General features: G+C 41.1%; 2 protein-coding genes across 7 annotated transcripts; one reads left to right on the top strand and one right to left on the bottom strand.

The window, feature by feature from the left end:
* The first annotated feature begins 74571 nt into the window (after window positions 1-74571).
* gulp1a (GULP PTB domain containing engulfment adaptor 1a) lies at window positions 74572-167558 on the top strand. 5 transcript variants are annotated; one of them, XM_084361344.1, is made up of 13 exons: window positions 74572-74775; window positions 110733-110818; window positions 131659-131740; window positions 146357-146418; window positions 151339-151410; window positions 155907-156005; window positions 156193-156330; window positions 156526-156642; window positions 157947-158033; window positions 158893-159123; window positions 159298-159436; window positions 160274-160368; window positions 166689-167558. In XM_084361344.1, exons 3-13 carry the CDS (start codon window positions 131713-131715, stop codon window positions 166758-166760), a joined length of 1140 nt encoding a protein of 379 aa, XP_084217470.1. In that variant the 5' UTR covers window positions 74572-74775; window positions 110733-110818; window positions 131659-131712; the 3' UTR covers window positions 166761-167558. The 5 variants fall into 5 exon arrangements, with proteins under 5 accessions (XP_084217470.1, XP_084217471.1, XP_084217474.1 ...); XM_084361345.1 differs by lacking the exon at window positions 110733-110818; XM_084361348.1 differs by lacking the exon at window positions 158893-159123 and having other exon boundaries at window positions 166689-167557.
* Window positions 167559-169324: 1766 nt separating this feature from the next.
* col5a2a (collagen, type V, alpha 2a) lies at window positions 169325-215264 on the bottom strand. 2 transcript variants are annotated; one of them, XM_084363068.1, is made up of 54 exons: window positions 215006-215264; window positions 192087-192332; window positions 190539-190558; window positions 190394-190426; window positions 190262-190294; window positions 189943-189996; window positions 189043-189135; window positions 188521-188589; window positions 187363-187407; window positions 187187-187240; window positions 186982-187035; window positions 186046-186099; window positions 185317-185370; window positions 185079-185132; window positions 184857-184901; window positions 184600-184653; window positions 184422-184466; window positions 184175-184228; window positions 183591-183689; window positions 183433-183477; window positions 183230-183328; window positions 183049-183102; window positions 182845-182952; window positions 182222-182275; window positions 181899-181997; window positions 181741-181794; window positions 181532-181630; window positions 181372-181425; window positions 181186-181239; window positions 181045-181098; window positions 180809-180862; window positions 180612-180656; window positions 180426-180524; window positions 179628-179735; window positions 179290-179343; window positions 179005-179058; window positions 178655-178708; window positions 178489-178542; window positions 178249-178356; window positions 178020-178073; window positions 177779-177832; window positions 177026-177187; window positions 176275-176382; window positions 175932-176039; window positions 175779-175832; window positions 175591-175698; window positions 175276-175329; window positions 175003-175110; window positions 174352-174405; window positions 174112-174219; window positions 173578-173899; window positions 173139-173320; window positions 172689-172931; window positions 169325-170513 (listed from the first exon to the last, which is right to left on the bottom strand). In XM_084363068.1, the coding sequence occupies exons 1-54, from the start codon at window positions 215094-215096 to the stop codon at window positions 170367-170369; spliced, it is 4521 nt and encodes a 1506-aa protein (XP_084219194.1). In that variant the 5' UTR covers window positions 215097-215264; the 3' UTR covers window positions 169325-170366. The 2 variants fall into 2 exon arrangements, with proteins under 2 accessions (XP_084219194.1, XP_084219195.1); XM_084363069.1 differs by lacking the exons at window positions 192087-192332; window positions 215006-215264 and adding an exon at window positions 191610-191931.
* Window positions 215265-244317: the final 29053 nt, after the last annotated feature.

Genomic DNA, 244317 nt, shown 5'->3' with positions numbered 1-244317 from the left:
ACACTGGATTTATGTACAATAACGTGCTAAATACCGATGGCTGCACTGCTGCCAAGGATGGAGATTTGATACACAGTTGGGGGTCGGCAAGAACAAAAAGTCTGGCTTTCACTGGCTGAAGATGGGTGTCGTCTGCTGTACAGATTGAAAAACCCCTCCGGGACTAATGTGAGATTGTCGGATATATGATTAAAATTGATTTGACAAACCTTAAGATGAGAGCAAATGCAATCCCAGATAACAAAATTTAGCAGACACCCTTATCCAACCCACATATCACATGGAATGATTGCACTAGGGAAGATCCAAGCCCACCAGAATAGAAAGAGCTGTGGCCCAGATTTGGCCCACATTGCCCAAATGCCATCATTCCACGTGGTATGTGGGCTGGATGAATGCATCCAGATATGGGAATGGCATACTGTATGTTAAAGCTGTAGTAAACTGAGTTTACAACAGTTGTAACAAATTTAAATCTCAATATTTAAAAAGAAAGTATTTTAACAAGTGTATTTTAATAACAGGGAGACGTAATAAACTTACATTTCTATAGCGTCTTTAAAAACCAGAGTCACAAGATGCTTCTTGGAATACAAGACCGTACAATATAGATGCAAAGATGGCAAATCATAGAGAAATAAAAACAAAATAAAACGGCATTAAAACGAGTACTTCCAAGAGCGATAAAAATAGATATAAAAGAAAATTAAAACATTTGAACAGACATAATATAAAAAGGGAGTTGTTGGGAGCTTTGGAGCTAAAACAATAAAAGCAGGATCTCCCTTTCTTCTGTCTAAGCCTGGACTGTGTAAGTTTTAGGAGCGTTTGATTCTCTGATCTGAGCGTTCTCAGAGCGAAATGAGGGGTGAGGAGTTCTGAGATGTAAAGGGAAGCCAAACTATGTAGGGATTTAAAAATCAATCAATACAAATCTTTAAATGAATCCTCAAACTTCTGCACACAGACGCTGTATCATCTCAGTGCTTAAATGTTGTAGCCAGGATCAGGCGACCGAGCTCAGTCGCAACGATTAGTTTGGCATTTCTGCAAACCACGGATATGATCACATTTTGTACGTATGATAAGCTACGTACCATATTTGTATTTCTATAGGTTCACATTCATCTTCAGTCATCTCAGGTTCACATTACATGTTTATGACCTGAGTGTCATGTCAGGATTGGAGGGGATAGAGGAGGAGATACAGGAAAGAAGGCTGCTAAGCCAGTGACTACTGTTCTAGACTACGTTTTCAATTTTTCTGTGAACTTGTCCTGTAACTAGTTTTGGCTCATAGATAAATGTTTAAATTGTTCAACAGATCTGTACTGAACTATATTCCTTGTAGTGTTCTCAACTAAAATTGCTGTGAAAGTGAAAGATATAAAAACAAGGAATAACTATATATTGCACCATCTCAAAGTGCTCCTGCTGTCCTCAGACGGTGCCACACGGGTGCCGACATGCTGTCTTTCCGGACGAGACTGAGGTAAGAGGTCTTGGTACAATTCCCCAGAACAGCTGGGAAACTCTGTGCGGGGAAAGCTAATATTTGCTTCCTCTTCCTGAGGGTGCCTTCAAGTACACCTCCAAAAACCCCCAACTGCTCTCGGGGAGCTCGTAAACAGCCAGCAGCAGAAGACAGTGGTCACATCGGTCAGATCCCAGGAGTGACTGAGTCTACAGCTAAAGGTTTGAACAGATAATAACAAAAACATAAAAAATGCTCTCTCTCTCTCTCTCTCTCTAAATGTCATTAAGATGATCGACTGTGATACTCCAATGGAAATTTTATTAACTGAATGAGTCAGTTGAATGACATCAACCCACCCTGAGTACACTATGACTGTTTTATTTTGTACGGGCCGATATCTACCTGAGCAACGCTTTTCTTGTGAAATGGTGTGTCATCATCAATAAAGGTTTCATATTATGAGCTGCAGCCTGCTGTGTTTTAAAGGAAGGAGTAGGGATTTATGGCAAAACAGAGAGAAGGCTTTACTGCCAGAGCAGTCTGCTCCATTCAGATTTAAAGCACAGTGCACATGTGGCTCCAGCAGCTGCCTCTTATTAATTACATTGATTTCTACTCCCAAATAGCAATTTTTGTCTTCAATTGCAACATTGCCAGTGCAGGAAGTAGTACAACACAATTTCATGCTGTTTTACTTTGTTTATATGTGGCAGACCCTGCCACCTTTCTAGCTTCAAACAGTGTTCTGGGGACCTTATTTTCCTCTGAGAACAGTTTGTTTATTCAGTTACAGAAAAAAACTGCAAACTACTTCTGTAGTTTGTATTATCACATCACACATAATGGCCCTTTAACACATGTTGTGTAAGTAACCTATACTTTGACTCACAGGTGCCAGTATTAGGAATAAGCAAGATAGTCGACAGTGACTATTTTGCAGATGCAATATAATCCCATGATAAAAATATTCTGCCTGAGTAAATTGTGTAACCAAGCCAATATTGTGTTTCCACCAAAATGCATTTTGTTTTCTCAGCTAAGCTCCATAATCTCTCCGATGCTACTGTATCAGAAGATCGACTTTGTTCTGGATTACCTTTATATCCAGACTAAGGAACAGTACAGCCGTTGTAACATTATTTGTAGTTGAAAATGTGTGGCAAACTGATTTAAGATGTTTGAAGAAATGAATGTACGATCAAATAAAATTCTGATTCCTGCACTGGGAACAACCTGAATCATCTCAACCCACCGGCAGATTTGTTTTTGTTTTGAGCGTTGAAGGTTGAAAAGGGACACAGAATTTCTTGTAGCACACCAGTTTACAGCCTTGGCACATTGTCGGTGTTTGCATGCTCGGTTGTACATTTATGCACATGTGTGGGATGTCAGTGGACAAGAATGTGCCTGTCTGTGAGACTAATCAGTTCAGTGCCATTACTCACTCTGTTCAGGGAAACAGTGCCTCTGTGGTCCCGCACGTTCGGCATGGAAACTCTTAGAGGGAGAGAAAGTAAAAGTCACATGGGCAAATCTGCTACAAAGCTCTGATGGAATTTCCTGTGTGCTAATTTTCCCACGATATAATGACCTCAATATTTCTCACTTAAGTACAATGTGTTGAAGAGGAAGACTGCTGACACTTTGTGGCTTGTTTGAAATGATGTCACTGACTGGCGTCTGTCTCAAGGACCACCCGAATGAAGTTTCTAGATTTTACAGGGAAAGAAAGCATATAATAGAAATGCAGAGGCAAAAAGGGAAACAATACATTTTTCAAATCTATTGTTCATTGTTATGTTCAGCTTAAATTGTAGGTCCCTGTGTAAAATGTTAACATTCACTACTCTACGGTTTCTTTTAGGATCTCATTTCAGCTGGCAGGTGGTTGTAAAAGCCCAAAAATATGCATACAAAAAGCAGCTGTAAGTTTTATGCCCTGCAGCTGTTTTAAATATAACAGCTGTAGCAGCTAATATTTTCATGTCTTTTAGGACAGTTTCCAGCCTGGAGGTTTGGATCCCCCAAGGGGACACAAAATACATCAGAGGGATCCTGAGATGATGAAATGCTGGAGAGTTGTTACTCCTGCCTTTAAAGACTTTTATAACAAAACAAGTCATGAACGTGAGCAACCCGTGGGGATCAAAACGAAACCAAAAGTATGCTACGTTAACATTTGTACATATCATAGGCCAGCGTATGTAAGACGACTGCCAAGCTAGTGACCGCAGTTCAAGACTTTGTTTCAAAATTTGTAAGGGTGGCAGCACTGCATATTTCAAAGGAAACCTTGGGACAATTTCCAGCTGTGTTAGTGTCAACCAAAGCATGTATTTTTAAGCTAAAACGTGATATTTTCCCGACCCTACCCAATGTTTTCTGTGCCTAAACCTAACAAGACCACACACACAGCATCGTCACAAAATAAAACTGAAAACTGAACCTACAAAAAAACTAAAGGTTTCAACATATCTGTGGTTTTCATAAACATACATCGCCATCATTTATTCTGTCGACTTAATTGGACATCCAGTGACATCAATGTGTCTACATCTGGTGCATATTAGCCTGAAAACTGGTTTGGCAATGACCAAACAGCTCCCTCTTGTGGAGAATCAGCAGGCTACTAAATATTTAGTATTGGGTTGTGAGTGAGTGAAAAAGGTAAGGAACAAAAACATTTTCTCATTTCCCAACTCCATACATACATACATGTAACCCTGCAAACAGAAGTTCACCCATTTTCCAATATGTCTGTTTTTTTTGTAGGTTGAAGTCTTGGTCTTCTAAGCCATCATTCTCTGTCCTATCGCTGCTTTACCCCAAAAGACTTGGATTAAGCCCCCCGCTCAAGACTATTTCATTCTGTCATACCCTGTTTGGCTCAGATAACACTTGCAGCGCGTTAGCTCCATTAGAAATCCTCTGCTGCAGCCAAACATGTCTCAAGTTTTAAATGAAAAGAAGTTTGAAAATAGTCAGATGACGTTAGTGGGACAACACAGTATGAATGATTTAGCAAGGGGAGTAATGAAGCTTATTGTTATGCGCTGAGGGCTTGACACAAATAACACCCCACCATTCATAAAAGTCCAACTTTAAATGGGTGCTCCTTCACACTCTTTAACAAAGCAGCCAAGAATGTACTCCACAGTGAGTTAACCTCCAGATTAGTAATCAATTTAATGAGTCAGAGGAAGTCAAGCTTTGACAAAGGACGGTTCTGTTGGTGGTGGATGAGAAAGCATATACTTCAGCGGTGGCTCGCAGTGTGGATTGAAATATGAGGCCACTTATAAATCAAGGTACAGAGCATGAGTCACAGCTTCAACACCTGCTGGCTTTAATGTGAAACTCCCCTGCTGGATTCTGTAGCCACCTGGTGAACTTCATTATTTGTCTCAATATAATCTTGGTAACCTCTCAGGGGCTCGAGGGCCGGTGAATAAGCAGCTCTCTTTGATGTAAAAATGGTGCCACGGTTATGGTCCAAACAATTTATATCACCTACCGCAGCGGTACGAAATGTCCGAACAGTTCATTCTTTCACAGCGGGCAGCCCCACCTACTGATATGTTTGAGACTTTGAATCGGTTGTCAACAGTAACACAGAGGGATATACAAAAGCTCTCTCGCCTGGGGCTGAAATACAAGCTGCAGGTTCTTCAATACGAAGAGGAAATCGCACGACATCACGCATTCAATAGGCTTCCGTTCACGACCTGGTATAACCGTTCCCTGAAAACCATCTGAACCCAGGCTGCATTAACCTCAGGTTAAAAATATGAGATGCTTCAGTGGCATCTTAACAGGATGGTGAGTCATTTTGCATGCGGAGGCGGCTAATATCATATTTTACACTCCTGAATATGTACAAAAAAAAAAAAGCTGTTGACGCTTGCCGAGCTAAATGTCAGAAGTTAGGGCCGCAACAGATTAAAGCGCCTTGATGGATAAGTGCGTTTTAATTGGATTTTCTTTCCTCTGTGCAATTAGCATTTAAGTGATGCCAGTGAAAACGGGTAGAATTAAACACCATTAAGTATGACATCCTCACTGCCATCAAGTATCACAGTCATATAGATGCATCCACCATCTGGTGAAAGAGCATCATTGGAAAGCAGTTTGCACAGGGCTATTTCACTTGATAGTTAAAAACAAAGCAGTCAGATGAAGTTTCCCATGAGAACCTGTCCTTGAAAAACAAAAAGTTCAGCAGGTCCCAGATATTTTGAATGAGATAAGGAAGTGGGTTAGTTATTTTTATCTGTTACGTTTGGCAAGTTTTGTTTATCCATTAAATACAGATAGTTGTGTCAAACCATCAAGTGTAACAAGTTATGGTTATCTATTATGTTTAGCTAGTCATGTCTATCTATTTTTATCTATTTTTTGGGGGGTAATTATTTCAACTGTTAGCCATTAGGCTTCACCAGGCACAACCCATCAACACAACACAACCACTGAACATACAGCACATACAGTCCGTTGTGGTGTGATTAAACAGAAAATTCATCATGGCCCAATGACCTCCCTTCCTCCTTCTGGTTGCCCAGCAGACTACAAGGCATCTAGGGGTGTGCAAACACTGGAGGACGGCCGAGAAGAGGCACTTGGCCGTGGACACTGGCTCCTGCTGATCTGTCAGATTTATTCAGATTTTTTTTTTCAATGGGAAGAAGGTTCATATCAGTTGAACTTCATCAAGAAGGATAGATGCAAGCCAAGACACAAGTTAATCAGAGACGATGTAAGGCGGGTCTTAGGCTACAAGAAGTCTGGTGGGATCCATAATAACCCTCTAGCTCATTCTTTATCAATTATTTTTAAAATCAAATCATAATTTATTTTCTTTTTCCATAGCAGTTGAGCCACTTCATAATCTTTCCTTGTACTCCATGGCAAATGCAGAAGTAGGCCTTGGGAAACGCTGCTCTAAATCATTTCACCGACTGCACATTTTGCATCTGTTGTTGCATCGAGACCTACTTCAAAGAGGAACTATTTCCCTTTGTCATTAAAACATATCTCATTCTCAACATGAATAAATCAGATTGCATGCGCACATTAAAAGGGCAAGTCCAGTAGAACTTGATTAAAATGGATTTACGTACAAGGCTAATTTCAAACAAAAGGAGCCTAGGGGAATTTCCAGCCCAGACAATTACTTTATACAGATATAGGAGTTAGCTTTTCCCTGCAATTAAGGTCTTGTTCTATCCCAAGTTATGCTTATCTGATTGTGGTTACAGGCAAAACTGAAAGTAGGAAATTGAAAATCAGACGAAATAATGGCAATCATGAAGTCTGTAAATGTTACGCTTGTTCTGAGGTTTCAGATGACACGGCGGTCTCACTTTTGAAGAAATTGTTAATTCGAAAGCATAGACAGTTATAAGCTTCTTAGTTGGATCGCAGATGAAAACAAAGACACACACACACAAACACACACACACACACTACACCTGTTTATTCTGTGCTTGCAGCCATCTACCTCTTGAAAGGAAAAAAAAGGTTTTGCTGTTGTTTTTATCCTGAGAGACTGAGAAAACCTTGTCGACGCACCGTCTTGAGATCAAACATCAAGCTACATTTCAGGAACAAGAAATGTACTGAAATTCACTTACATTCTCCTCACACTCTGTTCGCATAACTGATAATTAACCACAAGTGCATTACAATGGACTACAAAGAAAATTCATTTTCTCGTGACTCCAGGTCTGATAAGTGGCCAACAAATCATTACGGGCCTGCAGCGGTAAGTACACCGCCACAGAGACGAGAAGTCCTTCAGTTAATGTAAATAGTTTAATCCTCTAGAGTTCTGAAGAAAGTTTTGTTTACCCATTAGAAAATTTAAAATAAACACAGGTTTCAGCTGGGGAGGATTATTGATGATTGCATACAACCACAAAAGACACAATTTGTGGTGATTACAAAGAGGAACCTGGTTGTTGCCCATTCAAAAGATGTGCTTATCAGTTACTATGGTTTGACGTTAAGGTGGTTGGTGGTTTCATGGTGAGTTATTCCAACTTCCTGAGTAACTTACAAAGTTAATTTAAGCCAAACCACAAGGTTTACCTAAACCTAACCAAGTGGTTTCCCTGCCTAAACTTAACAAAACTGCGAGCATATAAGAAAGAATTTGATTTGATTTGACATAAGTCATTTTGGGAGTCACTAGCAATCAACTTATTCAGTCATTTAGGTGTGAGGATGTGGTATCTGCTCTGAATCCCTGTACGTCAACATGCCTGTTGGATCAGGGAAGGCCAGAGAGAGCTATATAACTACACTCTTTTCATTCCATAATGGTGTTAAGCAAGGTGGCATATTATCTCCATGTTGTTTCATTTGCTCTGGCAGCTAAATGACTGTAAAAAACGGCCTTGCTTGTAGTAATCACATAACCTTTTAATGTTATGTTTGCAGATGATTTTGTTATATTGTCTAAAGGGACACCTACAACAGCTGTTGTGCCATTGCGTGGCGTTTATTGGCAATTGAATTCACAGCTCATAAAAGGATGTATTGGAAAATGCATTTGCCTGTATCGCTTTAAATAGAAATCTTATTTTCCCTTAAAAAAGCAGTTAAACAAAAACCTTGAACATTTCTGATGGTTTATCGTTAGAAGCTGCCGGTTTGCAAAATCCCTCCCATCTTAGAGATGATGAGCTTGATGAATGCGGCCGGTTCACATGCAAATGCCCGAGAGGCAACATTAACCAGTCTGTCCTTCATTCAGGAGGGACATACTGAGAAGGCTATGCTGAAATAATTACATTACAGGGTGAAATTACAGGCCATCCTCCAGACAAATTTTGTCAAATGGCAGCAATTTCCCTTTGCAAACTATTCTGCTCCGCTGCACAAATAATAGGCTTCTTCTGAGGTGATGCAATCACACCATGCAATGCAAAGCCAACTCTCCCAACCTGTTTTAATTATTTCCCCCTAGATCGTCTAAGCTTTTGTCATTACGGATCCGAAGTTAGGAGATGAAATGGGCTGTGACCCATCTACTGGATAGATTCACATCCTAAGTGATAAGTTCAATATTATTATGCATACCATCTCCTTTGGTGGCAGTCTTTTAGGTGGAGCACTTTACAGTGAAAGCATTTGCACTATCGATGGCCTCAGTGTGAGCTTCACCTCTAATTCTGGCAAACTGTACACTCGTGTGCTCTCCAAACCCAGCAGTGTCTTGAAATGCCATTTGAAATGTCCCCATTGGACAATCTGTGCTGACTCACTAACTGTACGGGTAGCAAACCATTTCAGAAAGCAAGCTATATTCAAACACTGAGCTCAAAGGAACAACCCCCATTCTCCCATCAAAAAAGATGCTACTGTCATCCTGTGCTCCTGAAGTACAATGTTACTATTTTTAACAGCTGCTGCAATGTCTGTCGCAAAAAGTACATTTTAAGTCGCCTTCGAATTGTTTAACTTGAGTAAAGGATGACTTAATTTCCCTCGGCTGAAGTATCAGGATGAGGTGGGATGAGGTGGGATGTCTTTTGTTCAGAATATAACTCTGTGCCCATTAGTAACTCAAAGGTATTAATCATGTGTCAGCACAAATAACTTTTCCTTGTCTTATGCTTGAAATTACAATGAGGTAGACTTACTGCCAATACAAGGCTTAGACGAATATATCTCTGTGCCAGTGGGGGATTTTCTTTTGCACATATACAGTATATCCGTATATTATTTTTTTCAGCAATGTTCTTTGTAAATGAATCAACATAAAATGTACTTCTTTTATAGAAGAGTTAAGAGTACAGAGCCCCCCCAAGAGTCATGGTGAGAATTTCTTACGGCTACTTTTGCGTTGCCTCTCAATATGTTTTGTGTTCTCTTACAATACTTTTTTCATTTTTTATTGATTTATTATTGATCAAACACAACGAAGCATCTCCCCCGTTTCTCTGCTGCTTCTGTTGCTGTCACACAGCCTCCAGAGCCGCTCTTCATTGTCAAAGTGTCTCTGGGCTCGCGCAGTAGAGCGGACAGGCTGGTGCCGGGTTGCCATGCCGCTGCTCCGCCACCCACCCTGTCTGTTCAACACAACAAGCCCTGCTCACAGCATATAGTCTGTCGCTGTGGTATGTGGCATTAGTTTTTGCTTTATACTGTCCCTAAACAAATCAAAATTGAATAAATAAATAGAATAAAAATATTCATTAGTGCAGCTGTAACCTCAATTAAAAACCTACCTATTTTCTTTACAGATAGCAGCGTTTCATAGATGGTAACAAGTATTTTCAAGTCTTCAGGTTTCAATTTCAAGACACTGAATGATGAACGTCAGTAAATGTGTTCTTCACAATGTGCACAATATGAGAAGGTTGATGTTTCAATGCGTCTGGAACCTGTCAGGTTGCCCTTTTTTAATCAATACTTCTCTCTTGTGTTACTTCATGACAAAGGTAGCGCGGACGAAGCAAATCAATCAAACGCTCCATCCAGCCTCGTAGGTGACCTCGCTGGAAAAAGAAAATCTGATATTGCATGGCGAGCGCTCATATGCAGGGCTTGTCATATAAAGATAACGTTTTTTTTCTCAAGAGGGTGCGTGCGGTCAGGAAGAAACATTACATGGTTCCGTTGTGTGGACTTTGCCTGTGAGGGCTATCTTTTATTAAATCAAACAAGACATCCAGTACTTGCATCTGATGCAGCTACACACAATAATCTCTTGGTAAGATACAAATAATAAGTGCCGCTCCCTGCAGACTGAAGGAGGGTACAGTTCATACCAGTGGGAGGTGCGAAACAAATAAACACAGTGTGTGAGGAGGAAACATTTTTGAAGAGATGAGACGGTTTAGGAAAATGACAACAAGAGACATGATGTAAATGGAGGCAAGACCACAAAATTATTTAGTTAATAAGTAAGCAGTGCGTAATTTCTGATGTATCAAGTCTTTGTTATTACTTATGGTTGCAACATACTTGTAGCTCTTACAGTATATGGATTCAAATCCTTAAGCATCACTATGAATCATGTATATCCGTCTGGGGCTGCATCGTCTTCTTTGTTTTGACCTGTTTGTCATGTATGAAAGGATTCTGGTGGGACTTTATGTATGCGTGCCGTCAATACTTTTCTCAATCCCTCATTTGCTACCTGTCAGGCTTGCGCAACATGACTAATGTAGTAAATAAATAAATCTCTGCCCTCCTCTTTTAAGCTCTGCTCCCCCTCTCCCCTGTCCTTTCAACTAGATGAAAAGCTGCTCTGCTGCCGTGAGATCTATTTGGGGGTTACACTTCCTTAATGCATCTGCCAAGCCTTATCAAGAAGCATTAAGGAATAGCAGCGCGAGAGAGAAAGGGGAAAAAATATCTCTCATAATCAATGGAGTGTACGCCTTGTACCATAGTTATGGGATAATGTTTGAGCATGAATACACCCGACTGAACTAAACGTATCCAGACAGAACCGGCCATGTGGGGAAGCATTCATGTCCCACTGTGTATCAGACCTGCAGAAATTGGAAATCTTTGATAAGTTTCATGCAACAACAATCAGCTAGCCAAATAAGAACAGAACAGCCCAGTCACCAGGAAAAATGCTGGCAGTATTTGCACGTGTCTAATGTACCATATTGTCCTTTCTGACCGGATATTCATGTCATAAGGGTCACAGGGACAGTGGCGGGGGTTAGTGACTGTAGTTCGAGACGACGTATCAACTGTAAGCATGAATATTTATTCTAAATATCCAATGGTGTTCACAACACATTAGTCCAACCAAATAGGTCGATTGCCAATCACTCCAAAAACAACATAAATCACCGTTCCCAAAACATTACTGGTGCAGCGACAGGTGTATCAGAACTTCATCGTGCACTCACTGTTGGGTTGGGTTTAGGCAAGAACACTACTTGGTTAAGCTAAGAAAAACTTTGTGACTAACTTGTAAGCTTTAATTCCGAATGTACCTGCATAATGCACGTAAGTGCATTTACATTTAGTACGTGAAGTAACTTCACCAGTTAGTTAAAAGAACTTGCTGTTTCCTTTTGGTTTCATACTGGACACGAACAGCAGTCTCCCAGAGCAGTCTCTGGGTGAACGTCCTGTGCTTGTTTGACCAAACCATCCATCCATGACTTCCTTTCTCTGCAGACTTTCTCGCTCTTTAAACTACTCTGGCTGACCTCCCTCTTTACTGCTCTGATAATGCTCTGATAAGGTTCAGAGGTGACCTATATGTTGTTTTTCTGATGAGGAGGGACTGTTGGGACATCTTCAGCCTCATTGTGGTGACCAAAACAGTTTTTTTTAAGCCAGAACAAGATCCTCTCCTAAACCTAACCAAGAGTTTTTTGTGCATGTCTGTAAATGTGAATATGTGACACTGATCAGTTCATTGGCGGTCATGGCATGGCCGTCATTTTCTGAACCCTGGCTGGTCAAGTTTCAAAATATATCTGTGGTTTGCAGAGACATACGTTGCCAACATTTACTGTGATGATTGGGTTGGATCCGACACAAATTCTAAAGACTGGTTTCACACCTCAGGACAATTTACGGCTACCGGTTCATCTAACTTGCATGTCTTTGAATTGAGAAAACCAGAGCTCCAGGAGGACATCCAGGCATGGATAAGTAAATCCTGAAAAATCCACAGAAAGACATCAGCTTTTGCTTTGCCTCAACCACCCACTGAGCTACCATGTCGCCCACTCAACCTTTTTCACATCCTCAATTTGCATATCAATACTTCTACACCAAAATCTGAATTTGCCAAAGCAGGTTACTGCTCACATTTGACTCTGTTCAGAAAATGTCCTCAGACCAGGTTGTTGGATAATGGGTCCAGATGCTGCATTCATTTTGAACTAATTACATTTGTCACATTGTCTGCCTCAGTTGTTTTTCAGCTTACACATTCTGCCCCAGTGTTCACGCTCACTATGGCTGCTTTACATGCTGTTGAACTGTTCCTGTCTACTCTATTGTCTGCATTTGGGTTTTATTCCCAATTTTATTTGACAACTTTTGTCAAACGTGCTGAAATTCCAATAATGTTGGTAAAGAGTATGAGCTGAAGAGTTTGGACACCTGACTGAGTCACTGATTGGAGCAGTAACGTCCTGGAGTCTCTTTCCTGCAGCAATTTTTTGTTTTTAGACTTTAGTTTTTGAACAGAAAAAAAAACCCAACAAGATCTTACAGTTAATTAGTGAGCCTTAAACGTGCATGGATGGTGGATTTTATCACTTTTGCAAAGGTCTAGGCTAATTGCTTCCCCTAGTTTTACTCTCATTATCGATCTTCTAATCTGTAAAAGCTAGAAGCTTGTTGTTTTCTCCCTTTACACCTGTTTACACATTGTTTACATTAGAGACAATGGTGGGAAGTAATAACATTCACTAAAGGACAGTATGTAAACACATTTTTGCAGCACTTTATTTTTTTAGGTTTTTAAGTGACTTTTGATGCAGGGGAAAACGTTTACCTTATTGTACATATCTCATATATGACTTGATTCATGTTTGTCTGCGTCTTTGTATCGTAGGGTTTGTCTCATAATCGTGTGAGCTACACTTTATTTCAATTAAAAGATCATAACTCATACACTGGTAAAACATGATGACATAAGGGTTTCAACCGGCATAATGAGTAAAGGGCAACATCAGGAGAAATATGCAAATACAGGGTTTATAACTGTGAGTAACTTAGTGATGGAATGTAACTAAGTACATTTACTCAAGTACTGTACTTAGTACAATATTGAGGTTCTTGTACTTCACTTGAGTATTTAAACACACCATTATGATAATCAGAAAAATGCTGAATTTATATATGGATAGTTTACTTTTACTTGCTCTTTTGATACTTAAATACATTTAAATGTAGATGCTTTTACTGAAGTACCATTTGTATGGGTGACTTTGACTTTGAAAGTAATATTTTAACACAATATCTTTACTTTACTTAAGTTTGATGTTTGGGTACTTCATACAACTGCGATATGTTTGCCAGTCAAAATTTAGAGCCAGCTGGAGCAGCGATAAGGCTCCTCTGCAGGTGTGTGTGTGTGTGTGTGTGTGTGTGTGTGGCAGGATGCTATGTGAAGACGGCCAATTGGAGCAATACAGTTGTGGACTGAAGCCCGGATTTGGATGAGGAAAGAAGGAATAAAAGCTAGATGATCAATGTGCATCTGCTTTAAAACGGCTGTATGCAGCTGAGGAGTTTTCTCTGTGAAAGTGGAGACATAAAAAATGTGTTAATCTAAATTTTACACAAATCTATAATCAATCAAATCAACATGTATAAAGTTTCAAAAAATCACTTGTGCCAATCTGTTTCCCAAAGATAGTGCTTCATAACTAAGTGTACGATTAGGTGGTGAAATGCTAAGCCAACACAACTGGGATGTCCAGGACGACCTGGTTACTGTTAGAAAAGGAAGTGTTGGTGACAGGAGGCCATTATTGGATTAAAAATATAAGTTGTTCGAGGCCAAACAGCAGCATAGATGTTACATCCTGCACACTTCGGATTGAGTTGTCACTTTGCATGTCTTAGGAAGCTGCGTCTGGGACAGCTCGGTTTGTTTGTATGCTATTCTTCTGTTGCGAATGAACCTGCATTGAGTGAAGATCAGCAGTCTAGTGTCTTTGTTGAGTCCTTATCCAGTGTTTACTCTAAACCTCTGAATTGAGGCTGCTGTGGGGCAGTTACCCATCAAGCAATAGTAAAACTCCCTGGGAGAAGAAATCCACAACTTTTTACTTTTACCCTTCTTGATTTCAGAGGAAAATGCTCTACTTTTTTCTTCACTACATTTACAATACAGATAAACCAAATGTTAACCTTATAATAAGGTGACCAGATTTCTGGAAAAAACAAAAAAAACAGGGACATTCCAGTTCAGCGATCAGTGTTAACTGAGTTAACTGCTGTAATAAAACTATGGTGCAGGTTTTACTTAAAGCTCTGTAATCATATCTTTACTTTTCCTCCTCTATCTCTTCCTGTCCAGTCTTCTTCCTCTCCTTCCTCTCTGCTCTATCTGACTTGAAAAGATATGTGTGGTGATGTTGTGGATGAATTTCTGGCGAGTTTTAAAAAAGTCATTAAATACCACCAGCAAGCAGTTAGTAGAAGAATGAATGAGAGTGATATGACGCTACTGTAGCGAGCAGCTTCCACTGTTGGTCAAAACAAGCTAAATGTGATTGAGACGTTAACCATAGGCTCTGCTACCTGCTCTTTTATTATTTATTTTTTTGCCTCACAAACTATAATTTCACTTTGCGGTCTGTTTTTAAGGCACAGTTAGAAACAGGGACATTTGCAGGGACAGCTCCAGCCGGGGACAGGACACTGAAAATGGCAACGTCTCGTCACCCTGCCTTATAAAATACATAGTGTTGTTTAATATTGAACTTCCAAATATGATGATGCATACTGTATGTACTGTAGTAGTGTGTATGTCAAGTCCACCTCCACAACAGTAAAATTCTACTTACATATAAATGCATCAGCAATAATAATCTAATAATACAGCAGTTTATAATCTAACAGTGATTTACTTTGATGTTTAAAGTGCATTTTTCTGATAATACTTCTTTACTAAAAGGGATTTTGAATGGAGGACTTTCACTTGTAATGGATTACACGTACTTTTACTTTGTTGTACTGGTACATTTATTTGAGTAAAGGATGTTTTTAATATCCTAAATATAATTTCCTTTGTCACCAGGCCGCAGACTGTCACTGACAATGTCCACCTGTTCATTTTACTGTATATCTAAGTAAGGGCTGTTTTAGGACAAAGTTGCGATGAACGAAATATATCTTGCTGCTGACCGACACAGTGTGTGGGAACCACGTGGCCACTGAGCAGGAGATGTTAGACTTCATTAACATATTTGACGGAGTGGTCCTGTTAAGGTGCAAATAGGGGAACATGTTCGACTTGACAACTTTGACCGATTTAGGAAAGTAGACGGCGTCTGTTGGCCCCGAGGGCGAAACTGTTTTTTCACATCAAGGACAAGACGACACAGACTTTGACAACAGCTGCACGATTCAATAGAAACAACTTTCATCAAGCAGCAGATTAATACGATTCTGTATCTGCCAGAGACAGCAGAGCACCAACGTGTTTAAAATAAATGCATTATCAATTTGTGAAAAAATGCTGGACTTTACAGTTCAAACTCAATAAACCATAAAATCCATTAAAATTCAACATGTTGTTAGTTGTATTTGCTGAATAGGAGGGCGAGTATGACTTTCAACTCCAAATAAATGCACACACCTCTAAATAAAACCTACTAGTATTTATTAAATCAAATTAATTCCAATTAATCAACTGTATTCATAACAAATTACATTTTCTTTCGATTACTTCAGTAAAACTGTAAACACTGTATAGAAAAATCATTTGTAAATGAGTGTTACTTTTTCTAGCACCACCGAGCTGTGTGAAAAATGAAGTTAGATAAAAAACCTTCAAGACCCTGTAGATAAATGTATTTGGTATCAGAGTGTAATGGGAGCGTCACTGCTGTTTACCTTGTGATGAAGGATGGAGGATGGAGGAGGCATCTCTTTGGCTCCTGTTTACAGATGGTATAAAACTTTATAAAGACTAGATGTGAGAAGTTGCACTGCAAAATGAAGTGTTTTCTCACCATATTTATGATCTTTTTTCACCTAATAACGCTGAATTGTATTGTTATATTTATTTACTCACTACAAAAGAGTTTAAACACTTATTACAAGCACTATTTTCAGTTTCTTTTCATTTACATTTACACGTCCTTGTTCTTGTTCAGTGGTGGTCTAAATGTTAGGGATGTGGAGAGACACAGTAGAAAACAAAGACAAGAGTCAGATCCAAACATACTAAACCAACACTAGTGTCGACGAAGGCTGACTGTTGTGTTGCCTCTCAACAGTAATCACTGTTTTATCATGTTTCTCCTCCCCCTGCACGCGCATTAAAAGCGAAAGACTGGAAGTCAGACAGCAGAATGGCATAGTGCATCTGGCGCAGACTCATAAGTATAAATAATAAAAGATTTAACTACGTAGCCTGCTCAACCACAGTGGACGCACACAAATCAAGGAGAAATGATGAAATAAACACAGTCTGAGCAAGTCAACAACATCAGCCAGGCATGATGCTTCACTTCTGAAAAGCTCACGGTGGTATGGGAAGTCAAGACGGAAGAAAACAGCAGCGTACATGGCGGGTAACAAAGACGTGCCCAGTGGAATCGAGGGGTTAGTAACCAACTCCAGTGCTCTCGCTGACCTCTTATACAACACGAAAAAACACTTGAAGAAAATGAAAAGGAATAATCCAAGTGTGGTGATGGAGAGAGAGGAGGGAAGGGATTGCTAACTGCATAATGGACAGGAAGTTTAAGGACTGCAGTCTCCAAACTCCACAATCCTCTTCAACTGTTTGATTGTTGTGAAGGATACAGACAAATAACCAATAAATCAGATGGATCAGTAACAGGAAGAGCGGAAAGGAAGCAAATTTCCCCTTTTTAGTTTCACATTATTTGACTTTTGGCTTCACCTCCTGTGCACTTTGGATGTGACTGATCCTTTTGTTTATATTTGCATACAGATTTACACTTCGAAGCAATTTACATTCAAAAATGAAAGAGGCACATTTCTCATTTCAGATAGGTTTGTTCTCGTGAGGAGTTGTGACGTGAGAAGCACACCAGACCCGTCAAGTATTAACATCAAAGAGCCGTTGAAAATGTGAAGTTGATTGAATTGTGGCATTTGCCAGAGCTTTTTTTTGTTCCCGCTAATTAGCTGCCTTGGTTTCCCTACATTATCACATGTATTCACATTTTTCCCAGCAACTTGAGAATATGACGCAATGTACCATTTAAATTTTTTAAACACTTCCTCCATCGGTAAGCTTGTGCAAACACATTTAAGTGAAACGCAATTGGCCATTTGCAAAGGAATTCCTTTCATCTTTTTAAACACAGTGATATCCCCAAGGACAGCACACATAATACCTCGTACGTCTAATTCTCTCCATCTCTGTCTAACTGTGTAACACACACACACACACCATCACAGATGGGACCGGCGCCTGAGGTTGGTAGTCGTGCACGAGCTGGAGCAGACAGTTGAAATGCTGCGCATGGGGGCCAGCGGTTGGCACTCTGTAATAGATGCAGCAGGCCTGCAGTTTGCTGGCTCACGCCCACTTTACTCTCTCCCAGTGGCACTGAGGATTAACCCGAGCCCTCCTGCTCTGCCATCGCTTCTCTCCAGTCAAGCTGCTCTCCGGCAAGCAGGCAAACAAAACGAGGCAAACACCTGGTGGAGGGGAAACGATGAGATTACAAATTGCACTCAAATATTTATGCAAATTGAAGGCATAGTGTGAAGATACACCGTTTTACTTTCTGTTAAAAACTTTAAGAATAATAATTTATTTGTTGAAGCATTTCATCTCCTTGACTGAGATGCATTTTGTGAGGTTAATGCTATTGTACTGCATAGAAGCTAGTTAGCTCGCTAGCAATGCTGCTTTTTCATTTCCACTGTCGTCGTCACGGATCATAAACTGCTGAGGATGTAAACATTTAGCCAAACAGCGTCATTTAGTATTATATATTATATGAATATATCATGTATATATCATATGTATAGACCATTTATATTATTATATTCAATCCAAAGACGTAACATTAGATGACTTAACAGCTAATAAAAACTGCTAGCGTAGTTGTGATTTCAGCTGGCAGAATTTACAGTTGGAAAATGTTCGGCCTCTGACTAAACTAAGTACTCACCAAAGACCAGGGTTCTCTCTCTCTTTTATTATTATTTTTTAGCTTTTATTGGGTGTGATTTTGGGTGTTTACTCCTCCAGGAGCCCCAGCTCTGTCCAAGGCTTTCTCCTCCAGAGCTCCCCAGCACTTTGCAGTTACAAAATTCTGCAAAGCCCTGAGATGCATGCATATTTTTCACTGGAAGTCGCTCATGCAGTGTCGTATCCAAAAATCCTGAGGAAAGAAAGAGAAAAAAGATACCAAGAAAATTGAGCACACAACATTGAGGCACTGACAAAAAGAAAGGGGACATTGGAACTTTGTAAACAACAAAGTTATGGCGAGAGCAGTCCAAAGGACTATCAGCATTGTTCTTTGGTGCGCTCACTTGCTGAAAATGTTCGCAAAATACTACCTGTGAAAACATGAATACAGACTCTGTGCTCAACCGGAATCTAATAAAGACATGAAGTTGTGGGTACTCATTAATGGTATGCCTCAAGATTAAATTGGCCACACAGCACAAGAAGATAAAGTTATCATGAAGCTGAAGAAAAGATGAAAAGGCAACACGGATCTGCCTCACAACATGACAACATTTGTCAAATTATGGAGGGACTGGGGAGACTATTGATCCTTGGAAGAAAAGTGAGCCGTCTGAAAAAAGATGGATTATGTCCATCCCCACTGTGTCATTGGAGCTGTCAGATAAGTGGCTTTGTTTGATGAAAAGAAGAACAAGTTTAAGGAACCCACCCCAGCCACAAAGTTAGGTCAAGGCGCTGAGACATCGTGGAGGATGAAGATCTTTAATCCCAGAACAATGAAAGAAGCAGCTTATCCAAGAGTTTAGAGGCGTGTACAGTCTTACCTGCACATGAACATGACTGAAATGCAGAAACAATATACTGGCAAGTTGTTGGATGAGGTGGCTGGGGTGGGTTCCTTAAACTTGTTCTTCATGAAGAATTGGAGCAATCATCTACAATTATGCATTACTGATTTCTCATCGGCTTTAAAATGCATACAACCCCATATTCTAGCTCACAGGCTTTCTAAAATATCTAACATTGACCATGGCACTACATGATGGCTGGACGACTTCCTGATGATGAGGTCACAGAGAACCCAATGTTAATGTCATTCTGTCTGATCAACTGCAACTACTTTAATCAAATGGTGCGATGACTTATACTTGCAACTCAAATGTCTCTAGAACAAAAGAGACTCTTATTGATTTTCATTAAAACTCTCCTGTCACAGCACTGACTTTTATCAATGGTATAGCTGTGGAGATAGAAAGCCAATATAGGTACCTGGGCACCATCCTGGATGGTGAAATGACCTCTGTTGCCAACACTGACTCCATCTGCAAAAACACCAGTCGGTTCTACTTGAGAAAGTTTAGGTGTTTTAATGTTGAGAAATCGCTCTCCGGAAATTCAGCAGATCTCTGCTGATAAAATGTTTTATTCATCTTTTATCACCTCAATCTTAACTTTCACAATGATCTGTTGGTTTGGTAACCTCAGCATGGTTTACAAAAGTAGGCTGGAAAATGTTGCCAATAAAAACATTGGCACTATATTGAATGATGTGTTCATCAACCCTCATCATCCTCTCCATAAAGAGTTTCGATTCCTGCCATCAGGGAGGAGGTTTACTTTCCCTGGAAGCGCCAAATCAAACAGATATGTGAGATAAACAAGCTGTAGACCTAAGTTGCTATTGCAATAAACAAAGGACTGATTTTCCCTCGAGCTGTATTTCTTTTTTTTTTACCGCAGTATTATTATTATGACCTCCTGAATGTTATCTATATAATGTCCATATTTATTGTATATTTCATGGCGATGTGTGGTTATGTCGACTACTGTTGCAAACCAAATTGCCTCTGGGGGATATTAAAGCCTTTACAATTCAATTCCAATCTAGTCTTGGTAAAGTGATACTGGCACAGATTATCCTTTTCAACTGAAGAAGGGAAGGCGAGGTCTCACTGAAGCATTTGGAAACATGCGTCATCAGGGGAAAGTCCTCACTTAATGAAGATATTGCAAAAGCGCTATCAGAGTTGGAGAACTCAGAGTGTGGAAATTCCAGTGAAGTGTGGCGGGAAGGTGACGGTAATCCTTACTCCAGCAATGGTGCAATCTCTGGAGCTACTTCTGAAAGAGAAAAGCTAATGTGGACTGGGTGAAAACTCCTACTTTTGAAACACGACTGAGGGATCTCTGTCAGTTGTCTACTTACAACATCCCAAATGTTTTCAAAAATGTCTAAACCCAGAGAAATCCACAAGTTTACTCAAGGTAACAGTGAGTTGGTTGCCTGTTGCTACCTAGTATAGTACATGGGGTGCATGCTCTACTAACTGAGCTACTGTGACGCCCCAATGTGACTCTGGGTGTTTATTCCTCCAGAAGGTCTGGCTTTGCACCTGACTCTCTCCTCCTAAGCTACTCCCACCAGACACTACGAGTTGCAGGAACTACATATTGTGCGCTTAACAAATGGCAAGGTGTGCTGCATTTGTCTTCATATTGTAGCAGAAGGGAAGTTGAATTGGCAACACAGTCTTAATTTGAAAACCATAATATTGCACTCAAATCCAGCAGCTCAAACCTCAGTGTACTGTGGGTGTCAGCTAATGAATAAATCTAAATATTACCATTAAATCATAAAAATCATATCAAAATGCTGCAAGGGCTCCAACAGAATTCCTTTTGTTGAAGGTTATTTGCTAAATCTAAGAAATAATTGCCTTCCCACACAAATTAACAGGCATGCAAAGAATATTTCATTATTTCTCTGTAACATACATAACACTACATTAAGCGACTTACAGTAAGTGCATACAACCATGTCAATACTGTACCAGCCAACAATTACAAGAATCATGCAAGAATTATCAACTTCATCAGAATATGCTGAATTACTCCAAGTGCTATATTTAGGAACAAATTATTCATTATCTGGGTCACAGTGAGAAAAATATTTTCCTCTAATGATGTTGTGAAACTCAATACATCTTCCACAACAGTGTGTCTTCACGTTATTAATGATCCCACCTTGATGTCTCTCTGGCTGACGGATCCCCCCTCTGCTTCTCTTTGCTAACGGAGACTAAAGTTTCATCTTCGGCGAGTGGGCGAGTTCACGTATCGGTGATGCCGTGAGGCAGGGTGCTGATGCGTCGCCCTGTAACTCAATTAAGCAAGATCGGCCTCAAAACCTGAGGAATCAATTTTCTAAGTCAGCCGGGTTTTAATCGGCAGCAATGGATTCTGCAGTGTCAGTGGGTGAGGCGCCGTTACTCACAACACCTGAGGGAAGTGACAGCGGATGTAATGAGATTCCCAGTGCCCTGTCTGTCATACACATCAGCAACACTAAATAGCATGAAGGGAGCCGGAGATTATGTTTATGAATGTTCTGTGCATGGCAGCCTCCAGAAAATGGGGGCCTGTAAGTAAGTAGCGCTTGTTCTGTCTTCCATCCTTCATTTTTCCCCCCAAGTTGTGATTGCATCATTAAAAACATGCCCACGATTTATGTTTAGTGAGAGTTTTGCCCATAAATTAAATAGAAAAATGTAGCTTGTGGATACGTCTATCCAGTGTGACTGCAAGTATCAGGAGTGCATACATTTTATTTTATTTTTTTTGCTTTGGCGCTGGCTGACAGGCTGGCAACATGTCTTGCCAGATGGTAGCATGGTAAAGAGGTGTGTGCAGTGAAGGAATATTGAGAGTAAGGAGTAATTATCTGAGTTTATTTAGATCTTCATTAGGTAAGAAAAACACATTTTCCAAGTTAAACTTTGCAATCTTTGAACTTTTCAGCCTTTTCAGCGCTGCTATGCTGTTCACATCACAGATATGTTATATAATTCTATACAGCGTTTCACCTAGAATACCACATCAGCTCTTAAAGGTCTCTTTTCTGTCTTCACTCTCAGTAATCTTGCAGTCTTCATAGAGTACAGTACCCTTGAAGCTGAGGTATTTTTGAAGATGCCCACATCGGTGTGTCAGCAAACAAACTTGACAATGTACATGCGTGGGTTAGATTGCTACGCAGGAAACTCTATACGTCAGTCTGACTCACCGGATGTAGACTGTTGGTATAAGTCTAGCCATTAGCCAATCATTTCAGCTGGCATTCTCCTCCCTTATGCTGTCTTTGTGTTTTTGCGAAATTCACACCACTATGGGAAACAAAAACCTCTGAGCTCGCAGCCTACATGCAAAAATGGCAAAGTTACCCTAAACCTAACGTCGCTGCTAACAGTGAAGGACCTAAACAGGCTAGCAGCCGTTACTTTGTCTTTTGAGAGGATTCAAAAACAAAACAAAAACAAGTTCCCACCAACACTCCTGAGCTTTGTGATTAGTTTATATGAAAAAAAAGCCAGAGGTTGATTTACGCAGAAGAATGCAGCAGGGATGACATATTTTTGTAGGCTAACCCAGAAGTTAGCATCGCCCTGCTTCCCCATCTTTTAATTAGATTTTGAATTATTGCAGAAAATGAGCTCTGTGGTAAACACAAGTTTATGATTTTTAATGAATAAAAAAATAAATTGATTTATCTGTGCTTTTGCAGAAACGTACTGAACATTTATTCTGGCTGTTGGAATTGGCCCGAACCCAATCCACTATAAATGACCAAACTGCGGCAGTGGTACTAAAAACAAATTAATTCGGTAAATCTTCAACAGAATTTTTCCTTCTACACAGTAAAGTATTTCATGAGATATACTACTTGTTGACAAAGAACAATATCCTCTTGGCAAAGAAAATGACTTTCTCTGGAGGGAAAACAGGCACTGGCTGCTGCAAAGCTAATAGTTGAGCCGAAGGAAACTCAAGTAGAAGTGGCAGTCACCTCAGGGTAAAATAAGAGTAATTTTCTGATTTGATCCGGCTCCTTGTTTATGGAGTTTGCCCTTGAGCCGACCACAGATTCCATCATCTAATACACACAGGAAAAACTTCCACGTAGTGAAAATCCATTTATCTCCCTGAATGGGATGTCTCATCTGACATCTGAGCCTCCTGTTTATGGCTTCCTCAGTGTTAGAGGCCATTTTAAATCGAGACTTATTTAAAAGAAGGAAAAAAAAGACGAAGAGAGACACCGACCCAAACACAAACGCAGATAGAGATACACAAACGGAGAGAGAGAGAGGCAGTCGGGGAGATGGTATCACCTGTTCAAAATGATTAGCGACGCTTCCTTCTAGTGTGGGTTTAGTGTGAAAGCAGCGTGGAGAGAATTCAGGTGGGACTGTTTTGTTTTTTTTCAGCGAAACACATGTTAAGATAAAAGTGCACTTAGTCTTGTTAGAAAGTGTGGTGAGCAACAGCCTATGAGGATGCACGGCAACCTGTGCTTACTCTGGGGGATGGAGAGTTTTATCTTCAGCTTGAAAAATAGAAGAATAAAGGAGTTATATGAATCAAACATATACTAGTTGCGAAAAGAAATATCCAAAGGATTGGTGCAGACTTACTGTCTTAAACAAAGCCATTTCTCATGTCAGATGTTGGCATGTGAATATCTTCGATAAAAGGTAAAATACAGCAAAAAATGTGAATAATGCAACAGCAAAGAAGTGCTGAGTTTTACAGGCCAGATCTTTTATGCAGCCTACACGGTGCTCTACCCTCAGGTTTGGGTCTCAATGAAGTCAAACACTTGTGAAGTTAATTTCAGAGGGAGAAGTAGATTCAGGGCTTCTTATTTAGGGACTTAATCACACGGTGCATCTGTTCTGTTTTTCCCAGAGGAATCTTTTCCTTCGTCAATAAGATCTTGCTTTTCTAATTAACAGCAGTTTGCTTCTTTGTAGTTTCACTTTTTAGGTTAAACTTTAAACAGAAACTTACTTTACAAACTGAGCTACTGAGCTTCGAATGGTCCTAAAAAGCAAGATATCACCCTGATATTGAGGCTTACCCACCATTTCTGCATTGTGTTGTTCAGTAATCTGAACATTTTTCTTCTCCACGTCCTCTGTTTCCATAAAGCTTTTTTGACTGTGTGTTTTTTATGAAATGGCAAACTGATTAAATTGAATTGATTGAAAGTATATAAAGTTTAACCTTATGTTCCAATGACTGATCTTTTCAAATCTATTAGATAATTGCTGTATGCTTTGGATGGATTTACAGAAATTGCTTTAGCCTAAAACATTGAAGACCAACTTAATCAAACCTGAATAACAAAATAAGTAATTTGGCAGTGAAATCCAAAAACACATACTGATTCAACTGCTTGGTGTTGGGTCACAATTAAATTAAAGCAAACAGATAAGTTTTTTTATCTGCTTTATCTGATCAGACCATCCTCATCAGGAAAACGACCATCTACAGAAGTTGACAAAAGCATGTCATTGTGACCTGTAGTAATGTTTCTTGTTGGCCTCTAGTAATTATTGCAGCAGCAAAGGAGGAATTGAGGAGAAGTAGTGGAAAGAGCAAAAAGTCCGTATAGTGAGGAGGTTGGGATGAATGGCTGGGTTAAACAAAGGACTTATGTTCAGGAGACTGCTGTTTGAGTTCAGTTGAGTTCATTATGTCATAATGTAACTGAAGTTATTGAGGTAATGAAGTCATTTAAACCCCGAAGCATGATGTTTTCCTAAACCTAACCGAACTGTGAACATACGACAAACTGTTGCTGGTCTTCTGCATCAGTCATGTTGTGTTCAGTGGCAATCAACCTATTCAGCTGGGTTTAGTCAAAGTACAAAACACTTGTTTCATGTCACTGTTAAATTTTTTAAATTTAACCAAGACTACTCTATTTTCCTTATCTTCAGCAAGAGCCTTGATTGATAGTAAAAATGTGTAAAAGTCTGTAAAGTTTGGTTAGATTTAAGCAAGAAAACTATTTGGTTAGTTTAGGAAAACATCATGGTTTGCTACTACTTACATGTGGTAACTTAAAGTTGGCCCAACTGTCCGTCCCCAACTCCTTCCTATACAGACTTGTTGCAATTTATAATATGTTGTCTTACTTCCTCCTTTGCTGCCGTAGTTAAGTACTACGGCCAGTAGAGGTCGCCACATAACAAGATATGGGCTGTATTTAGCTGCTTTCACAGCCGACCTATATGGTAATTTTTCTGATGAGGACAGGCTGGGTTCTCTGAACAGTTGGTGTGCAGTAACATGTCCCAACAAATTCACATTATTTTCACTTTCAGGAATATAAGAGCATTTTGGTACCCACACAAATTTAGTGTGAGCAGACAGAACACAAGGTCGCTTAATGAAAGTCATCTTCAGCATTTAAATGATCGATGTTGTCTGGTGAGGAAAGTCTCCATTAGAATAAAGAATGATCAAACATACTTGCAGATGATTAAATCAGGTGGATAAACAATGTGATGCTGTGCATTAATTAGTTTGTTTCCTGCACTGATTGCATTTTGCTATTGATTCGCTTCCCCAGTTCATGGGTATTCAGATCACCTGAAGTCCAGCCAGGATAATTTGCTCTGTGTGGCCTTTCCCTGCCTGACCTTTTCATGATTAATGCAGGGCCAGTGCCTCTGTGTTAACCTCCCAACCCCAGCGACACATGCGCCCCTCTGCTGTTGCCTCGCACACAACCTGACATCACTGTCCAGATGCTGAGGCGAGAGGGGCTGGAACATTTTGTGGGCAGTGTGTAATTAATGTGTTTGACAGCTCATTACATCTCGACCGCTTAAAGACTCTTAACAGCCCTCTGAGGAAAACATGCTCACGGCGCTACGTCACCTGCCAAGGATCGCCACGCTGCTTTCAGCACACAAGTGCTGTGTTCTCAACATCTGCAACTTTGCTCAGCCATTGTCTTTTGTTTGTGAAGTGTTTGTTTTTTATTCTTACGTAAATGTGTCCCCAATGAGGTTGCATGTTAGTCAGAATGATAAAAGACCTATTTGTAAGAAAAGTTGATTTTTGAGTGTCATTCCCAACTAATGACGCTCTGGGTTTCCCAACTCGTCAAACATTATTTTTTATTAATTGTTATATGTAAATATTAGCATGTTAGCTCAATAGCTTCCAGGTCATGTGATCAATTGACTCAAAATCAGTGTGGGATCATGTAACTACACTGGCTGCATGAGATACTCCTCTTGTTTTTACATTTTACATCTTTTCATATTTTTTATTAATTTTTGTTATTTTTTATTAATTGTTATATGTAAATATTAGCATTTTAGCTCAATAGCTTCTCAATAGCTTTAAACACAGTATCTCTGCTTTAAATATCCCACATTTTTATTTTGAAAACAGGAAGTCAGTACACGCTGTAGCCGTCTTCTCCGTGTGTTTACTGTAAAGTCTGCAGTACGGGTGCACTTGAAATGTTGGAGTGGCTTGCGAATGTCGAATATCCAACTTAAAACTAACTTCACTGAAGTCTTGTCATGATGTATTTTCCAGCTGGCCCAAGACGATCTTTTAAAGAGTTTTGGCTGAAGAAGTCGCCCCACAAAGGAAGACTCTTTCAGTTTATCACAAATATTAGCATTAAATCATCACTTTGAGGGTACATGGTTTTCACTGGGCAGGAAGGGTTTGAAATATGTAACCAGCAACGTAAATGATGTACAGTAGTGGAGTAGAAAGTGCAGTATTTGCCTCTGAGATACAGCGGAGCAGACAAATTTGAAGTTGCATGAAATCCTAATATGTCTAGTCAGCACTTGAGTAAATATACTTACACTTCACCACTGGGTAAGAGCCTTATACTGTGTTTTGTGTGTGTTTGTGTTCAGAATGAGGGAGAGAGACAACGTGAACAAGGGACAGGAAGAGAGGGACAAAAGGTAAAACAAATAATACATGTGTATTCTGTTAAAACATATGTGTCTGTATAATTGACCTGTTGTTTTGTGTGTTGTCTTCTCATTTCAGAGGGCCCCATGCCTGCCTTTGCCTTGGGCCCCACATTTCTTAAATCCGCCACTGCCAGCAAGCGACCCACTTAGTCGTTTAGAGGAGGAGGGTGTTGTGCATAAATGGCTCACAATTTCCTTGTCAATGCAAAATCTTTGTATTGGATGTAAAGCATGAGGCGAGCGAACCTCCAATATGGACGTCATTTCTAGGGATACTTAAGTACACTAAAGAATTAGTTAAAATGTATTCTTCAAAGTACATCTACTTAAACTGAAACATAGGAGGTGCAATTGAGCTCATAATCAGAGGACTGATAAACAATACCACTAGTTTTAGATAGAAAATGTGATATTCATCACTGAGTAAATTACTTTATAAAATTTCTGTTATTAAGTCTGTTAAAACTATCTAAAAAAACAGTTTCTTCTGCTTCCGCCAAGAAAATACAGTATCTGAATAACAAGTTGCTTCAGGATACATGTCCCTGATGAATGATGTTGACCCTATCATAACCAGTCAGACACACATTCCTGTAACCTCACCACATAATTGTTGAGGCTCTTTGGGTCACCAACCATTGTAATTTTGAAACTACTGGAGTGTGAGGCTGAAATGAATCATACTTTTTGTCCCCGTTAAGATTCAATCAGATGTGTCTGACTGAATGCAAATGACCCATGAGGAAACTAATGACCGGAGTAGCTCGTCTAACATGTGTAATGGGTTTCATCAAAGTCTGGTCAGCAGCGTCTGAGATAATGCGTGTGATTACCACATGAGCAGACGGACCTGATCTATAGCACGGCCATCTCCCTGATTTCAAATAACTGACGAGACGATGGGACAAAAGCCCTAGTTAGATGAGAATTATGGGATGTGTCACATGTGTTTAATTAAATTGCCTTGCACAAGGTATTAGAGGCAATCTTTGAAAAGTTTTAGACCCATCCTTTAGTTCCTGGGGTCCTTATTATACAAGTTATGGGTATGACACTTCTGCAATCAAGGAACAATGTGTAAGATATGGCTAGAATATTAGTTTAAGAGTCTGAATATACAACAGTGTTGATGTTATGTCAAAGACATGTATGTACTGTGTTGCAGACATGTCTACAGAAGTGTCCCGTCCCATAATAACACGTTGTACCGCAAGAAGTGAGTTTCAGCAGGAAGATAAATATAAATGAACAAAATAAACTCAAGAAAGGAAACATCTTGCATCCATTTTCCTTACCAAACAGAAAAAATACAGCTGTTTTACCGAACTAAGACGAGCTAAACTGCCTCGTAAAATCATCGTAAAACACACTTAACATGAATGAATGTTGATTGCTTCTCCTCAACCAGCCTGCTGTTTCTTCTCGTCATAGTCCCGGTCAGAGCTGCTGTAAATCGCCTCTGTACTGTATCCCCTGTCTTTAAACCCATATCTGTGTTTGGCCCCAGTTTGGTGTCCAGCCATGTTAACCCTCACAGGCTGGACACACAGGATGCATGTGCAGGCGTTACCTCTCGCTTTTCATGTCGGCATCCATGTTAACAGGTTAGACTGCCCACACTGGATGCATGAGTCGTGCTTCTCAAGCGCATGTCAAGCGTGGCTGTGAATACACACAACAGGTGAAGGGCAGTTTTTTTCCTTTGCACTCCCTTTTGCTTTTTTTCCCTCCCTCCCGCTTTCTCTCTCTTTCAACGGGAGTAAAGGTTGAGCTGTGCCCCGTTGCCCTTCGTGTCTGCATCCCCCCATGATCCAAGGTTTTGGCAAACTCTTGTGCAACTGGCTCCATAGTCAACTGAGCCATGAGCTTATTAGCTAACGGTAACTAGCTACAGCCAAGGAGTGACGAGCATCAGTTGTCAGTTACTCTGGTGAGATGCCAGAGAAATGAAAAATGGTGGCAGACGAAAATATAAGATCAAACGTCATGTTTCCATCATGATTTCCAAAACGTTGTCTCTGTTTAAGCTCTTTTAATTACAGCATCCCATTCCTCAAGGTTTAATGGCTCTAATTAGCACCAGCAGCTGCTTATCTGACAGAAGTGAGTGGAAATGTGCTTGTTTTCTGCTAATTCTGTCAGAATTTGCACTCGTGTGGATGGAAACCCGACAACTGTGATCTTCAGATTATTACGAAGGTTTCAGAAGAAATATTTCATCTTCCACCTGCTGGTGTTTCTTTGCCACCAACTGTGTTTACACTATTACAAATCTTCATGGACCTTCTGTATATTTAATGCCGATGCTTCACTGGACTGAACTACTGAAATCTCTCCTTCAAAATCTCAACAAATATATGCATTAATTTCCAGTGTAAAGATGTTTGATGGAAAGGGTTTCTTGCCCTTGTCAAAACACTTTAGAGTACTCACCATCTTTCATTCCCTAGACAGACATTATGGTAAAGCAAACTGCCTCAACTTGGAAATTAACTTTAAAACACTCAGACATAAAACAAGATGTATATTAAACTTTTTTTGAGCTAAATCTGGATTTAACCCACACAGAATATGTTAAAGAAGCAGATTTAATCACAGAAATTTAAATGAATTTGCATACATTTCCTGAATTTGTTCCCTCTGTTTCTTGTTATTCAAGGAGATCGTAAATTACTAATGCAGGGTGTGTTCTTGGCAAAGAATGCCGTCAGTATTGTTTTATGCCATGAGTATTACATTAGCCTTGAATTATTGCAGTGGAGAAGTCCGGAGCCATGTGCTTCTTAACATCACAAATATGCTGCAACCCCACATGACAGGGAATAAATAAAATAAAACCCCTTTGTTGCTTTTAGTGTCATGCTGAGTGTCGGATTTGGCAGGCAGATGCGGGCCTGTTTCACATCTGTATCCAATAGTGTACTTCCTTTGAATAACAAGTAAGCTCCAGCTTCCTGCCATACATATGATTGTTGATGGCAACTGTTGAAAGGGCTTTCTCTTCATTATGTAAATCTCCAGGGTCACGGCATATTTGCGCTGGCCTCTCTAACTGAGGCCAAGCCGTACTTACATCTGAAGTTTTTTTTTAAATCATCCGAAGGCAAAGGTTGCATCACAGCATTGTGCAAATGAAGAGCAATACAGAGACGCAGTCGGTTGACCTTCTTCAAACAGGGACAACAAGTGCAAGTTAATCTAGGTTTTGATAAAGCATAACTGAATGTTTTACATAATATAATGAAGGTTTTTGGTTTTTTTTACAGGACAGACACCATTGTTGCAATTTCTTTATTAGATAGAAGCCTATTGTATACGATACATACAAAACACCAATACAGACAAGGATATAAGAATAAAAATAAAAACAAGTATATAAGGGTGAAAACAAGAATATAAGAAAAACACAGTGAAGAAGTCATTTCGCAGTGGTGGAGGTGTTAAATACCAACATGTTTGGAATTTTCTTTTAAATAACCCCCCCTGCTATTTTCCAATAAGCAGTAAACAAACAGCTGGTAATTTATTTAATACATTTCCAGGAAACTTCCAACTGGTTTCTTCTAATGCTGAAAATGCCATTTTGACTTCCAACTAGTTTCTGCTCAGCAGGCGGCTAAATTCAAGCGAGCTGTTGCAGCTTGATTTCCGATTAGTTCTTGCCCAACTTCTGCAATTCAAGCACATTTTTAACCATTATAGCAGAACGTTGTTATTGTTGGGTTAATTTTCAGTCAATTTTGAGTTAATTACTGTGGTAATTTGGTCGCAATTTCAAAGAAATGTATCATCTACTACGGCGTGTGCAAAATGAGATAGTTTAAAGGGTCACTTCACCAATTTTACACATTAGTGTGCTTATAGATCTTGTGGAGAATACTGCATATGTGAAAAAAGTAGTATGAAGCCTTTTTGTGGCTCCAGAAGAAGCTGCATGTATTCGGATAAATTGCCTCTAGTGATGTCACTCAGTAGCTACGTTGCATTGTGGGTAATGTAGGCTCCATGTTTTAAATAGCACTCCGCTGGTCTAGCATTGCACTCCTGTAATATTTTTGGACTCATAATCGACGGTTTAAAAAAAAATGGTCAAAACTGATAAAGTGGAACCAGAGATATCAAAATCTAGAAACTACATTACCCAAGATGCAACTCCAGCCACTGAGTGACATCACTGGTTCTACTGTGTCAGTTTTGAACATTTGTTTTTAAAATGTCCATTATGAGTCCAATCATCAGTCCAGACCAATGTTTTGTGCAACGCTAGACCAGTGGACTGCTTTTCAAAACATGGAGCCTACATTACCCATAATGCAACTCCAGCCACTGAGTGACATCACGGGAGGCAATTCATCAGATTACATGCAGCTTTTCCTCTGGAGCCACACAATATCATTACAGTATACAACTTTTTTTCACATATGCAGTTTCACTTTACCAAGATCTGTGAACACACTTTAATGCATAAAATTGGTGGAGCTACCCTTTAACTGTAAGGTGAATAACAGTTCTGGTATTGCAAAAATGAGGTGATTAAAAACTTAAAAATAGTGCAAGAATAATCATTACTCTGTATGATATACATTGGACTCAAATTTAAGATAAATATATATCAACTAATAGCCTATAAAGCAGATTGTGCATGAGGCTAATGTAGCCAGTAAGTGACTGACAGGTCAGGTGATGCAGGTGAGCATTCAATCAAATGCAATTTCACCCTGCAATAGCTGGAGGAAGGATTTGAATAGCTGCATGGCCTTGGGAACAAAAGACTTGCCACTACCTCTTATTATGTATTATTCAAGATATTCATCACTTTCATTTGTGTGCTATATATCTGAGTGATAGAAATAAAAGTAATTATTGTTTAGATATCATAAGACGTAGACGGCGGATATCAAGAGCCATACAGCTTCCACGCGTATGTAAATGTAGACCTTTCTATCGCATCAGCATGAGGCAGCGTCTCGCTCATATCGATTTCCTATATGTACAGCACTGCCCTGAACTCATTCTGTTCCCTGAGGAAAGCACACCATCTGTATGCATGGAAAAGCTGTTCCATATGTATGACTTCAGTCAGAACAGTCTGCAGTCAACACCTTTTTTTATATATAAAATATACAATTTCTAAAATTGATATTTTATTGCTGCTTTACAAGACAAATACAAAAAACAGAACCTTTTCATTGTGTGGTAACTTCGTCTGCATCTTTATAGCACTGTGCCTGCAGTGCTGTATTCCAGACTCACTTGCTCTGGAGTGAGTTTGTTTTCTGTGTGTGTGTGTGTGTGTGTGTGTGTGTGTGTGTGTGTGTGTGATGACTTGCGGGCAGCGCTGTGTGATTGGCTGTTTCGAGTGATTGCAGACGCGTTTCACCTGTTGATTGGCAACTGTTACCACAGGTTGTCTTCACTCTTACTCAGCTCAAGGCGACTTCACCGGCAGCTTGTCGGCGTTATTGTGATCCGTCCTGACAGAGAGTCTTTCACTCGTGTCAAGATAACTGACAGCTCGGAGCTGACGTTGTAAAAAACTGTTTTTATGGATAGATGATAGTCGGTTTTAAGTCTGGGACTTAATAAATACTAAATATTTGGAGAGTGTAACTAATAATGTTTATATGTGCACTCAAAAATGAAGTGTTTAGTGTCCTGCTGTGCTGGTTCACTGCTCACAGGCACACCTGAATTAAAAATAGAGCCATGTTAATGTCATTAGTTACACTTGTGTTTCCTCCTATGACGACTCAAACGTCCATACTCTGTAAATGGGAAAAGTAATAAAGATAAACCATATTTATGAAGCAAAACACATGTTACAAAAGCTAAACAAGACAATACAACGAGATTATAAACGAGATTATGCAGCAAAGATTAACAATATTAAAATGGAGCAGTGCTACAAGCACAACAAAAAAAAAAGAGGAAAAACAAGATGCAGTTATTGAATGATTAGACAAAAATAAGGCTGTTTTTATATCGCAACAATTCAGTTTGACAATAAGTTACAAATGTGTGTTTTATGAATGTTATTAAACAACAAACAAAACAAATAACTGAACATATATGACGTGATTTTACACAGAAAGTACCTTTACAATAATAGGGCTGCTGTTTTAGCTTGACCAGAGCTGCCGATGTGCACAACATACGCAGTACAGATCAAAATAAAATACATAAATGTTAACAATGAATGATAACAATGAATCAATGTCTCTGTCGTTCGGCCACAATGACGGATTTCCTAATCAGGCTCAGTGGCATAAAATATGAATCACCGAATTACAAAACTCAGTCTCAATGACACCACTATTAAAGAACACAATCCAACAATATAATGTCCACCTGCCAGATTTATAAGGCACCTGCCTGCAGGCTCAGATATCAGGGGTGGAAAGTCTAGCATTGCCTTTTCCCTCCAGATGCATCATTTTTTAATCTCCCAAAAAGATATTAGCCGCCTTTGAACCGTTCCCAAATAAAGTGTAGAGCGAGACTTGTGCTCTATTTCAATTCAAGGCTTTAATGGTTTAGTCTTATTTCAAGGCCAGGATGTGGGTGAAAAGCATAAAAAGTAAAATAAAATAAAGATGAAATGCTGATAATTGATTGCTGCTGAGACAGTCTCAAATGTTAAAAAAAGATAATTTTCTCATTTTGTCAAAGTCTTCATAAAGGAGTCTTCACTTAAACAAATTAAAAAATGTAGCCACCCAGAGCTGATTCCTCTTCAGTGTATGTACATATATGCACTATCACACTGGCTATGTACCTGATTGTACATGTTATTGCAGGGACCCTTCAGTTTCATATTCAGTGCATGACACCATTCTCTCAAGGTAGAATCAACTTGCTACGAATCAATGAAGAATTCCACATGTATTGAAAGGCCTCTAGCGTCGTCCTCGTCTCGCTGATGGTGCCAACTTGTCCTTTTTTTTGGCAATTACTATGTGTGACAGACACTCACAACCAATACTCAGTCCCCAGACAGTTTTCAGATTTGAAATTGCTTTACTTTTCAAATTATTGGCCTCCATTTGGCCGAGGTAGCCACTGAATGTGAACTTTCTTAATTCAAACTTGTATTTGTCTGCAGCTCTGGATCTTATTTGCTATATTTATATATTTTTATATAAATATTTTTTTTAGTCAGTTAAGTTGTGATTGGTGAAGGGGGCTTTAACCTAAAGCACAATCATTCAAGCCATAACACAAGGAGTCTTCTCTGTTTTATGCTAATGCTGTAATAATTACTATGGCCACTAGAGGTCGCTGCCTAACAAGAAATGGGTCGAAATAAGCTGCTTTCACAGTTGACCCAAAATGGTGAAGTTTCTGATGAGGACGAATGTAACGCGGGGAGGGACCGATGGGGAATGACATTCAACAAAGGTCCTTGTCTTTACTTAAACTGGTGACACCTGCATTCACAAGGTCAGTGCAAAGACCCCTGGGCCACCGGGACGACCACAACACCTATATCTCTCCCAATGTTGTTGCTATAGTAGCAATTATATAAAAGGTTAAAAGCCATTCATGTTCGGTGTAGCCGTAATCTTTTTCTCTTGTTCGTGGAATAGCTCACCCTGGAGCTACGTTTGAAGATGAAAAACACAAACTGTAGTTATGAGCTTGAACTTTGATTTAATTGGTCGTTCTTGGGAGCAGGAACGAGGGCAGAGCTCTGCTGCCTTGTGTTCAGGTTCTCTAAGATTGGAGCTCTTCCTCGTTTTTCCCTTGAGTTTTCTCATCAGGTACATGCAGTAGATGAGTTCACATCTGTGAAGTCTTCGATGTTGTTGGATGGAAGGTTTTTCTTGGAGTGGCAGAGTGTTTTGTTTTTTTACAGGCCAGAGAATAAAACAGGGTTTTATGATAGAAAAGTGAAACGTAAGTAGTCAGTATTTTAAGCCAAGTCATTTTCAACCTAAAATATGCCTTCCAGGGTCTGAGGTTGCCTCTGAACGCCAGTATTTCCGGCACCACCAACAGTGAACACTCAAAAAATTGCTTTGTCTTGATTGATGTCTCCAGTCTCCCCTGAAATCCCATGAAAGTTGATGAGCACCTGGGAGCCGACAAAGCCAGATTCCCTTCAGCACTCCAACAGCGACAACAGCGTTATTGCTGCCGACAGTGCCAAGCCGCACAATTCAACACAAATTTAGTGAGTGCATATCAGATGTCGGAATGATTCTTGTAGAGAAACACGAAGACATATTGAAAACTCTACTTCTTTCAGTACATTCAGTGTAGGTTTTTGAGATGCAGTTGGTCCCATTAGAACATGTAAGACTTAATTTGCTTTCTTATAATGAAATATTTGAAATAAACATGAGGCTGCTTACTGCTTCAAGTACTTGATGCGGTCCTTTCTTATTCATTTATTCTCATACAGAGTGAACAAGTCGTATCACAACCGAGCCCTCCCGCCGATTTTTGACGCAACTGTTTTCATCTCTTTTGTAAATATGGAGAAAATGAAAAGTGTCTCAGCCACTATAAATAATGAGCTCCGAGCAGAGAGATGAAGCTGCTATCTAGTTTCCATCTGAGTTTCAATTTCCCGTGAATTTCTGAGGGAAATTACTCAACAGTGCAGGGCATTGTTTCTACTCCACTTCTTATCTGTTTTTCATGGCTCGATGCTGTAAATTTCCAAAGTGCGATCTCTTGTGTCAATATATCATCTTAAGTGCTGAGAAGCCACGCTATAAAGTACGAGAGACGGAGGCTGTGTTTGATGGTGTCCTAAGCAGGGAACAGTAACAGTTAGGGGTGCTTAGGGGTCAGTCTATATAATGACGTCATAGTAAATGTTAGCGACACTACAACAGAAAAGTTATACATCAGCATACTATAGGTCAAAGCAGCTTCAGTCAACAACAGCAAGGAGATGAAGAGGGAAAGAAATTCCCCAGACTCCCTTACAAAATTGCTCAATTTTGTGAGTTGTTGAGTTAGAAGATACTTTTTAAACTTTGTGAAGCGCCGTTACTGACAAATTCTTAATCATTTGGGCCTTCTTGTAAATTCGGCATATGTTATAGCCTCGTTTTAGGGGGTGCTGCAGCCCCTTCAGCATCCTGAGTTCACACATCCATGTCCCTAAGGAGTTTTTGACCTGGAGTAGTGCTGTGGAGCTGATTTCTACGATTGGATGCCCTCTCTTGTTTATTGTGTGCATTTTTCGGACATACATTAAAGGTTTGTAATAAGAATTATTTTTTAAAATGAAAAAGAAAAACATACACTTACAGTGGTTGTATGTACAGCTTGTTTGCACTTTCAGATATAGAAGGAAAGTTTTTTTTCATGTGGAGAATCACTTCTGAAAAGTTTGGCTTTTTGCTCAGGAAATTGGATTTGTGAATATTGAATTCTGATATAATAATAAGTACTGATCGAATAAAGCTGAGACACTCGTCATATTCAGCTCATCCAAACAATCCGTTTTGCCAGAGCACCATGAGGTCTGGATTCATCACCGGCAATAAATCTGACAAATGTGTTTATCTTGATCATGTGGAGGCGACTTTATTCCTTCCAATGGTTTCACAATAATCAGCTGAACTACAGGTGGCTGTAATTCACCAAGTGATGCAGCTAGGCACCAACAAAGTCAGGGGAGAAGAGGACTGCCAGAAAGTGAACAAGGATGTAAACAACTCATGATTTAAAATGCTTGAATCAGAATCAATCTTTTAGGTGGAGGGAAATGCATTCAGTAAGTTTTTTAGAGTTCAAGGACACAGTGTGCGCTGGAAATGTAACTAATCTTTGGTTGCAAGAAAACTCCACAGGGAACTTTTTGAGTGATTTGGCAATAAAGAAGGCCCCTTTAAATGATCCATTGCACTGAAATACAGCAAATTGTATAACTTTGTTAACCCTGTCACCAGATAGAAGTCTGTTTTTTGGTCATACTAGTGGCACAAGTCACTCTCGTGATGGCAGTATGGCTTGCAAAGGCTGTCCACCACTTTGGTCCAGACAATGGTCGCCAGATGATGAATCCTAACGACTTTGGTGATCTTTTTACTTTTGATGTAGTGCAGTTTTCATGTGTCCAGTAAAATCTTTCAAAATCTGGGTGGATTGGTACAAAATGCATCCTCTTAAATAAGGAGTGCTGCCTACATGCAGTTCATTGCTGCCTCCCTTCTTGTCCAGCCTGTGCTGGGTTAGGTCCTAATTATCGGAGGTTGTGAGGATGAGAGTCTCTGTATGGTTTCATTCCAATGAATGTTGAAACTTCAGTCCTTTAAAGCTCCTATTTCTAAGAAAAGTGATTTTTGACACGTATTGGGATGGTGCCCGATCTGATCAACAAACCCAGAGCATCAGTATTTAGCCAAGTTGGGAGTGAGACTTCAACTTTCTTACAAATAGGAGCTTAGTTTATAAAGTTTGTTGCCTTAATCCATGTGCTCCGGTAAACGTAGGACTATATTCAGAAGTTTCTCCTTCACTTCGTCAGTTTTTTTGTTTGTTTATTCAACAAAAATACTTGGTTAGGCTTTGAAAAAGATGATTTGTGTTAAAATGTACCCTTTCATAATGTTAACCAAGTGTTAGAAAGAAGAAATTCTCCCATGTCTATTTTTTTGGTCTTCATCCCCAAGTTGCAAAGGTGTGATTGGTCAGTAGCAATGACGGTCATGAAGCAACATTAATTATGATGTTTCAGGAGCAACACCAGTACTGTGGTAGCTCAAACTGAGCTCCATTTTCTATAGTGGGCTTTATAAACATGATCAGACTAAAGTGAAAATATCAGACTATAAGTTGAAGACTCTCAGGTACAGATCTTGCAGCTGCATCATGCAGCTACATCAGCTCATCTACAAGCCCGTTGTGTCCCTGCAGCTATCAACTACTCCCGTCTAATAGTCTGAATTATGTGGCATCCTGATTATTCAGCTTCATGAAAAACGATGAGTGTTTGTCAGATTTAATTTGAAAAAGTGGTCATTAGCTCTCTACATTTACCGTATCTGCTCACCTCATACGAGACGAATGATTTGTTATTGAGTAACTTGCTAACGGATGGAGACATAAATCCACAGGCAGCCACATCTCCACAGAGCGCACTCTTTAATTTCCACCCTGACCACTCGGCTTGAGCTGCTAGTTCGGTATGTCTAAGCTTTTTCCAATTATATACTCTGTACACTCCACATGCCACCATGCAACAGTGAGCTTTACAAGGTCTGCTGAGTGTTAAACCCCAGGCTGGTTCTTACTGCACGCCCGTGCTAACAATCTCTCGTGGGACCGGAGCTGCTGCCGCACACCTGCTCGCGCTCGACCTCCTCCCTCGGCTGCCTCATACCTGTGTTTCAGCCTCCGTCGTGCTTCAGTCTCCCTCAAGTACAAAGGTAATTTAGAGCGTGGCACGGAACTGATAGCTGTCCGCTTAAGTCTAAATTGCTTCTCTCAGGCTCCTCAACACTTGACGATGTGAATGTAAGCTGTCAAGTGCTCTGACCTTGGGAAACCTTCATTTTTTGCACCCAGAAGAGATTTGTCAAAGTGCTGATGGTGACTGACAGCAGAGGAAATGTCGGGTTTTTAGAACGTGAACACATCCCAGATTGGATATCATTAATAAGCTTTGAGTATCTAATAGGCTCATCGGTTGTTGCTCCAACAGAGGGAACTTTTCTCACTGAAGCAACGTGTTTGAAGACTGTTTATTAAGAGCAACACGAGGTGTCAGGCTGCTGTTGAACTGCAGCTATAGCTCCCAAGTCACACTCGAAAGATAGTCCACACTTGTATTACTGTGAGCTCAGGATTTATTTTCCTTTTGCAAGTGACTTTAGGACAGAATTTAATTAAAAAAAGTTAAAAATCACACAAAAACAGAATTATATTGTGGTCTAATCTTGCAGTCTACATTTTCGTGTGTGACCAACAAGAAAATAGGATATGACCGACACTATTTTATTAACAACTACATTCACGAGCACCATGTCTACTCAACTAGTCAGCAAAAGACGGTAGATGTGTCTCTGTCCTCTGACATTTGCGGGATATTTAAGAAAAAAGAAAGAAATCACTGTTTGGATTAAAACAGCTTTGCTCCAGACAGGAAGCAAACCCAAGTCTCATGAGTGAAAGTCATTGATTTGAGCCACTGTACCGCTCAACCATCCTGTGCTTATTGGTAACTTACATCCGTAACTTATGTCATTAATTTACAATTTCAACAGAATCCTTATAAAGAAGAGAGGGTCACACTCAAGAACATTTGATTAATTTACTTAATTATGTGTCGGGCAGTGCACAAAATGTTCTGGGCCGTCGACCTTCATCAGTGTGTACAGATGCAGGGATAAGATAACAGATAACAGGTGAAAGTCACTGTGGCTTCACCCAGAATGGGATCACAATAACTGACTCCACCCAGAGTGGAGCACACCAAACCTCTAAGTCTGTGCATGTGTACAACATACAATTTAATATGAAGCCTATCAGCTAAAACCTAACCAAGTGGTTTTGGGCCTAAACCTAATCAAGTATATTTGTTTTGGTGCTTAAACAACCAACACACTTGTCACATAATACACTAGAATATATTGAATATAAAAAATATACATGTGACTCGGGGACAAACTTTATTTCTACTGTATATCTACAGTATAAACAGTATGTGCATGGAAGTATTGCATTTCGCATGTGGTATTAAAAAGGTATTTTTAAAATGTACTTACGCATTTCATTTGTGGAAAGTTGTTTCACAATATGCCTATCGCATATAAGTTTCCATTATATTTAGTTGAGTACAGATATATTTTTGAACTTCTTGCAGTCGTCCAGCAGATGGTGCTGTTTGTCTCATTAGAATATTTCATCGGTCATCCAGCCCCACCCACATGTGACCTCGCCGCATTGCGCGTGCCGCAGCCAGCGGTACTGAGCAATTGTTGCGTTTTTTTGGGCCGCGGATTGACACATACTTGGTGTGCCGAGTGAGTATTTACAGCAACAGGCACAATTTGTGTGGAATCAATTTATAATGAACTACCAAATCAGGTTTTGGCTATAAAGACTATTAGTAAGATGAATTAATTGAAGGTTTGGGTATTTTTATATTTGGACTTATTGACGTAAAGAAAATTATTAAACTTTCAAAAGTTTTTGCTTTAACATATTATAAAAAAAATAATGACACCATCTGCGTTTAAATTGGTTCCCTATCAACCTGCAGCCTGGCATCATTTCTATCTGCTTTCACGTCTCCATTATCGACTTCATTACATGAATCACAGTCATGTTTTGTCCTGTGTTGTTGGAAGCTGCTACTACGAGGAAAACAGAGATCCCGCTGTCTTTGTGAAGGTTGCACCGACAATAACACCACTTTGAAATGCTGGGGAGAGTTTCTACTTTAAATATCACGAGTTTTCTACTTTAAAGTCAGTCCAGCATGAGTCATTTTCAGCTCACTTGTCTGAACATATAATTACACAACTCTGAAGGTGGTTATAAAGACGGATAAAGAAGACATCCTGAAGGATAATAGAGTTATCCTTCTACAGAAAAAAGATGAACTGCCTTAGATATTAAACTTAGCGATATGGAGACAACTCAAATAAAATAGGAAATAAAACTGATGTTGAATCTAAATGAAACACAGACCTTCTGTCGTCTGTCTGTAACTTTGAACTACAACACGCTGTGCTTGATGCACCGGACCAATCAGACGTCGGGACCACGTAGAGGCTTTCTTAAAAGGTTCAGCGCTCCTGTATGATTGATAATCTCATTCATTCATTTCCTTGATGGGGTCTTGTTCCTTTTTAATTCATGAGGTTTGATGCATGATTTGAGGCTTAATTGATGAAACAAGTGTCCCCTCTCTCACTCTCTCTCTCTCTCTCTGTCTCTCTTCTTTCCTCCAAGTTTGACCTTCAAAAACACAGGATGCGATAACAGATTAAGGTCGAGATAAAGGACATGAAATGTCTATTTGCTCAATTACAGTACTCATAGGAAAGGTCAAATTTGCATGGGGCTGCCACAACAGAGTGCTACAGTGAGAAGTGCAGATGTGTTTTCCAATTAATGGATTATACTGACGTGGCAGGCATTTTCAAAATAGCCTTGCAAGCTGAGCATCACTCACAGTAATGTGTCTCAGTGAGGAGGGGTAAACAATCTGTTGCTACAGATCATCTCAATGGTTCATGGAGGAGCGGTGTGAATTATTAGTTCAAACGTATCCTCGTGGATAGTTAAAGAATATTTGGTCAGAGTTGGAAAACAGACATTCACTTTGTTTGGGATGGTAAGATGAGGCGATGGAGACGGAGCTGGGAGGCAATTAGCCTAGCTCAACATAAGGACGAGAGCAGGGGTAAACAGCTAGCCCGGCTCTGCCTTACCAGCACATCTAAAGCTAATGAACATGTTCTGTCTCGCTTGTTTATTCGGCACACAAACCAACAGTTTGTGATGTTGGGGAATTAATTGAGGGCGGTGTGGAACATGTTAGCTTGGCCCAGAGGTTGTAGACTGTTAGCCTCGAGCAACAGTAGAGTCAAGTGGCTCCTGGTTATAAGAAATAGACAAGTTGTCTCAGCGTTATGTTACTAAACTAAGGTGAGCAGTTTTCTGGAACGGAAACTGGAGATATTTCCAGTTTGGCGGCCAATTAAATTATCCAATGTTTTTATACAAAATAACATTTTGTGCATATGTGACTACATAGTTGACTGAAAGGGCACGCTGTGATAAAAAAAACGATATTACAGAAACACAACAGACATAACTGTCTGACCTGAACAGCTGATCTCTTTACTCTTTTAATTTTTCCTTCTCACTCTCTTCTTCTTCCCCTAAAATCTTTAATTGCAAGTAGTTCACTATTAATTGAACAATATGTTACTTCTGCCGCCATCAAAACAAAATAAAAGATGTTTGCCAAGTGTTGAGACGAGGGCCGGGACGAGCAAGGGGGACTTAAGAGTCTGGATTAGAGCCAGACACTCTGATCTGATACCGTTTACCGACAGGAGGAGAGCTCAGAGATTACTTTTAAACTTTTGGGGTTAGAAAGTGGATTCTTCACTCCTGTTTATCAGCCTGACTGCAGCAGCTGTTTGTGTTCTGTAACACTGACTGCCAACTGGAGCTCGAGGGGAAATGAACTTTACTTCACGAACAACATTATGAAAGCAGAGGGGGAAAGAAGAATCAGAACCAGAGTCTGTGGTGAGCAATGAATTCACTGAGAGTTGTCCTGAATTTACCCACACACACACACACACACACACACACACACACGCACACACAATCAGAAGAGGAAGGGAAAGCAAGCACCAGCACACTATCTCCTCCACTCTTCTTCCTATCCTCTCTTCCTGGCTTTTCCTGATGTTATGAATTGACTTAACACTTCCTAGTTTCTGCCACAACAGTTTTCTCTAAAACTAACACAAGCAAGTTAGTTAGTAGAGGAAGAAGAGTGATATGAAGCTGCTATAGCGAGCAGCCCCCTCTGTTGACCAAAATGAGCACAACTCGACTGAGACCTCAACTGGAACGCAGGAGTATATTGTCCCTGGAAAACTGGAACGTCCGGTCACTTTGCTAACTTCATCTCCACTCAAAACCAACTGGTCTTGTTCAGAGTCGGAGGTTGTGTGGATCTAACTTCAGAATGAGGATTTCTTGAGTCACTGGGGCTAAGCTAGCTGTCAGACGGTACCTTTAAACTGCAGCTGGCTGCTTCTTGTGTCCCATTTTCTAGATTTCTACATGCTCAACGTACAAGATGTGACATGTGGTTGTAACTTTGGAGATTAAACGCATTAACGGAGCTGGGCAGTGTAATGAAAGTGAAGTAATGAATAATGTATAGTAACTAATTACTTTTGCTGTTGAATAATGTACTTTAAGTAAGTACTATTAACTGAATAATTGAAGAAATGTTTAATTTCCCGACACAGGACATGAGTGGTGTTGGAATCCTCATCCGTCTCCTCTTGTCGGCTGATAATCTTCCTATAGGCGATATCGTCTTATGTTTCTTCTCTCTGCAAATAAAACATTTCCAATAGGTTGAAGAGCCATGGTTATGATTTTTACAATATGCCTTTTTGCAGTTTATGTGTGTGCATTACAGTGAGTGCAGCTAAACTCGTCCTGTCCTCGAGCCTCCCGCTGGATGTTTGGCAGGACTCCGGCTCATCAATAACTGGCAGCCTGCGCCCACTGACCATAAAAGTAATGGCAGCAAATGAGACTCTGACAGAACATGGTATTCATTACTGACTTGTGGAGTCCGTGCATCGCTTCATATCACGTAGATGGCCACAGCGCGACGATTTAGCACTTTAAAATGCTGTAAATCAAACAAAGGGCAACAGATCCTTAACATTAAGAGGGGAACATTAATATCATATGTCTCGTCGTGTGAGGCGGCGTCCAAACATTGAGAAGATGCAGGATAAAAGATGCAACAAGGCCAGGTTCAACTTCAAAATAACATGGTGGACATCTGTGAAGTGGAGGTCAGAGAGGACAACAAGCATTTCTACTAAATCCAGTGATCCTAACTTGATTCACTTTTTCTTTTAATAGTAAAACTCATGTAACTAGCTTTACCCTAATTTCCAACAAAAGTTTGACTCACCTACACTCAACACACACAAAAAAAATATATAATAAATTTTAGCTCTTAGCTGGTGGTCTTTATCATTTCAAAGTGCTAAACGTTAGCTGTCATCCCATAAACACTACAGCAAAGATGACTGAGAGTCACGTCTGTGAAGTTGTTTCACCTTGTTGGTGTAATGGTTTGAGCAGGTGTCAGTGTAATTTGCCAGAAATCACAGAAAAACAAGCTGAACCATGAAAGGTCAGTTGGTTTGTTTGTCAGGATTTTCACGTACCTGAGTGCTAAACTTTGAAATTTTAAAATATTTCTTTCCCATTCGACCACACAGATGTTTGTATTCTAACCACATATAGATTTAAAATAGACCGCCGCTTTTATCTGCACTTTAGTAGCAACCATTTTGTCCATTTTCTTTATTATTTATGAGGTGGTGGTAGAATCACACATCCTGCCAGGTCCCATCAATCATGTTATATAGCAGCACAGAGCCGTGGGCTATCACAGTCAGCCTCCGGGTGGTTTTTTGTTGTGTTTTGATGGTTTGATGTTGTGTCAGTCGTGGGGAGTGTGTGTGTGTGCTACCCACTTGATCCAGCAAGCACAGTCTCTCTTAGTTCAATTATTAAATCCTGACTCAGGCCAGTTTTCTCTGCGGTTTGTCAGTTAGCTCGACTTTGTGCTGCGCTGAAGATCAATATCAAAGCCAGACCTTTGAACCTGGGTCACAAGATTTTCCGTTACTTGTCTTTTACCTTTGCACGGCAGCGTCACGCCCTGCGCTCAGATGTTTGTCTTTGAAGTCCCACACAGTTAAACTCGAAGGCTTTTCTTCAAATATATATTTTTTTGCTGAGTGATTTGTTTCATTTATTCATCATAAATCAAGAGAAAACACTGCTCTCTGTCTTTGCTGTCTCAGGCCTGCCAGTGACAACAAAGCAAACCTTATTCCCTCAGAAGAAGCTGCTTGGATCCAGGGTGTGCCCCAAGTGGTTTCGAGAACAATTTCAATGCCTGCGCGTCGGCTCAGGATACAATGCCACTCCTGTCAAAGAGAGGAACAATGGAAGATGTCACAGCATACGGTCGCTCTGTTTAGTAAAGTACGCCAACATACCTGCTGCCCAAGGCAAGACAGAGACGCAGGGGGGAGAGGGGAGAAAAAAGACTTGGCATGGAAATCCGTGCAGATGCTCTGGAACAGTGTGCAGGTGTCAGTCAGCTCTGCATGTGGGCTGCTGGGAGGTATTGTTTTATACATATTTCTTTATTTGTATAGGGGGATACCAGGTGCATTGGACTGCAGTGTAGTTTATAGTATCACCCATGGGTTTAGATGAACTGTGTTGCAATGCAAAATATCCCATGAATGTACCCAAACACATTACAATACAGAGTACATACTGCAGAGTGGTATTGTACCGAAAGCCAGCAGCAGTTTTTCATGTGTAGCATTGATTCTCTTTATCTTCCGGTCACAAAAGATGAGTTTTATGTTAACTCATTTAAACAATTTTGACAATAATATGCCCATGAAAAGAAAAAAAGCTAAACAGTTTATAAAGATTGCAATAAAAGGTGTTCAGTTACCTCCACCAGGAAGGTTATGTTGTTCACCCATGTGAATAACAACATAACATGTTGGTTTGTCATCAGGATAACACAAACACTACTGAACGGATGTCCTTAAAACTTGGATGGAGGATGAGTCTTAGTCCAGAATAGACCAGAATACATTTTGGTGGTCCCTGATGAAAGAATGATTGCAGGAAATGTTTTTTTAAAACTTTCTTTAACATAGCGAGATAGGGTGTTTATCAGATTTTTTGTTAATTTCTCAGGGAATAATACATGAATCTGGATGAATAAAAACAATGAGTGTGTAAAATTGAATGCAGAACCTAATAAAAATGTTTTCATACACAAATAGTAATAGAAATTTGCAACTGATCCATCCACAAATGGATATGTCTACTCAGCAGAGTGAGAGTGGTGAGAGTAAACACAACTACGCTCAGTGTGTGTTCAAACATGGCAGAAGATTGGGTACAAAATGACTTGCATGCTGCTGAAATGCTTTGAAACAGAAGACTGCAACAGGGGTAGGAACTGCAGGTACATCCTTGTTTTCCGCCAAACCAGAATATTTTTAAAATGCGACGTGAGGAGTGGGGTTGTCCTGAGGCTTGGCAAGTGACGGATTGACACATTGCCACTTCTCGCTGGCATGGGAAGTGTTTGTGTGCGTGTCCGATGAATGAAATATACCTCAGAGTCTTGGATATCATGTCGCAGTTGAGAAGGGGCCGCAGAGTTCAGCTCATCTGACGCTGCAACTCCAGCGAGACACATAAAAGTATATATGCACAGCGCAATAACACAAATTAATGAGGAGCTCCTATTTAAAGGATAAGACTGGTGATATTTTTGTTATTCTTTACAAATCCCATGAAAAGACAGTTTGTTGGTCCGTCTCTCAGTACTTCCCGTCTTCCTGAGTCTGTCTGTGGCTCTCAGCACGAGAGTGACTATTTTCAACCGCGGTGAGTATTTAAAGCAGCAGAACCGTGTTTGTGAGGTTGACTCAGAAAAAAAACTACAGTGTGTGTTTGTTCATGGTAATGAGGGAACAGCAGTGTGGCTCATTGGTGTGTTTATAATAGTTTTTGTGCAAACAATGGAGCTCTGTCGTGCAGAAGGAGAAGAAATGTCAGGCTGATACACAAACAATAGTCCAAGTAGCATCAGTTTATTGTTTGTTTGGGTGTTTTACAGGAGTCAACTGCGGCGGCCCTCAGTCACAACACAACATTTAGCAAAACAACAAGATTACAGAAATAAAACGTCTTTTTCTGAAAACGGTTCATTTCACAAAATGTGTTTCCTGAAATGTTGTGTTTTGACCCTCAGGGCCACCGTACTAAACCCACCAGCTGTTGGTTTGTGGAACAATCATTCTGAAGGCTGAAGATGGCTTCATGGCCGTCACCATCTTGGTTTTTTTGGAGCCGGAAATTACCATAATTGGACCAGAGGGTGGAGGTGAAGAGGATAACCTGATTGGATCTGACTCCTCCGAGGACGATAATAACGACTTGTTAATTTTAAGGTAGCCGCGCCCTATTGTCCTCTAAATGGGGCCATATTTTACTTAATAACATCATGTTTTATTGAAACAGATTTGAAACTGGCGATTGAACCAATAAATCCATCAGGAAACTCTTTACTGAGGTAATAAATCAAGTGAGAAGTGGGGTCATTTTCTCATAAGCTTGCATACAATCAAGCTTCGTCTTGAAACCAGTGGAGGCGCCCCCTGCTGGCCATGAGAAAGAATGCAGGTTTAAGACACTTCTTTATACAGTCAGTTGTCTTTTTGTGGGATTTGTTGATAATGTAAAAAAAATATAGAGGAACACCAGACTTCTCCTGAAACATGATTTACTTTTTGAAAGAATTCAAGATTAATTATGATGTTTTATTCGACGGATCTGAAAAGAAATCTTAGATTCAATCATGCGGTCTGATAATAGAAGGATTATCGAATGAGCTCTCGGAATCACATTAATCACGTCCTGCACAGCGATGAGATGCATCTCAGCTCCACGTAGAGCCTCTAATGAGTAGCCCGCCACTGTGGCCTCGCTGATAATGCTCGCACTGTATATCATTTCCAGCCATGCACACTGATAATAAGCACTGTGCTTTTCACTTGAGGCGTGCAGAGGGGCTGATTGCTGGACCACACTAAAACCCTGAATGCTTCATTCACTCGGACCACGTTGGCCTTAAAAAAACTGGGCCTTCCCTCGACCACTTGGCTTCGGAGAGAAGGAAACGGACAAATCACCACGCTTTTGTTTCGTTAGTGGGTCGTTCCACCGGGGACATGCTCGGCTGGTGGGTTGCCAAGATTCATTAAAGCCCTGCTCCACATTCTTGCATATTCTTTTTGGACATTAGCAGCTTTGTTTTTATTTTTTTGCCTCCCTTTTATCTTCATCAGCCTCTCTCAGGCTCTTCCTCTCTGTCTCTCTGTCACGCTCGGTGACACCTAGGCCAAAGGATGTGGTCTCGGCACATAAAATAAATGAAGGAAGTATTGATAGAGCAGAAAATTGCCCCTGTTGTTCCCTTAAGTGAAGCTGCGAAATTAGGTAGCCATGGTGATATACCTCCATGGCTGCCACAGAGGCTCCACTTAGCCGCTCACCACACTGGCCAGGTATCGACCAATCCCCTTTGGGCGCCCGACTAGCCCCGGCCTCTGCCTTGTGATAAAAAAATCAAAATGCATTAGGACTCAGGGCATAATAGGGGGTAAGCAGAAGGCCAGATCCTGCAGGACTCGGAAAGAATGAATGACAGCTGTGATAAGTGCATTTTTTTGTTGTTTGTTCACCACTTTTTTCCAGTTTTGGCTGGCATTGCCACAGGGTGAAAAAACACCTCAGTGAGGAGATATGTTGGAAAAAATCTCTAGATGCATTCTTCATCCACTCCATTGTCATTTAATTTTCCCCAATAGCTGCCTGCCAGTGTGATTTTGCTTCGGGCCATTCCCGCACACAGTAAACAGCTTGTGTTGGATACAACAGGCTGACGAGCTGTCACGGAGTTGTCACTCTCACGGAGCTTAGGCTGACCAGTGTGTTGTGTAGCCAACAAAGCTGCAATCCTTCACCCATTTATGAAAACACTTACATCTCAACAGCGTTTGGCCACGAACGCTGCGCCGTGGTCCTCCTCTCTCTGCTGACGGTGCTTTAAACGAGCTCAAGTAAATGAATTACTGCACACACACACACACACACACACACTGCAGTGCACACATGCGCCACATGCTCATTGACCTGAATTAATATGCATCAATTAAACATTTTGGCTGCTTCATCACACTTCATAAACTGGGTGACAGGTGGGAAATATAATGTGATTTTATTATGCTGATTCTATCGAGCACGTCTAATGGCGGCGACACACAGATCCCAGTGTAAACAGAGTTCAGTGAAAAACCCGCTTTATGTTTCTACGCACCCGGCCCCCCAGATCGAATCTTAATGGTCTGAGTGTAAATTTCTTTTTGATGAAGTCTTATATGGCGTGATTACTGTTAATGAGCCAATCTGCCGGCACCCTGCCGTAAAATCTCGCTCATGATAGAATTAATGCGCGATAATGTGGACCACGTTGCCTCTCAAATAGTGAGAGACCACACTTAAAACATAAGAGCTCCTACTGGAGTCCTATATCTGATGATGTGGCTCTTCTGTATTCTGTAAGGTTTGGGTTTTTGACTGATTAAGCTGTGAGGTATTTTCAAACTTCACAGTTATGGCAACATTCCCAAGCCCTTATGTATTCACACAGGACTAGTATTAACAGGGGACCTCGTGTGATTTACAAATTACAGCCTCAAGTTTGTGTTTTGTTCAGAGCATCCGCACGGGATAAGAAAGTCCGTGTTTTATTCATATTTGTTGGATACGATGCCAAGGATCTGTTTACGTCTACACAACAGCAGCCACATTATTTATATAGTTTACAGTTGATTTGCACATATTTCTTGCATGTGTTACGAGCATAAATACACATGTGCAGCTCTTCTACGATAAAGTAAAAGATGCTAAAAGATGACAACCTTTTGTTGCTCCTAACCCAACACGTTCTGACTCGCAATTTGTCAAATACATCAGCTTGGTCATTGGCTTTAAGCTTCAAACTCAAATCGTGATGCTCTACGTCCCTTCGAGTCAGTTTTGTAGCTGAATGGCTCAACGGTCAAGCCGCCAGTAACACAATTTTCAACTTCCTTTTTCAAAAAAAAGGATTTGCAGTCAACTTAGCAATAATACATCATATTATGCAACATCTTGTTAATTATACAAACTAAAGCTTGCTGACAAAAAGTTCACACTTTTACAACATATTATGACTTTCGGACTGTTACTTACGTTGTCAAACGGCCGCTAGGTTTAGGCATCCAAACTACTTAGGTTAGGGTTGTGTAAGTTACGTCATTTCCATATGTTAACTTGCTTATGTAACATAAGTTACAAAGTACATTTATTGTCAGTTTTTAAACAAGGGTTTAAAAAATTAAATAGTGACTGAGTCTGTCAGTCCTGCTATATCTATTTTAAGCAATAGAGTGTTGAGGTGTTGAGTTCAGGACTCTCACAGCCCGGGGTGTTGTCTTTTCATATCCTTTTTGCTCTGTGGTGACATCTCACTCCCCCAATGATGTTCTGGGTGGTTTTAATCACCCGAAATAACCTAAAAATAAAGAAAATCACTCTCTACTCTCGGGACACAGAGGAAAGTCTAGTGTATGACCCATCCAACCACCCTGACCATCCCTTAACTTGGAATTTTCTCACTCTTGATACGACCGCACTAGAGAGGCGCTTCAGGAAGTCATGCAAAAGGGAATTTAGAAGCGTGGGGCCGCTGACCAGGCTGCTGTATTCAATGCTCTGGGAGTGAGAACGGGCTGCCAAACCTTCTCTGTCATCACCTTTAAATGTCAGTAGCGAATAGATGATTTCACAGCTGTTGACTGAAATATGGTAGGTAATATGTGGTGGAATTTTTGCATTACAAATAACACACATGGCAGATTTGCATGGGATTAAGATCACAGAAGTCCTCCTCAATCCTCTTGTGTTGATCTTTGGCTCTCTGTGTTGTGACCTCGGCTTTCTACAGCACTTTGGTCAGCTGCCGGCCTGGTCATGGACTCCAAAGTCACCGGACCGCACTCCAATCGGGCATTTATGGGGTCGCTTGGTGACTGGGGGACTGGGCATTGTGTGGCACTGTGGAAGTCTCTTTGGGGTGCTGTCAGGTCATGTTGGAGTGGAATGGGTCATTGGGTTTAACACGGACTTGTGGGGTCAGTGGGATGTGCTGTAGTTAAAGCGGGATTCGGCTTTTCACTTGGATAGTTGAACTGGTGTTGTCTTTTGTAGTGTTGTGCGTTGGGGCGGGTGCAGGGCGGAGGTGTTTTGGCTACTTTTGACAGAAGTTTATTTATGACCATGATAGTGCTTCTAACTTCTTACTTCTGCTTTATGAAAAGTGCAATATAAATAAAGTCTGATGGCTCGATTGGTTGAATTATTACAAATACTCGAGGTCTCCAGGTTGTATCCACAGAGATGGAGGCACAAATACATTTGTTTTCAGCTTTATTGAAATGAGAAAAGACCAAAAGTTGAGCATATTAAGGCCAGCGGTGTTTGAGAGAGCCAACTCTATTTGCCCCCGAGCACAAAGCGTTGTCATGCTAAAATGTCCTTCAGGTTCCCTCTGAATGCTGGCAATCTATCTTGAAAGCTGTTCATATTTTTTTTTTCCAGGCAGGAGGAAAATCAATGGCTAAGCTGAGTAATGAATTCCTATTGGCCTGCAGCAGCGAGTGCACTGGCACTGCCAGCTGTGCATCCAGGGTAGCGAGGGTCTCCAAATAGAGACTCCGAATAATGTGCTGGAAAACAATTTCACTTCTCACGGATGAGCCATAATTCACCCATTAAAGACCTCTCTCGCCATGACATCCTTATCAATACAGCAAGCTCCCCCTGGCTATGACTTCCTGATCTGGCTCTGGACAAATTCATTTTTCTTGCAGCACAATTAATCATTTCTCTGCAGTTGAAAGACTGTAGTCTTTTATATTTTGTCTGACTGTAAGTCCTCAACACAGTTTTTCACATTGGCTCTCGAAAACTTTTGTATTTTGAGAGATTGTGTTACTTTTGTTTCACCAACTTTTTTACGTGATGAAATTTAGTCATCCTTAATCCCATCAGTGTGATGTAACAACTCAAAAAACTAAACAAGAAGCATGCAAGAACTTTTGTGCACAACTCTCATCCGGTCCACTTCGAAGCCAACAAAGCAAAGCTGCCAAGTCTTACACTTACTCAGGGCACGCTACCTACAGCCAAGGAACAGGCACCTGCAGCCCGGAGCAATCAAATTCAATCACAGTAGTGGCCAGTCACTCAACCTGCCAGAATTACATTTTTCCTCCTGGAATGTTTCTCTCTCTGTTACTGAAAGGAAATATTTGGTTCTTCATTATATTTCACATTTCATGACTGTTTTACTCAGCTGGTACACCTGCAGTTTGTCATAGTGCATCCTTACAAGGCAGATGATGAAAAGTTTGCCATATTGTTGTACTTGAAATATCTAAAAGAACTCCTAATTCAAGTTTGAGTTTGTTTTTAGTCAGAAATAGGTTTTTAAGTATATGTTTTCCCTCTGAACATTCAAATTAGTGACTACATGACATACAGTAACTGTAACATGTTTGAATCAATGTTTTTATGTATTTCATTTCTTTGCTTTCGTTTTTGCTGCACACAACTTCACTGTTTTGTTTCAGTCTCACCGCTCTCATCAACCTTGGTTTCCAGCAGAAGCAGCAGCAGGCAGCTGTTTGCACAGACAAAGCTTTGATAAACCCACTGTACACGGCAGGCAGATCAAGTTAGTGACCAGCTGGTGAACACAGGGTAGCACTGAGCAGCACAGGAGCTAGCTGCGTTTTGGCCTTCATGTGTATGAAATGTTTTCCCCCCACTTTTTATCCAAGCCCAACGTTTCTGCATCTCATGATACAATCAAATTTGTCATAGGCTACATACCATATTGCCTTTTCTACTAACATACTAGGAGGTCTTCGGACAATTTCCAGCCAGGTTCGTGACAACCAAACTTGGTTAGGGTTAGGAAAAGATCATGTTTTGGCCTAAAATACCAGTGGATTTTATGCCTAAACCTAACCAGACCATAAGCACAGCATTACCACAAGATGAAACAAAAAATTGCAGCTAAAGAAACTAAAAGTTGCAACATATCTGTGTTTTGCCGAAAACTTACATTGCCAACATTTATTCTATTTTACCACAATGCAGTTCGTATGTGGCATGAAATGAATACTTGAATGTAATCTATAGTTCTGCATGAAGAGGTGGGAGAAAATGGGACACTGATTTTCAGGGCAAGAAAACACATTCATCACAGAAATCCTGGAATCAATGAATTAAAATGAAAAATAATCACCATCATTCCAAAATCGGAAACACAGCTCATCCATAAAAACACGAGCCAAACAGTAGGCAGCATCACCCACAGCACAGCAAAGAGCAATTGAAGGCTACAGTGCAATGCCTTGGCTATGATTATGTGCTTGGGACAATGATGATGGAGCGACTAACCAGCTGCAATCCCCTCCCACTATGCAGATCATAGATCTGAAACAGCAGGAAGCAGGTAGGAGGGCAGGACTTGGCAGTGTATCACTGTGGTGTGATGTTTTTTTAGTCGTCTGCAGAGTTCCAGCGCACAGTTTGTTTTCTGACTAAATAGGATTTTTTTGTTGTGTTGCGTGTGCAGCTCTCCTCACTTTCCAACTGCAGCCCAATCCGAGCCGTGAATGGAGGAAAAATGTTGAGGTGTGAAATTGGGAAATCACTCGGAGCGCTATGTGCTCATCTCCCTTATCAGCTGACCTATTTTTAATGGGATTTTCAATTCCATGTGTTCTGTGCTCGTGGGTGCCATCCTGTGTGGTGAATGTATTCGGTCATCGCCCACTAAGAAACAGAGAGAGAGAGAGACAGAGAGAGAGATTTAAGGCTCACAGCAGCGTCCCGTCCACGCATGTACACACTCATTTACATTATGTTTGTGTGCATTAAACCCAGCCAAAACACAAACACACACAGACACAGCTTTTCATTCTCTTTTCATTCAACAGTCAGCAGACACAAATGCAAGCAAATGTATAAATGTGCCTGAGGTGGTAAGTAAGTACTGTAAATGCACACACACACACACACACATGTCAATATTGCCAACAGGGCACTAGATTCCTCCACTATCTAAGAGGGGACATCTGTTTCTGGTCATTTTCTTTTAAGGTCTTTTACCATAATATTACTTCAAATGTGTTCTTTTAAGTTATTTCAAGAAATTGCCAAGAGGGGACTTGCATTTTTCAGCGATGTCCACCTATCAAAGAGGGGGCTTTAAGCTGTCTGTACCCATTCTTTAACCTAATGATAGTTTGTCTGCTAAAGAGATTTTCTTTGTTTCTTTCTGACACACACACACACACAGAGAGAGAGAGAGAGAGAGAGAGACACACACACACACACTTAATTACCTAATCCACCTCTCTTATGGCTGCATTAAAGGTTTTAATGCATAGGAACACTTGCACTAATCAGAATTTGCATGTCATTACTTTGAATTACAAGCTATATTATTTTTTATTAAATAAACAATTCCCATTATCCCACTGCAACATGCAGTATTTTGTCACTATAATTAACACGGCCAGTGTCAGGCACTCCATGCAGCTCCGCAAACCAACACAGCCTAATTATGGTCAGTGATGTCTGCGCGACTCAGAGCTGCTCTACAGGGAGTTGTTTCAGAGTAAATTGCACTGGTCATTTTCATTGTAATGAAAGGCTGTGCATCCAGGGCCATCGTAGGGGTATAGTTTTTTTTTTATAAAGAATTCAATTTGTGAACAATGCCAGCTCCATCCTCAAAGTTTTGGGGTTGTTTATTATGTTGTCATCAATTTTGGCAAGCCAAGACCACAAGAGAAATAAGTTTTGGCCACCTTTAATGTTTTATGCACAAAATCGCTTTTAGTTTCATCATCGCATTCATTTTTTTTCATTCAACAAAACAAGCTGTAAAACAACACTGATATAATAATGCATAAATAAAACAAAATTCTAATTGATGTACTGGATATTCAATTGAAAACTGTATGAACTGAATGTTTTACCTCATCAACCTCGTACTTTTTTGTAAGTGCTTATTCTGAATTTGATCTCAGTATGACGCTGCAAAAAACACCTGTTTGCAACATTCACCAGGTCAACAGGTGAAGTGGTAAAATGTATAATAAAATATTGAGAGAACTATTATTCTTATTGACATTTTTAATAAGTGTTGATTGGCTGACACCGAGTTCAGCGTGGTTAAATGCTTTTGCCTGATGACTCTGTGTTGTTTTGCCTGAGCCCACCCCACATTGTCAACTGTCAACAGACCGGCTCCCTTTAAATAAATAACAAGGCTGCATTTTGTGTTTACATACGCCTCTGTTGTTAGCACTGATTAAAAGTTCTGTTTATTGTCTGTCCCAGCGCTTACGCTCATTACTAAATCTATAATTTGCTAATTTGCAAAGTCCCACTAAACTCGGAGAAACGTACAAATTGAATCATCACATGTACACAGACACACAAACGCGCAGATGTTAACCTCTCCTCTGTGATGTACCCGAGAACTGAAAGCTGAATGTTGTGTCTTAAATCATTGATTCTCCGGTCGCCTACATCTATAAACTCCACACTCTTATATTTAATTTAAGGCTTTCCTGAGCAAAAAATAAACCATGTAGGAGTGTGTAGCACACACACACACACACATTGAATGTGTAGCAGCTGCTCACCATTACCAAGATAAAAAGTCATCCCTTTTGCGGCCTTTGATCTTCTGTTCTCTACATCCTGTTGGTGCACAGAGTCGAATAATGAATCAGCGACAACGCTCCTGAATAATATATCTGTGCATGGATTCAATAATTTTATTTCAAAGCCAGGACTCGGATTTGTCACCAAAGCAACAAGCTGCGACAGATGAGCGGAAACAAGGCAGACTTAATGGTCTGAACGATGGATCCGTGACTGTAAAGTCAAAGTCACTACCGGGCTCCACATATGACCTTGTTAGTGGGAACAAGCCATGCAGAAACACATCCTAAACATTACGGCTGAGATCATTCAGTTTACTGAGAAAGACGCGGTCACTGCAGTGTTAGAAATAGCTGTGTACATTACAGTGTGATGCTATAGACGATATTAAGTGGACAATGAAAGACTGAGCAGTAGTGCGGTTGCTTATAGGCTGTCATAAGGCAACGAACCATGATGCCCTTCAGGGTGATCCCAGTGCAGTTCTTTATCCTCAAGAATGGGCTGTATACCATAAAAGCAGCAAGATATAGCAGAGTGTAGGAAAGTGCTACAGAGGCAGAGCAATATTAAAGTTTTACATCATGTACATTTTCCACATTAAAGTATGAAAAGGCAGAATTGAACGAGTCCCCCACAGTCCCTTCAAGGCAATTTGAGTATGCAGCCAGACCTTAGAGTCGGATGTTTATCAGAAACCAAGAAAACTGATTTACAAAAGATTTACACTTTGTTCTCCGAGTTATTGTGGAGCCGCGCGCTACAGCCAGAGCAAAGTCTTTGTTGTGGTTACAGCCACCTACAACCTCTGCAAGGTACCGAGCAAAATTTGACTTTGACGCCTCCGACAGTGGTCAAGGCAGTTATTACCGAGCCGCCGTGAGTCCTGAGCTTTACCACCACACTGAGAATCAAAGGGAACATGCAGTAGTTCCCTGCTGAATATCACAAAAGACAGGCTGTAATGAGCAGGCAACCAGTCATTGGTGACAAGTAAATCAGCGCCTGTACTGATGAAGACATCCTGCACACACACAAACACACACGCATGCTTTTTTGGCATTTTATAAAGACATACACTGACTGCCATGATATGGATAAAGCTTTTACTATTTTTACTCTATTGGAGTATACGGTATATGACTGTTTATAAATAAAAAAAAGCTGAGCTGCTGGTGATAGAAGTCATTGTATCATCTATAGCATTCTCCGGTCTACAATGCTGTGTGTCTAATACGCAATTAGCCTACTTTCACTTCTTGCTGGGTTTAAATAGTTAAGGCCCATAGTATAATGGATAGATAGGAAATAAGCACCGTGCTTCTATAGATTATTGCTTGAGGACCCGATGAGACTTGTTGCCGTGGGAGATACCGACACATCAGTGGGCTGAATGAAGATGTGCTAGTGGTGGTGGCAGACCGGCCACAATTTTCTTGAAGCAAATAGCGCACACAACTTTGTTTCAAAAATGATACCTTTGGGATTTTGAAATACCCTGGCATACCATTTAACAAAAGATGTTTTCTAGTGTTGTGTGAGGAGATAATCAGGAGGAAGTCAAGTGCAGAGTCAGACCTTCTGGAGAAATAAACGCCCGGAGGACTCACAAAGGACTCTGCTCTGATCTGGAGGCCTTCACCTACAGGAGGAAACTTTTTGGGGTTAAAAAGTAGATTTATCTTCACTCCTGTTTATCAACCTGACTGTAGCAGTAATCCTCAAAGGTGATCTCAACTGTTGGGTGTTTATGTCCCATTATGTTGACTAACGTTACAGAGAGAAGAGGGGGAAATGAATACGGAGAACCAGAGTCTCTGGTGAGTGCTGAGTATATTGAGGAGTTGACCTGAATTCAAACACACAAACACGCACACAGCCGTGGTGCATGCCCCCTAAAAGCACACAAACATCCTGCAGACGTCGGCACAATGGGGATCATTTGCTAAGTGGGAAGAAGTCGGCGAGACAGTGACCAAATACTAACGTCTTACCAATGTCTTCCTAATTAGCAAACACTCCCCAAACTACATCTTTCCAATGTAACGTCCATTAGTCAGGCCAACAGGTGCGCTATCTTGATTGTTGCTTGCTAGCTGAAGGCTTATAATGTACAGTTAAGTATTTATTGTGTGTTGCCAGTGTTAAGTTCAATAAATTAGATAGAAGTGAGCTTTAAATGTGCTGGTAGGTGTATTTTTTAACTTCAGATACAGAGCCATGCTAGCTGTTTCTCTTTGCTTCAAGTGTTTGTGCTAACTTAAGCTAATTACCTCCTGGCTTGAAGCTCTGTACTTATCATGCAGACATGGGAAGAATATTGATCCTCACAGCTAACTCTTGGCAAGTTAGCGCTCATATTGTGAAGCACACTTAGCCGGCACCTCAAAAACATCCCGCTGCGCAAAGCCCCAAAACATTTTCCAGCATCTTACATCCGTCCATTGTTCGAGTTTGTTATGGAAACAGGCTTAAATTGACGGGGTCATGTTGAGTCATTAGTAACGCTGAATTAATTTTATCTGGTGTTAGCAAAAAGCATGTCAGACACAGAAAAGATCAAGAGACACAACATCAAATTGGGGGCTGACTGAGAAGACGCTGGAGCCGAGCATGCTTTTTTTTCACCACAGGGATTTTATGGATTTGACTTGACAGGGCAAGTTTCTCAATTATCAACAGATTTCCCGGCTTTTATCTTTTTAATTCCAGAACCCCGGCGCTTAGCTCACTTTTCTCATCACATTGCTCCGGAGAATAGAAGAAAAAGATTTCTCCAAACAAACTCTTAAAAGGTTGCAGGCACAGCTGGATGCCTTAGTTCTTCACTAAAATGGCATCACGTGGGCCACACCGAGCTGGAGGGAGTCAAAGCTGTTGCTGCATGGATCAAGAACAGAACCTGGTACATGCGCTGAAGCAAAATGACAGTGAGCTCCTCTAATCCTCTGCTCTAATCCACCTCTACTAAAGGCAACTTGCCCTCTTTTAGCAGAGGTTCATCGCTCGCCAGAACACCTGATTCAGCAGGCGCGGTCGCCAAATGGCTCAAATCTACAGAATACAATTTGGAGAACATCCTATTATCATAATGTGATAATAAAGAAAAAAAAGGAACTGGTTCCAGGAATTTACAGACATGCACTGTAGTCAGTGACAGGTTTGTGAGACAGTTTTAGTAGCGCTAAACTGTTTATAATACCGCTGATGTTTTCTTTATAGTCTTCTATAGGAGAGAGTAAAGCAAATGTTTATGTTCAGTTCTGTAGAGCACTATAAAGGCTTTGTGTAATAATACAGGTCACAAAATACGTTTTATGTCTTTATGTGATGGAATAAGCTTGTAAATATATAAGTCTCACAGCCAGTGTTCTGGTTTAAGACATTTTTTTCCCTCGCCCCTCTTTCTCCCACTTGACATCACAGCACTACATCCCTATTACAGGTGGGGAGTAAATCTGTTTTCCATTCAGCGACATAATCTCCGCTCTAAACGTAACACATGTATGGGATGATCTTAGATGTTCTTATTACATGCAGCTTTTTATTCCCAGGATTATCGAGCTGGCGGCCCGGCAGAACGGTTTCACTCTGCAGAGGCGAGTGTCGGGCCTGCAGGCCTCTGATAACAGGAACATAAATTGGCGATGTCTTTAAACAGAGTCAATTAAAACTAAAGGGAAGGGTATTCAATATGAGTCTCCGGGAGAGACGGCTCGTAATTTGATTGATGGTTCTTGCTGAATGTGTGATGATGACTCATTTGTGTAGAACTAATCTGTCATCTAAAGTGTAACAAAGCAGTTCATTACGAAAGACGGCAGGAAAAAAAGGTCGTGGACATGTCTTTTCTTTTATAAAGCATTTGATACAATGAGAAATCATAGCAGATCAGAATAAATCCGTCTGTATGGAAGCCAAGAACGGCCGTGCTGGCATAACTTATTCTAATGCTGTTATCGATATCCCAAGTTAATCATCTTGTTGCGTTGGGAAAACAAGCTTTGTCATCGCAAGATAACGAGATATTCAGCCCATTGTAATGAGTGAAAACAGAAAACTCTCATTATAATCTTTAAATGCCACGCCAGCATGCACAGTAATGTCGCTCAAGCTGCATTTTTCTGTCCCAACCCAACTGAGTCCAAGAGATTAGTCGCAGAGCCAGACCCGAACTCGACTGCTGTTCTGTTTTTTGTGTCCAAACCCGACTCGAGCCCGACGTAGTTAATGTGTGCTGAACACAGAGTGTGTCAAAATAGCCTCTGTGCTGCGTTCAAAGGCACGTAAATAACAATCTCCAGCATTTACCGGGACATATAACCCCAACACAGACAGCAAGTGTATCACTCATTATCAGGCATTACTTAATATTACTTATTACTTATTTTTACACTATATTTTAACTAAAGGAACTTGAAAGCACTTTAACAATTGATTTGACCAAACCCAAACCTGGACCATCATTTCTTAATTTTTGAGACCTTTGCTTCTGATTTTAAAGTAAGCCTCCAGAGTTGTCCAACGATGACAATTTCCCATTTTAAACTGGTTTCTTACATCTTACATAGTCTGTTAGCGCAGACAGAAAATAAGACTCACAAGCTCCATCTCGTTCCCTTTTGTGCTCCACCCAGGAGCACAATAATGAAGGTAATAACATTTGCAACACATGGACTCTTCAACTCCATAATGGAGATTTGATTTACTTGTATCTGCCCTCAGGGTCTGACTGCCTGAGGCTGCAATCACGCTCAAAGCTTTCATGCGCAGCCCCAGATGGGCTCTCTATTTTTTTTTTGTGTTTTTGGTCGACTGTAAATTTCTATTTGATATATCAAATGCAAAAGGAGCCATTTTTATACACTACTGCACAGGGGGAGTTATTATTTATTTATGTGATGTGTCAATGAGAGGAAGGGAAATAGGCTATTTTTTGGCATGAGCTTGATATCAGAATAGCATCTGTGGATCTTTCTAACCCTTTTTCAACTTAAAAACTCAAGAAAGATTTCATAATAATAATAATATTAATAATTATCAACTTAAAGTTACAATGAGCTTTCCAAAAAAAATGAATAAAACCAGACAAGGTAGATGATATAAGACTAAAGAGCAGAAGAAGAACATGTATCGAACATTTTCATAAGCTTGTACAAAAAGAAATGTTTTAAGGGGAGATTTTAAAAGAACATAACTGGCTGTGCTGAGAACAAAACCAAAAAGATTTCCCCAGCAGCGGCACTGTCGGGTGGGGGTGGAAATGGGTTGTGCAAAAAGAAACTGACAATGGCCGCGTTTCCCAGATTCGATCGTTCTTAAGGACTTAAGAAGGCTCTTAAGAAGGGTTCGGCTAAGAAGGAGCGCTAAGATGCGGGTGTTTCCCAGATGCGTTCTTAACTGCCTTCTTAGGAGAACCTTAAGATCAAGCCAAAGAAGCTTCTGAAGAAGCTCTTAGTGGGAGCTGTCCACCGCGCTGCTGCTGTGCTGAATCAATCGATGCCAGGCAAATCGATCACCCACCTCTTTATCAGCGCATAAGTGCGTGTGTGTGTGCGCGCGCTGTCAGACCGGGCTGTCCAGGCAAAGAGATCCAACGGCCGTTGGATCTCCGCACGGGGCAGCCGGTACTTTGCCTGGACAGCCCGGTCTGACAGCACGTCCAGAGGGGAGAAGTGCTGACGCACGTATGCATTTATGTAAACCGTCTGGCTTCGCGCACGGCGACGCTGTTGGTTCGCAGGGAGAATGTGCTGTATTGCAGCCGTGGTTTATCACACGCGCGGACTTTGGCAACGCAGAGTAGCAGGTGAAGCCTCTCTGGATGAGGTTCAGCTGAGTTTAATACACCCGTTCCCTTGATATCTGTGAAATGCCACAGGGTTGTTGTTTTTTTTATGTGTAGTACTATAAACTCATATATGCAAATGTTGCGGAAAAGTTAAACGTGTAATTCAATAAAAAGGTTTTTTTTCATCTACCATTTTCTTATTTTTTTTTTCTTGCGCCAGTGGTCCGCAGCTATGAGCGCATTTCAACACTGAGCATTGTTTTATTATTTCGCAAAGTGGAGGATATAAATTTCCCTGACGCGCTTCATCACTGAGCATTCGGTCACTAAGAAGGCTGTTAAGAGTGGGTCAGCTCGATCTTACATTTCCTTCTTAGTGAAAGATCTTCTTAAGCTAAGAGCGACTCTGGGAAACGCATCCTTCTTTCACAGCGTTCTTAAGAGCGCTCCTAAGAAGATCTTAGCACTTAAGAGCTTCTTAACGAATCTGGGAAACGCGGCCAATGTCAGTTTGAATGAAACGGCCCGTACTTGAGTACTACATGTGGGCAGTAATCAAATGCACAGTATGTAATTGCTGCTGCTGGCGGTCTCTCAATCAAAGTTAAAACAAACTTACAATCATGGACTTGCCTGGGATCATGTAAGTACACGACAACAAAGTAAGTACATGGAAGTACATGAGTACATTTGTGATCACACAACTGATAAGAAAACAGTCAACACAGTTTCTTTTACACAACAGCATACATCTGCATGTTTGCACGAAGTACAGGAAGTAGACACCATCGCTGTGGTGGCGTCTCCTGCAGTATCCACACGTTTGAATCAGTTTCAATACGAGCTGTACTAATATGTTTACCTTTACTTTCTACGTCACTTTACTTTTGACAGCGATGTCTAGGAATTCAGGAAGAACCTGTGCAGTTCTCAGCTACTCCAACAGTTGTGACAAACTTGAACTGATTGTGAAACACACAGGAATTCATTTCAACAGTGTCCTGCCGAGACCATACACTTTAGATTCCCTGGGCGTGCAGAGGACTAAGAAGTTTGCCAGAAACGGATTAAGAATATTGTAATTATTACCGATTGTGGCCAGCTGATTCATGAAATACGTATAAAAAAAGAAACATGAATGCTTTTTATTAATACAACTGGTCTGTGATGATTAAATGCAGTTCTTGATTGTTTTAGCTAGCTAGTATAGCAGCTGCAGTATATTACACAGTACAGTGGTGGACTCAGGATGTTTGAGGGGCAGGGGCAAAAAAAATTAAATGGGCACCAGCTGTATGAGGTGGGGCACGTTTTGTCCACTGGAAGGACATCCTGGAGGGCACTTTATCATGTTTTATCTACCATAGGGGCATCTTAGGGGGCACCTTTCTAGACATGGGGCCACCAGTGATCACAGTATTTCACTACATCATCACTTACATTTTGGTGGATAGTCACGTTTTTTTCTCTATTGTGCTATTATCTATTCGGGCTATTGTCGTAGCCAGCGTAATAATGTTAAGATCGCCATCTATATAAAGGCACCTCAATCAGAAACTGGGGGCCATTTTCTAATGCTGCTGTCACTATAAGCAGGCGGTTACTTGCCGCCGCAGTAACGCCAGCAACGCCAGATGGCGAAAACACAAATCAGTTGGCCGGTTTGTCTATACTGTGGTGTTCAAAGCAGCTGCCGTAACCATTAAAATGGCCTGTACATAAATTAAATGTTAATGTTGTCATACGCCTTGCTGATAAGCTGCTGCACCCGGCTCGATCGACTCTTCTCTCCTTCATGGCCGACGCTGATCAGAGTGTTTTGGTCCGGCTGTGTTCCTCGGCTGCCCCTCCCTTGTGCGTCTTGTTAGTTCCCCTGTTTGTTCTCTCTCTCTCTCTTTCTCTGCCTGCCGGTCTGTGTTTGTCTGTCTGGCTTTGAAGCTTCATCTCCCTCCTGCCGTCAGTCACCTGCCTCCTGCTTGCCAATCAGCCTGCACACCTGCAACCAATCCACTAATCAATACGTAATCCCGCGCTTCTTCTCAAACCAGTGTGGCACTAACGCCATGGCCAATTAAGTTAATTCCCTCCTCTTGTGTTTGCGTGCACATTTTCTAATTCTGTTGTCTATCAGAGCCTCGGGTTCTTCTGCTCTCCCGGTGTTTCCCAGCGTGCCTCTGGTTGCCTGCTTCCCCGCTGACCTGGATCACCTCTTCAATTCTCCGACGCTACATCTTTGCAGTTAATCTTCATTTTAACAGCTACGTCTCTGCGCCTGAGTTCTGCTCTCGGGGCTCTACACAGAGATGGAAAATAACTTGCCGAAACTGAGTCATCTCTTCTCCTTTGGTTATTTTGATTGAACGACACTTGACATCTCCTCTGAACCACTTCAATCTTGCGCTGTGCCATAGAAAAACAACATTGTCGTGCATCCTGTGCAACAAGTGTTGCTTCACAAAAGGAAATAATGTCAGAGACTAACAGGCTTCACATTCTGAAAACAAAGACGATGAAAGAGCATCTTCAGTGGCCGAAAGATGATGACTCACACTGGTCGCCAAACTCAAACTCACAGACATTTATTTTTTAATTATTGTCCAGAATTTCTCATGTTCATGTCATAGTGAAGCCATAAACATTCAACACTTAAATAAAAACAAAAACACGCCAAAATACACTTGTCTTTTAGTGTATAACTTGTAATTACCACAAAGCAGTCACTGGTTCTTAATGTGAATCAGCAGCAGTAGGAGATGTTGGGTTTGCAGTAACTTAATACAGCTCTGATAGAGAACTAACTGTAAACAGTGATGCTCATAAATATATATTAGGTCACTCCACGCCAACTCACCAAGCACTGAAAAAGAGTCATGTTGAAACTTCTATTAAATTCATGGCACCTCGCAAAATCCCACAGCTGTGCTCCAAAAAATGATTAAGTTATGAATTTTTTAAGTTTGGTCCTCGGAGCTAAATTTCAGCATTTTAGTGATTCTGTGTATGTGTAGTCTAAACTTTACCAATCACTTATTTTTCACTGGATTGGGTTGAAATGTGTCCTGAACATCCTGGAAACCCCAGGGATCATTTACAACATGTATTCACAATAGTTGTTGCTGAGTGGTTTCAGAAATCAAATTAATAGCAGGAAGTCATTTTTTTTTTCCAGAACGAAGAATCTGTCATTTTCAAACAAATCATATCTCCACTAGTTTTTACTTCTTTCCACCAGATTTTGGTGTCGTATCAATGTCGTTCTATCACATCTAGAACTTATTTGGTTCTGCATAAAGAACTGAGTGCCAGGGATCTTTAAAATATAGCTCTGGGCCTGAAAAAAAAACCTTTCTGGGGGGTTATTTTGACTGTAAATTTCCTCAAGAAGGATTATTTTAATTTCATTGAAACTTTTGTATGTGAAAGCGTTGATATTCATGTCATAAAAAAAAAATATGCAAAGATCTGATCTTACTCAATTGTTTTCAATTTTCAGTGGTTTTATGTCACCAGTAGATATTTGTACTGTGTTGACTTCAAGGTTTTCCATCTGTCTGATACCTATTGAGCCTGTTTTTTATTGGGCTCTGGAAATGTGCAAGTTACAACTTGTAATGGATTGGTTTGTTGCATACTGGTGTGTGTGTGAAAACTACTTTATAGAAAGGAAATTAAGGTTAAACCTAAACCATTATCTTTCACTCATCCCACCCAGGTTGTTGTTGTACCTACACCAGGCAGAAGCTAAGCCACAGTACAGCAGTGATTTGTAAAAGTTTTTGAATCCTCAAACAAATTATGAATTCTCGCCGGCAGATCAGGAAATACTCATTTGTGTTTGCTCATTTACAAACCAGACATATACTGTTTAATTTGTTAGACTTTGTGGGCAGCCAACCCTGTCTCCTCGAAATTATGTTTATACAGCGCTCAATTGTTTTCTCAATTACTTCTGTGGTGACAAATGAAACCGCTGCCTGGATTGTGTTAACAGGCAATGTGTGAAACTTTTAAGTACCAGACACCAGGATTCCTGCCTGTGGTTTAGGAAGGATCATGGCTCCGGTTGAATGTGAATGAACTCGTTGTGCTTCAGGACTTTTTCTGTATTAAACCAGAACTGATGTTTCCCTAAGAACATGCAGTGAGTGCCAAAACATGATCATAAAAAGTCTCATTAATGATGCAGCAGTCACCACAGGCAGGTATTGAACTGCAGCGAGTAAAACAATTCTGATATGTTGTCAGCCAACATTTTTCAAATTGTTCTCATTCTTTTATTTCTTTTCTTTAACCTCAATTTAACCTAGAAAGAAGTCTTATTGAGATTAAAAATCACAGACTTCTCGGCCAAGACATGCAGCAGCACAAAAAACAATTAAATACAAGACAAATAAAGTGAAAAACAAAACCTTCATCAACATTCAAAACATCTGCAGCCAGACGTCCTTTTGTCCAAGTCGTTTAGAATAACTTTGAACGCATCCAGTGAGACCAGCTCCAGAAGATTAAAGCAGTTTTGTAACTTATTCCAAGTAGACGGAGCAGCAAAACTTAAATGCCCTTTTTTTTCTCCAAGTTCAGTACAGACTTTGAGGACAGTTGGTGGAAATAAGTCTCGGGAGTGAAAACAAAAAACCTGCCATACTTTTATGTAAATAAGAATACGCCAATAAGTCTACGAGGCAAGGACAAGGCAGACCATCCAGGGCGAGCATACAAAGAGCAAAGGTGAATAAGGGCTTTAAGATTTGTAATAAATCTCAGTGTGCCATGGTAAACAGTATCCAGTGTGGGTAGGCATTGAGACGATGCATCTACGCATACTGTATAACAGTAAAAGGCTTCAAATAGAAACCCAACTTCAGCTTTAGTTTTTTCCAGTAGCTGCTGCATGAAAGGCTGATTCCAAAAAGTTAAGATGCCCTGTATTAATTTATGTATTACTTTACAAACAGAAGATATTTTTCCAAACTGATAAACTTACACATAAGGTTACAACGCGTTAAGTGATGGGAACCACTTTTGGGTTGTAGCTGTACATTGAATTTCTGAAAGACCACTTCTTGAATTTGAAGTGGACACCTTCTCTAGCAACATGGCTTCTGTCAAAAGCAACAAACAACAGTTAGCATCACAATTTGACCTGGAAACCCTGATCTCAGTAACACCTGGTTGTATTCATAAGGAGGCAGGTTTTGTTACTTATTTATCAAGAAGAAAGAACATTTTTGAACCGTCTCAAGTCCCGGTGGTAAGAGTTAACATATATCATAACATAATATCAGCAGAGGAACAGACTTTGACACAGCACCTGCGTTCTATATCGACCGAACGGACGTCTGTTCACTCTTGTGTTATGCAGAGTATCCACGTTTGTTCTAGTTCTTCGACTATCACCATAGTGACCAGGTAAAAAAAAAATGCCTCTTCAAGTCTTGGTTGCGCAATGGCAGACGCACTTCCTTTTGTTGGAGATGAATTTTTCTGGCAAACAAATTGAGCCCGGTGACAGACTGAATAGCTGGGTGAAAGCGGGGTTGATAGGAAACCGGTCTATGCATGATTGTTTTTTCTACAGCCAGTACACGGAGCGATCGGTATTAACTGAGCTAAAGCAAAAAAAAGTTGTCCGCTGTCAGTTTAATTAACAGATCTCTTCCAGCACTAGCCAGCACCCTCACTTTCCTCACCTTAACCGGCTTCAGCATGCTGATTTTCTTCCTGTTTTGAGGGGAACTCGCTTGGTCTGAAAAAACACATCCATTCAGTTAGATTCGGTTACACCATTAGAGAAAAACAGAACTGAAAATAGCTGATAATGACGATGACTCAACCTCACGATGGCGTTGCGTCACAAATCTACAAGTTCATGCGATGAGACTGACTGTGACCCAAATTCAAGAAGCCTGCTGGTTGAATGCAGAGTTTTATGATCCTGATATAATGTCTGTCTTCATCAAATCTCCTCAGTCTTTTATTTTGCTGCTGCCACTGTGTTGTAACTCTCCACTCTTTAATGATTCATGAGAGGCCATTTCCTCACCGAGTGAAGCTATTAGGATTTTTGCTACCAGGCCTGGCTTGTAGCTCTGCACTTGTCTTCCTGTCTATAAAGAGACTCATATTACCAGCTCTAATTTTTAATAACTCTGATCAGCGAATTTACAGCGCAGGGTAAAGTCTAACCTGCAGCCTGCCTCCGACAGCATGATGTATGTCCCAATCATAGCGGGATTTCATTTTTGCACTGATATCCATTTATATTTAGAGACTCGGCTGCCATGCTGTGACTATTTAGAAATGCACAGTGTGAGTAGACCTCACTCCTATATTAATGTCAGATTCGCTCTCAGACTCACCCCTCTGTCTGGATCGTGAACACCCAGCGAGGAAAAAAAATGAGGGAGCAGTAATTGATGCGAGTGAGGCATGACAATGCATGCAATCACGGTGAAATTTTTAGCCAATAACATCACACAAAGCGGGTACAGGCTGCCAAAGCACAGCTCCCTAATGGCTGCTTTATGTGTCATCAATATGCTCATCTTCTCAGGAGATCGGATATACAGACTGTAACGCTCCACTTCTGAAACAACCCTGAGCTCACAATGCCGCCGCATGGATTTCAAATCCAATTATTGCAGCAGAAGATCACAGGACAGCTGAGTCTGAAGTACCCTGTGTGTAGTCGACTAAGTTTACTTTGGGTGCAATGCACCTTAGAGAGGAGATCTACAGGAAAATATTGGTATTTTCTGTTCTTTTGGATGACTTTAAAGGGTTAATACCACACATTTCTATGCTGCTTCTTCATCTTTCGTATGGAAAGCCATCCCGCCTCTGTATTATATTGAGAAGAACTTACAGAAACACTTTGAAGGACTTAAGTTCTTTGAAGCCACGAGAGTCTCTCCAAAAAACGCATATAAGTTGGGGGATCTAAGCAATATGGAAATAAAGTAAACAAAGCGCACTCACTCTACAAAGATAACAAAGTGTGAGACAGAAACAGAACCTGCATACAGGATAGGAAGCAACACATCCTCAGACCTAAATGACTGAACAGGTGACTCCTTATATGACATATACAGTATCACATTTTACAAAACATGTTAGGTGCAGCATACGCTTACAGTTTGGTTGGGTTAAGGCAAGAAAATGACTTGGTCAGGTTTTGGCACTAAAACTACGTAGTTAGGTTTAGGCACCAAAACTTCATAGTTATATTTAGGCTCTTAAACTACATAGTCGGTGACCAAAACAGGTATTATAAGCCAAAACATGATGTTTTCCTAACCTTAACCAAGTGGAATTTGTGCCTACACCTAACCAGAACACAAGCACAGCACTGTGACGAGAGGAAAAATTGAAAAATTGGACCTAACGAACCGTGAAGTTGCATCATAAACAAACTTTAACTTATCTGTGGTTTTGCAGAGATTTATTCTGGTAAAGCTGCTGCCAGTGAAGTTGCAGTAGCTGATAGTGTGGATACCTGCAATCATGGCTCTCATTTACTCAATTTAATTCCAGAAAAAAACAGATTGTTTTCTTATCATCTCAGTCTGCAGAGCACTGCAAGAAAAGCCTGGCAATTCCCTGCTCGTGCAGCTTTTTTACATTAATCATTAAAATGGTGATCTCTCCTGACGGCCGTGCTGATGAGCTGCAACGATGATGGATATGTATATCTGTCTTTAGCGCTGCTCTTCATGTGCGGCTCATCTCACCACATGGAAATGGATGAGCATGAGCATTTTCTGTTAAGACACCCTGTTATGGACCGAGAATGGGGGCTGTAAATAACTTCATGAAATAGAGGTAGCTCGAGCGAGCTGCTGCTGCATGAAGCAAGACCTTTGGTGAAGCTAGAAAATCCACTTTTATACCCCCTCTCTATATGAGAATTAATGTGCAGCGTGGAGATGGTCTGAATTTCTAATATTTGCCTGGAAATAGCCTTGTTGCTGAGTGCACACCAAAACATGTCAAAAACAATCCGCCTGCAGGGTTCGGCGTGCAGTTAGGATCTGCAGGCTTTGACGTTATACGGCAGAGATAGCATCTCTAATGCAGGGAGCTTTTTGAATAAGCATATTTTCTGTTCCGTGCAGTGTGAAACAGGGAAGCTGACGAAAAGAGGAGTAAATTGGGAGGAAGTGGGTGATGGCGTTTGTAGCGTTGCCCTGCAAATCAGCAGCAGAGGGTTTTTTCTATATCTCCAGAAGAATATTACATGACCACAGTGCCACCAACCCTTTATCACTTATAAATTAGCTCAGTCTTTAATTGACATGCCTATTATAGTATGCCAAATGTGGGTGTTTGCCGCCCTCGGGGGGCTTTGTTTCAGGAATGTTAAAGGAGGATTGATTTTTTTCTTCTTTTAGCTGCAGGGTGGCATCATTAGCTGATCTCTCAATCAGACAAAGATATGTTCACCATGGTAATAACGAGTCACTAATCGAGAAAAAACAATGATCCCGCTGTTTGATAGTTGTTTTGTGATTACACTTTGATCTCCAAAGAGAAATGTATTCTGTGTCCTGATCAAAGGCACAAAGAGGGACTGCTAAAGCTTGTTATCCGACCCAGTCTCCCGGAAATTTCCTTTATATGCTCTTCATTTGCAACACCAAATATCTTCTGAGGCAAAAGTAATGCGTCGCCTGAATTACATATTTCCTCACGATCAAATCTGCCAAGTTGCCAAATGTTCATGTTGAGCGTATCTGCGAAAATGTTTACTGAACGTAAATGAAGCAGCAATTAAAGTTTCCAGGAAAACTGTCTGGTATTATCACCGAGGATTAAATCCAGACTCTGCCATTTTAATTATACAAGATAGGAATGCTAATTTAAAGAACGGTTATCTATGAAACATAATTCATAAACAGCATTCATATTTTGTTATCATCGCTGGCAGTTTAATACATCATTGTGGGAATACATTGTCGGCCCTATAAAACCCAAACTCTGGAAGCCGCGGCAGACGCTGTATCTGCAATGTCATCAAGAGAGCCTCTGAAGTTCGTCCGAGAGGGAGAGACTGTAAATACTGTGACGGCACCTGCGGTGATTCTCTTGTGATGTTGATACTTTTTTAGCAAACTGTAGACGAGGGAAAGTCATTTGAATCTGACTGTCTGCCAGCTCCTTTGAGATCAGGCTCTATAATCCTCTGTGAAATATCTAAGCCAGACCCGGGCTGCCATGAAAATAAACTTAATTTTCTTTTAAATGCTTTAAACAAGAGTCTACTCTTGTCAGTTCAAAGCCAATCGCTCTGGCATCGCGGGTAGTGCGACTGATCTATTTGGATTTTTTGGCGAATTATTCTGCTTCGAATCCTTAAGGAATCGACCAAAGTTTAAATGCAATGCACTGATCCTTGAATCAATGCCTCTAACTATTACCATTGCTACAAGTATTCCACCTATTGTTCTGACATCTATCACGTAATGTTCTTTTAAGCATATGTACACCAATCAACCAGACCATTAAAGGTCCACTTTGTAAGAAAGTTGATTTTTGAGTCTCATTCCCAACTTGTCAAATACTGACGCTTTGGGATGCAGCCGACCCGGTTAACTCGGCTAACAGGACGCTGGTGGCAGATCCTTTGGGTCGTGTGGGTTGTGAGGTAGCGCCTCCGAGGATCCGACTTGTTCCGGCACGTCCAATGGATCAGCCGCAACGTTAAAAGAACTAATTAGGGAAGTGAGTAACATTGATCATCTCATTACAATGCAATGTTCTGCTGGGAAATCTTGGGTCCTGGCATTCAAACAGATGCCACCATACCAAATACACCCCCTCATGGCAACATCAACCTTAACCCTAACCCTGACCCATGGCAGTGGCCCTCTTATCAGGGCAATGGACCCTGCAACGCCACAAAAACTGTCCAAAGTATGTGACAATTCAATGCGTTGACACGGCCCCTAATTTCCCCATATCCCAATCCAATCAAGCATCCGTGAAGGCCCCACCAAGGATTAGATCTAGCTCTCATCTGTCAAGGCATGGACCCCTGGGGATGTCCTGTGGTGTCTGGTATCAGGCCGTTGGTGGCAGATCTGTTTGGTCATGTGGGCTGTGAGGTAGGGCCTCCATGGATCGGACTTGTTCCGGCATGTCCTATGGATGCTCGATTGGATTGGGATCTGAGGAATTTGGAGGCCATTTTGATACCTTGAGCTCTTTGTCACGCTCCTCAGGCCATTCCTGATTTTAGCAGTGTGGCAGGGCACACTGTCCTGAGAGGGGGTTACATTACCATCACAGAGTGCCGTTGCCATGAGGGGGTCTAGGTGGTCTGCAACAATGTTTGGGTGTCTTCTCCACTACACTCTTTGAGATCTTGTTCAAGTTTTGTATGGAAAGAAGAGTTTGGCACCAAAAAAGAAAATAAAAAACTGGGAACATATGCTCCAATTAGTGTCAGCACACAAGTTTTTAAAGTTTAAATTCAGCACCAAATTGGCATAAATGTCTCCTAATCATGATGATGCTGGTATCAGATGCTCCATCACTTGGGTCAGGTCCCCAGTTACTTGACTTTTGGACCAAAATATTAAAATGCAAAATGCTTTTAATTAATTTGAACCCAAAATTCATTCACAGCCCATTAACAGAGATATTTCCATTCTCTGTTATGATGATTATAATGTTTCTGTAATGGCCCTTAGCTTTCAATAACGATGGCTAGACATCTTATTATTCTGAAATGGAAATATGGTTCATCTCCTAAATTTGAGGGTTGGATATTGGATATTGGCTCATTAAACTATATCAAAATTATAAAACATTACATAGATTACAATGGATTCATTGAAAACTTTACATTTATTTTGGAAAGCCTCCAAAAGACACTCATTTTAAAATGTTATATTATATTTGCAGTGTCTATTGAACTAATTAAATATATATTAATTTACTTGTTAATAGAATTTGGGAAAACTAAGTAGTTTAAAATGATCGACAGTGTATTTTCTTAAATGTGCATTGTTTGGGATAAGAAATATAATGGTTATGCCGTAAAATGAAGATGGCGAGACCCCTGAATGCATTCTTAGCACTCCACCATGAAAAAAAGTTAAGATTTTATGACTTATCTGACCTGGAAAAGTCTGAATCAGACCCAGTAACAGTCATTTAGAATAACAGTAATATAGATATAGCCACTTTAACCCCACCTTGAGATCTACTGATGTAGTTTTGTGGTGTGTTTTTGTACTTTGTGTGTCAGAGGTGCTTGGTGAGGCTGGGCGGAGCTGTGCCGGTCCACACACCTGCAGCACATTGGTTGCAATCAGCACCTGCTCTTATACCCAGACCTTCCCTCTGCACGCTGCCAGATTGTTGTCACCAGCTCCAGTGGTACCTGGTGTCTCTCAGTGTCTTTAGAGTAAATGTATTTAGACGCTTTCATTATGTCCACTCGCCAGCGCCTTAATCCAGCCTCTCTCCTCTTCCAGTGTGACCGGACCATTCCTGTGGACCAGCTCATCTACCACTCGCCATCCAGCCTCCCCGCACCTCTGCCAGCCTTCTCAACCCTGACTGCCTGAGCCAGCCACCTGCGTAACCGTGAGTCTCCACCTGCACCACCCCGGGAGCCACCTGCCTGAGCTCGAGCTCACCACCTCTACCTGCCAGCAATTCCTTTGTGATCAATAAATTCACCTTTCAAATTTCCTCCCTGTTTGGCGTCAACTTTTGGGTCCACCTGTTCGAACAACAACCGTTACATCATCAGTATTAAACTGAGACTCTTTCATGACCAGTTATAAGTTTCTTCTAGTATGTTTAGCTACATTTCTTAACCTGAAAGATATTGTTTGTTGTTATTATAATAATCCAGATCTTGAGTGTCTGATCAACTTCATCATCAAAGTAAAATGTTTTATTCACAAACAGAAATTCTTCTTCCCAAATTCTCACTTTTTCTTTTAGAACTAAACTTACTACTTAAATCACAAAATATGTACCAGATTTGAGTTTTAAACCCATTTACCTTTCAACCTCTGTCTAATGATGTCTTTGTACTATAATCCCAAATTCCCATAATTGATTGAATTCCTGCACAACGTGTCATTCTGCCCGCGGCGCTCAGATTATGAAAACTAATTAATAATTAGGGATACTACATATTTATCTCTCTGAAACGGCATAAACAGCAATTTATATGATCGTTTTCAAGGTATTTTTATGGGTTCTTGTTTTGCTAGAAACATCTGGCGACCACATTGAACCTTATGGGGAGGCAGCTTTGGCCCTAAATCAGCTCAAAGTGTGGTCCGTGAACAGATTTGGTAAAATACCTTGTTTTTAAATTAAGTGTTTCTCAAACTGTAGGTGATACTGAGCGGCTCCAGAGCCTCGTAGTGAGGATAGACGTGGTGTTTTTAATATCAAATAAACTTGTATGTAAATTAAGACATTATTTATTATTATGTCAAAGATGATCAGCCGTTGAGCGCTATGTGACACTGGCCAGGCCACACGGACGTCTCCATTCTTCCTATTAAGATGGCAACAGAGACAACGATGAGTGAGGAGGTGAGGCTATTTTGCCAGACTGTCATCTAATTTGGCTTTAATTTTCTAATATACTGTTGAAGTAGGCCGATTGTTTTTGGGGGATATTGGGAACGTGAGTCTGAGCTTTTTTTAATTAGTTAAGTGGTCCTTGGTATAAAAAACTTTGAGAAACACGGCTCTAAATTCCCTTAATTGATTGAATTCCTGCACAAAGTGTCACTCAGGCCACGGTGCTCAGATTATGACAAATAATTAGAAATTCAGGATCTTGCATACCTCAAAAAGACGGCATACACAACTATTTATGTAGTCATTTTTAAAGAGGTTAAAGGTTTTTTGTGCTAAAATCATCTGGCAACTCTAAATGTTTAAACAGTCAAGAGGTCTCTGTGTGCAGTTATACTTCTTTAAACCTCAGTCTCATAATAATAATAATAATAATAATAATAATAATACAATCTTAACCTGCCTTTGAAACTAGTTCACCGTTAATGCATGATGACTTCCTGCATGGTGGTGCCCACACCCTATACAGCCGGTGCCCCTGTTTATTGTTTCGGCCCCGGGGCCCCTCACAGCCTGAGTCCGCCACTGATTTAAATGACTGTAGTGTAACTTTGCTGGCTGCTGACTGGCTGCTGAATGTTGAGGTGACCACTTGGATTGCCAAAATGCTAATGCAAGAAAAAAAAAAAAAGAGGCTCCCTCCTAACTTTCAGAGTGTGGCGCTGAAATCTACTTGATGTGTTGTGTATATAAAAAAAATCTTAATGCAAATCCAGATCTCCACAGCTGAGGAAGTTTTATTGTCATGAATATGGCCATTGTCGTGAAGGAGCCCCCCCTCCTCTCTAACGTGGTGGCTGCCTCCCCGATTCTTTCCGGTCGCGTCTCCCCCCTCCCCTCCTCCCCTCCTCTTCCATGTATTATTCACGTTGCGACCAAAGAGCTGAGACCGAGAGCTTGTTGACGTCAGCAAACTTGTCCAGCAAAGCAGCTGTAGAGGAGGCGAGCCGAGGAGGAGGAGGAGGAGAGGGAGCGCAGACTGCTGGATGTGGATCTCCGGCTGCGGAGCGCAGAGGAGCGAGGGCTGCTTTTATTTTTTTCTTCCTACAGGACTGCTCGGACTTCTTCTTCTTCCTCTTCTTCTTCTTCTTCTCCCAGAGTAAGTACATGCTTCTCCTTCCCTTCCTGTCTGGGAAGCACTCACATTCCCCCCCTCACTGCTGTGTTCGGGGAGTTGAGCTGTCGAGTTTCCCGGCTGCTGGGAAACAAATCTTTTGTGTGTGTGTGTTGGCGCACGGTGCGAGCTCTCCACGGCCATTTGTTGTGAGGCCGAAGTTTGCGAACATGTAGCGCTTGAATCTTGAATGTTTACATGTCGCGTGGAGTTTACTGAACACGCTTGAACGTGCGTTTGCGCGTTGAATCCACTCCGGACATAACGGGAAACTTTGTTGCGCAAGTCCGCGCAAGGTGGACTCGAGTGCGGGCTGCACTGTCCGTCCGTCTCCCTCGAAAATCTCCCACTAGTTGTCACTTTTAAGTCGTGTCATCTGCTCAGTGTGACCCAGTTGTTGTCATTTGTAAAAAATATGGAAGTAGAATCAGAAATCTAGTATTTTGTGGCAAGTTTTTATTTTTGGAGTCGCCGGATTTATCCTCCGAGGCACTGTTTGCTCAGTATTTTGCTGCGTGTGTCGCTTCTCGTCTCCTCAGGCAGGAGAGAGAGGCTCATTGACATGACTGACACTCAACCTTCAAAACAAACGCGCATCTATTAAATGGCATTTACCTTTTTTTTGTTCATCCTCAGGTTAGTCTGCCTGCGTTATTGTCTCCCGCTGCGCGCTGCGAGGGATATTAATAACTTGATCAGTGCCTTGAGGATGGATAAGCATCTGGCTGACTGTGTACTTCTGGTTTTCTCTCCCTCACACTTCTCATTTTTTTTTGCTGCAGAGGAGTCATCATTGTCTGAGGTTGTGAAATGAGATGATTTCTGCAGACTTGTTGAAATTTTTTTTTTTTTTTTTTTTGGAAGTTGACGGTGGTGCAACCTCCGATGAACCACCTCTGGATGCTTTCCAGCCACTGGCAGCAGTAAATTGAATAGCTGCTCTCATGTGGTATGCTGTGAAAAAATCTGCATGAATTAGCCTCCAGGCTTCTACAAATTGCAATTCAGGACAGTTTTTTTCTTATTCCCAGCAGACCGCCTGAAAAATCAGACCCTCGTAATCACCTATAGTTCTGGCACAGTTAAATAAAGGTCACGTAGAATTAATGACAGTCAGCGTAAACACCTTACGGTCTCCTGCTCAATGCAGACGGTCAGAGTGGTGGAAATGCATCATCAGGCTGATATTGGCTTATGTAAACAGGTCTGCTGTCATTTGGATGCAAATAACAGGAGAGCTGCACGATGAAGGCTGTAGATAATAAATCATCATTGTGTGGCGAGACGGTTTCTACCTTCTCCTTCGATTTTGATCTCGTGATTTGCCAGAAGTGTTTGTATTTTCCTGGTTTTTAAAGGCGGCACTACAGTGCAGTGATGTCATGAACTCAGCAGACCTTCCTCAGGGCTCCAGGGTGCAACTGTGACTTCACATTTCATTGGTTGCAACAGCACGCCTGAAACTAAGCAGTTCCTTTTTTTTTTTTTTTAAAGTTGCAACAGGTTATTGCAGTTTCTTCTCACATTTTGCTGTGATTTAAATGACAAACACTTTGTATTTGCATCTTTATTCCTCTCAGGACTCCAGACTTATTTATGACACTGCTTGCACTGGTGCACCCAACTTTTTCATTTGGGTGCAGCGTGTAATTCAGGGGCACCCAATCATATATTTTCACAGTTTAATTTCTCAACAAATAATGTAAATAATTGTTTTCTCCATTTGAATTACACGCAACAAGAAACTGCAACAACCTCAATTATCTAAGAAATAAACTGTCACTTTTGGGCGCATGTGCGTCTGCAGCCCTGCTTGTTTCCAATCATTTACACAGTGTGTTAAGAAATTGAATTAAAATGTCTTGCAGGTGCACCTTGGTTATGTGCTGGTGCACCTAAATGAAAAAGTTTGGCACACCAGTGCAACCAGTGTGAAAAGTTGGTCTGTTGTAATACAACCTTTGCCCACTTAGTCATTATATCCATGTTCCTTTTTGTGAAAGTACAGTCACCCCGTTAATGTTGTTGCAGTATTGATTGCGAGATATTTGGATTTGTTGCCCAGTCCTCGCTTTTATGAAGAGGATTCAAAGTATTGAGATTTATCGCAGGGATGCACGATATATATCGGATCGATAATGGAAAACCTACATCATCAGTCATCAGCAGATAATGAAAGAGCTATGAATGATAAATCATCCATCTTTGCCTGCTACATCTTAGCCTTTTTACCCTCAGGGGTGCATAAACTACAGGTAATGAACTTATTTTTAAAATACCAAAATGTGAAATTATCGATTATCGGCTGAAAAACTCCATATCGTGCATCCCTGATATATCGTGTATCATGACAAGTATCACAATGTTATCCCCCAGCCCTGAATCCAGGTGCACATGAAGTGTGATGCACTTCATTGTCGAGCTGAATATTGTCCCAGATTCTAAACTTTGAACTGCTGCAACGTTTTAGAGCCGGGAATCCTCGAGAAGCCGTAATAAATCACCTGACAAATGCAGTTTACTGTTTTTTTCTTAGATGAGTGGGGCATCTCAGGTCCCTCTGGTGTCAAGTGATTGTTAACCCTTTGGTCTCTCAGCTTTCTTTAGCTCTCATTCATTTCACAAAGAGTCTTTCTGCCATGGTGCGACTACATATTGTTATCATTTCAAGGATTTTCCGCAGTTTGACGTGATTCTTGCTTCATGTTTCAAAAGGTTCAGCAGGTGGTTAAATATATATGAAAGGAAAGTGTCATGGTGTTCGAGGGCTGGAGGAAAAGTTCTGATGGGACATTATGTGCCTGAGTGTTGTCAAGATGTGCAGATACTACAAACACACACGAAAAGTACATTTCCTTGTCCGTCACTCCTATTGTTCACTTTTTGTTGTGAAATAAATATGTGTTGGTGATATAAACAGAAAGTATAAGGTTGTCGTGCAGTGAGCATTTATTTGCTGATATTTAGATTTTGGTCACACAGCATTATGGAAAGTGATGATTCATCAGCTGATACTTGTTTGTATAGTAACCATGTGAATGCACAATCAAAGGCATTGCTTTTGATTCTTGATTTGATTTCTCAGCAGTTTTATAAATTTTTATCCTCAGCGGACATTTTTGAAAGAGCACCGCAAACAATAAGAGACTTCTTCCATGCATTTGGGCCTTTCATACCTTTCACACCTGGAAATACTGTTCTTGTTCATGGAGAACAGACATCTTGGCACAGATATTCAGAAGCTATGTTGTGTTGTACACCTTGATGGGCAGAAATGATGCAGACGGCCACGTTTGCTTTCTAATGGGCTCTTCAGAGTGTGTGTAGCATCACTGGCAGATGTGAACTGAGATCATTTGTTATGATATAGTGGAGTGTTTGAGTTTAGTGTAGACAAACTGCTTCCTGTGTACACCAGCTTTGTTTTAAAATCCTGTTTCCAAAAATACCCCGTGCACGTGTGTGGACCAGGCCTGAGACACATCCTGACGTGTCTTGTTATCAATATAGTTTAAAAAGGAGCCTCACGTATTAAATATGACTTTTGCTGTGTTTGCCTGTTTTTCCTGAAGCTTAATAGACCTGATATTTGGAGCAGAAATGAGTAGTCAATTATCATCGATTTAATCATTTTGAACATTTTTCAAGCAAAAATAGTGAAAAAGTGTCCGGCAGTCTCTCGTCCCAGCTGTCAAATTAAATGATTGGCTGCTTGTCTTTGTCATTTATCTGTGACACTGTGAGATGCAGCGGGAAAACCTTTACAACACGCCTCGATGACGTGTGTTTCCACGAGACAGTGTGATTATTGATTGTTGCATGTAATGGGGAACCTAAATTGACAAGTGCGAGGTACGCCTGGGAAGTTTTAGCCATGCTGTTGATGACTTGGTTTGAGGTTAGCACAACAAGCTGATTGGCACGTGAGTCTGTCACACGGTTAAACAGCGGAGCTGGGAGACCGACCCGCGTCCTTTTAAAACGGTAGTTTGGGAACTGTTCGGGTTACAGTTGAGCTACAACAGCAACAGAGAGAGATGTGGGTGAGACAGTGGCCAAGTATTTTATGTTGACATGCAAGTTTGTATCATCCAAGACTAAAGCAGCCTCTCATGTGCGCTGAAAAGACTTCAGGGTGTAGTCTGCTTGTCAGTATGTGTTAAACTGACCCCAGCTTTCATTTGTGTCCGTCAGCATGTCTGTAAGACATTTTAATCAATCCTGCAGAATGCGTTGATGCTTATTAAAGTAATGAAATTCACATATTGATCAATTACATTGCATCTCGGCACATGAAATATGTAGGTATGAAAATCTGCATTTCGCCCTCCATAACATTGACAGCGCTCAAGTTTGCCCGCCCGCCTTTCAGAAGCTTCAGCAGACACTCCATCTATCAGTGCACGATCACACGGTGACTGATAACATCATTACTATCAGCCAGTGCTCCCCGTTCCTCACTGTCACCAAAAAACTCCATTATAACAAGTTCATCTTTTCACCCAGGAGCTGTTTGTTGTCAGATTGCTGGGAAGCTGGAGTGACTTCAGCCTGCCCCCCCCCCCCCCCCCCCCCCCCTCGTGCTCAGTCGGAAACCATCAACCAGCTTTTCATCCACGAGGACTATTGTAGCTGTTACCTCTGGAATCAAATTTGAGCAGGAAGATTACACGGCTGCTTATTACCGCCTCATCTTTTCCTTATCGTCATCGTGTCTGTGTCAAAACAAAATCCTTCTTCCGAGTTAAAACCACAAGAGTGACTCGCCTAAGTCGAGATAATTGATATTTCTGTCTTGCTGGGCTAAGGTGTTGACTCCCACAAATGTCAAAGCCTTCTGTCTCGCCATCTCCGTGATGGAGTTAATCCTATCAGCATTTATTATTCATCTCAATTAATCACAGGCTTTTGCAAATGAGACGGCTGAGGGAGCATTTTGCTGCCTGTTTTCCATCCTCGTGTCCCCCGTTTCTTTTGTCTTTGCTTCTTCTCGGAGGGGGACGGGTATTGTTTCACGAGGCAGAGGCTTCTTCTTTGCAGAGCTAATGGATCCTCTTTGTTGTTCATATGACGTGTCACTCTGGAAGTATGTTAAGAGGCACAAAGAGAGAAAAAATAATATAGCCAAAGTCCCAGGCGCTTTTAAAAAAGGTATATTTTTCATTCAGCGCTTTGATGTTTCGAGCTGGAAATAACACTTTGGTGCCACTTTCTTCAGCATAAATCATTTTTCAAAGAGCAACACAGCAAAGCAAAAAGGTAGTCGAGGAATGTATGAAGGGTGAGAACATTTGCATGAATTATCACCGAGCAGCTGTTTCAATTCTATTTTAATAAACCCTGCAATATGTGTAGTTATGGCTGAATACATTAATCTGAATATGTATGGACCTCACATTCAGTTTGAACTCTTGTGATGAGTGGGTCATCGACAACGAGATGAACCTGAAGCTTGGTATATCAGTTTTTATATTCTATTCTGAGGCAGTGATTTTTCAGATTCGATACTAGTCCTTTATATTTTTGCTAAATTTGAGAATCGTTATATCTCCTCCAACACATTGGAATCATCTTTTATGTGACATGGGCACCAAAAACAAAGCTGTCAGCCCAATATGACTGAATTTATGTTCAGTTACTGATCGCAGAAAGACTGAATTTTAAAATAACACTCACAAAGAATCTGTATTTAGATTTATGGTCATGTCTTGGCTGATACCTAATCAACTGGAAAGGGACAGTTGACCCCAAACTCAAAAATGCAAATTTCCCTCCTACCTTTGGTGCTATTTTTGCAGAGTTTTGTAGATATCTGATGTAGAAATCTCTGACTTTTCTCGAGTATAACAGAAGTAGATGGCATCTGGCTTGTGGTGCTCAAAGGGCAAAATACAAAAATACTTTGACAGCAAAGTTTCCTTCCAGATGTCATGACCTGGAGGTTCAAGATGACCTACAGACCTTGTTTTGAACAGTTTCAACACCACCTTCTGCACTGATCTTCTGAATCAGGAGACACACTGATCAGCCACAACATTAAGACCACCGACAAGTTAAGCGATTAACATTGATCATCTCTTCAAAATTCAATATTCTGCTGGGAAACCACCGATGTAGACCACGTAAACAACCTTCTGGTAATGGCAGTGCATCCTCCCCCCCCCCCCCCCCCCCCCCCCCCCCCGGCAGGACGATGTGCCCTGCAACACCACAAAAAACGGTCAGGAATGAGCCCAAGACGTTGATCCGAACCCCAATTTTCCAAGATCCCAATCTGAATGAGCATCTGTGGGATGTGTGAGAACAAGTCAGATCCATTTGGAGGGCCGAGCCCCCCAACCGACAGGACCCAGAGCATCCAATATTCCAATGCCTGACACTGCAGGACTCCCCCAGAAAATGTTGTGTCTCTGCCTCGATGTGTCAGAGCTTTATTGACGACACAAGGGGGACCTGCACAACATAAGGTGGATGGTTTTAAATGTTGTGGCTGATCGGTGTAAGTACAATCCAATCTATTAAATGTGTAATCCACAGAAAATGAATCGCCAACTATTTTGATTACTAAATTGTACAGATTCACTGCTGGTCTTTAATTATGTAATATTAAACTGAACATCGTTGGTTGGACAAAACAAGAAAAAAATGTGATGTTTCACAACTTTGACATTTTACAGAGCAAATTACGTCAAATGGTGGTTAAGAACCAGGGAAAGTTTGTGATAGTCGATGATAAGTATAGATTTTGAGATGACTTGGCTTAACGATTCAGAATCGGCCAAACGAAGTCTTGGTCATCGGCACCCTTGTATTGGACAGAGCGCTGATAGCTCTACCAAGTGAAACGGCTTCTGGCAACACGGTTTAGTTGGTCTGGATCAAACCACTGCCGGTAATTTCAAAACAAGATTTGTAGAGGATGTAATAAGTTCATGTCCACTAATAGAAAATATGATCGGAGAATATAAACCTCGGGACAAGATTAAACGACTCTATATAATTGGCATTTTATTGTCTGGGCAGAGTGTTCACAGCAGCTGGACCTCCTCCCTTAAAAAGCCAAATGAGTCGAGGGTAAATAAATCTGCCAAATAAGTGAAAGGAACAAGGCGCTGGTCCTAATGAAAACTCTCCGGCTGATAAATGAACCATCTTACTGGCCTTGTTCTTGGATGCAACATTCGTAGAGCAGAATGGGAATCAGCTTTTCTTGGGAAATATTCTCCATCGCTGTGCTGTTAAGGTAATAACGGCATCAGCATTAACTTCCTCATTAATGCAGCATTTCTCCACCCATGGTTGCGATATGTTTTGAGTCTTGATGGATTTCTTCACAGTTCCTGCTTACATAACATACAGCGCAAGTCTCATCTGTAGTACTTTGAAAGGTCACTCGCACATATGGTCGAAGTGGAAATATGCTGGGTGGCAAACTGAATCGTCAAGGGTAGTGCTGACACCGAGGGAGGCGGCGGAAACATCTGTCACTGCAGATCTGTTTGGCCATTGATCAGGTGTCCAAGCCTTCATATGCGCTCGACGGAGAATATCTTCGGTGTGTAATGTGAGGGAGCTCATTTGTTTTCCTTTAGATTTTGATTACACACATTGAGTTTTCGACGTCCTACTGTCAGAGCGGTCAGCTTTATTGATTTAAGTTTGAACGTTAATCAATTATTGATGAGCTAGCACGCTACATGTGAGCCTGCAGTACAAATATTTCTATATTTAAGTAATTCATGGTTGTACAAAAAGATACTAAGTCATTTGAGTTGCAAGATATTTCAGCATGGCCTCTGTGTAAGCGTGGCTTGTTGCCCCAACCCCTGGGACTGCACTGTATTCATATTTATGAGCCATGTTCAGCGAAAACAAGAAATCACTTTCCATACATTTAGTAGTTTTTCTCTGCCAGAGGAAAAGAAAAAATAAGGCGGTCTAATATCATCACTCTGGAACAACATCCAAACAGATTACCGGCTCCGCTTGAGTCACGTCACCCTCAGTGAACAAACGTACAAACATTCATGTCAAATACGCAGAGATGTCATAAGGAGTAGACGTCACAGAGGTAAAAACAACAGTATAGATAAAGAGAGAGAAAATAACATCACTTATTGGAATAATATACGTCAAGCTCACGACACGAACTAGAAACGTGTCGGCTCTGAGCAGACTATGTTGTGGCAGACAGCCTCTAACCACAGCAACTGATAAGAAAGTGAGAAAGACCTTGACAATGTACAGACCACAATCTGGCAGTAGAGAAGGGCAGACACAGAGCGACCTGGCTGCCCAGAGAAGACAGGCTGTGCTGTCATCGTGATGAGGGAGCTGTCGAGGCGCCACTGCACAAAATAACACAAAATAACACAAATATAAGGGAAGAATTTGTCCTCAAATTTGACAGACTGGGAGAGATGACCCCTCATTCTTGGCGAAAAGAAACAATGTGCACTGTTGGCAGCCAAATATGTCAGATTCTGCCAGTTCCCGAGAGAACAGTTGTTAATATTACCACTTTTTTCTTGTTTTATTTAATTTCCTAAAAGCCAATATATGGAATTGTATTGAATTAATTGTTTTGGTGTCTGCAGCTGTCATCGTGCATTTGGAAAGCACTTCGGCAAACATTGTTAATTTAGTTTGTGCCTTTTGTGGTAATATTGTTATGAACCTGTGCAATAAATCAGCTGGATAATAATATTAGACACAATAAGGTCATCACAGTTACATCAGTATATTGGAGTACTTCCCGCTCATTAGATACGGTGGTGTTAATTCTTTTAAGGTGTCCTATAAAACTAAAAACCCAGACATATACTTGTTTTCGGGCTGGCCCTATGAATACTGAAGTCTGTCCCTGACTGATTGATGACGTTGATTGATCGGTTGGTCGAGTGATGGACTTCACATCAGCCTTTGGTCTTTCAAAATTGATAGGCGCGATTGGGAAAAGTCCTCACTACGTCCTCGGGAGGCTTTCGATCTGTGTTTATGCTCACGTGAGACACCACGGCGTTGGCCTCCAGGGGGCGCCTGAGCTAGAAGCTCACTCAAAGAAGAAGTCAACACATGTTACCAGAACCAGAACCATAGGACAAAGTTGTAATCAATTGTAAACGCGTATCTGTTCACGGGCAAACTCCCATAAGTTTTGTCAAGACTTCACATCATTTAATTCAGGATCCATCAATCATTTCACTTTTTAATCTATTCATCCTTTTTCATCCAACTGTCAAAAATAAAGACACATGTTATATTTTGTAATTTTTTCCAATTATGTTCACGATTAAGCGTTTTTAAAAAAAACACAAAATTGTGAAAGATGTCCACCAAGGTCAAGCTGGTGTCTTCAGATTGCTTCTTTTGTCCGACCTAAAACTCAAATATACAGCTTTTAATCACATTAAGCAGCAAATCCTCACATTTAACAAGCAATGTCCGTTCGTTTTGCCCGAAAAGCGGATTTAATGATTACTGGATTGCTGCTGAAGATGAATTTTCCTGACGCTCCATTGACTCATCACTTCAGCCAGTTTTGAATTTTAAAAACCGGCATTTGAAAGTAATCAGCTGCAATATTAGATTCATGTAAAGCTCTCTGGAGTCAAAGTACAACATGAGTCAGCGTCTATAATCTTTTCCTGTAGCCCTTTTTAAACATTAGTTGCGAAGAAGTCAGACAAGGGAAGGTGAACGAATATGAATGGTACTTTCGTATTCATGCCCATCTTTTGTCCATTGACATTTGGAGGAAATGTCTCTCTCCGTCTCTGCGATAGGTCAGATTGATCTCGTAAGTAAATCACAACCGAGACGAGAGGAGACAATGAAAATGAGCAAGGCTGGCTGATGAGGAGAAAGTTCCCATCAGCCTCATTATATTATTGCTTTCCAACTGCGACTCGAGACTTCCTCTGATTTGAGGCAAATCACAACCGCTGATGTGATTTAATGCCGTCTGCGTCTTTGGCTGTGTGTGCGGCGCTGCACGCTGTGTGCTGCTTCTGTCTCTCTCCGTTAGACGCTCCGGATGACATAAGTGAAGCTAAAATGCCCCGAAAAACTGAAATTAGTCAGACGTTTGCAGATGTTTTTGCGTGTGTCATTCCACTGTATGTTATATAAGCATATGTCTGCGTTAGCACAGTGTAACGTTTAAATATAGCAAGGTGACCGTCTTGTGTCATTGCCGGGTGGGTCACAGCTGAATGTCAATGAGGATTGCTTGTCATATTACATTTTGATTAATGAAAGTCTCTCTGCGATGCAATTTCCTGATGAATGTGCTTACGCCTTTGTAAGAGATAAGCTAATAGGATGAGAAACATGACTTCTCACAATTAGCGCTCGTAGCTGTGACGATTTGACAGAGGCAGTAACTAAAGCAAAACGCAGCAGACACGTGGACTGAATGTTAAAAGTTTTTTTTCAGCTTTGCATCGTCCCTCGCGCCTTCATCCTTTATCTCGACAACGATCTCCCATACATGTCTGCAGGACGTGACCTTAAATCTGTTGCGGGAATCAAAAGTTGTCGAGCTCACCTACCAGACTAATGTGTATCGTTCACTGAGGAGGACATTTGTATTCCTGCAGCTCTGTGCATGATCAAGACCCCGTGGCAGCTTATTTGACTCATGGCTTCCCCGTGCTGTAGAGCTGTAGTGCAGCATCAGCTCTCCACTCTGACACCGAGGCCCAACTCCACTCTTTCACTTTGCTCAAACACTCGCTGGCTAAAAGAAAATGCACCACCAGGTGCGCCATTGAAACCAATTAAAAAAGAAACAATAGAAGACGTCCAGTGAGAAGTAAAGATTACTCAACAGGCTACTCTGATCCTGCTGTAGTTTGAGCTTTAGCCTTCTGATAATGTGCAGATGGAAAGACTAGCAGTCTTCAGCTCGTTCTCACCCCCCACGCGTCAACTACAGCAGCCTTGTTATCCCTCTGGTGTCACTTCTTGAAGCGCCCGGCCAGTGCAGTGGTATAAATGACATTTATCGATGTCCAGGAGCAGTCGGGGTGGTCTGTTGGGTCTTACACTGGACTTTCCCCCCGGAGACTGGAGTTTATGTCCTGTTTGTGACCAAGAAACAAGAATGTAATGTAAATGTAAGTCAGTTAACGTAAATTAATTACATAACTTAGGCCACCTGCGTAACGTGAGCAATTTAACCACATCACTTGACGTTTTTAATTTACGTAACTTACATTACAAGACTAAAGGTAGTAATTATTAACCCGAGGTCTAATCTTTTCCTAAACCTAACGTAAATTGTTTTTGTGCCTAAACCTAACCAAACCATGTTATCGTCATAACACGCGGAGCTTTATTTTGAAAGTGTAAACATACATTGTTTATTGTGATGTGTTGCCTAACTTGACCGCTGAGCCTTCATTTTCAGTCTGACTGGATGTTGCTCATTAAGTATTATGGCTGATAAACTGATGCTAGAGAGGTTAGTTTAGTGTTATAGCTTGAAGCTGAAGGACATTCACCAAGCTGCTGTATTTGACGAGCAGGACGTGAGAGTTTCTGTCATCCGTCGCCTACTGGTGTAACCCTGGTGTAACCCTGGCTGTCATGCTGATTGGCTGCAATGGGAGTGACCAATTAGAATGTGCATTATTTCTTAAGGATTCACAGACTTGCACAAGATTGTCTGTTTATTTTTTTGTTTTTTTGCAAAGGGGGTGTGCCAGTGGGAGTGGCCTGAAACAAAAAGGTGCATAACCTCTAAATACATTCACACAGCATGAGTTAATTTATAGAAAGTAACACACACACACACACACACACAGCATTTTGCATTCTCCCCTTCAATAACTCACGGACCAATTGTCGTGGACACAGCCATCAGTGGACTAAGTGGAGTTCCCATTTTTATTGATGACAGTTTTCCCTGCCCCTGCATTTTCACCACGGCTCAGTTCATAACTCATGAACCATTTGTCCGGAGGAACCACTGAACTCAGCAGAGATTCTTTTTCAGTGCTCTTTATCCCTTCTGTTAGTCCATCAGTCCTTTGGTCCACAAATACATGTCCTTCTGTTGGTCCAGGCCAAGTGAACGCGTGGATGCCTGCACGTACCTCGCTGCAGCTATTAAGAATTTGCGATTATAATTACAACTACTCGTGTAAAATACTGTCCATTTAATCCCAGATCTATTTAAGTAAAAGTAAGAAAACTGCTGCTCTGTTTGAAGACTATCTGTAACCTACAGCAGGATGGACCGCTCACTTCTGGTATTGCCATCATGCGCAGGAGCTGTGACAAACCAAGACAGTGTTCACCTTTCACCCAGCTGTGCCTTCGCTTTGATTGGCTCGACGTGGGGTAATCAGGCAGCCATAGAGGAAAAAGCACAAGACTGCCGACGACGTTCGGCTTTCAGAAGTTTTGACGAAAGAGTCGCTGTGTTTTCTTTCACTGCCGTGTTGCTGTTCTCACCTCCATCTAACAGACGGCAGCTTCACTGTTTTCCTCCGCTGTGCTGTCAGATCTGTGGCAAAGTCTGTGTTTGTTTCATGTCCATCTCATCATTATCACCCACAGCTATCTTGAGATATCCGTGCATACGCCCGTGTACATTTCTCTTTTATACATACCAGTTCATGTATGGCCTGATTTCTCTGTGTACATCTGGTCCTCAGATCTACATCGGTACATTTCATGTCCTTCTTGTTGCCACAGGGGCAGATTTGAATGTTGCAAGACTGGGACGTCAAAGCAGACGCTGCCACAGTGAAACGTGTGAAGAGATGCAGGTGACAGGCGCATAATGTATTTCATGCAAACACCATACTGTGACATTTCTGCTTTTTGAAGGAGCACTTGGGCACAAAGCCTGGTTATAGCAGCCGTATAGAAATGTGGCCCCTGTTGTGTGCTGCCCTGTGTTTTTCTTCTTCAGTCACATTACTGACGGAGCACAGTGCCGATGAAGGCTTCAGATATCTGCATTTCATCCTCGCATCACGGATTGTGTTCTGCGCTCACGGAGCTGACAAACGGCGTTTAGAGCTGACGGCTCTGAACGAATCAGACAGGGGAAGGCAGACGAACGCCGTCGCTAGTGGTGTTCCAATTTGGCCGAGGCTTTGGAAACACGTGTCTTCTTGATCCAGCACCTCCTGAAAGAAATCAGCGGCATGCGCCTGTCCAAGGCGTCTCCAGTTAATTCAAGAAGTCATCCCCGTTGTGGGTGAAAACAGACCGCCTTTTATGGCTCTTTTATTTCCTTATGAGTGCCATTAATTTCAATGGGCAGGCCTCGGTGCTTTGCAGCTGGCTTTTTTTTACTCGCTTGAGACAACATGACTGCGTTATCCTCCTCCTGGTAATGAATTGGCAGGAGTTATGTGTGTTTTATTGGTATTGTTTAGCACTTTAGTTGGGAGGCTGATTTCTCTGTTCAGTCTCTGAGACACTGCATATCTCATCCTCGCAGGCCCGAATGGCTATTTATGCTCGGTAGATGTTTTGCCAAGGCTGCAGTCTGAAGTAAATACTTATCCTTCTCGAGTACATTATTTATTTTTTCTCCTACACTATCAGCCCAGGAAGCTTCCTCCATAAAGATCATTCACATTAAAACTAATTAGATTTATTTGGGCTCATTACAATGCCGCCTCCCTGTGTAAACAGTCAGGATTTCAGTGTTGTTCTGCTGCAGCACAAACATTTTTTTGACATGAAGCTGACTGGCTCAGTTTTCTCACTTTCAAACATAGTTGTGGTTTTTCACAGAAAGAAAAATGGATGTATTGCTTTACAGCGTCACACCAGTGTACATTTATCCTTTGTATGCATTGAAAAACCAGCTCCTGAAAACAAAGACAGAACTTTTCTTCAGTGTTGTTCTGGTTCTTTCAGTCGTACTTTTTCTGTCACCCAAACTGGTAAAACTTGTGTGCTATCAGTGAGCTAAACCAATAATAACCACCCTGGACCTGTGTGTTTCTGATGAAATCCATCCCTCCTCTCAGTTCAGACACTCAGGTTCAATCCCATTTCCAGTTGTTGGCCCTAACCCTCCTTTTCGGGTGCTAAATGTCACTCAGGACAGAGTTAAGAGGAGCAGTGGTTAAAACTTCCCCCCATCAAATGGGACAACCCTTCAAAAGAACATTACCTGGCCTATAGTGGTGCTTTATAGGCTACATTAGCAACCTGTGCTCCCACCCTGCCAGTCTGCACTGATATTAGTGGGGCAGGACCAAGTGCAGCAACTTTGCTGTTGGACTTTATATACATTTCTGCTGATTCAACATTGAATGCATCAAAATGCCCAACTGTCGTGCACAAATCGGCAATAACAATGTGGCATTAGCCAGCTGGCTAGTTAGCTACCGAGACGCCAACAAACTTGTAGTGATTGTTTTAAAGAAAAGGACCATGATACATTGAAACGACAGAGATAACCCTCAGTTTGAAGTGTGCCCCTTTTTAAAAAAAAAAAAATAGACGTGAACCCGCAAAATGTAGGGGTAGGGCAAAGCGTTAGGTGCAAGGGGTGTTTTGTGATTTTCTCATCTGTTAATATGTAACCTGGTTTGTATTCTACGACAGCAAGTGCAGAAAAGAACAAGGAAAAACAAGGGAGAAGTTATAAAGTTAAAGTTCAGCGAGTTACTACTTATTACTTGTTATTTTTGGATCCTGTAGAGGACAACATAGTTGGCCAACTTGAACAAGGTGTCTTATATATTCTGACTGATTATCCACCTCTCATCCAGCTTCTCTGGCCACCAGTTTGACTTTTGATCCCTCAAATTATATGAATCATTTATGGCGCATGCATGACCAGAAACACAGGTCAAAGCTGAGACTTAATGTTTTTGTCTCACAGCATGTACTCTGTTAATTACAAACTGGAGGTTTCACATGTTTGACTGGTCGCTGGTGAATGATGAACAACACTCACGACATCTACAGAAGCAGAAGTGATGATAAACTTTTTGGCCACCAGAAACGAGCTGCACACGAGAGACGAGACTGACATAATCTTTTCTCAAACTTGTCACACATCCAGCAGACACAGAGCAACATAAGCGTTTATCCCGTCTTGTTTTCATTCTCTTTTTTTAGCTCTGTGTTTGTCTCGACCGTCTCCTGAGGGGAATGTGTGTCTCTTTAGCTGCTAAACGCTCCACTCTGTTCACCAGCTAGTCTCTAACTGTGTCTCTCTCCTCTGTTTGGCGCTGGGCAGATAGCGTAATGTGGGTTTTTAGAGCGTCTGCACGCTTCGACTGGAAATCTGATGCGAGCAGTGAGAGCGAACTCAAAGTTAAGAGCCATAAAACCAAAACAGTGAGCTGAAAGACAATTTAAAGCTCCGTTCAGCTGAGGAAAACTGCAGAGTTGGGTGATATTTCTACTTCTACCACATGTTTTTATTTATTTTTTTATGGTGGTGAACTTAATAGCAATACAACAGTGCACTGTATTAATACATCACTATAATCAGTGCTCTTTGTAGCCCCTGTGATGAAGTAAACCAGCGTGACCTCTCGTTATCTTATTAGTTGCAAACTCTCCAATCACAGCTGCAATCAAATACATAATTTAAAAAGAATAAAAGAAACACTTTAAATATTTCAAAGTGAGCACAGAAGTCAAGTCTCTCCTGTAACCACAGCTCGGCTTCAACAGTTTCAGCTGTGGAGCACGTTGAACATGTGAGAAACACCATTAATACAACTTCTTAACTTTTCACATGATCAGTTTAGTGTCTACTTTTAATGGAAAATGTAACTGGTACTTAACGGCAGCGTGTCAGCGGGCGCATTTCAATTCCCCAAAGATCTCCGAAGAAAAACAACATCCCCCTGATTTAAATAGATTGTTTTCAGTGTCTTCTCTCTGAATCCAGCTCACCAGCTTGGTTGGGGGGGGGTTTGCTTGGAATAAAAAAAAAAAAAAGCTTGTCTGGCAGTATGGCCAAAAATGAGGCCAGTGAGGAAATCTAGTGTGTAATTGGCGCACTAACAGCGAGCCCGGGTTAGCTCTTTGTGCCGGAGCTGAGATACGGACCTGGAGGGTGACTCCTCAGAGACTGTTGATGCAGGCTCGGTTTGACAGAGTCTTCTGTGGCTCGGCGCCACGCCGGCTAACACCGCTCTCCAGTCACAATCATAAAAATGAAATTTGGGGGATGAATTATGTGCTTTGCCTCCCTCACACTCACGACTCAAGATATAATTACTTCTCCCCTGTTTCGATTTTGTCTCCATCTTAGTCAGTGCTCTACTAATTCAAGCTGCTGTGATAGAGGAGATTGTGCTGCAGACTGCGTATCAGTCATAACCATCTCTTCCAGGGAACCATGTCAGATCAGACTTCCTCACAGGCCTCTGCACGACCGAGGGTGAGCTGATAGTCTGTTAGCAGAGGAAAAGAAAAGAAAACACACTTCAGGCGACAAATAAATGAACTATATGAAAGCTTATGATGCTTGTTACACAGCGTAGTGAGAATTTATGATCAATTTAAAGTACGAAAGTCCTCTTTCGTGCATTTTCGAGTCAGACTATGTGCATCATTACCTTCTTCATAATTAGTAAGCTGTAATTTATCTTTAAGATTCATTAACTGGTGGTTGAATTCGCATTTGTGTGTCCGTGCAAGTAATTTTCAACTGCCTCTGCGGTCGGGGCTTCAACTGATGATCATTTTCTGTTTTCAATTAATTATTTTGACAATTATTCAATTAATCATTTAGTCTATAAAACTGACAACTGTTCATTGTGAAGTACGCTCATCACTATTTCCCAGAGCCGCCAAAGGGACGACTTCAAATTGATTCTTTTATCCAACAAACAGTCCAAAACCCAAAGAGTCGTCGTTTTAACTGACGTAAAAGCAGCTCTGAATGAGACTGTTGCTTTAACGGTCCACCTTGATGGACACAATGTCTCGTCAGCACCTTTCTGTTCCAGCGACATTATCTGCTTTCTCCATCAGCAGTTAGTCAACCAAAAAAGCACACCTTTTTTGCAACCGCGGTCCCAAAGTCATAACAGCAGGTGAGCCACGTGTGGAGGAGGAGGCCTCTTGTTGATTATAAAGCTGACCAAAACCAATGTTCACCAAACAACATCGCAACAACAGGGTGAAGCTACAGCACATTAAATAGGAGAGGTCGTATCAGTGCGTTTACAGGAGGGATGTAACACCAGCGCGAGGGCTGATCGTCCGCTAGTTAATCGAGCGGATGGCGTCGTTCTCTCGTACAGATAAACCATAACTGATCTTCATTAATAAGCAAAACCTGACCTGTTTAAAGAGAATTAGCAGCAGTGATTTCTCAACCCAACCTGAACCTGTCCAGACTGGTTTGTGAGCGTCAGTATGCTTCAGTTGTTGTTGTTGTCTGGCTGAACAGCGTCTTCTCCTCACTACTTCTGGGAATCTCTCAGCACCTCACGGTTCAATTTAATTCCCATTAAGTGGGCTACACTATGATTATAAGATGATTATTGATCTTGATGCATTTTGAATTTTCATCAGTTATCTTTGTTCATGCTCAGCGATCCTCAAATAGTGTGTAGAGCGTAAACGTCACGCACATATTGACGTCTGTTACGTTGATTCAGCTGTAAAGACCATCCAGCTTGGTCTTTCAGAAATGTTACAGGCGATCATGATTTAAATTTCCAGATATTTACTTTTCTGCATTGATAATCTTTTAAGACGGTATTAAGTTGCATAAAAGCTTTGACCACCCCCTCAGCCCTCCTCCTCCCATGTCTCTAACATCAGGATCGGCCGGGCTGCGTTTGACAATTTCCGTAACTTCACAAAATTGACAAGCCTCTGGTTTGAGGTGTAGAGGTGAGACAAGTTCGACCTTCTCTTTCAAGCTCTTTTTCATTATTCACATCATCATTTCTGCCACTTTTCATGTTGTACAAACGGCCTCGACGCGTCTTAGAGGAAAGAAGTTTTTCGCCTCGCCCTCGTTGTGAATCGGAGTGTGGCGTTCACATTTGATCATCGTCATCGTTTGATTTTTGCATTGAGGTTACCGCTGTCTGTCACGAGCCAACACAACACTGCCTACAGGTGAGGCTAATCCACACACAGGGGAGTAGACACATTGGCATGCAGGTAAATACACCTGATGCCAGATGATGTAGAAGGAAGTGTCAGTCATCAGACGGGAGGGAACCTCGTCTCTTATCGAAGACGACCGCACAAAGGAGGAACTTAATTAGATTTTAAAACAGGTGCTGAAATAACCAATGGAAGTATGATTTGACATCATGACGCTAAGCAGACATCATTTAAAATTCCTATACTGGCACCCGACATACATCGATTTTTCTTTAATCTTATACTGGCAGCGTGGTCTGTTTCAGCCAGCAGTAACAAATGGAGCACTCGCAGCTTTTGTCTCCTCGTAATGGCCTGTCATTTACCAGAAACAGCCCGTTCCTTAATCACTTTAGAAAACCAAAACACTGCTTGGAGACTTCCCTCTCGTCGGGGAGGAAAATTTGAAGTCAGAAATTCTTAGACACTTAGCCGAGGTCTTTTGTCACACCGATGTGACCAAAGGAGCGCCGCTACTTGGGGTGGAGAACAAAATCTAAAGCGAGTGGTCACGCTCCGCAGCCGCGCACGGTGCAAAATACTCTGCATTTGCATCGGTGTATTTTCTGATAACTCTGCTGACCGTGCTGCTCCTCTGTCACTTGAAGATGCATTATAGCCAGTGTGAAGATGTGGTAAAGCCCTCCAGACTGATCTCGCTCATAATATATTAAAAGTCCACCTGTGCACAAGCTACAGGTTTTATTAATGCATCTTCTCCAGCTTCATCACACGCAAACAATGCACATTCAGATTTCTATCATCTCCACAAAGCACACATCCTCATCCTGACCTTTAGAAGCCGATGTCCCCGACTTTGTCATGTCGTTTCGGCGTGTCCCCGCTTCCCTCCCAGGCTTCCTCCTCCTGCCATGCTCTGCTGTTTCAGCCCTGATTGTGTCTCCTTCATCTGTCACAGCCCCTCCGGCTGTCTGGGAGGAACCGACAGTGATGGATGCTAATCACTTTGCCCGTGTGCCCGTCCACCCCCGGCGCCTAGTCAACAAGCTCAGCCCAGGCTTCCCCCTCTTCTTCCCAGCTTATGAATAGACGCGCTGCTCTCTTCATTTCTGACACGACCGTCACTCACTGTCATGCACCTGTACTCCATTATTGTTGAGCTCGAACGGTAATCATTGCACTTAGAGAATAGATATTAGCATGCGTGAAACAAAAAAGAGATTAATGTGTATCTCTACTTTTAGAGGAAATCATCCTCGGAACTAAAAATAAATCAAAATCTTGATTTATTGAACTTTCAGTTTGATGTGAGATACTCAGCGTTATCACCAGCCTCTTATCTGCTCTGTGTTAATAAAGTGCCGGGAATGAAACACTTTAAAGAGTCAGAGACAGACAAAAACATCTAATATTGGTGCTTTTGTGGCCCTGAACAGTTTATTTCCGAGGTGCTCGCTCAGAGAGGTCTCCTGATAAAGCTTCCTCCAGAATAACCGCTTTGATCGTCTCGGGCCTCGTGTCATTGTTTGTTTGCACAGATGGCTTTGTTGTGTTGATCGCTGTGGTTTGTTGCTTATGGTAATGGCTCTGAATATTTCGGCGGCCGTGGCGGATCAGCATTCATGTTACACAAACCGTTAAAAGATTGGATCCGATCCACAGAACCTTCCGCAGCATTAACCGCGGATCATTAGGGTAAAGCAGGAGATTTCTGAATCGTAAAAAATGTATTTGCGAAATGTTAAAGATCACATCGGCTCTGGGGTTCTGCTCGTAATACATTTTGTCTGAATGGAGACGGGCTTGTTTCTCACTCCTAAACAAATTAATTGTGTCTGATAAGTGCCTCTCTGTAGTCCTGCTTTTGAATTCAGAAATCCATTTCCAGTAATGAGCTGCTGAATTTCGTTGTCAGGAAATATTTCAGGCAATTAAATATTGATGAAAATCACCCACATGGCAGCGTTTGAAGGAGAACTTCAGCTCTCTCGAACTGATGACTGATTGCCATGGTTCCTCCAGAAAGCTGGTGGAAATTAAAACCGAAGGCGACCGGGTTTGTGTTCGTCCTGAAGGGAAACTTTTCCAACCAGCTGTGAATCATTACGATGTGGGAAGTGTATGCAAATTAACAAAGTTTGCATACAAACACGAGGTTCGTTTTGCCTGCAGCCAAAAAAAAAAAAAAGCCTGAGCTTCACGTCATCCGGCGGATATTGGTCGAGCTGCAGATTGTATACGCCCGGGGACACGGCATCCGGCGCTGCCCTCGTCTTTCTCTTTCTCTTGGAACGAAAGAGGAGTGGCTCAGATACCCAATCCGTCAAACAAGGCAGTGCTGATCAAGTATGAATCCAGATTATGTCACTGCGCCGCCTACAATGTTTGCAGAAACATATTTCAGCGTGCTGCCTAACCGTAATACGAGAAAGTTTGTGACGAGCTATTTTTGCCTGATTGAAACTGCACGAGACCAAAACCAAGCTCCTCCCACCTCTGAGTGTTTATTTGTCCTGTGTGGTGGTGCAGTGCATTCTGGTTGTTGTAGGTTTTCAACCTTTTTCCGTGTTTTCTCTGGTCATTTAGCGGCAATTAAAAAAAAACAAAAACACATTAGCATCCTTATTTTATTGATTATTTGGTGAATCATTTATTCTAAAACAGGCAATGTCACACTTTTCTACGCCTCAGATTAAATTTTAATGTTTGTCTTGTTTTGTCCGACCAACAATCGATAACGAAGATATGTGAATGTTGAGATATCCACTTATTCACCACACAGAAGACAATAAAAGCAGCAAATCTTTACAAGAATGAAGCATTTGACATTTTCGTGATAAAGACGATTATCAACAATTTAACAATGATCCAAAACAGCTGATGATTTATTTTCTGATCCATTCTGGCTTAAAAATATAGCAAAGATACATCCCAACATACACGGTCAACGACTACATGAACATGCTTCCCTGCATTGGTCAAAACCTAGACTAACATGACATTTTCTCTAGTTTAGTTTGGACAAACCTGCCTTTGAGCCGTCCACAGTGCATTGTGGGACATTGGGGGCTGTGAGGTGAAGTTATTATGTCTCATACATTCACTAAAATGAAGGCCACATTCCCTGAAGCCCGTCTTCGGGGGGTTATGGTCAGGTAGGACACATTTAGTGTAGTAATGCGTAGGATCCGGTCCGTGAACTGTGGCCTGTGTCTCGTCTTCCTCCAGGAGCCGTGAGCTCATTGAGTCTGGTGGTAAGCAGGTTTAACAGTGAAGGCAGTGAAGTGCATTGACCTGAAAATTACTCTACACAAGAGCTGCACATTGATTCAGTCGGCACCATCCTTGCGGAAAAGTGCCGCCGTTACTTGTCATTTTTAAATCCTGAAGGCCGATTCATTTTGGCTCCAGATGACAAGCGATGCATATGAACGATGGCAGCGCCGTTAAAGAGCACGGCAGCGTTCATCTGTTCGTATGTGGACTGTTTGAGAATAATTGGAAAACTTAATGAGTCCTATTTTTGAAGTACGCTTTGGTATAAGCTAGTACATGTAAATTATTTCACAGACACATTCAATTATCTTTATTATCTACGGTATAACCACGGGGAAACATAATAGAATAAGCGCATGCTGACTCTTTCTTGTCTCGGCAAATGAGAAAGGAAACAGAGAGGAATACATATCAGATGATTTCTTTTATCATGATGTAAATTGTTGTGGGGAAAAAAGCAGAAGTACGTCTTTGTTGTTGAGCGTTCAAAACATAATCTGTTTGTATTTCTTTAGTTAGAAAGACCTTTACAGGCAGTGGCAAGGTCATCCAGAGTGTGATAAACACCGTGTTTCATCAAGAACTACGTTGTGCATTTCCTGAAGAAAATGCAGTGTGATCGCTGAAAGCTCTCGCAGCTCCTGCAGCTTGCTCATAGTAGTGATTTGATACGAACTACACATTTCACACAAAACGAGATTTAAAGTCAAGTTAGGCAAAGCTGGGAGACTTTATAAAATGAGTTCTCAGCTCTTGCTTGATCGAGGAAGGCTGCAAAAGACACGTGAACGGGGAACGGATATAAAGGGCCCTGATCAGATGACCGGAGAGGACGTCCGTCAGCATAAGGGCTCAGTTATTCTGTTAATATCGGGCTCAAATTGGACGAATTATTGGGGATTTATAGCTGTTGGCATTATTTGACCACACCCATAAAAGGTTTTCAGCCAATCAAGGGGTCATGGCATGCACAACCCAGTCGCCAGAATAAATGTTAGCTAACTGCTTTTCTGCAAAACCACAGATGAGTTAAAACTGAATGTTTCTTTATGTTGGATTTTCTCTCATGTCACAGGGCTGTGACATAAAACTTGGTAAGTGTTGGGAAAACATCATGGTTTGGCTAAAATACCTGTTTTGGTTTCCACGATCATGGATGTAGATGGTCCAACTTCCCGCGAAGACAAAGCTGATTTTGGTTGCCACAAACAGCTGGAAATGTCCCCAGGTGTCCTTAAATATATCCAGTGGTGTGACTCCACCTGCAGCCTTGTTGGCTATAATAACACCACCTCCACCGCTCTTCCACTTCCTGATGTGAAAGTCAGCTAATAAGCATTTAATGTAATGTTTGCGACAAACGTCAACCATGGATTTATTTTTTGGATTGCAGAACATTAACTGCAAACATTATATCCTGTCGACTGGGCTGATCTCGTCAGCAGCATCCGCTGAATCCCTAGACAGCAATTTTTCTTCCACACCTGAGGGTTAGCTGAGATATGCACCAAAAGTCGTATCACCTATCTGAACATGCTTTCCAGCTTTGGAACAATCGTTCCTAGCTGCGAGCATGTAGGACGAGCAGCACGTCGAAGAACGGATGTGAGAAAATAGAAAACATAAAGAGCAGAGATAAAGCAATCGCACTCATTATGCAGTCGGCCCACGTGTAATGATTGTATGCACGAGATACGATATGTGCACAAGAGATAACAACATCCTGCCAAAGTGGGAGCTTAATAGTCGTTCAACAGCGGAGGAATCATTTCCACTCGCTTTGGATGCTCTCGCTCTGCTCCCACAGGGAGTTTGAGCTCTGTGTAAGAACTGAGGAATCCTGACCTCTGAGCTGAACCTCTAAATCAAGATGAGCTGGGAGAAGTCTGAAGATGTGTTTCGCTTGCTTAGTTATCCTCAAGGCTATTTCCTGTCACAGCTACTCCAGCACACTGACAGAGAAGGATAGCCCCCAGGCAGATTGTTTTGGCCACTGGCCCATACATGCATTGAACTTTAAAGTTGGCATGAGGTCTGTCTCTCTGTGTGTGAGTGGAATCCACTCCGGTGAAGCTCAGTCCACGAGGCTCCCCTGTAGGGCGGAGACGGGCTGATAATGGGAGCATCTCAACCGCATAATTTAAATCAAGTCGGTATGTTCGGTGTGTGTATGACAGGCTGATTGGAGCGAACCGCTTTAATGCACCTGAGCGTACAGCACAAGGTCATATCGTGTAACATCGGGTACATAACATGTAATTAGCCTTTAGCGCACGTCTAACTTGACTGGAAGATGTAGAGGTGAGAGGTTGCAGGATGCAGATGAGGAGGAGCTGGTGCAGGAAAATGTGCAGCCTCTGTCTTGTAACAGTCTGACATCAGGCCACATGATTCACAAAAGCAGCAACGATTAGTTCATTATTGCCAACTATTTTGATAATCAGTCATTTTTCAAGCAAAATTCTCAAACATTTGCCGGCTCCAGCTTCTTAAATATGTGGATTTGAGAGTAAATAAAGAGTCTTTGAGTTTTGAGTCGACAAAAGAAGCAATTTGAAGACGCCGCTTTGCGCTCCGGGAAAATCTTAATGAGCATTTCTCACAACTTTCCCAACAATTTATGCTCCAAACTATCAATAATGAAAACAATTGCTCCACACAAAGAATTAATCTAAATGTAAATACAATAAGAAGGCAGAACATGACGCAGTTGACCAGCGCACAGTTTCAGACAAAGCTCTCTACTGCTTTAGTGTTTGCTAATTACACCCCACTGTCTAAAAAAACGCCCCCAGATGGCATGGCATCATCATAATAATAATAATAATACATTGGAATAATGGCAGCCTTTATGGTCTTTTTTATAATGTTTTTAAATAATTCAGTCCACATAATGTTTCGTAATAGCAGGAAATGTGTCACAGAGCCTCGATCAACTTGTTTCTGTATTAAAGCACAAAGGCCTGAAGGTTTCTTTACTACTGAATATGTGTGATAGATGTTTCTCAGTTATAATCAATGATTTTCTGATTACAGTTAATCTGACAGATGACTTTGAAGCAACATTGTCACTTTTTTACCTTAAAATAACGGCTTCAAAATCCAATTTTGATGGTACAGTGTCTTGTAACAGGTGGATGGTGTCTCTGTCACTTGTTTCTGCACTATGTAACTTCAGTAAGAGGGTAGGATCACAGCGTTACATACGTGATTACTTCAAGTTTTCAACACATAGCATTGTTATGATGTAATAAAGTAGTTTGTAGTTAGCACCTACTTCACGTCTGACAAATTCAAGTCAATCAAGATAATAAATGTCTGCGAATTACGTTTCTGCAACACAGATAAGTTAAAACTGGACATTTCTTTATTTTGCAACTTGTCGTTGCTGAATTAGGTTGAATTTTCAGTTTCTCACTTGTCACAATGCTTCTGCTCTGGTTAGGTGGTTTAGGCACATAAACCACTTGGTTAGGGTTGGGAAAAGATCACAGTTTGCTTAAAACACCTGTTTTGGTCACCACGCTCACTGATGGAGAGTCGTCTCACTGCTTTGGGTCGTTACTAAAACAGCCGGAAATGTCGGCATCTCTCCTTTAAAAACACCGGTTTACATGCCACGAAACACGGTGGAAATGTCTCCAGGTGTCTAAATTAATATCCAGTGGTGTGTCTTTAACTCCAGTCCTCCGTTTGGCAGCCTTGTTGGCTTTTAATAACGAGCCAATTTCTACTTAATGTTGCTTTAAAAATAAATTGTGTATTAATGTAACTATTGAATGTGATATGGATTTCAGGATTTCATCTGTTTCTGCAGCATGTTCTTGAACAAAAAACACATTTGAACACACTTTGATAGGCCAATTAAATCACTATACCGCATATGATTTCAGGCCATATCGCACACCCCCCACTTCCAAACGGTATCACCATCGTAAACCATATTTACAGGAAGCGGTTTGCCAACAATACAAGATTACAGTAAAGGACTGTAATCCATCTCATCATCTTCCTTTGACCCACTTCTGGGTTCCCAAACACTTGCGTTTCCTTTTGTTTTACAGTATTGGAGCAGCTCAGTATAGTCTCCCACAGTCACCTATCTTTAGAGTGACACACTTTACCTCGTCGCGCTCTCTCCTACAGCGTCAACAATAAAGATAATGAAAACTGATGGCTCCCCGTCACAGCGGCCGAGACCTGTTGCGTAAAAACGTTCCTGTCAAAGTCCAAATTGAAGCTGAAGTCGGCTGTCAACACATCACGGCTGCTGCGATGCTTACAAAAGGTCAACCGTTTGGAAAAGGTCGCTTTTCCCAAAATAGATTTAAAACATTTCTTGGAGTAAAATGCAGTTTTTACCTCAAGAGGAAACAGTAACTGTGCGTTTAAACATCTTCTGAGTGAATAAATGCGAGGGTGTTAAAAATGCAGCTTAGCCCCTCGGTGACTCTCTGCTGATCCAACTCACTCAAGTGCACTTTTGACTTTCTGTGACAAGTTGAGTCGAAGTGCTGCTGTTTGGTTCCTTGAAGAGAAAATAATGACTATATCTATTTCAGTTCCACCCACCTTGAGATTTATGTTATGTGACGCAATTGTGACATTTCCCCCCCCGAGTGCTTCCTAGAAGGCAGCTGCCATTATTAAACCCGTCTGACTCTTCACTCTGGCATCACCAGCTCTGAGTTTCCATCAGTTTTCTGGAATTTCTATTGTTCGGATCCCCGTTGGGGATTAGGCAGCCATCGGTTATTCGAGGAGGTTGACTCTCTAAGTTCCTCCGGTCTGTGGGATTTCATTAAATAATACAATAATAACAAAGCTTTATAGTCTTAAAAACTCGATTGTTAAGCAGGGAGCGTGTTGCAAGAAGAGTGCTGCAAAGGAATGTGCTGAGCCGAGATGAGAGGATTTTTCAGGAAGCAGGGATGATGACCACAGTCGGACCCCATGTGGTGCTGGATTGGCAACTGGGCCCCAGGAGACGTGAAGGGGAAATGGAGAGATTCTGACTTGAAGTCTAACAGCAGCCGGAGCGGACCGTTTTTTAAATCAATGCAGTTGAAAAATAATGCCCGAACTTCCAAACAGCAGTTTGTACGTGAGCAGCCAAAGCTTAAACTTTTTATGTGTGTATAGTACATTTATGTTTCAAGGGAAATACAGCTTCACAGTAAAGCAAAGAAAAGTACAGACTGTGGTTGTTTTCTGCTAATTAAAACAACCAGTTATAATGGAAAACACATCCAGCGCTAAACAAAGTTAATCAAATGTGGAAGAGAAATAAGAGAACGCCTCAAGTTTAGTTTTGCAAGTCTAATAAGCATTAATGCCGAGTAAACACAATGAACTTAACACACGTCTAATCTAGCAGAGTACACCCGACACCGGGATCATTAAAACTAAAGGTCTCACCAGCTTTTGACGAAACCCTCTCAACACCCAGATATCATGCACCGGCAGATCTGAGAGTCCTGACTCATTTCTGAGAAGCTGATCGGAGTTGCTGTGGGGAAAGGCCACGCAGGGCTTTTCTGACAATAAGTCTATTTCTGTAATCAATTCAAACATTACCTGGCAACCGACGCTGCGATCTGAGTTCGCAAGGTCGACTTCTTCAGATAATGTGCCTCTTTCTTATTGCGCTCTGGCATTCTGGATGAACTCGTCACCTGGACTGGAGAGAGAGCGATGGGGAGGACGTCGCAGAAATCTAATGTAATAGTGATGAATGTGTGAGCGAAGGGATTTCTCACAGCCCGGTCCTCTGAGCAGGAACTGGGCAAGGTGAACGTCAGAAATCTTCCAGCTGGAGTCTTAAAAAATCCTCGACAGATTGTCTGAATCTGTACTCGTTAGCACGAACACGGACAATCACGTCACGGGCAGTCGGATGGATTTTTATCAGCCTCGTAATCAGACTGCGACTCACGCAACAGTCCTGTCGGTGTGATTTTCAGTTGATTAAAGCAGTTTGGGATAAGTTGTACTGTAGAAAGTAAAGATTCAGGAGCTGTTACTTCTTCAGGTCGACTCACAGCAGCCTATGCAGCTGCAGCAATATCATCCATGACCTCATGCATCCTGTTTGAACATGTTTGCTCTGGCACAAGAAGATGACGTCTCATTCTTAATCGCCCTCCTAAAAAGCTCTGAAGAACGTCCTCAAAAGTCGTTTCAGTAAGCGCTGCAACACATATGTTTACCTTCAAGTGCCAAAATCCTCTATCGACAGTGGTAATCATGATGGGAGCAAAGGAGGAAGTCACGTGACATCATTATAGAGCAATTGGTAAGATACTCAGCGGATAAAGGCTTAATCCGGATGTGTCTGACTCATGTTGGTAAGTGGTAAAAATCACGAAAACTTTATAGGAGCCACTAAGCACACAGTGAAACCGACGACAAACCAGAGAATGACAGATGTACATGGGTTTGGGAACGATTTTGTCCGTGTTTTGATGGAAGATGTGATGACGGGTAAATTGCCCCTCTGCAGTCAGAAACATGTTGCTCTGCGGCTCAGTTTCCCCCCGTCTCTGTGAATCACTGGTATGAACAGATGATGCCTTGCAGTTTTTTTAGTTTTTCAATTTTGTATTTTTTGCAGCTCAAAAATCCAAAATGACTGGCTTATCTTTATTACCTCCACCGAGGATGTTGTGTTTTCACCCTTGTTTGTTTGTTGGTTTGTCAGCACGATTACACAAAAAATACTGAACATATTTACACGAAACTTGGGTGGAGGATGGGTCTCAGCTCAGAATAGATCCCAGGAACTTTTGGTGTAGATCCAGGCATTGTTTCTCACTTTCTTTACTACATTAACTTTGATATTTTGTTGATTTTGGAGGCCCCTGGTGACAGAAGTGGTCGTATTTCCACTGTCAAAACCCCAAAATATAATGTCAAACACTTTTCTAACTGGCTAACGTACTACTCACTGTAACTTTGCCTGGGAGAATGTGAACACAAGCAGACCTTTTGGCATGCTAAACTAAATAGAAAATAGTTAATCTTCTCGCTGATGATCTCTTTTTCTTATGTAGGTCATATGGAGGCACCATTATTAAACTGAGATTGTTTCATAACCAGTTATAAACTCCCTTGAGTGGCTTTAAAACCACAAAATAGGGCTTATTTCCATATTTTAGTTACTTTCTCTGGGAATAACACATTGATTTAAGAGTTATTTAGGTGGCTGGTATCTGTGAGTGACAACAGATCAACTGAGTATTCTAGTTTTACATAATGTTTTGGAAGAAGAATGGTTCACAGTTGCATCTTTCATTACAAATGCAAAGTCTCTTCCTCAGTATTGGATTCTCCATGACGTGGTGGGTCGGACATCATCGACCACTGTCAGACAGCAGCGCTGGTTTATTATTACTATTATCTATGAAGCACTGCTGGGTAAGCTGTCAGCTTACCTCTGTACCCGTCTCTGTCTTAATTCTGGGAGTTATCAGCTACGCTCCTCACGGTGTTGCTTTTTTGTCATTCCCCTGGTTTTGTCAGATGTGGGGAAGACGGTGTCTCCCTGCTGTGCACCTTGGGCATCTGCAAAATAATTAAATATAGGCAACATGAAATAAATAAATAATAGGGAATAATGTTAAAGCTCTATTTTTAATGTGTGTAGCACACCAAAAGCACTTCCTCTGACATCTTTATTTATTTATTTATTTATTATTTATTCATTTTCCGAGTGTACACTCATTTGTGCTTTTAGACCAGAACCACTAGGACTAAAAGAGCCCGGCCTGTTGGTTTGACCTGCTCAGGTATCTGCTTTAGTAACTGTCATCACAAAAGGGAGAAAAGCTCCCCTCAGCTTTGGGTGTAACGCTCAGCGGGGGGCATTTGTTGCATGTCAAATACCATCGAACCCACATGAGAATTCACTCGCACAGTCTGGAAGTTAAAAGAAAAATGTTTATCGTACACGGTTAGCATCGCTCAGCAGAACCACGGATGTGTGAAGTGTTTCTGTATTTATCGCAGAAACGGAGGAGGTGTGTTGGTAATGTTTCATCAATAATACAAATCCCCCTTGTTGCGTTCGCTTGTCAGCCGACGGTCTGGCTGTGCGCACGCTGGGGGGAGAACCTGATTAATTCTGCATCGCTCGCGAGGAATTACGGTTCAACCTAGCTTGACTGAAGTTGACACAGAATATCAGTTAGCGTTCAAACTGGGTCAGGTTTTTACATTAAAGCTGCATTAAACTTCCATTTTCTTCCAAAGCACAGCAAAGGTGATGCACTAGGGTTTTCTCAGTAGTGTGTGTGTGTGTGTGTGTGTGTGTGTGTGTGTGTGTGTGTGTGTGTGTGTGTGTGTGTGTGTGTGTGTGTGTGTGTGTGTGTGTGTGTGTGTGTGTGTGTGTGTGTGTGTGTGTGTGTGTGTGTGTGTGTGTGTGTGTGTGTGTGTGTGTGTGTGTGTGTGTGTGTTGCGTGAGCTACTGGCAATATTTCTTCTGAGAAATCTAATACGTCTTCTGAGATGCAGTTTATGACATGAGCATAAACCGTGGTTGCACTCCTTACATCTCTCTCAGCTTTTTCAATAGACTTATTCAGACCTTATTTTATTCATCAGCAGTCCAACTCAGTTTTCTCCTCCCTATGTGCTTACACACTGACGGACGGCTGCCTATCAGCTCCACAGCCAGGTGATGAAAATATAGTTTTTTTCTACCTCCTGTGATCTCATTTTTTGAAGTTTTTCGCAATCTTTTCTAGGAACGTATTTGTCCAAAACTGAATTGCTGGGGGATCTGGGGGATGCGGACGAATAACAAAAAGTCAACAAGAAAATGAACTTAAAGCACAACATGGTGATAAAAAAGTGCCAGTCAGTATATATATAGTGTGTTTGTGATGCATGAGTCTCCTCTCAGATCACATGTAGGATGTGGCTTTGTGTTCACCCGTGAACATCTGGAGACATGAATGCGTGTTTACATTGTATGTCTGTAGGGGTTTATTGTTTATATGGTGTAGTGTGTGTTATATCCAGATGTATAAGTGCAGATAATTACTATATGCTGTGCACACATGTCTGCATGTGAGTGTCATGATGATACAATATGTGGAATAATCCTCGAGGTCCATTTCCTCGGTTGTCAGAGATTTATAGATGTTCAGATTTCCACGTTCTCTGTGCATTTTAAGGTCTTCTCATCCACATTAAAGCTGGGATGCTCTCATCAGCAGATTAAGTTTTGCATTTCTCATTTATTTTGTAAGCACTTTTGTCCGTGTGGTTGGGTTTGAAACCTTAAAAACAGCCACTAAATGGACCTTGTGGTTGTTGCTACATTAACTCAAGCCAAACTCGTCAGTTAAGGCAGATTTGGTCAGTGGTCCGAAGCCCCTCTCGTGTCACTTTTGCACGTGCAGGCCTCCTCAGTCCAGTTAGTTAATAAGAAAGATGTAATGTTTGGTTAATCATTTTACATATTGAGTTCTGGACTGTTGGTACAGGCAGCCAAAATACAACGTTAGGTTTAGGAAAACATTGCGGCAACACGTTCTCACTCCCAGCTCAGTGGCCTCAATCTTCAAACTACGATGCTCTGCCTCACATCTAGCATCAGTTTTGCACCTGCAGGGCTCCCTGTCATGTAAGCAATAATACCTAAGGTGACGATATATTTCAACTTTCTGACAGTTATAAACATTGTGAAATAATGGCGGCTTGGTTAGGTACAACTAACTACACACCTACATAACGGCACGTAACTTATGGAAGTTAATTTACTTACGTAACTTATTTTAGAAAACAAATCATTCTTAAATAACATAAGTTAAAAACGAGGACACTTTTTGTTGGACCATCCAACTGCCCCAAAGTGTACTTTATTTTCCTTTTATTTACCCTGCAGGAGGGATGCCTCCAGAAATTATGCTGCAGGGATATGTATGGCATCATAGTTTGAAGCGTCTATTGTACTTGTAGTCATTTTAGTGTTTTTACTTCAGTTTTTTTTATTCTTAGTGAGGGTCAGGCTGATGTTTGTTCGCTTCCTCATCCACAAATGTCAGCCGGTGAATAAAATAGCCAACATGAATGACGACCACATTTACAAGATACAGGTTGTAAAAACAGACTTTTCCATTACCAAGGTTTTCTGTGATCTAGTTGTAAAAGTTATAAAATTAGAATTATTATGATGTTTTAATCTCCAGTACAAGATTCCCCGAGCAGCTGCCCTTGATATACTATATACAGTTCACTGTGGTGTTATTTAAAGAACATAATCTTTGCCCATTGTCATTTAATGCTTTAAGAGCACCAATGTACCGTGAAGGATGAGCTTTTTAAAAAAAGCCTAGGAGTCACAAAGTCTCTGCTTGTTATTTTCAGTAACCTATTATCTCAAATATTCCAAAGCTGATTTATTCGACTTGTTTGTGTGTGTGGGTCAGAACACTGCGGGCTTTAAGTTGCCAGCTTGTACCTTCTGTATACAAAAACCTGACATCTGCCCGGCGCAGGCAGAGTTCTCCCCCTCTGGAGGCGAGATGGGCCGGAGCCAGTCTGGTGCTATCTGCGAGTCCCCGGCCTCTTATCTACCACTTCCAGCATGTTACGTACTGGGTCCGTGCTTCTGCCCACATGATGGTGTTTTGTTATCAGGGAACTCATGCTTTGGAGCCCGGAGGGAAGTTTAAAGGTTCAAGATCTTTGGAAAACTTTATTATCTAATGAGGATTAGGATGTGGGGCTGCGTGATGGAAGGTGCATGACCTCGGCCATTAAGACATATTAAATTCTCCACGACTGCTCCATCCACTGATGCTAACCCTAGATCCTTCCTTCCTGGTCCTGGAGCAATGTGAAGAACAGCGATTGATACTCATTTCCCTTCACTGGGCATATATCTTGGACTGAGATGTCTTTAATTGGATTTATAAGACCTATAATAATCACATTTTCTGCAACAGCTGTCTTTTGTTGTACCCCTTTCACACTGGACTAAAACCACACCAACAACCGCTAACATCTGGTGTCTGTTTTCAAATGTTTCCGCTGTAGTCACAAGTGTTTATCGGCCCCAGCTTCAGTCGGTTGTGATGGAAAGGGTCTTGCTATAAAAGTTGGTATTTCAAGATGCGGTTGTGCAAACGTTGGTGAGCTCCATGACTCGTCTCAGCCAGTGTTAAGGGCGCACATTGTTTTTCAGTGATCTGTGTATTTGATATCACATCAAGTTTTTTCTGCTGCAAAGAAAATGTATGTTTTTAATTTGACTTTGTTTCTCGGATGGGTTCTGGATGTCGTCTGTTCCCTATTCTCTTGCATGATTGTGATTTTTGAGCATGATGTAAAGGGAAAGACAATCTCGTCTTCTGGCTGTGGAAAAGAAGTCAATGTCCTATTTTTAGCTGTTTACCCAAATTGAAAAAGCCTGCATAATCTTCAGATTTTGCCGTGAAAACGGTTTTAGTAACTTTATTCTGTCCTTCATCTCCTGCAGGGCCGAGCCGTCTGAGCTCTGTGCTTAAGGGAGCTTTTTGTTGTCTGGGTGATCTCGAGCAGGGTTCATGTTCTCGGCCTGTAAAAATCCCTTTGAGTCATATTTAATGTTGGGCTACACAAATAAACCTGACTTGACTTGGCATACTTTATCAAGGCCTGTTTCTCGGAGTTTGTTTTGGGAGTCGACTTTTTTTCTGCCGAGCTGTCAAAACTCGCCTAAGAAGATTAATCAGACCTCCTTCCTTCACAACAAGTAACCCACCCCTGTCCCCGGGACTTCAAGCTTCTCAGTGCCAGTGTATCTTAATTATGGATTTTGGGTGATTGGCTTCCACTAATGAGGAGGAACAGGATAAATTAATTTCAACTGAACGGTGCTGTGATCCTCTGCCATTTTCTTTCGCATGTTTGTGCAGCGTGAACTTATTACAGGGACAAGTTGTGCTGCATAAATTGAAGCCTTTTAGCAGACGGTCGGTTGCCTGCCCCATAGGTACAAACGCAACTATAAACGTCCATGACATTTATACTTATTCTAATTTACATAATGAAATTGTTAGCCATGTTATAAATGAGTGTCTCTCAATGTGCAATTGCATCCAAAACACCTGTTTTCTGGTAGAAATCCAGCTAAATATTTATGTAAAACCTCGTTTGTGAGTCCTAAACTCTTGGCTGGAGGGGAGATTAAAATGACAGTTGCTTGTTTATCTGTTCTCCGACGTAATTCAGCATAATATATACTGTGAGATGGCAAAAGGCACCCACTTGAACACATCTAACCCTGGGAGGAAATCCATTCTGCATTAGTCCTCGGCTGGAGATAGATGGTAGAAATTTTTATCATGTCAGCTTTGTTTTTGCTAAGATGGAAATTGCATTATAGGGAAGGAAAGGATTTGTTATCTGGAGGATATTTATTTTCGAGAAATAAGAAAAAGTTGTTTCAGACTTTTTCTATTTGGATTGAACTCAAAGCAACTGTTTTTTTTATAGAAAAAGATGTCTTTCTCCTTGTTGGACAACTACAGTTTTCCACTGTGGTTTTTCTTTTTCTTTTTTGGGTCTGTCGATGTAATATCAGATTTCTGCTGATGCATTTGATGGAGGTCCAGTTTTGCAGTGCTTGCACCATGAATCTGCAGGGCCAAGCAATAAATATTATGAACTCAAAATCCCTGTGAACATTTTTGTGTGCCTTGCAGTTTTCTTGGTGTTGAATGGCTTACATTTTGAAATTTCAAAATGTATCGATGTGTGGTTGAGTCTCATCAATCTGATGAAATTGATAAGTTTACTCAAGGCAACGTGTTTCATTTGGCCTTCCTGTCACTACATCCGGCTTTGGGAAGTTGCCAAATGAGACTAAACTTTCAAACTTTACCTCGATGTGTCATGTCAGAGGTTTTTTACCAGCAGTGAAGCGAGTTGTCCCGTGGTGTCAAGTGTTTATTTGCCAAAACCAACCAGATTACTTTACATTAAGCTGAGGGAGTTTGTGTCTTTGTGTTTGAAACTCTTACTGAACTTAGTTATTTCTCCTTCCTCTCTCCTCTCTGTAGCATTACGTTCATGAAGTAGACTATGTTTCCCCTTCACCTTTGCTCAGCAGTCATCATTACAGAACATAAACACCCACAACTGGACCTCTGCAGGTCACTGCTGCAGTCAGGTTGATAAACAGGAGTGAAGATATAATCCACTTTTCTAATCCCAAAAGTTAAAAAGTATCTCTGAGCTACTCGGCTTTGGATCAGAGCAGAATCAGATGCACTCGACTCTTTCCTCAAGAGCCAGTCAGCTCTGAGCAGCTGCAGCTTCAACATCGTTTATCGACTATTTTTTTTATCATTATTAGCTTTTTCTTTTTTGAGTGCAAGAAAAACAAGTCAACGTCAACTGGTGTTTTTTTAATGCATGCTATGTGGACACATCTGTACTCTACAGAACTTAAATGGAAGGATTGGTGTATCACCGTCATGCAAACTTTGACTTTGGTTTAAGCACTGCTCACAGCTTGAGCTCACAGCTTGAGCTTGAAGTCGTTTTATTTGTATGCAAGCGACTGGGCTGTATTCAACACTATATATCACCAAAATCTTGCACACGATCCTCACTCAGCCCTTATTAATGCACACTCTATGCCCTTTACATCTATCTCTGAATGTCATTTCCCCCTACATCCTCAGGGACCTTTATGATAACTATCCAGTACTACAGGGTAACACGTAATAGAATACCTTGGCCCTCATTTATCAAGTGAGTACATCCACTCTGTGTGGAAAGGATCAGGTCCTTTTTTAAGTACCAATATGAACTTCTCAGATATTCAGATGAAGGTCAAACTTCAGCGTAGGTTTTAAAAAAATCTCCTCATTTTTAAAACGTTAGACTAAAAGTCAAGTGAGAAGAGATTTGAAGGACTGACGGTCTGATGAAGATAAAAGAGATGCAGCGTTCTGTCGAATGGGACTGAATGACTTTTGATTTCAGATTTGCCAGAAATGCATTTTGATTGATTTTTTTCCTTCGTTTGGACATTGAGTTTCTGAGAGTGATTGATCAGCGTGTTTGTTTGCTTTCTTTAACCCATTAATTCACACTGACAGCTCACAGATCACCACAGCTGACACTGAGCTATAAATTCAATAGCTTGCATGACTAGAACATGTTTCAGTACTGGCCGGTTTATAAACATATTTTTTATGCGTCATGGAGTTTTTCGTGTTGTCTGATCCTCACACTTTTGCACTCGCGTTGACAACATTGACAGCGAATGTGTATCGCCTCGTAAGTTCAGACTTCCCACATCCTCCACTCGTCAGTCTGAGTTGGATGTAGTTCAGTAGAGAGATCTCTAAAAACGCTTTAATGGTGCTAACACAGAGAAAAGAAACTCTGCTTTCCATTGTCTGTCGCAGCTTTCGTGAGAACTGAAAAATGAAACAAATTAATTTTCCCGTTACTAAAGAGCTTTTTGACAGATAAGTACCTGTGTAGATTGTACGAGTGAGCGTAATCACTGCAGAGAGCAGGACACGCAGCGAGGCTCGTTCGTGTCTGAAAGCCCGACTCTCAAATGTTTTTTCCTTCCCTCTTCCTTCCTACAGAAGCGGCGGCACTAATGAGCACGCAGCGCCCTTTAGATGAGTGAGGCACAACAAAAAACCCTGAACATCAACGGTCCGCAGTAACAGTAAGACTCCATATCTCCTATTTTACACACTCAAGAGCTCTCTGTGAAGTTACCATTATATATCATTATCATTATATTGTTATACCTCCTACTCCAGACCGCCCTCAGCCGAGACTGAGCTCCCCCTAACGAACCTCCAGCTTTTTGTTCTGAACAGTGTTTCTTAGAAAAGTGAGTGCAGCATATTCAGCTGTGTATATTCTCGTCAGGGACTATTTGTTTTGTGATATAACGCAGACGGGATTAAGGTGGCATTTTGAATACCGTCTTGTTTCTTTCCTTAGAAACATGTATTATTGCTCTGCAGTGACATTTCTGAAATATCACCGCACATAATAGGGACTGTTGTCAGTGGCACCCAGACGTTTGTTAAGACCATGAAACCTCCTTATAATGAGTTTTTCTTTGATCATCGCACCCTTCGGTGTGCCCCCCCCCAACACACATCATACACCACATGTGATATATATTTGAACTTATATCAGTGCAAAGTGTAATAACATAGGCTGTTTTCTGTTGCTATGAAGTTCGCTGAGTACGCTCATTGAAAAAATGCTTTTCTTCTCCTCAGAAGGAGAATTTGCTCACATTTTCTCGCTTCCAAGGACATAAAAGATACAAACAAGGCATCATGAATCGAGTCTGTTTTTCCCTTTTTACCTAGGCTCTTGAAATATTCAGTAGCTCGGCAGGCTGAAGAGGTGGTTTTGTCTCTCATGATGTCTCTTTTGTTTGGTGACATCATTACTGCAGATTGTTGTCTCATGTAAAACTGTGCAGGAGCGAGATCTCTGAGCATTTCTTCATGTTGATATGTTTGAAAATGTTAATATAAAAAGGTAGTTAATGAAAGTTTCACCTTGCTTTTTTGAAGAGGTGCAACATTCATTAAATCTCAAAAATATCCAATGGTGTTGAAACACAGTCTCGAACTGTGGCCAGTGGTTTGTCAGCTTTCTAGCAGGTAGCTCCTCCACCATCTCCTCCGCCACCTGATCTGAAGGCCAGGTCATAATCATGTCATGTGAATGTGTCAGTATGGTACAGTACATGGCCAGAAATGTTTATCCGGATGACAGGGCTGGGTTTGGTGAGGATTAGGCAAAGATCATGTTTTGGTTGACTCGGTCCTGGTGCCATAAACCCAGCTGACAATGTCCCGACGTCTTGTCAAAAACATCCAGTGGTTTTTTAATGCGTGTAAATGTTTTTGCTCCACCACCTCCTGACATGAAAGTCGACTCATGAACGTGTAATTTGAATGTGATTCGACGCACACTGTCGAAATGTAGATATGACGTGCGTGACGAGTACAAATTCGAACGTATCAAAAAACATTTTATTCTGTCGACTGGGCTGAGCATGCACATGCACATACAGCAGTGTACGGTTTGGTGTTAAAATATTAAAATTTCTACATGTTTTTTTAACATTCATATGCAGGCTGCACCAAAGATAAATTATTAAATGAGCAAATAAGTGATGGAAAGGAAAAACATCACATATAACAGACCCAATCACAACCAGGCGTCCGTCCCTTTTGGTGGCCTAGTTCTTATTGACACACTTTTGTCAGGTAAAAAAGTCCAAACAACATAATTCTGTGTGTCTTCTTCAATTTGAGGCGTTATTTCAGAGGCTCCGTCAGGCCTGAGTGATAAAGAGGCAGAGAAGAGGAGCGCTACATGCTATAAAGACTCGGCTTTGATGTTTTCTCACATTGAGTAGGCAGGGTCGTAGAAAATGTGATCAAAGTTTCCTTTCCCTTTTTTTTTTTCCCCCCTCTTTTTGTTGGCTGGACTTCACATGGAGTGATGCGCCTCTGTAGCAGCACCTTGCTTACCAGTTGAAAGAGAACAGTTTGTACGGCTGCAGGAGGTCTTTTATCATGCAAGTCCCATCTGAGCTTCTGTGGACCTTTCGGGGGCTTGTGTTGAGTGCCTTGACTGCCTCTTGTGCACTTCTTGTATAATTGAGTGTCAGTGAGAGTAAACATGACCTGAAAAAGTCTTTTTATACGCAGTTTGAAAATAGAGCTCGCCAGGGCTCTTCAGTCAGTACTGTACATGTAAAACAGCGGCTGACAGTAAAATATGGCCTCGTACAAATGACTTTGGCCCGACTTTATGTTCAAGCTCGGGGTTGTCTTATCAAGCAGAAACAGGAGTGTAGATTGGAAGTAACTTATTGAGGTGGATTTGGTCCATAAATGGGCCATAGAAAGCGTCCTGTAAGATTTATGAGAGTGTCACCTCAGTTAAAAACTGCATTTTTATTTCCCCATGGAACACGTCCACAATCCTGAGGCAATTGCAGATGTAATTGGTACCTATTATCACACACTGTAGTACACAGTTTTGGTTTTCTGTCCTGCTGATGCTGAAGATATTCTTGTCTTTTTTTAGAAACTGTCTTGTGTACAACTCTTTTTTTTTTTCCGAAAGAGCCACTTATGGTCAGAAAGTGTATCCTCGGCGGGAATAAAGAGGAAGTCATTCAGAAACAAGCGATGGTTTTTAGGCGGCGGACACACTTGTTGCTGTCTCGGATGGAGCGTAAGCGTCCATTTGCCGTGACTTTAGATGATGGCTCTTGACAAACGGGTACACTTTGGAGAAGATATGTTCTGCTTGGTCAGCTATTTCCTCTCCCCGGGACATCAGACTTCTCCATCAGAGGCTCATTGTGGAAAAAAACTACTCCGACACTAACGATGCGACTTGTATACAACTCAGTGGTGCATATTCTTTAATACAATGTTGTCCCATGTTGACTGATGGTATGAAAGATAAAGACACTGTTGGCAACATCAAGGTGGTGACAAGACTTTGGAGGCTCTGTGCAGGTACGGTTTCGAGCTGCCAAAAGAAAGTTTATCAATCACAAACACACTGAGGCTTAATGTGCATGTTATAGAATTAGAGCTGCGATAGTTGGGTCTTGGTCGACACCTTGTTAAAAATATCAGGGAATAGTTTCAACTTCATGTAATTAAAGTTGGATGACGGTTTAGCGTTGCAGTTAAGATTATACTCATTAGCTTGAGGACGCTTTGAAACCGGAAATCACACCACTGAAAAGTCTTTATTGCAGGAATCAAAATGAGATTTCTCTTTCTGAAGCCTTCTTCAAGTTTTACTCCTCTTTTTCTGAGTAGTCTTTTTTTCTTGATTGAGGTACTTATCTTAATTAGCTTTTGGTGGCAGATTCTCTGGAGACTCCATGACCAGGGACTTTTTTTTTTTTTTTTTTTCATAATTCAACCATTGTGAGGTCATTTTAGCCTTTGAATGTGATCAGGAGCGAGATAAATAACCTTGGCTCATGATGTAAATGTGTGTTTTTCATTTTAAAAAAAAAATCCTTTTGGAAGAGTAATTAACATGCAGCAATAAAAGACGTCATGATTTTCAGATTGCACTTTCGAGCATCATAGATTTTTAGTGGCTGTGCGCGTACTCTCAAAGGAGAAGTTCCCATAATTTCACTTTTCTGGTCCAACTGGGACTAATTTTAGACTCGGTGCACAGCGTTCAACACAGTTCACAGGGGGTAATCTAATAAACCTCACGAGTAAGGATCATTGAAGAAGATGTACTGCAGAGTTTTGTAATGAAAAGCATTGAATTAAAGAATTGGCTGACAGAAAAAGGTGCACCATTATTTCTAAATATGTCGTAAGTATGGTTTTGCTTTTTTTCCCCTTAATCTATTAGGCATCTACACAAAGAGCCTGTGGTGCAACACATGCTGTTAAACTACCATTAAAATGACTAAGTACTCGCAAACAGGTGAGTCTACCATCAGTTCTTAAACCGAGATCCCCAAGGGGGTAAACATGTCAGAGTGAGAACATCTTTCATTTGTTTCATTCAAAAGCTGTTTCTGCCCCTCCTGATCTCTCCCATCTGGAGAAGCATCTGAAGGATACACTAAAGAGCTTCTACCTTTTGAAATTGTTCACCCTCGCATCCTGAACAGATCTGTCCTTTAGCAGCAGATATCAGGGCGCTGCAGACGCAAACTTGTGAGGAAAAAGTGTGAAAATGGTGTGACGGTATCTGCGAGCAACGTCCGTATACGTCGTAACATTTTATTTCCTCGTCGAATACAACATGCACGTCACAAGCAATATGTTTTGACTTGTTAAAATGTTAATCTCAGTGGGACCAGATTGTATTAAATGTGTTCTGATGGCGGCACGACGGTGGTACGAGTCCGTTACTAATGCAGACTTCCGGTGTACATTGTACAGCTGAGCCGCTGCCAACTCGCCGCTCCATCTGTCCTCCCTCCATAATGTGGTGGAAAATTGTGTATAATTTCCTGGTGAGAAATAAAGAGGTTTTCAGCTCAACTGAGTCACAGCAGTACAATACCATTCAGCTGAGTAAGGGACAAGAGTTCATCCACCGGGGCTGATTCAGAAGTCTGACCCCCTTTTCTGTGTTAAGCAGGAGTTTCATACGAGTCGGTACATGTTTCAAGCGAGATAAGGGACCATTCCCCAGCTGGGGTCACTCTAGGAAAGTCGTTGGTGACCCCCAGGGTGGGGCGGCTGTTAGAGCATGTTGACGTTGGTAGAACAGTGTGGAGCACCTTATCACCGACGAGCAGTTCTGTCATCTGCAGCTCAATAATGACTTTCAGCAGCTCGACAGATGGACAGCAGTTTGTTTTCTTCACATAACGTTCCATCCTCAAGAAGAATATCAATTTTGCATCACGATTTGGTGAAATGTTCGTCCTTCTCCCCTCCAAAACACCAGATTTTGTCCGTTACTGTGTTTTACAAGTGTTTTTAGTCCTTAACCTACATTAACAACACATCGTCACACCAAAAAGACTGAATAGGTCGATCGCCAACGACTCACAACACAACAAATTTCACCGTTCCCTAAACAATATGCAGCTTACCAGCCACAGGCATACCGGACCTTCATCATACGCTAGCAGCCTTGTTAAGGTTTAAGAAAACTTTGGTTAGGTTTAGGAGAATGTTGCGGTTTGGGTTAAAATAACAATGCTAATGTAATCTCCGTTAACAATGTACCTCCTCTATGTAACTACTTATGTTACGTTGTAAATTACTTCCTTCCTCCTTTGCAGCCGCCTTAATTACTATGGCCGCTAGAGGTCGCCGCCTAACGAGAAATGTAAATATGGGTTGTAATTAGCCGCCTTCATAGTTGGCCTATATGTTTGTTTTTACTGATGAGGACTGGCTGTGCGTTATAGATGTTTAATGATAGTATTAACACTAATAATAACCGTACTAAGTTAGATATTTGTCTCAAATAGATACTTTCTACATTATTCAGGTGTGAAAACATTGATCCGCTTAAGAGGTGTTCAGAACCAATGATTAACCTCCCAACAGCCTGTAGGACAGAGGCAACATGTAATATGGTCACATCGTATCATATCTCACACAGGAAAGCATAAATTATTGACAGCCATACAATTTTCTGTGACTTCCGCTGCTCCCCGGTGGGACTGTCTGACATTATTATTGTAAGCAAAGTGTGAACAGGACAGAATCTCAAAGGACACTCCCCCTCCTTCATATGGAGGCAAACTACTACATGATTTATAAAGCTTTATATACGGCTTCTCAGTATGGGATCCATTTAAGTTTTGATTTTAAAGACTTTTGAGGATAGCTTCATACGTGTTTTTAACTGTGTATACATCAGGATGTGTCCACCACATGTGCTTATGTCTGCATGTAGTATATATACTCAAAAAAAATCAAATCCATCCATCCAACATTGTTTCTGAAAGAGGCACCTTGTAAATCAGACGTAGTCTCAAAAGTTTTCATGTTATTTGGAGGGATGATGAATTCCAGTTCTGTGGTTAGACTTGAGAATATTACACGTATTGTCCTTAAAGGCAGCAACTGATCTATTATGTTTTCTGGGAGTCTGGTGCGAACTGTTATTGGCCGGAGGCTGCTTGCTGGAAACGTCACGAAACACAGCAAAATAAGAAAATACACTGAGAGGAGCCACGCTGCTTTTATAACCCCTATTGGAGGATGACGAATGACTCCCAGATTCTACCGTAGTCTTACTTCATTATTCTTTATTAGCTTAAATTTACTGCCTTTGAGCTCAAAATTCAGTTATTTGTGAAACAATATTTTGCGAAGAGAACATTGCCAGCAAATCAATTCATCAACATCATATAGATAGAAAAACACACTGAAGGGGGCCTTCGAGGGTTATTTACAACTGTAAACATGCTGTTTGCATTCAAGGCTGATGAAGAGTAGCTGCACGGTGCAGTGCTCTCTGAAGACTTACGCATGGCCTTGTAAGAGAAGTGAACTCCACTATGAGACAACAAAAAAACACATGGTGATGATATATTGGCACTTACAGTCCTGACTTGACAGTTAGTATAAATGTCCAAAAGTACAGGTTTGCTTTTCAGCTTATCACTGAAGGACATCTGTTACATATACACACAGGATTATGATGAAATCTAAAGTAATCTTTTCCTGCCTTTCACATTTTTTTTTATAACTCAACGTACTTTTCCATCTCGTGAAATTCCTCAGGACAAAATATATTCAGCCTCCCTCAAAGTCCGGCTCCTCATTTCAGCCAGTAACCATCAATCTTGTCAGATGCAATAACATCTGTTGCCTACAGGTCTTGTAACAAGTTGTAGTTAGTAAGTGATGAATGAGTGAACAGACCAAACCCCACATGTAAACTCTATGCTAAAAGAGTTACTGCGTGTGGATCATACATATTTGGCCGGAGAAGGAAACATCACGGAGAGTACGTGTTAACCTTTAAAGCTCGTTGTGATCGTCGACTCGTATTCCTGCCTTACAGCTCCATCTGAACATGTGCACCCAGCCAGCAAAGCACAACCTGCAGAGGCCTTGAACCATCTGATATGCCTCCAACTCTCTGTTCTGTTGACTTGGGCACAAATTTGGGAGGATGATGTGAATTCAAAAACACCTGAGTGTATCCGGTGGATTAAAAGTCAAAGATAAACTCTGCATCAAGGTTTTCTGTGACTACAACAACATTTTTTTCTCCTTGTAAACACATTAGTAAATGCCAAGAGAAACCTGGACACTGCTGACATGTTTCCAAAGGCTGTACAGCAAGAAAACTATACTTTCTTGTATTGTTGCGACTGAGGTAGGAATTCATGTCATGTCTCCAGAATAAAGCTGCATTTACTGTCAGATGACCCCTGAACTGTAAGTATCACAAGGATTCATGTTGTTACTCTGTGCACGATGTACACGTTGTCTTATTCTACAGAGAAGACTGTTAAAGGCTTTTCAGAAAATGGCAGAACAATATGGCAGACACTTTGGTTCATGGAAGAGTAAATAAATAAATAAATAAAAATAAATGTGCTTTAAATGAAATGAAACATAAAATTGGATGGTATTTTTTAACACTTGGGGCAGCATGACAAGCTAGAAAACACAACATTTGAATTAATTATCCGCTTGTTATGTTCACATGTTAGCATTAATTGCTTATTAACACATCCAGTAGATGCTACATTCGCATTTATTTGAAGTCAACCTGATTAATGTTTTTGGTCTCTACCAACTCCTGAAGGAAAAGTGGCTATTTACCTGCTAAATGCTCCACTGTGTTTACCAGCTAGCTGTTTTTGTCTGCTGGTTGTCTGATTCATACAGCAGGTTTATCAGAGCTGGTTAGCTGAAAGCAGCTGTCTGCTGTGGATTGAAACAAAGTTGGTAAGAGCAAAGGTTTATGGGATAGAAAACTAAAACAGTGAGATGAAAAGGCTTAAAGAGGCTCAAGAGGTCCTGTGCTCGTTTGTCCGAACCATCCGTCCCTGACCTCCTCACTGTGCTGACCTTTGTTGCTCTTTGTACAACTTTGACTGATCTCCTCCTTCTCTGCAGGGTGGGTTGTTATAAAAAGGCTGCTTTCACAGTCATCCTATGTTGACTGTTAACTGCAGCAAATACTAGGTTGACAACTCAAGTTTTGAGTCATTCAAACCAAGCATTAAAAATGAAGAAAAGAAAAGGAAAAGTAGAAATAAAGACAAGGCAGCCATCAGTTAATTTATAGCGCACTTGAATCATCTTTAAAACACTGTTCAGCAGCTACATTTGTTCCAGGTTTCACATCACTATGACTAATGATACAGAAATTGATCAGCTCGGAACAAAGATGAGCTCCGACACTTCAGGATTACTAAATCAAGCGCTGTATCTGATATCACGGCGGAGTGGAATAACTAATTTTCCAGATTTCCAGCTCCAGAGACTAAAAGTGAATTAATAAGTTAATTTATTCATATCAGTATTACAGCGTTAGCAGCAGACATAACATGACATTTGCAGCTGTCTAGAGCAGGTGTGAAGCTCTGCAGTGACAAGAGGAACATTAGTAGGAGGCACCTCGCAGCCTTCACTGTGTACGTCGTGATATTGCACGGCTTGTCTTTTTTAATTGGCTTCCTCGTGTAGATTCAGCAAAAAAAGGTCAGTTCACGACCCTATCGAGTTTCCCTGCTGTACATTATGGAGGCAAATTGATTTCCATGTGATGTGTTCCTGTTTTCAAACGGATGTTAATGCACCTGAGGTTTGGGTGCCTACCAACAACTCTGGGTCTATGATTCGATTGAATCACATACTGTAGGAATATGGAGAATATTTACATTATATATAGATATGTTTTTTTTTTCTTATAGTAAAAACCTGGATATTTATATTGATGTTGTCATAGAAATAATACATCATTCTGAAAAAATAACTTGACTGAAATAAATATAACATAACTCGACAGGTCGGGGGAGTATGCTATTTTATATTCTTGCAGCTTCAACTCAAGTGTGTGTGTGTGTGTTTGTGTGTGCAAGTACTGTACTTCAGCGACAAAAGGTTGGTTTGCTGACAGCCTCTTGATGTAAACTCCTCCTCCCACTCCCACCACAGAGGCATGATAAACATCCATACAGACGAGGTCAAGTGAAACTCTGTTCATGAGGATTGAATAAATTGAGTTTTCTTACATAAATGGCTGCTTTATTTTTCCCACTGTTACACGTTCATGTGTCACGTTATGGACCTTTATCACGTCACATCGTTTGTCAGCTGTTGTATCTGTTGTCTATAGATGCACAACGTTCGTGCACTACATATTTAAGATCCAGCTTGATTGGATATTCTCGTTGTCTGAGAGCCTTAAGTTATGTTTTGGAGCATTGGTTAAGGAAAGCTGTGATGAAGTCAAAGTTCACCAAAGCTGTTTCTGCAGTTATCTAGTCAAGCCGAGAAGAAAAATCGCTCAAACACTGTAATGTAATGTCAGTCCATCATTTTCCCCATACAGCTCTCAACAGCAGGCAGCTGATGTAAGGTTACTGTAATGGTAAATAATGAATGTAATTTACTGCTGTAAATTTAGTGCACTTAAAGACTTTCAGAGGCTGATTGTCACAGTGGATTGCACTTACAGTATTTTCCCCTCACTGCTGCCCAGAGGAATATGGGTGAGCTGGAAGAACTGGAAGTTACAGCCAATGTGAACACAGAACTGAATCATTTGAGCCTGAATAACAAAATGATAGAGCGGTAATAAACCCGTTGGCCTTTTGTCCTGCAGTACTTTATCGGCTGGTTAAAGAACCACTGCTCACCACCAGTTTAGCATTTGAGGGTTTTTGTGAAATGTCTATTGGATGGCTTTGTGATGGTTTGAGTTTAATTTATTTTGCATTGTAAATATTGCAGCGAGTGTTGCCGTGACTAACTGCTACTTGTTGTACGTGAATCTATACTCTATACTCTATACTCCTACTGACGTGATTCGGTCAGTACTCTTAAAAGTACCAACCCTAATTATAAGGGATTACAGTGCTTGCTACTCCTCCACGCTGGTGATAGTCGTGGTCGGAGGCATTATGTTTTCAAGTTGAGCGTCCGTACATCCCGTTCTCGTGAACACAATGTTCTTCAAATTTGGCACAAACATCCACTTGGACTCGAGGTTAAACTGATTAGATTTTGATGGTCAAAAGTCACTTTGACCTCACAAAACCCATTTTTGGTCATTACTCAACAATTAATTTGACGTTTGTGACATTTTGTATCCGAAAGGTCAAAGGTCAACATTACTGTGGCATCATTATCATCTTCTATCCAATATTTAACACCATAGCTCAGGTTATTTGTGTAAGAGTGCTTGTGAAGCTCTGAACTTAAACTTAAGTTCAAAATAAAAAAGTAATAACTTGAAGAGTTGTTTATGCTGCTGGCCAATAAAACATCAGTTTTTGTTTTTTTTATTTTACAGTCTAGCCAAAAACTCAATTCCAGCACCGCTGTATTAGGCTTCAAATCAAGGACAGGTGACATATAAATCACTTCAACTCAACATTTGTGTTAACGTTGTTGAGATTGGAAATGATTGCTTTCACTCTTGGGCTGTAGTCATCATAATTTTTGGTGCAGTGAGCGACTGAAAAAATACGCCGCTGCGATCGCACACATTTCTACTTTGCAGCGCTGCTTTGATGGAAACACAAATCATGTGGAGGCTGCAAATCTCAATGAAAATCCACTGAGATGCTTCTCATTGAGATGCACATTCCTGCTTCAGCTCCCACTCACCACTCCCACAACACACACACACACACACACACACATCCTGAGCGAGGAGTGAAATAATTGGACTCTGAACTTGGTGAAGCTGCTTATAATCTTCTTTATACCTACTTGTTATATTGTTTCTATTGTCCAACTGGGTTTTTCTCCTTGTACACCTTCCTCCTGAACATGAAATATATATTAAAAAAAACCCACAACGTTTGTTGCCGTAGCCTAGTTACTAAACAAAATCTGAACGATGACTCATTGGCATTGTCTTCAACTGCTGACCTAGATGCATTTGAGATGCCTGTCAAGCTTCTTTACTCCTGTTTTTCAAAGTTGTTTTGCTTCTCAACACGGTAAAAAGTTCATCAAGTGATACGCCCATGCATTGCAGTATCTTTGAATGTGTGTTTTTCGGAGATTCTTGACACTTTTCATGTACTGTGATGGATGCAACCATAATTTATCAGAGCCCAAGACTTAATGGCGTCCCGTCATCCAGGGAACTATTGTAAGTGTTTCCCACACATAGACTATACTTGGGGTGTGCCGAACAGGTAATACAAGCTGGTGTGTGCACATTCTTTGGACATGTTTTATGTTTTATCTATGTTTTTTTGAGCTACAAATTGAAGATTAATGAGAAGTAATTTTATTTTCACATCCTTGTATTTAATCTATTAATCTGTAGTGCAGGGTTGTACGGAGGCGGGGGGTGTTGGGGGTAGGTCATTTGCTGAGGCAACAGAAAATCTCCCTCTTTCTCCACAGCCTAATGTTGGCAGTTATGTAGATGGATGGTACTGTTGCCTTCCTGTCATGCTCTCAATGCCTCTTTACAACTTCTCACAATAAATGTTGGCCTGTTTGCTGTGTGTGACCTTGTGTATAAAGCACAAGCACCAATTATGAATGTGAAATAAACAATGTCATTCAGAAAATAGATAAACTTCCGCGTACAAGACACTATCAAGCAATAGCCCTCGGAGTCTGAAGAAACAAGATAAACACTGATGTATGCGAAAGCAAATCGATCACTGTAACGTGTACGAGAGGAGAACCAGTCATCAGCTTTGTTTGAATAGCATCAAGGTGCCGCTGTTAAATAATTGAATTAAACCAGGAGATGAAGGAAATATGTAGAAATCAGCTTTTAGCAGCTAGTGGACAGCAAAGTCCTGCGAGTGTTTGGCTAAGGGAGCTCACAGCTAATGGAGCGAATAGAGCTTACAACTAACAGAGCTAATAGAGCTAACAGCTAATAGAGCTATTAGAGCTTAAAGCAAAAGAGCTAATACATTTTACAGCTATAGAATTAATAGAGCTTGCAGCTAACAGAATTTAGAGCTAACGGAGTTAATAGAGCTAAGGATTCAGCTAACGTCGCTGATAGAGATAACAGTTTACAGAGCTTATAGAGCTAAAAGCAAACAGAGTTAATAGAGCTTGCCGCTAACAGAATTTAGAGCTAACAAAGCTAGAGCTTACAGCTAACAGAGCTAAAAGAGCTTACAGCTCATTGAGCCAATAGAGCTTACAGCCAATGGGGCTAAATGAGCTAAAAGCTAACAGAGTTAAAAGAGCTTACAGCTAATGGAGCTAATAGAGCTTACTGCTAACAGACCTCATAGAGGTCTGGGAATAAAGCTAACAGAGCTCAGGAACAAGCAGCAGGACTGGGAGGCTCTGTTGAGAGAAACATGAAGTGTTAAACACTGGACTGAAGTCTGATGTGACGACTTTACAGAAAATAAACTTCTGGATGGTTCCAGGGTGAAAAACGTGAGTCTGGAGTCCTTCTGTAACTGAAAAAAAGAGAAAAGTGTTACAAATATCATTAATTATGCCTTCAACCTTTCCACTACATCTATATAATAGAGCATATTTTCCTTTCCTTTTTTTTTATTTTTTTTTACCCATACTTCACCTCGTCTGCATAGCATGAAGGGCCCCACTTTCCCGGAAAGTGTCTGGGCCAGCCACTTCCTTTACCCCACCGCAGCTGTTCATACAAGATGCAAACATGAAATGATACAGGGCAGAGCAAAGAAAACCCTTAGAAAAATAAAGTGTGAACAGAACAGCCTGGATCCTGAGACCCTCCCTGTTTTAAATGCTCTCTCAGGCAGAAACCAAAGTTCTGCTGGCCAGCAAAAACACACCACCACCCAAGGGCCTGACTGAGCTGAATCTCTAACCAGCTCCCATTAAAAGAACAAGAAAATGCCTTCCCATTGATTTGAATGACCTTTGTAAATTGGCTGGTGACTGTATGTGACCTTTTTAAATTTTTTGATTTGTCCCTTTAGAAAATGCTGATTGTTTCCCAAAATTCTCCTGAGCTTCTTTTTTTTTTTTCTCCTCCACGTTGCTACCTCACACCTACGCGAAATGTTTCAGCAGCTCTTTGAAGCCCATGTTCAACACTCTTGACACTCCCATCAATGCTATTGCAGACGTGAATTCAACTGGGTCCAAAGTACGCACATTATATTTGGATGAATGCCTCTATTGTTGCGAAAGGCCGATATTTAAAATTCCAGACAGCTGTGTGTCTCCAACGTTTTTATCAAGAGGCGATCTCTTTGTATTTTAGTGTTTGAACGAACCTTTTCATCCATTCTTAATTAAATTCCACATTAATCCTGAATTTGTCTTTGTGTATCAGAAAAGTTCAGAAAGTCAGTTTTTCTTCCTTAAGTAGTTGTATCTTCTATCTATTGAGACACGAAAAATGCAAAATGCCGTGAAGGTCGCAGTTTCTGATTACACCCCAAGGACCCAACATTTGAATGGCATTTCAGACGTGGATATCAGGGCTGCAACTAGCAGTAGTTTTCAGTATCAATTAATCTTCTGATTATTTTCACGATTAACAGTTGAGTCTCTCGAATCTAAATCACGACTTACTTTTCTTTTTGCCCGTAAGGACACCGTGGTGCAAACCACGGCTGCGGTTGACTAATTGGAGGCAGAATAGGGCCGGTCGTTTTAAGATAAAGCAGCGGGATCCGTAATAACTCTCGCCGGAGTTAGCGACGTTAGCATTCATTAGTAGCAAACAGATAAGCGTCGTTCAAAGGAAACATGCACATGTTAAGTAAACTCTTTTAGCTCGTTCATGCACAACACTAATGTAGGATTAAGTGGTGTCTCCCGAAGTCGCTGCAAATTGCAACCAACTAAATACCCCTCGTCTGGGGAAGGCCCTCTCTCGAGCCACTGTTTGGTTTATCACTTCTGTGCTACTGTATAAACATGCCGAATCGAAGAGGCCCTGCTCCCTCTGTAGATATAAATGGCTCCCTCTAAGGTAACAAAAACACACAATTCTCATCGAGGTGATCATACACTGAAGAAAACATAATAATGAATATTATATTCCATTTAAACTCCTACATTTCCTTGAATTCTCCTCAATTTTCTATTGATGGACTGATTAATTCATCGACTAATGGTGGAGGTTAAATAAATAAACACACGGCTCTTTGTCGTGCTCCCAACAAGCCGATAACTAAGCTCCACATTCAGGCGTTTGTCACTTCCAGCTTGGTGCTTTATTGTGTTCCCGCTGCCCTCTGCCCTTCATTGTGAGGGTGTTCCTGACAGTCCATCTCTACGTGATAAAAAAGACTTTAAACACATTTCCAGCTGCCGAGATTCTCACCTCCTGAGTGTTAAATGTTTCTGAAGTGCAGAAGAAAAAGGAAAAGGGTATTATTAGGTTGACATAATCTCACAGGAAGGCTTTTAGGTGTTTGTGTTGGAGAGCTATTGTGACTTTTAACTTCATAATGTTTTGGCCATACTGCTGTTTTGATTGATGCCAAGATGCTGACCCGAGGCTGTGGCCAGTGCGCATAGTGTGATGATGAATCACACACTGCAGCAGGAGGGTCAGACTGCAACCTCTCGCACGTTGGCTTTTTATAGGTCATCTCTGGCATGCCCCGGTGCACCTCAGCGAAACAGCTCCTGTCGAAAGGGGTCTCTTTTTTTTTGCACATGCAAAACTCCTAGAAGAATTCTTCTGGACAAACTGTGGGCGGAGGAAGTTTGGTTTGAATGTCAAGTATCGTGTGTCTAGGCAAAAGCTTCTTGTTGAGTTTGCAAACCCCATCATCTCCCCTCGCTGCAGTCCTTTAGTGTAGCACCATCTGGCCCACAGCTGAAAACTATTAAGATCCGCTGGAACTTCCTCTTCACTATTCCTCCCCAGTTTGAAGGCGAGTAAGTAGCTTTTATCTCGGCTCTGTTGTTGTTTGCATGTTTTCTCTCCATAGATCTTTATTTTTGTCCTTCACCCTTGTAATGCTTTCTTCCTTGATAAACTTTGTCAGGGGCGCTGGAGTTTTAAGCGCCTGGCTGTGAGAGAGCAAGCCTGGATTTTAGATTAGACATCAAGACACCACGGCCGGTTCAACTGAGGAATTCTGGGAGTAAAATTCATAAACAGATTGTAGTCGCGATGTCTTATGCGCCGCGCTTAGCCTGCGAGATTCCAGAGCCGGGGTGAGAAGTGAAGAAAACAAAGGATCTTTGTTGATTTTCCTTTCTGGGGCACTATGTTGGGACCACAGTGCGTGCTCTGCTTCTTTTCAATGTTAAAAGCCTGCTGCCTTTTTAGCGCATATGGGTCAGATTAGTGAGTGTGCTGTGAGGCATTTATGCAAATGGGACGTCAACTTTGCCTTCTTTTCTTTCTTTTTAGTCTTTTAAACAAGCATTTTTAAACATTTAGCTTTTATCAAACTTCTCTGTTTGGATTGGTTTTCATCTTTAGATTGTTGTTTGGGCTCCACTGGGTCAAAGTAGGTTGCGCTCGCTTCCAGAAAGACTGTTTCTCAAGCTAAATTCCAAGTGTTTGAGTCACTGGAGGTGAATTGTTGCTCTGGACATGGTTGTTGCTGTGTTATTTGGAGGATGATACTCTGAGTAAGTGAAGCGTTGGCTCATATATTCCATTATTTTTCAAACATATTGTGTGAATCAGGGATATTATACCCACATTTTATGCATCAGTGTTTGATTCATGGTCTCGTGTTGAGACTGTTTCAGTATCTTGTTAGGGCTTCGTAGACTGTAATTTCATTCTGTTGGTTTTTATTACCATTTAATTGATGTTTATGTGCTCATTTACTTTTGTTATTAGGCCTCATAATGTCAGAACATTCATATTAAAGACGTGCGATGGGTAGTCAATCAAGGATACTGAGCTCTCGCCTGTGTGCCAACAGACACACACACCCTCCCGGTGAGGGCTCGAGCAGATCCAACCTGCAGCTTCCACTGCAGCTGGTAAACATCGAAGGGAGACTGAGGAAGTTTGCAGCTCGGTGTTAAGTCCGTGTGTGTGTGTGTGTGTGTGTGTGTGTGTGTGTGTGTCTCGGGGTCGACGCTTCTCCCGAGGGGGGTGCCGTTGAATCGCCAGACAGGAAGCTATTAAAACCAGGCCGAACAGTGCAGCTGTCAATCAAAATGAGTGACATCACAGCCAGGTGTCAGGCGAGGCATCGCATTACACCTCAGTATGTCACAAACAAACAAAAAGGCAGCCGGGCTTAGTGCGCTGCCAGAACCTTCTCCACAGACCGGTCCTTGGCTGGTAAGAGTAAAGTTGTCATCGGTGACTTAAAGGGATGTTCGATGCTCATCCACTGGATCATGATTGAGGCAATTAAGGCGTTTTTTTAATGACTCAGTATCAAATATAAGCAGCCTGATACATTTCCAATCCTTTGTTCTTGTCACCTATTTTACTCTGAGTGATGCTGTCACTCAGCTGTCAAACACACGTCACTGTCATTTTTTGAATCACTGGAACACAGCTCCAGTGAGAGTTTATTATATATTTTATTTTAAAATAGGCCGATTAAAGCTGCATTTCTCAAGTGTGCTACACCTCCAGAGTGCTGATTTGGGTTGGAAATGCTTTTTTTATGTTCTTAATGGAAAAAGAGAGGCTGTCCAAATCCCCTTCATACTTCCTGCCACAAAAGCTCCCCACTGACGCTCTCCTCTCTCAACAGATTTATAAAACACTACACCAAAAAACAGAGACCATTAAGAAGGAAGCGTGGTTTTCTTAAAGGGGCAGTTCACCCCAAAATCAACAATATGTTTTTCTTCTTACCTGTAGTGCTATTTATCCATCTGGATTATTTTTTGGTGTTAAATATAACGGAAATAGATGGCGCTCGGCATGTGGTGCTCAAAGAAGGCCATCTGTGCCGCTACTCAGCTCTTTTTTAAAAAACATTCATCGTCAGTGTTTTTAAGAATTTCAGTAAGAACAATCTCAATAAAGGCTTTTTAACCTTTTCTAGCCAGAAGTGTGCCTTGGACTTACCTTGAACTCCAGTATCCCCCATCAAAGAGCGCCTTCATCACATGTTGTTTTGAACTTCCTGAGCACTCCAGACTTTGTCTTGCCTTAAAAATACATTAAAAGAAAACTCAGCAGCAACGTCTCTTCCCAGATATCATGACCCAGTTACTCAAAAGATAACGCACACGCCTTGTTGTGCGCGGTTTCATGTGGGAAGTATTTTTCCTTTCAACTGAACTACACCCACCAACATCTGTAGATGAGAGGCTAGCTAAATAAGCTCACTGAGCTAGGACACCATGGATGTTAACATCATGCGCTGTCATAAGCACACGTCTCTTGTTTTATTTTAGATTTTTTTGTCGATGTTGTTTTGTTTTTTCCGGCGCTTTGAGCACCGCAGGCCAAATACCATCAAGTTTTGAGAGAAGGCAGACATCTCTGGCGAAAATATCTTCAAAACTCAGCAAACTCCCTCCAAAACAATCTAGATGGATAAAAACCACCACAGGCAAGAGGTAAAATATGGACTTGGACTTGGATTTAATGAACTGTCCCTTTTTAATGTAGTGCTATTTCGCAGCAAAAACATATCTGACTTGTTTTGAGGATGAAAGGAAACAGAGCACCTCAGTCCAAAAAGCTGGTCCTAAGGTTAAGTACCAAGGCCAGCACTGCCAAGGTCCTGATTTGGCCGGTCCAGATACTGCAGAGGAGTCTGCTGCTGAGATCTGCAGAATCCTCCCCGCCTGTCTTTTCAGTGAAATGTAAACAATAGTCCCGTCCTTGGACATCTGCCCGTGCGATGTTTTCAACATCAGCTCGTTAGACCTGTAAATAAGGAACACAAGTTGTCTTTTTTTTTTTTTTCTTTCAGCTGCAGAGATATTCTGTTTTTGCAGACGGAGGAATGTCCCAGTCCCCACCCTGAAGCTTGTTCCATTTAAAATTTCTCCAGCCCTTTCCAGGGCCTCTGTTGCAGTAAAATATCCCCTTACTGTGAGAAACCCGCATACATTGTATTTGTACTCTGCAAGCTACATTTCCCTCAATTATATGCCATATATCATTATGTGCTTTTATTATGTACAGTCTGCAGCTAAGGGCTTTTCATTTCTCTGTGTAAGGAGGCAGCTGATTACCACCGTAGAGCACGTTTAACGAAAAATTGAGAAATAATGTGAGCCCTGTCTCTTTCTTTGACACCAGCTCCTCTCAGCAGCAATAAAGAACATTTTGACTCAATAGCATAACTCCATCATTTTGCAGTGGCATCTTACCGCTCCTCAGACAACGCTTTAGCAGATACCCTTCCGTGTTTCAGTGATGGATTTGTTTTCGCATACTTTAGTTTTTATCTTTTTTCTCATCTGAGTTGATGGCGTCTTGTACTTTAAAGTTTATTTTTTGAATGGCATCATTTCTGCCACACCCATAATGGGTGTTTGTGCATTGTACAAGGTCATACGCAGCGAACAAGTCCAGAATTGTTGTGAGAAGCTGTAAAGCAACAGCACCAGTCATGTAAAATATGGTCTCATTCCTCTTGGACAGTGAATTGGACCAAAAGAACCCAAAACATGTGAGGATCGTGTGTTGTTATGAGGTTATAATTCAGTATTGTATCAGGGCAGTTGGTGAAATAGTCAGAAAGTATAATCTATAGGAGAATAAATGACGTTTGTTTCAGTAGGACTTCATCTTTTATGCCTGCACCACGTTTTCTTTGACTGAGAGAAACACTCACAGCATACAGCCACAGAGAGGTGGTCCGGGTGGAAGGTGGGCGTACAAATAGACACCAGAATCCAGACTGTGCATCCAGTCTGTGTTTGGTTTTCAGGCAACAAAAGCAATCTGCTTGAGGTCAAGGAAAAAAGACTTAGAAGTCCGCGAAACAGTCACGAAATTGAATCATCAGTATTCACTTTGGTAAAGGTCAGGGGAAAATCGTGTTGTCAGCTCTGTGTTAAAATAAATAATTTCATGAAAAACTAAATAAAGGTTTAAACTCAAGGATTTGGGTTCATGGACGTGAATTTTCCATGTTAAACTTGAGTGTCACAACAAGTGGACAATTCATGCCCATGTACACAAATCATATAGATTACATTTACTCACTATCTCACCAACTTCTGGGATACTTTGTTGAACATATACTGGAGTATGAATGGGGGCATAAAGTAGTAGTATTCACAGACTTCTTGTACCTTAAATACTCTTAACATAAGTCATTTTGTAGCACGACATCTTTACTTTTACTCAAGTGTGCCTTCTGGGTACTTTGTACAGCGGCTGTGGCTGCTTCTTAACTTGTGCCACTTCAAGATGCTGCAAGTGTTGTTGTTCTCTCTTTATTTAACTTTATTTGGGTCTTTTCTGCTCCACTGCACATTCGATCAGGTCTTATTGTCTTCAGGTGTGTTTGAATCAGACCTGACTGGCCTCAGGTTCCTTCAGGATCAGGACTCTTTCTTCCAAAATTGATTCATGCACAAAAAAGTTTGGCGGGTTTTCTGCAGTCGTGTTTCAGATCAGGACCAACGTTTTGGACTAATGAAGACTTTATATGAAGCTATAAAGACTTAGATAAACAATGGTACTCATAGTTTATCTCCCTCTGTATTGTTGGTAGAAATACATAAGGTAGAAGTATTTACTCGCTTACTTGTAGTTGTTTCTCATGACTTCCCAGATTCAGACATTCACGTTGGCAGCCATCATTGTTTTCATAAATCAAACCTCATTTCCAGCGTTGTAGCAGTTTGTCGTGGGATACAGCGTGTTGGAAGTTTGGTTCCGAGGCATGAGCAGGATTTATTTTACCCTCCACTAAAAACTCAGAATAGCTCCAGCTTTCCTTGATAAATGGAAAACGCCAAAGATGGAAAAATTCAATTCATTTTCTAGATTGCCCAAGCACAAGTTAATTTGTTTGCAAAGGCACGGTTTGAAATGGCTGTAATGCAGCCAGGCCTTGCATATTTTCCCACAGTAAAAAGAGTAAAGAATATTGATTGTGGAAGGGCGCTGACAGCTACCTAGTCCTGGACAGTTTGTCCTTGCAGTCCTCTAGATTGCTGAGCTCTCGTGGGGAATTAATGCAAAGGCTCTGAAAGCAGTCGAGGCAGAAGTGTCAGACTTTAAGAGGCGCTGGAAATGCCTTTTTTTTCTGTAATGTAGCACAGTGTCGATGCTTTAGTGGACAAACCAGCTGCACTGCTACGTCTACAGTGAGTTTAAAAAAGAGAAGAAAAGCTAACTTTGACCACAGACCACATATATCTTTTGTTTTATCCAAAATAAGTCAGCACAAGATGAATAATGACAGTGTGAGACAGAAATCTGGAGAACAAAATGCTGAAGGTCACTGTTGGCATCTCCTGTGATGACTGCACTTCATGGATTTGGTTTCAGGTTCTGTGAATGTGTACCGGTGCTACACTCGTAGAAAGAAAAACATGCCCTACTTCTGTAGAAAGATTAGGAAATAATGCCTCTGACTGCAGCATGGGATCATAGTAAACAATGCTGCATTTTTCCGTGAAACACGATTACTTGCCTTTGATAGAAGTCGCCATTCTTAGACACGTCGAGTGCTGTAGAACAGTAAGGACAGTAAGTATGTCATTGTCAAACCCCACAAGATTAGAATTACAGCCTGCATGCATGATGAGCGTGATGTGGCCCGGTGGTAAACAAATGAGATGCAGATGGACTGAGACTTTAATTTGAACGCGTTCTGACAGCTAAACGTTGCCTCACTCTCAGTGGGTGGGGGATTTTTATTGCAGAAGAAAAAAACTTGTGTTTGTTTTGAGACTTTTCTGCCTTTTTCGTGAACGCTTGAGGTCAAAGACATTTTTAACTCTCTTCTCCCTGCTGCTTTTCCAGGTGGAATATTGTCAGATACTCAGGAGGGATCTCGGAGACGCACATTTTTCCACTATGAACCGCGCCTTCAACAGGAAAAAAGGTGAGCAGAAATAACTAACGCTCATTTAGTTAATGGAGCCTGTTTTAGCTTTAGCCACAGGCTGCACATGGGTTTTTAAGAGTACTGAGAGAAGAAAAACTTTCTGTGTCTGTTGCAATACGACCATTTTATGAAGGTATTTTGTCACTGAAGCCACTCTTTGTTGGACCTGGACCATAATGGACAGTCCTACAGCAGAGTGTTCTGCCACCTAAGTGTTAGTGGACACACTTTAAAGGCTCCACCGATTTGACAGTTTGGTTTTCCTGGTACTACAAGTTTTGTGGTACAAACTGAGTGAGGTGCTCCAATAAAATTTGCAGTCCCGTTATGTTATTGTAAATGTAGGATCCAGTGTTTTTGGAGCCTGACACACTAGAGACTGATGGTATCTGTCCATAGAGGTGTTTTTTTACGACACTAGGGACTGTTGCCGCCTCACAGCATTGGATGATTGATGGGCGCGCCACGATAGGTGATTGACAGGTGCTCTCAGGCAAAACAGGATATGCACCTGATAGGATGTGGGCTGTCTGCTCCCAGATGTTCCCAGTGATCCAATGTGGTGGCTCTTTTGGAAACTTTCCTCTATATAGTGTGATGAATGTCTTTCTGAAGGTGACATGCTGAATCTGTCTTCAGTTTAGATCAACAATGGTTAGTTTAAAGGAGACCTACTAGTTTTTTTTTAGGTTCCTGTGCATGTTAAAGATCTCGAAAAGGTCCAAGCTCACACCAACAGAAGCTCCTCCCTCCCACAGAAAGCTCTGCAGTAGCCCCGCCTTCAATTCTGTGACTTTGTGACATCACAATACGTCACTGTGTCACACAGTTGCATAATGTATGCCTAGCGGCTGGTTCGGCACAAAATAATTGATTAAGCACAGCTGCTCTGTTGTTGTTGGTGGTGCTGGGTCAGTCATGTTTGAGCTGACCAATCAGAGGAGACTTGGTATGCGGGTGGGGAGCCTTAAAGAGACAGGATTTCAGACAGTGCTGTAGTACTGGACAGTATGAGGAAACTGATTTTAGCATGATTATACAATCTAATTAGAGCATGTAGACCTTTCTAGTAGTAACCCCAAATAAATGTGAACCTGAAAATCTGCATAATGTTTCCTTTTAAAAGTTTTTCATAAGTTCCTAGGGGTAGCGAGTTCTGCTGGTAACCCCTAAGTTACATAAAGTAGCCTAGACCTCAACGTTATGCAAATGAAGACTCCTCTCTTGAACAACAACGTGACTCTACCAGAATGTATTTTACAGCCGCTTATGTAGACAATGAATGGGGAGTTTGGAAATGAAGGATCCTGTGGACACGCACCATAAATGTCGAGATATATCGACCCCTGCTGCTTCATTTCTCCCAGGGCTCCCAACTCTATTAGAAGTGCAAACTTCTAAAGAAATAATGTCGAGGCAAACAGATAAACAAGTTTAAAGAACTTTATTTGGAAATATTTGCATATCTTCATCTAGATTAGTTTTGTTTTTCTTGGAAAGTTGAATGAATCAGACAGTAGAAGTTGTTCTTGTGCTTGTGCAAACACAGTTTTATAAATCCCCCAAGTCTGAACGTGGTAAATTTAATACAATCTCAGCCCTGTACATTCCCATTCATTCATTTGGCAGGACTATAAAGTCTTCACACTTTGAAAGCTCCAAATGAAAAAACAAATAAACAAAAACAGAGTGATGTGTATGTTCATTATTTTGGCCGATGAAATGATTTTATTTGTTTAACTGGTGCAGCTTCAAAGGCTGTTTGACTGACACTGGTTGCAATAAAACAGCCCAGACATAAAATGATTCATTTCCATAAATCTATGAAGGACAACAAAACTGTCAATACCAGCAGAATGCAAAAACAGACCACAGACACCAGTCATAATAATATATACATCCTGTCATGCATTCATAATGTAAGAAGGTGGTGGTGCAGTCTTAAGGTGACCCTGCCCGAATGCACAGGAAGAGATATCTAGGAGAGCTGTTTGCCAAACAGCTTGATGTGTTTACCACCATCTGTCCCGCTCCCTCTAGTGGAATCAGCAGACCTAGAGAAGCCTTGGACAGTGCTGGGTAAAGTGTCCGGGGCCCAGGTGTTTCACCGGGCTGTAATGATATTTGGCTGTTATAATTCACTTTTTTCCCATTAGGTCGTCTATTTTTGGAGATAAAGATGGTGATCAGGGAGAGCAGCACCTCACATTGAATTTCCCTGTGGTTCACTGTGATGGAATTGCAGCTTTCCTTTCATTTTAAGAGGGATTTCATTTCTGTGAATATGAGCTGCACAATTGCAGCACATTCTCACTCCCAACTCGGCAAATACAGCAGCCTGGTCCTTGGCCTGTACTTCAAAGTTTGGACCCTAGCGTCACTTTTTGAAGCACCCATCTGGAGCAGTAATTTGAAGAGCTAGAAAAGTCATGGTCAGAGGATGGTTGGGTTGGATGGATAATACAATGGACTTTCCTCCGGGGACTGGAGTTTGTGTCCTGTTTGTGACGAAGAGTCAGGAGGGATTTGTTTTTGAGTTATGCTGCATTAGTAAGCGAACATACATAAATGATATAACTTTCATAACAAAAGTGACGTGGATATGTTATGTGACATACTTGCATCACGTGCATTACGCAATGTTATGTCACTTCTGTAACTTGCGTGACTGAACGTAGTTATTTATACCCAAAGTCTGATCTTTTCCTAAACCTTAACATGTAGTTTTGTAGCCTAAACCTAACCAAGTAGTTTTGGAAGCTAAACCTAACCAAGTAGTTTTGGAAACTAAACCTAACCGAGTAGTTTTGGAGCCTAAACCTAACCAAGTAGTTTTGGAAGCTAAACCTAACCGAGTAGTTTTGGAAGCTAAACCTTACCAAGTAGTTTTGAAAGCTAAACCTAACCGAGTAGTTTTGGAAGCTAAACCTAACCGAGTAGTTTTGGAAGCTAAACCTAACCGAGTAGTTTTGGAAGCTAAACCTTACCAAGTAGTTTTGGAAGCTAAACCTTACCAAGTAGTTTTGGAAGCTAAACCTAACCGAGTAGTTTTGGAAGCTAAACCTAACCGAGTAGTTTTGGAAGCTAAACCTAACCGAGTAGTTTTGGAAGCTAAACCTTACCAAGTAGTTTTGGAAGCTAAACCTAACCGAGTAGTTTTGGAGCCTAAACCTAACCAAGTAGTTTTGGAAGCTAAACCTTACCAAGTAGTTTTGGAGCCTAAACCTTACCAAGTAGTTTTGGAGCCTAAACCTAACCAAGTAGTTTTGGAAGCTAAACCTAACCAAGTAGTTTTGAAACCTAAACCTAACCATGTAGTTTTGGAGCCTAAACCTAACCAAATATTTTTTGTACCTACCAAACACACTAACCAACCAAAGCAACCATTTAACAAGGTTAATTACATTCCAAAAAGTCATAATATGTATGTATGCATATGTGAGCTGTTTGTCAGCAAGTTTTATTTTGAAAATCAAACCGGAGATATATATATTCTATATACATATTTGCAAAAACTGATTCTAGGGCGTGTCATATATATATATATATATATATATACTTTTCCTGCTCTTTCTACTATTAGAGGGGGGCTTCAAGAGGTGACAGTAGAAGTGGTAACTACGGCATCAAACTCTGAAGCATGGGGCCACTGACCTGGCTGCTGTATGTGACATATTGGGAGTGAGAACGGGCTGACATTTGCACATGCCTGTCTGTGCCTACACTGTGGGGGAATGTTGGAAAAAGTAAATTACAGCTGAAGTAAGAACCCAATCTTGAAGTTGGCCTTGGCAGCAGACAGATAATGATGACCCCTGCAAAAAATGACAGCTAAACAGACAGTAAACAGATCGCTCAACAAATGCTCCTGGGCAGAGGAGCACACACTGGTCATTTATTTTACAACTGTGAGGAGCTAGAAAAAGGGTTCATCCAGTCACCAATCTGACATGAAGCCTTTTCACTAAGAGGAGGGCAACATCTTCCTGAAATCCTCATGCACTTTTACATTTAAACTCCAACAGACGCCTTACCCTAAGGCTTCTCTGTAGACCTGATTTCTGCTACTCTTTTTACAGTCAGTCAGTGGCAATTGCTGCCTAAAGGTCCCCAACAGATAGCATAATGACAACTATTCCCTCCCAGCAAGATAAAAATGTTTTATTGAGAGCATGAACCTTAATATACAAAAATATCTCGAGCCAAATTACGTGCAGCGTGAGGCTTTATTTTGCCACTTGCATGGATGGTAAACAGACCTCAGTATTCAAAGTTTCCTGTCACAAAACAAAACGAATGTTGATGAAATGATTAAATGTCCCTTCAGAGTTTATCCTCCAAAGATTTTATCACAAAAATCTGATTGAAAGCCTCTTTTATGATGTTTGAATGAGCTCTATCTCGAACTGTTAATGAAATGCACTGATGAGGAAGATAGGGAAATGAACAGTGTAATTGCGCCTCTGGGTGGGACTTTGAACCGTATCACAATAGATTTGGACCAGCTTGTGAGATTATTTCTTGTCTCATTGTGCTATGATTTGATTCTTTGAAATCTCTTTTCAGTTTCTTACCAAATTTGACTTCATTTGTGAATATAATGGTCCCATAAATTGGGAATATTCATCTGATATGCAACATTTCATTTGCAGCTGACAACCTCCCACATGAGTTGAACAAAGGTTTACTTGCCAGTGATTTCACGTCATTATTCGGTCTCTGCTGAACCCTTAATGCGTCTGAAGAAGATAATTGCCTTGTGTTGTTGATGCTGTTAACACGTCTCACTTTCATTATCATTTTTAACTTTTTGTTGATGGTTTGGGTGGTTCAGACAAAGCCTACAGGATTGTTAGAGCTTGTCGCATGTGTTTTTTTGTTATCTGAGGTCAACATTCAGTCCAACATGTGTATAAGTTTTAATTGTTTTTAATTTTTTGTACCTGCCCTGGTTGCCTCTGCTTCTTTCTGGCTGCGAGAGAGTGAAGGCTGGCACTGACAAGCAAGCCCACTCCACTGATTTACCTCCTCCTTTATCTCTGGCTCTGGCTCTGTGTTTTGTGGACTTGATCACGTCTAGCAGGTAATGCCAGCAGGGATCTTGATCATTTTTATCTCCTGTGTTTATTGCCCCATGCTCTCGGACGTGACCGGCAAAGGAATAGTTGGACTGTGCAGAATTCATGTGCACCCTGTAGGTGAGCAGCAGGTTAGAAAACATAACTCATCTAACACATTAGCACCGTACCAGGATGCAACCTGCTTTGACTTCTTAAAGTGATAGCCTGACTAGGCAGTCAATGACCTTGTGAATGCTATATAGTATTCACAGTTGGCTATAATGAATGCAGTCCTGAAATAAGTCCTCCATTAATGAACGTTATAATGTTCTATTTTTGTTGAAACTGTTTTAAAGAGGTGTTTATTCAACTTAATGGTCATTTTGGAGGCTGTAGTTTGATGTGCTGTTGAATAGTATTGATAAGGTGTGTCTGTAGTATTTAGTCTAACCTTGTTTATATAAATGGGGACACTATAACCTTCATGATGGTTAAAATAATTGGGAAGAAAATAGGTTGCATTTGTGTTATCTAGGAGTATAAACTGGCGACTGAGTGTTTTTTATCTCCTTGACCCTTAGTTTCAGTTACTTTGCCTCAAATAGCAAAAATACTGTATTTGTTTTCCACGTAGGTGTTTTGTATCGTTGCATTCAAAGTGTCGACAGTCCTGAGTTTGGAGAAGCTCCACAATAGTTCCTATATTTAAGAAAAATGTTTTCGGTCTCTGTTTTGCTAACTTATCTGCTAAACGTAGATTTACAAGTCAAGTTTTACTTGAAGAATCCAACAACACATTTTTACAATCATGACTATTGTGGTGGTTATTTTGAATGTTTTTTATATTCCTGAAAAACAATCCATTTCTGTGAAATGTGAATCGAAAACATTCAGGGTCAGACTAACTCTTATCCTGCTTTTCTCTGACTGCCGTGTTGTTGGTGAAATTCAGGTCAGGTTTTTGGCCAGCAGTCCCTTTATCCGGATCTGCACCAAATGTTAATTGGCTTTATTCTGGGCCATCCTTCATCCAATATTTCTAGAAATCTGTGAAGTAATTTTTGTGTAATCCTGCTGACAAACCAACCAACCAACAGACACAGGCAAAAACATAATTACATTTACATGTTCTACCCAAAGACAGTCTAAATAACAGACACAGCCTCAAACCTGCAATCTTTCAAATGGCCAGCAGGAGGCGACTCCACTGGTTTCAAAAAGAAGTCTAATTGTATGTAAGCTTATGAGAAAATGACCCTACTTCTCACTCGATTTATTACCTCAGTAATCAGTTATTTAATGAGTTTATGGTCTCACTCGCTAGTTCAAAGTCTTCTTCAATACAGCGTGATGTTCATTTTGTACAATATGGTTCCATTTAGTAATTTATATGATAAAGCAGAGTAAAGACGTGTGAAACCTTGTGACTGTCTCTACCACGGCCTGTCCTCACATTCTCAGTCAGATCAGTTATTATCTCCTGAATCTGTGAATATGCAAATATTGTTAATTTCAAAACCTCAGTCAGTTAGTTGTCAGTGTTTGTCTGCTCTAGCTGCCAATTTTCCACATCACATGTGTGGAAGTTGCACATTGAACCACGACCGGCTTCGAAACTAACTAAACTGTGGTTGAAGGTGAGCCCAAAGAAAATTCCCCCCCCCTTCAGCAGATTAATGTCAAAACAACCTCTACGTGTCAAACCCTGCACATACATCATCCTGCACAGTAAAGGTCAAACATTCAAACAAAAAGCAAAGTGAGTGCAGGTGGATTTTAACAATATACTCTTAAAGTACAATACAGAAAATCATTTTTTAACAGTGCCTTCATCGTGCACTGGACTCCGACATGTAAAAGTAGCTGTCGAGTTACAATGTCGCAGTGTCCCGGTGATGTATTCAGAAACTCAGAGACTGATTAATTCCCTCAGTGAGAAGAAGCACACACTAAATCCACAGTGTGTAGTTTGTATCTAACTGCAGGAATCGGAGTTAACTCCACAGCAGGTCACTGAATGTGCTGCATCAATTATAAATATTATTACATTTCTTCCATACCAGCAGCTGGTAGCTGAAGATTAGTCATGTTAGTGCCGATGAATGGAAGAAAACATCATGGACAACTGCAGTTGGGTATACAGTAGATGAGGACAGTGACCTGGATTGACCACTGAGGTGTTTCAACTTTACTTACTTACTTAAACTTAATTATTATACTGGTGTGATTCACCTGCTGGAACGAAACAAAGCACAGGGTTTAAACTACAATGTGATATTTATGTCATTTTTTATGCTGCTTGTTTAATTATTAAGGTCACATGTCCTCTATCCATCATTTCTGATTGAATCAACAGAAAATTAGATGTTGAGGACGCACAAGCTTTTTTTATTTATATATTTATTTTTTTCATGGCCGTGTTAGCTGAATTGCTGGTTCACATAAATGCCAGGCTGAAAGACAAACCATTACGTAAGCCATCATAAATGGTTTGTTATTTGATCAGAGAACAAATAAATATAATTAATGCATGTCAGATAACCTTGTGCTGGAAGGACTCTATCATGAGTCCAGAGATTTACACAATGTATCATTGCCTGAATGATGGCTTATTAAGCCATTGACTGAGTCTGTGATCCTTAAGCATTTCCTTCTTTGGCCTGATGTAATCCGTATTAGCCCTGAATGAACCCTGAATTTCTTCCTGACAGCCATATTTTCTGCATTTGAACTTTACATTAGTAAAGAGTCCTCCCAGGAGCTTTTCAAACATTCACTGTATAAAATGAGGAGTAGCTGAGAAGTGATGCCAATGCAGAAGTGCCTTAAACGTGCAATCTTTCCAATGGCCAGTAGTGTTGTCATGATATTGGATTTCCTTACTTGGCTACAATAAAAGAATAGATAGGGTATAGATATAGGTATTCTATGCCATTTTTGATACCATGTGGAAAAATTGAAGGCAGAAAATGTTCGATTTTATTGAAATCAAAATAATAACGAGGCCTGTGTACCGTCTGTTTAGCACAACAGCATCTAAGTTAATTTACTTCTGACCATAGTCAGAGGAGTCGGGGGAGGCGAGCCCAGAAATCTGCTGGTTCGGCCGGACAATACTGCCAAAAATGAGTGAAAAATGTATCCATATATCATCATTTTTGACAACACTAATGGCCAGAAGGTAGGCAACTCCACTGGTTTCAGAAAGAAGTCACATTGTAGGTAAGCTTATGAGAAAATGTCACTACTTCAGACTTGATTTATTACCTCAGTAAACAGTTTCCTAATGAGTTTATGGTCTCAGTGGTTAGTTTCAGGGTTTCTTCAACACAGCATGATGTTCATTTTGTAAATTATGGTCCCATATAGAATAAAACAGACGATTAAGCAGGGTATGCTTCAGGGCTTGACTTTGTGATTGACAGTTCATTACCATGGCGCGTCCTGGTGTTCTTGGTCAGATCCAATCAGGGTTTTCTCCCCAGCTTCAAACTCTCTTCCAAAAAAACAAGATAGCGACAACCATAATGTCCAACCCGAGGCTTCAAAACAGTAGCTGGTTGATGTCCAGTGGGTTTGACACTTGTTTTCAATGTAACGGGGACGTGTCAGCACATGAACTTACAGGGGTTTGACACAAAAGCATGAACACTTGATTGCACAATATAACGAATCCCTTTACAATCACCTGGCAATCAGTACCATCATTGTTGACCTTATAATATTCAGTTGTTCCTGATCAGTCTGTCATAGGCTGTGTTGTTGTATGAAAACATTGAATTGCAGGGAGTTTGTGATATTTTTGGTCCATTTCCTCAGATGTGCTGCAGACAAACCTCAAGTGAGAATCTCTCAAAGGACACACTCCCTGTTTCTATAGCATTGCAACATCTTGCATAGCTCTCTATTGCACTTTATCCTGATGTCGAACAGTGGTAGGTTTGTACCCAGATGGATTATTGTAATTTTTATAATACCTCATCTCAAAGTGGAGCCGTCCTGTGAGCCCTCAGTAGACGTGTGGTTTAGGTCTTTCCTGCGCCGAGCCCATTTGAAGTTGTCTTTTGCATGATGGAGAACTGTGCATACCCAGCAAATTCATTGTGTGTCATTGATTGAGCACTGCAGTGAATTAGGCTATTGCCTGCTCGCTGCTTGTGGCCCTATAGAAAAATTGTCCACTTACAGCACAGCACTCAAGCTCTGAGACGTAAGAGCCTGAAGAATGTTAAGGAGGGATGACCGCAACACTTAATGATGCAGGTTTAAAAAGACAGTCTTTTAACATAGGGCTGTTTTTATTATTTTGTAGTAGTAGTAATATTATATCACATCTAATAATAGTGACCTTGTATTCTGCCTGTTTTTTCAAAAGTGCTGTACACAGCGAGGTGAAAAACAGCAAACAGCAAAACAGAAAGCATCCAGATAAAAATGGAAAACACATTAGACAGCAGCCAACAAAGTGTTTAATTTGGTTAATCTGGGGGAACACATTTCCTTGCAGAAGGCAATTAGTAGCGAAATGTAGTTTCTCTGAGAGCAGCTGTACTCGTGTGCAGAAAAAGCTTCTAAAAATAGTTTCAGTTTCAGCATTTTTAAAGGTGAAGAAGAGTAAATAATGGTGGAGGACTTTAGAGAAGTGGAGTACTTGTTTTCTTAGGAAGCATATCGCGTTGACATCAAAGACTGCGGAGACCCTTTATCACCCGCACGCCGGGGTTCACGGTAGAATATGAGATAAACAAGGTGGAGATAAAGAGGAATACAGCTGTTAGCGTGTAGATAAGGAGAGATACTTCGTGATAAAGGTTGAATACATTAAAAACATCAATAAATCCAGAAATTACAGCAGTGTGCCAGACGTCTTCCTGTGCAAGTTGTTGGTCTCTTCGTACACAATACACAAAAAACGCTGCGAATATGCGCTCTTGGATGCCTCTATGTTAGATAAAACATGATAAGCTCTCTTCCAGTGGACAAAACGTGGTGAGGTGCCCTCTTTCCACTATCAATCTGTCATGACTTTCTGCTTGAGCTGGTGCCCTTTTTATTTTTTCCACCCCTGCCCCTGAAACATCCTGAGTCCGCCACTGTTTATACCTAATTTTAGATATGCCTATGGACACAGACAGAGCCCTCTGTCTGTTCTCTGGGTTCATGTCGTCTGTATTTCTGCAGATATTCTTAAAGCTCATGGATATGTACCGATGGAGCAGTACCTCTGGAGTCGTGGGGGGGCAGCGTAGCAGCGTAGCCAATAGATCAAGTGAGACACGACCACATGACAAGAGGTTTATTTTTTTTATAATATGAAAATGATATAAAATTATATAAAATGACGTTAAATTATATCAAATTTAACTACCATATTAAGGGACTATAACTGAAGGCAACATTGCCAGCGAGCTGAGTCATAACTTTGTAATTTGCTGCTGTTGTGAGCTGCTCACCACAAACTGTGAGGCAGATAGGAGCCATTACTACTCCAGAACCTTTTCCTATTGCTGAGGAGTGAGCCTGTTTTGTTCACATTGTTTCCCTTCTTTCTTTTTTTTCCCTCCCCATGCTGAACGATTAACCATTTATATCTGTCTACTCTGTTTAATTAGTGCAGGTATCTGTGGGCAGCAGCTTGTCCACACACTTGCCAATAGATCAGGTCGGATTTTAAACGAGGCTAATGTGAGATTCAAGTTTTAGCAACAAGAGAAAAACTTTGGGATCGGTAACGGGTGACATATTTCATATACTTTTGCATGCTTTAATTTACTTTAAAAAAAACCACAAGTTGAAATACTTTTACTGCAGGTGACAGCAGGTATATATGGCTTCCTGTGGCTTGTACCCAGCAGGGGACTGAAAACAACAGAATATCCATTTTGAGAATGACCTGACCCCACGATGCATGATGTGACAGCAGAAATACAAAGGCAGCTATTACTAGCAGCAGTAGCTGGAGTGTAACATGCATGAAGGACGCGAGACCTTCCTCATGTGCTAACTGGCACAAAGCACTGAGCAGCAATGCACTCCCCGTCTCCAGAGACTTTTCATGCAGTACAGAGTGACAGAGATGCATTGACACTTGTCACGCTGTCACCTCTTGAATCTTCATCCAACACCTGACAAGTCCACCACACAGACTGACCTTCAGACGCCACGATGCATCCTCACGCCCCAGTGGTTAATCTGACCCTGAGAGCACTTGTAACTGCCCACACCTTTCCGTTCGCTCTATCTCAGTTGCCATTTTATGCAGCAAAGAGGGAGAAAGATGTCATTGTAAGCCCCCACACCTTCCCCTCCTTTTAATCAGAACAGTGTGTGCTGACGCCTTGAAAAAAAAATGTCAGCCTACCTGCCACGCCGCTGTGTCAGCCCTCACCTCCTCCTCCTCCTCCTCCTGCATTCCTCATCCTCTTTCTTTCGAATTTACAGTTTCTTAGCCCTCTTAGCGGCAAGAAAAAGGAGGACATAGATTGTCCTTCTATCAACTTTCATTCAAGAGCCCCACTAGGAAATTGATTGCACTTTGGAGGAGACTGTTGCAAGGTGCAAGCAGGGGATAATCTCATTGCACAGCTGTTAAGTAAACTTAAAAGGAGGGCAATTTAAATAGAGGAAAAGTCTCACAGTTTTACCATGCAGAGTCTGAAAAGTGAAGTCACCATCCCTCTGTTCCAGCTGTTATTGCCCTCCATCGTTTCTTTCCCTCCATCAAACTATTATCCACAAGAGTAAAACATGACTTCCTCTCCATGTCAAGAATGTGCCCATTGGTTTCCATGTAAATAATATGGTAGATGAGCAAACATCAGCAATCACAATTAAGCAAATGCGGAGCGCCAAATTAACACTAATTAGAATAGACTTTGAATCCATCAAGACACTTATCCAACAGCATCAATGTAAACAAAGTCATTAGCATACTTGTGCAGAGGACATGTTAAACTTGATTCACATCGTTTGCACCTCCTAAAAGCCCCGATTAACGCAATCAACCTAAAGGAATTGAGGAGCCTCAAGGTCACAGTCATGCATCTTTTGTCACCAGATTCATTAACGGGGTGATAAGCCGGTTATGAATGGGAAATGAAGAAAGACAATGATCCTTAATCAGCGGGTGATTAAGAAATGCAGGAAGCCATCAACGACCCGTTGTGATTTCTGATGCACTGCTCATCTTGTGTTGAGGTAATCATCAGAGTCCCGAGCCTTTAAGTTAGTCATGAACTGCACATGCAGTGGTGAGTGATAGTGTCAAGAATTAAACTTAAAATACAAGTGAGGTTCAGTTTTAATTGTGTCTGTGAAATAGTTAGAACATTTCTTCTGTTAATTACCTTTACTTTTTTCTGAATTTTACACTTTGACGTATTAAGATGGACAACATGCTCGCTCTAAGGCTGCCCCCTTGTGGCTGGCTGCAGTAAAGGTCATAAACTCCTCCCCCTCGATGCAAGCCAACACATCTCATACCTGACGACTGAATAAGGTCGATAGCCAGATACTCCCAAAATCACACATATCATCATTCCCAAAACAACATCAAAAGAGTTGAGTCTGGCAGGATCCTGATTCTGTGACTCCACCACCTGATGACCACTGTGCACACTCTGGCCCCAAATGAAGTCACCAGTCCAAGATGGCAGCACTCGTAAATGCGATAATTTGGCTCAATTTTTTGGTACAACAGGTGGAATTGGAGATGTATCATCTGTCTTTATATATGTCAATGATTTTACCCTGGAAATCCAATCCAAGTCAACTAGTTGGGGTCTGGTAAGAGTTTCTTCACCATCACATCTAGAGTCTGCTAACCCTCGATGTGGACGATGGATTTGGCCTCAATTAACCAATTCAATTAAGATGTTTGACAGAGAAATAGCTCTTCAACAAGATCGTGAAGATGAACGTATCACACAAAGGTGGGCTGCCTTAAATTCTACGCAAAAAAAAAAAAAGTTGTCATCATCATCATCTGACAGCTGCACTATGCAAAACTGGAGCTTAAAAAACATACACAACACAAAAACATACTGATTTCCGCTCGCTGCTGCTGTTGGAGTTGCTGTGTGTTCATTAATTGAAAGAGCTGACTGCTGTTTGTTTCATCAGCGCAACAGTTTGCTCACTGACAACTTTGTGCTTCAGCAACAGTTGACAGTGATTAATTGGAGCACAGTGTGGTGGTTTTGACAGCTGTCATGTTTCAAAAACTCATTGAGAATCAACATTGGAAGCAGGTTTAAGGTTTGTTCAGATTCTTTGCCAAGCGAGTTTTAGTTCCTGTATTTTATGCAGAAATATGACTGATGGACAAGTGAATGTTTGTGGTCAACAAACAGCCAATATACAAGGGATGTTCACACAACTACCTGTTTGTTTGTAACTCAGACTTCCAGTGATCTCCAAACCCTCTCAGAGGCTCAGTCCAGCATTGTTTTATTATTCATACGAGTGTTTCTTCTTTTATTTTGTCAGCCTTGGTCACAACTACAAAGACATACTGAGGATTTATCTCCACTTTAAAGTTGCTCTGTGGAGTTTTTCTTGCAGCAGAACAAAAGTTTACATTCAGTTTTTCTTACCACCAAATATGAGTACAGATTCCTCATTAAAACTTTTGCAAAGCTGATTTTCTGAATATTTTAGATCGTGCAGTGTCTATATTCATGTTAATTTGCCAGTTTAGCTGTATCAGTCGTCTTCCTCACCACCCTTATTGGGTCATTATGCTTCTTTGTGCACCGCTGCCACTGACTGTCGCTCGGCCGAATAACATTAAACCGGCAGCGTGGAACTTTGCTTATCTGATTGCACATTTGCGGTCCAGTTCATGTCAAATTTGTCCTTCACTCAGTCAGAACACACTTTCGGGAAGTGGACCTAATGACTAAAGGGTTACAGGTTTAATAAGCAGAGCTGCAGGACAGGTGGGAGAGTGAGAAGCCTCATTACGCCTCGCCTAATGTCGGCTGTTGATGTTGATGCATAACCCCCCCAACTGTTCCAGTGGAGCTGCTCACTGACCAACAAATCAAAACTGGGATTGTACTTTTTTTGCCAGGCACGTGGATATTTAATTAGAAAAACATGTGTTAGGTGTCCAACTTTATTGATATTGTTATCTAATTTGAACTTGTACCATGTAAGACTATATGATGTGGACCTATTGTGTTTTCCATCTAATAGGGGCAGTTACAGGTCATCTGCAAGCTTAGTTTTGTATTCAAAAATAAAAAATTCAGTGTGTTGAAACTCCTATAGATCAATGACAGACGCACTTACAGAGCTTTTGACTGTTTTGGAAAGAAATTCAGACTGTAACCTTTCAAAAGAGCCCAAAACCATGACTGGGCTCCAAGTGGGTCAACAACAGCTTTGGATTTACTTCGGGTGAGACCGGGACGGATGTTTTCGGACAGTTTTACATACATTTCCACGAGATTTAACCATGTTTGTAGTTGATTATGTCTTTGCTCTACCTTATTAAATGAAACAAGCTATTCAGACTTACTTATTAAGTGAGCTGTTTGTGTCATTTCAGATAAATCATGGATGCACACCCCGGAGGCTCTGGCCAAGCATTACATACCCTACAATGCCAAGGTATGTTTCACCATCACACTGTTGGATTATCGGAGCTTTGTGACTGTATAATACCTCAAACAAATAACAAAAACCAGAAAGGCATTTATGCTGTTAAACAATGCTGGGGAGCTCAAATCCCTTCGCTCTGTGGGCTCCACCTCACTGTTAATTCGTTTGCTGTCTGTCAGGGCAGCTCTCAGGCCAGGTGTTCCATGATGCATTTCCCCCCTGAGACAACCGGGCCTTTCATGACCGCTGACAGCAGCTTCACTCCTTTTTAATGTTGTGGTTTTTTTCAGCATTACCCAACATCCTCTGCCCCATTACATCATCTCCAAGTTACATTTGGAATAACATGACAATGATAATTTGGGTGTTTTAATGGTGGGTGATTTTACTTGGACACCACCGCTGCTTTAGAATGAACCGTCTTATCTCCGCTGTGAATATTGGTGTGTTTATCTTCCCGAGCAGCTGTTTTCCCCTCTGCGCTGTGATGAGTGGAAATCGTCCTTGTCAAACTTTTAATTTGAAAGTTGTTCCTGTGTTTCAGCACTTCCTGATACGCTCACTTATTAACGTGTGTGTGGGTGTTTTGTGTAAAGTGACTCACACTTCTGTCAAAACCAGTCAAAACTCCCGGTCGTGACATGGGAATAACTCAAAATGAAACACTTTTTAAAAAAAAAAAACACTTCTCGCAGGAGGACCGTCTCACTTCCCCCGTCCGACCGGTTTTCTGCTTCATTTCGACAAAAGAGCTTCTCTCCTATGAGGCTCCGAGTCTGACAGCCGACATCCTGAACTTCAGAAATGTTTTAAGCTGGAACTCCAAAACGACCACATCACCTCAAAACTGCTGAAAACTCCTTTGGCTGATTGAAGCCGAGAAGCAGGGAGAAACTGGCAGAGGACACATCTCTAAAATCATAGCATATTGTCAGCTTTCACTGATGAGTCGCCTGTCTGGCTGAATTTGCTGAGATCTGAGTACTACCACTCATCGCTGAAGGAAGTGGAGGGAGCGAGACAGCCACAGTGATGAGATTGTTCTCGGCCTCTCTGAAGCGCTCAGAACTGTTGAAAATAAGCTTCTTTTGAGCTCGTTAGAACGGAGACCGGTCCATTCTTTGAATCTTTTGATCCATTGATTCAACAAGGTCATTTTGATTTGATGACGGGACTAAACTACTCTCAGTATTGTCTTCTTCTTTTGAACCCAAATGTTCTCCTCCACTCTTCGCCTGAACTAAACCCAACATGAAGCATTGTTTCGGCCCATGCCTGCAGTAGAAAGGAGGATTGTACTACGAATGAAAACACTGAGGTCATGTTGTCTGTACTTTTCTTTTCTTTGGAGTTTCAAAATAAAAACCTTCTTTTTCTCCTCTTTGACTACATCCAAACAAAAACATAAGTAAAAAAAAAGAATTCAGAATCAGTTTATATTCTTATAAATCTTCATGTTGGAAAATAACCGTTCATCTTTTAGAACTGCAACTTATTATTTTCATTATGCATGAATCAGATGAGAATTTTATTATTAAATGGGCTTATTGTTTAGTATATAAAATGGTAGAAAATAGTGGAAAAGCCCAAGGTGATGTCTGAAAAATTGCCGTACTGAAGAAACAGTTCAGAGCCTGAAGATAATTAATTGAATGTCCAAAACTGAGGAAAGGATTCTCACAATGAACAAGCTGACAAGCTTTTGACTTCCAACCTTAAAGTGTTCCAGGTGCAAGACACCAAAAGTGAACAAAAAACTTGACTGACCGTGAAAAAATTATGTCATTTTGGAAACCGTACACACAATTCACACCCTCAGCAATGCAGCCTCCGTGCATTATATATGAAATACTTGGAAACATATTTAAACATTTAATTTCCCAGCCTTATACAAATGCTGCAGTCTACAAATACACACTACTCCCTTCCTGAGGATGCTGCCATTGGCGTGTGATGTCAGACAGCTGCTTTACTCGTGAAGTCGGGGTTGATAAATGTGACAGAGTTCACAAGTAGCAATTCCGACTTCGAATGGCGTTCCATTTTACTTTTAGTGAAGTACTACTCCGGTAAGAGGATTTCCGAGTTGTCTGGAAGACAGCGTATGTTTTGGTCTTAGACTGTTGGTTAAAGGGGTAGTTTGTAAGATATGGCCAGGACTTCAAAACATTCAAAAAATGAATTAAAAAAATTTAAAAACTAAAAGTGTTGACGTTATGTCAAAGACGTCTCTGTACTGTTTTGCAGAGATGTCGGCTGAAGCCGGCCCCTCCTGTCTCGTAATACCACTTTACAACTACTGCAAGAAGCAACAGACTGGCAGCTTCTGAGTTTCAGCTTCGAGATGTAAAGGCAGCAAGTTTGCTACTTAGTTTAATGAGTGAACTAAAAAATGTCACAAGGTGTCAAGAAAGGAGACATTTCTACACCTATTGTCCTTTACTAAACAGAAAAATACAGTCTGGATAAGACAAGCTCATTAACTCACCTCAAGCACAGTACAGAGACATCTTTGACACAACATCAACACTGTTGTTTCTTCAGAAACTGTTGATAATGCAAATTTTTTGACTAAAGTTTTGGCAATTTCTCACAAATTACTGCATTAAATGAAACAAACCATTTAAAGTCATTTCACTGGACTGTGGGGAAGCGAAGCAGACATTTTTCACTGTGTACTTTACATTTTATTGACAAAACAATGAATCCAGGAAATAAGCGATAGCCGCATCTCTAATTAAAACACGAGGAAACCACTTACGTGACGAGAAACCTTCCGCCTCTGCATTCACCAGGGAAGAGCAGATCTGCAGCTTCATGTTCACGTCAGACTGTCATTATCAAGTCACAGCAGGACCTGTCAGTCCAGGTGATGTGTTCTTGTTGTGAATTTAATTAGCTTTATGTTCACTGATGTGACAGTACAGTCATCACAACTCATCTGTTCCTCCGTGCTCTGCCACTCAGACAAGTCGACATGTATTCGACTGCGGTACAAAGCTGCTACTGGGGCTTTTTTTTTGGGCGCAGCTTTAATGAGTTTCTGCTGACCGCCGTAATCAACAAATGTTATTGACCTCTGGACGGCAGGAGGAACGAGGTGAGCGTCTGCGCTGACCGGTTCAGTGAGTCTAACATGAACAATCAGATCTCCTTCAGAAGTCACTTAAATTGCACGTGACGCAGATCCTGCCCTTTAGATATGTGAGAACCTTTCAATTAAGGAGGAGCGAGCTGTGCACAGACAACGAGACGCAGTCTGAGTGCAGCTTTCAGTGAACTTTTCAGAGCTGCCACAGGGTTGACATATTTGTGCATATTTTATGTGTGATTTTTTGGTTTTTTTTTCATTCGAGGGTGCACAGTCCCCTTTAAGCTCAAGTGTGAATCCTTTTGGGAAACGAGGGGGCAGGGGTGGTTCGTTTTTCAGCTGCATGCACCAGTTGATGGATGAGCCTCCAGGCTTGGTCTGCCTTGTGAAACGTCCCCAGTCGTAGCCCAGAATGCACTGGTCAGGAACAAGAGCTTCTCCTTTCTATTCTGGGCATCTGTCAGCGGCGCTCTCAGACATGTCCTGAAGTGTGTAGAGTACATTTGTCACACCGGAGAAGAGTGCTGACACTTTCTTATAAAGCTTCAATCTGGTCGTATTTAGCCATTGTAGTGTTGTCCACCTGGACACTGACTGTTTTTATATTTATATTTAAAAAAAATGCATTTTTAATTAGTTACAAGTTTGAAAAATAAACTCATCTTTAGCTCTTTTTGTTAAATATCATTAAAGGCACAATGTGTAAGAATCCAATCCAATTCATACTCCAAGTCATTAGGTGGCAGCACATCACCAGAACAACCGCTGACTACTGCTAACTGTAGCTGCAGTTAGCTAGGGAGCTCAGTCAGCCGTGCAACTAGTGGCCCGCACTAGGATCTCAGGGCATCATGGGAGTGTGTGTGTTAAACTGCCAGCACTGGAGCTTCAGACCAGGACGGGCTGTGGCTAGCTGGTTAGCATGATAACTCCAGTAGATACCTCTGCAACACCATACACTGATGTCATAATGTAAAATATGCTATTTCTTCCCATTATGTTGATAATTTTAGGTCATTTTTTAAGTAAAATAATATATTTTGCTTCTTTTAAGTGACTCTTAAGTCACTTAAAAGGTCTGACAGACTGTGAAGCAGTCTGTCAGATCCGTCATTGAGAACCAGAAATACAAGGACACTGGACATTATCAGAGCCGAGTCATGGAAAGCTTCACACAGATTTTTGCCTTGTCACAGAGACCATCCCCGTCCGTCTGCGCTGCTGCGTCCCAGAGGGGGAGGCATTGTTATTTTTGTTGTTCCCAACCTTTAAGGAGCTGACACCGGTGTTTATGAAGTCTGATATTGGACCAGGCTTCACACATTAAGCTCAGGAGGCAGTGGAGCAGTGTGTGTGACTGGAACAATTGCTGCTGCTGCTGCTGCTGCTGCTGTCGCTGCCAGATGGAAAGCACCGTGTTCAGGCTCAAAGGTTAATGGCTCCATCTGTTGGAGGACGGCAGAAGTGCTGCCCAGAAGTCTGTCCGTCCTTGTGCATTATCATACGTGCATTCCTCACTTGTATAGGCAGATGCTTCTGGGTTAAGCAGTTGAAACTGTATGAGACGGTACATTCATGTCTCTGAAGGACGTGAGCATGAATAATTTAAAAGTGTTATTGACATTTTTTTTAACTCAGAATAATAAATTCTAGATGATATCGACTCAAATGTCATCTGTGATTGGTATGCTAATGAAAAGGTGTTCGTCTTCTTCCTCTGACCCACTCCAGTGGCAGCAAACACTCTTCTCTCTGCTTGTATTTAATCATCATATCTGTCTTTGCTGTGTTGACGTCCACATCATAGATTTGTTCCCTTGTTTTTGTTCTCGTTCCAGTTCCTCGGAAACACAGAGGTTGAAGCCCCCAAAGGCACAGAAGTTGTGAAGGATGCGGTCCGAAAGCTAAAGGTAAAAGCCAGTCCTCGGAGCTGGAGCCGTAGCCTAAAGGATAGAAGAGTGTCCTCGAATTGGATTGCAGACTCGGATCGGGGGGAGGTGGGAGTGAGTGACAAATGCTCCCCTCCCTCATCAGTTACCAACAAGGTGCCCTTGGAGTTTTTTCAGCTCCCCGAGTGTGGATGCCTATAAGTGCTGGATAAGCACAGCCGCCGTCTGCTCGGTCGACCTTCCCCCGGTGGATGTAGAATTCAATAAAAAGGGATGTTTATCTGCCGTGAAACCTGTTGTTTTCCTACTCCGAGCCTGAATCCTCCAAGCATGACAGCTTTTTTCGTGAAATACCAACACGCCATTTTTACTTACTGAGTCACATTATTAAAGCAGAGGTGCTTTAGTGTACCCCGACAGAGCTCAGTGACACATCATAAAATCTCTTGACACCTAATATTCTCCACCACTGGTTTCCTAGTATGAAGTACATGATCTAATTAGACGCTGCAGACTAGATTTGCATAATAATGGGCTAAAAAAAAAAGATTTCTTGAACAATATAATATTTTATTACTAAGTTACATAATGAAATGGAGTATTTTTGCCTCTTTTAGCTCGTTGTTTTGGTTTCTCGGCCCACAGATTCCTCTCTCATAAACGTCTCTTCCTGTACTAAAGCTCTGGTAACCTTACTTTACGCTTCAAGGCCAGATGAAAGTAAACATTCGACTTATAATTCAGGTGAATGCTGATGTTGCTCTGTGTCTGTCAGATAATATGTAAATAGTTTGTTGTTTGCTTCAACAACCCGAGAGGCCAAAACGTAAATGATTGCATTTTTAACCTTGCTTTTAACCTGCATTCACTGACTCTTTTGCTCACTTTGGGCAGTGTAACAAGCTGCACACATATAATTTGCATTTTTAAAAAGTTGATGCGACCAACATGTTAGCCAACTCTACTTTCAGCTCGTCGAAAAACACAGCTCCTGAGTGAAGTATCTGTGTTTTTTTTGAAAATGTTCCACATTGACCTCTGTTTCCTTTCAAGATTCTTGGAAGTTGGGTATTATCCAGCGAACGAGCCCACTTTTCTACCAGTTGTGGGCAGAACTATAGTAATAAAGGATTTTATTCGCACAGCAGGTCAAAGAAAACCTGCTTTTTTCATGTTCTGAACCGATTTAGTGTGCAAGAAGGACCATCTTTGAAAGAGTACAGCATTTTTCCATATAGAGCATATACAAGGACATTGGACTCGGTTCAGAATTAGGTGCAAGAACCAAAACGTAATTAGTTCATGTTCACCAGACAATCGCTGACTTTGTCTGACATTTGTGCTGAGCAGGTAGCGCACAGATGGGAATTTACTGCCTGCCTAAGAACGATGTCGACGAAAGCAGTGAGACTGAATCAAAACAGGAAGGTTTCAGGCCAGAAAACCAAAACAACGAGCTGAAAGACACTAAAATGACCCAAAGATTACACATAGTCACTGCATCTGTGATTAATATAAAATATTTACTAGCGCAGCATTAATACTTAACCCATGATGTTTTTATTAACATTTCTGCATTTTTGAAATTGTTACAAGAATTTGTAATTTATTTGTTTTTTGAAATTCATTAATATATTTTTGTGTAGCCCGCTTTATTTTTTGTTTTTAATCTACACATCTCAAACTTCCCATAAACTGCCGCCTATCAAACCCAAATTAATCAGCGTAATTATCAAACATCACAGTCTCTTGCTGTGCACAGAGTCCCATTGTTTTCCAGCCATGGCCGCAACAGCTGAAGGTCAAAGTTTTCCCTACTTCATGGACCTTTTTCCAGTCAGAGCTTGTAGTCTGACCTCACTTTGTCATTACAATCTGCTGTAAAATGATCTGATACGTAAATGGCAAAAAAGACATATCATAGCATCATCTGCAGACCTACTATCATCAAAACCCTCCGTGATTAGAAAAAAACAAACAGTACCACACATGCTATCATGCTATCACATGAAATAAACAGATTTGACAGGGTGTATCCCGGTCGTGCATTTAAAGGTTGAGGTTGAACTTGGGGTTTAAAGGTGTGAGTTCAACATCAGAGACCAGTATTCAAGTCCCGTTACATCACCAAGAGTCAGTGTTGGTTTTCTTTTACCAGGAAAAAGTCTTAGTTCCCAGTAAAATGCTCAGCGGGTCATTTTGTAAAGCGCTGACTAACAGCCTTATTTGTTCCAGGCCTTAGTTTTTGGTCCTCAAACATCCCTGCTGAAAGACACTTAACCTGAGTTCCTTTCAAACCCATCACTCCTCAACATTAATCAGGTTTTACTAAACTAGCAGTGCAGCCTTCCTGCATGGGAACACGACCCAGAGAAAGATCTCCTTTCTCACAGCTTCTCGGTAATGTGTCTGAGCCCGCTGCTGCCTGCTGGCCTCCCCGTCTGTCTTCTCCTGCCAAGAGTTGAATCTGTGAGGCCACTTGTAGGGGGGAGGACTGTTTTCCCAAACCCATACCTCCATTGTTACGTTACATTTGATCTCCAAAAGCCTGTTTGGAGACCGAGGCTCCATGGTTACTCTCCCAGATACACTGGCAATTAGGACAGGCTTTTCACTCCAAAGATCATGCGAGGGGAAGAAACTGTCGGCTGTGCAAAAAACGAAAATTGAGAGGCGGTCCTCGAAGGCATCGGCCCAGAGTTATGGTCAAATATTGTAGCCTTATATCACTTAGAATATAAAAGCCGGTGTGTTTTCAAGCAAGTTAAATCACCCTTAGAGTTCACTCCCCCGCTCTGTGTCTGCAAGCTGCTGGAAGGTAAATAAGTTGAATTATAGAAGCTTTACTCGAGGCCTTACAAGGACTTGATTACAACTGAATGCATCATTTTACTGTAAGCCTCGAGGTGCTGTAGTGTTGGAGGCTGTGAAAAGTGCTGCGGTATCTCACACGCACTCTTTATCTGTCTCTCGAGGTTTCACTTTGAAAGTGAAATTGGAGGAAAGTGTTACACAGCTGCAGATTTAATCCTCCCTCGTTCTTACGGCTGTGGTGGATACTTCCTAAACTTCCACCTCTACATATATTAAAAATCTGAACTACTCGTAAGGCTGTTATCAGCTTCCTGGAAGTGTCCTCACACAGTGTCTCTCTCACTGACAGTATTCACTCTCCTTTTTAACCGACTGCCAGCTCCTGTTAGTATTTATGTCAGTTGGCAAAATAACTGTGAAAGACTTAAATTGTTTTCTTGGCAGTGCTTGAAGGAGTGACACCGTGGATGAATCACTGATCCCTTTAATTTCCTCGTTAATCTTCTTTAAAACACTTTAACCTTAATGCTGGTATGTTCTCTGCTCTCTAAAGATCCCATACTGCCCTTCTGAGTCCAAAGCATATATGTGTTTTATAGGCTTTTACACATTTTATTGACATTAATCTACTTTCAAGTTTTACAAATTGTCATAAATATTTTTTGACAGCTTCACTAGTGCAGCGCAATATATCAATATTATGTCTTTATCGTGAGAGGAGACTGTATATTGTCTTAAATCACGATATGTCATAAAAAAGTGATGTTATTTTATGAACTTAACAGACTGACTTTACCCACTTAGTCATTATATCCACATTACAGATGACTATTCATTGTGTTAACATTTATATTGTAGGAATAGTCTTTCCTACAATATTGTCACAATATCGATATCGAAGCATTTGGTATTGTAATATTTTGTGCTTTTGAGGAGATTTTAAAATATCGAGCTCCACTGTATCTCCTGTATCGTGATGACTCTATCGTGAGTGGACACCTGGCGCAGTTTCCTCCGGCTCGACAAACGTTTTTAGCCTACTTTAGCCCGTTGTTTTGGTTTTAAGGTCGACAAACTTCAGTCTTTGGTTCAGTCTCGTCGCATCGATTATAAATATTCTCGCAGGCAGCAGTTTCCCATGAGAAAAAAGACAAAATGAACGAGTAGCTGCTGAACATAGAAGAGCATTCAGCAGCTATAGCACCATAGATTTTACTTAGGAGATGGTGGAGACCAAAACAGAGCTAAATGGAGAGTGAGGATTGGATTTTTACATGTCAGATGGGCAGAAATGTGGCTTCAAATTAATGGTAACACTGTTGAATATGTAAATAGGCAGTTGATTGTTAGCTTGCTTAACTTTTTAAGGTGACTGTTTTAAATGAGCAGCTTTGACGACATCTCTGACGACATCACTCACCCCTAACGAGGTTAGGGGTGAGTGATCTGACCGAGCTTGAAGGCTCCAACAATCTGCTTTTCAGGGGCATTGTAGACATCATGGTGCTTTACATAACCTCAGTGATCAGCAGAGCAGAGCCACGTGAACCTACTAGAAGATGTTGATGCTGAGATGAGTCACACTGTAGCTCGCAGCATGGCAGAGCTACAGTCTATGTCATTACCATGTGCTTTTTTTCTTCCTTGTGACTCTCAGGGTCTAAAACTAAAACTTCTCTGTTTGTGCTTCCTCTCATTGACAGTTTCAGAGACACATCAAGAAGTCAGAGGGACAGAAGACCCCCAAAGTGGAACTGCAGATCTCCATCTACGGCGTGAAGATTCTCGATCCCAAGACGAAAGTGAGCCCAAAAATATTTGAGTTTTATCGTTTCGGCAGGTGCATCGCCACCCTGAAGCACCCAGTGCACGTCTCACCTGAAGTTACGCTGACAACAAACACCATGTAGAGAAAAAGAAGTGATTTGGTGTCAACATTCATAAAGCTGGTAAATAATGAATGCCTTGTGTTTGTGTTTTTTTTTCCAGGAGGTGCAGCACAACTGTCAGCTGCACCGGATATCCTTCTGTGCCGATGACAAGACGGATAAAAGGATATTCACTTTTATCTGCAAAGACTCCGAATCCAACAAACACCTCTGCTATGTGTTTGACAGTGAAAAGTGTGTAAGTGTCTCCTGCTTCCTTTTTTTGTTTGCAGTGAAATAAATATGAAAAACGCTCTCGGCAGAATGCAGAATCGTTTTATATGCTGCATTTTTTAAACTGTGTTTCGACCATGAAATGATCGTTTCAGCGGTAATTAAGCTGCTGTGACATTCAGGTTAATATGGTCATCAAGTCTTTGCTCCCCTGCTGCAGGCGGAGGAGATCACTCTCACCATCGGTCAGGCCTTCGATCTGGCCTACAAGAAGTTTCTGGAGTCCGGAGGCAAAGACGTGGAGACCAGGAAACAGATCGGGACCCTGCAGAAAAGAGTACGACGCGCGTCCAGCCGACTCAGCGCGTCGGCTTTAAGCACCACGCTGACACGTTGATATTTTTGTTAATTAATGCAGGGCTTGTTTTTTATTGATTGTTTTAAATGATCCAGCGTGGACAATTAAACTGTTGATGAAAAATGTCAGTAATGAATATTAATGATAGAGCGCTCTGTTGTTACTGAGCCAATCTGAAATTGAATTACTGTGCACCCTGCTGAAACTGAGGCGCTTCCCCAGCGGTTTTGTTTAAATGGTGATTTATTAAAACATTATTATTAACTTGATTAAATGACGGACAGGCTGAGGCAGCTAAACAACACTGTGACATTTATTTTAAGGACTATTTGGTGTTTTAGCTTCGTGGAGAAAGCTTAAAAACTTTCCACAGAAACTTTGCATGTAATGAAAATGTATCCAGACATTAAATGGTTTAAGGTGAGAGTACGCACAAGGTTCCTGCGAGTCCTCGCAATCCTTGAGAGGAAAACTAAGACCTTAAAAGTTTTTTAATGCAGCCATAAATAGTCGAGGGTCATTGAGAGGCCTTGAATTTATAAGTTTTGTGCAAGAACAGAAATCAAACATTTTTACTGAACGTAATAAAGAGTGTGTTGCTCGAAGTTGCATCATCTTTTGTGGCCTCACCTGCCTGGAAAAGTGTGTGACCACACGCGCACATAGATGATTAAAGTTTAATGATGCAGGTTACGGCAAGATGTTACGTGTAACTTGAAGCCTGCTGCTTTTCAAGAAAAAAATTCTCAGTTTTGAGACATTAATTAACCTTCATCCGTCTCTTAAAAGATGTCATGTTGGCTCGTTGAATTTGAGGGAACTGGTCCTGGAAAATCCTTTAAGAAGTTCATTTTTCACCTTGAAAGTAGTTGATTAACAAAACAATCCCAAACACTCTAACAACGTACTGCAGTATATCACAGTCTGTACTGACATCACAATGTTGTCATGTTGTTCAGTGATAAAAAGAAGGATTAAGTGAGTGTTCCTTTATGGATTAAAAAAATCTCCTTCTCCTTAAAAAAGAAACACAATCACTGAGCTGAAAGCAGACGTGTTTTTAATGAGGCTTTTTTGGGGTTTTTTTGGTTTTTCACAGAACAGTGAAGATGTTGCAGTATCATGAAAATTGTGACCACTTAAACCTCATTCATGCACAAAAATTTGTGTAAAACTCTGCAGTTAAATTGGCTGTTTTCTTCAATATCTGACACTGCAGCTCATTTAGACCTTATTTCAGTGTAGTCGTCTGAAATGACTGAACTGCTTTTGTGTTTGTGCAGATTCAAGAGCTGGAAACAGAAAACTCTGAGCTAAAGCAACAACTTCAAGACCTTGAAGAACAGCTGATGATTGCTCACGTGCCACCGGTAAGAACAAACTGCACCGACACACAAACCCTCAGTTAAGAGACGGAAAGTTTAGGAGGATCATATCTTTAACCCTTAATGTCCTCTAAAGATGTCTTCTATCTCTTTAGGGTAACAGTCTATCAAACCTGCTACGTAGCAGTATCTAGCATGCTAACAGTCGCTAACATTAGCTGATCGGGTGCATTTAATTGCTTCTGAATATAGCTTTTTATTTCAAAGACCAAATGTGGTTTGTTGCATATTTCAAGTCTCTGCAAGACTGAAATAATGTCTGCAGACATTCTTGAACAGCTTATAAATGCGATGTGACTCAAATAATGTATAACTTTATTCATTTCTTTATTTAAACGGGGACAATGTGAAATAAACGTATTGCACCAGACGGAGCACAATGTAAATTACGTGCTCACAATGCAAATATAACAATATAGAAAATAGTGTATACATATTCATATTCATTCAGAGAGGCAGAGCCGGGTCATGGCAAATCATCCCCGTGACCATCTTTTAATTAAAGCTGAACAAATTTGAGTTTGCAACTTTTGAAGTATTTTAAGGGCAGCTGGTTTTTGCTGATATTGCTCCACTGATTAAATTCACGAGCTGCACCTGAAGTTTTTTCGATGACCGAACCTGTCTGGAGGCAGTCGTGAGGGTCTGAGCCGTGACTGAAGCCAAGCAATTACACACCTGATTGGTCTGATGAGAAATGTGATACATTCAGCGCCTAATTGGGCCAAACGCCAGAACCTGTGAGAGCCCGCTGCGAATGCAATTACCCGCACCTCTCCTGCTCTACAACACTCACTAATATTGTGCCTCTCTGCTCATTCTCCTGTCTGCGATCTTTCCTCAGCCGCTGCACATAAACGCAGCTAACGAAGCGTACATGCTGCAGAGGCCCTCCTCTCTCTTCTGGTGTCACAGCATCAAGTCGCTCTCCTGTCTGGAGATCTCCTCCGTCACGCTCACTCCTATGAGCTCGCCGGAGTCCAACCTGTCCGCCGGGCTACTAACTCCTCCGCCTGCCAAACCTGCTCCCCTTCCTCCTAAGCCGACCGAGGGGTGCAGCATCCCGCGGCCTCGCGTAAACACCCTCTGCTTTTTCTATTCTCTGTCCTGTTTGCTCTGTCGCCGCCCCTGAGGCTTTAATATCTCCTGCTTGTATCTCACTTCTGCTCTTACTACTTCTTCTCTGGCCTTTGTGTTAAAATAACTGCGTAGTTTGTCTGCCGACCTTAATCTTCGACTTCACATACAGGCGGGGAGCCTCTCCATGAAGCCGCAGTCTACAGACGTTTTCGACATGGTCCCGTTCTCACCTGTGACGCCGCTGGTGCCCACACCTGCCAGCAACGGCTGCCCACCACCACCACCCACCACATTACCACCAGACATACGTGAGTCGCTCCTTCATCGCCGCCTGACTTACACATTTATTCAGTTCTCCAGCTCCTGATAGATTTAGCTATTCTGCGTAGGACTCACATCTTAGTGTTCATAATGACAAAATAAATCTGTTAATTGTTAGATAATAAGACAGTTTAAACATGCATAAGAAACTTAGTTTATAGACACTTAAGTACATTAATAAAAGTCTTGTAAGTTTCTTATAATTGTTTATAAAAGTATCAAAAACACACAGTTTAAATAACCTACTTATTAAACCTTTACTCAGCTCTTTTGTCATTGTTTTTTGAGATTAATACATACTTTATTTTGCATTTATTAGCAGGTAATGTGCACGTTACTAATACACATATGATAATATCGTGTGAATAATCCAGCACAGATGTTCGACCTCATGGATCTTCTGTTTATCAGGTCATATTGTCGCCTTTATTTTACAGTTGTGGTGACCAACTCTCTCTCTCCAGCTCCCTACACTTGTATTATGAATGTTAATGTGAATGAATTTATTTGACAATAAGAGAGACAAAAGACAGTTAACACCCCACCCCAACCCACAAATACTGTATGTTGAAACTTAATACAAAAACCACACAGGGTAAATAAAATACCACATTTTGGTTTACCTGGTTACGTCGACACAAACCATGACCACAAAGTCAAAATTCATAAACATGTAATCTGTTGGTGTTGATGAGGCGTATGCGTGGTTTGCAGACACGTACGATACCAAACAAACCTTTTTGGGCTGGGTTTTCTTCACCGCCTATTAAATCAGTTTTTTCCTTTCAGTCCGTGTGATGTTTATCTGCCGTCTGTGTTCGTAGGGAAAGATCTGTTCGGTGCCGAGCCATTTGATCCGTTCACCTGCGGGGCAGCTGACTTCCCTCCAGATATTCAGTCGAAGCTGGATGAGATGCAGGTGAGCTGTCCGCTTTATCTTTAAAAGGAGCTGCAGGGAGGCTTCTGAACTGTGAAACCCGCCGCTGCTGTTTGTTTTATTATCAGTATCAGCACTTTCAAAGGCTCTTTTGTTGATATATTTATATACATGAGGCTCGGTGCGATGCGGGCACCTCTGCTGAATCACTTCTTGGTCTTAATTGGCCTGTGAGGGAGCTCCAGTGCCCCATTTATTATAATTATTAATGTCACAATAGCTTAGGTTTGTCATGCAAGGAGCAGTAAAACAAGCAGATGTGAGGGATTGCCTAATTCTCTCTTCCTGTTCACGTTCTTTGTGTGAAAAGCTGAGCACAATAGGGTTTTAATGAAGCCCTCAGCTGACTCAGGGGTGAATGAACTCACTTCTTTATTTAGATCGATCAGGAACATGAAACCGGTTTCGTTTAGAAATGAATTATTGAAACAAAAACGTCTCTATGTGACTGTGTTTGTGGTCTGGCGGAGCAACAAATGAACATTTTATTTAAAAATGGATGATTGCGTTTCATCAGAAATAACACGTAATTACCTCCCGCTGTCTGGAAGTACAGAACAAAAACTCCATCAGCACTAACTCACGAGGGGCTCATTCATATTGCATTGCTTTCTTTGGAGGCCTCACATATCATTAGTGACAGTGTGGCTCAGTGGTTCTCAGACTGTGGGGCGGGTCTCTCTTGGGGGGACGCAGAGCCATTACAGGGAGGCCGGAGAGACGGCAGCTGCTGAATCTCATTACTGAGACCAGAACAAACAAACAACAGTTCATTAGTGAAGCTATTAAGATAGGTTCAGGTGATTTGTACCTGAAGGTAGATTTAGTTTGCAGTGAGGCATCCATCTTGACACGAACATGTTCAAAGTACCCTGAGCCTTCCAAATCGATGTTAGCGTGATTTATTTAGACAGAAAACCACATGTAACCTTTCAGCTGACTCATTCTGCTGCACTGAGACATTTGAAGCAGGCTCAACTTGAAAACTTGACTTCTCCTTCTGCCTGATAAAAGATATGTTAAACTTGAGTTTTTCAAGTGTAAAAACAACTGATGAAAGTTAACTGAACATGAAAAACAAACAGTTGTTTAATCAGCCACTGTTTGATCACACTGGCACACAGTCAATTCTGCTTGCCGTTTGCATTTAAAGAGTCAGTTTTATAGCTGTGGCTGCTCGTGTTGGAGCCACTCGGTCCCAGAGTCAGTACAAAGGCAACATGTGAGGCTGCGAGGGAGCGACTGGAAACCACATCATGGTTCGCTTTGTTTATATTAGAAGGAGAAACTTAATATGTGTCTCTTTAGAAGCTTAATTTAATGAACGAAGTGAAAACGCAGCCAAACCTTCATTTAACTCAACATATCAACTCACAAGACATCATGTGTTAAAATGAGATGCAAAAAGAACATTTGTTAATTGAAATAAATGAAACTCACGTATTCAGAATAAAGCAACAAAGTGTAACTTCCTGGAGAAAGACAGTTGATTATTGGATCTCATCCCCAGATCATCGAAATACTGACGCTGTAGGTTGGCAGCTTGGTTTCAGATGCCAACCCAAAGCATTACATTTGGTTGCCTTAAGTTATTAACAGAGATGTGGACTCGAGTGGAGTCGAGTTGCATTAAATTGCAGGGTTTTGAGTTATAGTATGATTAGAAAATAACGACTCCTGGAGCTGAAAATCAGCTCAAACTTTTGATCCTGTCTGCAAAGTAACTGCTGAGGTTTAGCAGGGACTTGCCAGTAGGAGGCGACGTTGGACCGACTTGCTTGTTTTTTTAACTTTTCCTTCAGATTCTTCCTCTTCTTTATTATTAACACCTGATTTCACCTCTTGTCTTTTCCACCTGTAGCGGCAGAGATGGTTGGTACTGTTTGCTCTGCGTCTGTGTTGTGACAGTGGTTGTGTCTTTGGTTTGCATGTTTGGAGCATGTTGCATGTTTTCACTAATCCTGTGTGGTGCAAATTTACCTTCTCCTCTAAAAATGTCCATCTATTTCTCAGTAGTGTGTTTAGCCCGCCTTGTTTTTGAGTAGCAGTGTGTTTTCTCAGCTGTGGTGGTCTGTAGTTGATGAGTTGCTCTTGTAGATTACTGTGAGGAAACACTTTTCAAACTCTAAGATGTTGATTTTCATGTGATAAATACGGAGGCCCCTTTTTTCTCGTGATCCATTTTCTAAGTCTGATCGAAATTATTCTCTTCTGTGTTTATGACTTGTGAACTGGTGGGAAAAAAAGTTTTGCCATGAGTTCAGTTTTTTTTTTTGTTTATTTTTTATCAGTGAAACTGAGTGAAAAAATGTTTTTTCAGGAGAATTATTATTGTGTATTTATTTATTTTTCCCCATGTGTGAAAGTTTTTTTTTTTCCTCAATTTTTTTTTTGTTGTGTAGTAGTAGTTCGGCAGGAGGGAGAAAAAAAAAATTAAGCCTAAAAAAAATTCAAGAGGAAAACTAAATTTAATGTGTGAAACTGACCGAAAACTTAAAAGTTTGGGCAGGACATTTTTTTTTGTGTAACAATAATATTCCACCTGTTATGGGTTATTTATTTTTTTTAAATCTGGTTTCACACAGAAAAAAAAATTCTCCCAGTTTTCTCCTGAAAAAAAAAGTTTTCACAGTTTCAGATTTTTTTTTTTCTCCTGAAATTTTTGTTTTCACTGAAAAAACTCCAGACTAAAAATGTTTTCCAAAAAAATAAGGAATTTATGGCAAAGCCTTTTTTCCCCACCAGTGTCCCCACATTCTCTTGAATGTTTCCCCCCACTCACTTTCACACATGGGAAACAAATTTTCTCCTGAGCAAAAAAAAAAAAAAAGTTTTGCCAGGATAATCTTTCTAAATTTAAATTGAGTTTTTCTCTTGAATTTTTTTTTCTCTCCTGAAGTTTTTTTTTTACTTAGTTTCACACAAAGAAAAAGTTCACCCAGTTTTTCCTGGAAAAACACACATAAAAAAAAACATAGAACCTGGGGTAGTGGTGCCCTTCAGCTTCTTGTGGTCAAAACGATTTTTTTCAAAATTATTTCTCCTGCCTTTTCTACTCGGTTTCACACATCAAAAAAATTAATTCTCGAAAAAAAGAAATTATTCCAGTTTTTTCCTGGAAAAAAAAAACTTTTCATACATTAAAGACAAAAAATTGTCGTGCAAAAACATTTTTCACAGTTTCAAAAACGTTTTTTTTTCCTCCTGAAAATTTTTTTTCACTGTTTCACTGATTAAAAAAAAAAAATCCAGATTTAAAAAATAAATAAATAAGGAACTTATGGCAAAATCTTTTTCCCCACCAATTCTCAAGTCATTAATCTTTTTTCAGGAGAATTTTTTTTCCTTTGAAGTGTGCAAACTTTTTTTTTTCAGGAAAAAACTGGGAGAATTTTTTTTTTTCTTGAGGATTTTTTTTTTATGTGTGAAACCGAGTAGAAAAGCCTCATTTTTCAAAGTGCTGTTTTTTTTGTAATACTCATTTTGATCACAAGAGGCTGAAAGGCATCACTACCCCATGTTCTAATTTTTTTTTTTTTCATGTGTAAAATTTTTTTTTTTTTTTTCAGGGAAAACTGGGAGATTTTATTTTTTCTCGACATTTTTTTGTGTGAAACCAACTAGAAATAAAAGTTTGGCAGGAGAAAAAAAAATTATAAGCCTAATTTTTCAAAGTGCTGTTTTTTTGTAATACTCATTTTGACCACAAAGGGCTGAATGGCACCACTATCCCATGTGCTAATTTAAAAAAAAAAAACATTTTATGTGTGATTTTTTATTTTTTTTTTTTCTTCAGGAAAAAACTGGGTGATTTTTTTGTGAATTTTTGGGAGAGAAAAAAATGTCAGGAGAAAATAAATGTTCATTCTGTGAAACTGAGTGAAAAATGTTTTTGCAGGAGATTTTTTTTTCATGTGTGAAAACTTTTTTTCAGGAAAAGACTGGGAAAATGTTTTTTATGTGTGAATTTTGTAATTTTTATAATACTAATTTTGACCACAAGAGGCTGAAGGGCACCACTAACCCATGTTCTAATTTTTAGATTTTTTTTTTTTTTTAATGTGTGAAAACTTTTCTTTTCTTCAGTTAAAAACTGGGGGATTTTTTTGTGAATTTTTGGGTAAAAAAGATTTTTCAGGAAAGAAAAAACAAATTTGAGAAAAACAAAATTCTAATGTGTGAAACTGAACGAAAACACATTCCTCACCAAGAGAGTTCATCCAGTTTCAAATTGGCAAAAAAAAAAAAAGATCTCCTGAAATTGAACATGAATGCTTTTAGTCCTATTTAGAACAAGGGGTAGTGTTGGCCTTCAGCCTCTTTTGGTAAAAAAAATAAAAATAAAAAAAATTGTTCAGGAGAAAAAAAAAAAATCCATCCGTGAAACTGAGTGAAGAATGTTTTTGCAGGAGATTTTTTTTTTTTTCCATGTGTGAAAACGTTTTTGTTTTTTTTCAGGAAAAAACTGGGAGAATTTTTTTTAAAGTGTGAAACAGACTAGAAAGAAAGTGTGGCAAAAAATAAAGAATTACTGAAAATTAAACATTTTTATGACTTGAGAACTGGCGGGGAAAAAAGGTTTTGCCATAATTTCCTTATTTATTTGTATATATTTTTAATCAGTGAAACTGAGTGAGTGTTTTTGCAGGAGAATTTTTTTCCATGTGTAAAAACCTTTTTTTCAGGAAAAAAACTGGGAGAAATTTTTTTTCTCAAATTGTTTTTTTTGTGTGTGAAACTGAGTAAAGAAAAAGTTTGGCACGAGAAAAAATACATAAATTTAAACCTAATTTTTCAAAGTGCTGTTTTTTTGTAATACTCATTTTGACCACAAGAGGCTGAAGGGCTGAAAAAAAAAAAAAAGATCTCCTGAATTTTTTTTTTTTTAATTTAGAAAGATTATCCTGGCAGAAGCTTTTTTCTCCTACCAGTTTTTATGTGAATTTTTGGGTAAAAAAAATTTTCAGGAGAGAAAAAACTAATTTGAGAAAAACAAAATTTTAATGTGTGAAACTGAATGAAAACACATTCCTCACCAAGAGAGACACGACAGTAATGTTACATAACCTGCCAAAACTCAATAGATGTATATTGTGTTTAGTGTGCAAGAACACATGACAAACACTTGACAAAAATGAGCCCTACAAAAAAAAATTCTCCTGCCAAAATTTTTTCATGCAGTTTCACATTAGCAAAAAAAAAAAGATCTCCTGAAATTGAACATGAATGCTTTTAGTCCTATTTATAACAAGGGGTAGTGTCGGCCTTCAGCCTCTTTTGGTAAAAAAAAAAAAATCAGTGAAACAGAGTGGAAAAAAAATGTTCAGGAGAAAAAAAAATTCCATCCCTGAAACTGAGTGAAAAATGTCTTTGCAGGAGATTTTTTTTTTTCCATGTGTGAAAACTTTTTTTTTTTTTTCAGGAAAAAACTGGGAGAATTTTTTTTAAAGTGTGAAACAGACTAGAAAGAAAGTGTGGCAAAAAATAAAGAATTACTGAAAATTAAACATTTTTATGACTTGAGAACTGGCGGGGAAAAAAGGTTTTGCCACAAGTTCCTTATTTATTTGTATATATTTTTAATCAGTGAAACTGAGTGAGTGTTTTTGCAGGAGAATTTTTTTCCATGTGTAAAAACCTTTTTTTCAGGAGAAAAAACAGCACTTTTTCAAAGTGCTGTTTTTTTGTAATACTCATTTTGACCACAAGAGGCTGAAGGGCTGAAAAAAAAAAGGTCTCCTGAAATTTTTTTTTTTTTTTTAATTTAGAAAGATTATCCTGGCAAAAGCTTTTTTGTCCTACCAGTTTTTTCCCCACAGGAGAGAAAACAAGTTAGATCAGACTTTGAAAATGGATCACCAGAAAAAAAAAAAAATCTTCGCTATACTTCACAATAAATGCTCATAAGTGTGTTATAATTATTAGGAACTGAAGTCACATTTGATATAAAATTTAACATCTAAATAAAAAGAGCACATTTCCAGTACAATATGGCTTCATTTCCACCGGATATTTGCAGTTTGCAAAATAAAATGGCTTTTGACTTTCTATATAATTAATTTCAGCAGTTCCTCCCATTAGGCGCATGGTTTAATGATCTCACACATGATGCATGACCAAGCATGACAGAACAGCAGTGTTTTTAATCTCTGGTTTGGTGTTTAATTCTGTTTTACCCTCAGAGATTCAGAGACCTTTTTCCCCATTGGCTCTAATCTAAACATTATTCACAACACATGTAATCTCTCAGATGCCACATACTTGTCACTGAACACCACTCTGTCCTCTGGTTTGTCTTCCAGGAGGGGTTCAAAATGGGACTAACCTTAGAGGGCACCGTCTTCTCTTTGGACCCGCTCGACAGCCGCTGCTGATGCCAAGAAGATGCTCTTTGTCGCGTACTTTTAACTCGTTTGTATGAAGAAGTGCCAAAATCCACTCCACGGTCGAGTCAAGATGTCACAGTTTTTCATCTTGAGGTTTATATGCATTTGCATTTAGATGGGTTTTTTCGATATTTCAAGGTAAACTCAGATCCATTATAGAGAAGAGCCTATTTTTGTAAAAGAACAAACTTATGGAAGGAGTAGTTTTGAGTACCGTTGCTTGCACAGGCAGTGAGAGATGTAAATAGTTCGAATATGTCCAATGGTACACAGAATTTTCATAATGAGAGACAGTTTGTGTGTATGCACCATTTGAATTCTGTATTGTTAACACATTCCTGTTTGTATGCCAAAACACAAGCTGGCGAAGAAAATAAATGGAGTCTGTATCATTAACACAGCTCGCCCATAACATCACGTAGCTTATTTTACTCAACATTATCTCACTCATGAATTAATCCAGTCTGATATTTTTTTTTTTTTTTTTTTTTTTTTGCTTACTGACCTTTATTGTTTTTGTAATGAGTTGTTGTTTAATTTTTTTTTTTTTTTTTTTTGCATTTCACAAGTCTGAGTCGCCATTTCAGTATTTTACTTGTCATATTTTTACTTTGTCATGATTTTAGTCTGCTTTTCTTGCACCAGAGGGCACTTTGTTTGGACAGTCTCTGTCCATAAACAGTACTATTCTCATTATTTTACTTTTGGTTGCATTGACTTTGCTGTTACAGTTATTAAAGAAAATTTTACCGCAAAAAAAAACCAAAACGTGCTACTAGCTGTTGTGTATTTTTTGTGTTTGTGTCTTGTCCTCAATTCAAAGATTTTATTATAGCAGTGATGGTTGATTGGTCCAACACTTTGGTCCAGACTGAAATATCTCAAAGGCCATGACACATTGTACCAACATTCATGGTTCCAAGAGAAGGAGACGTTGGTGATCCTCTGATTCTTCCTCTGGCATCTCCTTGAGGATGACATATTTGGTCTTGTTCTGGTTCTAAAATGTCTCAAAAACTATTTTCTATTTTCATTTGTCTAAATCTAAATGGGACCATTATTTACAAAATGAACATCTTGCTGGAGTGAAGCAGACTTAAAACTATCGACTGAGACCATAAATTCATTAGGAAACTGTCCACTGAGGTATTAAATCAAATGAGAAGTTGGGTCATTTTCTCATAAGCTTACATGCAACCAGTGGAGTTGTTGAGTGAGTGAGTTGCCTTGCTAGGTGTGATGAAGTGTTACTACTCTACTTCTTCGGTTACATGAATGCTAAAGTTGTGGTTTCAACATCACATTTTCACTCTTTAATCATATCTGTGTTTTTTGCCTCAGAGCTCCACTTCCTCTCTGAGATGAAATTATTCGATTATGGTGCACAGTTTTAAAGCTGCGGTAGGCGTACCTGTGCAAATTCATGTTAAACCCATCTATCTCTGTCTCTGCTGCCTGGTATCACCCCGTTAAGCCCTTCCGAGCCCCCCAGTTTTGAAGCAGAAGGAGTTAGTTGCCCTGCTGAACCTCCTGGTCCCTCTCAAAGATGCCCCTCCAGCTGCAGGGCCGTCTTACAGCACACACACACATACACCCCTACATTACCATCAGTGGACTCTCATGCTACACCACGTGTTAGACCTTTGTTGACCTATATTTATGGTCATTTTGAAAAAACGAAAATATATTAGAAAATTGTATTTTTCCATAACATTGCAAATGTGTGGGTGGTTTTTGGGAAAAAAAGACCAACAAAAACTTGCGGAGTAATGTCTACCTATCAAAGAGGGGACTTCCACGCACTGCAGTTGAGCTGTCTGGACCAAGTCTTTCACCTAACAAGTTTGTTTACGAAAAAGGCTTTCTTTGTTTCTTTCAAAAGTTGAATCTGTGTTACAAATATTACAAAAACAGTCATGGCCATTAAAATGGAGAATAAATAATGTTTTACCTAGAACAGCCAACAGGAACACCGTCTGTCTTAAATGAACTGTGATTGGCCAGTGTCTCATCACGGGTAAGATTTTCTAAAACAGAACCAGAACTCTTGGTTTTTTTTTCCGAACACTTGATTTATAATATGCTGAAAGGTTATTATGGAAATTTTGCCAAACAACGCTAAATATAATTCTGCATTGCTCAGCTTTAAAAGGGACCAAATAAACTCTTCTGAAACAAGAACAGGCAGAGAGAAGTATTTTCAATATTTATTTCCAAAAGATGAAACGCATCTGCTTCCAGTGTGGAAAGCCTCTTCCTCCTCCTCCTCCTCTGCTTCCTCTCTGCCTCTGGGGTGCTAGCAGGCAGTCGAGCCTCGCAATAGTTACAAATTTATAATAAATATACTCAAATATGAACCAAATGGTCACAATAGAATTACTTGAAGGCACATTCATGAAACTTTCAAACAGACAGCTTACATTTAAAAAAAAAAACTGAATGTTAAAAACATAAAAGTCTTTTAAAAACTACAAAATATGTCTAGAAATGTGTGAAAAAAGGCCAACATAAAGGACCTAACTGTACCTGAATCAATATGACAAGAGCTTGGGGGGATTAACAAGCATTTTGTTTAATTTGTTGCAAAGCAAGAAATACAAAGCAAACAGGCACTCACAGCCACCTTATTCTATAAAACGGAGTATAAAAAAGATTTCAAGAGCATATAAGTCCAGGATATTGAAAAAAGGGGGAACTGACATGCATAAAAATAGAATATTCTGTGCTACCTTTTACTGAAATCGAAGGAAAAACAAAAATGTTACAAATCACCACACACCACTCACATGACACCTCATTCATCTCTCCGTCGTTGACAGAAAGATCTTTATTGGTATCCCCAAACCCTGCCCTACCGCGCAGCTGGGAGGAGTGCACAAGGATCACACTACTTACAAAACAGCACCTGTGAACAAAGATTTACATGTAGTGTCATCGTTTCTCAGTTTCGGTGACGAGGTAGCTAACACTGAGGAATCGACAGTCTTAATGTGTCTTTAATGTTGTACGTGGTTGGTACAGAGTTTCAAAAATAACTGGTTACAGACATTGGTTCATCAAAACTGTCTTGAGAAAAATACCTGCGCCAGTGAACGTATCACCTGCCGTATTTGTTTCCTCAATAGCACCACAATCTTGTTTTTTATATTCAAACATGAAAAGAACAAAAAAGGAATAGACAAATCTGTAGAAAATAGTAGTGAAAGGACAACATTTAGTGGGATTTTTCTGGGCCTATAAACAGCAGTTACCATTTTAAAGCTTTTCATATTCATAAATCTTTGGTTTTGTGAAATAAAATTAAAGATCTTTGGAACTACACCATCGTAAGCCTCGACATCAGTCGAGCTTTAAGTCAAACATACACAAGACAGAGGAATGATTCTGATTTTTACCAATTATTTCATGCAATTTTCCAAACATTCATTCTGACTTACAAATCTTCGATGTCTTGAACTGGGTTGAAAGGCACAATAAATATCTTGCCACAGGGCCAGAATAGTCCTCAGTACTCGTATGTACAACGTGGCTGATCGCGTCAGCTGTCAGTTCAATAGTCTCAGGATTCTCCTCGACACATCCCTGCTGACGATTTTACAAGAAGCACACTGGCCCGATATCGACACCGAACTCTTGATCTGGGCCACCAATGTCCACAGGGGCAATGTCCACAATAGGAAGTCTTGCTGTTTTCTGTGTCCTGTACTCAAACACTGTCTTGCCCCAGTTGCCATTTGCTCTCTGTAAAAGACAGAAAAAAAAAGAAGCTCAGTAACCAACTTACATTTTCTCTATAATGAAGAACATTACATCTCAGTGAAATGGTAAACAGTATTTTGATGAATTTGTTCTGCGCTGAAATGTCATCATGTATGTATGATGAAAATAAAGGTGATATTTCTAAGTTGTGGGGAAAACAGGTTTTGTGATAAGTTCCTTATTTTTTTTTCCATGAGTGAAAACAAAGTGAAAGAGTGAAAAAAAAAAATTCAGGAGGAAAAAAAAAATTTCATCTTTGAAACCGATTGAAAAAATGTTTTGCAGGAGAATTTTTGGATGTGTGAAAACATTTTTTTCCAGGAAAAAAATGGGTGAATTTTCTTTCTTTTTTTTCCTCAAGATTGTTTTTTTTTTTTTTTTGATGGCAGGAGAAATGACAAAAAAAATGTAGCAAATAAATAAAAATAAATTAAAAAAAAGATTCTGGAGTTTGTTTTTTTATGAGTGAAAACAAATTTTCAGGAGAAAAAAAAAGATCTGTGGAATCGATTGAAAAAACTTTTTGTCTTTTTTTTTGTCCCGGGGTGATTTTTTTTATGTTGTGGATGTGTGAAACAGAGTGGAAAAAAAGTTATAAAAAATTGGTGAATTTTCTTTCTTTTTTTTTTTTTTTTTTTTTGGATGGCAGGAGAAATGACAAAAAAAATGTAAGCCTAATTTTTTTGTATTACCCATTTTGACCACAAGAGGTTGAAGAGAACTATTTTTTTTTTCTTTTGATGTGTGAAACAGAGTGGAAAAAAAGTTATAAAAAATTGGTGAATTTTCTTTCTTTTTTTTTTTGGATGGCAGGAGAAATGACAAAAAAAATGTAAGCCTAATTTTTTTGTATTACCCATTTTGACCACAAGAGGTTGAAGAGAACTATTTTTTTTTTCCCACAACTTTTTTTTTCTTTTGATGTGTGAAACAGAGTGGAAATAAAATTATAAAAAATGAGCCTAATTTTTTTTTTATACTCATTTTGACCACAAGAGGCTGAAGTGAACCACTACCCCATGTTCTAAATGTTACTAACAACATTCATGGGTTTTTTTCTCCATGAAAAAAAAATTCTCCTGACATTTTTTTTTCACTCCGTTTCACACATGAATTCTTTCTTCTCCTGTGAACATTTTTTTCACTTTGAAAAAAAAGAAAAAATCTCCTGATTGAAAGAGATAGAACAAAAACAGTGACATTATGGGCCAAAAAGTAAAAACAATGAGCTAAAAGACCCTAAATGCACCTCAGAGCTGAAGAAAACTACAATCAGGTGATAATTCCTGTGGGTTCATCACTACGACTGACCTCTTTCATATAATACATCAGCGTACAAAAAAGAAACAATAGATTTACGTCCCAGACGGTATTAATTGAAGCACTAAAGGTTCGTCCAATCAGTCATTCAAAACGCCTTAGCTGACTTCCTGCGAGGAAATCCCCGCCGCCATTACATCCCATTTCTCTGGGAAACTCCTGAGATCGACTCTTCCAGGATTAAAGGAGTGAGTCATCAACGATGAACCTCAGCACTACAGTTTCTCATCATGTCTGCTTCGACATCAAGGAGCAGCTGATTGCAGTATTTGAGAGGGATGTTTGATGTCGCCTGAACGTTTTCTGTATTCAAATTATGTATAACGACGAACGCTTCAAAAGCAGATGTTTGTGATCCGAGCAAACAAGTAACAATATCTAAATAATTCAATGTTTGTCTGTATCTGCATTATGCTGTTTTGTGCATCACTACACATGATAGTCCTGTTAGTAGGCCACGCAACAGTGATTGTTTATCTTATTATGGTATTTAAAGGTCAGAGGAGGAGACGAAGCTGCTCATTTAAAAGCATCAGTAGTGATTGTGAAGTACCTGAAAGCTACAATAAAGCGCTGCACAGTTAACTGACTGACGATCTAACGAGGAATACTGACAAGTTCAAGTGCATTTCATTTAAAAACACTGCACCTCCCCCACTCACTTTCCCTCCGCTCTCCAAGTGGCCTCAGTGCCATGTATGCTGTTACATTATACTGAGGGGCGAAGGGTAACTACTGATGAAACGCAGCTAAACACATTGTTTGTTTTGTTCATTTGATGGGATTTGTTGAAAGTAAGAAAAATACAGCATAATTCCAGCCTGCGTGTGAACTTACTGAGCAGGAGTCCTCCACCACTGTGTATCTGAAGCGGTTGTTTCCCTCTGCTTTGAGTTCCAGGTCGTTGGAGCCCTTGAGGATCACAGCTTTCTTGTAGTTGCCATTCTTCTCGTCCTTGTAACCCACAGAGTTCTTGCAGTGGTAGGTGATGGTCTGAGATGCCTCCTTGGAGAGCAGGCGGATGAAGGTCATCTGAACTGTGACGGCGTTTGTGGCCTGATCCTTGTTGCCATAAGCGAACTGGAGACACAAAGAAAGCGATCAATGAAAAGCCTTTTTTTCAGTTTTCACAAATTTTCCTCCAACATTTGGTTGTCCTGCATGCTTTAAAGCTCAGTTTGTCGTTATCTTATTGTTTCAACTACAGGAATATATTCTTGAAAAGATTCTTATAGACTCCACTGTTCCTGCTTAGTCTCTCCTATCGCCAAAAATGTAACAGCTCACATGTGTTCCTCTGTTGATGTCAGCTCCGAACCACACAGGTTTGTTCCTGGAAGAGCTCCACCACACTTTACGAGGTATGCTGGATGGGTTGGCGGAGATGCAGGTCTCTCCGGTGTCCATGTTGCAGTGCACTTTGATGGCATCTTCTACACTGCCTTGGTTTGGATCCACCCAGAATTCCCCTGCACAAGAAAAATGATGGATTGATTTATTCTACAACTGTAACAGTAAAATAAATCAGCAGGGAGGTTTATCTCACAGTTCATGGTCACCATGCACTGACAACATTTCTAGATTTATCGTGTTTGAGACAAGCCATAGGAAGAAGAATTTATAGATTTCCTGTAAAAAAAAAAAAAAAAAGAAAAACAAGTATTTTCCAGACACACATTTTCTGCCTCTTATATCAGTGTAAAATCTTCCTACTCCTCTCACTCACCACTCTTCTTCATGGGGTAGCATCTCTTCAGGTCGTCACAGGTCCTGGCAGGATGTTTCTTGCTGCCGTCAGGGCTCTTCATGCTGTCGATCTGGCTGCTGAGGGCCTTCAGCGTGGCCTGAATGCTCGGGTCCACGGGCACGATGGTGGAGGAGTTGCTGTTGGGCATAGCCTCGTCCTCGCTGAACTCAGGAGGAGGAGGAGGGCCGGAGTCGGAGTCGGAGTCGTAGTCGTGAGGGCCGCCGAAGAGGTCGTCCATGGCAGCCATGGGAGGTCCTGGGGGACCAGGGGGGCCTGAGGGTCCAGGCTCTCCTGGAGGGCCCTGTGGATTAGGAATAGTGGAGTGTTTTACTTTTATTTTGAAGAATAGTTTTTTGTACAGACAATAATAAAACCTTTAGCAGTCCTGTGTTCCCTACTTAATGAACATCTGTTGAAAAGATGTCACCAATTTAACAAGAGTCTTTTTTTTACAGCTGACTGTTTGAGTCTTTTTATCCTCCTTTATCCTCTGTGTATATATTGAGACAATACCTCTGGTCCAATCTCTCCACTGAGTCCACGAGTTCCAGGAGGTCCCATCGGTCCTGGCTGTCCCATGTGTCCTTCCTTTCCAGAAGGTCCAATAGGTCCAGGAGGCCCCTGTATCACATACCAATAAAGATGGTTAGCCTTTAACAAATGACGTGTTTGCTCCTCGACAAAGTCATTACAAAAAACTAAATTCAGGAAGCCATGTTTTCCTCCTGTAACAAATGAAAATGTAGCATTTACCCTCGGCCCGCTTGGTCCAACGATTCCTGAAGTTCCCTGCTCACCTGTTGTACCCTAAAAGCAAGAGTAAAATATTCATTAGTCTCTCTATATGCAGAATTTATTTATTTATTTGGCAGGGACGATACATGTAGGCATTGCTACGTCCAAATAAAATGCAACTGATGCATTTTAAATAGGACTTCAGGCCGTCGCTTATTTGCAGATGTTTTCCTTTGGTTTTAAAGGATAATTTAATAAAAAAATGTAATTATTCAAGAAATGTAAAGTTTTTCCCAGAATGAACACAATGCACATGTGTACCTGAGCCTGATGGCTGTGACAAGTTGGATGATACTCAAGCAGGAAACCTTACATGTTGGTAACTCTACTATACAATAGGAGACCGTTCTTAGATACAGACAGAAGGTTTTCAAGTTTGCAAGAGAGGAAATTCATGCTCCAAAATGTGGTTACTTAAAAACTCTGTTAAAAGAACCAGAAACCATCAACAGTTCAGGGAAATGCTCTTAAACTTTGGATCACTGCCCAACTGCATCTGCATTATGAGCTGAGTTGGAAAAGGGAATTTGAATAACGAACTAAAGCTGGCGCAAACACACATGGTGGGTCTGGAGAACCGATTGGATAATGAGCACTTCTTTTACTTACTGGAGGTCCAGGAAGACCCTGCAAACCAGTGAATCCTCGATGTCCCTTCTGTCCTCTCTCTCCATGATCACCCAGGTCACCCTTATCTCCTCTAGGTCCTTGGGGTCCCTGAATTAGAAAGATTTATACATTTCATGATAAATGTTTTTAAATCAGGTAAGTAAAGTAAATATTGTCAGAAACAGCTGTGTTGTCCTTTACTAAAATCTGCAATGCATTTAGGGTCTGTCAGTGTACTGTGTGACCACTAAAAGGTCTCAGTTGGTGACTCACCACTAATCCTCTCTTTCCAGCTGAGCCAGGTGGGCCAACAGGTCCTCTGGAGCCCTGAAAATAGGTCAAATGGTTAGAAAGCCCTCAGGGAACAAAGACCTCTGCCAGCACAGAAAAACTCTCCAACTCCTTGTTACACCCAAACACATCATCTCTATCATTTAATATTAACTTGACTCTTGTTCCAACATGCCCTCTGGGCTTAAATCAAATCATATGTTCGCAGTGTAAAACTGTTATTTCAGTCCTGTATCCTGCTGATAGACTAACAACTAACACAGAGATGAGAAACAGAGGGGAAAAAGGTCCACTTACGGCGTCTCCTCTCCTTCCAGGACCACCCGGTGCACCAACAGGACCTGGAGGGCCAGGGAGTCCCTGAGGACCAACCAAACCTTCTGGGCCAGAATCTCCTCTGTCTCCCTGGAAAAAATTAACACCTGTCAGTTACATGCATCATGTAAAACTACACAAGGATCACATTTATTCTCTGTGTCTCTTACTCTTTGTCCAAGAACACCGTCTTTGCCTGGTGGGCCATCAGATCCTGCAGGGCCCTGAGGACCAGACAGAAAACATTAAGATGACTGTAAACATTACAGACTAATTTAAGTGATATATTATTTATTGTTTATTAATATAAAACTTGTGCTTACGTCAGGACCAGGATCACCACGAGGTCCATTAGCACCAGGAACACCAACTGGACCTGGGGGTCCTTTATCTCCAGATTGACCTGCAGATCCCTGTTTTCCTGGTGGTCCCTAAAAAAAGAAACATGGTACTCAAAATGCAGCACTTAAAGGATCATTCCACACAACACACACTTGAACACACACAAAATGAGTATACAGTACACTATGAAAGCACTGAGACAAAACTTACTAATTAAAGAAGAAGTAAGAGGTTTAATGTGATTCACGTTCAAACTCTGAGGCGACAGATGAGATGAGGTAAAAGACTCATGTGCAACAGAATCAGGACATTAATGATACAGACCGCTGGTCCTGGAAGGCCTGGCATCCCGCGCTCTCCCCTCTGACCAGGAAGACCCACAATGCCTCTCTGTCCTGTAGTTCCAGCTGGGCCTGGAGGACCATCAGGACCCTGAAGCCGACAAAACCAAACAGGAAGTTTAGATGAAATACTGAGGAATATGATAGGAATATAATAAAACACATCTGGTTGGCAATAATGCCACACTGGCCAACAACTAAACAATGTATTTCAAATCAGTTTGTGTTCACGATGAAATAATATACCTAGGAAATAAAAAAAAGTTAGTTTCATTTAGTTTAATTGAAACACTTTCTCCATTTGTTGATTATAACTTCATATTAAATTGTTTTACTGCAATAGCTACAGTACAGAGCAATATGGTTGATCAATTTAAATAGTGGTACTGTGATGGCACTGCAGTTTCGTCATTTACAGTAGGTGCAACAGAAACTAAAAACTCATTCATGTGGTGTCTGAATAATCAAAACAGTTAGTTCCTGACTTTACATGAATGAATCCTCAAGTCAGAACAACTCAGAAACTCTGTGAAAATGTTGCTACATAAGTTGCCTACTTTGTAGTCATATGTGCAGAAACATGGCACAAAAAAAAAGTGTTTGGTTGACTTTCTCTTGTTTTGCATCACAACTCGGGGAATGGGACTCCCAGGAGTGTGATGCACATGTGTGTGTTTAGGCGTTTGTCAATCTGGCAGCTAAAATCTAACGCTTTAACAATAACATCACTTTACCGTGGGTCCGTCTTCTCCAGAGTCTCCTTTGTCTCCTGGGCTGCCGGGTGGTCCAGCTGGTCCTCTCTCTCCTTGTCTTCCAGGGGATCCATGGTCTCCACGAAGACCAAGAGGACCCTCTTTCCCAGGAGGTCCAAGGGGTCCGGGTTCTCCAAGTGGACCCTGTCAGGAGTGGAGGTGGTCGTGAGATAGATGCATGCAGATGTATAGCATTAAGGTCTCGTAATGTTTAAAATGAAATAGTTTACACAGCATGCATGTTTGGACCTTCCAAAGGGCCACACAGGGTGAGACAACGTTCACACCTCTGCACACCTGCTGGCTGAGTGTTGTATAAAGTGTTATCAGAGTTGGACTGTTTTGTTTTTGAGAGTTGAAGATAACCAGCTCCTCTACAAGTGTTCAAATGCTGTCAGATGACAAAACTTAGGTCTGCTTCACAAACAATTTCATTACACAGGGTTCAGAATCAAATTCAAGCACATTGCAAGAATTTTTAAAGGGCATTCGCAAGCTTTTCCAGCACCTTACAGCGTTGGCAGCTTACATATTTATACACATGTACTGTATATAATCAAAATGATTGTTTTATTTCACTTTATCACATTGAATCACATGTCATTGTTCTACAGAAGGATGACAAATTCAGATTCTGTAGACTTGCCATTCTGGGTAACCTGGCTGAGCTAATATAAAACAACATATTAACTTGCGGGTACCCTAACTTTCATACAAACTCGGGGGAGTACTTACAGTTGGGCCGGGTGGGCCAACTCTTCCTGCAGATCCTGGGAAACCAGTGGGGCCCTGGAGGAAGAAGAATAATACACAACGTACTCAGATTCTGGTTTACAAGTTGTGTAACAGAAAGCATTAATGTATTGTGTAATCAAACCCATTAGATATTAAACTGTGCATAAGATGGCTTGAGTCAGGAGTGAAAAACATTTTCTGTCTAATGTCAACGATCACATGAATTATAAAATGGTCTTACTGGTGCACCCTGTGTTCCTCTTCCGCCTTTCAGTCCAGCAACACCACTTGGCCCCTACAAGTAAAAAACTTTGTTAGAAAAGCAGCTATCAGCAGCATAAAGCCAACATCTCTGGGACTTTGATGACATCCAGTACCATTCAGAATATCAAGTGTTAGCCAGCATAAAAATGTGTCAGCAAACTATTTTTGAAACAATTTTATCATCTAGTGTCTTTGGTGCAACTCACAGGAGGTCCGTGAGCACCAGCTAAGCCTTGAGGTCCTGGTGATCCAGCGTCTCCTTTCTGGCCTGGTTCTCCAACCTCTCCCTTGACTCCAGGTTGGCCATCAGGACCCTGTAAAAATGTTAACAATATTGTAAAGAATACATCAAATCTAGTTAAATCTGCCATCACTTTCCCATCAGCCCCTGAGCCAGAAATGTTTTTCAGGAAATAAAATACAACGTGACGATGAATGATACTCACAAGAGTTCCAGCAAATCCAACAGCACCAATCGGGCCAGGGTCACCTCTTGATCCCTGTCACAGGAAAATATATATGTTATTTAGAAACACACTAATGATGAACACTCATTCTGTATCACACATGGTCTAAATAGACTTCATGTACAAGTTGAACAGGTTTACTCACTGGTCCTCCTCTGGATCCTGGGGGTCCATGTGGTCCTTTGGGTCCAGGCTCTCCCTGAAAAGATGTCACACATTTGCTGTTTATAAATTCTACACCGATGCATTGAGCCTGTGCCTTCCCATAAATCCAGTATTCTTATGTTTGCAAAGGCAATTTAAGCAGAAAACTCTCCTTCACAAGCTAGAAGAGACTATCAAATACATCCACGAAAATAAGAAGCAGAAGGCTTCAAGGCATAGTGCATCCTGGGAACTGAAACTTCCCTAAAACAGAACTTTTCATAACCTGGAATCGTTGTGATTTGAGTATCAGCCTGTTAATGTATGTCAGAAAGATAAGAAAGACTCTACCTTCTCACCGCTGGGTCCCGCAGATCCTACTGGGCCAACAGGGCCTGGAGCTCCCTGTTGACAGGAAACAAATGTGGTTGGGGATCTCCGCTCATCACTGCTCGTCACAAAAACTTGTGCAGTCAAGTCAGTGGACACATTTCTTTGAGCGAGCTGGGACAAGTCTTGAATTTGCGCTCACACATTATCAGTTTGTTTTAGTCTTACAAGTGTCATTTTAACTCCGTTGTTCATGGTTTCACTGGGACAAAACATGTTTGAGTGAGTGGAAGGTATTTTACTTACTCTTGCACCATCATTTCCAGCTGTACCTTCTGATCCTTTCTCACCAATTGTGCCCTATACAAAGACAGCAAAAATGGTGTAAGGCTCCTTTATTTACTGTGCGTGGCACTCAAAGTGGTTCAGTTTGAACTCAGACATGGACCGACAGCTTAGACTAATTGCATCTTGAGAACAAAGATTACGAGAGCACATTCCCTCTTGAACTAATTGATAATGATTTTTGCAACCACTTTAATAAACCCATTCTGTAGTCAATTATATTTATTGTCATTACTTTTCATGCGTACTATAAAACATAAATTAACACCATAAAAGAAAGACGATGATGATGAACTTACTCTGTCACCTTTAGGCCCAGGAGGGCCAGAGATTCCCCTCTCTCCCGGCATTCCCTGAAGACCTGGAGGACCCATGTCACCGAGTGCACCAGGAGGACCAGGACTGCCCTTCAGGGACAAAAACACCAAGTTCAGCACGTAGTTGCTTACATGTATCAGTGAAATAATCAGATTACATCTTTTACATGGGACAGTTTTTATTATGGTCAGTTTATGAAAAATGTCTGCAAACAATTAAAAATTCTGTTCAGTTTGGGCCTGTTTATTCTGACTGAGGTGTTTTTATGGACCGTTTTTATTCTGCTTGGGCTTTTAAAACAACTCTTATTGTAATATCAGGCTCCATGTAAATGCAGCCACTCGGTCGTATCTCATTTCAAGATCCAGTGAGGGACTTTTACATATAAATGAACGTCCGTTACATTCAAGCTTTTGCCAAACAAGTTCACACAATGCTGATTCAGTCAGTCACTGCCAGATAAATAGCTCTGTATGTCACAGCATACCAGAGTTTTTTTAAATCTGAAGATGGAGTCAGTGGTGCCTTTCCTGCCCTGGAGCACCTGTGCCAATGTGTTTTAAGTCAACCAGCAAAGACTGGTTTGCCAGAGCTGAAGAAGGGAGCCCTAACCATAACCCTACAGCAACTAGGAGCATGATGGTGTCTTAAGCACATCAACAGTGTTTTTGTAATTACTCAGACTGCCAGAAGGGGGCAACAAAAGTTGTGCATTGACAGTTTAACTGTAACTGTAAAAATGTTCTGTACATATAGGTGGTGATGTCTCAGTACTGTACCTTTGGCCCATCTGGACCAGGGGCACCAGGGATACCCTTAGGTCCCTGTAGACCAACTGAACCAAGTTCTCCTCTCTCTCCAGGAATTCCACGCTCTCCCTGGAGAAAGAAAAGCATCAGTTTCAGTCAAAGGTGTTCAAATTTACCAACCACCAAAATAATTTTAGCATAGTGAATTTCACCTACCCTTGGTCCAATTGCTCCCACAGCACCGACCTCTCCAGGAACACCCTGAAAGACAAACGATGGTGTTGTTAATTCTCAGTAAAATCTGAATTCTGATCACTATCAAGCTCACAAAATGGCACTTAAAATCATTTTCATGTGCTTGAATCAAGGCTAATTTAAACCGAAGAAGCATTTATAGTTTTTGTCACACTCACAAGGTCACCAGGCTTTCCAGGTTCTCCGGGAGGGCCTTGATTTCCAGGCAAACCCTAAGAACACAAGACAGTGGAATATGAGCGTCAGAGGATTTCTTCAACACGGACTGAGGTCTAATAAAATAAAATTATAAAATAAAAGAACACGTCTTCTCACATCGATTCTATCTAGTTAGGTTTTGTTCACTTTTTGAAACATTCTCATATTTTACTAAAAACTCAAAACAATTACACACCTGGAATCCATTTACACCTGGAGGTCCCTGCTCTCCTCTGTCTCCTGCGACACCCTTTGGGAGCAGAAAGTAATGTCTCAATTATTTGTGGTGATGGAAATAGTAAAAATACAAATAATGCAAAAGAGAAATCAGCCTTACAGAGGGGCCAGGGGGACCAGCAGGGCCAACTTCTCCATCTTTTCCAGGAGGACCCTGAAGACAAAGTGACAGTTAACAAACCTGACTATTAGACATCTGGCAACTCAGCTTCCTGAAGGTGTGTGAGGCCTTTAGGTAACTTTGAATTAACTTATGACTTCAATCACTGAGGAACACGGTACTCACTCTTTGACCTGCCACTCCTGCAGATCCTTGTTCACCTGTCTTTCCTGGGTCACCCTACGAGTGGAAGAGAACATGTTTTGAATTAGAAACCGAACAGAAGATTAACGGTCTAACCTGACACTGCATATTAATGCAAAGTTCAGAGTCTCTTCAGCCTTACATTGAAGCCCTTGGGGCCTGACACTCCCATGATTCCTGCGGGCCCTCTGTTTCCAATTGACCCTGCAGGGCCTGGACGACCATCTTCACCTGGGGCACCCTGAACAAAGAAGAACCACACTTTGACTCAGTAATTTTCTTATAAGTCACCATTACATTGAAGTTAACTCTAACGGCTAATTGTGAACGTTATTGCGCACTGTAACACACCAGTGGTCCTGGCTTGCCCTCTGCTCCCTGGACTCCAGGGGTACCAGTAAGACCCTTAAAGAGAAAGAGATGAAAAATATGAGAAATGGAAGTTTGGGTACAGAAATAAACAGAGTATATGTAATGATAAAGTAGAATGCAAAGCTCTTCAGTGTTACCCTTGCACCTGGTAGACCAGGTTCTCCTGTACGCCCAGGATCTCCTAGAGAACCTTTTGGTCCTGGTGGGCCAGATGTTCCACGATCTCCTAGAGCACCCTTTAGAAAGAGAAACGATGAGAGCTCTTACAGTTTCTTTCTGAATGAAACGTGTGAGAGCCAAACTAAACACCCACAACATAAACTCTGGTAACACCTGGCAATAAGCCACAAATATCAGCTATTATAATCACATATTGCTTTATCTGTTTGAATCATTCATATAATACGCATTATTAGACCAATATGTCATGAAAATATGTCTAAAATATAATATACTGTACCTTAGGTCCTGGCAACCCATCAGCACCAGGGAATCCTCTGTTACCAGGAGACCCCTGAAAAACAGATCATGAGTTAGATTCATCATGCTCATAGTTTTCTTACACAAAAGATGGGTAACAAATTAATATGACCAGAGAACACAAAGTCTGCACTGAACAGAACATTTTACATCTTGATGTTTCCACCAGATACAACAGGGAAAACCACAGTTAATCCATCTTCTACACTGGCTTTGTTTTGTGCAGAGACATTGAGCTGCCAATCTACGGACAATTTAGATTCTCCAGTTCACCTAACTTTCGGACTGTGACAGGAAACCCACACAGACGTGTGAAGAACATGCAGACTCCTTGCACAAAATCTGCAGCTGCCTGGGATTCAAACCCGTGATCTTCTTGCTTTGAGTCCACAGAGTAAACCATTTTCCATGAGTTAATATATCATGTGCATAAATGGAAGTATTTCCAATTTCATGCACTAATTGACCAAAAGTGTTTCATTGTGTCCCTCGTTTTTTCCCCTCAAACTAATCACTTTTTTTCACTCATTTACTGAGATGAACCTTGTCATAAAGTGCGGCTCTGTGATGAAAGTTAGAATAGGAGGCAGAATGCTGACTTACTCTCTCGCCGACGGGACCGTGAGGGCCCACAGAGCCAGGGTCTCCACGCTGTCCTCGCTTTCCTTCTTCACCCTGAGGTCCAATCACTCCCTGGGAGCCTGATGGACCCTAGAAAGTTGACACACAATCCAGAAAATGCTGTGAAGCCAAGTGTAACCTATTCGATGAGACAAAAATGACAAACTAGATGTAACTGAAGCTTACAGATTCTCCTTTGGGTCCAGCCTCTCCTTTAAATCCTGGAACACCAACATCTCCCTGTAACACAAAAAACACAAAAATATGAGTCTCCCACACATCAGGCATTTGCCACTTTTTATTTAGTATTTAAAAAAAAAAAAAAATGATTACAGCAATAATAATGCCAGAATTTTCAAAATTTTACCAGTTGTCCTTTGATACCAGGCTGACCGGTGCTTCCCTGAGGTCCTGGTGGGCCAGGAGGTCCAAGATGGCCGCCTGGACCTTGTGGACCAAGATTACCCTGTGAAGAGTCAGAAGAGTCAGTTGAGTCAGTTTCCCTCTGAGTTTTGCGTATCCCGATCACGAACAGGGAATAAAAAATTTAAATTAGATATCTTTACATACCACTGGTCCTTTGGTACCTGTGCCACCATCTGTACCCAGGGGTCCCTTGAAACACAAAAAAATATCCAATTAGAGCATGAATGCAGCGCACTGAGGAGCATGTTGATATGTGAATAACTTCCTGATTGATATGCTGTAAATTAAAGTAAGAAATTAACCCTTTGGCCAACTGGTCCAGCTCTGCCCAGGTGACCAGTCTCTCCTCTCTGTCCCTGTGGACCCTCTGGACCCCGGACTCCTGTCGGGCCAGGTTGTCCCTGAGGAAGACAGTCACCAAGTACAGTTAATATACAAAAATGTGACACTGATACAATTGCAACAATGGCAGCTTAGTCTGACACTACTAAATGCCTGAGGACAAACCCTTTTTTTAAGCATTTGGTGTCGTCTGATGTTACGTCAAACAGCAATATTAGGCTATGTTGGCTCATTTGTTCAGTGTATGTATGGGATCAAATAACATAAGCATGATCCCAAAAGGAATTGAGCTAAACTAAACAAAGGTTTGGTGAGGGGGCGCCTCTTTCCCAAGCTTTGTCTGAGGGGAGGCCCACAGTCTCAGAGAAAACTCCTGCTTTGTATAAAGCAGATGGTAATAGTTTATATAACAGAAAACATCGTAAATGAGACAATTAATGATGATTTGTTGATGGAAAATGATTCCCTTTCCATTAAAAAGAGCCCAACAACAAGAGCCAATAGCAGAAGGAACAGTGTCTTCTTGTTAGGTGTTTTGCTGTACCTTCATTCCTGGAGTTCCTGGATAACCAGGTGAGCCACTGAGACCCAAAGGACCCTGTTAAACCAACAACAATACAATTATTAGCATTAAACACTGGAAAAGAACATTCACCAGACAAAGGTAAAAATACGCACCCAGTTTCTACCCAGATTCACGTTTATATGAGTGTACATGCTAAACTATGTCAGAAGGTCAGTAAAGTGTACAGTAAATCGCCAAGGGTAACACATCTTGAATGGTGACTTACCATTGGACCAGGTTTTCCAAGGTTACCAGGTGAACCACGCTTGCCCTAAAAGACAAAACTTTGACTGTTAAACACTGACATCAGGGACGCTTTAGCAAAACACACACACTGAAGAAATACACACATCAGAAAGATACAACCAGTCTTTACTCTGTTAGCATGGTGATATTTTCCTTACCGCTATACCGCCGGGTCCAGAGCGTCCCCTCTCTCCTGGCATCCCAGCAGGACCCTGTTGAACACAGACAGTGATAAATTACAGCTGCCCATCATCCATTCAGTGCAAAAGTTTACAGTTAGGAAGGTCAGAGGTTTATTTACAGCATAGCTTGCACTGCAGTCGATCATTAGCTAAGTAAACCTCATAATCTGTATGGCTGCTCTAAGCAACTCATGAGTGTCAGACCATAAAAAGGGAAGCAGTATATAACTTACCATGGGTCCAGGTGCTCCCATTGGACCATTGGGGCCTGTAGCACCCTAGAAAATCACAGAAAAAGTACTTGTTTAGTTGTAATAAGACAGCAAAGCTACATAGCAAGATGATTTAAAGGCCTTTTAGTCAAACAGGTTTCACTAAACCAACTAGAAATCAGCTGTTCCACCAGTCGAACAAACAGATGGACTAAAAAATGTAAAATTGGACTTCATGTATACCTTTGATCCAACAGCTCCAGTTTCACCTTTTTGGCCAATAAGTCCACCGTGGCCCTGTAGGCAAAAACAGAATCAAACAAAAAACTGTTAAACTCTGTTTGTCATGTACAGAACAGAAGAAAAACACTGACTGAAGTTTATTAACTTTTATCCAAAGGTTTCATAAGTAACTGTGGTACAACAGACAAGTCAGAGCGGGGAAAAAAATGTTACACACATGTTAAGGGTTTAAACTCACCCTGTGACCCTTCAGACCAGGAGGCCCAGGTGTACCTGGGAATCCTCTGGAACCCTGAAACACATAACAGCATTTTCAGATATTTGTGAAATGTGCAAACAACACACATCATGGGGTCGTATCCTGTGTGATCTAAGTGAGAGACTGAAGATATAGTGTTAGCAGTTAAAGATGTTATGTGTGCGACTTTGAACATTGAAGGTCCCGTACTGTAAAAAGTGATACTTCATGTCTTCTTTGATTATAAAACACGTTGAACTGCTTTATAAATACCCTGAACGTTTTCAGCATTGCTCAGTCTGAGAAATGCACACAGCCTGTATTTAGAAACTGCGTCTTTAAAACGACCCGTCACGACTTCTGTAACTTCATGATGTCACAACTATACAGTTAGCGCCCTCAGTATTTCCCTAAACAAAGCCGAGGTTGCAAAACAGCATCAGAGCTGATGCGGAAATGTGGTTGGTGGCGCCTGCTCAGGCCTGTGAGAGCTAACCAATCAGAGCAGACTGGGCTTTTCGAGGGGGGGTATAAAATAACTCTTTTCGTCAATGTAGTCTGGTGTCTTTGAATAGAGCAATATAACAGGTGTTTCTGGTTAGCGGAAGGTGTAACTGACATCTGCATTTGTTTTGGTCTGAAGTGGTGGTGCTGTAGTGCGACATCTAGTGGCAGTGAATGTCGTATATAGAACCTTTAAATGATGACGGCAAAGAGGTAGAAACTTACCGCTGATCCAGGGAATCCAACTTCTCCACTGTTTCCTGCTTTGCCTGCTTCTCCCTGTGTGAAGACATGATATTTACAAATTTAGTTGGCTGCAAAAAGTTCAGTAGTAAAAGTTAAATTTAATGCCACCAAATTGTACATCTTGGATTTCTTCTCTCAGGTTTTGTGTTACGAAAGGAGCCTCTAATCACATACTGCAGGTGCAGAGCTGGAGCTTGTTCCAGGGTTTTGTAAGTTTCTCACTTGTGTTAGTTAAACTCATCAAGATGTTTGGAAACACAGACACACATTGTTGGCTTTTTACATAAGAAACTAATTCTTTCATTATGCAATTTATTTTGTCTTACTAACCCCATGAAAGGAAAGCAAAGACAAAGGCTATATATGAGGTTAAACAATGTACTTGAATTAAAGGGAGACTCAAGTTTCTGTCAAATTAAGATGGTGGGTGATGGTTATACTATCTGTCCCCCTTGTAATCATCGAGCATCTCCAGGATCTTATACTTCACAATACTTTGAATGCAGCCAGGCCAGTTAAACTGTGAAATAACTCATTTCTGATTACAGGTTTACACAACATTCCTACTGATTAAAGTCTTGCTGTAGCTGAATACACAGAATTACAGTGTGAGTGGTTGTTTATACACCTTCTACTGTTTTTATACATTTTATTGCTATTTATATTTTGTAGTTATCTTTATTTTTTACTGTTAGTATACTGTTTTTAAATTCATATTCCTTACACACACGCACACACACACACACATTTAATTACTAAAGAAACAAAAGAATTTCACCTTGAGTGTACTTGATAACAACCTGATTGACAATAAACATCTTGAATGCTGGTGTTTGGCCTTTTCAGTTTAACAGACCTAAAGCTGGTGCAGATTTCAGTGAGACAGAATGTTTTTTTGTTCCAAAGCTGACTTACATCTTCACCTGGTTTCCCTGGAGGGCCCTCAGGTCCCCTTTGCCCAGGTGGCCCCTGAAAAACACAGTTGGATCGTAAAACATCCAGCCACAATCTGCCCTTCTGAAATCCATCGCAGTAAAAATTGTGTGTATACATTAAAATCATGCATGTGTATTGATGATTTGTACATGCAAACAAATTGTACAGAGAAATGATGTTATACCATGTGTCCTGGATCACCAACATCTCCAGGAGCTCCTTGAGGTCCAGCTTGACCCTTAGAGGAGGGAGGGGAAAAAGACAAAACATTTAAAAGATGAATAAGAATAAAAACTGTATAAAATGCCGTTGAGGAAGCGTTTACTGTGCAGTGTCAGTCAAAGCTTGTTGAAGACTTACAGGTGAGCCATTTGGCCCAGGAGGTCCTCTTGTTCCAGCCTCCCCCTACAACAAACATGATGCAAAATCAGATCATGAACAGAATTAATCCACATTAAAGGCAGGACATAATTAAATGTGCTCACTGGGGATATGAGAACAATACACGGGAGAACTAAACTGATCTCTAAGGATTCATTTGAAACTCTATGAATCCAAGTTAAAATGGCTGTCAAAGCACAGACAATAGCCCTTTATTCACTGGTCCATTTCTCACCTGACTGATGTTCAAGCACACAAAAATATTCCTGAAGTTTAACTACAATACAAGCTATTAAAGTCTATTTTAATGAAAGCTAAATGAAGCTCTAAACTATAAAACATCATGAAAGTTACCACAAACTGTTCCGTGTCCAACTGTTTGTTAAAAAACAATCAAACAAGTGAAATCAGATCATTAATCCTTTCTTGTCTTCTTGTTCATTATTCTGCCTCATCGTAATGAAATTAGAGGCATGGATAGATTTCAAAAGTCTGCCAAAGTGCTGTGGTCGCGTACCGGCTAATTAAAATGTATAATGTACTTTCTAATTAAAACAAGAGTAAACTTTATCTTAACTTAATTAAGATAGAGTTAACTTAATCTGAAGTCTGACAAGCTATAACACTAACAAACAGGATGGTTTATGTTCCAGCAATAAATCAAAAATAATTTTCAACCATTACAAAGTGGGAACTTTTAGCTTAGAGAGGCTAAACAGCAGCATCTTATATCCTATCCTAAACCTTTTTGCACCTTTTATAACAATATTCAAAGACAATGTTTTTACATGGCATTTTCATTTCAAGCTAAAAATGTGAAATATTACAGGATATTCATGATTAAAGGAGAACTCAAACAATTTAATAAATCGAGTGATGTTTACTCGTGTACTATTCAAACTGTGAAAGTTGTTTAATGATGTATAATGTCTCCTGTTGCTCTGAAGGGAGCCATAAAAAAACAACCCCAGTGATGTCATTAGTGTCACTTCAGCAGTCAAAATTATAACAGAAAGCCTGCGTTCAAGACTGAGGGAATTTTAAAATCCCACCTGGTAAAGTGTGTTTACTGGATAAGTAAACACCAAATTTCGTATACAAAAAAACTCATTTTAAAAGATAAAATAGTCTCCTTACCCTTGTGCCACTGAGCATGGCTTGAGGTCCTGTTTTTGAATCAAATCCTCCGGCCATGGCTCCCAGACCCTGCAGGTGAAGCAGACGACGTTCGGTTCAGGTTCAGTGCGTTTTATCAGTATGTGTTGGCCGTTCTTCAGTATGTTAATAGGCACAAATAAAAATAAAATCTGGATACAAGTGATGCACAACAACACACGTGAAGGACAGCTCGTATTCTGGGGAATTGCTTAAAATTGTGCCAGTGTACGTACACAAAGTGAAACTATTAAGGTAAGACATTACGATTGGTCTTCTTGTGCTTCTACTTAGTGCAGTTTTCTGATTTACCTAAAATCCCAAAGTGTATAGTGTCTTTTTAGGTGATGACATTGTGTTCGGATGAGTGAGAACAACAAAGTAAAGTACAACAGAGTTTAAAATGGTTTCATGGGTGTTTCTGAGGTGTGTCAACAATGACTCTGGTCAACTAATCTGTCCTGTGTGTTTGCAGCATGTAGGAGATCTTAATGCACAACTCACTCCTGGGTGTGTTGGGTGTCCTGGTGGTCCTGGTTCACCGGGCTGACCTGGTACACCAGGCTCTCCATCATAACCTGCAGATCCCCGCAGTCCCTAGAAAGTAGAGAGAGAGAGAGTGAGGTGCTGATTTACTGGTTTGAAAACCATTTATAACTTTGCTCAGTCTGACAATGATTTATCGTTTTGTGGCTGTGAAATCTCTTTTTATTTATTTATTTTTTGAGAACTTCAGGACTGAAGTTTTGATCAATAAATCAATCAATGTAGCTGAGATACTTTGCTCAGCCTGTTGTTCCCTTTTGATACAAATGATGCTGCTTAATTTTTTGTTTATGAACCATTAGCAGAAAACTTCTGGTTATGTTGTAATAAATCACCCTCAACTGGATTGTAACTCCACCAAAAGAGGAACATTCATTCATCAACCTGCTACATTTTTTGCTTGCAAAGCACATTATACATCAACTTACCACATTAAATTATACTTTGAATGTTAGACTGTTGCCCTTACTGCAGTTCAGTTTGCATTTATTGTGTCCACTTTGACAGAAAAGGGAGTATTAAGGAGTCATTCTCATGACCCCAGCAAGAAAAAAGTCAAGTTAAGATTTCATGTGAATGCTATTTTTAGGAGTGAGCTTCCATTGGATCGTGTAAACATAATGATTTATCTAAAATAGTTTGATTTACTAATTAATTCAAAATAACTATGAATATGTCACTCTAAATAATGAAGATTAGAAACTCCTGACTATATTTGAGGCAAAAACAATCCCACTGTGGGCTACCATATAGCCTCAATTCAACTTTTTGTTGAATTTTGAGTAATAATCTACTGAAACTTGATTTCTTGTCTTAATGTTCTGCTTTGGTCTGTAGAGACTGGTGGATGTGACCTACAGGCCTTCCTTTGTTTCCTCGAGATCCTCTATCTCCTGGAGAGCCGGGAGGTCCCTGTTGTGATAAACAAAACGAAACAAATAAAAATCTGAGAGCGATGGTATTGAAATCACATAGATTAGTCAAAGGGGTGCTTAAAATGTCACAGTGACTCAGAGGACTATCCCATTATTGTGCAGGAGTCCTTTTAAGGTGAAGTTATGCAGGAGGTAGCTGTCCTCTTATGCCATCTAGTGTCAGTTCAGGTGGCTAAACATTCACAAACCAGAAACTGTTTTGAGAAGATATGGGGGGTAAAACAAACAGCCAAGATGCTCACCATGGGTCCAGGGCGGCCTCTGATACCGGTCACCTGCAGGGATATCATCAAACACAGAGTTATAAACTGTATTTAGACAGTTGATCAGTATTATAGGCCTGTTTAAAAGGTTCATATTAAACAAACACTTACAAGTGGGACATCCCCTGGTTCTCCCTTCTGACCCTGAGTAAACAGACAGATGACAAAACCGTTCAAACTCATACTCCATGATGGTGATAACAGCAGCAAACAAATGTTTAAGTAGTAAAAATTGACATCAAAATCTGTGGCCTACCTTGTAGATCCTGCCCCCACCTATAATGGGGGACAAAGCATAAAAGATTACATTATTTGCTCATTCTATCATAACTGAATTGTGAATGTGTCAGGAGGCAGTTATAAAAAAGACTCATCTGTCATCATTATGCAGGTCAGTCGAGGTAAACAAAGGCACGACACTCAATTAACACAATCACCCTGATGTCACTCATTCCTAGCACGAGTCTATTGATGTGCAACAGCTTGAAAATGGCAGTAATTAGTTCATTGTGTGACAGATAAATAGATCACTTCACTGGCAACACGGAGACCTGCCAAAACCAAACATAGTTCATAGTGATGAGGTCATTCATATTATTGATTCCAGATCGTCTGTCCTTAATTGGAGCTCTACAGCTCACTGTAAAAAAAATGGTTATGTGAAGTTTTGCGATCAAATGATTGTGCCCCTGTCTTGAATGGCCACTGTCCAGTCCTACTGTACGTCAGCAACCACAACTAGGCACATGAGGCCTTTCAACCTATCAGAACAAGGGAAAATGTCAAAACACTGTATATTATTATGAAACCTGCACTTCTGACAGCTGATGTCCTCAAAGTTTAGAGGGGGTGTTGTTTATATTGCTTTTCTGAAGCCAGCACAGTTCTCAGCAAACAAAGACAGCTGGAATATTTATCAGTCGGTGGGTTAATTTTCGTTTAAATTTTAAGTTAACATAGGTTAATAGTAGTTTTGCTAGCACTGAGCTTAAACAAATGTTAGACAGGGCTTATGGAGGCTATAGGGACTCATAACCAGCTAACCGTTAGCTTAAAATAAAACCAAATATTGACTTACCCTGCTGTATGAGAATATAGCTGTTGCTGTATACTGTGTGTTTGCCTGCTCATGACTTGTCATAATATAGTTAACATTAATGTGCCTTTAAGTTACTTTTGTTTAATCTTAAGTTAACCTGGGTGGAAAGGCGGGATATTTACTTTTGCTAGCAATGAGCTAAAACATAGTTAGACAGGGCTAATGGAAGCTATGGGGAGCTCTAATTAGCTAACTGTTAGCTTAAAATAAAAATAAATACTGACTTACCCTGCTGTATAAGAACACGGCTGTTCCTGTTTGCCTGCACATAAGTTGTCGAGGTGTAACTAGTTAGTAACATTAGTGTTCCTGCTGCTTTTGTTGTGACCGGTGAACTTTTCCTTCTTATAACGCCGTTTTTATTCACATTAGACTTCTCCACTCGGACAAAAATAGCCTGTATTGAAAGTAGCTCTCATGTGCATGTTGTAGCCCCTTTCTGTCCGCTTCTCTCTGCTATTTCAGAGCTGAAACTCCACAAATTAACTCTTATTTCCTTCATAATATCTCTCCTTGATTTCCCTGAGAACGCCATCTTGACATGTCGAAGCTGGACACGCATAGCAACAGTAACCACGGGGAAGTGGGGGCGTGGCATAGCAACAGTAACCACGGTGAAGTGGGGGGCGGGGCTTATCGAAGGGGGCACGCTTCCCCTAAACCTCAAGCCGGACAAACGTTCACATGAAGCGGCCGTCAGCTCACCGAAAGTGCCGCCCTGGCCGCCGCCTCCGCCGCCGCCGCCGCCGGTGCTGGATGAGTCGGTCTGACAGATGGGGCAGCACTCTCCATCGGGGATGACCATCTTATCGCAGTTAGTCAGCTCATCGCACTGGATCTCGTCGCAGAGGACCTGGCCGTTGTCACAAACACAGATCCGGCATGGCTCCGGCTTCCAGATGTCCCTGTTGGTGTACGTCTGTCCGTCCGCCGTGCAGCCCGCGTCATCTCCTGGGGACACAAAACATGGAGGGGGACACTCTTTAATTGATCTCATATAGGGCCAATTCAATTAAGAGAAATTCAGACTTTTTTAATCTAATGAGCACCTGAGAAACACACCTGTTCTTTATTATGAATATGAAAATGTAGACTACCTTTTGGGGTCCATACTCAGCTTGTCAAACAATTTCACTAATGCAAATGTAAGATAAGTGTAGAAATCACATTTTCTTCAGATATAAAGAATAAAAAATGCAATCATCCATCATCTCTTTCCTTTCATTTTCTCTTCAGGCTCACACGGGAGCTGAGGCCTGTCCTAGTCTGCACTGCACAAGAACTAAAGGTCATGGGGTCAACATATTCACCCTAATGCTCTTCCAGAGGCAACAGGATGAACCACTAAGCCTCCACACTGCAGGAAATTCATTTATTCCCCCCTTAACGCAGCTGCCTAAAGGGGGGAATCGTCTCCGAGTTACTTTCCTGTTTGATAATACCGCGGGGCGTTATGATTGCCAAAGAAATCACGATGCATTTTTAATGCTAAGACCTCGGGTGTGAATGCTCAACAGCTGCTCTTCCCTCCAGGTAAGAGCCCTAATTAATTCAAACAATCTAAACTGAAGCAGGAGAAACACACAGGACGCTACAACCACTTATACTTTCTCTATGCCGCCCAATGAAACAAGGTTTTACCACCATATTCTGCACACACGCTGAGAGGAAAGAGGTCTGGAAAAGGTTTGTTGTAGCGATGTCTCCAGCTGTTAGACATGACATCATTTCCTCCTGAGGCAGCGTCTCAAAAAAGTTGACTCGCGTTCAGAAAGAGAAAACCTGCAGCCACCCGGGAAGCAACTGGTGACTTTTAGTGTGTTCTTACCCATTAACCTAATGTAGTAATCCTAACACCACACACTAGAAAATGAACAACAGCCGTGAAAATATTTAGAAATGGCTAAATTCATCTTCTCCAACATATATGGAGATGAATGGAGAAGTAGGCTGGTGTGTGTCGTGCCTGGCTTTAACATGAATCCCGTATGTAGTCCACCTCTCTCAGGTCTGCAGAGCCTTCACCTGTTCCTGATACAAACAGCAGGTGGCAGCTCTGTGCTTCAGACTGCAGGTAACTCAGGTTAGACACTGAAGTTGCAAAGAGGAGCTCTAACTGCTGTCGAAGCATCGTATACCAAGAGAAGAAGGGTGGGAGTGCATTACCACAACCTGAACACTCTGGATTATCAAAAATAAAGTCAAAGAGCGGCAACAGTCAGGTAAAAGTGCAGGTCGACTTCTGCTGAGGCCTCCAGCAGCAGGACAACGTGTTTTAACACAGCTCAGTCCCGTATTTACATTTCTATTAAGACGTGCCTGGAAGGCGGCGGCTGTGAATAATACTTGGCAGTTGTTTACATTTCATTAGAGAGCCGAATGAAAGGAGCTGAGTGCAAGAGGACAATTCAGAGCGTCAGCCCACTTATCACAATACTGAATGTACTGAATCAGTCAACTGTAACGAGAAGAACTGCAAACACATTTTAAGACGTTGAAGCAGTGATCAGAATCAGACACAACTTTATTTGCCAAGTATTAATACATAGCTGAGCTCCACTTTACTACAGTATGGCATTGTGTAGGTTGAAGCCCGATCAATAAATCAATAAGAAGCTATGTCAGGCAGAATATTTTAAATGTTATAATAAAAAATGTTTAACGAAATTCACTTAATCATGATTTTTAGCTATGGCGCCCACATTTGGTGCCTCCACCACCCGCTGAATGCTTCAATAACTTCTTTTAGATGAAGTAAAAACTTGATAACATGACTAGTTGCTCTATTTAACACAATGTAGGAAAACATTGTGTCAGGCATTCTCGGAAAAACAAGAGGAAAAGGTGATTTCCAAAAACGACCCAGGCCCTCCAAGAAATAAAATATAAAGAAACGAGGACAGACAGGAAGGAGATATAAATACTGCTCATAGATCCAGTATTCAGTGGTGAAGTGAAGGGCCTCTACTGCACGCAGAAAAACTCTTGGTACAAGTTCAAAGCAAAGCTGACATAAAGATAAATGACAATCTGAGTGGTAGATTGCATTTAAACTTGCCTTAACAAGACGTAACTGGAACCTCTGGAATACCTCAGATTAAAGTAAACTCCGGTGCTGCACGGATGCAACCGTGTAATCAGACGCTCTAAAGCTCATTACATCTAATCTCACAAGTATGAGTAGCTGTGATTTGGGTAATACCTCAGACAATAGTATGGAAGACAAACAGGAACATAAAAATACAGAATCAAATCAGGATTTTTATGTATATGGTGTGTGTTTTTATTATTTTGCCTTTTCCTTCCAGTTTTGTTTATGGATTTTTCTTTTCTTTTGAAATACACAAATATTGTAAGTATGCTACATATTTAAGATAGTCATACACTTTGACTGTGCTCGTAATGATGAAAATAAACAATTTAATTTCCGTTTAAAGTATTTTTACACATTGTTGGGCAACCTGTATATCTTTAAAAAGTGTGAATATATTACATTTTAGAGAATTACTTGGCTCACATTAACTGTACATATTAACACACACAGAAGCTGTAAATGCGTCTTTGACAAACAACAGCAGTCACACTTGAACTTTTTCATCTCCCGACCAGCTGTGTTGGCTGACGACTGCAGCTTTTATCTGTGTATGTTTTGGGAGATCAACACTGAAACAAGAAAACACATCCCATCAGGTACTTTTCTCAGCCCGGCCGTGTTCTGTCAGCCGCAGGTATGTGAAAATATTAAACACGCAGCATATTTCAGAAAAAGGACTTCCTGCCTTTAACAGCCAGGAACTTCTCGCTTGTCTAATTTCATGGTCTTTCAAAATAAAAGCCAGCTTTCCGTCGAACAACAGAGTGTATTTTTCTTTTCTTTTGCAGAGATTTGTTTGGAATCAGCTGAAGCTGTGAATCTTATTTTTGGAGAGCAAAGTCATTTTTTTTTTACTCCAGTGATCTATTTTCACAAGAACAATGTGAGGTGTTCCCTCAGAAATGCTTGACTGGATTTGAATTGCCCCAACACGCTATCTCTTGTTTGGATCTCGTTCAGGTTATCTTCACGGTTACAGTCTTTTCACTGCTGAGGCATAAAAAAACCGTCACACCGGGGGATGTCTGGCAGAGCCACATAGCTGGAGAGCGATTTTTCCTGTTGGGTTTTGAGAGATTTCAAACACTGCATGTCGGGAGGGTTTGAAATTCACTGGGAGAGAAGTGTGGTTTTTAAAAAAAAGCCAACCGCAAGCCTTGAGGAGGAGGATGAGGAGGAGGAGGAGGGGGACGTTCACTTTTTCCCCTCCTCTCAGCTAATTCATTGCAGCTTCCACACTTTTCCACAGACGCCATAAATGCACGGTTTGAATCGTGACAACGGTGCAAAGGCATGCTCCCCTTCAGACGGGTGACTGCTTGATCTGGTTTTTCCACTAGTCAGCTAAGGGGGGCAGACGGTTTCCTCTCCTGGTTTTTTAAAACATGGAGTCTGGAGGTCTCCGACATGACTCACGTGTCTGCTCTGCGCCTATCGTTCAGTAACAGCTCCACCAGACACCAGCCAGATAACAAAAGAAGTCGTGGAACGCATCCCAAACCACGAGAGTTGGGAAAACTACTCTGTGCCTCGCCACAAAACGTGATGAAGCTGGCAAATGTGAGCAGGAAAAAAAAAAAAAACAGTAGATGGTTTATGGATTTTCCCTGGCTAAGATGGAAATACTCATAACACGCTGTCTATGGGGAGAATCTACTGCAGCCACAAGTGGAGGGGTTAGAAAAAAATGACCTGATGGAAACAATGAGTCACATTAAACTGGAATTCTCATTTCCTTTTAGAAGAAAAAAGAGATGACTGTGTCCAAGAGTAGACCTCGAGCTGATGTCTAATCTTCAGACAGATAATGCCAGGGCTGGATAGCAAATACACGTAACTATTATCAGACCAGATTACATTTGAGAAACTGTGTAATCAAATTACAGTTGCAGCGTTGAGCATTACTTGATCACGTTTTTGATTGTGCCTGAAGATGAATGTTCCTACAAACCACAGATACTTGCAAATTTGTTCGTCATATTTATTTCTGCATTTCCACACACGTGTCATATCACATTCACATAAGAGCTGACTTTCATTTTGTGGTTTGGAGGGGAAGATGATGGCATTATCAGCTGGGCGAGAACCCTGCCAAGCCAGAGACCGCTGTTCAAGACTGTGTTTCAACATTTGTAAGTGTGAAACCTCTAGATATCTTTAACGAGACGCCAGGACATTTTCCAGCCGTGATTGCGTCGACAAAACTGATAATTTATGGCAACACATCAAGACGTTTACTGTCATATTTTGGCACAACAAAACCTGATATCTTTGAAGATACGTCAGCCATGTTTGTGGCAACAAAAGTGGTTGATGTTAACAAGATGTCAGGACATTTCCATCTGTGTTTAAGGTGCCAAAAACGGATATTTTTGACGAGACATCAGGACATTTACTGTTATGTTTGTGATGATAAAACTGGATATAAAGTCGGGACATTCCCGACCGTGTTCGTGGCAACAAAACCATGTGTTTTTGACAAGACGGTGGGACATCTACAGCCATGTTGGTGGCTGTTAAACCAGATGTTTTTGTCTCGACATCGGGACATTTCCATCCAACTCTGTCGTAAAAAAACTGAATGTTTTCAAAGAGAAATCAGGACCATTCGAGCTGTGACTGTGGCAACAAAATCCAGTGTTTCTAACAAGCTATTAAGACATTTCCATTCATGTCGGTGGCGACAAAATCTGATATTTATGAGGAGTCGTCGGGACATTTACTGTCATGTTTGTGCCCATGAAACTGGAACATTTCTGACAAGACGCTGGGACATTTCCAGTGGCGTTTGTGAAGCCAAGCATCATGTTTTCCTAACCCTGACCAAGTGTTTTTTGTGCCTAAATCTAACCAGACTGCAAGCGTAGTACTGTTAAAACAGAAACTTTAAATGTGAACCAGAAGAAATATTAAGTTTCAACACATCTGTGGTTTGTAGAAACTTTCATTGCCAACATTTATTCTGGCGAGAAAAAATATTTGCAGAACTCACCGAATTTTTGTGGCTGCGTCCATTTTTATGTTTGACTTTGAAGTAATCCAACAGTATTCAGATTACAGTACATTCTTTGTAATCCAGTGGGTTATGTCACTAATTCAGTAATTCAGTAACTGACAACATTTCAAAGCAGTCCGACCCAACCCTGGATAGTGACCACTGGATGACAAGTTTACGAAACCAATCTCTGACGTTTCGTTTCCATTCCTGTTCTGAACAAGCTCTTCGTAGCACACTGAGTAACTGACACGGTTAATACCGTGAGGAGTCCGGCCTGATTCCTCGTCCAGATGCAGATGAGTTACAGCTGCTGAAGGGTGGCTCAACAGCAGCTGTGCTTTCCTGCTGCTCTGAAACCCTCGGTGTCGCGGCCAAACATAAATCTTCCCTCTGAAAAGGACCTTTAGCTCAACCTGTGACTGGTCCACTGAAGATGTCCTTGAAAAGCAGCCGCTCCATAAACATCAGAGGAGGCTTTTGCCCACTTGCAACGGGTCAAACACATGTCAACGCAGTGTTTTGCTTCGGCCTGCAATTACCTTTCAAATCTTTACGCTCTTTTAATTACTGGCACAAAGGTTTAATACATCATCCTGTCTGTTTAATATCCCGAAGCTTCGAGGATTCACTGTATTGTGTTGACAGGGCTTGAAATCTGTAATAACGCTCTAGTTCGAACATGCTCCTCACCATGGCTTCAGCAAACAAAGCTCAGTATCTCGAGGGGAGGGGGGAGGAAGCTCGGGCCAGGAAAGTTGAAATGAATAAGTAGCTTGCTGATTACATGTCTAGGCCTTTCCATCAACAGGCCCCCGTCTCCGATGGGTCTTCCTTTAAAGAGGCAACCACAGTTACGAGTTGTTCCCGTCCCAGGTTCAGCTCTGGGAGGATTGTGGTCCTCCTGAATTACACCTCCCTCCTCCACCTCCTCGTGTCTTTATCTATCTGGCGGACTGACTCCTTGCTTTCTGTTACCTCAGATTTGATTCATTCCCGTCTTATAACTGTGTTTCAGTGTTTATTGAAGCCTGGAGCTGCATTTTTTTCCCAGATCCTACAAAATAACCTTTTCTGACTGAAATCAAATTAGCTGTGAGAGGCAAAAACAACATCTAAAAGACACTGTCAAGCACACTTCATCGGCTTTCTCGTGAAATATGTGACGGCAGCGGAAACTCAAAGAGAGATCCTTAGTGCTTACAGTTGTACCAATCAGACAGGTTCTGTGTCTTCACACCATATGGAAAATGCAATCCACAGCATGTGCGTGTGCTCATTACGATCTAAATATGTCGTGCGACAGATGGCGTGCTCTAAATGAATAATTTGCTGTGATTAGAGAATTACAAAAACACAAGCTGTTGGAGTGAGAATGCAAGCTGCTAAACTGTGAATGTTCCTCACTACAAACATCCAGAGCCTGGACTGTCTTTGGCTCTCGATGAAAGTCAGGGTCAAAGTTCAACACCGGGGCAATCGTATCCAATGTACTCATAATAAACTTCATGTGAAAACTGTGTACTGTGGAGAAGATAAAGGTCCACACACAGATCTGGTCTCTCTTTGTTTTGTACTAAACATTTTGTGTTTGAGAAGGATCGAGTTACTCTGTGGCCACGTAAAGTCTTTATTTTTGTTTTGTTTTCTCTGCTTTTCTGCCTCAAATGTTGCAAACGTGTAACTGCAGACGGCAGCGTTGGTGAGTCAATATGTACTTTGCAGTACTTTATTACAACAATCATGGAATGTAAACACGTAATGTTTAAAGGCCCCATGTTGTAGGAAGTGGGATTTCCATGCAATTTAAGTACTGTGAAACTATCAAAAGCCTCAATCCACACAGAAAGTTACACAGCCGTATTCAGAAACTGTGCCCTCAAACGAGCCGTCAGGACTTCTGTGACGTTGTGATGTCACAACTGTACAGACACCACCCTCAGCCACGCCCCTAGCAGAGCCATGGTATCAAAAACACCAGAAGAACTGATGCAGAAACATGATGGACGGTGCCTGCACAGGCCTGTAAGAGCTGACCAACCAGAGCAGGAGGGGGGCCCTTAAAGAGACAGGCACTAAAAGGGTGCATTGAGACAGAGGGTGAATTTAGGTGCTGCAGCAATGGACAGTATGAGAAAATAATGTTTTTTGAACATTAAAGCATGTAGATATTCTGTAGTAGACACCAAAATAAAAGTATGAACTTGAAACGGTAGGTTTAAACTGCATGACCCCTCTATATGTCTACTATGAAGTACGCTTAATAGTCTGATGACTTTCATCTAGTTACTGTACGTCTCACTGTAAAGTGACCTGTACTCCAACACTAACACAAGACTTTTAAGCAATAAATAAATAAATGAATAAATAAAAAGATGATTGTTGATTAACACAACAATATAATACAATAGTCTGGCCTGTTCAAACCAACGTAGTATACAACTGTGGGAAGCAGATACGGTTTTTGAGTACTTTGTTCTCTGAGTACAGGATGAAGCCCCAAAATGTTAAACTTTACCAGGTGGAGCTGTTTGATTTGAAATCAACTCTTACACAAAGTTCTGGTAAAGTGTCAAACATGTGGTTTTCATATCCTCTGAAGCTAGCTCCAATACACATTGATCAAGCTAAACGACACACGCTGACACACATTTTTCTAAATCTGAACAATGCGCGGCATCGCCTGTCTGACCTTTACTTTTAAACTATCTAACAGACAAAAAAATAGTGTAGGTATTTGCACATCATGCACATTAAACCATTGTTTCGGTCATTATAGACAAGCTGATCACCAGGCCCACAGAATCAAACACATAAAACACTGTGACATTTCCTCACGCAGGAGAAGTCGAGTCATTATCTAATCGCCACAAGTTCCAAGAAACGTTTTCCATATATATTATTAATATAAGCAATTCTGCATTCGGCTGCTCCATTTAAAAGCATTCATGCGGCTGAGGGAAAAAAGGGTGACGTCAAACATTCCAGTTTATACCGGCACAGAGCGTTAACATATACAAGAGGTCAGAGCGCCCTGGTGTTTCACATCAACTGAGCACATAACCAGATGTGGATGGATAAACTGCGGATTCTGTACACTGAGGAGCGCCGAGGAACGTCGTCTCCAGCACAATACGCTCTCACTACGGGACCAAAACACAGTGAAATACAATGAAGTGCAGCGTGTCAGGCCTTTTGTATTAAAGGACAACTGGAAGTGAAATATAACATCTGGTTCTGTGGATGTAACTAGAAGTTAAATGGTACAAGCATCATTGTTGCTGTCGACACGTCATCTGCAATCTTAGCTTTGTTCTCAGCTTTGGAAAAAAATGATTATCAACATTTTTAGTCTATTCATTTATTTATAAAATCTATAATTTGATGAATCTGTACTGTAACACGTTATACACTGAACATAAGCACTTTTGTACCACAGAAGTTTAAGTTTTTTCTTTTTGTTAGAAGCATGTATGTGTCAGAAACTGTGTTTTGGTCTGTGAGTGTCGGTGCAGGTTTGTGTACGTTGAGGTTATAATGCTTACAGTATGTGATGCCAAAAAACCCAGAATGTAGTCATAAATTCATGTTGTCGGTCAGTGTGGTGCAAGACGTTAAATGGTCAGTTTCACCAAATCACAAAGAACTTTTTCTCTCACGCCCTGCTAGTGTAAATCATTTCAAACCAGCTCCTCAGGTCCTTAAAATCTGTCACCAGTCCATCAAAATGGTGGTGATTAAAAAAAAAGTTACTCGAGTTACTCTTGATGATCCACAGACTTCGCTGCACTGTGGACTGTTTCCATTTGAGCTAATTAAAAAAAGGCTCTCTGTGAATACTGTGACAGCGTGCTCTGCAGATTATCCTCCGTAATGAGGACAACGTTTTTGGAAAGAATTTTGTCTGGAGAATCGCTGAGATGTCATTTTCTGTTTTTTTACGCTTCGAGCGCAAACAAAAATTCCATTTGCCATCTTTTTACCAGGCGCAGGGCAGAAATCTTGGAGATTGATGAGCACGAATTCAGAAATGATGGATTGATTAGCGAAGTAAATGAGAAAAATGTTTTAAGCACACTCAGTCTGAACGTCTAAACACATCTGTTGGCCTTTTCAAGTGCAGATGAGGTGTTGGTAGAATAAGTCCGTGCCGTTCTGTTTTATGCACACACAGGATCATAATACCAGGTGGTTGCATTAACACGACATCTTGTCAACAGTTTCCCCTGTGCAGTCTTGCGGCTCTCTGCAAACTGAGTTCCTAAATCAATACAGCAGCAGCTCATGGGACAACACTCGTGCACGAAGTAGCAGCTCAACCAACAGAAATCCCAACATGGACTGAGTACACAGTGATTACAGCGTATGGTCACAACTTAAAGGAACACACTTCTAATAATGAACACATGAGGATGTAACACACATGTTCAACCGTTATCACTCCACAAGCTAGGGGGAAGATCTTGAGCTGTTTTACGAGGTGTCCTATATCAGTGTTGAGGAGTGACCCTGAAGGCAGTTGAGACTTATTGCCTCCACATTTTGTCCGACCTCGCCGCTACAGCAGTTTCAACATGCTGCATCCTCTCCTCCAAACCCAAATGGCTGCCGCAGGGCTCCTTTTTTCAAATCCCACTTTTTTCTCTCTTGCATTAGCCTGTGTTTTCTCATATCCCCGTCAAGCTCTCCAATCTCCCTTTTTTCTTCCTCCTTATCCCTATCAAAGCACGCTGGCCTCGCTTGGACTTCTCCTCCACGCTCCCTCATTTTCCCCCTGTTTCTTCTGTTTTTTTCTTTTCCTACTGTACACATCTCTGCTCTTTTTGCCTCTGTTTGGTTATTCTAAAGGCTCTGAGGAACGATGCCACGGTGTCACGTGTGCAGCCCCCGAGGCGAAGGATGTTTTTGATAAATATTTACATTTGCAACTAGACTGCAGAGTGAGAGGCCACAAGCATGACATTATTTACAATGACATTAGATTGTGAGTTGAGCTGAGGCTCTCGTCTAGAATTTCTTGTTTTCCTTAAATAAAATAAGTTATAATTGCAATGCTGACTACACAAAGAGCAATAATGGAACCAACTCCCATGAAAAAACTCAAAAAAACCCAAATCATCTGTTAAAGTATGCACACACCTCCTAATGTGACATTATTATATTTTATTTTTTTAATTAGGAGCATATTTGTACATCTTTATTAATGTTTCCCTTTAAACATTTAAAGGATAAGTTCGCCCAAAAATGAAAATTTGCTCATTATCTATTTACCCCCATGTCGATGGAAAATCAGGTAACGTTTCGTAGTCCACAAAACATTTCTGGAGCCTCACAGCAAAACAGCGTTGCAGCATTCTCCTGAACAACCAAAGTAGATGGGGACTTGTTTTAAAATGTTAAAAAAACAACTGAAAATAAAACATGAAATGGCTCCATACATCTCAACCAGCAAAATCCAACTCACCAGAAGCCCCAAGACCCCAAATTGATGTAAAAAGACTTTATTTAAGTACTTTTTAAAGCTGAAATATTCACTGTAGCTAAGCTAAAAGCATTAGCCACTCTTTGAGGCTGTTAATAAGGCCTTTTCAACTCAATTTGGGCTCTTAGTTTTTCCGGACATTCCCCATCTATTTCAGTTGTTTCGAAGAATGCTGCAAGGCTGTTTTGCTGTGATGCTCCAGAAATGTTTTGCGGACCTCAAAACTTCACCTGACTTTACATCAGCAATAGGGTTGGGCACAAATAGACGTAGTTTGTAAAGTGTTTGCCCAAGCGAAGGTTTTTTAAATGCAGAAAACTGGATCATGATCTATCCAAAAAACACTGCTGGAAGACCCTCGTTTGAACGTTACGTGACACGGTCGTATTTACAGAGATGCAATTTTTACAAATGGGTTACAGTCCTGAAAACTAAAACACAAAGCCAATGTTATGGAGAGGCTTTTGGAAGCTGAGAGCGAATCTGTAAAGAAAACAGCGTCTGAGCAGACGGTTTAGGCCAAAAACTCCTCAAAACATTGTGAGAGACGCTTGATTTGGCGTCACTCCAGTATCATCTCTGAAATGGAAACCATGACTTAATTCCAGGTGAACTAAATCAAACGTTTTTGTTTTAGGCAATTCCCGGAGACATCTATTATTGCATTGGAACCGTTAAAGACTGTAGAGCTTAACTAAAAACATAGAAGGATAACAGTTTGGGCAGTTTCCAGTGATTTCCTCTTTACAGGTACAAACCAGCTGCGACTGTTAGACTCATCCTGATTTAAAGATAAACAGTGCAGTGGCTCTGCTGGCCGGTGTCCAGTGTTAGCTGTGGTTAACAGCGGGGGAGCCTGAGAGGGGGGTCGACACCGCGAGGGGCCCCTCACTGCGGTGACATCACTCACACTGCAGCCTCGGGGGAAATACAGAATTTATCACTTTCTCTTTATTACCAAATGGAGGCCCTTGAAGTTTAAAGCAGCCTGGATTTTTGTGAAAGCTGGAGACGGACAGAGGCGGAGAGAGGCGGTGAGGTCAGAGGGTCACGGTTATGATGCGTTTTATCTTAACGAGGTCACTGAGGCCTAAAGAGGCGGCCATGTGTATCTCTCCTGAAAAAGTTGCATCTGAAGAAGAAACAGTGTCTCTGTTAAATAATTTTGTCCACCAGTGAGGTCAGATCCAACATCGTTCAGCTCTAAAACTCACCAGAATGCTACAGTTAGCAACTTTGAAAAACAAGAAAGAAGCAGAAGAAGAAAGAAGAGAGCACATGTTTGTACTTAAATGTTGAGTGTAGAGGATGTATGTAGCAGTGAGTAACCAACTAAATAGTCCTCATTTCATTCTAGGCTACTGAAGAAACAGCTGATACCACAAGAAGACCTGCTCATTGCTCACTGGACCTTTAAAAGGATAGTTACAATGTTTCACAAAGTAGCATTTATTTATTAATGTATTGATCTTATAGTTTCGGCCATCTTTGCAGTCATGCGATGGAACGAAGATGTAACTGATAACAAATTCCCACCAGCAGCTGTGTGCTCACTGAAGTGAGTTAGTGGACTAAAGCTGTGTCAGGTGGTGTTACAGTACAACAATGACTGTGGTGAATGAATTATATTATAACCAAAGACAATGACGTCCAAAAAACTACAAATATAACAAAATAAATATAACTCTGGAGCTTCACAGCAAAACAGTGTTGCAACATTCTCCTAAACAACTCAAGTGGATCCCAAATTGATTTGATAAGAAGTTATTTTGACCCTTTATTGAGCCAAAATGTTCACCGAGCTGCGATGCTTAAAATCGTTAGCGTGCACCCCGTCTGAAGTGAGTGCACAAGCTCGACTGTGTTGAGGGTGTAAATTAGATCCTTTCGAATCAATTTGGCATCTTCTGGCTTCGAGAGACTTGGATGACACCAGACCAGCTGTGTGGAGTCATTTTATGTTTTTTATCTATTTTTTTATGCACATTTTAAAACGAGTCCCCAAGTTTAGGTGAAAGTTGCAGCATTTTTCTCAGTGCATGAAACACATCTGGTGGAGCTGCTGTTCAGGAGCAAGTTATATATTCTGCAATACAGTTTCAATTCATCACTTGAATGCTTCTTGTGAGTTGAATTTTGAATTTTGGTTGAGATCCAGATGTGCTGGGATGCAGCTGCATGTGATGTAGGCGTGCTTGCACAAAGTCTTCCTCAGAGCAAGTATGAATTATATACTTTTTGTGTTTAAACAGCCTTATAGATAATATGACATGTTTGTTTGGGACTTTTGAGATGACATATCAAGTGATAAAGTTCCATATTGCTTAATTAAATCCAAGTTTAAATGTTGTTTTACAGAAGTAAATGTTCCCTCACACAGAGCGATCTGTTCTTTGTTTCTAATGAGAGACGTATGAGGGCAATATTCCCACCCATGCCCTTGTGACATTATGGCAAAACACCAAACTGCATCAACCAATGAAACTCTTATTTTATCAGCATCCTGAGAGCGCTCTTGCGATTTCATCAGTGCCAAGCGGAGGATTGTTTCTTGGCAGATGCGCCGCAGTTTGTTTGCTCAAACTCCTCCCTTCCATCAGCAACAGTTGCATACTTTACCCGACATGTCATCAACAGCTGTGCGAGCCCTAGAAACGTCTTCCCAAACCTTCCCCTCCGACCAGAGAAAAGGGCTGAAGCTGTGTTCAATTCTCAAGAGCTAACCGATCGCCAACTGACCTAATTTCGATATTAACAGTGTTTCAACAGCTATTCACAATGCAAATTTACTTTAAATCCGTCTATAACATTTCCTAAATTAAGTTCACAATGTTTTGATCTCACGTTTGTCTCATTAATCACAACAGCCAGAGGCAAAACTCGTGCCTCTCCAGAGGAAATTCCACTTTGATATGACTTCCTGTGCTGGAGTTGGACCAGTTTGTTGCGATGTACGGTGTATTCACGAGTATTTGCCTTATTGACATGTACTAAACAATCCTCTGATCTTCCCTCTGTCACAATCTCTTATCCTCTTTCCCTTCCTCGACTCCTCTCCTTCCTCTGCTCTTCCTCAGCGCCCTTCAATCCTCCCTCTCTCTTAAAAGATATGAAATTATGCTGAAAAAGAAGTTTCCTCCTCTCTGGTTTGGTGCCATTTCCAAATCTTATCACCGCCTAAATACCAGGCCACATCAGCGAAAAGGCTTAGAAGCTAAAGGAAGCATGAGATTAAAAAAGAAAATCAAGACTCTGAAGCCTGTACTTGGAGCTCAGGTAAATAAAGATTGATGTGATGCACAACACATAGTTGTAGCTGTAACTGCAGAACTGGCTGAAGAAGTGAAGCCTGAGCCAAAATGTCAATACACACCGCAGCAATTACAAGGTTATTCTGCAGGATACTGTGTCTTTAAAGAAAAAGCATGTGGCTTTGCTTTAATCCTGAAGTGTATTTGCAGAAACACAAAGCACTAGTATCTGATGTCATCCATATGGATATCGTTTTAAAGCCGGCCAACTGTAAATCACCGTGCCGGAGTTTGGATTTTCTTGTTTCTGACTTTTCCACAAACTCTCGTCTCTGCAGCAGCAGCTTCTTCACCCATTTTGCTGAACTCATGGAGGTTAAATGGTAGCCATGAGTCACCGACTGCGAGCAGACATTTCCACATCTCACTGGTCTGGCTCCGTGTGAGAAGTGTTTGTTCGGGAACACTGACTGGTCATCGCGGCCAGCGGGCAAAGGGCAGCACAGACTTCACATTGTGTGAAGAGAATGAACCCTTCTCTCAACCGAATAACTCACTGGACATGATTTGGAGTCAGTGGCTATTTTGATGCAACAGACCATGATCCGATGGGGAAAAAAACCTCCTCAGTTGTACCGTTGCGCTCCACAGATCTGATGATGTTCCCAGTTAACAGTCGATGACATCTCCAGAATCAAACTCTCTGCTGAGATCTGGCAGTGTTGCACAGAAAAGACTCCAAACCTAATATTTTTCACTCCCCAACGTGAGGCTCTGCTGCAGATCCACTGTACATCCATTACAATGATTAATTTCGCAGGGATCCTCTCTGTTTTCACACTGTACTCCATTGATCTGGTATATGGAAATATGGAGCACAGAAAGCGTCCAACAAGTCTCGACAGCGAACGGGAATTCCACACAATATGTGGGTCCAACTCAGTCGAGACATCCATCACACACCACTAACGTGGCTGAAGCTGCACAGTTCAAAGCTTTCACACTTCATTCATAACGCTGACATTTGAATTCCAAGCTTTTACTGGCACGTCTTCGTTCTGTTTCAAGCCGGTGTGTCGGCACAGTTGCAGATAAAGACGAGGCTACGCTAAAAATATCGAGCTATTTGAAGAATTAGATTTCAGAGACGGCTGCAAGGGGATTGTTCTGGACTTATCCAAACATGTCCAATAACTCCAGAGCACCATAAAGTCCAAAAGTAGAAATATATTGAAAAAAGGGAGATGTAATTGTTTCCACAGCAAGTTTTCATTTGACAAAATCTCCTGCTTCAATCCTTTAGCCTTTAAAAAAACTTTTCCCTCTCCTACGTGGAGGCAAACACCTGTATTAATGAAAGGAGTCTAGCAGTAATATAACTGCACCATGTATTGCATTCACAGAACGATGGCAAAAAATCTATTTCTCACATGATTACAGTAAAATACTGAAGTTGTAACAGAAAGAGGGATCATATTCTTCCTATTTCAGCAATGGCTCGACTCCAGCAAGACATCATCACTTTCATAGTAGCAACGGCAAACACCCATTTTATTCAGATTCTTAAGTACCATCATTGCTGACGAAAATCTATCAACGTTTAATAATGTATTAACGTTTTATTCACGTTATGTTTAGTCACATTCAGACTCGTTCCCCAACTTACTTCCTCACTCTAAGACTCAGATTTCTCTGGGTTTGAACGTTGTTGGAAACATTTAGGATAACGTGCACAAGTTAACAAAATATATAACAAATCCTAGACAATTGAATGCAGAAATGTTACAGCATATTTCTCTGAGATGATTAATTCAAGTGAGGATTTTAAGATTTCTTTCTTTCAAAAACCTCAATAGAAGCTTTGAATTAAAAAAAAAACAAACAAACCCTACAACCCTACAAGAAAGAGTGAGAGAGAGCCATTGTTTTGCCTGGTGCTTGTTTCTGAGTTAAACCTGGATAAAGCCTGTCTGAGCTTGCTGATAATGATGCAACACCTTTATCTTTAAATCACACACAGCACAGTGGTTCACCTCAAAACAAGAAACTCATCATCTGTAAACAGAACGGCAACGATTAACGTGTCGACTATTCAATTAATCGCTAACTATCAATGTACTGAGTCTCTCTGATTTCACCTTCTTAAATGTGAATATTTTCTGGTTCCTTTACTCTTCTATGAACAACTGAATATCTTTTTGTCGTGGATAAAACAAGACATTTGAGGATGTCGTCGTAAAACTCTGGGACACCCTGATCAACACTTTCCCCATTTTACAGACCAAACTAATTGATTAATCACCCTGACAATCACAATAATCGTTAGTTGCAGCTTTATTTCTAAGACAACCATCAATTTATGACTTTAACAGACTGCAGCGATGTCAATTCCACAGTTTCAGCTCCGCTGCGAGAAGACCACCTGGATTCAAAAGTGACCTCGAGGCGTTTCACCGCACTTATATGAGGCATTTCACCATCGAGTCAATCAGCTGTCCAACAAGTTGTTAAAAGCCTAAACTTAACTCCGGCCACATTGCTAACCCTTGTCACCCACCAACACCCATGTAGCTCCACTTGTTCACCCTCTGCAGCTGCAATATACACAACCTAGCTACAACTTAGAATTTAGGTTGGACCACAACCTGCAATTATGGCTGACAGTCGCCATTTTGTGGCGTTTCAAACAAGTAAGCGTAACGCCTCAGAATCCGTCGGACAATTTGATCACGTTATGACTTCATGAGATTTTAAAATATGGGTAATACTTGTGATTTATGCTGCTTTTACATATAAGGGAGTTTCTGAAGTTTAACTCTGACTCATTTCCTGTTATGACAATCTTTTTTCTCGTCTTTGCTCAATTAGAAAATTCACTAAACTTTAATCTGTTTTCGCTGAGTCGTTACCTGGCCCCGAGGCACTTCAGCAACAGAGAGCCAAAGGTTCCCAGATGGGAAATAACATCTGATGAAATTGGAAGATTTAAAGCTACTACAGCAGCCTTTGAAACAGTCACCAGGGGAGAGACGGAGAACATGTTCGGGTGGGGGGGAGAGCGCTATATTACACTAAAACCTACCAACCTACAGAGGATAAGCTCCAGAGGGCAAAAGTCCTCCTGATCTGCAAAAACTACAACCAGCTGTATCAACACTCAGTGTACAGGCAGACTGGGCTGTGCACCACCACCGGCTGGCTCTCTCAAAGACATTAACATGACGGCTGTGTTTGTTCCCCTGGCGTTAGAGGATGGAAGATATTAGTTTTTAATTCCTGAGAAGGGTGATGTCTGAATTGGATGCAAATAACCATCATTCGTCATTAAACTAACACTACTTTTATGAATAATTAAAGACATACTGCACCAATTTATGACTGAACTTCCATGAAGTTAGGGAACCCACCACAGTCAGAAAACAAAAAAAATAAGGGTATCATGTTGTTCCAGGACAATAAAAATACATCTGGGACAAACACATTACTTCCCCAGGACGCCTCCAGGATGAAAGCAATTTTTTGTAGCCTATGCATGTATAACAACAGCGCTAGTTAGCTGTTAGCAGCTGCTAGGAAAGCATTGAAGCAGAGTCCTGTGGTGTGTTTGGCTAACGGAGCTAACAGTCAACAATATCAACTGGCACGACCCCCCAGACTTGGATTTCTGACTCGCAAAGTCAAACGCACCTCACCAAACCCCACCTCAAAATACTAGATGGCTGCTCTGCTTGTTAAAAGCTGTAGAAGGTATAGCTGTTAGCAAACAGAGCTAATAGAGCTAATGGAAAAACACACAGCAGGACTGAGAGTTTCCAGTTTTTCAGGATGGTTATCGGACAAAGTCTGGAGGCCTGGTCTTTAGTATGGGTCAAAAGCTGCATCCTACATTTCCCACAATACAACAAGATAATATTTTATGGTGAGTTCCAGTTACTTCTGAAGTCTGAAGTTGATTTTGGGAACGAATTCACACCCAAAACTGTTCCAGTGCAAGAACTCAGGTTAGCCATTGTTAGCACTAGCCTAGCACTTGCTAACAATATCAATTGCAATGGATAGAAGGATTTAATCTAATTTATTCTTAATTTAATTAGACACAAATACGACAGTGGTGCAATTAAACAGTATATTTTACAGCATCTTTGGCAAGCCAAGCAGCCATCTTGGATTTTGAGGTTGGGGTCCATCTGACTTTAACGGGGGGCGTTCCAATAAAAATTGTCAACTGGGAACGCACCATTACTTCAAACCCTTCCTGCCTCAGTTGTTTTCATACAGACTTTTCACTAGAAATTGGTTATTTTCTCAAACTTTGGAAAAAGCTCCCCACAGCACCACAGACACATTATCCATCTGTTTTCAGTCTTCTGCTGAGGTTTCTTACATTGTTTCCCAGTTAAAGATTTTGGGGGGGTATTACTGAAACTGAGAGATTTTTAAAGCCCCTTGAGGCAAATGTGTGATTTGTGATATTGGCCAATAAAAATAAAGTTGACTTGACTGCTGACGAGCAAACTGAACCATATGTGATAAAATGGCAGTGCCACTTTAACTTTTTTCCTGAACTGGTGAGTAAAACTGTGAACCGTAAACCAGAGGGTAGTTGAATTTCTTTAATTACAACACATCACACGTGGGTTTAGAGTTCGTCCTGTTGAATGACGAGCGCGAGCAGCGTTTCTGTCACGTTCTTAATTAGAAAGAAATTACAGCGCTTGGTGGAAACCCAGCCCCGTTCTGTGTTTACGTTCTGTCCTGTCATCCTCCCACATGGACAGCTGAGAGGATCACAGGGCACACTGGTGACTAACTGCCAATCAAGGAGCTGGAGAGCTGTCAGGGGGGAAGCCCCTAATTGCACGGCTCCAGAACAAACAGTTACTTTAACTTGAACCTGCGGAGGTGTTTGGTTTTTAGTGATATGGAAGAAATGACATCCTCCTCAAAGTGGTCAGCCAGGAGGAGTCACCCCTAAAACAATACTGACACTTTATGTCTTACATCAGCCGTTTAACGTCCTCCCCTTCCAACTATCTCTGAGGCTGTAAGACTTTTCTCTTTTTTTAATATTTTCCAAATACAGCCAGAGCAACTATTTTAACATCTGGAAGTCATCCCCCCCCCTCCACCACCCCAAGCCTCCATTTGCTGACTGCAATAATTTGGTTTATAAGCAGTTCCCATGGAGAAGTCCTCACAGGCACAGAGCTGCATTAAAAAATCTATCGTCTCCATCGTCTGTGCCACCAAGATACACCCACAGGATTCGCATCCAGACGCTGCACATCAGGTGACTTATAAAACGTTGTCCTCTGCTCAAGAAAGTGTAACTGAAGACAATGTACAATCTGGCGAGGCCGACCCCCTGAAACTCTGGAAAGAAAAGAGGCGTGTAATCAAGTCATAGCTCAAAAATGCAGCATGTGTTTCTAATCAAAGCCGTCTGTGGACCTGGTTGAATTCACATGTTTGGACGTTTCGGCTTTTTGGTAGAAAGCAGCCCCCATTTGTTGCGATGTCAGTGATGTGGCAACAACAACTGGAACCAATTTGGGAGACAGAGTGACCTCATGTTAGATTTTGTTGATTTGGAATAAGATTTTTGCTTTGGGCTCGTGTGTTTTCTCTCACGGAGGGGAAAAACATTTTTGAGCTTGGCTGTGATGAGCGCCGAACAATCTGGTGATGATGAGACAAATCCACTAAATCCACTGGTTTCACACAGTCTGAGTGGTTTGTGTCTTTGATGTGAGGCGCTAAGTGGCATCTTTGAAGATGTTTTACAGCTATGTCAGCGTCTGGGAGGAGTGATGTTCAGACTCACACACACACACACACACACACACACACACACAGGCGGAGTCGTGACTCCATCTCAGGCTGAAGCTTTGGGCACAGTCTCCTGCTTTTTTGTTATTGGAGCCGGTGATCTATTGCTCTTTTTTTCCTCTTTCCATGTTCACATCACCCGAACCTTCCTCCAAATATTATTCGAACACCTCTCCCTCTTCCAACACAGGTTGTACTGTAGGTTTTGTATGAAGGTTTTCATCCTGATAATCTACGTCAGCGTCACAATTTCCAATTGTGGATTAAAAGTCTGCACCTTGATCTCATTTGCCAACTCATGGTCCCTTTGCAAGCGAACTTTCCGCACATGTGCAGCCGTATAACTTTCATCTGCACGGACTTAAAAGATGTCAACATTTGTTTTAAACATGTTTTCAGTCTTCAAAGCAGCTTTTGTGAATCTGGTTTCTTGGAAAAAAGACTCCAATAACCTCCTCCATGTCCTCAACAGACTTTTGTTGCCTTATTTTTGTTTTTCAGAGAAAGACTTTATAAAATTGTGCTGCTGAGAGATTGAGTCTGCTTGCAATTATGTCGTTTCATCAACAGTCAACCACACTCAATGTGAAGTTGCAATTTTCCATATAAAAGTCCCAATTAAATGGAGTAACGCTGGTAATTGTAGCCACGGCAGTGTGTTATATCCACTGTTACTCAGTGTTTTATACACTCTGTGCTTTAGTTTGACACAAAGTATGTCAGGGTCCTGCTCTCACAGCTAGTTAGCATCTTCCCTGTGTAACCTAAGCATACTAGTTAAAGGAGACTTATGCTTTTTTGTTTTTTTCCTTTCCTTCAGTGTTTTATTTAAGTTATTGTGCAGGTAAAAGATCTTTCAAAAAATTCAATGTCCGCACCAAACCGGAGCTCCTTTCTCCCACAGAAAACACTGCTCCTGAAATGCCTCGTCAGTAGTCCCGCCTTTAAATATGTGACTTTGTGACATCACACTACACCACAGAGTCAGACATCTGCAAAAAATGTATGCCTACCAGCTAGTTTGGCACATGATAATTGATTTAGCACAGCTGCTCTGTTGTTGTTAGTGATGCTGGGTCAGGCGTGTGTGAGCTGACCAATCAGAGGAGACTGAGTATTTGGGGAAGGGGTCGGGGCCTTAAAGAGACAGGAGCTAAAAAGAAAACTGATGTGTTTTTTTAAGCACGTAAACATATTCTAGTCATGAGCTTAAATGGCTCCTTTAAACAAAGTTGCAATGTAAAGTGCCACCACATCTGGATACTCAAAACCCTTTCCGTGCAGTGCTTCTGTACGTGGTCATCTTGTGGAGCAGGCCTCAAAACCCCCCTCCCACACACGCATGAGTACATTGTCTCAAAGCGCTGCTGAACCACATTTTCCCTGACTCTACAGAAACCATGAACTTTCCACTGTTTTTTATTTGGTCGAAATGCAATCGCCCCTCGCCCACCGCGAGTCCATGGAAAGAAGCCTGTGAGATCACTGCGCTGATTCACATGAGCAAATATGGACAAAGATGGAGACACTGATTAAAACAGAGCCTCTGAGAGCTTTTAAACTACATGCTTTACAGAAAAAAACTTGTTTTTCCTGGTCACGTCAGAACAGCAGAGAGCTACAGAGCTTAGTAAGGCTTCTTTTCCAGCCACGTATCCTTTCAAAATCTCGATCAGAGTTCATAAAAATTAGTGAAAATGAATTGAAGTTGTAGCTTCAGATGTTTCTTAGGCACAGTACGGGACGTGTTTCTGGGCCCTATGCTTCATCCACCACCGGGTGGCGCTCTATCTGGTGCACACTGTCACACAACTGTCTCTGCTTTATGTGAAACTGAACTTTTAAGAGCAAAGCCAACTCAGTTAATGACATAATGACAGAAAAACTCAAGCGGCAGCGACGGCTTTAAAAGAGAAATAAACAACACTGTCTGTGCTCCACTGTTTTTTCAACTCCACACTTCATCAGGGGCCCATCAAACGAACTTTACAGTGCTCAGTGTGGCCCCGTGACATCATGCGTAGAAACAACACGGTCCCTGTGACGACACAAGACATCAAACACTCCAGCTGAGAAAAAAAAAAAAAAAAAAGGAAAGCGCAGCTCAAGTAAAACAAGAACACTCAGGTGTTCCAGCTCTCGGTGTTTGCCAGCTGAAGACATCAGCAGCCCCGCAGTTCACCGAGTGACTCAGAGCCTCCAACAGCATCTCTGCTGCTTCTCATGTCTCCTCCACATCTGCTCTGCATTAACGTGCAGCCCTGTGTTGCCTCAGAGGCGCGCGAGCCCCGCTGCTGAAATTCTTCTAGCAGATGTACAAATGTTGCTCCGAAGGGGGAAGAAAACGTTTTTGTGGTAACACTTAATGAATGCTCCAAAAAAGTGGCGGAGCCGTGCAGGGGTACTGCTAAAAAACCACAAAGGTGCTCATTTCCCACCCCGCTGCACATTTTCAGTGCCTGAGGGTGACATCACTCAGAATCACTGACAGATGTCCGCAGCGCTGTTTCCTGACATGCACGGCTTGTTTGCCAATTGCAGATAATCCAAGCTAGTTACACTCATCCCTTTTAAATCTACTCAAAGCGACACAGAGTCTCTAATAACCACGGCCGGTTCGTCTCAATCATCCCAAACACTGATCTAACTAACATGTTCCCTTGCTGTTACAACACTTTCAGCTGCCGTCCAGTAGAAAACAGCAATTTGTAACTAGAAATATAGCAAATGAAGATGACATGTACGAGTAGAAACATCCAGGAATAGGTCTTATCTAAATAACTAAATCAGGAGCAGACTTAATCTTAATCAGGATGCAAAAAAAGCAATTTGTGCATCTAAACCAGCTGCTTCTTCATGCCCGAACTAAAAAAAGAGTCCAAGCTAATGTTCAGTCAATTCAAAAGGGCAACTATCAGCCGCCCTTCAACAGCAATTAGGTGTTCAAATAAACAGCGGAGGGGTTTCACTTACCGCTGGTCCCGTCTTGACATGACACAATCAAAACCTGAGCCACGGAGACCACCAGAAAAAGGAAAGTCCTTAAATGCACAAAGCTCATCATGTCTATAAGAAAGACATGAGCCTTTCCCTGTGCCAGAGCAAAAGAGAAAAAGGGAAGGAAAAAAAAAAGAAAATGCTCAGGTTATCACTGCACCACCATGAATTCGGAGAGTTCCCCTCCTTGTAAGCAGCAAGCAGACCCAGCCCAGACTGCGTGAGTGCTTTTTTGTGTAGTTACAGCTTTAAATGAGAAGAATGCTGGCGAGCCTAATTTTCCTCCCCCTTTTGTCAGCCCTCTCCCATAACCATCCTCCTCACAGGCTTTTGTGGCTGTGGGAGAACTACACCCATGTTCACAAGTTCTCATACTTTCCAGTGATCCTCTCTCCGTCTGCCTTGTTCGTCGGCTCTTAGAAACTAATCATCTTAACTTTTTAAGCTAGAAGACGTCAGGGAACAGATAAGAGAAGAGCGTGTTTTGAAGGTGTCACTGATTTTTTTTGTGTCTCTCCCTTCAGAAGTGGGTTGCTAAGCAAGATCATAAAAAGTGCTGTTTTATTGCTGTCTCTGGGGCACCAAACAAGACACACAGTGAGCTGAGAATCCCTGTTTTACTGGGCAATTAAAAGTAAGAATAGAGTTTATAACTCCGTTGTTTTCTGAGGAGAAATTGGAGTTGAGAAATTGGAGCACACGAGAAACTGTTTGCTTATAAAATCAGCGGCTTCGGCGGCACCGTCGTAAGTCAAAAAATGTAGTAAGAGAAGCTGAAACTGTGTGAGACAGTGTCACTGTGGGTGGCCATGAGTGTAGGTGGTCATGATAGAGAATCCAGAGAGTAAATTTAGAGAGAAATCTGAGGTCAACACCTTCTGACTTCTGGCGAGAACGTGGAATCTGCCTGCGGAGCTGATACCACTTTTACATCCGATCACAGAGCAGTTTGTCTGATGTGTCGGTCCTGATCATCAATACAGCAATCAAACCTTAACAGACTGTTTATATTGCAGCACAATCTAATATTTTTCTGACACAGAACATGTCACAGAGACATAAAGTGGTTTTGATTAAACTCCTAACTCGACTCCGCCGATGTTAAATGAGCCTACTGGGAATGATGAGCCATTCCTTCTCCCCCAGAAGACAAGAAGGAATCTGTTGTAGTTTAGTTCTCAAAGTCACTGAAGTGACTCTTAAAGAAGTCATTGATTCATCTTTGGGAACGGTACAAGTAGAAGTAAGAGGAAAAAGAAAGACAAGCGGGGTGATTCCCTGCGGAGCTGTTTTTCAATGTTTCACTCGGCTGTGGCGACGGAGGGACGATCGTACCATCAGTTATTACTTTTAAACAACTTTAAAAACTTAATGGAGAGATCAGGAAGCCCACAAAAGTAATCTGACTGTACAGGAACACATTACTGCCTCCGCCTCTTTACCCTCGTCCGTTTGTTGGTTTGTCAGCAGGATAACAAAAAATCTACCCGACAGATTTCCACGTTACTTGGACGGAGAATCGGTCTCAGCCCAGAATAGATCCAATTAACCTTTGGTGCAGATCAGATACTTAAATATTAAGGTGGCTGGTTTGGCTGGAGTGATACAGGGCTATCAGTCTGATATCGAATTAGGCTTGATTGAACTAAAGGGGAGTGTCGGGCCTTGGCGGAGGTATGCTCTCTACTGAGTGCCAAATTGGACAGACTTGAAATGAAATACTAAATACACATTTTAATCCTTTTGAAAATTAATTTCCAGCAAGATTTTTCTGCACGCAACTCATAAAAGTAACACCCAGGTTTGTCACCCGATCTCTGCCACACAGCTAACCCAGAGCAGTATGACAGGAAACAGCTGTGTGCCATGTTCACAAGGCGCTAAAAGCATCAGGTGATTGGTTTCCCATCAGACAGAGTGTGTGTGTGTGTGTGTGTGTGTGTAGAGAAAGAGAGGGGGGTTCAAGAGACTAGAGCAGAGCTAATGAGAAAGACAGCTGTTTTCTTGTTGGCCCTGCCCACAAAGTCTCTTTGCTGCAGGACTCACAAGAAGCATCAGTTGTATTTTCTGTGGAAACAGTTGACAAAAAAAGAAAAGAGGAAACTTCAGGGCAGTGCAAACAACGCCAGTTTGCCGCCTTGTTTGCCAAAGATGTTGTCATCAAAGAGAATGTTTCCAAAGGGATGGAAATCAATTTGTTTGTCCCCTGCTGGTCTCCAGCTTTGCAACTGATTGGAGGAGAGTAAACAACATTATTCAGTGTTCAGATCCGTCGTACTGTACCCGGTAATTTGTGCATACTTGTTTGTGGGATACATTTAATGTTGATTCACGTCTATTTAGGGGATTTGCTGACATTAAGAAACCAGACTGGACTGAAAAAAGTATCTCAATGTTAATTTTTGGAGCTATTTCAGTACAGTAAGGATATTTAATGACTCTGCTTAGACTAACTGTCCTCTGCAGCACAACCAAACAAGAGCCAGCAGTCATCCTTGCTGTAGCTGATGGAAATATATCTAATATTTTACCCTGAACAACAATTGTCACTTCTGGTGGCCCTCGAAGAAAAGTCAGTTTACCACCAAAGTCAATATGATTCATCCTGTTGATTGTCTTAATGACAATCAAGAGGACCGACCAGCAGACCAATACCACTAAAAAGTGTTATTGTTACCAAATATTAGTGTCAATGATCTCTAACACTAATGTGGAATATGATTGTTAGATTAAACTCAACTGATTTATAATACAAAGGCTCTGCACAGTGTATTTGTACTTCTTGGTTGATCCCCATCAGATACAAGCAGCAGATCAATCTACAACCTGTGGTTTCCTCTTACATAAAGGCACAGTCACAAACATTATCCTGTCAGCACGAACAGTAATTCAAAGAAAGAGAAGGATTATTTCAGTTCAGATTTCAGGAGGTTTGGAGATGATTATCCAGCTCTGCTTCCTGCCTTAATACGTCACAAAAAAAGTTCCACTCTTTGAGCGGACTGTAAAATAAAACTCTCTTTTGTTCGGACTGAATGAAATGGCGCAGGTCAGATATGTGACAGGGTATCAGGGCAAGGTTATAAGTATCAGTGTGGCCAGAGGGATGGAGGCTGAGGTACTTGGGTACTCTGTTTCTGCAGAACATGGACAGTCATAAGTATTTATTTATTGATTGATTAATTGATTTATCTACAGCCACATTGATTTGAGAACAACACATGCTTGTCTTGTAATATAAGATATCCGGCCCAGTTGCTTCAATCTTCTTACAAGTAACACGACTTGAGACGTTCAGACTGTGTGCACTACATTCACCAATCATTTCCATTAACTTGTACAGAAATGCGTCCGAATACTGCGCATAAAGATGTTAGGTGGTATAAAAAGCGATAAAGACCAAGGAAGGAGGAGGGTTGGGGTTGATGGACGGGTCAAACAAGCACAGGACGTTCACCCAGGAGTGTTGGTGCCCCGCGTGAAACCACAAATCAATGTTGACTTGTTTTAATATCGTCTAAGAACATCATATTTTCTACACTTAACCAAGTTGTTTGGTTAGATTGGTTTGCCAAAATTTTTTTTGCGACCGTTATGTCCATGACCGTCACTATGGATGACGACGAATATCACCTGACTATGGACCTGTTATCTACATTGCTTTTTGGTGTATGCACTGCACACAGTTTCAAGGAGTAAAGCTGGGTTATTTGTATGTAAGGTTTGTAGTGTCATGCAACGACTTGGCTTCCTCACAACCTACCACAATAATACCATATATAGAAACAATATGCAGAAAGTTAAGAGCAATAATTAAAATGTAGTTGCCCGTCCTGATTTATTGTAATGAGTCCAAAAGATTAGCTTTGCCTTGGTGCAAAATGTCTGCAGGGTTGGACTCCATATTTGCGTGTCACGTGTGAGGGTGTGCAGACTTTCTTTTGTTTCTGATCCAAGGACTTTATTTTGATGAGGCTGCTGTAAAAGGAAGTAGTTAAGAAAAACTCTGCTACGGTACAACTGGCATCATCCTCCATCTCCTCCCAGCGTTTTAACTCCTCCTTGTTTTGTTCTGAGACTGTGTCTAAACTGTATCACAGCATATTTCACACACTGCCCTCCCTTTATATGATATCAAAATGTCTCCGCAGCTTATGTTGATGACTACAGCAGCTGCAGTGATAACAGAAACAGGCAGCTCACCATTTCAAACACCTCAAAACTGTTTTTAAATCGAAGCTAAGTCTAAACAAGCATTTCAAAAAACTATTTAAAAGTTTTCATCTTTGGCAAATCCTGCAACATCTGCACATCCTGTGCTTTTTTCAGACATGCTATAGGTTCACGTGGATCTGATAGTACTGACAGACGTGAGGTGCTTCTTTGATGCGATCCCAAATAACCCTTAGCTTTGGACTCAACCAGAGAATGGAAATAATTAGCAGGGTCTAAGTCTCCAAGGCTACGCCTGCCAAAATATTGCACTAAACAGACCCTGCAGCCAGAGCTCACACACCATCAGCAAGCTCACCATTCCTCGGACGAAGTGGCCGTCCATAACCAAGAACTAACACCAAGAACTAACACTGTTTCCACCTCGTCTTCTCACATTTTCATCCACAAGACGGACTTCTTTTTACTTCTGGTGCTTTCTTACGGACGGACTAACGGACTGGACAGGAGGAATGTTGCAGCAGATGTACTGCACATGGAGCCTATTGTAAAAACGCAGAGCTCCATGTTTTATATCAGAGTGTATGATGCTGTCAAACAGCACACAGAGATAAAAGAAGCCTCTAGATGACCCACATTTTTGTAAATATTTGACACAGCTGTGCTCTCATAATAATGCTATTAATAATATCTTTATTTATGTAGCACCTTTCTTCGACTCCTTTAGAGACCATCAATAAAAAAGATAAAACAATAAAAGAGAGCCTGGATTAGAAGATATAAAAAAGTAAAAATGTATAAAAAAAAATAGACATTTTTTAACTTGGGGCTCCGAAAGTAATATAATATTGGACCAATCCAGTCTCTTCAGTTAGCATAGAAATGTACACGTTCATGTTACGTCCGTTAACTTACAGATGTACATCAAAAAAAGTTAATGTTCATCCATTCATCCATCCAACCTGTCGGACTTTCTCGCGTCGTCACCTGACTTTTGTGAAAGTCTTTTTACGAGTCATATTTGGATGGATAGCTGAGGCAATAAACTGCAAAATGGCGGTCAACATGTCCTCATACCTAAACGACCGAGTATATCAATTGCCAGCGACTCCCATAACAACATGTATCACCGTTCCCAAAACATGACCATGCAGCGTCCCAGCGGCAGGCATAACTGACCTTTCTCATACAATCGCAGTTGGGTTTGGTTTGGTTTAGAAAAACATTGTGGTGTGGGTTCAAACTGTGTAATTAATTTACTTCTGTAATTTCAGTAAAGCATGTGCTTATGCAAGTAACATTTGAGTATGTGGTGTAATTGCAAACAGCGGTCCGCCTGATGAAAGTCCTGTGCTTGTTTAACTGAACTGTCCGCCCTATCCTCCTCCATATGTGGACTTTGTCACTCTTTATACTTCTAAACCACCAAGTCATACTTAGATGCATTTGCTCTCCTCAGAAATTAAGGGGAAGGATGGGCGTTTCACCTGTATGCAAAATTGGACTTTGGTGTATGCATTGCATGCAATCTGAATATGTAAAGTCGTGTTATTTGTATGTAGATTGAAGAGATTGGGCTGATTGGATGATTCTGAAACACAACTGTTTACTTTCAATGCAAATGACTTTGTGTCTAATGCCACTGTTCATTATGGACAAATTCCAGGGGAGTCCAAGCTGAGACAATAAACCACAACATATGCGGTCAACACATCACATACTTTATTGATCATAGTTTGATTGCCAGGGACTCCCAAAATGACATATCAGCAAATCAACATGACTGTTGCAGCGTACCAGCGACAGACATATTGGACCTTTGTTGTATGGTCACAGTTTGTTTGGGTTTAGGCACTAACACTATGTCCAGAAAAAACATTGTGGTTTGGGTTTAGGTAAATATGTTACTTCGGTAACTTGAGTTACAAACATACATTATGCACGTAACTTCACGTTGACTTTTGATAAGAACAGCGGTCTCCTGGGTGAAAGATCCTGCGCTCACCCAACTGTCCACCACATCCTCCTCCCTATGCAGACTGTGTCGCTCTTTATACTCCTTCACCTGACTTCCTCCTTTGCAGCCAATAACTACTATAGCCACTAGAAGTTGCAGTCTAAGAACAAACGTCAGTATGGGTCAGATACGACCCTAGCTGAGGTCTGTCCGGGGACCTTTGTTGCAGGTCATTCCCCATCTTCGCCTCCTGTCATTTCCTGTCCTCTCTCTACTGTTGGCTCTCTAATAAACGCATAAAATGCCCAAACAATTATTACAAACCATGAATTCTTATAGCTTCAGGCAGACTGTACCCAAGTTTGGGAAGCTCTGATCACAAATGCATGATTACCCTTTTGAATGTTTGGGAAGTTCAAGGAGAAACTTATTGGCAGACCGACGGGTACATTCCACAGCGCAAGGCATCCAAACTGTAGGCTGGAGCCAAGCCGTTAACCGCCATGTATGTGATAAGGACAATCTGAGAAAATTATTTCTGAATGCAGCTAAAAACCTTCCTGTCTTTGGCATCTGTTAAGAGCCTGGCTGTTGGGTTTTTGGGGCCCAGTTGTAAACAGGAGTGTTTCAAGCCAGAGTAAACAGAGCTGGTGTAGTTTAGACCAGCGGAGATAAAAAGCATGAATTACTTTTTTTTCCAGGTTTGTAAAAATATAGGAAAGATTTCATTGTGCATATATTATTATGGATATATGTTTGTGTTTTGAGTTTTGTCTTGTTAAACTCGATCCAGATGATGCCAGTCTTCAATAAAATCACACAAAACCTGCGCCTTGTTGAGCCGAAAGCGAAAACTCCTGAGCGAGCTGATTGGACGGGCAGAGAGCCTCGACAGAAATCTCCCAGGCGATGTAAGCCGTGAGCGGACTTCCTACAGCGGAAAAAATCTCCCCTGTGCTATCTCCTCCTCGTACTTCAACAATCCCCCCCTCCGCACTCAGAGTGGAGCCTCAGTCTCTGACTGCCAAGGCTGTGATGACTTTCCCCTCCTTTCCTAACATGCAGTTTCGTGGTCTTGGCTCATCTGCTAAAGTAATCTCGCCCTGAACCCCCCCCCCCCCCCTCCTCTTCAAAACCCTGAAGACATTTGAAGCCAGTAAAATAGAGACAATAACAGGAGACGACTCGAACAAGAAAATCTGATTTTTTTAACAGATTGAACACACTTTCTGTTCAGGTACAAAATGTCCAACACAAACAAGTATTCACGTTATAAAGCCAGATTTTTTTCTTGTCTACTATGTGTTGTAAATCTGATCCTGAGAGCCGTACGCAAGCCATGCGCCTGTCATTACAGATTATTTAATATCAGTCAGCGACAGATCGGTCCTCCTGATTCATGATCCATATCCGCCATTTTGAGGTGGGATGAATGAGCCACCAGGGTTTAATAAATATTATCTTACAAAAGCTGTATTGCTTCTTTAATTAAAAACAATACGAACTTATTTTGAGTTTCACCACTTTGTTATTAAATTCCTAATTTCTGACAATAATTGAGGATGAATCTGTGTCCTCGCCCAATTAGCTGCTTTGATCCTGTAATCCAAAACTCATCTGGACTGCAGGGGTTTGTTGTTTTTAGCATGAAGCACATTTCCTCCGAGCATGTGTGAAGGAAACTTTGTAACCTACACCGGGGGGCCCTCCTCGCTGCCCACATGTAAACGCCGCACGCTGCAGTGACTTCCTCCGTTTGCCCCACAGAGAAATGAATCGTTTCCTCGGCCTTCCTGCTGAACTCTTGATGTGAGGGCACGTCGTGGCAGGCCGAGGGAACGCTGGGCAACAAGTGAATCGTCACAACTACTGAGGCTCAGCTTCACTCAGTCAGTTCATACAGTGTGGAAATGAATTATGTCCTTAATGAAGAGATTTGTTTCATAAAAGGAAGCTTTGCCTTTATATCAACGCTCTACATACTTCATATTCACTGACAATTAAAGTTATTGCAACATTCTCTGGTTCAGACAGTGACTTTAACAGCCATTAAAATTAACCAGAAGTGGCATCAACACATTTTTACGCCCACTAAATGGCAGTTGGATACGGCTCTGCAGACGGAGCTCCATCACTCCAAAGAAAGCTGCTCGGTGGCGCATGAAGACTAAAAAGCTCGACTTCCAGGACATAAAATCACCCGGATCTTCTTCATTGTGGTGCCCAAAGAGAGCGCACACCTGGAGACTTCCACCGGCAAACTTCCGGTTTAGCGCCAGGCTAACTTGAATGCTAATAAAATGATTTTCTCCTCTAGACTCAAATTCTGATAAAATGAGTCATCTACCCACCATTTTACAGCAGCTTTTTTTGACAGTGTCTCACGCTGAAGACAAAAGCCAGATGTTGGCAGGTGTGAGAGGGATGCAACAATACAACAATACAATAGTCACTCTCCTTTTAGCTTTTTTGGTGTCCCTCCACTCTGCCCATGGCTAACTTTGACTACCATTGTACAGTGTTTTAGTGCTTTTACACCGGATGAAGCTGTCTGCTGCAGCTGCAAACCGGTATCATGACAGCTGAGTTGTGAAAAATTAAAAACAGTGAGTAAAAGAGGACTAAAAAGTTTAGCAGAGACACGAGTGACAGAAGTCTGTGTGTTTCGGTCGTGCCAATAAATGCAGCGATGCACAGGCGAAGACACAAAAGAATGAAACTACTCGCAAGTAAACATGAATGTAAATAATGCAGGTTTAATGCAAAGAAAAATCAGCTTCGCTTTGAGTCATGAGGAGAATACACACAGTGAGCTTTGAACATTTTGTCTGTCTGCAAGAAAAACTGCACAAGCTTCAAGCGTGTGGAATCTGACCGGGCTGAAGACCTGTGTCCATTTAACCTCAGTTTTCACTTCTCCCTTTCTCATTCCCTCCAGACAACAGCACTTCTGACTTTGTAATGGTGATGAATGCTCTTAAGTAGATTGTCGAGGACGTATCGGAACAAGTCCCAACGAACTCCTCGAAAACAGAGCAACCACCAATAGGAATGTCGGGTGACAAACGAGTAAACGAAGCCGTAACACAACAGTCATCAGTCACCGTCTGAGACAAGCTCCTCCAGGGCGGAGAGAGCGGAGCAATCTGGGGAAGGGATTTCCTCAGCAATGTGGGAGGACTCGAGTAAGAAGTGAGCAGAGGGTCTTCATTTATGGCGAAAAATAAATTTACATCAGTGGAGAGTATTCGGAAAAAGATATCCTTTTCCCAGCGTGTCAGTATATCACGTCATGTTGCTGTAGATCACTGAGACCACGTATTTATGATGTTACATTGAGAGATAATGAAGAAACCTGCCTTCAGTCTGCAAAATGGACGCGACTTCTGTAATCCCATGCGATTGTATCCACAAATGTAATGGGATACTTTCTTATCCTGCTAAAAGCTAGCTTCAGATAGCATGGGAGGTTGCACTGGTGCTGATCAACTTCAGCTTTTTACTGTCCTCAGCTTCTATGAAATTAGCAGGAACATCCAGCGAAGTGGAACAGCCAGAGCAAATAAGTGGTATAAAGGTTTTTCAGAGTGGCCTGGAGCCCGACCACATGTACATTTGGTTTTACATGGTTGTGGGGAAATGATTTGCACCTTGTGGAAAATGTGAGGAGGACTGAGGCCACTGAGCATGAGTCATTGGCTAGCTATCTTTGAGGGGGGATGGAGAGTCCTGCCTTTGAGTGCCGGACTCAGACATTTGTTTACTCTCCAGACAGAAGAGAGCTGAGAGGCACGAGAAAGGGGGGAAAATGGTCGAATACAGGAACGCCACTTAATACTTTTTAAGTGTTGCAAGCAACGGTTTTGATCAAATACTCTGAACAGTTAAAGTTAATGTTTGGAGGTTTTTCTTTAATAGTTTCTCTCTGATTTGCACAACGTTGGAAAAGAAGTGCACTTTGGCTGTCTACACGTGAACACTGGCAGGGACGCCTTGTGCTGGCGCGAGCCTTTGTTTTCCTTTGTAGAGCATTAAGACACTGAACTTTGTAGCAATGCTGCTTTGGACTTAAATTTGGGATTCGTTCGAGCTCTCAAAGTGTTTTTAAATCAGATGACAGCGACAGTTCTTGGTCACCAAAGATATACGCGTTCAGAAATGACATTAAATGATATACATTCATGTAAATTGAAACATGTGTGGTGCAGCAGAAGAGCACATAAGTGACTGTATGACATGGCTTCTCACATAGTTTCATTTACAACAACATTATAATGTGGGCAGCTCTCGATAGTCATCTGATTTTCTTGCTTTCTTTTTTTCCGAACAGTGGTTTACCTCGACGGATGCAGTTCCCATGAGATCATGGCTAGTCAGAGAATCTGAGACAAGATGCAACAGACAGGAAACTTATGACTACTTCTCAAGAGCTCGTCCAGCTCTTGGATGTGGTGAGATGTGATGACTTGCTCACTGTGAACAACCATCAGACGGCCTTACGTGGATTTTATATCTAATCACATGGTGAATGTGGACTTTTCAAGTCATTCATTAAAATCTCAGTCTTAAATCAGGACTCTTTTGTTTATTTAGAAGTGTTAACTCCACAGAGAACGAGCCTTTAGAGGAAGATTTTGACGTGGTTGTTTGAGCAACTTGAGTCTCAGCCAATCAGCATCAGTCGTTGGTGTTGCTACTAACATGACCCATCTCAGCTCCACACGAGTCGTCCTTGTCTTTGTTAAAATGTGGATTCAGTTAAAAGTGACTCACTTTGTAAGGATATTACTCATCCAAAAGTGGGAAAAGTGTTCTCCCATTGAAATAATCACTAATTTCTGTTAAATAATGACATTAATAGCCGTGCTGGTGGTATGGATGACAGTAATGGCCTGTTGGTTGGTCAGTCCACCATTTTGCTACAGATAAACACAACACAGCGTCATATCAAAACGACAGTGACACCCAGAATGACATATATCAACACTCAGAAAGCAACAACACTGTTGCCGCATACCGGCAACAGGCGTACTCAACACTATACACATACACTACTTCTGTAACTTTGGTTACAAAAGTACAGAAGCTACGCTATGACAGTGACACCGCTCTCCTAAATGAAAATCGTACACCTATTGAATCCGATCATCCACCCCGACCTTCTCTCTATACTGACTTTTGCTCTTTGTACTACGTCTCCTCTCTTCCTCCTTTGCAGCTGTATTAATTATTATGACCACTAGAGCACGCCACCGAACAAGAGACGTGTAATTATTAGCTGCTTTCACAGTCGACCTACAGTTTATGGTTGTTTTTCTGATATGGACGGGCTGAACATTCATGGTGCTGAGACGATGCAGCCTAATTTAAAATCGTCCAAAACTTTGCTTCATGACCAAATACCATCAAACTAATGACATCCCCATTGGCCTAATTAGCAAATGTTAGCATGCTAACATGCTAAACTAAGATGCTGGACTGCGTCAATATTACTACTAACCATTAGCATTTTAGCATCATCAATGTGGGCATATTAGCATGCTGATGTTAGCATTTAGCTCAACAGCCTCACAGAGCTGCTAACATTGCTGGAGCTTCCTGTTATATGATAAAGGATGAACACACAGCAGGGCCCAGCACCTGGTCAGGAGTGATGCATCTTAGAAGCTGATAGATATTCATGATTATCTTTGATTTATATGACCGTCTGATATTTGATCCGTTTGAAGATATCTTGGAAACTACCGGCTGGATTTCCTTGAAGTTTGATTTTCATGATCTCAGAGAATTAATGATGGGGTCGTCATGACCTCCCAATCATTCCTCATGCAAAAAATTCCACTTGAGCTTAAAGAAATATCAAAAAGCTGAATCAGAGATTGCAAAGCCTCAACTTTTCCAGCCCGAGCATCACTCTGGAAGACTTTTCTCATGCAGCAGGACAGAACTTGCATGTTTGTGAGTGCAGCAGAGGCTTTAAACAGGCTTAAAGCACTTTGCATGTCCTCAGGGCCCGCAGCATGCCTGTCAAACTGATTGGAAACTGGCAGGCGACTCGCTCTACGTGCGCTAATGCAGATGAAGAAATACTCGAGTTCATACTCTTCAGTTTAATCCGACAGAGTGAGTCCCGTACGTATCGAGGCATTAGCCATACAGGGAGAGTTAAGACAATGATAGATGTGAAAATACTAAGAGTTAAGGGAAAGTCTGTGACTTCACGTCGCAACAAAACACAGCTCATGTTAAGAGGTGCTTGTATTATCAGAAGACAGTTTCTTTGTTATTTCAGCAATGCTCAGAGTCATCACCTTGTTTCATGTGTCTTCAAGCCCCTGAAGTAAGTTTTGCTCAAAGCTCTTCGCCCAAAGTAAAAATCCAAAGGTATTTAGACCAGATTGTTTGAAAAATGAAGTCCTGAGAAGAATGTGTGTTCAGGAGACGTGTGTCACGGTGTAGCCTGAGGTTGGTATGCCTTATAACACTTGCAATACATTTGTTGTGCTTTTTTTGGGAGAATATTTCCTCTGTATATTTCTCAGATATGTCTGTCCAATGGCTTATTAACTTAGCTTATTAAGTGTTGGTTGATGGGTGAGAGGCGGTCCGTTCAGCCAATCACTGCAGTGGGAGCCGGGAGGGGATCTCCCTTCCTTTTTGTTGCAGGATTCAAGACTCTAAAGATGGCAAGCAAAGGCGTGAACTGAGTGTTGAAACCACTTGATGACATGAAGCCCAGATGAGTTGACAGCAGTGTGCAGGTTAAGAGTGAGCGAGTCGTCGGGGGCAGTGCAGCAGTGTAGGTTGTAAGTTTTCAAAATGGTTACACCTTTTGAAGAGAAGTTATGCGAGTTGGTGAGAAGTTTTAAACATCCTTACGATGTTACTAATTAAATGTTGCAAAGGAAAAATGGAGGTCCGTGCGAGACTGATTTGAAACAGAACTAGTGGTTGATATCCATGCCAGTGTGAAGCATGACAGTGTCTGTCGGTCACAGTCTGTATGTCACTGTCTTCCTCCTGTTGTCATTGATTGGAGTGTGGATCAGAACAGTTGTATTCTTGCCATAGTGTGACTGACTGGGTCAGACATATTCCCTGTATGATTGCATGCACCAAATCACGATGAATGCATGTGCCGCTCTTGCAGCATGTAACAATCTCCATTTATCTGTATTTTCATTATGTTCTATCAATAACTTCTCCACAACTGAGCTAAAAACACTACTTCTGTCTCCTCCTCCTGCTGCTGCAATGATATTTTACTGAGCCTGCAGATCATCAGCACTGGACATTTTTGCTACTTTCTTCTTCCTGACTCCAGGTCAGCAGTAAAATCCAATGTAACTGCTGTGAAACCAAGCTAAGTGTAGCTGTTGTCCTCCACAAAGGAACAAGTTGTACGAGCCTCTCATTCCTAAAGGCGGGGATACATTTGCTCTGTCATTCTCACGCCTGCTGTCAATCTCCTGAGAGTAAATCAGTCTTCATTAATCTTGGAGATATGTTCCCTCTGACAGAATCTAGCTGACATGATGCAGAAATGTATACTGGCTCATAATCAGGTCAATTCAAGAAACCATCTCCTCTGACTCCACCCACGTATGAGCCCAATTACCGCTAACTCACATTAAACAATGGGATCCACCCTCCAAAACCGCCAGAACTGCCGTCACATGATCATACATTTCATTTCATTCTGAACTTCCATTTTAAACCGTCCTCTGCATAGAGCACTGGTCCAATTAGGAGTATTTGGTGTAATAGCAGGAGAAGTTCTCATCCAAACCCATTCGACCACAAGCCGGGGAGCGATTTTTCTGCATACGGAGGCAGAAAACGTCCAGACCTCGTAGAGCTCGGGTAATAAAGCCTTCTCGTCTTACAATGCACTGAGGGTGAGGTCAGATGAACTTCATAGTCCCAGAGAATATGAATATGGGAAGTTCTCTCCAAATGTAGTAAGAAATAACACCTCAGGCAACAATTTTGCATCTGACTGCAACCCTTCTTCATCACTTTACTGGTAGTACGGAGTGATTAGCTAAGTTGCAACACATTTTATATGCACAGCTCTGTGATGTACAGTGATAAAATAAAAATAAGTTGGACTCGAACCACAGAGAAGTTGAAGTGAGAGGAAAAGAGGCTGCAGCCTGCAACACAAGGATAATCACTAGGTATAAAACAAACGCATGCACTCTGGTGATGTCACACTTTTATTAGGATGTGAGCCTTTTCTTTCCACAGCCGAGGGGGGGAACAAAAAATTAATGGTCCACGTCTTCCAGTTGCTTTCTACAGATGGGCAAACCACCCCAGTGTGTCTGGTGAGTGGGGGTCTCCTCCAGCCCCAACTGGAATGTACCAGAGTCGTTTATCACTCTGAGGTCTGTGAGTCAAGAGGAAAGATGTAAAAAATTCCCTGAGGAAAGAAAGCAAGAGTCCACGTGTAGGAAATCTATGTGAAGCATTTCACAATAAAAAAAGTTACAAAGCCGCCTTTGTACGACTGAAATACCATCGATGCTAAAAGGCGACTCATTGCACATATTTGTCAACAGGAAAAATCGCCTCTCAGCCTCAGGTCTGCTAGTAAATTGTGGTTGCACAAAACATGGCGAGCTATTCTGGACAGAACTCATCACCTCAACCTCCCTTGACTCCTCTGACAACAGTATCTGTTTGCCTTTCTGTGCAACACGCCTGCTGCATGCCCGTGCAGAAACCCCCTTAATGTATACAGGAGCCTTAAAGCACAGCGACTCGCCCTTTGCTACAGAGCTGAGTGATGGAGAAGGGAAAGCTAACCTCGGGCAGGTAATGTTACAAATAGCTGATAGGTGAGTAATGACAGCTCTTCAAAAAAGTTATTTATTCAACCATGTCGGGTTGTAGTCGGTGCAGGTAAGGAGTGTCGGCCTGCCTCCACTCCGCCTGCAGTCATCTGTGTGTGTGTGTGTCTTTTTTTTATCATTCGCATTGATGATGTGTTGAGTTTCCCTGCCAATAATTCACAGAGAACACCTTCCTCGTCTTGTACTGACTTGTAAAGAGAGCGAAGCTCAGCAAGTTTCTTTATCTCGTGTGCAGATAAATCAGATTTATAAGTTCAAATGTCAGTTTTCTCTCCATTCGGATGATTTCTCCTAAAATCAACTATTTCCTGATGTCATTTGGATCTGTTTTTTCTTTTTTTCTTATTTAAGTTTTATGTTTCAAGATTGTTGCCACCTTCATTTTCATTTTGAGATCCAGGCCAACATTTGCCATGTTGAGTTTGCAAGCATAACATATCATTTGGCTGCCAGTCTTTGCAGGATAACATTCAGAGATAAATGCATGACAGAAACTAGCATAAAAACATTTGTTGATGGACTTTCTTTGCCCTGAAACCCTCCCTCTAACCCCAAGAAGTAATAATAAACATAACATACAGACATGTGTATCTTCCTGTTACTGTAATACATCTACATACTGCACCCTCGAACATCTACACGTGTAAATGCATACATATACACATATAGATGGACTTTTTGCATGCACATACAGTATTTAATATGCATACCCACAGTTGCATCTGCACATGCACAAGGGAAAAAGTCCACCCTATCCTCTTCAGTCCCACTGTCGATTGAAAACCCGTAGAGCTAGAACGTTTTTGTACACTTTGAACTGGCAAAATGTGAACTGACTTTTATTTTGAAGTTTGCTAGTCACAGGAAATGCAATGTGTTCACTGAGTTCAAGCTGTCGTTCATGAAAAACACATCTACAGAGCAAACGACTGTCATTTACGGCATTTTTTGGCAGCAGTAAGTCTAGTAACCAAGTAGTTTCAGTGTTACTCTGACCAGGTAGTTGCCTTGATGAAACCCAACCAAATACGGTGATATATGACTTTTTCGGAGTGACTGAAAATCAACCTATTCAGTCGTTTCACAGTCGAGAAATCAACACATAATTTGTGGTTTACAACAAGACCAACAACTGAACAGTTGGCTATCACGCTGGAAAAACTCCTCTCTGCTTCTTGAGTCTTGTTTGACATGTTCACCTCATTATGTCTGAAGACAGTCTTTCCTTTTTGGATGTTGCACTGTTCCCGTAATCGGTGTTTCATGGGTCTGACCATGTAAGTAATACATATTTTCACGTGTCTTTCCAAGACGTGTTATATTTCCCTTACAGGACCAGTGGACATCAACCTTCAAACATCTTTACATGCTTATTTTTTATGTTTCTCCCTTCAAAATAAAGAATCTGGTTTGTGTTATCTTACTATAGGGTCCTTATAGCCTGTCAGCTGTAATACAGTATATCTGAAATGATGAGACGAGCCACTGCCTTCTGTTTCTTTTGTGTTGAAAAAAGTCTGAATGCAGATCATATTTCAACTTGAGTGTGCGCAGTGAAAACTCCTGAAACAATATGGAGTATTTGAGGGGAAAGGGGAGGGATCAGGAGAGAGTGACAAAGAAAGAAAACCTCCCTATCTATGATGAACGCTCCACGATGACCTCACAGCTCTGATCTGTTCACCACATTAGACTGGGAAAAAAAAAGGGCTGAGCTAATTATCCCTGCTTCCCTGTGGAGCAGGGGCCCCCCGGGGGCTGGGACTCCTCCAGCCTGGTGAAGGTTGAATCAGTTACCCCCCCCTATAACGTGGAGTTTAACTGCTGACTCACATTCCCCTGGAGTGGGCGATAGTGCAAAAGGCATTGTGGGTAAAAGATGTAGCAGTAACATGTGCTGATGGAGTGTTTGAGGTTAGTGCGGGGTGTGCGCTGCATGTGTAGGATGCAGTATAACGGCCATTTTAGGGCGCATGGCGGCACTTTCTGGGCTTGGATGAAGTCTAGCACTTCCTCAGATTGATGTGAGTTGCTCTGAGAGCCCGTTGGCAGCTAGACAGGCCAGTAACTCAACTCCTTGTTTAGCCTTGTTTAGCCAGAGCAGATATAAGGAGGCCGTGCAACAACCGTGCACAGCATCATCTGGCTGGGGGGGGTTGGTTTGACACTGTTTACACAGCTCCTCTCTGGCAGCAGGCCGTGTTTTTCCTCTATGGAGATGTGTCTGGGTTGGTGTTTACGCAGGAGTTGGACCTTTTCTACAGCCGTCCCAGTAAAAAGTGTCAGAATGCAGCAGACTGCTTGACGTATGGCTCACATGTGGGGGAAAAGTTGCACTTTAAAAGTAGCGTTCGGCATTTTGTCGTCGATGTCCTCTGCAATTTGGGTTCACACATAAAACACACTGAGGTCAACGAATGTTTCCTGTTAAGTCTGGACGGAGAAGCAGATACTTTAAGGAGACAATGAGCGTATACATTTTTAGTTTAAGTCACTGTTTTTAACAACTTTAGTTAAATAAAGTGACAAAAAATATAAGATTTGTGCTTTTCCTTTAATCTCCAACCAGTTTATTAAAAAAAATAAAGTTTTTTTATAATATAGCTTCTTTACCACGAATCAGTTGATATTTTACCCTCTTATTTATCATTTTTTCTCTTGTTTCTCATTTTCAAACCTTATTTATTAATTTCACTTTACTCTTAAATGTTTCATCACATATTTAATCATTCATATATTCCCTATTTTCCCTGCTGACGTTTCCCAATTTCCTTATTCCTGTATTATAATGGGATGAGTGTTTACATGTGTGTCCAAGACAGACGTTGGTTTTAGCTAACTAGCTGCATTTTATAAATCTACACATGCTGGTGCAAGTATTGTTAACTGTTACGATCGTAGTGCATACCTTTCCATCACTGTTTAAACTGTTTTAATTGTAGCCTTTTAGCCAGCAAGCTAATGCTGCTAACAGCTAAAGCCAAGAACTTTGGTTTACTTGACTTTATGAAAAATGAGACATTAAATCACGCATCTTATCTTGAAGATAACATAAAGATAGAAGCTTGCGTTTGTCAACTAGGAAGCTATCTTTACTAGCGTTAGCTTCTCGGCTAAAATGCTTTAACTAAAGTGACACTGCAGCAGCCAGAAAAACGAAAGATAAGATAGAGACGGTAAAAGGTAAATATGGGGGCAAAATAAATATATAAAGGTTTCATTAACTGAACTTCAGCCTGAGTTAAAGGAGCAATTTACATGTTTAAATCACTTTTTCATCGGCCACATGTGAGCTGACTGTTACGTAACGTGAACACTGAGACTGAAACAAGCCTGTGGACAATTTATTTAAGTAGTTTAATGCAGCTGGACTGTGGATTTCTTTGTAAAGGACTCGTAGCTGTAAGAGGTCGTGTGTAACTGTCATGAAGTCAGTATTTCAGCAGTGGTGGTGTGAAACAGATTGTGGCTGCACAGGAAGTTTCAGCCACTTGTGCTGGTGAACTGGGTCACTTCTGGCACTGCAAACACATCCTCCTAAAACAGTTTGTGCTTTTCAGTTCAGCGTAGGAGACGGTTATCGCTGCAATGCAAAAGAAATACAAATTAAGTCTGTGTGCATTGTTTTATGAGGGGAAAATTAGGTGTTTCACATGGTTTTAGACGACTTTCACCAGTAACGCAGGTACATGACTGACCAGAGCACTCAGTTGTTCTGTTGTCAGACTCATCAAACCCTTTGGGTCTTTGTGGAAGCTGCACAAGGCGACGCAGAAGTTGTTTGCTAAGTCGTAAGTCGCATTAAGGCTCTTCTACTGTTCACTTCTACTGTTAACTTCTCAGAGGGACCTCGTCCTCTGCTCGTTGTGGATCGTGTCACAGAGCTTCTTTGTTTCAGTTTGGTTTGATTTACCCACAAAGAACTCAAGATCAGAGTCTAATGTACTCTACAAACTTTATTTTCATGATACTTCAGCCTCACATGATAGATCACAATTTGTGTTACGTGTCGGACTGTTCTGTAAATGTGTTTGGCTGTGTTGAACCAGGCTCCCGAGGGGCATGCTTTTCATCATCTGCACATTCGCAGGCCCCGATCCTGCCAACTTCCTTTCAAAATGTCTGCTTTGGCTTCACCATTTTCTAGCACAGGCATGTGACTGGCATCAATCTCCACAAAGCATCGTTAACAATTCATTTAAGGGAAAATATTTAAATTTCACATCCCTGGGAATGGTACCAATTTGTAGAAATAGAATTAATGACTCAGGATGTCTTAACGCCATAATTTACTTGAGGGGAACAACATGTTTTATCCCATTTTATTAGTTACTCTATGGCCTTGAACAGATCACCTGCAAACTGTGAATAACTCATGCAATCAGTTTTTATGCACCACTTTTGTCACGCCGTTGGTGTCTTATACAGACGAGGAATCCGTTAGCATGTGTGTGCGACACAAAAAGCCTTTTCTAGCCAACACGTTCTCACGCCCAACTCGTCAGATATGACAGCTTGGTCAGTGGCCTTGAGCTTCAAACTATGACGCTCTTCGTACGCCTCACGTGAAGGTCAAGTAACATCGGGGGTTCACATCTTATGACTTTTGGACTGTTAAACTATTTGTTTAAAGGGTCAGAAAAGGATCATATTTTGGGTTAAAATAAGTTTGTCAATCTCATAACCTATTGTAGGGGATGTAACTCACGTCTCATAACGTAAGTGACGTAAGGATGTCACTCATGTCGCATAACATAGGTGCTGAAGTACATCAATTGCACAATGTAAGTTATGTCATTTATGTTACATAGTATAACTTGAAAACAATCACACTTGACTCTTGGTGACAAACTGGAAGCGAATCCTTGTTTCAAGAGGGAAAGGTCAGTGTATGAACCATCCAATCATCCCCCACACCTGGTCTAAGTGACACTCGAGGGCTAACTACAGCATCAAACTTAAAATCTGAACAGGCTGCAGAGTTTGACGTGTTCAGATTGAGAATGGGTCGGCCTAGCCCAGCCCAAAAGCCACGTGGCTAACGTCAAACACCAGTTTCTAGCACAGAAAGAGCGACACGGGACACAAACTCTGGAGTCAAAGCCCAGCGTGTCTCACACAGATGCTAAAGGGCAGTCTGGGAATGAGACCAGGCTGTTTTATACCTTCTAATTTGGAAACAGCATGCTAAGTGTGCTAATGAACCCTTTCCTAGGTGATTGAACGCATTTGCCTGGCAAATAAGCGTTCCTGCTTCATATCACCAACACCATACGAGCTGCAACGAGACACAGAGATGCAGCTTGGCACTTGGTTCAGAAGGAAGTGGACGAGCGAGCTGCGACTCGCTTATCAGACAGGAAATCTGTTCCCATAATAAATTAATAGACTGCATCGAATTCCAAAGGAAGCAGAGACGCATGAGAGGGAGGCGCTAAATGATTTTATTAGGATTATATCCACTGGAGAAGCTGTTTAATTAGAGTTTTGTTTGAGGAGATGTTTTCTCGTTGATTGAAGAGTCCCCTCTCGTGACATGCAGAACAGTCGCGTCTTGTAATAATTGTTTTTTATTCGCCGCAGAGTTTTTATTCGTCCCAGTTATTCTCCCTCAACACGTGTTGCATGTCTAATGGTGGAATGTAACTAAGCATAGTGGACTTATTACTGAGCTTTATTTTATTTATTTAATTTTTTGTTACTGAAAACAGCTGCCTACTACATCTGGAATCAGAGCAGAGTTGTCGGTCAGAAAACCAAAACAATGATCTAAATGTGGCTGAAAGGCTCCAGAGGTGACTGGAGGTTTGGAGATAATTATCTGTGGGTTTGTCGCTGTAACTAGGTTTCCATTCAAATGTTGTGCAAATGTTAACTTTATCGGCTAATATGCATGTTGGTGGTGCTGCTAATCTTCCAGTTGGGTCCCATTAAACCATCGCAGAAGAAGAAGAAAGCAAAACAAGATGTTAAATTAGCAGATTTATGGCGTTTCCACCAGGTCTTTGAAGCACAGATTGAAAATGTGCAGTAAAACTGTTGAATGTGACCCCACCGAGGGCCTTTGATCCATTGTCAGCATAGAAATATGAATGAGCAGTACTTTATGGACCGAGCTGTCACTGAGAGGTGTTAAATAAATAATAAATGACTGGTGGTTTCTCTTCAGAGACCCGTAATCACCCGACAAACATCGAGATCCGAGCCTCAGGTACTGACGTAGCCAAATGAAACATCCTGTGAAGGCACCTGAGGAAGTCTGACTGAGGTCACATCAGGAAACAAGCTCGAGGCAAGAGAGCACCTACTCTATAAATTCATCATGTACTGTAGGAAGGGTCTGTTTCTACTGTACGTGTCCAGCTGATCTCCACTGTTCATGTATTTGTCTCTAAATCCAACCTTCTGCTTCAATTTGTGACACTCTGACGGCCGTTCATCTTGTGTGTTGCAGCTCGGGGGGGGAGGAGGAGGGTGAAGCCATCTCCATCATCGACTTGAGAAGGAATTCACAGCAGGAAGTCTGAACACAATAAGTGACGCAGCACGTCAGAAGTTTCTCTCTCTCTTTAATGACGGTGGAGAAATGTTTCCGTTGGGATGATCCTCCAGCTGTGACACGTCTGTGTCGCAGATTTAAACATCCTTCAAAACTTTAAACACTAGCAGGACTTCCTGACACCATTTATACAAGTCTGTCTTATAATCTCGTCTTCCTGTTTTGACAGGATATTGTGTGGCAACCGCTCGCCATCAACTGATCTGAAGAATAATGCAAAAAATGTTCTGTTATTGAGAAGTAAAAAAAAATGCATTAATGCTTGAGGAGACAGTTTCCCTCCTGTTACCTTTAGCACTTCATTTTATTTCCATAGCATCAACTTTGCTTGTTTAATGCAACTTTGTTACTAATTATGCTGAGATACTATGCAGCACATAACACACAAGTAACTCTTGAAACGTGTGCTGTATTTTTATATTTAAAGTTATGGCGCCCTCTAGTGGAGTGAGCCTATATTGCATATTGGCACATCTGTAGTTGCATGCACAGATGCGCAGCTTCTTCTGCCTTCAGCGTGTTTACTTTAACAAAATGTGTTTCCAAGTTCCCAACAGCTGGACATTTAGAGACGACTCTTCCTGTTTTCACCTTTTGTGGCAAACCAACTCCCTCACATCCACAGACATGTTGCACGTTAACTACACGTCTGCCTGCAAAATACTTGAAATTATGTGTTTTCCTTCATATCTCCACACAGTCAGTCACAATTACATATGTTATATTGTTCAAAACTGACAAAGACGGCTGCAAAGTCACTAATCCTCAAGTGCAAAATGTCCAAATGATGTTCACCAGGTGGTGTAACCTCATCTCAGACACTGACCGAACCAGATTAAATATTATTTAGAGGGACACTGGTGTTATCTTTTGGAGGAGACGTATTGCCAGTGAAGTTTACACAGGGGAAACCAGAATATAACAGCTGTACAGTTATTAAACTGTGTTAGTCATCCACCATGTGTCAGCTTACCGTCACCGTCAGTGTGGTTTGTAACGGAGGACAGTCAGTACATCTGCAAGATGTAACAGGAGGAAACAAACAGCATCGACCGCTCAATGATTTCACTACAGTCAATCTCTGTAATCTTAATGTTTGACCTTTGTCAGGCTTCAGGAGACAGACGATTAATTTTCCCTCCTGTGATTCCTCATTCAACCATCCAAACAGCAGAAAGTTGTAATTAAAACACAAACATTTAACTATAAACTCTCAAAAAGAGATTTTTTTTACATTCATTACTTCTTGTTTAAGAGTGCAATATGTAAGAACTGGCCTCCTGTCCAATAGTGAGCCAGCATATGACCAGAATCACCGCTAACTGCTGCAAACTGTAGCTGCCAGTTAGCTCACTCAGTTAGCCGTGCAGCTAGCAGTCCAGACTGGGAGCTTGGAGTGGAGGGTTACATGACAGGGCAGTGTTGGTTAGCATGCTAGGTTTAGTACATATCTCTGCAACACAATACTACTGTAGATATTTGGCATTATGTCAAAATCTGTTATTCATTCATATTCTATGGATAAATTCAGTTCATATTTTAATGTTTGAAACCCAAATTCTCACATATCACACCTTTGTTGACCTCAGGTGGAGCTGCTTGGTCATTTGAGGCCAGAAGGAGGACGAGGCAATGGTCAACACGCCTTCACAGATACACTTACTGACTAGTGTGTACTGTGATAGAAGCCATTTGGTGACTTTGGAGAGGATCTGGTTTGTGAGCGAGTGGGTGGGTGGAGGAACGGCAACTGACACATATATTTTAAGATTGCTGTCAGTTTCAGAGGAGGAGGTTTGATTCTCTTGAAAGCAGCACGTTCCTCTGATCTCCTCATTCAACAGAAGTGTTAGAAAAGAGAGCCGAAGGTGTCAGAACCGCCCCGATGCCAAAAGGTTGAATTCAAAACCATCTGACATTTAAACTGCGATGTTTGATCATTTTAAATGTGCCTGCACCCCCCCAGTAACCAACCACGCCCGTCTGAGTCGTCCTCCCTTCTTGTTCAGGTCACCACATGGAGGCGGACATTAATTAACCAGACGTAGCAGCAAACAGGAGGCTCCTGCTCTCTGTGCATTAACGAGCAGACAGGATGCCTCTGTTTTAAAGGAGGTCTCCGTCCTGATTGAATAAAGTGGGCAGGGAAAATGTGTTTTCACTGCAAGCAGCAAAGACAACAATGTAGCCTAACTGCCAGAAGTGGACATTAATATTGATGAACATGTCTGGGACAATGAGCGTCCTCAGGGTCACCACAGTCTGGACCTCAGAGCTGTTCCCCACCTGGACTCCCTGTTCGACAGTCAGACTCGTGTCTGTTCGCCTCTGTTGTTGCCACACAGTGGCAGTAAGTTCACAGTCTCAACAACAGAGCTGTAACACTGTGGGATTCATCTCCCTTCTCCTTTAACAGGGGCTCTGTGTAGTTTCAGAGAATAAAGTCAAACTCAGAATTTTAACTATTTACAATATGAATGAAGTAAAAATACAAACTCAGAAATATAGATTTGTTCTCAGAGGAAAGTAAAGTCCCCTGAATACTGTTTTGAAGATTGAAAGGTGGCAGGGTCCGCCACATGTAAACGTAAAACAGCATGAAATTGTGTTGTTCTTCAAGGTCAGTTTGTTTATTCAGTCATGAAAACAAAGAGTTTGTTTGTTTAGGCATAAAAAATAAATCTCTGTTATCTTTAAAACTCCACATGTAATTTTTGTGCCCATTTTTCTTGATTTTCTTATAACTTTTAATAATATTTAATATTTTCATATAATAGAATATAATATATAATTCATTTTTTATAACCCTAACACTGTTTTGAAGCTTGAAAGATGGCAGGGTCCGCTATATATATACACGTAAAACAGTATGAAATTGTGCTATTCAGTCAAACAAATTATAATAATTAGAGTTTATTTTTAGTAATTTTTAACGTTTGTGCCTATTTTTCCTATAATCTATATTACAAATGATCTTCTATAACATTTTTTAAATATATATTAAAGAGGCTGTTTTGGTTGGAACTAAAAATAAATACATTTAATTTTATTTCTAGATGAAATTTTCCAATTGAAATCTGCAGCTCATCTGGAAATCATGTTGACATTGTCCCTGTTGTAAATACTACAACCACCGCTGCTGCTGCTTTTTCTATTATCACTAATAATAACCTGACAATATTTACACTAATGTCCACACTGCTGCTGCAACAGACTCTTCACAATCCTCAGATGAAACACAGCATGTTGTCTGTGTCCATCAGTGGCTTCAGACAGGGCAGGTTGTCCTCTGGAGTCACGTGGTCTCCTGAGCTGAGCTGAGCATCCTTCGCAGCTCCAGCAGGCTGTGTGTGTGTGTGTGTGTGTGTGTGTGTGTGTGTGTGTGTGTGTGTGTGTGTGTGTGTGTCTTCACTGGGTTTCACGGCATGGACCAGTATCGCTGCTGCAGCTCCTGAGTCTAGTCTGCAGCCTCCTCTCTGCTTCTCGCTTGTTTCCCCTCCCTCGCCGCTGGACTGCTCTCCCCACATCGCAGGTAAGAAAACGGACGTCGTTGACTTTTGAGTGCGCAACTACGCGCTGGCATCAAAAAAACACGATCAGCTGAGTCGCTGTTTTGGATCAGCAACAAAGACACGCATGTGCTTCAGGAGGAGGAGGAGGAGGAGGAGGAGGTGGTGTAGCATTGATGTTGTTTGCATGTGCAACCTTGTAAATGAACGCGTGTGAGTGTGTCCTTGCAGGGACAGCGTTGCCTTCGGGTGCAGGAGACGTCTTCATCGTGTGCAGGTGGAGCAGCAGCAGCAGCTCTGGAGGCGGTGGCTCTCACTGGTTGTAGTGTGTTGATATCGCTGTTGTAGCTGCTGCTGCTGCTGCAGGCTGACACCAAACAGCACTGATGTAGATTAAAAACAAGAAGCTGCCTGTGTCACATGTGAGCAGTGTGTGAGGTTCAGGTTCGGAGAGAGGCTGGAGGTGGAGGTGGAGGTGGGTCAGGTCACATAGTAATGACTCAGCATCAACCCTCTGCTGGGGACAGTGGAGTGATGCTGCTACAGGGACCTCCACAGGAATTAAAGGTTTTTTTTTTATGGCTGTGAGAACCTGACACCTTCCAGCTTCAGTGTTTTATAAATAAGAATTCCAGAATTGAGTGCAGGTATCGATCGCTGCACCACTTACGTCTGAGAAGAAGAAGAAGAAGAAGAAGGAGAAGCTCTGTAGACTACAGTAGGCCTACTGTACACCCTCCATCATAATATTAACCATTTCTTACATAACGCAGACTCTTGTCACCAAGTCAGAAGCTTAGGAGTTCATCCAAAGTGACTAAAAAGGTCAGTACAGATTTGTAAACATGTTTTCTCTCCTGGTGTCTCATCATGCAGATACGGTGACTTAAATTCTGTCTTTTTATGTTTTTAGTGTGTTTTTATTATTCTGCTTTAACCTGTAACGTGTCGTTGAGTACCTTGAAAAGCGCTATATAAAATAAATGTATTATTATTTTTAAATTATCGCCAGAGAGTAAAAAAACAACACTGTTGATGTTATGTCAAAGACGTCTGTATTGTGAGTGAATTTAGCATAACCAGCTAGCCTTCAGCTGGCAGATATAGCTCATGCCAGCTGTTGGCGTAATGAATTAAGATAATTTAATCCTTTTCTAGTCCCACAGCGGGGATATTGCATTAGGGATAACAAAAATAGAAAGCACAAAATGAAATAAACAAAATAAACTCACTAAATGTCAAGAAATACAGCTTCACAGCTAACTGAGCCATTAGCTTATTAGCTTAATTAGCTGACGGTACCTAGCTACAGCTAAGGATAGGCGGCAAAAAGCAGCTATCGGCGGTTACTCTGCTAATATGCTGCCTCCCCAATGTTTTTGGAGCTATTTTCTAATACAGGCCATATTCTACATGTTACATCTTTAATGGTAAGATGAATCACAATATCAAAATAGTTTCTCTAAACAAGAGGACTCTACGTTGTTAGAGGCTCTGCTTTGAGCTAAATGCTAATGTAAATATCAAGGACGTTACATTAAAATCTGGTGTCCACCGTTTTAAAGCTGCTTCTTTCACAATGTTAGCTCATGTAAAAAAGTCATTTTGGGCCACAGTGCATCACGTGACGTTGTAGTTACACAGTTACTACGAAAATTGTCTTTAAAGCCCGGCGCTCTTCCTTGGGGCTTGGGACCACTGACTCCACGGCTAGCTAAGCCATGAGCTAACTACAGCTAAGGATAGCTAACGTTTGGCAAGGAGCAGCAGTTGTAGTTACTCTGCTGATATGCTGCCCCCCATGTTTCTCTTTTATCAGCTCCATTGTATTCCTGTATATATATATTACTGATCAATACAGCAATACAAACAGCTTATTGCCTGTATACTGGCTGTGGCCTGGCAACGTCATTGTGTAGAAGTTTGAGGCGTAACGCCGTGATCCACTCTGACCCTGACTCTGCTGCCCACTTATCTGTAAATATAGATCCATACATCAAGAAATAGCTCTTTGCTGTGACTGGAGTGTCTTGATGTGGCCTGGAGTCGGGGGGAGTGGTTGTTACTGGGCAAAGACCTCTGAATGATGACTCTGCTTGCCATCTCTGTTCAGACTCTCTGGCCAACAGGAAAGCAGGACACTCGGATTGTATTGTGTTTTGTAGGAGATCACAAACATGGGCCTGCACATATGACATTTTGGCAGTGCCGCCTGTTATTTGATCGAAGCGGTCCAGATATGTGCGACTACATGAAGCACTGAGTATAATAGTGGTGCTAGAGAGGGAAATGTGTGCTTTTAACAGGTTAACTGTGGTTTTGCAGCAGCACTTTCCCTCTGCACTGTAAGTGAAGTCCACAAGTCTGTGTCCATGTTTGTCAGTATGTACTGTGAAATTCTGCAAGATGTCTCTGCACTGGTGCCAAGACTTCTTGTTCAGTTTTTTGATCAAAGTTAATCACTCTCTGGTTTCTTCAGTGCCAGATAATATCATTTCCCTGATCGCAAACGGTAACTTCCTGTAAGGATGAGGATGAAGCATGCGATGGTGAATATGGTTGAGGGGTTAAAGCCACCGACTTCTCCTATGTTTAATAAGGAAAATCATCTTATGTGTTGCGTCAGGTATTTATCATATCCCATTTAATGGTGTTATTGAAAACATCCATCCATTATCTGAAACTGGTTATACCTTTCAGGGTCATTGGGGGGCTGGAGCCGATCCCAGCTGACATTGGGTAACGGTGGGGTACACCCTGGATAGGGACAAACAACCATTCAAGCTCACAATCACACCTACGGGCAATTAAGACATTTGCATGTCTTTGGATTGTGGGAGGAAGCCAGAGACACGGGGAGAACATGCAAACACTGCATGGAAAGGCCCTGTCCAGTCTCAAACCCAGGTCCTTCTTGATGTGGGGCAACAGCGCTAACCACTGTGCCGCCATGTGTTGTTTGATTGATCTGCCCCCTCATGTGGTTGCCATTTTGATGCACCACCTAACCTTGCTAGCGTTTACAATGCTAATGCTAGCAGACTTTTCTTCCTGCTTGCAATGGTAATGTCGCTAATGCTAGCCAACTTTAACGAGGCTCTGTGCAACCTCTGTGTGGGGCTGGAAGCCGGTCGTTAGTTCAGAAACTGAGTCCTGTAAGAAAAACTAGCGTTAGCTACTGAGAGGCACTGAGTCAAGGTGCTGGAGAACCTGCGTAAAGTCACATCCACTGGACAACCGAGTCTTTTACAAAGAAAATCCAGAGTCCAGCAGCTTTAAACAACTTACAAATTGTCCACAGGTAACTGAGAGAGATGTCATGTTACAATCCGCTCACATACGGCCAACAAAAAAGCGATTAAAACATCTAAACTGCTACAAATGCTTACATATAGCCCCTTTAACGTCGCTAGGTAGCGTGTATATGCTGGGCACATACTGTAGGAAGCCATTTTTATGTTTTTTTAGCTACCACATGTTACTATCAGCGTTATACTGTTGGCTCACAAACCTTTGATAGAAGCTAGAACCAACTGTCAACTATCATTTTGGACCTGACAAACAATTTAAAGTTAGTAATTCACAATCATCATAATTTTAAAGGAAAACAGATTATTCTGCACCTTTCTACAAGATCTGTAGATGCATTATTTAAAACAAAAAGATTTGTCTGCATAAAAATATCGTCAGTCTGACCTTTAACCATAGAAATCAAGTATAACTCTAGAGTGTCACTAAAGCCGTCTATTGAGCTGAAAACAAATGGTGAAACTCACTAATATTTGTTCACCACTGTTTTTTAGACTGGAAGTCTCCTTTAGTTGATTGAATCTCTGAAGCCATCTGGAGGCCACGGGGCCGATATGAGTTTGGCATCTGCAGTCTAATTTGTGAAGTGCTGCTCAGAAGCGCGGTGCCATTAGGGACGATGATCCACTGTGGTTACTTTGATTAAATGATGTGCAACAAAACACCAGGCTGCTGAAAAATAACCACGAGAACGTCTGTGCATCTGAGCACATCGAAATGTTCAGTTTTTAACCGAGGACTCTCCCTGATGAGTAAAGTCCACCTCCTCTCTCTCTCTCCTTCTCTCTCAGGACTCAAAGCTTTTCTTTCCAAACAGTCTGGCAAAGAAATGGCACTTTAATTCTTCAAATGAGTTTTGGCTCCTGGTGTAACGTGATACAGCAGAATTGTGACTGCGGTTATTTTTGTAAAATTTCACCGAA

The sequence above is a fragment of the Pagrus pagrus genome, assembly GCF_965226575.1.
Source record: "Pagrus pagrus genome assembly, chromosome: 9".
Lineage (NCBI taxonomy): Eukaryota > Metazoa > Chordata > Actinopteri > Spariformes > Sparidae > Pagrus > Pagrus pagrus.
The sequence above is the reverse complement of the archived record's forward strand: the minus strand, read 5'-3'. Positions and strand labels throughout refer to the sequence as shown.

Excerpts from the sequence above, each read along its gene's own strand:
- gulp1a (XM_084361345.1), top strand. The coding sequence starts at position 131,713 with ATGAACCGCGCCTTCAACAGGAAAAAAG. Across the intron at positions 151,411-155,906 it reads ATGCGGTCCGAAAGCTAAAG|TTTCAGAGACACATCAAGAA; the intron begins GTAAAAGCCAGT and ends TCTCATTGACAG. Across the intron at positions 159,437-160,273 it reads CACATTACCACCAGACATAC|GGAAAGATCTGTTCGGTGCC; the intron begins GTGAGTCGCTCC and ends CTGTGTTCGTAG.
- col5a2a (XM_084363068.1), bottom strand. The coding sequence starts at position 215,096 with ATGATGAGCTTTGTGCATTTAAGGACTTTCCTTTTTCTGGTGGTCTCC. Across the intron at positions 190,559-192,086 it reads CGGCCAGGGCGGCACTTTCG|GTGGGGGCAGGATCTACAAG; the intron begins GTGAGCTGACGG and ends CCCCCATTATAG. Across the intron at positions 175,833-175,931 it reads GTGGTGATCCTGGTCCTGAC|GGCCCTGCAGGATCTGATGG; the intron begins GTAAGCACAAGT and ends TCTGGTCCTCAG.